This window comes from Schistocerca piceifrons, chromosome 4, assembly GCF_021461385.2.
Source record: "Schistocerca piceifrons isolate TAMUIC-IGC-003096 chromosome 4, iqSchPice1.1, whole genome shotgun sequence".
Classification (NCBI taxonomy): Eukaryota; Metazoa; Arthropoda; class Insecta; order Orthoptera; family Acrididae; genus Schistocerca; species Schistocerca piceifrons.
Window position 1 is genome coordinate 630,107,341 of NC_060141.1, and position 257,307 is coordinate 630,364,647.

General features: G+C 40.3%; 1 protein-coding gene across 4 annotated transcripts; it reads right to left on the reverse strand.

Annotated features, from left to right (window-relative positions):
- Positions 1 to 69,727: 69,727 nt before the first annotated feature.
- Positions 69,728 to 225,297, reverse strand: LOC124794738 (RUN and FYVE domain-containing protein 2). 4 transcript variants are annotated; one of them, XM_047258343.1, is made up of 12 exons: positions 225,071 to 225,200; positions 220,772 to 220,859; positions 219,628 to 219,806; positions 204,617 to 204,726; positions 175,017 to 175,224; positions 170,283 to 170,446; positions 163,209 to 163,509; positions 136,894 to 137,034; positions 112,297 to 112,394; positions 109,354 to 109,570; positions 86,314 to 86,553; positions 69,728 to 71,060 (listed from the first exon to the last, which is right to left on the reverse strand). In XM_047258343.1, exons 2-12 carry the CDS (start codon positions 220,806 to 220,808, stop codon positions 70,920 to 70,922), a joined length of 1,836 nt encoding a protein of 611 aa, XP_047114299.1. In that variant the 5' UTR covers positions 220,809 to 220,859; positions 225,071 to 225,200; the 3' UTR covers positions 69,728 to 70,919. The 4 variants fall into 4 exon arrangements, with proteins under 4 accessions (XP_047114299.1, XP_047114297.1, XP_047114300.1 ...); XM_047258341.1 differs by lacking the exon at positions 220,772 to 220,859 and having other exon boundaries at positions 225,071 to 225,297; XM_047258344.1 differs by lacking the exons at positions 220,772 to 220,859; positions 225,071 to 225,200 and adding an exon at positions 221,477 to 221,582.
- Between the last annotated feature and the right edge of the window lie 32,010 nt (positions 225,298 to 257,307).

A 257,307-nucleotide genomic window follows, 5' to 3' on the forward strand; every position in this document is an offset into this window, starting at 1 on the left:
GGAATTTTTTGGTATTTTTTGGTCTCGGATGTGACAGATCTTTTTCATTTTGTGCTAGTAACTGGGCGAAAAATCGGCAAACAAGTTTGTCGTAGCAGCAGAGCAAAATTTTTTGGATTTTAAATAAAACTTTTTTTTAAATACGAGCAATTTCCATTGTTTTAAGATATTGGGTTAGCATAGAAAGTGGAAATAGCAATCAGTGCCATTTTAAAAACAACACAGACATTTAGAAACTAGCAAGAAACACGACATAAGAATCAGTGCAGCATCATTGAGACAGATAATTTATCTGGAGCTGTACGAAGTGGCCTCTTAGAAGGCACGTGCGTGCGTGCAGTGTGCAGGACGTGCCCCCACCTGATCTATACAGTAGTTTCTCTCACTATTGTCCATGGACATCGATTGTATTGCAGAGTGACACAATCCCTTGTTTGGAAGTAATTCACAAAGTGCAACAGTAGTGAAGTACAATGCTCCATTCGCTTTAAAAGATTTAGCACTGATGCACAACGAACTTGCGACATAGTACAAGTAGGAAATATGCACAATGTTCCTTAGAAGAGAAGGTAAATTTAACTGATATACCTATAATTTTATTGATATGCTATAAATCTGGAATACTAACTTAACACTTCACTTTTTGGTTGCTTCACAATGAAAAATTGATAGCATCCAGAAGTTATGTTGCAAGAAAGTTATCAACTTGTGACTTTCGAATTCACCGTCGCCGCATCCATCTGCTTCACTTTCGCCATTTTTGCTGGAGACAATGTGACCGATTTGTGTCACAGCCTCAACTCCATATCGATCTATATCTTCTATTCCATCACCTTCATTAGAATTTTTCAGTCCTTGTTCCAGGTCTACGTTTATTACTGGAAATAATAACGATAAACAACTGAAAATTGGTTGTTTCAGAAACAGGTTATTTTGAACAGTTTTAACAGTCGGGTTTAACTGGAGACGAAGTAAACCGGTATCACCACATGGTCTTCTCCTCTGGTGGATGATTACCTTGTCCCGCTGGCACCGCTCCCCCCCCCCCCCCCATGTCGCAGACACCTGTTCAAGCCAAGCTGGTGGGAGTGGCCCGGTCTCTCTGCCGCTGTGCATCTGGTCCCTGAAGGCTAGTATTGACGCTGATCTTTCCCCTTGGGGGACAAACGACTTAGACGTCCATCATGAAGGCTATAGTACAGTCCTACCCTGTGCTGTATACCGCGGCCTGATGCGAGCCAACAGCGTCGACGTGGCTGTCATACATTGGCCACAGCACAGAACCTCTGCCAGATAAAGACGTCCTGCTGACACCAGCGGTTGACGCTTCTTATGCACGCCACTGCCCAGGCGTATCTGTTGACAACGGCTAGGCGCTACAGTCTGGAACCGCGCGACCGCTACGGTCGCTGGTTCGAATCCTGCCTCGGGCATGGATGTGGGTGATGTTCTTAGGTTAGTTAGGTTTAAGCAGTTCTAAGTTCTAGGGGACTGATGACCTCAGATATTAAGTCCCATAGTGCTCAGAGCCATTTGAAACAGAGCCAAAAACATTGTCCACTCAATTCTGAAGATAACAAGAGCAGACAAGTACGATAATTATCACGCAATCAGCTTAAGGTTCATGCATTCAAGTTCTTGATAAGAATAAAATGCTGGGGAATGAAAAAGAAAACTGATGATCTGTTATATGACGAGCAGTTTGGCTTTAGGAAAGGCAAAGACGCTAGAGAGGCAGGTCCAACGTTGCGCTTGATAATGGAAGCAAGACTGAAGAAAAATTAAGACACGTTCATAGGATTTGTCGACATGGAAAAAGCGATCGACAGTGTAAAATGGAGCAAGGTGTTCGAAATTCTGAGAAAAATAGGAGTAAGCTATAGGGAGAGACGGGTGATAACAACACGTACAAGAGCCAAGAGGGGATAATAAGAGTGGGCGACCAAGAAATAAGTGCTCGGATTAAAAAGGTTGTAAGACAAGTATTTAGTCTTATCCCCTACTGTTCAATCTGTACATCGAAGAAGCAGTGATGGAAATAAAAGGAAGGTTCAGGAGTGGAATAAGAATTCAACGTGAAAGGATTTCATTGCTATCCTAAGTGAAAGTGAAGAAGAATTACAAAATATGTTTAATAGAATGAACAGTCTGATGAGTACAGCTTATGGTTTGAGAATAAATCGAAGAAAGACGAAAGTAATGAGAAGCAGCAGAAATGGGAACAGTGAGGAACTTAACATCAGAACTGGTGGTCATGAAGTAGAAGAAGCTAAAGTATTGTGCTACCTAGGAAGAAAAATAACCACTGATGGATGGGGCAAATAGGACACAAAAGCAGACTTGCACAGGCAAAAAGGCCATTCTTGACCAGGAGAAGTATACTGGTATCAAAGATAGTTTCTAAGTTGAGGAAAAAATTTCTGAGAATGTACATTTGGAGCACAGCATTGAATGGTGTTGACACACAGGCTGTGAGAAAACTGGAACAAAACAGGACAGAATCATTTCATATCTGGTCTACATAAGAATGTTGAAAATTAGGCGGACAAATAAAGTAAGGAATGAAGAGGTTCTCCGTAGAATCGTCGGGGAAAGGAATGTGTGGAAAACATTTTCAAGAAGAAGGGACAGTATGATAGGACATACATTAAGACATCAGTAAATACCCTTCACGGTACTGGAGGGAGTTGTTGAGGAAGATGGAGACTGGAATACATTCAGCATATAATTCAGGACATTGGCCGCACCAAACCGGTCAGGAGACTGATGACGGAAATAAAATTTGAATCACTAGAGGCGAAAGAATGGTTGCCGTCCTTCTTTCCATATTTACCTTCAGTCACTTTTTCAATGCACCGAATTCTCTGGAACAGAACATTTTAATTCTATTATTCCTGTTAGGTACAAAGCCGTGGTCGCTGTTGGAGGAGTGGCCATCGATCCTGGGATGGCTTAGTGAGCAACAGAGCTCAGTGAGCCGTTGTCAAAATTCAAATGGTTCAAATGGCTCTGAGCACTGTGGGACTTAACATCTGAGGTCATCAGTTCCCTAGAACTTAGAACTACTTAAACCTAACTAACCTAAGGACATCACACACATCCATGCCCGAGGCAGGATTCGAACCTGCGACCGTAGAGGTCGCGCGGTTGCAGACTGAAGCGCCTAGAACCGCCCGGCCACACCGGCCGGCGATGATGTTTTTCCGAAAGTCTAATAATATATCGCCACTCATACGTTCTACACACAAACACCGCAGAAAACATGCATCATAATGGCCGGTCCGAGATTTTAAGCCAGGTTCACATGAGTAGCAATCCGATGCCTTAGCTACTGTCGGTGGTAAAACAAGCGAGCGACGAGAAAAGTTGATTAATTTATAAAAGGATGACATTATTTTTAAAAATGCCTTAAATAGACGGCGCTGAAAGTCGCGTGTTCTGCCCTACGAGAGAACCCCCGTTTCCCGTGCCTGTCGAAGCACTGTAGGCCGAGCAGATGCAAACACTGCGTCGGCAGTAGTGGCCACGGTCAGATCTGGGACGGAGTGCAGACGTCCGCTTGTTTTCGCCTCGCCAAGTGTTTGCCTCCGGCGCGCCGGAGAGGCTTCTATTGATTTAACTCCGCCGTTGGAGCGCACCAATTATAACTCGCCTGCCCATTCCGTAAGCACCATCTTCAGCGGCACTCTCCCGCCAGGAGAGGCAAAATATTTCCATAAGCGCAGCTCTCGGGATGCCTTCGCGCCGCAGCCTCCTTACGGCCAGCAGTGTTCAATCGTTTGGAACAATACCGCTCTCTCGTCCAGCCAAAATTGATAAATATTATTTCCTTAGCGACGCGGGCCGAATCCTGAAGCGAGGCGAAAGCCAAATCGTTCACACCGCCACGCACTCTGTCCGTTCAAAAGTATTCGAACACCTGGTGTCCGGAGACTGGTGGACCCGCGAACTCGTCAACACCGGAGATTTGCCGATACAATTTTACGTACCGATATGCTGCTCGGTAACGGGAGCAACTAATGTTGTCTAAGCTAGACACAGCAGTGACTTACGAGCTCGTTCGCGCGTGATTAATGCGGATACGTACGCGTGCGATGTTCAAGTGTTGCACGGCTATTTATTTAATAATTAGTATGTTACTGGTCTTAAACGAATTTCGTCGTCAGATGTGTGGACAGGCCCCAGTCGCAGTCGGATACCAGTGACATCGACTGACATCTGGGTTAAGGGGGAGGTTCATGAAAAACACACACTATTTGAAAGATGCAACAAACCCAACAATTTTGAAGACATGGCAATAAAATTTGTACCACGCTTTACAAGAAATTAACACACTTACTGTTAGATTCCTTCGTTTATACATATTTAACTTCTTACGGAGATTACTTACTTACTCACTGGTCATACCGGACTCGAGAGTCCATTACCTCAGCAACATATTTTCGCCACCTGTCCTTGTCTTGGGCTATTTCTTTCCATTCGCCTTCAATACCTAGGCTCCTTAAATCAGCCTTCACATTCTCCTCCCATCTACGCCTCGGTCTCCCCACAGGACGTTTTCCCTCTAAGCGCCCTACCAGTACTCTGCGCGCTGCCCTGCCCTCATCCATTCGGGCTACGTGACCCGCCCATCGCAGCCTACGCGATTTAATAATACTGATTATGTCAGGGCTTGAATAGAGTTCATGAAGCTCTTCATTATGCAGTTTTCGCCACTCTCCGCTAATGTCATCCCTTTTTGCTCCGAAAATTTTCCTCATAATTTTGTTTTCAAATACTTGAAACGGCTTTTCATTTTGCACAGTGAGAGACCAAGTCTCACACCCTTACAGCATAACTGGCAGGATAATAGTTTTGTATATTCTAATCTTTAAATTCCTAGACAATGTCCGTGATGAAAGTAATCTATTCAGTGAGAAGTAGCACGCATTTCCCGCCCGTAATCTCTTCTTCAGTTCGGATTCAATTTCATTTCTCGAAGTAATGTCCACGCCTAGATACTTAAATGTGTTCACTTTTTCAAACTGCATGTCTCTAACTCTTAACATTTCCTGATCTACTGCTGTTGGCATTCTAGTAGTAACCAGGTATTTAGTTTTGTCTTCACTCATCCTTAGACCTACATCTTCACTAGCCTTGATTAACGCATTCACACTTACTGTTACAGATTCTTTCCTATCGCTAATGATGTTTAGATCATCTGCATACCCTAATATCTTAATATATCCATTTAACTCTACACCCTCTGAATTATCTGCTGCCATTCGTACAATATATTCTAGGACTAAATTAAAAAGTAACGGAGACAGGGCATCTCCCTGCTTAAGTCCGTTCTTTATTACAAATTCTTCTGACTCCAATTTCCATACGCGTACTCTACCTTTTGTGTTTTTCAAACTCGCTTCTATAAGTCTAACATACTTCTTTGGTATTCCAAGTTCCAAAAGAGTTCTGTACAATTTTGATTGCAATACTGAATCATATGCTTTTGTAAAATCTATGAAAAGGTTATGAACTGGTTTATTGTATTCTCATTTCTTTTCCAAAATTTGACGCAGGGTGAATATTTGGTCTATAGTTGATCTGTTCCTCCGAAAGCCGGCTTGGTAATCCCCCACAATTTCATCTGCATATGGTGTAAGCCTGCTTAGCACAATATTCGAGAAAATTTTGGAACATACTGGTAATAGCGATATCCCTCTATAATTACTACAATCCATTTTGTCGCCCTTCTTAAAAATTGGGATCAGAATCGACTCCTGCCACTCTTCAGGTATCATCTCTGAGTTCCATACTTTAGTTTTCACTTTGTGAACTACTTCCACCAATTTCTGTTCCCCATTTTTAACTAATTCTGCAGTTATGCAATCTGATCCTGGTGCTTTATGGTTTTTCAGTTTGTTGGTTGCATCTCTTACTTCCTTTAACGTTGGCTCAGGTATCTGCGGTTCTGCTGTGTGTATTTCGTACGCCTGCTCATTTGCTGCTTCCTGGTGTACATTTAATAGATGCTCAAAATGCGCCCTCCATTTACTTAATATAGCACTGGGGTCTGTCAGTATTCCCACAGCATCCCCTCGAAGTGCATTTGTCATAGCCCTGAAGCCGTTCCTATACCCATTTATGTCTAGGTAAAGTTCCCTAATGTTTTTTGTTTCACTGTTTGTTTCCATTTTTGTAATTTGATTGTTCAAATAATCCCTCTTCTTTGCCCGTAGCCTACGACCAACTTACCTTCTCAAGTCCAAGAACTCCTCTTGTTTTCTGTATCCCATTCTATCCTAATCTAATCGTGCTTTTCCCCTTTCCTCTACCAATTTCTTGCATTCCTCATCAAATCACGGTTTCCTCCTGTTCTTCTTAATTGTACCTATTCTGACCTTCGCTGCCTCTTTGATATTATTCCTCACAGTGATCCACTGTTTATTTACATCCTCGTCTTGATCTTCGTGTGTCCTGAGAGCATCAAACCTATTTGAAATTTCTATCATGTACCTTCTTCTAAATTTTTCATCATTTAGCTTGTCAGTGTCGAACCTAACAAGTTCTGCATTGTGACACCTTGATGTTGCTGTAGATAGCCGTTGGTGAACTTTGTCAACTACAATAAAATGATCAGAATCGCAGTCTGCTCCCCTGAAAGTCTTAACATTTTCTATACTAGTGCGCCATCTCTGATCTACAAGAACATGATCAATTTGTTTCCGGGTGTGTCCATCCGGAGAGACTGCTCCCCTGAAAGTCCTAACATTTTCTATACTAGTGTGCCATCTCCGATCTACAAGAACATGATCAATTTGGTTTCGGGTGTGTCCATCCGGAGAGACCCAAGTTGCTTTATGAATGTCCTTCCTTTTGAAATATGTGCTCTCAACAACATGTCTTTTGAAACAGCAAAATTAACCACCCTTGTGCCATTATCATTCGAAATGTTATGCAAACTTTCTTTCCCAATTGTAGGCCGGAATGCTTCCTCCTTCCCTATCTTCGCATTAAAATCACCTATTATTAATTTTGTGTCACACGAGGAGAACTCATCCCACAGTTGATCTAGTTCTTCATAAAAGCCGTCTTTAACAACCTCTTTAGTTTCCTCAGTTGGTGCGTGTACATTAATTATTACTAGTCTATTCCACCTGCCGGACAACACTATAACTGATAGTCGGTCACTAATGAACCTTATATCTCCGATTGTGTGAAGCACTTTTCTCTGTACTGCGAAACCTGTTCCGAAACTGTGAGCTTCCACACCTCCATAGAAAAATGTATAGTTGCCCCTCTTTATGTTACCCTCCCCCTGCCACCGAGTTTCTTGAATAGCTGTAATGTCTACATCGTATCCGTCTAATTCGTCTAGTAATGTCTGGAACGTTCCTGGCCTGTTCAAACTTTTAACGTTCCATGTTCCCAACGTGAAAGTTCCTTTCGGCCTGAATCTCTTCGAAGTAGGTTCCGCCCGGAGATCCGAATGGGAACCTAGTTTACCTCCGGAATATTTTACTTCAAAGGGACCCATGCCCATTAATGTTGCTGATTCTTGATGAATAGATTCGATAGTAAGAGAAGAAGAAACAGGGATGGTTCATCACGCCATCGCCTGCTCCCCACCGGCTGCCCGCGACTGCTTATTTTTTTGTATTCGCAGCTACCCTTCATATCTGAAGGCCGTATCCTCTATCCGCAACCTGGGGACGCGCTGTGCCGTGGTGGTAGGGGCCCACAAGACAGTTTTACGGAGATTAAACATTTTATTTTTGAAAAATAATATATGTTGCATGGGGGCTTAATTATTTTAAATGAAAATATTTTTAGTAGCTGTATGTCCGGTTACGAAGTCTAGTAACCGGTTGGCCCTGAGTAGTATTAGTACGCAATCTGACTGCAGAGAATAACAATAAAGAATGAAAAGAAATTTCCGTTAACACAATTGATTAATGAAGTCCCCAGCAACTATAAAAGCTACGAAACAACAAAGCACAAGTGTAACTGTTCTGTGTGTGGAAGTGTGATTCAACGTACACGTCTCTGGCACGGTTCTTCCTCAATACGACAAGATACGAGGTGCGGCTAGAAAAAAACCGGACTAATGCTGGAAAAAACATTTATTTACAATTATTTACAATTTCATGTTATCTCCTTCAATGTACTCTCCTCCTCGGTCTCTACACCGCTCCATACGAATTTTCCACTGTTCATAGCAATGCTGCAGATCATTTTCGGTAAGTCCATACATTACTTCCGTCGCTTTTTCTTTTACTGCTTCAACAGTCTCAAATCTAGTTCCTTTCAAAGCTGACTTGACTTTAGGGAAAAGAAAAAAGTCACAGGGGGCCAAATCAGGTGAGTAGGGTGGATGATCTAAGATGGGAATGTTGTGTTTTGTCAAAAACGCCTTCACTGTGAGCTGGGGCATTGTCTTGGTGAAGGATCCATGACTTTTTTCTCCACAAATCGTTCCGTTTTCTCCGTAGTCGCTCACGTAGGGTAGCCAGGACGCTAATGTAGTAATGCTGATTCACTGTTTGTCCCTCTGGTACCCAATCAATGTGCACAATCCCTTTGATGTCAAAAAAAAAAAACAATCATCATTGCCTTGAATTTCGATTTTGACATTCGTGCTTTTTCTTGTCGTGGAGAACCAGGAGTTTTCCAATGCATCAATCTTGTAAGAAGGTGGGATCACTTTCAATGTTTTCCAGGATGTCAGAACAAATCATTCTTCGGCGTTCCTTCTGTTCAATTGTGAGACACTTTGGAACCATTTTTGAACACACTTTGTTCATGTTGAAACTTTCATGAAGAATCTGCCTAACACTTTCCTTGTCAACTCCTGTTAACTCAGACGCTGCTCTGATTGTTAAACGGCGATCTTGTCGAACAAGTTTACCGATTTTTTCAATGTTTGCATCAGTTTTTGCTGACAATGGTCTGCCAGTGCGAGTGTCATCACTGGTGTCTTCGCGGCCATCTTTAAATCGTTTAAACCACTCAAACACTTGTGTTCGCGATAAACAATCATCGCCGTACACTTGTTGTAACATTACAAACGTTTCACTTGCAGATTTTCCTAGTTTGAAACAAAATTTGATGTTAACACGCTGTTCTTTCTGTACACTCAACATTTTCCGACGCACAGACAAAACGTCAACTACTTAAAACAGACGCCACGGGCAGACTTAGTGCAGGAGGCAGATGAAACTCGAGCAGTAGGCGGAGCGAGAGTCACGTGACAGGCCACGCGACTTTCAGCCTTATTGCATTCATTTTATTGTTTCACCAGTACTAGTCCGGTTTTTTTCTAGCCACACCTCGTATTTTAAACACTATTTACAATGAAGTAATAAAAAAACCAGAAATACTATAATTGCACATAGAAACCAGAATTACAGTCCAACACATGAACACAAGCCAGATGCTTTGTTGACTGAACCTGTGACCAAGAAGCATTGTTATTTAGGAAATTTGAAATAAAAATTTTTTTGTTACCTTCATATAAATTGACGAAAAACGCACTGTGATCATTACAACATCCCCAATCTAACAGCATCTGCTGTCTCGCCCAACAGAACAACTGCACATGACATCCTCTCAACAAGCACTGCCCACGGCAACCTCTGCACTACTACTGCTCACAGTGGAGGCGGCAGAATAATACTCTTTGGCGCAATCTCTGGCGCTGTGACTCAGTGTAGCCACCTTTCAATGTATCTTTTTTTCAGAAAATATTCAACAGATATGAAATTTCCTGGCACATTAAAACTGTGTGCCGGACCGAGACTCGAACTCGGGACCTTTGTCTTTCGCGGGCAAGTGCTCTACCAACTGAGCTACCCAAGCACGACTCACGCCCCGTCCTCACAGCTTTACTTCTGCCAGTATCTCATCTCCTTCTGTCTCATTCTGAATATTCAACAGATTTCTTAACTTTTCTCTGTGTAATTTCTTTGCATATAGGGAGCTTTGCTCATAAGATTTTTTGACTATATGGAATAGGAGAATTTTAATAACTTTTGACCATAATTCTGTAATAATAATATAAAATGAAGGCAAAAATTTGAACACAGTAGTAAAACCAGAATGTCTTTATGCAAGTGAATGTTTAGTACTGAACTACAAATTACACAAACTTGAAGTCCTAGAAAAAAAATCATTCGAAAAATATTTGAACCACCAAAAAATACAGAGGTATGGAAATTAAGAAGCAATGAAGAAGTTTATCGCAACATAGAAAACATAAATGAAACACTACGAAAGAGGAGACTGCTATTTTTTGGACATTTATACAGAATGAACAGCAACAGGTTAACCACACAGATTTTTAAATATCTTTGGGACAAGAAGTCAACAATCGCCTGGATACAATAAGTTAGGAAAGATTTGGAAAGAAACAATATAAGTGAAAAAGACGCAACAGAAAGAGAGAGTTTCAAGAGGAAGTGTTAAAAATGGAAGGGTTCCAAGGCAAGAGGGAGAAGAAGGCAGGGTCAAAATGGTCCGAGGAGAGAAAAAGGATACATAGTGAAAAGATGAAAGAATACTGAAGGAAAAAGAAAGAACAACAAAGAAGGAAGCATTGAAATTGGTGCGTGGTCCTTAGATGACCCAAACGAAGAAAGAAAGAAGAAAACGGCAAAAAATCGAAGCACTTTGCCCCATATCTCAGCTTACACTCACGATTCCACAATATGCTCTTTAGACAACATTCATTGGGTTTATATAAATATTTGTACAAAATTTCATAATTATAGTCTTCATAAATTCTGAGAAAAATGTGTATCAACTTTAAAAAACATAATTTTCAGGGAATGCAATTTAAAGTTCAGCCTAACGTTTATTCTTTTGTCACATCTTCAGAAGACCCAAGATTTGCACTCAGGGTCCTTTTTCCCTTCAAGGATTCTCTTCTGGTTTTTTGTTTTCTTCCTTCTTCCCTTTACCAGGTCTTCAACTGACTTTTCAGCTGCAGAGAGGCGCCGTTAACCGTATTTTTCTCAAAACGTCTTGAGTGAAATTTCCTACTTTACATACCATTCTGTCTAACACCTTCTTCCTACCTACGTTCCTATCATTAAATGCAAGAAGGGCATCACAAGTTGCAATTCTGACAACAGTAGCGGAGAAAATGTGGTTTTAGGACATCGTTTCCATATGAGCGAATGTGGAGACTCATTTGGATACTGGGATTAGAAGTTCAGCATCGGCCAGAAACCTGTACGTGGACTTGATAACATCAAGGATACAATTTGGAATCCTCTCCTTTTGAATGTAATCCGTGGCATTGCTGTTCACCGAGCTAGCTGCTTCAAAAAGTGAGCGTGGCAGGAAGGCCTCTGACACAGTTCATTATTTTTCAGGCACTTCGGATGTGATTTCATCATTAAAACGTTTTGGAACTTACTGTCCATGAGTTCTACTAATAAATAAAAAATAACTTGAAAATTAATTTTCGGTTAATTTCATGAACATTTCCCATAATAAACATTTTATTCATTCTTTGCTAGCACCACTAACTTCAACAGATATTTAAAACAAACCAAAAATTAGACGATAATCTATCATATTAACTAATATTTGATTCAGTGGGTTGTGCCATTTCTTTTTAAATATCACACACCCTTGAAGAGCTCCTGTGCTTAATTTGCTTCTGAAGTTCCTAATATGACAACCTGTATGTTACAAAGATGAAGACCAGGCCTTAGGCTCATTATAGTGGTTATGAATATCGTAAACCTAGGGAATCTAAAGAAGGTGTTGTTACATAGGTGCACTTATGTGAAAGTCCGATCTTGCAAAGGGAAGAGGCGTTCAATGAATGGAAATGTGACGTACATGTCCGAACATCTCTGTGAATCACCTGCTGACGCAGCTCTAGAAGTGATGAAGCAAACGGTGAAGACCAAGCAGATGGCTCGAGAAGAAACTGCGCGATGATTTCCGTAAATCGTTCCAGGCAGATACCGGGATGGTCCCTTTGAACACGCACGAACCATTTCCTTCGCCATTCTTGATACAATCCGAGCTTTTGCTCCACCTCTACCGATCTCGTTGTCGAAGGGACATTAAAAACCCTAATCTTCTTTCTTTCTTACGTATATACGCTGTTAAAATGGGAACGTTTCATAATAATAGTTATGATTTTGTTATGTTAAAAAATGGAAATGAGCGTATGGCATCGCTGGCCGGGAGGCCCCTATTCAGGGATGTTCGGCCGCCAAGAGCAAGTCTTATTTCATTCGATGCCACATTGGGCGACTTGCGCGCTGGTCATGAGGATCAAATGATGATGAGAACAACTCAACACCCACTCCCTGAGCGGAGAAACTCACCAACCTGGCCGGGAATCGAACCCAGGCCCGCTTGCAAGGGAGACGAGCACGTTACCACCCAGTTAAGCAGGCGGACTTTTGTTATGGCAACGCCTTACTCAAGAAAATACGAAGATAGTTTCGCGTTATCAGGGAGGTGAAGGGGGAACAGAAAAGAACCCAAGAACTGTTCTGAAATTGATTTTCATGAAGATCTCTTAAAATGGGTGACAGCAGGAATGTTCTTCTAGAAGATAATAGATTAGAGGAAAAGATAACCATTTTTAGTGGAAATAAAGGAAAAGTAAGCTTAAAAAGTCTTCCCATTTCTTTCATGGGTGGAGCTGTTCATATTTAGGTGGAAACCAAATGAGCTGAGCTGCAAATGGGACTTTGGACTTAGGAGAGAGGCATGCTATGGCAGTCTGTGCAGTTGTACAAGGCCACTGTGCCAGGATGGTGTAGTGGTTAGTGTATCTGTTACTGAGCAGGAGACCTGGGTTCGAATCCCAGCCTTGGTTCAAATTTTCATTAGTCGCTTCAGTCTGCATAGCTGTCTGAGACTTGAAAAGGTCTCTGGAACCATATAGTTTCATTTGCACACTTAATGGCTGGAGCAAGCAGTCTGGACAAATCTACATCATACTGTCAGACTTAAGAGGCCTGAATGACGAAACAGATTGCACTGCTCCCTAGTAAATAGAAAGACACCAATGCCCTTGTGGTGTGCATACTGTAAGACCTTCAGCACACCCACCATCAGATTATTTGACTTGTCACTCTAATGAAGTAGGCGAGTGTCAGCAATATGTCTCGTGGTCTTATCGTGGTGTGTTTATCTTCTACTGTTACGTCAGATGATAGAAATGCCACTTGCACGCTTAGAGTAGCACATTGACGGTGACCGACTTTAAACAGAACTTGATTAATTTTCAAACACATTTATTAAAATAATAACAAGCATAAAAATTACTTAACTTGGTTGTGGATGCTATTTACAATTGACAATCTGAAGTTCCTTTGGTATTGGTACGTTAATCTTATTCTCACATATATCTCTGATACTTGACAAAAGTGTCTATACATTTATCTTCATGGCTATGTACAGGAATGTGGTAACCTTATTAGGCGCAGACTGAAACTTGACTATAGACTGGTGCAGACAAATCGGAGTTCTGTATACTCGTTATAATACATCAAGCATTCATGTATCACTGTGCGAGAGTGATCTGCGTGGAGAAAAGATTTTACGTTAACAGCAACCTCATTGGCTGCGTTACATATTAATATGCGGATCGGCGGAAGCAGAATTTGGTCCGTCTCTATGGCAGCGCCATCTCGTAGTGCGGAGACGGACGGGTGCTGCGCCTGCGCTGTTGTGCTTAGTGGGGCGCACTCTAGTGGGAAAGTTGTGTACACGCTGACTACGTGGAACTATGTACACAACAACCCTCCTGTTTCGTCTGATTAAACAAGCAGTTTCTCAGTGGTGTCCAAGAAAAGTTAATGTCGATTTTGAGACAGCTGCAGTATCGGCCAATCGTCAAGTTTTTCCCTCAAATGAAAGTTCTGGCTCGTATTTCCATATGCAGAAGAGCTTGTGGATAAAACTTGAAGATCTCGGTCTAACTGACGAATACTGTCAGAATGGAGATTTAAGATTCCATGTCAGCATGTGTGCAGCGCTGGCATTTGTAAAACCCGAGCACATAAGAAATGGGTAGGTTGAACTTCATACACACGCTCCTGATTACGAAAGACTGATTTTTTTTTTTACTACTTTGTGGATACTTGACTACAGAATGAGTATATCTCCATCACAATGTGAAAATGCTATGGAAAAATTAACCGAACGTTAAATTCTGAAATAAATAAAGTTATTTGAAAATCTCGCCCTAGAATCAGCTATTTGATGGAATGTTGGAAGAAGAAAGTGGGGCTCACAAACTTCATGTACATGAAGCTGGAGAATTATCTTGAATTGAAGAAGAAGAAGAAGAAGAGCAAAGAGTTGCAGCTGAACGCCTGAACAAAGAGAACAAAAAAGTATGAAGAGCTGGTAACAATTGGTCCTGCCTGAAATTAATATTATTGAAGAAGCATTGTCAGCGTCATTTATAAGTTGAAGTAATAAAGAAAGTGTACTGCAGTTCTAGCAAAAAAATTATAAAGCCTATCCAAAAAGAATGTGAATGTCTCGTCTCCTATACCAGTAATTTTCCAGAGTGAGTGAAGAGTCTTAAAAATAAATGAGATACAATTTACAAAACTTGTGTTCTCTCCCTATCTACCTTAAATATATCCTTGAAGTGGCCTATCCTTTAATGATTTTTAAAAGTCTATTTTTCGTATTTTTTATTGTCCATAATATATCACTGTGTACAGTTTGCTGGCATCTCTTTAACTTGAATATACTTATGCTTGTTCCTTACAGGCAGTTTTCATAAATTGCACTCTTATCTACGATGTTAGCTAAGTCCAGATGATCATTAACGCCACGAAATTTCTACCAAAAAGGACATGATGGTTTTTAACACGAAAAATGAAAACTGTTCACATAATAGTCGATGCTTTCTACTCTAGAAACGAGTAGAAAGCCTGAACATCCATGTATATCTTCGTACTTCATATTTAAGACAAAACAAACCCCTAGTTCCTGAGACTGAATTTTTTGAAAGTATTTTAATACAGATTCTTAGGTAGCATAAATCGATGCAATTGTAACTACGTACATTATTTCGGAAAGCGGTTAATAATGATTCTCCGGGACATTGGTTTCGTTTTAAACACAAGATTGGAACTTAAATAATGGCAACTATTTATTCTCAATCGATACAAAAGAGTTACATGTTTGTACCTGTTACTGTCCTTCCAAGTAGTCACCCAGCGTTGTGTAGAACCCGTTACCAGCGATGTGGAAGGCGTAGTATACCGTTAGCAGAGCCCGTTCTGTTGATTGTGCGAATGAAGCGGTTTAAAGTTATGGTGACACTCTTGTACGATTGTGATGGTGTTATCCTAACGCATTACTTTCCTCCACGGCAGACCGTCAATGCACAGTATTACTGTTCGTTTTTGGAGCATCACCTGCGACCAGCTTTGCGAAAGAAGCGGCGACACTTTCTGCGCAACCCACCCATCATTTTGCACGACAATGCGCGGGCGCATACAGCGCAAGCTGTTGTTGCTCTGTTCGGTCGATGGCATTGGGAAGTAGTGTATCATCCACCAAACTCCCCGGACTTAAGTCCTTGTGACTTTGATTTCGAAGATGAAGGAACCACTTCGTGGCATTCGATTCACAACTGTTCCAGAGATTCGACAGGTAGTAGACCGCTCCGTTCGCACCATCAACAGAACAGGAACTGCTAATGGTATACTACGCCTCCCACACCACTGGCAACGGGTTCTACACAACTCTGGTGACTACTTTGAAGAACGGTAACAGGTGCAAACATGGAACTCTTTTGTATTGGTTGAGAATAAGTAGTTGCCACTATTTAAGTTCCAATCCTAGTAGTTTTCGCTTATCGAATTGAATCATAGCAGTATTTCACATTGCACCTGCGGAGAATTGCTTCCACTATAAACAATACGTCGTATTTATACAATAAGTGGTAGTGTATAAAATACACTTCAGTCTCAAGAAATTATCACAAGTGATTAAGTAGCGTGGAAATCCGGCAAACCCTACTGTTCGCATATCTCCGTGTCCACATTTCTCCGGGATTCGGCCACCCATTAGTGGACATTAATATGGGCTGTGTCCACGTTTCGCCTTTATGGCGTTTTTAACTCTGCTGGTGACACTTTTATTTAGATATATGAATGTGTTTTGACAGTCCATTAGCCCTCAAGAGCCGGAACAAGAGAAGGTAGTGATGTTGGATCCTTGGGGTCTGGAGCGAAATCGACGTCCTAACTCATCCTACAGGTGCTCTACTGGGTTCAGGCCGGGACTCTACGCAGACTTCAGGAATATTATTGCCCACAAGCCAATTCCCTACAGATGCTGCTCTATGACATGGTGTGTTGCCATGCTGAAATGAACAATCATTGTCTACGAACTGTTCCGCTACCTATACGTGGTGTCTGTTCTTCCGACATGTCCGAAAGAACAGACACATTTTGATACCACAGCCATTATGAATCAGGGCACAAAGAAATGACTGACGTCAGATGCTACTGGGCAGTGGTGATGTCAGTCATTTCTGTGTGTGTCTTGTTCCTCTACTGTACGCCGTATACAATGCTCAAAAATGTGTTTATATCCTCCCACATTTAGCGTTTTCTTAAGCGCATTAAGGCAACCAACCCTAACCACGAAAAAAGCTCCCAATACTGCAATACTACCTCCTCCATACTTAACTGTTGACACTATCGCAGGTAACATTCAGCAGGTATTCGCTAAAACCACATCTTTCCATCGGATTGCCACGGGAGAGAGCTTGATTCATCACTTCCAGTTACTCGTTTCCAGCCGCCCACTGTCCAGTGGCGTCACCCTTTACACCTCCTCAAGCATCACTTAGCACTGACTACAGAAGTGTTTACCTTATTAAGAGGTGCTCGTCCATTGTACCCCGTCATTTTTAACTCCCCTGTGCACAGTCATCGCTCTAGCTGGACTGCTGGTAGCGCTTTGGGTCTCACGAGTATTCCCTTCAACTGATTTCACATGGTTCCTAACGACAATGGTCGACATTCCCTGTCCTTCAGTAGACGAGGTCTCTCTGATCCGGGCTCAGCTCCAGTCGGCCCTTCGTTTTTCCACTTGAGAGTCACAACACCAACAGTCTACTTCGTCAGTTTTCGAAGAGGCGAAACGTTCCTGATGGATTTTGTTGTGTACATAGTTCCGCGTAGTAAGCGCGTACACAACTTTCCCAGTAGAGCGCGCCCCGCTAAGCACAACAGCGCAGGCGCAGCGCTCGTCTATCTCCGCACTACGAGATGGCGCTGCCATAGAGATGGACCAAATTGTGCTTCCGCCGATTCGCGTATTAATGTGTAACGCAGCCAATGAGTTTGCTGCTAACATAGAACCTTTTCTCCTCGCGGATCACAGTCGTGCAGTGATACATGAACACGTGAGGTATTATAACGAGTGTACAGACCTCCGATTAATCAGTCTGCATTTGTCTGCACCAGTCTGTACCAGTCTGCATTAGTCTGTACCAGCCTGTACGAGTTCTACATTTGTCTGTACCAGTCTATAGTCAAGTTTCAGTCTGCGCCTAATAAGATAACCATATTCCTGTACATACCCATGAAGATAAATGTATAGACACTTTTGTCAAGTATCAGAGATATATGTGAGAATAAGGTTAACATACCAATACCAAAGGAACTTCAGATTGTCAATTGTAAATAGCATCCAGAACCAAGTTAAGTAATTTTTATTCTTGTTACTATTTTAATAAATGTGTGTGTTCTGTTTAAAGTTGGTTACCGTCAATCTGCTACTCTAAGCATGCAAGTGGCATTTCTATCGTCTGACCTACGGCAGAAGATAAACACGCCACGATAAGACCCCGAGACATATTGCTGACACTTGCCTACTTCGTTAGAGTGACAAGTCAAATAATCTGATGGCGTGTGTACTGAAGGTCTTACAGTACGCACACCACAGATTTTTACTCAGGTGACATCAGATGACTGGTCCACATTCGAAGTCACTGAGCTCGACCGATCTATTCTGCCACTATTGCTTCTCTACTGACAATGAATTACCCCCAAAGCTTGTGATATCTTGTGATCAATCCCGCATTAAGCAGGGGTGTTCAGATACATTTAACGAGGCAGTGTATATCTGAAGTGGACAGCGGAGACAAAGTAACATTTTTGGTGGTAAGTTGCTGTGGGACCAAACTGCTTACGTCATCGGTTCCTAGGCTTACACACTACTTAATCTAACTTAAACTAACTTACTAAGGACAACACAAACACCCATGCCCGAGGGAGAACTCGAACCTCCGACGGGGGGAACCGCGCGAACCGTGGCAAGGCGCCCCAGACCACGCGGCTACGTAACGTTTAATCACTTGTTTCTGTACACCGAGGATCAACCCTTACCGTAGGTGGATTTTAGCTCTACGAACTTGATTTGTGAGTAATGGTCTTCAAACAGTGGTGTTTCCTAATGACCTATTTTCTATGGGCACCTCCTACTTTATCACAGCTTATCTGATGCCATTCTCTTTTCTAAAATACTGCAACGAAGTTTTACTTCATATTCCTTAGCCCATGGGAAATATATCCATTATCCCACGAATCACCTGTGGTTTTTGTGATGCATCTGACACTCTCACCTTTCCAAGATTTAAGCAAACCTTTCATTTGCACAAACTCCTCAGTTTATCCAAATGAAGTTCATTTAGTTATTTATTGAAAAATCGTACCTCTCAAAATATTTATTCGATCGATATGGGGAAATTCACCATTTACTTTCTCCGCTTACAAGCAACTGTTTTGTATCCCACCTGGAAGGCGGCGCGTGGGTAGGAGTAGGTGCAGGAAAATTACGTCGGTACTGCAAGAAAATGGTTTACTGGGGCAAAAACAAGGTGATAAACGATTACATAACTTTGTACGTAGGTGCGATGCTGAAGCGAAGTGTCCTGGCTGCATCTGATGAAATGGGCTGAAGCAGTCGTGGGGCTCGTAGACCTCGACAGCACCGGCTAGAGGGCGCTGTCGTCTGTCTCTCGTAGTGCCAATTTGAGAAACTATTCCGTGGCATCGTTGCTGTCGATACCACAAACGGTATGTGGATGATTTGCAGCATCGTTCAAAAGACTTGCAACACATACTAACTCTACATTAAAGTCAAACATAGGTATGTAAATGCAGTAGCGGTCAGTGATCATGTGCTAATGTGCTACAGCACACTGTAAATTTAGCACTAAATTGTGCTGTTTCTCTTCGAATGCAGTCCGTAAATTGGACAAAAGTGACGACATTTCTCTTCGACAGGTGCTGGTACGCAAACAAAATAGACGAAAACATGTTCTGCAGTGCTCTCTCCGCGATAGCCAGAAACCAGTGTCGAACGCTGAAATGATGGTCAGCCGTATTCCTATCAACGGGACGCAGCTGCTTGTTTTCGACTGCGGGAGATTTAAAGTAACGTTGACCAACACCAACTATAAATCTAACAACGGGAGAGCGTGGGCGAGGGCTCATCCATTTGGTTCGTATCATGTGAGTAGATGCAGGTACATGCCGCATTTAGTTTCCGAGAATATTTCTCGTAGGTGGGCCATAAGATAAGGTATAACGATCTCTAAGGATTTACGAGTGGAGTATGAGTTACTTTTGAGCAATAATACGTAGGTGTATCAGTGCTGTTTGTTACATTATTATATTTGTTGTGGAGTTTTATGTTGTGTTGGAATATTATTTGCTGAGATTTTGGTTTTTACTGTTGGCTTTCAAGGATATACTGTTGACTAAACTCGTCGTTTGCATATTATTTTGAGTGACAAAGTCTTGGGAGAGCTCTGTTAAAACTATTTAATTGCGAGTTCTTGAATCTGTAAAGAATCGCCGTGTGATTGCAGGTTCGTTCTCCACGTCTCCAGCGTCTTTCCAAATCCACATCAACGTAGATATCTGGAACTCTCCGGTTATTTTACAGAATTTAATTCTAGAAGAATAACTCATTCCGAGTCTCACCTATTAATCAGTTCAGATGAGCTCTTTTATTTCTTCTGACACAATACTTTTATAGAGCTTTAGTGGTTTCAAGATAATCTTGACGAGAACAATAGTCCGAAGAACAGTAGTCACAACAATTAACATTCCAGATAACAACAAAAATTGTATAGAAATCAGATATGATAGTATTGTTCATATCTCTCTGTAAGGATTATAGCGTCTTTGATTCCTATGTACATCGTTCAGTGTCGAACAGTCATTTCACTAATCAAATTATTCATATTAAATTGTGACATTACAATGGCCTTCCCAGGAGTACGGCAGAATGAGACACAAGACGATGATGAACTCCTGCACAAACGTTTTATAGTTCACAATTTCAATAACACACTGTTAAATTCTTTCAACCTATTCGATCACATATCACTGGTGTTGGTGTCCAATTGAGCGTTGTTCACGTTTAACATGACAATAATTATAGCTTCATCTAAATGTATATATATTTGCGATGATGTGTGTTTAGTGTTGTGTAATGTTCACTGTTTCATTACGGTTGTCAACACTGAGAAAGAATACCCTGGAATCTCATTTGTCTCCTCATTCGAGCATGGATGACCGGATAAACAGCCGGCCGAAGTGGCCGAGCGGTTCTAGGCACTTCAGTCTGGAACCGCGCAACCGCTACGGTCGCAGGTTCGAATCCTACCTGGGGCATGGATGTGTGTGATGTCCTTAGGTTCCTTAGGTTTAAGTGATTCTAAGTATTAGGGGACTGATGACCTCAGTTGTTAAGTCCCATAGTGCTCAGAGCCATTTGAACCATTTGAACCGGATAAACAGGAAAAACCGGATCGAGGCCTTCAGTGTTAAAAATTGCAATAAAGGTCTCGCTGTATATCAACAATACGTGAATAAGTCTAGCTGTCTCTGTACGTAAACCGTGTTTGACGACTAGATTTCACTGAACTTTTCCATGTCTCTCTCTCATTTGTTATGATACATCTCTCGTATAGCATAGAATGTACAATGTTCTAAATATGTACAGTCATTGTCTTCTTGTGTCGTAGGTGGTAGGCGACGAAGTAGTTGACGGGATAGTCGACCGGAATTAGGATTGCAGAATGACCGGTTTAGGATGGGTGTTGGACATGGATCTTAACTTTCCTTCAGTTTGGTATGGTAATCAGCGCGAGAATGGGGAATGGAACAATCATAATAGGGCATTCGAATTTTTGAAAAGTCAGTTCCTACACCTGTAACAAACGGATCAGTTCTCATAGATAGTCCATTGCCACATGGCAAATCTGTGGTCCTTAGAAATTCAGAGTTTATATCCGAAAATTTAATTACTGACAACACAGTCGCTGTATATTATCTGGTTTGAATAAATCAGCAAAAGCTTCAGATCACACAGTTGTTTCGAGTGTTTTTAATAACACTGAAAGTCTTTATCACAGTTTTAATTAACGATTATAGCTCACCACCCGTAGAAATGTAATTTTCTATTGCAACACGACTTTTCATAGGGGTTCGTGCAAATAGATTGAATCACAATCCATGACACAAATTGGGCACTGATGACGGATCACATTATACCTACGTGGCAGCACAGTCTTCACAAAATTACGGATTGTAAAGTCACATAGAAGCACCCGTTTCAATAAAATTTGACGTTAATCACTGCACAAGGGCAGTACTCATAATTATGTGCCTCTGAAAATCATTGCACAGGATAACAGTTCACTGAGTTCTTCTCTGAAAACACTGTGCCCGAATATTCTTAGAAAACGACAGTCTCCCAGTCATTTCTGTCCATATGCGTTCAAACATTCTTTAATACAAGTAAGCTACAATATGTAATGGTATGGACACTTACATGAGATGCAGTTGTACCTTAGTATGTACACTTTCACATCCATCTCTACTGACTCAGACCATGGGGATCGGTGTCCTTAACACGAAAGAGACAAAAGCGAAAAAAAAAACGCAAAATGGAGTCGAATAGATACCTCGCGAATCGGTGTAGATTAGCAATAGATTGTCACTATTAATATTAAAGTCTGTCATCCTTGAGTAAGTGTGTGTGTCTGTGTGTATTCTATGTAGGAATAAATCACTAGCATCCATTTCATACACAGTGTGAAGTTATCAATAATCACTTAATACTAAAAGAAATAACAAAATCACATATCATTGTTGCAGTTCTCGTAGAAACAATTAAAATGAAAAAACATAAGAGTTCAAACAACATAATATCTATATGTAAAAATTAATTTCAACTAGTGAGTGTAATTGTGATTAAACACTAGTAAAAAATCTTACGTTTAAACATATTATTAAAATTATTCGTCACTGATTACATGTGTCCTTTGTATGCTAAGGTTTCAGATCGTGATAAGGGTACATTCCCTTCACTTTGTTATTATGCGGGGGACCTCATAGTAGCCTCCAGGATTACGTATAGAAATGATCCTGTCAGGTCAAGTGCACACCAGTGAGCATTTCTTGTTTTTCCTTTCAAGCAATGACGGGATGGGTATTCACTAGTACTTTCGTGCCCATGGGAAATGTCTGCGTTTTCTTCAATTGTTGCTCAAAATAATTATTCCTCTGATGAGATTTTCTCTTCACTGTGGCCAATGCTGGACTAATCTTGGCCTCCAGAGTCTTCTAAAGCATCACTAATACCCCAACTATGCATTCGCTTTATTTCTCAGTCGATGGCAGATCTTAGTGCCCACGTAATGGAGTAATACCTGTGACAGTATGTTATCCGGTCTCATGTTTAAATGACATATCCTCTTATAATGCCTGGTTTCTCTTCCAACACCATAGCGTAATCCTGTAATAACTGCTTTAAGTTATGCTTTTGCTGAAGCATTAGGGCATTAGATTCGGTTCCTTTTGTGTTAATCTGCTCTAATACGCTTAGGCTAGAATCACTAGCCATTGGGTTCGTGATCTTCCTGTTATCACCCCAAGTAATGTGTTTTATGGTAATCCTCCGACAATAGTGCCCATGCAGTTCCTGCTTCTGACCAGATTAAGAGTCAGAGGTACTCCGTTTAAAGTTAACGTGAGCTTACTAGAGGCGGAGGCTACTGTTGCATTCACCCACAACAAGATTAAGTACCACTAGGCATATGCCATCTATAGCTCCATAACCGAGGTCCATTTTGATTCAAGGCTGGAGTTTAATTGAATGAGAGCGTCCTCCTACAGCACCAAGTATGTTGCAGTTCGTCACGGGTAAGGTCGGCAAATTTGCTCGACCCGGTAATCTCTTCATAAGAGCCGTGTCTAAGATTGCTATAACGCTGATTCCAACAATGTTCACACATGCTTGTGGCATGTTTTTCGATTTAAAGTTAAAAGGTTCGTCACCGTGTAACAATTCGTCTCTAATGTCAGTACTATGGCTGCACCTTATCATCTTAATATTACTGTCTCATTTTCATTCACTAACTCCGATCAGCCCCTCGGGGTTACAGTTGGTCGTGCCGTCGATGGTTCGGTGACGCTTGTTCATTTGTAACGTCAATAATACTCGGTAACTTGACTCCGCCAATTATTACTGGTTTCATTTTGATGTGGTAGAAGATAACTATTCTGATTACAGTGTGACGTTCCTGGATTCTGTTGATAACCGGGCTAAAATCGCCTATCATGTATCCTGTTCTTGTATTTGTACCCAATGTTATTGCAATGTTATTGCTCTTTCCATTTCTATGATTATTGGCCTCGTTAAATCCTGTGCTGAGCGAACCTGTTTGTTAGTTTGCATCAGCATTCGCATGTTGCTGATAGTTGTTCGTATGTCTATTTCCTTAATCCTTTTTGTTTGACCCGTCATGTCTGTTGCCACTGTTTCCTCTGGCTCCGGAGTCTTCCATCAACATATCTACGACATCTACTGCAGTCAAAAACTCATCAAAATTGGTTTAACTGACACGCAATAATTTAGTTGGTATGTCCAGTGGCAATTTCCCTTTCAGTATTCTAATGAGGTCTCTGGCAGATACCGGTTGTGTCGAAAACTTAATCTTATTATGTTACCTCTCTACGTATCTGCGTAGTATCCCTAAACGCAAGATTCAGGGTTGTTTATCTGCTTATGAATCCTCTCTTGTATCGACGAAGACCAGTATTTCGCAATGAATTCATTTTCAAACTCAGCAAACGTATTGCAGGTTTCTGCTGCTTCAACTGCCTGTAGCGCTCCATGTCCTAAAATTTGTCAACCCACATAACTAATCTTCTGGTTTTCCGTCCATATTCTGGGTAAACTTCTTTAAATGATCTAATAACTACTGGATGTACAGTCTTCTTTTCCGGATTATAAGATGAAACTATGTGGCTTAATTAATTTGTCCATATGTAACGTCGCATAATCACTAACATGATTTGTCATTACAGTATGTGGTAAAGTATGTGTATGGATCTGTTCATTAGTTCTAAAAGCTTGCTGCATTATGTTTGGATTACATCTTTCGTTCACAGATTCATTGTCCACGACAACTTAATAACCATCCTGGCAAGTGCGAGGTAAATCATTTACTTGTTTGCTCACATTTACGACCTGCTTGAAAACTTCTTGCAGACTTCTATGAAAGTTCTGATTGGCTAAATCTCTGTCTGAAATGACGTCCTTTACTACACACTGAACCCTTTGTTCGACAGTATTAGTCAGCTGTGTGTCTTGCTCACCTAACCACGGCTAGAAAAAGTCTATAAATTGCTCCGTTAGTTGCGTGAGTTGAGCATTTATCATGTCACACTAACCCGGAGTCACATCATCTACCGCTTGTGATAGATAAGCATCAGTATTCGACAGCTCATCTTGGGTTGATTTCACATTCTCAAATTCCGATTCTAAAGCATTAAATGCGTGTGGCCATTGTTTACGTACATCTAAAAAATGAACAGATTATGTGGCTAAATTCGTTTTTCATTAGAAATCAGTTGAACTGCACTGTGAGTGCAGTTTGCGACTGTACTTGTTGAGTCTGCAATATAGTTTCGTTGTCTGCAATTTGGTTTTTAATTCAGTCTGTCAGTTTTGAAATTGTGTTCGAAATTAAGCTTTTAACGCAGTATGACTGTTCCGCGATTCAGTCTTCATCGTTGTTTGACTATTTTGAAATTCGGTTATGTGTTACGTTTCTAAGTCTGTAGATATTCGTTCAACAAGAGGTAACAGTAACATAATCGGATTATCAGCCTCTTACAAATTCGCCTGTGGAACATTTTGTTCGTTCTGTTCTGCCATTTTAGCTTGCTGTTTTGACCCGATCATAAAATTATTAATATCTTATACAGATCGTGTGACATAGTTTATATTGCTTGAATTAACTGTAACTGGGTCCTCAACAATAGTGTGCTGCAAAAAACGTTTTTGCTTGGTACACAACAGCACGCTAGAAACAATCCAATATCACTAACGTTGCGATATCAAAAAATGTTCAACTGTGTGTGAAATCTTATGGGACTTAACTGCTAAGGTCATCAGTCCCCAAGGTTACACACTACTTAACCCAAATTATCCTAAGGACAAACACACACACCCATGCCAGAGGGAGGACACGAACTTCCGCCGGGACCAGCCGCACGTTGCGATATCGTCGCAAGATAATTGACGCAAACAAACTTTGGTACTAACTGCATCTAATGCCGGCCGGAGTGGGCAAGCGGTTCTAGGCGCTACAGTTTGGAACCGCGCGACCGCTACGGTCGCAGGTTCGAATCCTGCCTTGGGCATGAATGTGTGTGATGTCCTTAGGTTTAAGTAGTTCTAAGTTTAGGGAACAGATGACCTCAGATGTTAAGTCCCATAGTGCTCAGAGCCATTTGAACCATTTTTTTGCATCTAATCTACAAAAAGTAAAGCACGTATCTACCATTAATTCTTCCATACAACACCTGTAGAAAAGTCAGCAGAGATGAAGATGAAAATGTACACCTACTTTTCATAGACTGCTGCGTAGTGGACTGCTGTTACAATTCTTTGCTCTCCAGCTCACTTTTATGTACACCTCTCCACCAATAGTACTCGAGTAGTCATATATGAAAAAGAACGATATTAGTTTCTTACAATAGTAGAACATACGACATTTGTAAAATATGTTACAATTTTCATGTTTCTGTGAAGATAAGTCGTGTCCTGTCACGGTCGCCAGTCGTTGCACTATTTTATTATTTGTGGTTTTTTATGCTGTTTTATGTTATGTTGGAATATTATTTGGCGAGATTTTGGTCTGTAATGTTGGCTTTAAAGTGATGTACTGTTAACTAAACTCGTCGTTTGCTTGCTATATTGAGTGACGAAATCTTGGTAGAATGCTGTTAACATTATGTAACTGTGAGTTCTTGCGTTCGTATGGAATCGCCATGTGAATGCAGGTTCGTTCGCCATGTCTCCAGCGTCTCTCCAAATACACGTCAACGTAGACATCTGGAACTCTCTAGATATTTATGACAATGTAATTGTAGAAGAATAATTCATTTCGAGTCTCACCTATTAATCAGTTGAGATGAGCTCTTTTATTTCTTCTGATACAATACAGTATATCTATAGAGCCGTGGTAGTTTCGAGATAATCGTAACAAGAGCTGTAGTCCGAAGAACAATAGTCAGAATAATTGACATTCCAGATAACAACAAAAATTATATATAAATCACTGTAAGATTATAGTGTCTTTGATTCCTACATACATCGCACAGTGTCAAACAGTCATTTCAGTAATAAAATTTTTCATGTTAAATTGTGAAATTACATGTTGTGCAGTGTTCAAGCGCAGTGATTGGCAATTCGTCGGCTTGGGTTCGATTGTTGCTGTTAATATTTTTTTCATTTTGTTATATTCCTGTCAATGTTAAATCATTAATTATAAACTTTAATTATATTCAAACAATTCAGTTTGTATATTCAGTATAGTTACGATTAGTATCCACGTAAGTCAAAAACTTATACGATGTGATAAAAAGAGCGAGTGGACGAGAAAAATTAGCATAAAAATGTATGAAAAGGGTTGGATCTGTGGGTGCGATGTTCACAGTGCATTTTTTTTTCTTTCAGTGTTTGTTTTTCGAGAACAGTGATTCTTGGGGTAAATGGGAGTGAAAAATCTAGACCATATTAATCCACCAGAATGAAAAACAGTCCTGCCACAGCACAAAAGAGCGAATTTGTCCTGAGCAGGGTTAGGGATGCAAAAGAAAGGAACTAGCTTTTCGACTTATTTTGCAGCTTCAACGACATCTGAATAAAAACATCTTGCATTATCGCACTTTTCTGCTTGTTAATGTAAGTACTCATGTCATGTAATATAATGCATCGTGCCACGTAAAGTAACATGATACATGATGGAATCTCCCCCCCCCCCCCCTTCTCAGGAACAATCCACAACCAGAAAAACTTCTTTATCTATTAAATTTATGCTCTTCAGCTATATGATACTGTATATTGTTCACTTATGGCTGCTGAATCTTCTGGATGCTGGGCACAGGACCAGTGACCGTAGCTTTTTAATTGCAACATGCAGATGCGGCAACACATTGCAGCAAAGAGAGCTCAGTGCGCTGGGAAAGTAGGGTTCACTCGTAAAAAAGCGCAAATATATCGAGATGTTTTTATTTCAATGTCTTTGAAGCTGCTAGATACATCGAAAAGCTAGTTGCTTTCTTTCACATACCTAACTCTTCCCAGGACATGTTCGTCTTTCTTTGTACTATGATAGAAGCATTTTACATTCTGGTTGCCAGCTTTTCGTCTGCCATAATTTCGACGTTAGGCCTCCATAGCTTGGCAACCGATTTAGATTTTTGTTGACTCGGGAGGTATATGTTTCTTTATTGTCTTTCGAACCATGTTGTTCATAACGCCACAACAGATAAAGCTTTCACAAAACAACATGACGTCCGTTAAGTACATGTATTTTTCTAGCTTGTTACAAAATTTGAACCAATTCCCGCAGGTCCCACAAGTTTGTAATACAGAAGTCGGCCGCGTAAAAAAAAGGTCACAAAAACGCGTTTTTTGCACGTAAAATCCGAAAGGAGATGGATTTTTCAAAGCAAGTCTTCAATTTTATCGTAAGAGTGCATTGTTTATTTATTTATTTGAATTCGCTTAAAACGTTTCCGCACTCAGTTCAAGTATGAATGAATTTTACATGCTTCATTTAGCTCGACTTTAAACCATCGAATCTCGACAACGGATAAAGATTATTTCGTTTTTAGTTCACTTTTTTACGTAGCTTAGTGCAAAGTTTGAACCGATTTGTACAAGTATAGAAGTGGCGCACTTCAAAAGCCTCCCCAATAAACATATTGTTTGCATGAATTTGCACGAAAACTCATAACGATGCACATAAAAGTGGTGTCGTTAGCTGAGCATTAATTTCAGCCCAATTAACATATTTTGCAAAAGGAATTATTCGATACGCGCAGTTTGTCTGGATGTCGGCTCTGGTTCGTCGTTAAAATCTTGCTTAATATGGTGTAACATAGATGCAGTTTGACAGGTGTTGGAATGGCTGTACGAATGGTCCTGGTTCTTCGACCGACTTTCTCAAACATGTTTGTTACAGCGCGAAATAAACAACACGCTCTATTAAAACTAAAAACGCAATAATATTAAGTCGCGATGTAGTGAAACACATATGATTATTTGTGTAATATTGGTAAAATTTTTCACGAATCGCCATTATGTCAATGATTAGGATTACAGGGAGATACCGCCTAGGTATCTGACCAGCTCATGCTTAATGGTCGTGTAACGATAAGGAAAGCATTATCGCTAAATATAGTGTTCATACGTTGTAATCATTACGCGAGAGATCATTATATTTCATTGTGGCAACGTTGCCGTATGAATATCATAGTCTGCTACAGTTAAGGGATTGATAGTAAAATTGCCTATTGACAGAAAAAATTGTTTCTGTGCGTTGGAAGAGATGTGCAGCAACGTCACTCAAGTATTTACTCGGGCTGGGCAACAGTTTCGTTTATACGACCATTTGAAGTAATCGTATAGCGTGTGTTTCGTTGAAATGGATAAATTGACTTGCCGTTTTTTCTCTTTTTTCGGAGTTTATCGCTAACAGAAATTCATCCAATATTGGTGAAGGGATATGCTTTTACATTTTCGAAAATTATGAAACGAGCAGATCAATCTGGGGGTCGTTTTGCTTTTCTTTGTTCGATAACAACAACCACAGACGAAAACACTGAGTAAGTGCGCGATAAGTATTGAGAGATCGATGATTATAGGAACATGAAATAGCAGACGACCTGGGAAAATGAGAAGAAAGTGTGCTGTACGTTTTACGTGTTTTAATGGTGGCTTATTATTATTATTATTATTATTATTATTATTATTATTAGTTTTTGAAATTATTATTTAATTTTATATTATTCTGGCTTTTAAGATGTTTGAACCTAAATGCAAGTCTGAATCAAAATGAGTTAAATGAGTCGTAAATTAAAGCAAGAAGTTTACGTAATTTGAAAAATTATGTAAAAATATTTTTAAATATTGAAATTTGGAAGCAACTCGCCAGATATTCTTTTTAAAACTAGGCTCCTCTACCGGGATTGTCTGTCGGCGAGTATAATTTTGGGGATTTACGCCTAGAAGTTATCGGACTTCTTTTTGTGAAAAGTGAAATTTTAGATGCAGATTCTATTCTGAAAGCAAGCCAAACGTATTAAACTGATTGGTGCCGTTAATACGCGATCATTCACTAACAGACATCCCCACACAAAGTAAGCCACATTTAACTACCAAATTCATGAAAAAAAGCTGAGGAAAAAAGGTATGATTAGTCGTAATAACAAACACAATGAAATTAAATAGTTATTATTATGTAAAATGAGTACAATTAACAAAATCTCTACATAATATAGACCAAGCAATATATTTTATGACCGTACCAGACAATCGCTGAAAAGAAAGAGAAAGAACAGAAATGTTATGAGTCCTTGTTCGCTTAAATTACGTAGATAATGTAATTAATTTCATTATAATCGCAGTGTCTACTGTCAGTGAGAAAATCGTCTCAGCGCTATTGCGCGAAACCACACAGTCACGAAATCCGCTAACTCTGGGACAATATTACGGTACACAGTTAACCATGGAAACGTCTTTTGCAAGATTGGTGTTGCATTTGTTTAATGCTAACTAAAACAAATTCGAAACCAACTTTCTTGGCAAGTTTTTAACCGATTTGAAAAGAACGAAACAGGATGTGTGCATCGAGTTCTTACCGTGGATGAGTTATATGCCCAACACTTCACGACAGAAACGAAAACACTTATCTAAACAGAGGCTGGAAACTGCGTGCCCAGTACCATAAAAGACAAAATCGATTGCACCTGTTGGAGAGGTTATAGTCAGTGTTTTTTTTTTTGGCTGCAAAAGAGAAGTTCTTATTGATTACCTTGGAAAGGATAAAACAATAACTGGTAAATTCTAGACAAGTTTTCTAAACCAATTCGATGAAAAAAAAGGTGAGAGAAAGATGAGAAGAGGCATGGCTTTAAAGGAAAAAAAGTAATACACTTGCCTGTAAGTGGCAAGAGGATGAAAAGTAAATGTAATAGGGTATTGTTGGCTGGGATATCCCATGGTTGGTTTCAGCTGCCTAGCAGAGAGGATGTTCTTCCGCGCACATTGGTAGCCATTCTAGAGGACATGTAAGAGCTGTGTCGCATGTGTATTTTTGGAGTGTAGGTGAGGGTAATGGATGCAGTGTTATGTTTTTGTTCATTGATTATGATGAGAGAAGGGAGATGGTCAAACCTGGTGCTGGCACATAGCCTATGCCTCTAGAATAACACCAAAGGGGCAGCCGGGCTTAACGTCCCCATCCAGATGGACGGATCGCCATCAACAGTGTCACATGTTCACACTTCATGAGACACTGTACATCGAGTTGGAATTTAATCCAGGACATTGACTCAAAGACTGATGATCAGAAACTTTACGCTATCACATCCCCTCACTTTGCTGGGCAACTACTGGTAGAGAAAATTTCATTCAGCATCGGCATTCGGACCAGCTTACCTCCGAGGTGAGCGCCACTGCACAAGTATTCATTAACGACCTCTGCTATGGAGGATGGTATGCCAAAAGATGAATGGACGAATATATAGATTTGATTTTTGGTGCTAAACACCTATTCCATAATTTGGTAATTGGGAAACAAAGGAATGTTAAGAAGGAGAAGTTGGAACTCCTAGTTTGTTTAGTAATTTTGTCACTTTCCACTTACTCCTGTGTCTAAAGAAAATTGCGGTTAAAGTATTTGAGTCTAATTAAGAGATAGTGGAAGTCGCAGATGGGTATTTTGCAGTTCTTCCAGATCCACGCTTCAGGTCTGTGATCTGCCCAGTGAAAAAATGTTGAACGATGTCGAAAAATTAGTGCATTTTCTTCCATAAAAAAATATTTAACTGCCTGGTCAAGTACTTTAACCTTGCCCTCTTAAATAACTTGGAGTGGGATGAACAGAAGCTCTTTGTTGACATGATTTGCCGTATTTTTAATCTGCAGCCTTTGTGGATAACAATACTACTACTGTGATGCGTGTTGGCCACATGTGCTCAAGAAAACCGAGGATTCGCAAACCTGGAACTGAATGAAAACAGATATCACTAGATACCACTAACTGACATGGCAGTGAAAGTTTCAATATTCCAGTTACTTGCTGGCAAAATATTGGAGCATTATAGCTCGCTTCATGTTGGAAAGAGGCCCTATTTTCAGACATTATGCGCGTCCCCCACGGTTAACTGGTAGTAGCCAATAAGATTCATTCTCTTTCCCAGCTGCTAGCCGCGAGTTACAAACTGGACGGCCAGAATTTCTCTCCCATATGCTGCGCTGTTGCCATATTTTGTGACAATACAGTTTCATTCATAGAGCGAACGAATTATAATAACTGGTGCTGAACTCCTGCGGCTCGTTAATTTATACAAGCCAGGCGAGAAGATGTCCAAATTTGACTTTCTTGCATGTGCGTTTACCCACATATTACTGTCAGTATAATCTGATAGAATTAATTTGCGCACAGGTTACAAGCTATGTAGGGAAAAAAACAAAACATTCAAGATATCAGACAGTGAAAGGCTTGTGCATAAAGCAATAGACAGCATCCCTCTTCAGCGTGGGCAGGCCGGACTTTCGCAGGGATGTGAAGATGGATAAAAGCCTTGAACACATCATTCTAAATTTACAGTCACGTGGTTCGGACATGGACTCAGATAGCAGATGAAAACACGATGTAGATTTTGAAACAAAGTAAAGTAACGATCGTTCTTGGTTTTTAAAGACTAATATTTTAAAAACGTTCTTGTCAACATATGAGTTACATGCCTTGTACACGAGAACTTCCTAGTTTTATTGATTAGGAATATGTAGCCTGTGAAGTATTCAGACTATAATGTTCAACACATTGCTCAAGGAGAAGTTAAGTTTCCCCCAGCCTTGACACCGATGAATATGATAACATACTGATAATTTTTACGATAGCCTTTTGAACTAGTGTTGGCTACCAGCAATTCTTTTTTACGCATAGTGATTTACATTGAACTGCAGTGAAACACATCCACATACGCACATACACTATTGGCCATTAAAATTTCTGCACCAAGAAGAAATACAGATGATAAACGGGTATTCATTGTTCAAATATATTATACTAGAACTGACATGTGATTCACATTTGGGTGCGTAGATCCTGAGATATCAGTACCCAGAACAATCACCTCTGGCCGTAATAACGGCCTTGATACGCCTGGGCATTGAGTCAAACAGAGCTAGGATGGCGTGTACAGGTACAGCTGCCCATGCAGCTTCAACACGATACCACAGTTCATCAAGAGTAGTGAGTGGCGTATTGTGACGAGCCAGTTGCTCGGCCACCATTGACCAGACGTTTTCAATTGGTGAGAGATCTGGAGAATGTGCTGGCCAGGGCAGCAGTCGAACATTTTCTGTATCCAGAAAGGCGTGTACAGGACCTGAAATATGCGGTCGTGCATTATCCTGCTGAACTGTAGGATTTGGCAGGGAGCGAATGAATGGTAGAGCCACGGGTCGTAACACATCTGAAATGTAACGTCCACTGTTCAAAGTGCCGTCAATGCGAACAAAAGGTGACCGAGACGCGTAACCGATGGCACCCCATACCATTACGCCGGGTGATACGCCAGTATGGCGATGACGAATACACGCTTCCAACGTGCGTTCACCGCGATGTCGCCAAACACGGATGCGACCATCATGATGCTGTAAACAGAAGCTCGATTCATCCGAAAAAATGACGTTTTGCCATTCTTGCACCCAGGGTAGTCATTGAGTACACCATCGCAGGCGCTCATGTCTGTGATGCAGCGTCAAGGGTAACCGCAGCTGTGGTCTCCGAGCTGATAGTCCGTGCTGCTGCAAACGTCGTCGAACTGCTCGTACCGATGATTGTTGTCTCGCAAACGACCCCATCTGTTGACTCTGCGATCGAGACGCGGCTGCACCATCCATTACAGCCATACGGACAAGATGCCTGTCATCTCGACTGCTTGTGATACGAGGCCGTTGGGATCCAGCACGGCGTTCCGTGTTACCCTCCTGAACCTACCGATTCCATATTCTGCTAACAGTCATTAGATCTCGACCAACGCGAGCAGCAATGTTGTGGTACGATAAACCGCAATCGCGATAATCTACAATCCGACCTTTATCAAAGTCGGAAACGTGATTGTACGCATTTCTCCTCCTTACACGAGGCATCACAACAACGTTTCACCAGGCAACGCCGGTCAACTGCTGTTTGTGTATGAAAAATCGGTTTGAAACTTTCCTCACGTCAGCACGTTGTAGGTGTCGCCACCGGCACCAAACTTGTGTGAATGCTCTGAAAAGCTAATCATTTACATATCACAGCATCTTCTTCCAGTCAGTTAAATTTCGCGTCTGTAGCACGTCATCTTCGTGGTGTAGCAATTTTAATAGCCAGTAGTGTTTATACACATTTAAAAAATTATATGGAATAGAGGCAGTTGTCAAACAAATATATCGATTTCGGTTTGAGTTTGAAGTTTATTTTTTATGTATTACAAGTTTTACTTATAATACAGTCCGCATCGCAATAAATGGCAATTATTGCAACTATTTTCGATGATCTTTCGTTAGCCAAGCGTCGTTTTGAGAAAAATTGTTATTGACGTCTTTACAAAGCTGTATCAGCTGTTCTCGCCTTCCGACGTCACATAAACAATTGCTGTGGAGCAGTGGAAACATTAAGACTCACAAGTAAGATTTCTCTCATGCAGACGAATGATCGAAATCGGTTTTAGAACGTACTTTCCCTCATAGATTTGAACGTATAATACGAGGTACCGAAGGCAAATGAACATTATCGTCCTCAGTAACAAAGTTCAACAACACGGACTTCATTTGCCCGCTCTCTGCCACCACGCATGCGCAAACCTCATCGCCTCCACGCATCCCTATCGCACTGTCACTATGCGCGGAAGGACAGTCCTATGTGAAGCGGGCTATAAGCACCGTTTTTCAGTATAAGTCGTCAACAGCTACCGCGTCACACATGTATTTGCGAAAAGCGCTTCTAGATTCAAAGGGGCAGTTAACACAGGTACTTGAAGTAGAATAATTCACAATGAATCGTCTCACTTTACTTTCGAATACAGTGAGGGCCAAGTGTATGTGGTTCACAAGTAAGTTGAAAGCTGTCTTCCAGACCTCGTTATCCTCTGTCCTGAATGACGACAGCCAGTCAGCGGGCACCACTGATAACCCCGAATTCTCAACAATGACTATGTCAGTGCACTAGTAGCACCAAGATCAAAATTTCTTCCCTCGAGTGCCCACTGAAAACGAGTGACGATTTAGCTGCTGGTGATTCGGTCGTGATGTTCGTCCAGATAGTCGTGCAAAAAAATCTAGATTGAATGCTAATGGCCATAAGACCTACTCGTCTTTATCCCATCACGTGTGAAGTGCCTCATCAAAATATTCGGTGCTATCAACAAGTACTGAATTTGGTAACATAAGTATCTTATTGCTTTGTACGGTTAGCTGGTTGGTTGGTTGATTTGGGAGAGGGGACCAAACAATGAGGTCATCGGTCCCATAGGATTAGAGAAGGATGAGGAAACAAATCGGCCTTGCCCTTTCAAAGAAACCATCCCGGCATTTGCCTGAAGGGATTTAAGAAAATCACGGAAAACGTAAACCAGAATGGCCAGATGTGGGTTTGAACTGTCGTCCTCCCGAATGCAAGTCCACTGTGCTAACCACTGTGTCACCTCTCTTGGTGCTTTGTACGTTCTTTCCTTCTTATCTTGGTTGGTGTTGAATCCTAACGTTGGTTTTTTTATAGTGTTCTAATCTTGTCGCTTGCCAGTTGTTCTCTTCATTTTGAGCATAGCTACTCTATACCATATCATTAACATTCTACCTAACACACTCTTTTGTAGGCATGCCGCTACGATTCATTCGTCCACAACCTCACCAGCTAAGGTTTCCAGCAATGTCTCATGTAATATGTGCCCAATCGTTGTATGTCTTCGATTCATTACTTTCTTTATTAGGTTTTTCTTTTTCACTCGTTGCAGGTCGTATTCATTCCATATTCGAACAATCCATCTTGCCTTCAATAGTATCTTATAACACCTATTTTTAAAATCTTCTAATTGCTTTATTTCTTGTTTATACATAATCCGATTTAGTACCCATGCAAAGCTATAACAACCGTACCGAGAGTCTATTATTGCTTTTCACTGTGATGCCTTAACATGGAAATATTGCCAAAGGAATACAAAATAAAAATGAGGATATGGAAGAGGAGGAAGAGAAGGACGAGGCGAAGAAGAAGAAAAATGACAGAATGTTAAATTTGAAATTTTGGTTTTTGGAAGCAATTTATGACAGATTATTATGAAGCAAAAGAGCTTAAAGTGAAATAAAGGCTAAGCTATTAATGTTTGAAGAGATAGGGCATTTGTTTGTTTTTAAAAGTTAGGGAATGAGTAGCTTCTCAGGTGTAACAATACAAATGATTTCGGTATGATACACTGCCGACAAAGAATGGCTATGGATCCTGAAAGCAATAATGTAAGGTTTGAGTTTCTCTTCTATGGCAATGAATTGAAAAGTAAGAGTGGAACTGTAGAGAAATAGCTTGAGGTGTCTCGATTAACCCTCTGCCAGGCACTTAACTGTGAATTGGAGAGTAGTCAGGTAGCTGTAGAAATTTCTGAAGAATATCGGTAGTTCAGGAAGGTTCCCCACTACCAAAGAGACGATAGAGCATTTTCGGCGCGTTCATTTGTACTCAGCTGATTCATGTGAAAAAGTTTCTGACGTGATTACGGCTGCACGACAGGAATTAACAGACTGTGAATGCGGAATGATAGTTGGAGCTAGATGCAGGGAAGACCCCATACCGGAAATCGTTAGAGAATTCAGCATTCTGAGATCCACAATGTCGTGAGCGTGTCGAGAATACCAAATTTCAGGCATTACTTCTCACCACGGACATCGCATTGGCCGACGGCCTTCACTTAAAGACGGAGAGCAGTGGGGTTTGCCTAGAGTTGTCGATGTTAACCGACAAGCAACACTACATGAAATAACCGTACGACGAACATACCCGTTATGACAATACTGCCAAATTTAGCGTTAACGGGCTAAGGCAGCAGACGACCGATACAAGTGCCTTTGCTAACATCACATCACCTGCAGTGCCTGTCCTGTGTTCGTGACCATATCGGTTGGACCCTAGACGACTGTAAAATCGTGGCCTAGACAGATGAGTCCTGATTTCTGTTGCTAAGAGCTGATGGTAGGATTCGAGTGTGGTGCAGACCCGATGAAGCCATGGACTCAGGTTATCAACAAGGCACTGTGCATGCTGGTGGTGGCTCCATAATGGTGTGGTCTGTGTGCACGAGAATCATTGATTGGAAATGGTTATGTTCGCCTACTTGGAGATCGTTTGCAGTCATTCATGGACATCATGTTCCAAACAACGATGGAATTTTTACGGATGACAATGCACCTTGTCATTGGGGTCACATTGTTCGCGATTGGTTTGAAGAACATTCCAGACAGTTCGAGCGAATGATTTGACTATCCAGATCACCTGACATGAATCTCATCAGACATTTATAGGACACAATCGAGAGGTCGTTTCGTGTACAAAATCCTGCACCGGCAGCCCTTCGCAGATAGGAACGGCTGTTGAGGTAGCATGGCTCAGTATTTCTGTAGGAGACTTTCAACGACTTATTGAGTTTCTGCCACATGAAGCTGCTGCACTATGCTGGGCAAAAAGAGGTCCAACATAATATTAGTAGGTATCCCATGACTTTTGTCGCCTCAGTGTTCATCACCATACAGGAATTGAGAATGAAGTAAAAAAAAAAGTGATAACACAAGAATACATAGTAAATTCAGTTTTATTTTAAACACCACTGACAGCAGTAGTAAATTTATAATCTTCTTCAATATCATCTAATCACTCGCAGCCCTCGACAAACAGTCCCTTATGAACGAAGTATTTTCGCTGATAACTGCTGCATTTTGAACAATGGACGTCGCAGTATTGAAAGGTTATGTCTCTGAATAAAGCCTTGTACCCGTACACAAAAACAGTTATCTTCAGTTCAGGTTAAGTGCTCATCCAGTATTGCACCAAGTTCTCTGACGACCAGAAATGATCTGATTTCCATGTTAGTTAAAATACTGTGTTGAAGTAATCTGTTAAAGTGCCAAATGTTTAGCCCACGACGTGCTTCAAGGATTGCTTGTGATTTAGTTGAGCTCAGCTTAAGGCCTGTTTTGTTGGTCCAGTCGTAAACAGCTTGTTGATCGTTAACCAGAGTTTATGGCTCTCTCTGGTTTTGCTGGTCTGGTAATTACAGTGAGAGGGAACAAACGAGGATATCCCGTTTACATAGCAGTGAATTAACAATGCTCATAGAACTGATCATCTGAGATACATGTTATGTCTTTCCATTGAGTCTTTTGCATTCCATTCTTTATGTAGTGTAGGATACTTGCAAGTTGCAAGATATGATTAAAAAAGAATAGACATAGGCTTTTTTTTCCTTTCGCGAGTTGTGCATCAACCGGCGGCATCGGAAACGTTATTGATTCAGATAGTGATCAGAACAATTTATTGTCGACCGAAAGCCAGTTTCAGACCACTTTCTTCAGGGCTCTTTATGATGACATGGTGTTTCTAAAAACTTGATTGGTACGTACTGAGAAGCACATTTGTCCTTACGTATTCGATCAGGTGATCACGTGCAATAAATTTCTGCTTGCTCTGATGGGATAGACTTACCCTGTCTTGGATACAGTGTCGGTGGTGGTAACAGTGGTTTTATTAAATATATATATTTTTTTAACTTGGAAGAATATTATATCAATTACGTATGCCACGCGTATTTTGACATCTTGCTAACATTTTGTAAAAGTATCATTGTCGTCCAATTATTATTAAAGGAGTAATAAAGATGTTCCAAGATTAGGCAGAGGGTATTGAAGAAAATAAAAAGGATTACAAGTAAGTACTTAGAAACACTAATTGGGAACTCTTTGTCTTTCGACGAATTCATAAAGTAAATATCGTAATTATCTGAGAGTAATGCCGAAAAGCCGCTTATTGTGGGGAAATGTGCTGCACCACTGCTTGTTCTTCCTCTAATGAAAGCCTTTTTCTGAGTAGAGTGAGGTGCTCACTACTCGGTTTTAAGATATTTTCTTCAAACAGCCACTAAAAACCAGGTAGCTTTGGATGCTTGCCGTATTGAATTCCCATTTTCGATATAGCCAAGATCCTTGGTGGTTGAGATTCTCTCTTAGCTGTCGAGTCGACGTTCGCGATCCTTTTCTGGATACGAAAATGCTAGCTACGGAAGACGTTATTATATTCAAAGTATGTTTGTCAGGTGGATATATCTGAAAAAAACATTAACCAACAAAATAAAAACTACGGTACGGAAAATAAAAACTAATTTAAGTTCTCTAAGGTTAGTAATCGAACATCCACGGTAAATAAACACCAATAAAAAAAAATGCTTGAATGCCCTGGAAGGGAGTACACAAGTCAAAGTACAAGTTATGAGGTAAATGCTCGTAATTAATTTCTTGATGGGGTAAAAGGACGCAGTGCGAACTTATACCCATTAGAGTTGCTTATTTTAATCCCATTCTGCTGTTTTCCTTTTCGGCAGTTTACAGATAACACACACAACTGAAGTCATGGAGATCAAGGAGGATATTGACAGTTTATACCGCCAGTTCCAGCACCGAATTTACCTCATTTTTAAAGAGCTTTACGTTCACCTAACTCTCAGTCAAAACTATATAAATTTTACATCGGAAACGTAAAAAAGTGACTTACCACATTTTCTCCAGCTGTAAGCCCCCGGCTGCCACGAGGTTCTAGAATAGAACTGAGGAGATTACGACCAATGCGCTGCCAGATGTGCTTTAATGACCAAAAAGCTTGATGTGTAGTTTTACGCCACACGTACTTTTACCCCCACTTATCCTATGCTGATTACGATAAATGGTTTGGAGCAACTCCTCCTGTGGGCAGTTATTATAACATTTCGTGGTTACACTTTTCCATATAATTCCCTGTTTCAGATAGTTAGAGACTTTAGGCAAATATATCTAGGCTTTGAATTTCGATTTACATGCTTAAATCTATTGCGAAACGTTTTATTTACAAATTTTTGTTTTCACGAGTACCTAGTCAAACTACTCTAACCTCTATGTGCAGTGTACACGAGCGTCAGCAAAAAATTTTCCACATTTTGAAAAATTCTAAAATTGCTTGCTTTCATTTAATTGATCTGGTGAGTTTTAAAACATGTCCTGTTGCAAGAAGTGGGTAAGCCTTCTTGTACGTGAAACGATTGATAGTACTCCTCAGTATTTTTAAGGTAGATTACTTTGACACCCAAACAGTAAGGATATTTCAACAGTGTACGCAAATTACGTCGTTTTATGTTATTAGTATGAATATGCGCCGCCCCCCCCCCCCCCCAATGAACCATGGAATTTGCCGTTGATGGCGAGGTTTGCGTGCCTCAGCGACACAGATAGCCGTACATTAGGTGCAACCATAGTGGTGGGGCATCTGTTCAGAGGCCATACGAACGTGTGGTTCCTGAAGAGGGACAGCAGCCTTTTCAGTAGTTGCAGGGACAACAATCTGGATGACTGACTGTTCTGGCCTCGTAACAGCAACCAAAATGGCCTTGTCATGCTGGTACTGCGAACAGCTGAAAACGAGGGAAAGCTACAGCCGCAATTTTTACCGAGGGCATGCACTCTACTGTATGTTTAAATGATGATGGCATCCTCTTGAGTAAAATATTCCAGAGGTAAAATAGTCCCCCATTCGGATCTCTGGGTGGCGACTACTCAGGACATCGTTACCAGGAGAAAGAAAACTGACATTCTACGGATTGGAGCATGGAATGTCAAATCCCTTAATCGTGCAGGAAGGTTAGAAAACAGGAACGCTGATAAACTACTATGAACAGTAGGCCTATAGTGAGCGCATTATTGTAGCAAAGACAGACGTGAAGCCCACACCCATCACAGTAGTACAAGTTTATATGCCAACTAGCTCAGCAGATGAGGAGGAGATTGAGGAAATGTATGATGAAATAAAAGAAATTATTCAGATAGTTAAGGGAGACGAAAATTTAATAGTCATGGAGGATTGGAATTCGATAGTAGGAAAAGTAGTAGGTGAATATGGACTGGGGAAAGGAATGAAAGAGGAAGCCGCCTGGTAGAATTTTGCACGGAGCTTAATTTAGTCATAGCTAACACATGGTTTAAGAATCGTGAGAGAAGGGAGTATACATGGAAGGGACCTGGAGACATCGGAAAGTTTCGGATTGATTATGTAATGGTTATACATAGTTTTAGGAACCAGATTTTAAATTGTAAGACATTTTCAGGGGCAGATGTGGACCCTGGCACAATTTATTGATTACGAACTGCTGATTAAAACTGAAGAAATTGCAAAAAAAGCTGGAATTTAAGGAGATGGGACCTGGATAAACTGAGGAACCCAAGGTTGTATAGGTTTTCAGAGGGAGCATTAGGGAACGACTGAGAACAAGAGGGGAAAGGAATACCGTGGAAGAAGAATTGGTAGCTTTGAGAGATGAAACAGTGAAGGCAGCAGAGGATCAAGAAGGTAAAAAGACGAGGGATAGTAGACACCCTTGAATAACACAAGAGATATTGAATTTAATCGATGAAAGGAGAAAACATAAAAACTCAATAACGAAACAGGCGAAAGAGAATACAAACGTCTAAAAAATGAGATTGACAGGACGTGCAAAGTGGCTAGGCAGGAATAGCCAGAGGACAAATGTAAGGATGTAGAGGTGTATATCACTAGGGATCAGATAGATATTGCCTACAGGAAAACTAGAGAGATCTTTGGAGAAAAGAGAATTACCTGTATGAATATCAAGAGCTCAGATGGAAAACCAGTCCCAAGCAAAGAAGGGAAAGCAGAAAGGTGGAAGGAGCATATAGAGGGTCAATACAAAGGAGACGTACTTGAGGGCAATATTATGAAAATGGAAGAGGACATAGATAAAGATTAGAATCGAGAAATGATACTGCATGAAGAATTTGAATAAGCACTTAAAGACTTAAGTTGAAACAAGACCCTGGGAGTAGACAACATTCCATTAGAACCACTGATAGCCTTGAGAGAGCTAGCCATGACAAAACTCTTCCATCTGGTGAGCAAAATATATGAGACAGTTGAAATACTCCCAGACTTCAAGAAGAATATAATAATTCCAATTCTAAAGAAAGCAGGTGCTGACAGGTGTGAAAATTACTGAATTATCAGTTTAGTAAGTCACGGATGCAAAATACTAACATGAATCCTTTACAGAAGAATGGAAAACCTGGTAGAAGCTGACCTCAGGGAAGATCACTTCGAATTCCGGGGAAATGTAGGAACACACAAGGCAATATTTACAATATGACATCTCATAGAAGATAGGTTAAGCAAAGGCAAACCTACGTTTACAGCATTTGTAAACGTAGAGAAAACTTTTGACAATGTTACCTGGAATTCTCTCTTTCAAATTCTAAATGTGGGAGGGGCAAAATACAGGGAGCAAAAGGCTATTTACAATTTATACAGAAACCAAGGAACAGCAAAGAGTCGAGGGGCACGAAAAGGAAGTACTGGTTGAGAAGGGAGTGAGACTGGGCTGTAGCCTATCCCCAGTGTTATTCAATCTGTACATTGAGCAAGGTAAAGGAAACAAAAGAAAAAATTGGAGTAGGAATTAAAGTCCAGGGAGAAGAAATAAAAACTTTGAGGTTTGCAGAAGGAATTGTAATTCTGTCCGAGACAGCAGAGGATCTGGAAGAGCAGTTGAACGGAATGGACAGTGTCTTGAAAGGAGGATAGAAGATAAACATCAATGACAGCAAAACGAGGATAATGGAATGAAGTCGGATTAAATTAGTCAAATTACATTAGGGAATGAGACACTTAAAGTATTAGATGAGTTTTGCTATTTGGGAAGCAAAGTAACTGATGAAGCACAAAGTGGAGAGGATATAAAACATAGAATGGCAGTGGCAAGAAAATCATTTCTGAACAAGAGAAATTTGTTAACATCGAGTATAGATTTAAGTGTCAGGAAGCCCTTTCTGAAAGTATCTGTATGTAGTATAGCAATGTAGGAAGAGAAAAATGGACATTAAACAGTTTAGACAAGAAGAGAATAAAGCTTTTGGAACGTAGTGCCACAGAAGAATGCTGAAGATTAGATGGGTAGCTCTAGTAATTAATGAGGAGGTACTAAATAGAATTGGGGAGAACATAAATGTGTGGTACAAACTGACTAAAAGAAGAGACTGGTTGGTAGGACACGTTCTTAGGCATCAAGGGATCACCAATAAAGTACTGGAGGGAAGTATGGGGGGTACAGATCGTAGATGGAGGCTGAGAGATGAATACAGTAAGGAGATTCAGAGGGATGTAGGTTGCAGTAGATACTCGGAGATGAGGCTTGCATGGGGTAGAATAACACGGAGAGCTGCATCAAACCTGTCTTTGGACTGAAGACCACAACATCAACAATGAATATGGATGCCACCTTTTTGATTCAACCATTTGAAACTACATTCTCACTTGATTAAGTCCAGGATATCCAACGAGACTGAGATGAATACAGTAACTACACTCATGATCATAAAAAACAGAACACCTTGAACAACTAGAGATAGGACATTGATATTCACAGTACATGTACACCAGTATGTTCTGCAGAAATGATTAGCGTTTGAACCATTTCTGCCCACGGGTTCGAGGTCAACATTGCCATCGTGGCACAACCTCCTGGTAAAATGTGCCTGCAAATCTCATTGACGCTATAAACCAAAGGCTATGGATCAGTGTGGCTTGAGCAGACCCGCAGGATGCCTCGCAGACATATGAGCAAACTGTACTGTCAAATCAGTGAGTTTGAAAGAGGGCGCATTATTAGTACAAGAGAATGTGATGCATCCGTCCTGTAAATTATTGTTGCTTGTCTGGAACGAAGTGTTTCGGGAGTGCAACAGGTGCCTACAGAATAGTTCATGGAAGGCCACAGGTCATGACGATGTGGGTATGGGTGCACGACCCAGACCAACCTCCAAAAAAGAGTGACATCTCATCTGAATGGCATTGCCGTACAGATCTGTGTCCCTCGTGGCTCTAGCACAACAGTGGAACAATATAACACATCATACACTATCAGAGGTGACAGTTCATTGCCATTCATTATGGCAGGAGTTATGTACCCATCGTCCACATCTCCACCTACCTTTGACAAATGTACAGAAACATGATAAACAGCAGTGGTGTATGGAACGACTTCACTGGGGACAGGAGAGGTATCAGATAGTATTTTCAGACGAATCCAGGTTCTGTTTGTTTGAAAACGATGCCCGCATTTTGGTTTGCCACAGACATGGGGAGCGGCACAACAGTGACTGCATTCGCACAAAATATGCAGTGCCAACTCAAGTCTTTATGGTGTGGGGTGCTATTGGGTACCACCACAAATCACAGTTGGTGCGTTTCTGGGGCATTGTGATCAGTGTGACCTACATGAATTGCACCCTGCAACCCATAGCCATATCCTTTCTGCACAACACCCCGGGCGCTATTTTTCAGCAACACAATGCGAAAGCACATGTTGCTGCATAAACACGAGCCTTCTTCGTGTGTCCACCTTTCTCCCTGGCCCGCCAGATCACCAGACTTGTCGCCAAACAAAAAGGTGTGTGATATGGTGAAACAATGGTTACAGTGCTGCGACCCAATGCCAACCATCACAGATGAACTTTGGAACCAGGTGGAAGCAGCATGGACGGCTATACCACAGGACACCATTCGCGCCTTATACGCATTGATGCCGTCACACATGGAACAAGTTGTCAGGCCCCATGGCGAACCTTGTGCCTACAGGGACACATGCTGCACTGAGACGACTCAAATGCTGATCATTTCTGCGGAACGTACTAATGTGCTTGTCCTGTGAATATCAATGTCCTATCTCTAGTCTTTCAAGGTGTTCTGTTGTTTCTGAAAATGTGTGTAGATTCAAAAGGATGTAGGTTACAGTAGTTATTTCAGAGGCAAAAAGGCTTGCACAGGATAGAGTAACATGGAGAGCTGCATCAAACAGGTCTTCAGTCTGCAGGCCACAACAACAGCATTCAACCACTTAATTCAAAAATTAGTCATATTCGCAGTAATATAGATTAAACCTGAAAATTAAAAGACATTTCTCTTGATGGTACATCCACAACTGTTACTCATCATCAAAGAACGTAATTAGTTGCCTCGTCGATATGTGAGAGAAGTCAACTGTCACTGCGGTGGATGCTAATTTGTGATTTCTTAGCCCTGTTGTTGGTGGTTACATTCATTTCCATTTTGACCGTCAGATGTCGTGAGCAGTCCACTCGCATACGTTATGGCTACACGGCCCCTCTCGCGACGTTTCAACTTTTGTTTTGTGCTTGCTATGGGTCTGATGAGTGTGTATGCAGTACTGGTGAGTCATAAATTTTACTTAGGGGATAACGTTGTGTTCTTATACATATCTGCAGGTGCATAATATATGTAATTACATTTTTCGACGTTTCAGTGTTTGAAAGGCCACCTATCTACTTTATGTGGATACATGTGTGGTGGCCCTTAAGCACAAACCATTGTAAGTTTTGTATGGGGATCTGCAACATTGGGCCATTAATACATGATGTATCAAAAAGAATCATCTGATTTTTTAAAAATCGTAACTGTTATGTTCTTTGAGATATGTGCCTGAACATAGTATGGTTGAAAAGAGCAAACTCTCTAGTTTTACATGGTTTCTGCTAGGTAGCAGCAGTGTGTGCCCATTCCAGTTCAAAAATTGTGACAAGACAACAGAAAGCATTTTGTTTTCTATGTTTTGCACAGTGCAGGTCAGTAATAACTGTAAAGCGCGACTTTCATACTAGGCATGGTGTGGATTCTCCAACAGCACAGAGTGTTAGATGATGGCATGAACAGTTCAGTTGTTTGTGTAAAGGCAAATTGCCAGGTCATCCCCGAGTGTCTGACACAGACATCGAATGCATCCACCATAATTTCAAAAGCAGTCCGCAGAAATCCGTTCACTGTGCAGCTCGACAGCTCAACATGCCCCTGATGTCTGTCTGGCGTGTGTTGCATCACTATTTACACATGAATACATACAAAATTCAGCTACTGCAAGCTCTTAATGAAGGTAACAAACAACAACGTGTTGAGTTCTGTAATTCCGTTCTTGGCAAGATGGAGGATGTTAGTTTACTTCCATATTTAGTGTTTAGTAATGAGGCAATATTAAATTTAAATGGATAGGTGGACCATCGTAATGTGAGAATATAGGGTACAGAACAACCACATGAAGTTGTACAACATGTGAGGGACTCTCCAAAATTTAATGTGTTTTGTGCAGTTTCATGGGAAAAGGTGTATGGTCCATTTTTTTTTTGCCACGAACACTGTTACAGGAAGTACATATCTTTTTATGCTTGAGAACTGTCTTTTCCCACAGTTGGAGTCTGATTCGATTAACTTCTATTACCAACAGGATGGGGCATCATCACACTGACATCTGGAACTGCAAGAATTTTTAAATCAAAGGATTACTGAACCATGGATCAGTCGCACCGGACCGAATGATTCAGCCTTACATTACTGGCCTCCAAGATCACTGGACCTAACTGTATGTGATTATTTTTGTAAAGGTTTATAAAAGACTCTGTTTATGTGCCTCTCTTACCAACAACAATGAATGAACTGAGACATCGCATAAAAGCCGCTCTGGAAGCTGTAACTCAAGACATATTCGCTGCATTGTGGAACAATGTGAATACTGCATTGATGTATGCTGTGCATCTCAAGGGGGGCAAATTGAACAACTATGGGAAAAAAATGAATTTCCTGTTCATCAAAAAACAAAATTCATTGTATATATTTATTAGTTTCAGAAATATTGATGTACCAGATCGAATGATTCTTTTTGATAAACTCTGTATTCTATATTCTATTCATGGTGGTTTCCACTATTTTGGTTGGGGACCTTTGTCGTTTTATGTGGATCCTCCTCTGAGAGAGGCTTTCTTGGAGACTTTGGATCAAACAGGATATCCAGTTTGACACCATGCACCAAGGATGCACTATTTTAAACATATTTGATCCTATTTCAGCTTCAGTTTACATCCTTCATGGATTCACATTTTAATGTACATATGGGGATTTTTTCTAATAATTTCTGTTGGTTCTGTTTAGCTTCTCTAATGTCAACAATGTAGATAGGTATTATTTATTTATAATTTTGCAGATGCACCTGAAGATGGGACGTGTGTCTTGAAACCTGGTTGTGCTTTCCTTTTTATATTCTACATGAATAATCATTACAACTGCAGTGGGTTTTCTCATTAATGAAAATTAAAACCCTGAAATAAAAAAAGGTCAGAACAGCTGAGAAATTTCTGTTGCATATTAATAAAAATAACCAACAAAAATACCATATTAATACTCTTCAAAGAGGAACAGAGCTTTTTCAGATTTGATGTCACCTACAATGCTTCACGTTTGTCACATTAATGGATTTCTTGCATTATGGTCATGCTTTCTGTTTCTTAGTGCTCACTGGCATAAATAAAGCTGAACAAAATGTGTTTTGAAAGCTAAATTTTTGTGTTGGTGAGATAAATGCGTAGCTTCGAGCTGTTATATGAACATTAAATGGCTCCCAACCTAGGACTGAACAAGGCAGTCCTCACCTTTCCTGTTCATAACCTTTATTGTGTGGCAATGCCAACTGAGCTACACAATTTGCAGCATTATGAGTTTATTCTTCTAAAAGAATTAGTTCCTCAGAGTATGCAGAAGACCTTCTGAAAAGTGTGGAAGTTTGAGATAAGGTACGGCAGAATTAAAGCTGTGAGGGACAGTCATTGTTCATGCTTGACATGCTCAGTCGATAGACCAGTTGCTTGAGAAAGGTAAAGGTCCCACGTTTGAATCAAAGTTGGGCACACAGTTTTAATCTGTCAGGAAGTCCCCCCCCCCCTCCCCCCCAGGCCCACTCTCATTGCGGATAGCCATGGCATTGTCCCTTCAATTAAGGCAATATTTACCACTGAGTTATTAGGATCTACAGGACTGAGCGAAGCATGGTTATTGCATTTCTCAGTTTGTACTATGTTTATTTTTATGTTCTCACCTATGAGGGGCAGCTGAAAGAAAACTGAACACCCATCACAACAGGATAATGGAATGATTCAATTGAAAACTAATCATTGCACGCGTTTAGACATTTATCTCACTGAGAGACGAGACGACCAATTCCTGTTTTGTAGAATGCAGTCGACCACTGACGGATCCACAACTGCACCCACTCTTGCACTTCCTCATCAAATTGAAACATATGTACCTGAATGTCTTTCTTCAGGTTGTCAAAGACGTGAAAATCACATGGTGAGAGGTCCAGGCTGCATGGAGGATGTCGCAGTGTTTCCCAACCAGTCTGAGGGCAGATGCTACTGTTCAACAGGATGATTCCGCCAAATAACTCCAAAGCTGTGACACACAAGTTCCATTAAGGTCATGGTGACCTCCTCCTTCGACTGCAGGGGCCCTCTGCTCGTCGAATTCCTCAAGCATGGAACCACAATCTTCCCATGGCCGCATTTTGGTGGGCATTCAGTTTGCATTTGATTGTAGGAATTGGCTTGTTTGCCATGCCACGCTTCCATTAATAAATTTTCTTTTCTACTTTTCTTGATATCACAATAAACTGTTCTTTGACCAGTGCAATAAATAAGTTTAAATCTGTTATGGCCTTTCTGCACATACCTGATCACAGGTTTAGTGCCCTTTACAAATCTTCATACGACAAAGTGTGTGATCCGCAGAGTGGTTGTTCTTTCGACCTAAGACAATTCTTTTTTACGATCAGTGTGCAACACATTTTATAAAGTGCTGATATTGTCACCCTCCCTCCAGATTTCAATCTTTGCTTACACCTGAAGAAATTCCTAGCCTGTCAATACTTTCACAGTGAATAACAAGTTGATATGTATAAAATGCAGACTCGTATGAAAGAAGGAACCTAAGGTGTAACAGGTGCCTTGCTGCCAATGGCAAATATGTTGAAAAGTGGCGCAAAGAATGCTATATCTGTCCCAATCAATGTTTTCTGGAAAGTATATATTCTGTATTTTTTTATTTAAGAATGCCGCCTGCCACACATTCTGCTCATGCCAACTTCTTGCACCCTACATACTCATGTTTTTCTTGGATGTATTCCAATTTATGTATTCCTCTGTAGTTTTTACACACTGCGAGTTCCTCAAGTACTGTAGAAGCTATTCCCAATGTCTTAACACAAGTCGTATCATTCTGTCCCTTTCTTTGGCGATTCTAATAGAAACTCTTCACTCCTTGTCTTATCAGTCCACCTAATTTTCTAAGTCCTTCTATAGCACCACATTTCAAAAGCTTCCATTTTTTTCCCAATTTTACCACTGTTCACATTTCACTACCGTACAATGCTGTGTTCCAAACGAATGTTCTCGGACATTTCTTCGTCGAATTAAGGGCCTGTGTTTAATGCTAGTACTCGGCTTCAGGCCAGAAAGGCCCTTTTTTTCTGTGCTAGCCTACTCTATATATGTTCTCTTCACTCTGACCATTGTGTGTTATTTTGCTTCCATGGTAGCAGGATTCCTTAACTTTGTCTATTTCATCGAAGAGATTTGTAGGTATATAATAGTGCATTGTGTTACAACATTTTGCCTAACGATATCAGTGTCGCGAACATACAGTGATCATGATTTTTACTGTTTTCATCCTTATACCACAAGGTCTGGTTTGAATTTAATGAACTATACCAAACTAAAAACCCGTTAATTGCACTTACCTGTCGTGTCCTGAGAGGAAGTAGAAGGACTGCTAAAAGCGCGACAAGGGGTCTTATCTCATTGAATAACTAGAAGAGGATGAAGTGACTGTGGGCTGCCTGCTGCTTCTCTGACAGCTGCTGAAAAGGCTTTAGGTGGTGCAGAGTACAGAACTGAGAGCTAATATGGGCTACAGGGTAGAATGGTCCAATACCATTCTGTACTACAATTCGAGAATATGCCCCTGGCACTTCCAACTTATCTGTAATAACTGTAAGTTCCCAGTTAAGAACATACTGATGGCTCTTCTCTATGATGCCTAAGTCCTACATCACCTGAGGCTAGCACACGTTTTCTTAAGTCATACCCGAGACTGAGTGACTTGGAGAGGGCATCTGCGGTTCACTGTTGGCACTGCCCTGTCCACAGTATGGTTAGGTGGCCATATTTATACCACCTCTTTTGTACTCTGTGCCTTCTGAAGAGTTTGATGATGACGTCCAGGGAGTAGTCGATCACGCGGTTCGTGCGTAACGACTCCCATGTTTGGCGTCATGGCATGTTGTGCTGACCACCAGCTTTTGAGTCACCAGTCTTCTGAACAGCGAGAAACTTAACATCAGGATTGATGGTCATGAAGTAGATGAAGTTAAGTAATTCTGGTAGCTAGGCAGTAAAATAACCAATGACGGATGGAGCAAGGAGGACATCAAAAGCAGACTAGCAATGGCAAAAAAAGGCATTCCTGGCCAAGAGAAGTCTACTAGTATCAAACATAGGTCTTAATTTGAGGAAGAAATTTCTGAGAACGTACGTCTGGAGTACAGCATTGTACGGTAGTGAAACATAGACTGTGGGAAAACCAGAACAGAAGAGAACCGAAGCATTTGAGAAATGGTGCTACAGACAAGTGTTGAAAATTAGGTGGACTGATAAGATAAAGAATGAGGAGGTTCTACACAGAGTTGGAGAGGAAAGGAATATTTGGAAAACACTGATAAGGAGAAGGGACAGGATGACAGGACATCTGTTAAGACATGAGGGAGTGACTTCCATTGTACTAGAGGGAACTGTAGAGGGCAAAAACTGTAGAGGAAGACAGAGATTGGAATACATCCAGCAAATAATTGAGGACATAGGTTGCAAGTGCTACTCTGAGATTTATATTAGATTAGGAACTATGTCTATTTTACTAACATTGGTGTATACTGTATGGTCAGATCACTGTGCAGTTTGGGCTCATATCCTTAACATTTACTGAAGAATTTGAGTTTTGCCATGCCTCACAGGTCAGTGGCCAGCAGATCGTCACACAGTATTGTTAACCCTTCATTGTTTGGGGTAACAAACAACCACTCATTGGTTTGTACCTACACCCAGACACTTTTGTTCAATACTATGTATTTAAAATTTTCTTTGCCTTCCTTGTAAGTTTTTCATAGTCATACTCCTCCAGTTCTAATCGGAATTTCATCAACCTAGGTTAAGGATCACGTATGCACCCAGCACATAGTTGCTCACATTTGTCATAATGAAAAACTCTTTAGTGAGGGCTGACCAGTTTCTCCTTCAACTGCTGGAAGGCTTCCTCCTGTTGCGTGCCCCACTCGTTAGAGACTCCCTTCTTTAGTACGTCGTGTAGCGGCTTCGCCACTTTGCTGAAATTACTCACAAAATGATGATAATACCCTTTCATCCCCAAAGACAACTTTAATTGTGAGGTGGTCCAGGGCTGTGGATGCTTTTCTATTGCCTCCACTTTGGCAGGGTGCAGTTGTACTCCGGATGCTGTAACTATGTGCCCTAGCAATGTCACCTCCCTTTGCGAAAACTCACATTTGTCTACCTGTAGTTTTAGATTTTCCTTTTGTAGTCTATTGAACACTTCCTCCAAGCGTGCGTTATGCTCTTCTAGCTAGGAACGTATCACCACAATATCGTCCAGCTATATAAATACTTTATTTCCCTGTACTCCAGTCAGCATGGTACTTATTAAATGCTGAATAGTTGACAGATCTGTTTTCAGACCCATTGCTGTCTTGTTATATTCCTAATGGTCCATTGGAGCACTGAAGGCTGTCTTTCTCGATCCTTCTTGTCTATGAGTATCAGGCAGTACCCCTTTTGCAAGTTCCACTGCGGAGAAGTATTTAGCCTTCCCCAAACTGTCTGGGATCTCATCGATCTGGAGCAGGAGGTATATCATGTTTAGTGATATGTCATTTATGTAGTTTCTAGTAGTCAGCTATCACTCATCATTTTTGCTTTCCACTGGAATCTACGTTTCTTGGGACCACTGGGACAAGGAAATTCCAGGTGCTGGTACTTGTGGAGATAACGCCATCAGCTAACATTCTTTTTATTTCACTCTGTAACAGCTCTTGTTGGGCCTGAGGCATTCGATATCATCTCTGATTTATTATTTCACCTTCCACTTCTGGTAGAGCGGGATTTGATGCTTTCAGTGTGAGTAAGCATGTCTCCTGGTAAATGGAATACATCATGGTATGCAAAACAGAGCTCTTCTAATGCTGATTTCACTATTTAAATGATTGGTGCACATATTCTCTCTCAGCAATGTCTGCTGTGACTTGTCGCTCCCTTCTTCTCTGTTGGGACGTGGCAGACCATGCTCTGCAAAGACTTCAGGTGCAGGGAACCTAACGCCTTGGTCCCTAGCATTCAACACTCTGGTTATGCATGTTCCATCTTGCACAGTCATGACTGCTTCATGGATATACACCGCCGATCTAACTTCCAGCATGGGGACTAGTAACTCTGTTCCTAACTTGCAGGTCATGTGTATCTTTTTTATTTGTTCTTCCTGCGGGCCGACCACTATCTCCGCACAGCAACCTTTGATGTTTGATGTCGTGGGAAGTGACTTTTGTTTTCCTGACTCATTGGGTTCCTCCAGCCATTTTTTCCATTGTTTGCTCATCTGTTTTGAGTCTTGCTGTGGTGGCCTGCAATAGTGTTGGAAGCAGCTGGTCAGCTACCTGTTCATAACACTTCTGCTTGCTTGGTATCCAAGGTGGGCTGTTAGGCTCAGTCGGCTGAACCACTATCGCTTGGGAGCATATTTGGACTTTGGCTTGTGCAACACCTACACAAGGACCCCCCTGTGTTCAGTGTCTTACCACCTTTTGTTATGAGAACGTAGCTATCTCATGTGTCCCTCTGTTTTCCATTATTTTTAACAATGAGTGAAGCTATGGGCGCACCTTCCCATGCCTTCGCAGTTCCATTTTTCTCTGTAATCGTAATCTAAAATGACCCTGTTACTTTTGAGAAATTCTCTCCCTAGTAGACTATCAAATGGCAAGTCAGTAAGAGCATCCATGACTTGAAATTTTGTGACCCATTCGTTACAAGTCCTTGTTTTTCAGTCTTAGTTGTGTCGAGCCTTCTGTCTGAATTTTCTCATTGACAATGCTTTTTATTATTACAGCTTCATTGGTATCCCACTGTACCCAATCATTCCACACATTGGTTTTAACAAAAATTGACATGGGCTCCACTGTCAATTAATAGATTTATATTGTTACCTTTTAACCTTTCATGTTGGCTCTCCATAACTGAACATAATCATTCGTCTCAGTACAGTCAGCTGTTTGTACAATACCTGATACAGTGTAAAGGGACTATATCACTATGCTCTTCTCTCGTTTCCCATGGCAGTTTTCTTCCGTATGTTGGCCCACTTAATCCCGACACACTCAGGCACAATGGCCAGTTCAGTGACACATGTAGCAAGTCACTGGCTTGGCCCTGTTGCATGAGAACGAGTGCCCAGTTAAACTGCATTGTGTACACTGTACAGGTGATGGACCTTGGGGCCATGGGACGTTCCCTTTGAATTCTCTGATATCGATTTCCTTGATGGCAAGTCACACCCGCAAGGGTTGGGCTGGAGCATCCCTAAAGTTGTCTACTTTGCGTATGGAAATTTTTCGTTGGTACTCTCATGCTACGTGTCCTTCCCTGCAACAGTTGAAGCAAGCGGACATTGTCCGTCGCCCTTGCTTGGGTGCAGCTGTTACTCAGTATTTCTCTTTATCGAATGTGATTCTTCCATTGTAGCTAAATCAATTGCTTCTGAAAGCATTATCTTTTCCCCTTGAGCTCTTGTCACTGTCTTAATGCGTTTGTTGTATAATCCTTGCATGAACAAAGCCCTGACTAATTATCCATCAAGTGTTACTGTCAAATGTTTCCTCCTGCTCCATGACCCTTCTCAAGCTCTCCCTAAAATTAAACTGCATAGTGTCTACGTACAAACACCATTGTACCACATTTCCGTCCTTGCCATGTCATCTATCGAGCATTTTACATATGTAATGTTCATAATTTTCTACTAGTACCACCCTCTCATCAGACCAAGTTTCTGACTCTAACCAATACTTTGCTTCGGCCAAGCCTATTATTTGTCCAACTATAAATTTTAGGGATTAGTTCCTAGCCTTAGGTTCTACTATACTATAGGCACTGGGAGCCATGACTTTATTGGAATCAACGTCTTGCGACATTGTACTGACCTCGTGGACTTGGAGAGTCATTGAAGTGTCTGTGTTGAGTCGCCCGTGCTGCTCTCTGGTATAGTGAACCCTCATGATGACAGCACACTGCGAGACATCTCTGGTATTGTAAGCCTTGTACTTACAATGGCGGTGCAGTGCAACATCACTGTGATATGGCAAACCTCGTGCTTCTGTCTGTGAAGGTACTTTGTCCCTCTGGTACAGTAAGCCTCGTGCTTACCATGGCAGCACAGTTTGATGCCTTCCTGGTATGGTGAGCCTCTGTCTGTCTGCCTGTGTCTGTGTGCGTATTTATTTTTATATACTATGTATTTTCAGATGCAATCAATGCAATGTAAACTGTCTTTGTATAAACAAACTACTACTACTACTACTGATACTATTATCATCGAGCCACTCCTTTGTCTGACATCATGCCCTGGTCCAGTTCTTCTGCTGTTACAGCTAAGTGATTAGATTTTTCTGCCATTTTGTGTAAAGTGGTCAGATTATTTTGCTGTTGAGTGTACACACTGAATTCTACCAGCCTTTTTCCTATAGCTTGCTGATAATTTTTCATAGCTTCCAACATCTTGCACCATTTTACAGTCTCGAACGCTTTTTCTTTGTCAACAAACCCTACGAAAAACTCTTGATTTTTCTTAGGCCGTAAGTCTAGCTTCGATTGTCATGCAGAAAGCCACAATTGTCTCTTTGTTCCTTTACCTTTCCAAAAGCCTAATTGATCATCATCTCACACCTCAATTTTCGCTTCTGTTCATTTGATATTATTCTTGTTAGGACCTTGATTAAATTGACTATTCATAAGAGATGCTACGTATCCCTTCTGCCTTTTATATCCAATGCCTCCCAGAGCTCTGTTAAACTCTGACATTAAAATTGGACCATGTCTGCCCTCTACTCTGTGTTTAACAGTGGAATTCCAATTGCAGTATTAATGTTGATGTCCTTGCTTTCAATTTCACAAAAGATTGTTTTGCCTTTTCTATATTCTGATCCAGTCCTTCTCATGATGGTGTATTTTGATTGCCATTGATTTCCACTACACTTCTTGTTTATTTAATTCCTAAATTATTTATAATGCTGTATGTATGTTTTTTTCTGATCATTTTTGAATTTTCCTCTGTCATCAGTCAATTGAAGTATTTCTTCTGCTACCCAAGGTTTCTCAGAGTTAACCTCCTTGTGCCTTACTTCTATGATTGGCCTTTTGAAAGATGTCCTTTCCTCTTCAACTAAATTGCAAGTTATGTTATTCATTGTCACAGTGTCTACAACCTTAGATAACTTAAAAATGCATCTCATCAATGCTGAATAATTCAGCATCCCACTTCTTTACACTTTGATTCCTATATACAGTTCTCTCAAGCTTCGACATACTCTTCATTTTTACTAAATTCTAATCTGAGTTTACATCTGCTCCAAAATCTGATTTTGAAACTCCCTCTAACCATGATGTGAGCCATCTGCTGAATTCTTTCAGTATCTCCAGGCCTTTTGAAAGTACACCTCCTCCTCTTGTGATTTCTGAATAGTATATTTGCTATTACTAGCTGAAACTTACTGCAGTACTCAATTAGTCCTTCTGCTCTCTCATTCCTGATTCTAAGTCCATATTCTCCTACATCTCTGTCTCACATTCTTTCCTCTCCTATCACAATCCAGTCCCTTATGATTATTAGATCATCATCTCCCTTTACATACTGAAAAGACCCATTCAACATTCTCATACACTATCTCTATCTTTTCTAACTGTATATCTAAAAACAAAGATGATGTGACTTACCAAACGAAAGCGCTGGCAGGTCGATAGACACACAAACATACACACAAAATTCAAGCTTTCGCAACAAACTGTTGCCTCATCAGGAAAGAGGGAAGGAGAGGGAAAGACGAAAGGATGTGGGTTTTAAGGGAGAGGGTAAGGAGTCATTCCAATCCTGGGAGCGGAAAGACTTACCTTAGGGGGAAAAAATGACAGGTATACACTCACGCACACACACACACACACACACACGCGCGCACACACACACACACACACACACACACACACACACACACACACACACACACACACATCCATCCACACATATACAGACACAAGCAGACATATTTAAAGACAAAGAGTTTGGGCAGAAATGTCAGTCGAGGCGGAAGTGCAGAGGCAAAGATGTTGTTGAAAGACAGGCGAGGTATGAGTGGCGGCAACATGAAATTAGCGGAGATTGAGGCCCGGTGGATAACGGGAAGAGAGGATATATTGAAGAGCAAGTTCCCATCTCCGGAGTTCGGATAAGTTGGTGTTGGTGGGAAGTATCCAGATAACCCGGATGGTGTAACACTGTGCCAAGATGTGCTGGCCGTGCACCAAGGCATGTTTAGCCACAGGGTGATCCTCATTACCAACAAACACTGTCTGCCTGTGTCCATTCATGCGAATGGACAGTTTGTTGCTGGTCATTCCCACATAGAATGCATCACAGTGTAGGCAGGTCAGTTGGTAAGTCACGTGGGTGCTTTCACACGTGGCTCTGCCTTTGATCGTGTACACCTTCCGGGTTACAGGACTGGAGTAGGTGGTGGTGGAAGGGTGCATGGGACAGGTTTTACACCGGGGGCGGTTACAAGGATAGGAGCCAGAGGGTAGGGAAGGTGGTTTGGGGATTTCATAGGGATGAACCAACAGGTTACGAAGGTTAGGTGGACGGCAGAAAGACACTCTTGGTGGAGTGGGGAGGATTTCAGGGCAGGATTTGAGGAAGTCATATCCCTGCTGGAGAGCCACATTCAGAGTCTGGTCCAGTCCCGGAAAGTATCCTGTAACGAGTGGGGCACTTTTGTGGTGGTTCTATGGGAGGTTCTGGGTTTGAGGGGATGAGGAAGTGGCTCTGGTTATTTGCTTCTGTACCAAGTCGGGAGGGTAGTTACGGGATGCGAAAACTGTTGTCAGGTTGTTGGTGTAATGGTTCAGGGATTCCGGACTGGAGCAGATTTGTTTGCCACGAAGACCTAAGCTGTAGGGAAGGGACCGTTTGATGTGGAATGGGTGGCAGCTGTCATAATGGAGGTACTGTTGCTTGTTGGTGGATTTGATGTGGACGGACGTGTGAAGCTGGCCATTGGACAGATGGAGGTCAACGTCAAGGAAAGTGGCGTGGGATTTGAGTAGGACCAGGTGAATCTGATGGAACCAAAGGAGTTGAGGTTGGAGAGGAAATTCTGGAGTTCTTCTTCACTGTGAGTCCAGATCATGAAGATGTCATCAATAAATCTGTACCAAACTTTGGGTTGGCAGGCCTGGGTAACCAAGAAGGCTTCCTCTAGGCGACCCGCGAATAGGTTGGCATACGAGGGGGCCATCCTGGTACCCATGGCTGTTCCCTTTAATTGTTGGTATGTCTGGCCTTCAAAAGTGAAGAAGTTGTGGGTCAGGATGAAGCTGCCTAAGGTAATGAGGAAAGAGGTTTTAGGTAGGGTGGCAGGTGATCGGTGTGAAAGGAAATGCTCCATCGCAGCGAGGCCCTGGACGTGTGGAATATTTGTGTATAAGGAAGTGGCATCAATGGTTACAAGGATGGTTTCCGGGGGTAACAGATTAGGTAAAGATTCCAGGCGTTCGAGAAAGTGGTTGGTGTCTTTGATGAAGGATGGGAGACAGCATGTAATGGGTTGAAGGTGTTGATCTACGTAGGCACAGATACGTTCTGTGGGGGCTTGATAACCAGCTACAATGGGGCGGCCGGGATGATTGGGTTTGTGAATTTTAGGAAGAAGGTAGAAGGTAGGGGTGCGGGGTGTCGGTGGGGTCAGGAGGTTGATGGAGTCAGGTGAAAGGTTTTGCAGGGGGCCTAAGGTTCTGAGGATTCCTTGAAGCTCCGCGTGGACATCGGGAATGGGATTACCTTGGCAAACTTTGTATGTGGCGTTGTCTGAAAGCTGACGCAGTCCCTCAGCCACATACTCCCGACGATCAAGTACCATGGTCGTGGAACCCTTGTCCGCCGGAAGAATGACGATGGATCGGTCAGCCTTCAGATCACGGATAGCCTGGGCTTCAGCAGTGGTGATGTTGGGAGTAGGATTAAGGATTTTTTAAGAAGGATTGAGATGCAAGGCTGGAAGTTAGAAATTCCTGGAAGGTTTGGAGAGGGTGATTTTGAGGAAGAGGAGGTGGGTCCCGCTGCGATGGAGGACGGAACTGTTCCAGGCAGGGTTCAATTTGGATAGTGTCCTGGGGAGTTGGATCATTAGGAGTATGATTAGGATCATTTTTCTTCGTGGCAAAGTGATATTTCCAGCAGAGAGTACGAGAGTAGGACAGTAAATCTTTGACGAGGGCTGTTTGGTTGAATCTGGGAGTGGGGCTGAAGGTGAGGCCTTTGGATAGGACAGAGGTTTCGGATTGGGAGAGTGGTTTGGAGGAAAGGTTAACTACTGAATTACGGTGTTGTGGTTCCAGATTGTGTTGATTGGAATTTTGAGGTTTTGGAGGGAGTGGAGCTGGAAGTGGGAGGTAGAGTAGATGGGAGAGAGTGGGTTTGTGTGCAGTGAGAGGAGGTTGAGGTTTGCTGGAAAGGTTGTGAAGGGTGAGTGAGTTGCCTTTCCGGAGGTGGGAAACCAGGAGATTGGATAGTTTTTTGAGGTGGAGGGTGGCATGCTGTTCTAATTTGCGGTTGGCCTGTAGGAGGATGCTCTGAACAGCCGGTGTGGATGTGGGAGAGGAAAGATTAAGGATAGGAGTTGACGGGTGTGTTCATTGGCTAAGTTGATGTGTAGGTGAAGGATTAGGTGGGTGAGGGCAATGGATTGTTCAGTTTGGAACTGGTATAGGGACTGATGGAAGAAGGGTTGCAGCCAGAGATGGGAACTTTAAGTGTGAGGCCTTTGGGGGTAATGCCAAATGTTAGGCAAGCCTGAGAAAATAGAATATGGGAGCGTATTCTGGCTAGGGCGAAGGCATGTTTGGGGAGGGAATGTAAATAAAACTTAATGGGGTCGTAGTGGGGGTGTTGTGAGGGTGACATGGTATTAGAAGGTGGAAAGTGTAACATGAGGCTGAAATGAAAATAAAAATATATGGGGAGAGATAAAGGTGAACTGGAAAGTAACTGGAGATCTGGTGTGAAAAAGGCGAAAAGGTGTTGGTTACAGCTGGGCTATGTAGGACTTGGGTTGGTAGACAACGATGTGAACAAAGGTTAGGTGATTGTGTTGCCGCCAAAACACGTTAAAGGACGGAGAAATTCGGGAAAATTTCGAAAAAACTGCGTGTAAAATATTAAAAGGAGTGGTTTTGTGGTGGCAGATTATGAAAATGAGGCTAACAATTGTCTGACGAAGAAATAATGACGTTAAAACCCGTGGGAAGCGGCTAAAAATTATCAGTGATGTGGGAAAAACGGAAATGGAAATACAGCGAAAGTTATTAGAAATAGCCGAAATGCTTGTTTAAAAGGTGAAAGGAACTGTTTGTGAACTAGAAACGGTTGATTTTATAGCAGCGGTAGTGTTGAAAACGGCAAAAAAATTTTTTTGGTTATGGTTTGGAAGTGGGTTACGTATTATTGAGTATATATAGGCAGGATAAAATTGTATAGCAGATTACGGTAAAAAGGAGAAGGTGAATACAAAGTGAAGCTACTGGCAAGAACACAAAGAGAAAATAAGACGACAGGAAAGATTTCGAAATGCAACAGTGACAATAACAAACGTAATTGTTGGGTTCAAATTAATGATATTAATATAATGGAGGGAAACATTCCACGTGGGAAAAATATATCTAAAAACAAAGATGATGTGACTTACCAAACGAAAGCGCTGGCAGGTCGATAGACACACAAACATACACACAAAATTCAAGCTTTCGCAACAAACTGTTGCCTCATCAGGAAAGAGGAAAGGAGAGGGAAAGACGAAAGGATGTGGGTTTTAAGGGAGAGGGTAAGGAGTCATTCCAATCCCGGGAGCGGAAAGACTTACCTTAGGGGGAATACCAACTGACCTGCCTACACTGTGATGCATTCTATGTGGGAATGACCAGCAACAAACTGTCCATTCGCATGAATGGACACAGGCAGACAGTGTTTGTTGGTAATGAGGATCACCCTGTGGCTAAACATGCCTTGGTGCACGGCCAGCACATCTTGGCACAGTGTTACACCGTCCGGGTTATCTGGATACTTCCCACCAACACCAACTTATCCGAACTCCGGAGATGGGAACTTGCTCTTCAATATATCCTCTCTTCCCGTTACCCACCAGGCCTCAATCTCCGCTAATTTCAAGTTGCCGCCACTCATACCTCACCTGTCTTTCAACAACATCTTTGCCTCTGCACTTCTGCCTCGACTGACATCTCTGCCCAAACTCTTTGTCTTTAAATATGTCTGCTTGTGTCTGTATATGTGTGGATGGGTGTGTGTGTGTGTGCGCGAGTGAATACCTGTCATTTTTTTCCCCCTAAGGTAAGTCTTTCCGCTCCCGGGATTGGAATGACTCCTTACCCTCTCCCTTAAAACCCACATCCTTTCGTCTTTCCCTCTCCTTCCCTCTTTCCTGACGAGGCAACAGTTTGTTGCGAAAGCCTAAATTTTGTGTGTATGTTTGTGTGTCTATCGACCTGCCAGCGCTTTCGTTTGGTAAGTCACATCATCTTTGTTTTTAGATATATTTTTCTAACTGTATCATTGACATGTAAATCTGACCTTTTGTTGCCGGCCAGTGTGGCCGAGCAGTTCTAGGCGCTTCAGTCTGGAACCGCGCGACCGCTACGGTCGCAGGTTCGAATCCTGCCTCGGGCATGGATGTGTGTGATGTCCTTAGGTTGGTTAGGTTTAAGTAGTTCTAAGTTCTAGGGGACTGATGACCTCAGAAGTTAACTCCCATAGTGCTCAGAGCCATTTGAACCATTTGTTGTTGGCATTGATTTGCTGTCGATTCTGATGAGAACAACCCTATCACCGAACTGTTTACAGCAACTCCCACTCTGACCTTCCTACTACACTATACTATTTTCTGCTGCTGTTGATATTACCCTTTATTTGATCAAAAATCCATATCTTCTTCCTTTTCATTTTACAGGTCCCCACTACAATTCGCCTTTGAGTTTTCCTTTTCAGATTTTATAGCTTCTGTACAAACTTCTGAGTTTCCAAGTTCCAACTCGTAGCATGTTACCTTTTGTGGTACTTGCTTACTTGATCTTCTTCTCATTGTCACCTTCCCTTGGCTTTCACCTCTCAGAGATCCAAATGGCAGACAAACCCAGAATCTTTTGCCAATGGAGAGATCATCATGACTTTTTGCAATTACAGGCAACATGTCTGCATCTACTTGTACAGGGTGTTTCAAAAATAACCGGTATATTTGAAACGGCAATAAAAACTAAACGAGCAGCGATAGAAATACACCGTTTGTTGCAATATGCTTGGGACAACAGTACATTTTCAGGCAGACAAACTTTCGAAATTACAGTAGTTACAATTTTCAACAACAGATGGCGCTGCGGTCTGGGAAACTCTATAGTACGATATTTTACACATATCCACCATGCGTAGCAATAATATGGCGTAGTCTCTGAATGAAATTACCCGAAACCTTTGACAATGTGTCTGGCGGAATGGCTTCACATGCAGATGAGATGTACTGCTTCAGCTGTTCAATTGTTTCTGGATTCTGGCGGTACACCTGGTCTTTCAAGTGTCCCCACAGAAAGAAGTCACAGGGGTTCATGTCTGGCGAATAGGGAGGCCAATCCACGCCGCCTCCTGTATGTTTCGGATAGCCCAAAGCAATCACATGGTCATCGAAATATTCATTCAGGAAATTAAAGACGTCAGCCGTGCGATGTGACCAGGCACCATCTTGCATAAACCACGAGGTGTTCGCAGTGTCGTCTAAGGCAGTTTGTACCGCCACAAATTCACGAAGAATGTCCAGATAGCGTGATGCAGTAATCGTTTCGGATCTGAAAAATGGGCCAATGATTCCTTTGGAAGAAATGGCGGCCCAGACCAGTACTTTTTGAGGATGCAGGGACGATGGGACTGCAAGATGGGGCTTTTCGGTTCCCCATATGCGCCAGTTCTGTTTATAGACGAAGCCGTCCAGGTAAAAATAAGCTTCGTCAGTAAACCAAATGCTGCCCACATGCATATCGCCATCATCAATCCTGTGCACTATATCGTTAGTGAATGTCTCTCGTGCAGCAATGGTAGTGGCGCTGAGGGGTTGCCGCGTTTGAATTTTGTATGGATAGAGGTGCAAACTCTGGCGCATGAGACGATACGTGGACGTTGGCGTCATTTGGACCGCAGCTGCAACACGGCGAACGGAAACCCGAGGCCGCTGTTGGATCACCTGCTGCACTAGCTGCGCGTTGCCCTCTGTGGTTGCCGTACGCGGTCGCCCTACCTTTCCAGCACGTTCATCCGTCATGTTCCCAGTCATTTGAAATTTTTCAAACAGATCTTTTATTGTATCGCTTTTCGGTCCTTTGGTTACATTAAACCTCCGTTGAAAACTTCGTCTTGTTGCAACAACACTGTGTTCTAGGCGGTGGAATTCCAACACCAGAAAAATCCTCTGTTCTAAGGAATAAACCATGTTGTCTACAGCACACTTGCACGTTGTGAACAGCACACGCTTACAGCAGAAAGACGACGTACAGAATGGCGCACCCACAGACTGCGTTGTCTTCTACATCTTTCACATCACTTGCAGCGCCATCTGTTGTTGAAAATTGTAACTACTGTAATTTCGAAAGTTTGTCCGCCTGAAAATGTACTGTTGTCCCAAGCATATTGCAACAAACGGTGTATTTCTATCGCTGCTCGTTTAGTTTTTATTGCCATTTCAAATATACCGGTCATTTTTGAAACACCCTGTACATCTGTACTACGCAAACCACAGTGAATATATGACAGTGTATTTACCATTGTGCCAGCCTCTGCCATTGACATATGGAGCATGGGAAGGATCATTGCTTAAATACCTCTGGGTGTGCTGCAGTTAGTCTAATCTTGACTTCACAATTTCTATGAAAGTGACAAGGTTGTAGTATATTCCTAGATTCATCACTTAAAGTTGATCCTACAAACTTAAGTAGGCTTTCCTGGGATAGTTATTATCTGCCCTCAAGAGTGACAGTTTAATTCTTTCAACATCTCTGACACACACTGTCATGAGTCATCAAACTTATTCAACAACCCCTTTCAGGCCAATTTAGAATGGATCCCACACACCTGAGAGCAATATTCTAGGATTGGTCACATGAGAGTTTTGATGCAAATCTCCTTTGCTGACTGATTGCATTTCCCTATGAACCATAAGCTGCAATCTGCTTTACCTACTGCTGGGATTATGGACTATGTTGTCTTACCTTTTCACATCCCAAAAAATTCTTACACCCAGGAATTTGTGTGGGCTGACCGATTGCAAATGTGACCTGTTGAGTCTAGCCATGGAATACAACTTTTTTTTTGTGAAGTGAAAGATTTAAAATTTTTGAATATTTGAAGTAAGTTATCATTCTTTGCATAACTTTTAAATCTTATCAAGACCTGACTGAAATTTGTGCAGAGAAAGACACACAAAAATACGTTCAGACACACAAATGCATAAAGTACACAAAAATCTGTACAAATACATAAAAAATGCTCAAATACACTAAAGAATACATATAAAACCACAGGAAAAAGGATGGAATGGATGATGTATGGAAGCATGCATGTGATAGGGTAAGGGAGGAGAGAGAGGGGGGAAGGGGGATTGGGATTGGTTAGGGAGAGGTTCAAAAGTTTGTGTGGGATAGGTAGATGAGAAAAATAACATACAAAAACAGACGAGGATGAGGGAGAAAATGTGACCAGTAGGAGTAATTATTATAGTCAGTAGGAAGAATTTGAGGCATGAGATGCACCAACAATACATGTGGTCACGTAGCGGCGTGTTGTTGTGGGGACGAGACTGTTGATACAATGTCTCTCAGATATTAGAGTCTGTGGATTCCAGCTGGAGCAGCCGGGTAGCAGTCACCAGTCACACATGTGCGAAGTATGCTTGCTTGTGTTAATGTGCGTTTTTTTCTTTTCTGAAGAAGGATTTGGCTGAAAGCTCAACATGTAACACGCTTTTTGTTGTGCCTGTCTGCAACTCAATGTGCCATCTTTATGGTGAGACCAAAAATGCATTTAGTAATCTCATGCAGGGTGTGTTATCACTGTAATCATCCCAGTTGGCTGTAGGATGAGTACAAATCTCCTCCAATTTTTACAGCACCATTGTGTAACTTATGTTCTAACGAACTGAGGTTTTCTCTGAGGGGGTGAGTCTGGTGGTCAGTAGAAGGACCAGTTATAAAGTTTATATCCATTCCTGATACTGAGTCTTGCCCAAACAATTTCACAAGCACCTTCAATTTCTATCTTGGTGGGTGTGAGATCCTTCTCTAACGTGATGAATACACTGCCTCCATTTCTCATCAACCTATTTTAGATATACCGTACACTTATATTTTCCCCAAACATTCCATGTTTTAACCAACTTTCTGTACCTAGTATGATGTAAGCTTCACTGGGTTTCATAAACATTTAAATCTCCGGCACTCTCCTGTGAAACTTCGGCACTTAACCATTAGGACTTTATTGCTCTCACTTTGGGGGGGGGGGGGGGGGGAAGGGAGGCATTTCTTTTTATCTTCAATGATAGTTATGGGTCTGATACAGCTATTGTTATCTGGACTGGATGGAGACTCATCTACTCTAACATGCCCTTGTCTGCCCCAGAACGCAGAGTCAGATATCTGGGTGGCAGCCTCTAATATGTAATGCACACTTGACCCATTAATAGGTACCCTACATTTCTCAACCCTAGGAAGCCACAGTCTACCTTGTCACACAACTTTCAGTCTCTTGTTCAAGCCTTCCACTCAACTCTGAATGAAGAGGGGAATGGGGGGGGAGGGGGGGGGGCAGCCATGATCAGTTCTTGGGAAGCATGTCTAAAGGAACATTGCATTGTTCTTCTCAAAAATACTGCGACACTCCAATATCGTACTTATCAGCCAATACCAGGCAGCAACTCTCAATTAAAATGTATTAAATGTCTTCCCCTGTATGGGAATTACATGTGTGTATGAGTATAGGTTGTGACACAGGAACAGCACCATACGGAAGTTTGGGTCTGGCTGTGAGTCATGCATGGATAGCCAAAGCAGATAAGGCGACCTCTCGCATAAAGCAAGGAATCTGGGTTTGAGTCCCAGTCCAGCACAAATTTTGATTGTCCTTATTCAATTACATTGCTGATAGTTGTCCATATTCGCAACTGCAAATATATTCAGAGGCCAGGGTACCTTGTTTTAACGGCAAAATAGTTTCATGAGTTTTAGCACATGCAAGTTGTAACTTCGAATGTTTTCTTGGTAAGTAGAGCTTCTCATTTCCACATTCTACAGACATGAATTGGAGTCATTCAAAGTTACTTTTAAAAGCAAAATTTTATTAATATATAACTTCTCTTAAAATTGACAGGAAGCCATGTACAAAGCAATGGATAGTTTTTTTCTGAAGCACAATTATTTTCAATACAACTGAAGTATGGTACTCATGGCTCTCTCTAGTTTTTGGTTACATCAATACAAAAATTTACCTATAAAGCTTCTACCTATGTGCTTGTATAGCAAAATCTGAATTGTTTAAGGCCTCACACTTTTAGAAAGGAAACTGTATTCCTTAACAAATCCCAAAAGATACATCATCATCATCATCATCATAATCATCATCAACAACACACAAATCCTCCAAAGGCATAGTGAATGAATAACATCGCTGTCCCCCTCATACTGAACAAACAAGAGGTGCATCACAGTCAGCTATACCAAAAACATGAGGTAGTTTGAGGAATAATCACTGCAAACATAGAATGATGACAAATTGAGTTTAATGTATCTCAGGCTGGAAACAATAGCTTTTAAAGCAACTGATATTCGATTTTATTTTGAGTTGATAACAAGATGATGATAAATGATCAGATTATCTCAAATCACCTCTGTCTCTGTATTTGCACATTTTATAAAATTCTGTATCTCATGGTGCCCTTGAATGAGGAATATCCTGTATCTAATAGTCTTACCACCCTCAAAGTGTTATTCATGCACTAACTCACTTTTGGCTACTGCATGGGACTATTTTGTTGGGCATGACTCCTAACCAGTTGTTCAACCATGTAAATGACAACCGTTAAGGGCAAAATTGCCCACACTGTGGCAGAGAATGCTGCTGAGCACAGCATAGTTGAATTTAATGGTTTCTTCAAGCTATTTCCTTATAGATTGTCTTTGGCGACAACAGTGTCCAAGACAGTATAAGTTGAAACCGTCATCAAATACAATCGTCAACCTTGCAATTTCTCTGGCTTCAGTCTCTGCAAACTTCTGTCCTATATGCACTCCTATACCTATTCCCATCCCAACTACTTACTCTCATATTTGAGGGCTGTTTAAGAAGTACTCATGCTATCAACAAAGTTGCCTTTAAATTATCTCTGACAGTCTTGTTTTAAAGAAACATACTTTTAACAATATTACTTTGTAGTCCTTCCTAAAAACAGGAACTGTCAAACACTCAAATATAATACCTGTGTTGACTGAGACCACCTCATACAAACATAATATTTTTCCTGTGAACCACTATCTTGTCTTCACGCAGAGTTTTTTCCACTAGCGGACCATTTCTTAATGACATTTTGTCACAACATCTCTAGTGTGTTGTCATGGTGAAAAGTGCTTTCTTCACCACTTGGGCATGTTTTCTTCAATTGCCTCTCAAACTAGTCAAGTATCTCAGTTCTAAATTGCTTTTCTACAGTTTATAAGTATGACACCTTCAATTCTCAAAACTTCATTGCCATAACTTTTGGTGGATGGGATCATCTTTGTCTGCTTTCGGGCAAATTCACCACCAGCATTGCACTGTTTTGATTGTCGGTTTGTTTTTAGGTAACAATGAGGAACCTACGTCTCATCAACAATGACAACTTAAAGAGAAAATCCCCTCAGATCTTGTCTAAACTGCTCCAAACACCGCTTCAAAGGTGAAAGCCACATCCTCTTGGTGTCCACTGTCAGAAATCTCAGCAAAGTATCACAAAAAATACTGTTTGCCATTCTGTTTTACATACTTATGACCTCCGCACATTGCACATTTTCATTTGGTGATCAGCAACAATTATGTCATAGCTTTTTTGATCATTTGCTAACAACTTCTGCTGGGCATCCTGTGAAATCCTGATCAAAGACAATTATTTGACCATGTTTAAATTTGTTGACACGCTATCCATCAGTTGACAACAATGAACAGTAACATGTAACAACATCCATTTTCACTTTCATCTAGGCACAAATTTTTCCTTCCAAAACCAAAAGGTAAATCAATGGACAATACTGAACCTTTTTCATCTCACTGAAAACCAAGCAGTACAAACTTATAAAATGTAGTGCAAAACCCAAAATAAAAAGAGTATCATATCTGTTTTAGCACAATCTAAGAGTGAGCAGCACATGATGGTAACACCACAAATGTCTAAAAGCATATATACTTATTGAACTACCGCTCATTTCATGCTTCAAACTTCTTGATACTTCAATTTCGTTTCCTCACTTTTGTTAAATTTGTATGTCTACAGATCCTCTTTCACACTGTTCTTCTGCTAATATCCCTCTCCTACTATTTTATCCTGCCCAGCTCCTTCTCCCATTTTCCTTGATTACACTTCTATCACCTTCCATTAGTGTGCCTCCCTCTGATAAACCAATATCCTCCTTTTTTCCTTCTTTCTCCTGCCACTTCATCTGACCATCTCCAACACAGCTTCTTACCCCAGTCAGGATATTACACTGTGAGAATGTATTTGTATATGTGTGCTCTACCGGAGAATACCAATTTACAGCTTGAGCTGCAATGTTAGCATTTTTTAACTTATGTGCTTATCAATCTCCAAACGAGTCCACTTTAAAGTGACTAAGTCATTATCTTAATTCATTCAATTGCTTGTTCTATCCAAGATTTTCCATTATCTTACGATCGTATAAAAATTATTGTGAACACATTGTGGTTTTCTAGTCAAGTCCTATCTCAGTACTGTACATCATTTTATTTCAGTCAAAAGTTTGCACAAACTTCAAGTGTTAGAAGTGTGATATTTTCTTTTTACTCCTGATGTAATCAGAGCCACATTTAGCAACCATATACAACCGCTCGCTCAACAAAAGATCCGTACTCAAAGACTGGAAAGTTGCGCAGGTTGCACCAATACACAAGAAAGGAAACAAAAGTAATCTGCTGAATTATAGATCAACATCATTGACATCAATTTACAGTGCAATTCTGTATCATATACTGTTTTTCAACATTATGAAATACCCAAGAAAATGGTCTATTGACACAGAAACAGATTCAGAAAATATCATTCTTCTGTGATACAACAGGCTTTTTATTCATCTGAAGTAATGAGTGTACTTGATGGAGGATCTCAAATGGATCTTAATTTCCAGAAGGCTCTTGATACCATTTTTCACAAGCTGCTTCTAACCAGACTGCGTGCCTATCAAATTTTGTTCCAGATGAGAGACTGGATTCACGATTTCCTATCAGAAATGTCACAGTTCATAGTAACTAATAAAGTCATCAAGTGAAACACATTCTCCAAGCAGCTTAAACAGCTCTTTGCTGTTACTAATTTATATAAACAACTCAGTAGACAATCTGAGCAGATCTCTTGGATTGTTTGCATATGACGTTGTCGTGTACCACCTAGAAGTCAATCAGGAGATCGAAATCAAATGTAAAATGATTTAGATGACGTATTTGTTATGCTGCAAATCCACTAAAGAGTCTGCCTGCACTATGCCTGCCAATTCTCTTCTGGAGTACTGCTGCACTCTAAGGGACCCTTACCCGATAAGACTGATGGAGGACATTGGGACATCGGAAAAGTTCAACAAAGTGCAGCTCGTTTTGTATTATTGTGAAACAGGGGAGAGGGTGTACAGATATTACACGCAAGTTGGGGATAGCGATAAATAAAACAAAGGCACTTTTCACTGTGATGAGATCTCTTCATGAAACTTTGGTCACTAATTTTCTCCACCAAATGCAAAAATATTTTGTTAAGTCCCACTTACACACAGAGAAATAACCACTGTAATAAAATAAGATTAATTAGAGCTTACACAGAAAGATTTAGGTGTTCATTTTTCCCATGTGATATTTGAGAGTAAACCTGCAGAGAAATAGCATGAAAGTGGTTTGACAAACCCTCTACCGAGCTCTTAAGTGTGAATTGCAGAGTAGTCATGCAGATGTAGATGTTCAAAGTGACTTCCAGTCAGTCATCTCCACTACAGGTTAGCAAAATGATGGTGAAAATACAATTATCTCAGCACCCTTCACATGTCAGCTGCACTGACAACTAAAACCTATTCAGCAACACACTGATACTAGAAATGGAAGTGAATGTATAATATTTGAGATCATGATCTTGACCAGTGTGTAATGCAAATACATTTCTGGGTGTTTTCATAGCTGCATTCCAATTACTTCATTCACTGCAATTACCTTGTCTGTTTAGCAGTTGTTCAAATAATATGAAACAGTTATATAGCATGAAAATGTTTGATTTGAGACAAAAGTCATAACTGCTTTCAGAAGTTGTCTTTTCTTTAAAGAAGTAAGTACAAGAACAGAACATAAAATACTCTGATCAAACCAGATCTTGAAAACATAGTTGAGGCAAGAACACATGTTGTATGACACAATAAAGAAAATATTCTAAATTAATTAATATGCTAAATACATACCAGAACATTATGACAAACAGAGAACACAAATACATCCTCTCCCACTCCCCCTTGTGAGTATACCAACTCAAAATGTTGGTTGTGAATGTGGACGAGTTCTTCACTACACACTTGACAACAAATTAAGTACTGCACATTTCCATGGAATGAATGGCAGTGACTGAAAAACATGTCTCAAGTGAGGATCTTATGATGCAGTATTTTGGCAATAAGATTAACGTTTCTGGAATGTGAAAACAAAGAGAGGTTCATGTTTATACATGTTATCTTACTTCTCTACTTGGAAATTTCATTTTTTGTAATCCAAGGTAATTTTTGAAATATGAAAGACAGCCACTTATGAAACAAGAGATACTTTTGATACTTCACAGATCTGGTCCGTATATATAATATACATAAATGGATTCATAAAAAAGGATTACATTCAAGATTAAAAACTTTCAAGTGGCAACTTTTCAGATCTTTAGTGTATAAGATTAAAGTACAATGAAGGCCACTAGACACAGTGTTACAGAAAACAATATGTAACCTATAAAACTAATGAATTAATGAATGGAATGAATGAATGACAATTAAAGCTTCAGCCACTTGAAACAACTGTTGTTAAGTAAAAACTTACGTGAACAGCCATAAAAACAACATCAAAAGTTTAAATATATTACAGCATACATACATTTTTTGTGATAAATTTTTTTTGTCATCCTTACTTTTGTTCACTCTAAAATATACATTTCATACAAAATAAGATTTTCGTTGTGCTAAGCAAACAGTATCAGTTTCACTGATGAAATGTACATTTGACAATTTATATTACAGAACACATTGTTTTTATTATAACATTGACAAGAGTGGCAAAAATAAATCTGCTTATTCTTATAAATAATTTCACAAAATATATCACAGTTATAACAGACACTATAACCTCCTTAATGTAACTCTTCAAATAATCTGTAATTCATATATATATATACATAAAGCTCCTTTAGAAGCAATACATATTATGTACATAGCAATGGCTACGTATCTGGTCCTCAGTTACACACCGAATAGCGTCCAACAAGGTAGACATGGCATTCATCACATACTCGCACAGGCTTTGCTGAAGAGGGTAGCATCATTGCATTATCTGAGCACTTGTTACAAAAAATTTCTCCACAGTTACGGCAGTGGTGCTGTTAAAAAAGAGAAAAAAAATTACAAAGAACAAAACACAATATTCTCTCTTTGGTATTAATAACCACTTCAGCTGTATTTTGGTCCTAAAGGACCACTACCAGTTTCGTGGTGTTACACCCACACCTTTAGGTGACATATGATTAAAACATTAGAGTGGAAATGCTCGGAATCTTTTTTCCCAGCATTTGTTGTCCTTCAGTGCAAAACACTGCTAAAAGATGATATGTCATGGAGTGAAACTGCCAAATTCCAATATTGTGGATGGGTCCAAAACAAATTGTATCATAGTGATCTGTTTTTCAATCTATATGGAACTGCGTACAGGGGACATGGTCAAATGCTCTGTCATACTGATGGCAAGAAAATAAACAGCTTGCCTGTGGATGAATGTTGTGAAAAAATTCCGAGTTTTCTGCTCTAATGTTTTAATCATACCTCATCTGAAGATGTGGCTTTAATGCCATGAAACCAGTAGTGGTACAGAAATAAAGCACCAAAATAGAGCTGAAGTGGTTATTAATACACAAAATGAATACTCATAGCTGTGGTTGACCTGCCTACAATGTTGTCTGCACAATATAATCTACCTGTCAGTTACTTGAACATTTATGGTTGCTAATTACCAACACATATTACATCCATTGTTTATGGAACACATTAAACAAATATCAAAAATATTTATGAAAAATGAAGAGAATAACTAATAGTGGCAAAACCAGGAGTAACTAGAACACAGCTACTCCCCTTTCTGTAGGTTAAGAAATAAACAAATAAATAAAAAATAAGGCTCTAGCTTTATGAGAAACACATTCAACAGAAGATAGGAAAGATTTCAAACAACATTAAGGAAAAGATCAAGTGTAAAAGTGTTAAGGATAAGGTAAAGTTTCTCTGTTTTTCTTTTCTGTACTTGTATTCCTTGTGTCTTCTTTTCTTCCAACATGGGATTTTTTTTAGTAACACCTAATATTCTATTCTGTTTCCAAATTTCTATTGCTGCCAGACCTGCTTCAAACATAGTATTTTATGTACAGCTATTTGTATTGCAAGAACACAAACTACACTGCCTGACAAAAACAGTGAAGCACACAGATGTGTTTGCATGACAATGTAACTTCTCTCTCTCTCTCTCTCTCTCTCTCTCTCTCTCACACACACACACACACACATACACACATACACACACACACACACACACACACACACACACACCAACAAACAAAAATTGCAGTTCCCTGTGGTGAACGGTAGAATTGCCACAAGATTGTATTAGTGTTGTTCATGTTTAATGTTGTTAACAGGCCTGGTAAGGTATATAAGGTGCTTGAACAGCTTCAGTGATCACTGTGAAGGACATGGATACACAGTGTACTCATCTGAATTTGAAAGTGGTCCCATTGTGGGTCTTCACTTGGCTGGATGATGGTCAAATTGTACAATATCCAGATTTGTGGGGCATTCGGATGTAACAGTAGCTTTAGGGTTGACTGCATGGAAACGTAAGGGCAGCCATGATGGTGGTCAAGTTCCAGTCAACTAAATCTTAGTGCCAGAAGGGAGGGTTGCCCTGCTGTGCACCAAGCACACTGTAACCCCTTCACATATGTGCCTGCAAAACCAAGAGCAAGTAATGGACTCCCTGTAACATATTGGGTCACCTCACACTATTGGTCAGAGAGAAGCAGCATCCAGACAAGGCTATTGCTGTTCTATGAGTAGGCTAATATTAACATCACAACACAAATGGCTGCATTTAAAATGATGCTGTGGCCAGGAAGCATGGCCTGCTGATGAATGGGATCACACTGTGCTCAGTGATGTGTCACACTTATCCAGTACCCCAGGTGACATTCGGCTATGATGGTGGAACGTGCGGAGAGGTCCCATTCTTCAAATGTTTTGGGGAGCCACAATGGTGTTATTCCTGCCTGCACGGTGTGGGGAACCACCAGGTATAAGTTTTAGAGACTTTTCAAGACTGTGATTCGGAATATTGGCAGCCAGAACTACAAAAGGATTATGACTGTTTCACTGGGACCATAACAATGCCCCAGCTGCCAACAATCATACTACTGCCTATCAACTTAGAGCAATACAGTATAGCCGATACTGTGATACAATTTCCTGCCATCATCGCGAAGTAGCGATGTCGCAGCCAGCTTGAATTTATTTATTATTTTTGGTTGTAATTTGTGTTGCACAGCAAATAAGGTGTTCTAAGTCTTCTGGAGTCACTGTCTGACCATGTCCAACATTACGATTTTCTGCAATGGCTCTGATGTCAGATGTTTCAATTATTCTGTTTTCCATTTGCTGTATTGTTGGAATCTACTAGGTGTATGGCAGCAGTTAGTATAATGACCTCACAACTCAAAGCATGTTGCATTCACACGTTTCCAGTAGGGTAATGGCAAAAAAAAAAAAAAAGTGTAAGTGATGGTGATATTGACAGGTGGCTTCTCAAGGACACTGAGGAAAAAGGAGAATTTATTGACGAAAGTTATCAAGAAGGAACTTACACCATGTACAGTGTCATAAGTGTTAGTGAATAAGTATCTAATGGAAAGTGATGAAGAGACACAACCTGTAACAAATATCTGGAAGGTTTATGGTGATGATGATCTCTCATGTGGTTTCCTTTTTCTGCTGCAAAACAAGATTTCACCATTCCTCAGGGTATCTAACCAAAATCCCAACTCTGCTACAAATATATATGCTACAGAAAAGACACAGAAAGTCATTACACTCACACAACACTCTATGTGACACTTGTGGAGAGTTGTTTCATCTGAACAACTGAAGGCTTTCCTTGGAATAAAAGTGAATATGGCCTTGAATTTGAAGCCAGAATAACTTGACTATTTTACAAAACACTGAGTAGAACAAACTCCATTTTTCAATTGTGCTTTCTCTTGTCCCTCCCCTTTTTTTAAAGTTTTAACCGTCACAGCTCAGAGGTATCAGCATCTGAGACGGAGCAAGGTGAAGAACGTTAGTGGATATATTAACGGTACATGCAAGGAATTTAATGTACCACAAAGAAATGTGGCTATAGATGAAAGTGTGATTCAGAAAATGGTTATGTTTTCTCTCACATTTTGTATTATGTAAAGATAACTACAGAATGCCTTCTGATTTATCTTTTGCAACTTGAATAGTGGTTCAGTCAACAGATTCTGCACAAGACCTCAACTTGGTCTGGAATTGCACAAAAGGAAATTTCATCTAACAGAGTTATGCCCTCTAGGAAAGATTTTCCATGTGATCGGAAGAAGACAAAACTTGCTGTATATGAGTTATGTGCCTATCAAAGTGAAGTGGAAACTGTGTGTCTTTCCTTCCATGACGAAAGGTTAGCGGCATGGGTATACTTTTTGGTTCTCAACCCCAACTGATCACTGATTACAGGAAGAATGAGCCTGTGAAGTTCCTGAAACCCTTCTTTTGCAATACACTAAGTATATGGAAGGAGTGGATAGGACTGGTGAGTACTGTGGTTGCTATGGTTTGCAATGATGATCATACAAGTGATGGAAAAAAATTATTCTTCTGGCTGATTGAAGTTGCTGTAGCGAACAGTTATATTCCACACTCAATAGACAAAAATGAATGTGGAGAAGCAGTACAGATTCATCTTTCCTATAGAATAAATCTAATTGGACAGTTAGTCCGCCAGGTGAGAAATACAAATCAGGGAAGACAGGAACACCATCATCATCTGACAACAAGGAGAGAGTAAATGGGAAAATACCTCTTATAAAGTAAAGTGAAAAATTCAACAAAGGATTGCATGGTTTACAGTAAATACAAGGAGAAAGGAGAAAGGAAGAAGAAGAAGAAGAGAAACAATTTCATACGGCAAAACATGCAGTAGGGAGCCTTGGCTTCACCCAGAAAAATGTTTTTAGGTACCACCATACAGACAAAAATTATAAATGACAAGTGACAACATTTAGAAAAGTGATTACTTACAAGAAGGACAGAGTCAGATTCAGTTACACATTTATATTTCAACTTCATATCTTATGTCAAAAGATTTTAAATGTTTATGTAAGATATGAAAAAGAGGCAAGAAGGGAGATTTTAAGTGGAAGGTACACACCCTCATGTCTATACTGAGAGAAATGAAATATGTGGATTGACAGGTGTACTCAAAGGTTGGGGTACACTTTCCAATGCCACAGGCATAAAGAAATTATAATTATGTGCCATATTTCTTCACTCATCTTTGGCATCATATCTTCTTTTAACTACATTTTCTTTCACTGTTCTCTCTAAAATGATAAAATAAAGAAATGAGCACGTGAGTAATTTATACTTAGATGATGATGTTGATATTGTTGTCGTCGTCGTCTTCAGACCAAAGACTGGTTTGATGTGCTCTCCATGCCACTCTATCCTGTGCAAGCCTCTTCATCTCATAATGACTACTGCAGCCTACATCCTTCTGAATCTGCTTACTGTACTGATCTCTCAGCCTCCCTCTACGATTTTTACCCCCCCACTCCCATGCTTCCCTCCAGTGCTGAATTGGTGATCCCTTGATGCCTCCGAATGTGTACTACCAACCTACCCCTTCTTCTAGTCAGGTTGTACCATAAATCTCTCTTCTTCCCAGTTCTATTCAATACCTCCTCAATAGTTACATGATCTAACCATCTAATCTTCAGCATTCTTGTGTAGCGTAACATTTCAAAAGCTTCTATTCTCTTCTTGTCTAAACTGTTTATCGTCCTTCTTTCACTTCCATACACGGCGACACACCACACAAATACTTTCAGAAAAAGACATCCTCACACCTAAATCTATACTCAATGTAAACAAATTTCTCTTCTTCAGAAACGCTTTCCTTGCCATTGCCAGTCTATATTTAACATACTCTCTTCTTCAACCATAACCAGTTATTTTGCTGCCCAAAAAGCAAAACTCTGCTGCTACTTTAAGTGTCTTATTTCCTAATCTAATTCCCCTAGTGTCAAAAAATGGTTCAAATGGCTCTGAGCACTATGGGACTTAACAGCTGTGGTCATCAGTCCCCTAGAACTTACAACTACTTAAACCTAACTAACCTTAGGACATCACACACATCCATGCCCGAGGCAGGATTCGAACCTGCGACCGTAGCAGTCGCGCGGTTCCGGACTGCGCGCCTAGAACCACGAGACCACCGGCGGCCGGCCCCCTAGTGTGTCCTGACTTTGTTCGACAACATTCCATTATCCTCATTCTGCTTTTGTTGATGTTCATCTTACATCCCCCTTTCAAGACACTGTCCATTCTGATCAACTGGCCTTCCATGTTCTTTTGGTGTCTCTGACAGAATTACAATCCCATCAGCAAACCTCAGAGTTTTTATTTCTTCTCCCTGGACTATAATTCCTACTCCAAATTTTTCTTTTGTTTCCTTTACTTCTTACTCAACATATAGATTGAATAACATTGGAGACAGGCCAGCCCTGTCTCACTCCCTTCTCAACCACTGCTTCCCCTTCACGCCCCTCGACTCTGTAACTGCCATCTGGTTTCTATACAAATTGTAAATAGCCTTTTGTTATCTGTGTTTCACCCAGTCACCTTTAGAATTTGAAAGAGAGTATTCCAGTCAAAATTGTCAAAAGCTTTCTCTAAGTCTACAAATGCTACAAATATAGGTTTGCCTTTCCTTAATCTGTCTTCTATGAGAAGTCATATTGTTAGTATTGGCTCACATATTCCTGCATTTCTCCGAAATCCAAACTGATCTCGGAATGCCACGCCAAGAGGCCCAGGTTCGATTCCCGGCTGGGGCAGGAGATTTTCTCCGCTCAGGGACTGGGTATTGTGTTGTCTTCATCAACATTTCATCCCTATCTCCAGCACGCAAGTCGCCCAATGTGGCATCGAATGCAATAAGTACTTGCCCTCGTCGGTCGAACTTCCCCAAATGAGGGACTCCCGTCCCACAATGCCATATGCTCATTTCCATTTTCCATTCTTCTGTAAAGAAGTCATGTTAGTATTTTGCTACCTGACTTATTAAACTGATAGTTTGGTAGTTTTCACACCCGTCAGCACCTGTTTCTTAGGAATTGGAATTATTATATTATCCCTGAAGTCTGAGGGTGTTTCACCTGTCTCATACATCTTGCTCATTAGATGGAAGACTTCTGTCATGGCTGGCTCTCTCAAGACTGTCAGTAGTTCCAATGCAAAGTTGTCTGCTACTGGGGCCTTGTTTCGACTTATTTCTTTTAGTACTCTCTCAAATTCTTCGTGCAATAGCATATCTCCCATCTCATCTTCATCTATGTCCTCTTTCATTTCCACAATATTGCCCTCACGTACATCTCCCTTGTGTAGAACCTGTATATACTCCTTCCACCTTTCTGTTTTCCATTCTTTGCTTAGGACTAGTTTTTCATCTGAGCTCTTGATATTCATACAGGTGGTTCTCCTTTCTCCAAAGGTATCTTTAATTTTCCTGTAGGCAGACTATCTTACTTTTGTGATTTAAGCTTTTACATCCTGACATTTGTCGTCCAGCCAGTCCTGTAAGCCATTCTGCACTTCCTGTTGATCTCATTTTTTAGACATTTGTGTTCCCGTTCACCAGCTTCTTTTACTGCATTTTTATAATTTCTCCTTTCATCAGTTAAATTCAATATCCCTTGTATTACCCAAGGACTTCTACTAGCCCCAGTCTTTCTACCTTCTTTATATTCTGCTGCCTTAATTATTACATCTGTCAAAGCCACCCATTCTTCTTCTACCGTATTCTTTTCCCCATGCTTGTCAATCATTCCCTAATTCTCCCTCTGAAACTCTCTACAACTTCTGGTTCTTTCAGTTTACCCAGGTCACATCTACTTAAATTCCTACCTTTCTCCACTTTCTTCAGTTTCAATCTACAGTTCATAACCAATAAATTGTGGTTAGAGTTCACAAATGGAAATGTCTTACAATTTACAACCTGATTCCAAAACCTCTCTCTTACCATCATGTAATCAATCTGAAACCTTTTGTGGTCTCCAGGTCTCTTCCACAAATACAACCTTCTTTTATGATTCTTAAACCAACTGTCAGCTATGATTAAATTACACTCTGTGTAAAATTCTACCAGGTGGCTTCCTCTCTCATTCCTTTCCCCCAGTCCATATTCGCCTACTACTTTCTCCTCTCTTCCTTTTTCTACTATCAAGTTACAGTTCCCAATAACTATTAAATCTGTGTCGCCTTTAACTATCTGAATAATTTCTTTATATATAAAAACAAAGATGAGGTGACTTACCGAACAAAAGCGCTGGCAGGTCGATAGACACACAAACAAACACAAACATACACACAAAGTTCAAGCTTTCGCAACAAACTGTTGCCTCATCAGGAAAGAGGGAAGGAGAGGGGAAGACGAAAGGAAGTGGGTTTTAAGGGAGAGGGTAAGGAGTCATTCCAATCCCGGGAGCGGAAAGACTTACCTTAGGGGGAAAAAAGGACAGGTATACACTCGCACACACGCACATATCCATCCACACATACAGACACAAGCAGACAAGCGAAAGCTTGAATTTTGTGTGTATGTTTGTGTTTGTTTGTGTGTCTATCAACCTGCCAGCGCTTTTGTTCGGTAAGTCACCTCATCTTTGTTTTTATATATAATTTTTCCCACGTGGAATGTTTCCTTCCATTATATTGAATAATTTCTTTTGTCTCTACCTCATCTACAGGGCTAGCTGGCATATAAACTTGTACTACAGTGATGGGTGTGGTTTTGTGTCTATCTTAGCTACAAAAACATGTTCACTATGCTGTTTATAGCAGCTTATCTGCATTCTTTAATTCATTATTAATTACTTGATTTTGTATTTATAACCCTGTATTCACCTGATCAGATGTCCTATTCCTCCTGCCACCAAACTTCGCTAATTCCCACTATATCTAACTTTAACCTGTCCATTTCCCTTTTTAAATTTCCAAATCTACCTGTCCGATTAAGGGATCTGATATTCCATGCTCCAATCCATAGAACATGTTTTGTTTCTGCTGATAACAACATCCTCCTGAGTAGTTCCCACTTGGGAGATCCAAATCGGTGGACTATTTCACCTCCAGAACGTTTTACACAAGTGGATGCCATCATCATACAGTCGAGCTGCAGGCTCAAAGGAAAAATTATAGCTGTAGTTTCCCCTCACTTTCACCCGTTCACAGTACCAGCATAGCACAGTCTTGTGGTTGATGTTATGAGGTCAGATCAGTCAATCATCCCAATTGTAGCCCCTGTAACTACTGAAAAGGCTGTTGCCCCTCTTCAGGAACCACATGTTTGTCTGACCTCTCAACAGATACCCTTCCATTATGGTTGCACCTATGGTACAGTTATCTGTATCACTGAGGCATGCAAGCTTCCCCATCAATGGCAAGGTTCATGGTTCATAAGGACACTATCACTGTGAAAATTGCATGGTTTTTATGAAGTAGCTTTCTGAGCAAGGAATTGTAATTTATAGTATTTACAAAAGTGGAATACTGGTGTGACTGAGGCTTAATCTGAAGTTGTAGTGGTCCGGTTAATATAATGGGTTAATACATGAGTAACAAGGATATAAATGTGAGTTTTGAGTGTTGTTTCATTAGAAACAAGAGAGCGAGTATAATATGCAATGCTACAAGATGTTACTTTTTGCTCTAAAATTTTAACTTCTTTTGCTGTATGTCGGTGACACAATGAATGAACACATGCTGTGGTAAAATATAAAACGTTTATTATCTTATCAATAGTAATAATGATTGGGTATATCCACCAACTCACTAGGTATGCTTATTTTGCAAGTATATCTCACTATATTTTGTAAGGGTTTCGTGTATTTAATTTGTCAGATGACAATATCTGATGAGAGTTAATATGCTTTCCTGATGAGTAGTAGTAACAATATTTCCTACGAGTTTTATACAAAGTAAAACCTGTACTATTTGAAATTTACTAAGTTTTTACAGTTGGGTCTGGACACATTTCTTAGAAGAGGTTAGGTTAACTTAATGTAAATAGTACAGGTATTTACCTGCCCTGTCTTACTTGAAGGAAGTGGAGACTAAGTAAGAGGTATCAACCAGAGTTGAAGTTTTTCTTTGGTAGTTTAGTATGTTAACTGAATGAAGGTTACTACTTGTGTTGCTACTCTCGCCATTGGCTTTCAATAGTAGGGTGTTACAACCAATTTTCAGGGCCTGTGAGAATGAAGCCAGGAGTGTCAGTTCTGTAGGATTGGTGACCATCATCTTACAGCCCACCAGTGAAGCACTCGCCAGGCAGGGATCACTGGGGTGGATGGTGGGAAGCATTTCTATCTGTTCCTTTCACCTCTACCAGGATGGTCATGGTTATCTTCTCTTTTTTCCACACTCAGTATTTCCTGTTGTGGTAACACTTCTCTTATCCATACACTTAAACCTGTCATCACAAGAGTGCCCCAGATAAAGAAATATGTAGATAGCTTTCAGATGAAGTTAAGAAGCATAGAATTCACGACAGTAAATGTTGCTCACATGATGTCAAATAAGAATAACTAAATGAGGAATGCTTATTACTAGTTACGGTTAGTAGATACGCACAAGTGAATTAAGAATACACACAATTATGAGTAAGCCAAATCAGGACTGTACTATATTTAATGAAATAAAAGTTGAATTATATGAACTAATACTTTGAGGAAATGTGATGCATGAATGTGTTCCAGTTCATGTAGTTTAATAGTTGAAAATGTAAAAGTAACTAGTTTCCTTTGTTTCAGTTTTAACAATAATGGGATTTTGTATTTACCAATATTATCTATGTATGTTTTATAGTAGTGGCAACATCTTCATCTAAGGGAGGAGGTATGTGGTGTAACTTATCATTTTGAAAAAATGTTGTGTTACCCAACATCTATCTAGCTGATGAATGTTGATCAACATGTTTATTTGTAATTTGGTTAAGAACTGGAGGGAAGAAAACCACTAGTTTGGAGGTCATCATCAGTGTTTGTGCATGTAAATGGTATGGATGGATGCCATACATCTTCAAGCTCAACATGTAGTTGGCTTGGTAGGGGAAGGGACAATAGTAAAGGCCACATGTAATAGGGGAGGTGCAGTTGTGACAGCTGCAGCCTTTGCTCAAAGCATCCCTGTGTTAACTTGTACACCCCCAGTCTACAAAGGATCATATTAAAGGTTCTGTCAGTACAACCAATAACATGACAAACACAAAATTTCAAAATACCAATATCAAGCAGAATAATGGACCTACTGGGAAATATGGGTATCCATTTCTGTTCCAACCACATTGTACAAAGAAAGAGAGAATTCAGTCAAACTGCAATACTGTTTTATGCATGTATTTGAAGTGCTTAAATAGTTACAATAAAAAATTTACAGCAATTATCTCTTAATACTAATCTGCCAGTTTAGTCTGACATGAATATTTAAAGCACATTTGGAACAAAAACAGATTTTCTTCCTGCGGGGGGAATCATTCAGTTATTTTCAGGACATTATTAAATGTCTCACATTCTGAACATTCAGTTTTCATCTGTGTGTGGTACAACAAGATGCTTTTAAGCCTTCGCTTAGCTAATCTGACTACTAGTTGCATCTAATGCGAGAACCATGGATATACCTATCATTACAGTACGTGTTGGATGTGTCCTCTGTACGGTAATTTCTCACATTATTCAAAAAGTCAGTGCATTTATTTCGTATATCTAAATGTTCAACTAGCACCTCCCTGGTATCTCATGACTTTTCTCAGCTGGTAAATTTTATATAATGTGAATTATATTTAAACATACTAGTAAGACAGGAACAAAGAAATAGAAACTAGAATCTGTAGCCTAACTTGTTTAGCAAGGATCGTAATAATGAAATGCCTCCTTTAACTTTTTTTTAGTACTGGAGCTATTGACTTTAGCATTGGGCACTGTTTGTCTGTCGTGGGGAAATTATGTATTAGTCTCCTGACAATCTGTTTATCAAAATTACCCAAATGCAAAATTTTCTTATCTTTCTTCCATGTCTTTTCTGAAGCAGAGAAGGCTTGGGAAGTACCTGTAACTACGTTTTACGCCTTGTTCTTTATTCTCTTAATTGTGCAATGGGAAATGCTAATAGCTACTGCATTCCTCTCTAGCACATTTTTAATGGGATGTTTACTCTTTTCATTTGCCTCTACCCACATAAATTTAAAAAAAACTGCACACTTTCTCCCATGCACGACAGTTGGCACTTTCCCTGTTCCCATGGAGCGTGAAGACTGTGATGCTGTGTAGTATAGAACAGAAATAGCAACAAGAATGCTTTACGTACATGGATCAGCAGGTGACAGACAGTTGATAAATGAGTCAGCTACTGATAACAGATGAAGTGCACAGCACAGCAGGCAACATACAACTGAGCCAGCCACCCTTTCAGAACACAGGGATGGACTTGTCCAGCAACCACAATGAGAATGTGTTTCTGTGCAGGTTCCAGGTTACCTTGTGTGAACTATATCTACTAGCTTAGCAGTTATTCCTTACTGCAGCATCCCAACTTGGAGAAGTGCGATGTGCCATTGAAAATGGGATGCACTGTGGCAGCTGACATCACATAAAACATATGATGCATAGTTATCTGCCATATCTGATAAAAATTCATCTTCAGTCACTGGTATTAGCCACAATAATCAAGTATCTAGCAGTATCTGTCTTAAGCGATTTAAGAACGTCTACAGAAATAATCTAGGTGTAGGGAAAGCAAATGTTTGGCATAGATGTATCAGAAGACACCTAAGGCAGTGTCTTTCACTTATAAAGGAGTTCAACAAACCTTATTTGAATCTTTTTTTTTAATACTGTTTATTAGTCTTGAACCCTTAGCATGTTTGATCACGCTCAAAATTCTGAGAGCCTACATTCCTTTATGAGTGATGAAACATTTCAGTATCTCATGTTTAGGTACCTGGGTGAAAATTTATGTTTCCCCGCAGTAAACCAGATCCCTGTGACACAGCTTGGGTATCTTACAAAAATAAGGTACATACAGAAAATTTGGAGAGCTACTTTCCCATAAATTTGTGTATAAAAACGAAATGTATGCCCTGCAAAAATAAATCTTCAGTTCTTAAAGGAAATACATCTGGATGATAATATGATGTTGTTGTTATTATCTTCAGTCCTGAGACTGGTTTGATGCAGCTCTCCATGCTACTCTGTCCTGTGCAAGCCTCTTCACCTCCATGTACTTACTGCAACCTACATTCTTCTGAATCTGCTTAGTGTATTAATCTCTTGGTCTCCCTCTACGATTTTTACCCTCCACGCTGCCCTCGAATGCTAAATTTGTGATCCCTTGATGCCTCAGAACATGTCCTACCAACCGGTCCCTTCTTCTTGTCAAGTTGTGCCACAAACTCCTCTCCTCCCCAATTCTATTCAATACCTCCTCATTAGTTATGTGATCTACCCATCTAATCTTCAGCATTCTTCTGTAGCACCACATTTCGAAAGCTTTTATTCTCTTCTTGTCCAAAATATTTATCGTCCATGTTTCACTTCCATACAAGGCTACACTCCATACAAATACTTTCAGAAACGACTTCCTGACACTTAAATCTATACTCGATATTAACAAATTTCTCTTCTTCAGAAATGCTTTCCTTGCCATTGCTAGTCTACATTTTATGTCCTCTCTACTTCGACCATCATCACTTATTTTGCTCCCCACATAGCAAAACTCCTTTACTACTTTAAATGTGTCATTTCCTAATCTAATTCCTGCAGCATCACCCGACTTAATTTGACTACATTCCATTATCCTCGTTTTGCTTTTGTTGATGTTCATCTTATATCCTCCTTTCAAGACACTGTTTATTCGTTCAACTGCTCTTCCAAGTCCTTTGCTGTCTCTGTCAGAATTACAATGCCATCGGCGAACCTCAACGTTTTTATTTCTTCTCCATGGACTTTAATACCTACGCCAAATTTTTCTTTTGTTTCCTTTACTGCTTGCTCAATATACAGATTGAATAACATCGGGGAGAGGCTACAACCCTGTCTCACTCCCTTCCCAACCGCTGCTTCCCTTTCATGCCCCTCGACTCATAACTGCCATCTGGTTTCTGTACAAATTGTAAATAGCCTTTCGCTCCCTGTATTTTACCCCTGCCACCTTTAGAATTTGAAAGAGAGTATTCCAGTCAACATTGTCAAAAGCTTTCTCTAAGTCTACAAATGCTAGAAATGTAGGTTTGCCTTTCCTTAATCTATTTTCTAAGAAGTTGTAGGGTCAGTATTGCCTCACGTGTTCCAATATTTCTGCGGAATACAAACTGATCTTCGCCGAGGTCAACTTCTACCAGTTTTTCCATTCGCCTGTAAAGAATTCGCGTTAGTATTTTGCAGCTGTGACTTATTAAACTGATAGTTCGGTAATTTTCACATCTATCAACACCTGCTTTCTTTAGGATTGGAATTATTATATTCTTCTTGAAGTCTGAGGGTATTTCGCCTGTCTCATACATCTTGCTCACCAGAGGGTAGATTTTTGTCAGGACTGGCTCTCCCAAGGCCGTCAGTAGTTCTAATGGAATGTTGTCTCTCCCGGGGCCTTGTTTCGACTCAGGTCTTTCAGTGCTCTGTCAAACTCTTCACGCAGTATCGTATCTCCCATTTCATCTTCATCTACATCCTCTTCCATTTCCATAATATTGTCCTCAAGTACATTGCCCTTGTATAGACCCTCTATATACTCCTTCCACCTTTCTGCTTTCCCTTCTTTGCTTAGAACTGGGTTTCCATCAACGCTCTTGATATTCATACAAGTGGCTCTCTTTTCTCCAAAGGTCTCTTTAATTTTCCTGTAGACAGTATCGATCTTACCCCTAGTGAGATAAGCCTCTACATCCTTACATTTGTCCTCTAGCCATCCCTGCTTAGCGATTTCGCACTTTCTGTCGATCTCATTTTTGAGACGTTTGTATTCCTTTTTGCCTTGCTTCATTTACTGAGTTTTTATATTTTCTCCCTTCATCAGTTAAATTCAATATTTCTTCTGTTACCCAAGGATTTCTACTAGCCCTCGTCTTTTTACCGACTTGATCCTCTGCTGCCTTCACTACTTCATCCCTCAGAGCTACCCATTCCTCTTCTACTGTATTTCTTTCCCCCATTCCTGTCAATTGTTGCCTTATGCTCTCCCTGAAACTCTGTACAACCTCTGGTTTAGTCAGTTTATCCAGGTCCCATCTCCTTAAATTCCCACCTTTTTGCAGTTTCTTCAGTTTTAATCTACAGTTCATAACCAATAGATTGTGGTCAGAGTCCACATCTGCCCCTGGAAATGTCTTACAATTTAAAATCTGGTTCCTAAATCTCTGTCTTACCATTATATAATCTATCTGATACCTTCTAGTATCTCCAGGATTCTTCCATGTATACAACCTTCTTTTATGATTCTTGAACCAAGTGTTTGCTATGATTAAGTTATGCTCTGTGCAAAATTCTACCAGACGGCTTCCTCTTTCATTTCTCTCCCCCAATCCATATTCACCCACTATGTTTCCTTCTCTCCCTTTTCCTACTCTCGAATTCCAGTCACCCATGACTATAAAATTTTCATCTCCCTTCACTACCTGAATAATTTCTTTTATCTCATCATACATTTCATCAATTTCATCATCATCTGCAGAGCTAGTTGGCATATAAACTTGTACTACTGTAGTAGGCATGGGCTTCGTGTCTATCTTGGCCACAATAATGCGTTCACTATGCTGTTGGTAGTAGCTTACCCGCACTCCAATTTTTTTATTCATTATTAAACCTACTCCTGCATTACCCCTATTTGATTTTGTATTTATAGCCCTGTATTCACCTGACGAGAAGTCTTGTTATTCGTGCCACCGAACTTCACTAATTCCCACTATATCTAACTTTAACCTATCCATTTCCCTTTTAAATTTTCTAACCTACCTGCCCGATTAAGGGATCTGACATTCCACACTCTGATCCGTAGAACACCAGTTTTCTTTCTCCTGATAAGGACGTCCTCTTGAGTAGTTCCTGCCCGGAGATCCGAATGGGGGACTATTTTACCTCCGGAATATTTTACCCAAGAGGACGCCATCATCATTTAACCATACAGTATAATATATAACTTCAAAATTCAATTACTGGTACACACAGTTAAAAATGAATGTGGTAATGAGTTTTAAGGAAAATTTACATAATAACACAAACATGGAATAACTTATTACATACAGACCTTACGACGTTTGATGCTAAATTCTCGAGAGCAGGCACGACAGGAAGTCGCTTCTTTGTCGGGTGCCCAGGTTGCATCCGGTGCACGCCCCAGTCCTGCTCCTACTGCTGCTTCTTCACGCAGTTCATCAAGTTGGAGCTTAGCACGCCGTAGTTCTCCTCCAATTTCTTCCAAAGCTAATTCATGTTCACGACACTGTTCCTGGAGTGAGTAATGCTCTTGTTGCAGAGCCATATGCTTCTGCAACAAGTAATGTACCAAATATGTCATTTCCATATTGTTTTCCTAACTTCTGAGGGTTTCAGCTACTATAAAATCAAAATGAAATTAAGTGAAATTAATTAACAATGCATTGCAATCAAAATTGTCAATATAATATGAAAACAGAAGCAAAAATACATAACATGAACAGCTTGCAGTTAATTTCCTCAACAAATACAGAAAAAAAGCATACAACTGTAACTCATTTTTGTAGAACCTGTTTGTCCTTCAGATTTGCCATATAGTCTGGAAGTACAGTAAATAAATCCTTTCAGGTCATTCCGGATATTAGTGCTAGCCTAATTTTCTCAAAAGAAATGAAAAAGGTAGGATATGGGTTGATCTTTCCATATAGATGAAATCAAAGCACTACATGATGATAACCTGATAACTAATATACCTATTACGTCAGTCACTTAATACAATAATTATATTCAATAGGCAACAAAATGTAACCACAAACATCAAATGTTTGGGGAGGAAATAACAGACCACTGATATATGAAGTCTTACAATGGAAGCAACAGAAACCGACTTCAATCATTTTTTTAAATTAATTATGCTTCTCTGAAAGCTGATTTCTATTTCATGACAACCAGACTAACTAGACACTTTATATGTGATTCATATTTTTAAGTCATACTTTAAAGGCAACATTTCAATACACTTTTGAAGAAGGTGGGGAGTGGTACCAAAATTTTAGTATACACAATATTCAGTGGCAAGATGTAACTGTTTTCTATCAAACATTCACATCAATTACATTAAACAGAAACTACTGTTGCTTTTATTACATTTTAGTGCTGACAGTCTTATTTTATTTTATTTTATTTCATTTCATTTCAAACACCTTGTGTGTTAGGAACAGTATGGTATAGCACGTAAGTCAGTTTCAACTGCTTGTCAATCTCTGTTGGCTATGGGAGAAGACTGAGAGAGTGAATTAATGACTCTTGATCCATATACAATAAATATAATCAATTCTTCAGTCACATACCCATTTTCAGAGCCAGAGACTTTCACAATCTCTATGGAAAATTCACTCATCTCTTCCCGATCACCAAAATGAACCACATGCAGACCATTCTCTAGCTAAGACCTACACTTATATACACCAACACGAGTGAAAGCACTCTCTGCTTTGTTAAGATGTGGCTAGGGCTCAAACCTTGATCCTTGCCTTTCACAGACTATGTTATCAATTATGTGTAATTGGTAGTGCCGTATCTGTGGAATTCATGGATAAATATAAATGGCTCTGAGCACTATGGGACTTAACATCTATGGTCATCAGTCCCCTAGAACTTAGAACTACTTAAACCTAACTAACCTAAGGACATCACATAACACCCAGTCATCACGAGGCAGAGAAAATCCCTGACCCCGATGGGAATTGAACCCGGGAACCCGGGCGTGGGAAGCAAGAACGCTACCACACGACCACGAGCTGCGGACGGAATGCATGGGCCCAGGTTTAAATCTCAACCCAGCATACACTTATAACTTACCACATACAATGAGTAAAGATCTGTTAAAATCAAACATCACTAATTTCATGCAGCCAGCTGGAATCTTCAACCCTTAAATCTAGATAAACATACTATTTACCAATTTCCATTTGAATTAATAGGGAGCCACATTTTCATTCCTTATGAGTGATAAGATCTTACTGAAAAACTTCGTTCTAGAAATATAATAAAGGAACAAGGAATACTGAAGTTTAATCCCCTGTCAGTGTCAAGGACATTGGACACAATCTTGAACTGAGGAACAACAGGGAAGAAAACTGGCCATGACTTTCAAAGGAATCTGCATGATCGGATGGAGATCTGAACCACCATCTTCCTGACTTCAAGCCCAGTGTCTTACCACATTGCCACCTTGCCCAGTCCACAAATACAGAACCCCACACTGAGCCTTAAACAAGAGCACACATAATTATTTTTATGTATTGTGTTGTGATTGCCCGACTGGAAATGATATCAGGGTGTTCATTTTAACTGAAGACACTACACATCAGATCAAAAAAGGTTATAATTCCAATTTGTTTGTCTCAGAGGGGGACATCCCATGACATCACACTCGATCGCCATCCCCACCCAGTGCCTGGGTTCCGGGTGCAACTTTGAAATCTTCAATGGGAACCCCCATTTTTTATTGCAGATTACGACTGTATGGCAAAATCTACAAATGTTCTGTCTGGAGCATTTTCTTCATTTCACCACAGATGGCTCTGTAACCGGAGGAATAGTAATGGATACACAATTGTAATTCATGACATGCTACTCCACAGCCCTTGAATATCCAATGGCACATGGGACCCTACCTCCATGCTGTAAGGGTAGGACAGGTCAGTATTTCATAAAACCCCATTCACAACGTCGTACACCTGCAACATATCGAACGGAGGACTACTCAGTGTGCCACCGTAGCCACATAGTGAGCTATGACGTATCACAACATGCAGTGCACTGTGACTGGAGCTCACATATTGTGCAACATGGAACAGGTATCAGCTATAAATATTACAATACTTGTGCAATGTTTAGCACCTGCACATCTAATTATAATTTGAAGAACAGATGTGCAAGTGGACAGTAAATGATGCAACTACAGAAGAAAAAATTGAAATGATCTGGATTTACACAAAATGTAGGAGAAATGTTGAGGCTACTGTTGTCTTTTATGCTGAGCATTTTCCAGAGAAAACACACTCTCATTCATTCTTTTACAAGGTTCTGTGTGAATGAGTATGTCTGATAGCAGTGTACAGACCAGCAAAAGAGCACAAAGCAAACATGTTACAGGTGAAGCTAATGAACTAGTTGTACTAGTAGCAGTGCACCATGACCCACAGATAAGTACCCACCAATTACACCACTATTCTGGTACATTTGTAGGTGATATTGTTACAATACAGCATCATCGTGTCATTCATACCAAGTGTCACTGCATCACGAACTTTATGGCGCCAATTTCCATAACCGGGTAGTGTTTTGTGAATGGACACATCAACAAATGCAAACAACCCTCCACATTCTTTGCCAAGGTACTGTTTTCCAATAGGTCTACCTTCACAAATCATGGTCGCATTAACTGACATAATATGCATTACTGGAGTGTAGACAAACCCCACTGGTTACAGCAAGTTGACCATCAATGTCCTTAGTCAGTTGATGTATGGTGTGGTATCACGGGGAAAAACTCACTGGTCCGTATTTTATTGATGGCATGTTGAATGGACGCAAATATTGAATGTTTTTGGAACAGGAACTACTGGTACTACAGCAGGATGTTGCCCGGGACATAACAATGTATTTAGTTGTAGCACGACGGTTGCCCAGTGCATTATGCAAATGAAGTATGGGTGGTATTAGACTGTGTTTGTACTAGTCGGAGGATCGCCAGACGTGACCCTATTATTTGACCCGTAGGTCACTGAATTTGATATCACCTGATTTCTTTCTGTGGGTATATTCAAAAGGTAAGCTGTATCAACAAGTGGAAACAGGCCTTGAAGACATGGCCGACTGCATCAGAAATGCTTGTGCTGACATTTCCGCATATATGCTTCTGTCCTGTGTACAGTCATTTGGAAAGTGGATCACTAAATGTTTTGAAGTTGGTGGTACTGAATTTGAAAACTTACTCAAACTGGAAAAGTAGAGTAGTGTTTGCCTCGAGTCATGGCCACAGTTGTGTGTCAAGAAGTCCCCCATTCGTTATGTTGGAGGAATACAATGTTGTGAATGGTGCTTCCAATTACAAGTTACGGAATACTGGCCTGTCCTACCATCACAATATGGATGTGGGATCCTATGTGCCATTGGATATTCAAGGGCCATAGAGTAGCCCTAAATTATGGTTATGTACACATTAATATTCCTCTGATTAGAGTGTCATCTGTGATAAAACAAAGAAAATGCTTCAAACAAAACATATGTCGATTCTGCTGAAGAATTGTAATTTGTACAAAAAATCTGAAAACATCATTAGAAATAATGCATGAAAGTGAACCAATATGTGAAACAGAATATTATACATTTTTATAAGTTTATACTGATAAGAACTTGAATTGGTTGTCACATATAACAGATCTTAGCTAACTTCTTCAATTTTCAGTCACTGAGGTTTATGGCATCATATTCTGTGGTAGCTTATAACTGAGGAAAAAAAATTGCACAGAAGTGGGTAATAAACATGACATGTATTGTCAAATCTAGAACCTCTTGTAGGCAGTTCTTTAAATAGTTCTGCATACTGATAACAGCCTCACAATACATCATAATTTGCTTATAGGAAAGTTCATAAATAAAATACAAGGTGGAGAAATTACTTTCCTTTATTCAGCACACCATGTGGTGTGGTGTGGCACAGAAATAAATAAAGTATTCAGTCACAAAACTCATTGACCACCTACCCAAAGATACACTATGTGATCAAAAGTATCTGGACACCTGGCTGAAAATTACTTACAAGTTCATGGCACCCTCCATCGGTAATGCTGGAATTCAATATGGTGTTGGAAGGTTTCTTGAGGAGTGGCAGCCCATTCTCCACGGAGTGCTGCACTGAGGAGAGGTATTGATGTTGGCCAGTGAGGCTTGGCATGAAGTAGGCATTCCAAAACATCTCAAAAGTGTTTTATAGGATTCAGATCAGGACTCTGTGCAGGCCAGTCCATTACAGGGATGTTATTGTCGTGTAACCACTCCGCCACAGGCCATTATGAACAGGTGCTCGATCATGCTGAAAGATGCAACTGCCATCCCCAAATTGCTTTTCAACAGTGGGAAGCAAGAAGGTGCTTAAAACATCAATGTAGGCATGTGTTGTGATAGTGCCATGCAAACAATAAGAGATGCAAGGCCCCTCCATGAAAAACATGACCACACTATAACACCACCGGCTCTGAATTTAACTGTTGGCACTACACGCAACGGAGATGACGTCCATCGGGCAATTGCCGTATCCACATCCTGCCATCGGATCGGCACATTGTGTACTGTGATTTGTCACTCCACACAACATTTCTCCACTGTTCAGTCATCCAATGTTTACTGTCCTTACACCAAGTGAGGCATCATTTGGCATTTACGGGCATGATATGTGGCTTATGAGCAGTTGCTCAACCATGAAATTCAAATTTTCTCACCTCTCGCCTAACTGTCATAGTACTCGCAGTGGATCCTGACACAGTTTGGAATTACTGCGTGTTGGTCTGGATAGACGTCTGCCTATTACACATTACGACCCTCTTCAACTGTCTGTGGTCTCTGTCAGTCAACAGTGCGCTTTTGTGCTGTACTTGTCCCTTCACGTTTCCACTTCATTATCACGTCAAAAACAGTGGCCCTAAGGATGTTTCGGAGCATGGAAATCTTGTGTACAGACGTGTGACACAAGTGGCACCCAATCACCTCGCCACATTCAAAGTCCGTGAATTCTGCGGAGGCCCCATTCTGCCTTCTCACAGTATCTAATAACTAATGAGGTCGCTGATACGGAGTTCCTGGCTATATGTTGGCAGCACAATGCACCTAATATGAAAAATGTATGTTTCTGGGGGTGCCCAGATACTTTTGATTACGTAATAGTGTATTAAGAACTTAATAGAATGAAGTTAAAATCTCAGTGAAAAATATGGCACATGCATGTGCCATATTTTTCACTAATACAGTGTGCTATTACTGTAAGACTAACTTGTTCTACATCACAGAGAGAAGGTACAATTATGGTCCATTGAAGAACTTTACATGCAAATCACTCATCAACCAACTTACAAGAAACATTGTTAAGAAGTAAATGCACTGAGAATCAGGAGTGTGTGAATTCCAAGATCTTTGAGGAGGCCTTGCATACTTTACATGTGTTCTTCATATCTTTTTTGGCTGGATAAGACACACTTAAGTTTATCTGAATTGTTTCTGAATTGTTCTTCAGAGAGAACAGTGACATGAAGTATGTAAAATTGTTCATTTTACCCTCTACTTTCAGTTATAAAGTAAGATCCTATCTATGCAAGGGTGATGTCAGTAACGCTTCAATATTTCAGTTTCCCTAAGTAAAATTTTAAAGTTCACGCAATCAAAGTCCTTGCTAAAGTCATCACAGGACAGTTAAACATACAGAACTTTAGCTGTAGAGATTCATTTACAAAAGCCAAACTAAATAGCAGTTAGTAGGTTCTACTATGAAAAAATGAGGCAGTATTCTACTGTAAACAGAACTCTCAAAACTTTTCAAAAATTGAAAGAAGTGAAATTTGCCTCCGACTATGGATAGTAAGCTTGTATCAATTTGATTTGAGTTTGCTGTTCTACAACCATGCTATTGTTTTGTGAAATGCACATCCCATGTGTGTTTTCTGTCGATAATGGGTGAGACTGCTGGCAATATTTTGAGAAACCATGAGACACCATCCCTGAGTGGTCCATTAACATCCCCATACTCATCAGTAACATTGTCTGACTTGAGTCTCCTTTTAAAACCATACCCCAGGCTGCAACCACTAACAGCTGATCTATTTGGCTTTTTAAGTTGAGTTAGTTTAGGTTTTTTGCATGTTCCATGCTTGACGTCAACAATTTCAAAAACGCTAAAGTCACAATTCATGGAAACACCTACACTGATCTGGTAACAAGACGCGTGCATCAGATATAAACGATATATAAACTGTGAAAACAAACAAGCTATTGCCCTTAATGCTCACACACATGGAAACTAGTGAAAGTGGCCAATTACATCCAGATTCAGCCCAACATTAACAACCCAGGACAAGTATAGAGACCACAGGTGGACGTTCCATTACCTAGTAATCAAACTAATTTTAAAAATGCTTTACCTGATAATGTATGCAGGAGTAATTTCATTTTGCATTTGCACATTGGAGATCGGTCTGAAGAATTGATCAGTAAGCTTTACGAAATTCAAATTATTCTGTTAGAAAATATGAGACAGTCATTGAAGTTAGGATGTCTAAATGAACATTGGCTTAAAAATGAAAATACCAGTCTCCCCGGTAAACTTACAGCTAAAAGCTGACAGCCAGGTTTTGTAAACCTAATGGGTATGGTGGCTCTTGATACCAGTTCATTCCTTGGTAGACTATGAAATCAGACATATATTAGCATTCTAAATGAAGAATTGACATTTGAAAGTATTTGTATTGAACTTAAGAGTAAAAAATGTTAATCATCAGTTTACATCGCTTTTGCAGGCACTAAATAAGCTCTGTATTCTTAGATAAATTTGAAATATAGTTACATAAATTAAAATCTAACAAAATGAATAAGAAACTAGTTATACAAGTGCTGTTCAATAAAGAATGATCAAATTTTTTATGGTCATAATGTCTCATGCTAAAATTTAATCTTATGATATTCTGTTAGCTTAATGTGCAACAAACACACTGCAGTAGTTTCATTGCTGAGACTCCTGGTTCCCACCTCTTAGAGGCAGGCAAAGTCAGAAAAGTTCAGGATCGCCTACTGCTGCAATGGAGGTAACCCGAGGAACAATATGCGGCTTTGAAAAATTCTGCTTTTGACTCAACAAATCTTCAGCTGAGGCCTATACAATGTTACAGGAGGTCTATGGAGAGTCTGTTCTTCCCTACAGCACAGCTCGAAGGTGATTAAAATGTTTCAGTTTCAAAGGAAGGTGGGGTGCTTCAGTTACTGCTTGAACAAAACGATATGTGCATACAAGTGTGCATGCAGTTTAAGTTGATGTTAGAGGAAAATCCAGAGTTTCTTTCAAATGTAATCACTGCTGATGAAACTTGGCTACATCATTTTGATCCTGAGAGCAAACAGTAAAGTTCAGTGTGGAAATCTTCTTCATCACCAACCCCCAAAAAAGCAAAGTGGTTGCTTCTGCTGGGAAAGTTATGGTCATCTCATTCTTTGATATTCATGGAATGTTTTATCAGCATGTTGTACCTGAACATATCAGTAACTGGACAATACTACTGGGATGTCCTGAAAACATTGCAAGTCCATATCAGACGTAAAAGACCACATTTCCGTGAAGCAGGCTGGATACTGCACCACTATAATGGGCGGCCGCATATTGCCAATGTTGTTGCTGAATATCTTGCGAAAATCAACGAGAAATGCGTCCCTCACTCTCCCTTTAGTCCGGATTTAGCCCCATGTGACTTCCTTCTATTCCCTAACATGAAGAAATGCCTTCATGGGAGGTATTATCAATCATCAAAAGCAGTGGTGAAGGCTGCAGAGGCAATTTTGAAGGACCACTGAAAAAATGGTTTGCAGCATGTATTTGGCGACGCAGAAATGCTGGGACACGTGCATTGCACTCATGGTAGACTATTTTGAGTAGGACCATCAAAATTATGAGAATGAGTAAGGGCACGCTGTAAAAAAAAAATTATGATCATTCTTTACTGAACAGCCATCGTATATGCTGACTTCAAAACAGGTGAAAGAACTGATGACAAATTTTCTTCACACTTAAAGAACTTGATAGCCACAAATGGGTTAAATCTAAATTTTTACCAGTGCACAAGAACTACAGCAACTGCTTCAACATTTATTGATAATACTGCAAGAAGTTACAATTACAGTGGAAAAGAAAAAATGGTACAAGCTTTAGGAGTTTCAGACCATGCAGCACTATTTGTATCACATCAAAATTAAATTCAGCCTGTGCAACAAAGAGATGTAAGCAAAATGTGAAGGTATTTATTAAAAAACAGCCTCATCACATGGTCAGTCAGCAATCGCACTTCTACATCTACATCTACATCCATACTCTGCAAGCGACCTGACGGTGTGTGGCAGTGGGTACCTTGAGTATCTCTATCGGTTCTCCCTTCTATTCCAGTCTCGTATTGTTCGTGGAAAGAAAGATTGTCAGTATGCCTCTGTGTGGGCTCTAATCTCTCTGATTTTATCCTCATGGTCTCTTCGCGAGATATATGTAGGAGGGAGAAATATACTGCTTGACTCCTCGGTGAAGGTATGTTCTTCAAACTTCAACAAAAGGCCGTACCGAGCTACTGAGCATCTCTCCTGCAGAGTCTTCCACTGGAGTTTATCTATCATCTCCGTAACACTTTCGCAATTACTAATTGATCCTGCAATGAAGCATGCTGCTCTCCGTTGGATCTTCTGTATCTCTTCTGTCAACCCTATCTGGGACGGATCCCACACTGCTGAGCAGTATTCAAGCAGTGGGCAAACGAGTGTACTGTAACCTACTTCCTTTGTTTTCAGACTGAATTTCCTTAGGATTATTCCAATGAATCTCAGTCTGGCATCTGCTTTACCGACGATTAATTTTATATGGTCATTCCATTTTAAATCACTCCTAATGCCTACTCCCAGATAATTTATGGAATTAACTGCTTCCAGTTGCTGACCTGCTATTTTGTAGCTAAATGATAAGAGATCTATCTTTCTATGTATTCGCAGCACATTACACTTGTCTACATTGAGATTCAATTGCCATTCCCTGCACCATGCGTCAATTCATTGCAGATCCTCCTGCATTTCAGTACAATTTTCCATTGTTACAACCTCTCGATATACTACAGCATCATCCGCAAAAATATATATTGTGAATAGCAATGGTTCTAGGACACTCCCCTGCAGCACACCTGAAATCACTCTTACTTTGGAAGACTTCTCTCCACTGAGAATGACATTCTGTGTTTGGTTATCTAGGAACTCTTCAATCCAATCACACAATTGGTCTGATAGTCCATATGCTCTTACTTTGTTCATTAAATGACTGTGGGGAACTGTATCAAATGCCTTGCAGAAGTCAAGAAACACGGCATCTACCTGGGAAACCATGTCTATGGCCCTCTGAGTCTCGTGGACGAATAGTGCGAGCCAGGTTTCACACAATTGTCTTTTTCGAAACCCATGCTGATTTCTGCAGAGTAGGTTTCTAGTCTCCAGAAAAGTCGTTATACTTGAACATAATACGTGTTCCAAAATTCTACAACTGATCGACGTTAGAGATATAGGTCTATATTTCTGCACTTCAACAGATGACAACTAGAATAACTTTTCAACTGAATTCAAGAGTGTATTCAATGAAAGCTTCCCTTTCCCAATTCTACAGACCGGTTCTCATAAATGTAGAGCATGGGTAACAAAAGGAATTTGTGAGTCTTGCACCATGAGCCCATTTCATTTTTATTAAAAAAGGGGCATTTTAAAAAGTTAAAAAAATCCATGGAATAATTGAGGGGGAAAAAAGTGTCACAAATTGTACTGAGAAAATTTAATGAGCATAGTAGTTTACCTTTGCATCAAGCACTAAGATGATCTCAGATGACTTTTTACAATTATTCTGCTGCACTGTCACCATACTTTTCACTCTTACGTATTTTACCAGGAAGTGCATTTTCATTTAACACCCATACGATATTTCTTTGTCATAATGTGATTCACAATGTCAGACATTCTGCTGTGCCCAACAGCAAAGTTTAATATGCACAATGTGCCATACAATTTTCTCCACTTGCTATGATAAAAGTAAACTCTCTTTCGGTAATGGTACAAGTAAACTCACTTTTTATATTGCTGTTAAAATTACACTTTCATTTTGGCATGATGAGACACTGAATATGAATTGATACTACCAACAGTGCAGAACATTTAACAGCAATATTAAAGATTGTAGAGGAAATTTTACATGTGACACCACCTCGTGTATATACTTGCACAATGCACAGTAGATTGCAAATCAAACATCCGGTGGCATAATATAATTCAACCATGTGGCGTCCCCAAATAAAAAAAAAAGTACCAGGAAAATTAACATGAATGAACACCTTAGTCTAGCATTAGGAAGAGGAAACTGCAGTTGGAGGCAAAAGTTAAACAAAACCCAGAATTTCTTTTATGTATGACAACATAGTTAAATTAGCAAAGTGTACTGAAAACAATAGATCCATTTTCAATGCTTAAAACAAATCAAACACTATTTGTTCTGTTGTAAGGAGTGAATCTGGCAATGAAACAAAGAAAAATTCCCCTATGAACAAATGATAAATGTACAGCTGTTACAGATCCCAGTACCATATGTAATTACATAAATTGTAATGAAATCATGAACTGCTCACCACCAAGTACAAAGCCTAGTATGACAAAGCCTAGTACGACAGAGAGAAATTGCTCAGGTTTCAATTTTTTCCATGTTTCAATCTCTAATATTACGTAAATCATAATGTCCCTAAAAATTTTAAACTCTGTGGTCAGGATCAGGTTTCCACTAGAATTATAAAAGTAGTCTGTCATAGTACTGCACATCCACTCTCAAAATGTCTTTTGCTGAGGAATGCTTCCCAGATTGAATAAAATATACTGAAATTCAGCCAATTAACAAAAAGGGCAACAAGATGAAATTCAAAATTATAGGCCTATCTCACTGTTACAACTTTTCTAAAAAGTATTTGCATGTGATCAGAAAGAAAATAACAATTCATCCCACAGCATCACTTTACGCAATCAGTATGGTTTCAGGAATGACTGCAGCACAACCCACTCAATAAATGAATTGATCATAAAAGTTAGCAGATGTTTTGATGATAGAATGTGTGTATAAGGCACCTTTTGCGATCTTATCAAAACTTTAGATACAGTACAGCATGGCCTACCTCTTCAAAAATTGACACATTATGGTTTTCAAGGAAAATCTTTTTACCGGACATCACTATACTTGGAAAACAGAAAAATGGGGCACTTGTTAACAACAATCACAATAAATTTCTCTCTGGCTGGAAACACAAGGCTTCCACAAGATTCAATGTTAGGGCCACTATTTTTATAGTGGGTCAATGATGTACCATGCCGCGTTCAGTTTGATACCATCCTCTATGGGGGTGACACAACTGCAATAGCATGTTGTAAAAGTGATGAATACTTAATCTGTTGTATTATGCAGACACTTGGGAAAGTGGACACACGAATAAAAAATAACAACCTGAAATTAAACTTTGCAAAAGAAGAAATTATTTATTTCACCACAAAACAACCAGCACAATGTACAAGTGAAAGTTACAAGGTTGCCTACCCACAGACTAAAACTAGGTGAATGAACTCCATATTATATGGGCATGAAATTTATAAATGAAGTGTGGAAGGGGAAGTATGACTGAAATCTAAAAAATACTCCTGGACATCTGGAAAAAAATATCTGAAAAGTAAATGCTACTGTTATGTAGAAGATTTTTTGAATGGTAATCATGTACAATAGTATCTGTCTAAATAAGTAACACCATATGTACTATAATCATAGCTTATATTTTATGATAAGCAAGTCTGTATGAAGAATTGTCAACATATGTATTATAAACTTCAATTAAGTTTACCAGCCTGTATGTAGTGTTGGAATTGACAAGTGCCTATGTCACAATCTCTTATTGGCTGAGGCATATTACATGATGGTAAAAATTTGATTTGCATTATAATTGTGACTCCTATGTGTAAGAGTCAGTTTTAACACTGTAATGTACACATACACATTCACAGGGAAAGAAGTGGTGAAATGCTCACCAGTCACGCTGCTGTCTTAACCAACCTTTTTTTCCCTACTTATAGAGATGTGTACAACTGTGCGCTTTCTCTCTCTCTAAACAAACACACACACACACACACACACACACACACACACACACACACACACACACACACACACACACACACAATATTATGACACATTAAGAAATCTTCTGTGATTTACAAGAAGGTGTTGAGCAAATTTGATTTCATTTTGTGTTAATTTTACTATCTGTTAAATTTCTTACAACAATGAGTGACCAAAGATTACTTTACATGTTGTGCTGCACTAGCTGCATCCACAGTCTTTTATTCTTAATATTATGTACTCTCTATATTTGACATATCTTGCACTGTAATGGTTAATTTGTAGTATGTTGGTTTGGTCACTCTTAATTTTATACTGCAATTTTATTAATTTTATTTCTCAACAACTGCATTATACACTGAATATTTTTCTTTTATTGTTTGCTCTGTACCAGGCCTAGCTCTATGACAGATACGTATACTGAGGTGTCTTATTGCGGGTCACATGGCAGTCTGTTGGCCAGTCTTTCTGTATCCATGGTATGCAGTGGGCTGGGCACTTACATGGTAGGCTACTTCTGAGGCTCACAAACTGACACTCCTCAGTAATTATGTCTTCATTTACTTTCTTAGGAATATGCCACACATTGAGCTGTTTGCAGTTGGTTCGTAGATTACATGAGTGACTATTTGTTGATTCATCCGTATTTTTTTGGTTAGGCCTTGTCTATCCTACGTGGTACTGGTTGACTCAAAGACCTTTTTCATGCCTCACCTGCACAGGATCTCATATTCCACTTTATAAATTTGCTGGACTGTTTACATGACTTGTATATTTTCTCATACACAACCAAGGTATTACTGATGTTCATCTATTTGTAACTAATTTTATATAGTAGCCATCTTGGTTTCTTTTGTTTTTGGTGACCTCTGAAGATGGTATTTAATCCTCAAACCCTGGCTGTGCGCAATTTCATCCAAATAAGGGATCTGTCATGCACAGTTGAAGCAGATTTATTCACGATGAAAAACAAATATATAAGTTTACAAATTTTGAAGTTTCTTTACATGAAGAGGTAGTCACGTCACACCTAAAAGAGGCACTCATAACATCTACCTCTGGGCTGGAGCTTGTAGCAGAACTGCAGCTCAAGCTCAGCACAATACCTGGCTATACACTGAATTCGGAAGGAAGATACATACTGCCCCAATTTACTTCTCACACCAATGCAAAGTTGAGTTACATAGACTAGTGTCAGTGGCACTGATAAACAGGTGTTTAAACTAACAATATAACTGCTACTCACCATATAGTGGAGATGCTGAGATGCACATATGCACAACAAAAATACTGTTAAAAAGCGAGCTTTTGGTCTACAAGGTTTTCGTAAAAAATAGACAACACACGCACACACCCACACCCAAGCATGCACATGCACACACGCAGGCCCATGCACAGACACACCCATGCGTGCACGAACGCGTGCGCAAGCACGCACGCACGCACGCACGCACACGCACACACACACACACACACACACACACACACACACACACACACACACACACACACACACACACACACACACACGTCTCTAGCTGCTGAGGCCAGACTGCGAGCAGCAGTGCACGATAGGAGAGGTAGCTGGGTGGTGGAGATAACAAGGAAGCTGGGGCACAGAGGGGGATGGATAACAGGGTAGGGGAGGGGTGTGGTAAAGTGGTGCTTGTGGGAGTGCACAGGGACGAGATGGAGATAGATGGAGAATTGGGAGAGGGCAGAGTAGTGGAAAAGAAGTAAAAAGACTGTGGGTATGTTGGTGGAATAGAGGGGCTGTGTAGTGCTGGAATGGGAACAGGAAAGGGGCTAGATGGGTAAAGACAATGACTAACGAAGGTTGAGGCCTGGAGGGTTATAGGAACATAGAATATATAGCAGGTAGAGTTCGCATTTGCGCAATTTGGGAAAGCTGATGTTGGTGGGAAGGATCTAGATGGCACAGACTGTGAAGCAGTCATTGAACGTCATGTTGGGCAACATGTTCAGCAATGGGGTGGTCCAATTGTCTCTTGGCCACAGTTTGTCAGTGGCCATTCATGTTGACAGACAGATTATTGGTTGTCATGCCCATGTAGAGTGCAGCACAGTGGTTGTAGCTTAGCTTGTAGATTACATGACTGGTTTCACAGGTACCCCTGCCTTTGATGGTATAGATGATGCTTATAACCAGACTGGAGTAGGTGGCGGTGGGAGGATGTATGAAACAGGTCTTGCATCTAGGTCTATTCCAGGGATATGAGCCAAGAGGCCAGAATTTCCCATTGTGGTTGGTTACTGTGCCCCCACTGAGACAATCTCTGCTCTCATAGACCAACACTTCCACCCATTACCAGAAACCTACCCTCCTATATAAAAGATACCAACCATTTCTTCCACCAACTCTCCACAGTTCCTGTTCCTTTACCACATGGTACCCTGGATGCCACCTCCCTTTACACTAACATCCCTGATGACCATGACCTTACCACTATTGAACACTGCCTTTCCCAATGCCCAACGAATTCCAAACTTACACAACCTCCTTCCTAGTCACCATGACCAACTATATCCTCAATCAAAATTACTTTTCCTCTGCAGGCATTACATACAAACAAATCTAGGGTATGGCTATGGGCACCTGCATGACACCATCCTATGCCAGCCAATTTATTCATGAGCAATCTACGGGAACGCTTCCTACAATCCCAGTATCCCAAACCCCTCACCTGGTTCAGTGTCACTGATGACCCCTTTGTGAGCTGGACTGAGGGTAAGGACACCTTAGCCACATTCCTCCAGAACCTCAACACCTTGTCTCCCATTCACTTAACCTGGTCCTACTCTACCCAACAAACCATATTCCTCAATGTTGGCCTCCACATCAAAAATGGCTATGTCAGTACCTCCATCTAAACACCAGCAATACCTCCACTTTGACAGCTGCACCCACTCCACACCAAAAAGTCTCTTCCATACATCCTAGCCACCTGTGGCCGTTACATCTGCAGATGAGTGGTCCCTCCCAAAATATACTGAGAGTCTCAATGAGGCCTTTACTGATAGTAAACATTGTACAAAAACAGATCTACTGTGCCTTATCTCTCCAGTCACTCACCACCTCCCAAAGTCCCACCGTCCTGCCACAGAGGAGCATTCCCCTCATGACTCAGTACCACCCAGGACTGGAGCAAGTTCTCCACCAGGGTTTTGAGTACCTCTTCTCGTGCTCTGAAATGAGGAATGTCTTACCCACTATCCTTCCCACCCCTCCCACAGTGGTATTCCACTGCTCAATAAACCTACACAATATCCTCCCATCCCTGCACAATCCCTGCTCCAAACTCCTGCCTTATGGCTCATATCCCTGTAATAGATCTAGATGCAAGATCTGTCCCACACACCCTCCCACCACAACCTACTCCAGTCTGATCACAAGCATCACCTACCCCATCAAAGGCAGAGCTACCTGAGAAACCAGTTATGTGATTTACAAGCTAAGCTGCAAAGATGATGTGACTTACCAAATGAAAGTGCTGGCAGGTCGACAGACACACAAACAAACACAAACATACACACAAAATTCAAGCTTTCGCAACAAACTGTTGCCTCATCAGGAAAGAGGGAAGAAGAGGGAAAGACGAAAGGATGTGGGTTTTAAGGGAGAGGGTAAGGAGTCATTCCAATCCCGGGAGCGGAAAGACTTACCTTAGGGGGAAAAAAGGACGGGTATACACGCGCGCGCGCGCGCGCGCGCGCGCGCACACACACACACACACACACACACACACACACACACACACACACACACACACACACATATCCATCCACACATATACAGATACAAGCAGACATATTTAAAGACATATTTGTGTGTCTGTCGACCTGCCAGCACTTTATATATATACAAAGATGATCGCGCGCACACACACACACACACATCCATCCGCACATACACAGGCAGACATTCAATTTATAGAAGTTCCAACTCCCTAATTTACTAAATTTCTGGTATTTATTCAATTGTAATCTGCAGTTAACAACAAAGCAATTACAGTTACTGCCTGAATCTGCTCCTGGACATCAATTTATGGTTTAAAATTTGGATTTGAAATGCCTGCCTTGCCATTATACAACCTACCTAAAACCTTTGGCTATCTCAGTTGCTATTCCATGTGTTCTGCCTCACTCAAGGATTTATGATGAAAGGTAACAAAGTTTTAATTCTCTGTCACATGAACCACGTGACAATGTCCCAGCTATTTGGCGAGTAGTCTCATTTCCTCCTAAATTATCCACAGCACCAACCCCATGTCAGACATAGAAGCTACATCCCAATCCTCCTCAGCAGTTCTCACTCAGAGGTCCAAATGGAGGACTATTTTACCCAAGAACGTTCATGTACTCAGGGAAAGTACCACATTAAGTTTCCCCTTGCACGTTTGTTTGCAATACTACCACTGGATAGCCATGGTCCCTGTTGTTACAAGGCCAGGTCAATCACCCCGACTGTTGCCCCTGCAATTACTGAAAATGCTGATGTCCCTCTTTAGGAATCATATGTTAGTCTGGGCCACCCACAGAAACCTCTCAAATGTGGTTGCAGCTATGCTATGGTTACGTGTATTGTTGAGGCATGCTACTAATTATTTTCTATGACTACAGAACACCTGAATATGTCATTTATCTCTCAGTAGTATCATGGGACTGGTTAGATTGCAGTACCTGGATATTAGCTGATTAAAAGAGGCAACAAGCAAAGGTTCATCAAACTGAAAAGTATGACCAACTGAAGCTCTCAAACACTGTAAAAAGATACATCATGTTTAATTTCATGGAAAATACTCTATACAATGAAGTGCTCTCAGAGTCAGAGAAGGGGCGAAGCATTACAGTGATGCTGTTTAAGAAATTAGGGTGGTTACCTGCCACAGTCTGGTTCATTCTCCAGGAAGAAATGTTGTCAAGTTCGTAAGGATATCATCATTTTATATGCAACACACAGAAAGGCGCTATCATTCCCTCACACACCAAATGTAGGGGCATATTATTTGATGATTCTGCATACCACTGATTAAATAACAATCTGGCTGGGAGGATTCAGAGGAAGACCTAGGCCCTCCTCAAGAGGAATCTACTTGAACCCATTGCCAGTATTGTATCAGCAGGCTGCTTTTTCAGCAAGACAACAATGGCATATAGAAGATCCATAAGGATGGGGTTCCTCTTTGCCCCACTGTAAGAACATCGTAGTACTCAATTATTTTGTAGCTAAATGTCTAAAATCAAACAAGATAACTGTCCAGGAGAAAATTATGATACAGCTGTGGTCTCAAAAATTGGTGGAAATGTACTACAGTGGTGTTTCTCGTATCACATACAGAAGTCACAGTAAACATCTGCAAGGTATGTTTGGAGATATTCTCTATTAATTAATTTATGTCTTTCCACTTTGTGTATTTCAGTTGTCATGCAGTTGCAGTTTGAAATCGTGGGAATTCTGTGTAGCTTAATAAGATAGGATGAGGAAGTTTAGGTGTGAGTGATTAGTGGGTTAATAGAGAGTCCAAAGATTAAGTGTTTTGTAGCAAGTCAGCCATACGATTCTTTTCAGGTGTGTAATATATTTTGATCTATTGCCAATGCCTTGAAATGCAGCCTCAAGTCATTACTACACTGTGGTGTTTAAACTGACTTTTGAGATACAGGTATGATATGGTTACTTATTCACAAAAGATTTGACTATCTGTAATACCTATATAAATTTCAAATGTTGTTTTACTATCACACGTCAATATTATGCCACATATGCTTTTTAGAGTTGAGATCATCATTATAATCATCATGAACAGTTTTCAAGAAATTGGTGGATCGGTTTCTTCTATCCTCCAGCCAACACTCTGCCACCAACCTGTTCCAGTCCTTTCCTTTTCTCCAAATATGATCTTTTGCTTTTATGCCTCAATTCATCCATTCTGTCATATGTTCTCTTAAAATGTCAATATCACTTAAATCCATTGAGTTCATCACATCCTTCAAGGCAAGTCCTTTCCCATTTCCCTCAGCTCTTATCTGTCCAACCTTGTTACTCTCCTCTCTGCTACAGTGGAATTTCATTTCACATGCCTGTATCTGGCTTTAATAACTTTTCTTCACAGTCCAGGTTTCAAAAGCAAAGGTTAGGACATGCCCATAGTAAAATCAATATACAATATTATTCTCTCTACCTTTATATCCCCCACCAAGCTCCCGAAACTTCTCAGGAATTTGACTGCTTGCCCCCCCCCCACCCCCCCCCACCCCCTCTCTCTCAATGGCTTCCTCTTTTTTCAATTTGTTTTCAGTACACTTCCAAAAGATTTCAGGTTGTCACCATTTTCTGGTTGTACTCCTGCCAGGAAGAGTCTTTGAGTAGTCCTCTCCCTCTTACTGGTTATAATCAAGAATTCACTATTCATCGTATCATCGTATTTAATTTTGTACCCTACAATACCAACCCCTCTGCCAATGCACCTAATTGCAGCTGAACTTTATCTTTCTTATTACTTCAGATTACTACGTCATCACAGCAAAGGCTGTTACCCTGTCATTATCTTCAGCTTTTCCTGGCATCTTATGCATTATATCATTCATGACTGTTTTAAACCCCTTCTCTGCTGTATCCAATCAATTGCCTCACCTCCAATTTCAGCGTACCTTTTATTTCCATGTTACATTTCTATCACCATGTCAACTGTATCTTTTTGTAGACCTGGAGTCTCTTTATTGCTTCCCGTACCTTACTGTCGCACACACTGCCGTATGCTTTCCCTAGATTCCAGAAGACCACCTTACCTTTACACATAATGTGCCTCTTGCAGATGCCTTACAGCAAACAAAGTCTGTTGTTGTTGACCTCAGCCTAAGCCAAGCTTTAGCACAAGGTGTACAACTTTGCTTCCACCATTTGCCGATTGATGGCAACAACAGTAAGTAGTGATCGAAAGAAACAGATCGCAGATGTCAGGCAATTAGCTTGGACCTCGGTAAACATAACCTCATTCAAACATTAGTTGATTTGTGTCTGCATCATAAAGTTGTTCTTGATTGAAAATGTCAGTTTACGAGCCTAATTCTCGTCATTTGTGGGAGGTGTTACTGTTTTGTTTCAATATGAAGAAAACAGTGGCCGAGTCTCATCAAATGCTCTCAAGTACATATGGTAAGGACGCTACTAGTGAAAGAACATATCGTGAGTGGTTTCAATGCTTCAAGAACAGTGATTTTAATGTTGTACACTGGCATAGTGGTGGAAGAGAGAATGTTTGAGATGGAGAATTGGAGACATTGCTTAGTGAAGACTCATGTCAAACTCAGAAGAATTGGCACCATTAATGGGAATGACACAGCAAGCCATTTTAGAATGTCTCAAGGCTATGGGCATGATTCAGAAAGAAGGAACTTGGGTCCCGTGTGAGCTGAAACTAAGAGACGTTGGACAGTGTTTGTGTGTTTTTGAATAGTCGCTTCAGAGGCAAAAACGGAAGGGATTTCTGCATTGCACTATGATCGGGGATGAAAAATTGGTTCATCTCGATAACCCAAAAAAATCATGTGGATATCTTGATCATGCTTCCACGTCGGCAGCCAAACTAATATTCACGGCTCCAAGATCATGCTCTACATTTGGTGGGACCAGCTCAGCATCATGTTCTATGAGGTGTTAAAACCAAGTGAAACAATCACAGGTGCTCATTATTGAATGTAATTAACGCGTTTGAGCAGAGCATTAAAAGACAAATGGCTGAAATACAGCGAGAAGCACGATAAAGTGCTTTTGCAGCATGACAACACTCGACCCCACGTTGCAAAAAGAGGTCAAAACATATTTGGAAACATTAAAATGGGAAGTCCTACCTCACCCGCCGTATTCTCCAGACATTGCTCCCTCTGACTATCACCTGTTTAGATCAACGGTGCATAGCCTGGCTGACCGACACTTCCGATCTCATGAAGAAGTCAATTCAAAATATGAACCATTTTTTCGATGCAGGATTTGTACACTGCCAGAAAGATGGGAGAAAGTAGTGGCCAGTGATGGAAAATACTCTGAATGATACATGTGTAACCAGTTTGTTTTATAAACGCCTCAAATTTTGGGGAAAAAAAAGGTGGAAGCAAAGTTGTACACCTTGTAGCTTCTTCATTTTCTTCTCAGTTTGATCTCTTTTTCTCTTCCCTAAAATTTTCTCAAACAGTGGCACGGTAGGGGCACTCCTCTATACTTAAATTCTCTCTCATTTCGTATCTATAAGACAATGATGATCATTGCTTTTCTCTAGTCTTCTATAGTTGACTTCCCCCTGTAACCTACCCTCCTCATGTGCTATAGTTCCCACTTCTCTTCAACTCCAGCTGCTACCTTTCCTCATTTTGTACTGTCTATTGTTCACTATGCTTTTACCCAAGGCAAATTCTTTCCAGTTTCTTCTCCCTGGTTGTCATCTATCTCTTCAATGGGCCTCTCCCTCCTCAGCTATCCAATTTATGTTCTTGTCTTCTTACACTATATGTATGCATTTTTACATCTATTTCTTCCTCTCCTATGCTAGTATAAGCCTGGCTTGCTTCTTGTTGGTACTGTATTCATCAACCGTATCTTGTGTCTTTTGCTCAAACTATATCAGCTGTGCTGATTCAATTGCGAGTTATTGTCTCTGCCATTATTATACCATTCAAGAACATAGTGATTTAAAATACTTATCTTCGATTTTTATGTCACAAAAATTCATTAACTTATAAGAAATGTTTTGCCAACTTTGAAGTTCACAAGCTGCTAACGTGCTACACAGTTTGGAATTTCTATGTATCTGAGGGAACTGAAGGGTCTGTGAAATATATTATTTTATATTATTTATATTATTTTATATACTCACTATATTGTTAAACATGTTTAAATGCATGTTCATGGGTAATTTTATTTTTTTCCCTTATCCTCGTTCTAATATCAATAACAGAAGCAATGTAAGCTCCCGTATCCTCCACTCGCCAACTATCGGATGATCATAGGCACTGGTGAAACCACTGATCATACAATAAAAGCTCCATGATGGAATAACGACCATATGATAAGGATAGAGGGGACACTGAGTCACAGACAGGCACAATGAAAAAGCCTGCTGCACTTTTAAGCTTTTTGACAAAAAAGCCCTTCTTCCAAAAAAACAACCACAGACAGATTCACACAAGCACAGCTCATACACACAGGGCCATGTCTCTGGGTTGGTTGGCTGGATGGTTAATTTTGGGGATGGGAACTAACAGCAAGGTCATCAATCCCATCGGGTTGAGGAAGGATTTAGAGGGAAGTTACCTGGGCCCTTTCAAAGGAATCAGCCCCGAATTTGCCTGAAGAGATTTAGGAAAATCACAGAAAACCTAAATCAGGATGGCCAGATTCGGGTTTGAACCTTCATCCTCCTGAATGTGAAGCCAGTGTACTAACCACCGTGCCACTTCGCTCGGTCTGTCTCCGAGGGCTTGCACCCAAGAAACCAGAGATGGTGCCCATGTGTGTAGAGCTGTGCTTTGTGTGTGTGTTTTCTATTCAGAAAGATGGGTGACAGGCTTTATTTGTTCAAAAGCTTAAATGTGGAGCCGTCTTTTTCACTGTGACTGTGTTGGACTAAACACTTCCTCTATGTGATGAGCAACAACTTGCCCTTTTCATTTTGTCATCATACAACAAATAATTTTTTAAGTTACAGTTGTAATTACTACGGTTTTCACGAGATTACTTGAAAAGAAACGGGACCTGGATTTACTATCATGCTAAATAGAAAGATTGATGTGACAGAAAAATAAAAATAAATTTTGATCTAATAAAAGCAACTCAGAAACTCTCATCTATCTGTGTACTTTGAATGAATTTGAAATTTTACACCATTATTTGAAACTTTTTGGTAAGAAAAAATAATATCTACAACAAAAAAGAAAAACAAATTATTCTAAGAGATTGTTGTTGTTTGTAAATTTGTGGTATTCAACCATAAGATTACCAGTCTCTTTGCTTTAAAAGGAAACCTCAAGATAATAAGTGAAACCATAGAAATGAGAACAGAAACTCTTAGCTGAAATACTAATAAGTATTTAAAAAAAAAAGATCTGAGTGAAGTGAGAAATGTAGTTAATACTTACAGAAGCAACAGCTCTCAGCTGTGCAAGTTCCTGATTCAATTGCGAGATCTTATCTCTGTCCTTAACCATAGTTTCTTGAAGAGATGTTCGCCATTCCCTTTCAATTTTTAGATCTCCTTCAACACTCATTGTCTTAACGTCCTTCTCCATTAGCTGCTGTCCCAGTTTACGCAGGGATTCTTCAGCACTGTTTTTCTCTTGTTCAGTCCTCTTCATGCTGTCATAAGCCAATAAAGCCATTTTGGAATAGGGGCATAACACAGGATAAATTAGGAACAGGGTTCTCAAAATAAAATAAAAAATTACTTCCAAGTAATAAAAAAATTAAATTCAGAAACAAACAGGTGGTGCAGGTAATAAAAGCATACTTTGCTGTGTGATAATGGCAAACCATCAAAACAGATAAACCACAAATCAAACAGGGGATAATAAAAACAGGCATATAACTGCAGAGGAAAAATATTTTCATGCAATATATTGTTCAATAACTTCAAGTCAAAGTTTGTTGTGAATAAATATTTTATTCCTCATTAATTTTACAAGCTTAAGCATATTCTTTCTATTGTAGATAAAGATTTTTTTAATTTATTAATTTCACACATTATAGTGCAAAAACAAACATGCAAACATCAGTCAGTCAATGTCACTTGACACTGTATACACAAAATGTTACAACTGTCAATTTACTTTGTGGCACCTGTGATGAAGGTTTGCCAACATATCCAACAGAATGTAATCAAGTTGATCTCTAAATTTCTCACTTTTACAATGCAGATCATCTGCACAATTACAGACAAGAAAAAGTTCTGGCTATGCTAATTAATGCTTTTTAACACAGCCTTTGTCCCTCCTTGTGTCCATTTTCAGTTAACAAATATTACAACAGAGAAACAAACAACAGACTTAACTATTTAAAGCTTTTAAAATAGATCTTTTGAATACTACAAAATATATTAGTAGCACAAAGTAATTATTTATTCATGTGTACAGAAATAATGTGCAGAACTAAAATAACTTAAAACTATAAATACCAAATTAGCACGATATTGGTAAGAACAGATATTAGTTATTTTAAAACTGGCCAGAGCAAACGGAGTATTCAAATAGAATATGTGTGTGTGTGTGTGTGTGTGTGTGTGTGTGTGTGTGTGTGTGTGTGTGTGTGTGTGTGTGTGTCACACAATGGTGATAAAATTTTTCTCGCCTTGATTAATTAATGCATGAATGTCAATCAGTGCAATGACAAGATGTACATAATGAACTTATGACAGCAGAAACAATTTAAAAAGACAAAATCATTTTTGTATCACAACAGTGTGGAATTAGTTTTGCTTTTTTCACTCAAAACCAGAAGTAAGTTTTAATAAATTAAGGTTGTTCAATTATAAAGTTATTATGCTATTAATGCAAACAGTGCTCCCACACAGGAAAGATGGGAAGCTTTAGAATTGTTGAGAAAAGCATATAAAAGTTATTTCTGCAAGCAGTGGAGTTCAGTCAATTGTTTAAAATTGTGTCACAACAACACAGTTCAAAAATATATTTTTTGCACACATTTATGAAAATAATTTTATTTGTAATCACATACGCATTTGAGGATGCTTTTGCTCAGTGTACAGCCATTAAGAAAGGGCAAGCAGTGTTTTTTATGGGTCATGTTACATAATCTGAGAGTAATGAATCAAGCACACAATAAATGACCTTGGGATGATAATATAAAAGATAGTCATTACTTTCAACAGACTCACTTAAATCTGCCTCTGAGAAAAGTTTTAAGGCATGTGCCGTCTTAGTAATATGAGGCTGTTGTTGACATGTGTTAAAATTTTTCCTTTTATATACTCAAGCAAAATTACAACAAGTACAAAGTATGTTCAAGCTTTCCATTGCCTTCTCCTTCTGTTTCATAATCATCCATACACTGATTACGAATTCTCATCTAACAGTTGCAGTACACTGCCTTTATGACCTACTAGAACAAACACCAGATACATTTCCTTTGTGCATGTTTGTTAATAGTTTTCCAACAGTTATTAATATCCAGGTAATATTACCGGGTTATAAACTGACTTCAAATGGTTAGTTTGATGTGACTTTAGTATTTTATTCACATAAATCTAATTCACTTTCAGTATTTAACCAAACCAAATTTTTGATTTTCAAAACTGACAGTTATCATTGTTAGATAACTTGCAGTTCAAATCAATTTCCTTTTAATAATGTTTACAGGCAGGTTAAAAATAAGGAATCTACGTAAATACATGCCATCAGCAATGCCAACAGCAACCTTATAAGATGTTTAAAATTCTGAAGTAATGACTATCTTATGATTTGTATGTTTCAACTACTTCTGTGAAAGACAATAACTTGGAGTACAGTATTTAACTTCAAATACAGTTCATCCAAAGAATAACACACAACTTTCAATATACTTCTACAGCATCTTAATGTAGTATCAGTTGATACATCTTATGGGAGGTAAGTTTGTTTAAAATACTCACATTTGCTATATACCAGTCTCATTAAAAATCTCATTTGATGTATCAATTATTGCCTCGTAACTGATGAGTTATGTATATAAACTATAAATATGATGTATGTATTGTCTATCACAGAAGTTATTCCACATTCTTTAAGCTTTCAGAGCTTACACCAACAAAAAAAACAGTTATACAAAAATTACTATCATCTATCACCACAAAAAATAGGAACATTTAGAAACAATTTTTTTTCTTGGAAGATAAAGACATTGCAATGCTGCTCAATGAAAATTTGGTGGACTGCTAGAGAATCTGACCAGTAAGCTAACACAAACAGTTTTACTCTCTGAATTCTGTAAAAATTGCTCTATGTAATTTCTCTGACTCCAGACCCATTACAGCATATCAGAGCTTGCCACTTACTAAGAACCCACAGCCAGATTAAGACTGAAATAGTACCTACTTTTCCTCCATCGTTTGTATTGTTTCAGACATGGCTACGTTCTTTGCTTCCAACTTGTTCTTTAGTTCAGTTTTGTGTTTAAGTGAGCTTTCACACTCCTGCAATGCAACAACACAGATTGATAGCTCAATAAACAATATTAACAACACAGTGAAATTGCACTGAAGTATAAATAAAACAAGAAATTACAGTGTTCATGTTAAATTTAGACAATATTTTGCTACTGCAAACAGAGTCTATAAAAGTTATTTTTTGGGAGGAGTTGTCTGTTTTTGCTGGTTTCCCCTTGATGAATGTGCCCCCCTTTCAGCATCCTTCAATAAATGGTTGTATTTCTCCAAGTTGTTTAGGATTTGCCCAATCTGGCTTGTCTTAGCCTGAAGACGTGTCACCATCTCACCCTTCTCAGTCAACTCCTGCTCACATTCCTAAAACGTGAATGGATAACAATGTAAAATGACCTGAGTAATAAGATTTTTTGTAAGTATTTCGAAGGAATTGGCCTGTATTAATATAGTTACTGTTACAATTTAGTAAGTAATCAATATAATCAATTAAAAAGGCCAGCAAACAGGTGATCTAACTTGCTAATAACACTGATTTTGAAAACACAGTAAAATCAAATTTAAGTGTATCATGCCAACAACATTGAATTCTGAAACAATTTTGACAGTTATAGCAAACAAGTTAAAAAAAATTTATTTAACATACAAACTACAACCCAAAAGGTGCGAAAAAATGTGCCTCTACAAACTTATTTTTTTTCTTTTCCAGAAAGCTATCATTCATGTAGGATGTACAGAAATCTACTTCCTCTTCCATTTCCTCAAAACTGAGATGGAACACTCAACACAGTTAATTCACAAAGTGGGTACTTTAAAGTGCCTTCATCTGCCAAAAATCTTATCAGCAAGAGTTTCTTTTTTAACATCTACCCCCAACTACATGATGACATAACAACAATCTTGCCTGTTTAAGCATACAGCAAATAAAGTTATAAAATGCGTAGTGTGTGTGTGTGTGTGTGTGTGTGTGTGTGTGTGTGTGTGTGTGTGTGTCCATGCAAATAGTGGACAGGGAGGTGCAATAAGGAACATACATCCATCCATTCACTACGAAAGTTACAAACCATGCAAAGAGTGACTATATTCTAATCACACCTGACAACTCATTACTGCTGAGCAGTGAACAGTGAATCCACTGGCCTTTGTCCATAAGGAAACAGTGAAACCACTGAGCAAGAATTTATTGTAGCTACATTCTATTTCAAAAACATTGTTAATATGATGGTGGAAAAGCCTAGTGGGGAGTAAAGGTATCAACTCACCGAATATGTGTAAGTATTGAGCCAGCAAAGGCACACAAACACAAAAGAAAACGTTGCTAACTTTTGTACTGTGTGTGTGTGTGTGTGTGTGTGTGTGTGTAAGAAAGAGAGAGAGAGAGAGAGAGAGAGAGAGAGAGAGAGAGAGAGAGAGAGATTTGGGGGGGGGGGGCCTTAGCTGTGTATATACAAACACACTTCTGCCCTACAAATTTCTTACCCTTTCTATTCAACATATGTAGTCTACAGTAATGATTTGTTAGTTAATTTGTAACTGCTGGAATGGGCTACATCTGCTGAACAAATGCTTTAAGGTTATAACAGTACACTAAGAGTCAAATTTTATTTTCATGCTAATGGAAGAAAAGATATTATTTATTTCTACAACTGAAATTTAAAGGAATTATTACTACTAGTAGTACTCAAAGAATAGTGGATTATATTCTGTACATGGAATCGTAAACAAACTGTTAAATGCAGTATTTCCATAAAGAACACAAAAAAGATAGAAAGGTACCTCACTGCTTGCATGTAGAATCATTCTTTTGTTTTGCCTGTGTCTGCGTATATGTATGTGTAGGAAGGAGAATGGGGGAGGGTACACATGCTTTCTTATGAATTATTGTGTAATCAGAATGAGGGTACATGCCCACAATTTCCAAAGCCTGAAAATGTTAATTATTTTTCAATTTATTTATAGGGAATGGAAAATATGACAAGCTGTGGACTGATAGGTACTTCTCAACATTTTGAAAATAACATAAGAAATTGTAAGATGAAATAACACGTAAAACAGGCAGATAAAGAAACTGTAAAATATAGTACAGGTAAAACAGGCAGAAAAACAAGGGGGGAAAGCAAACATTTTTCCACCGTGCAATGGGTAAGTGCATAAACATTAACAGTTGACAGAATAGTAAAAGGCACATCATCTTACCTTCCACAATTGCAATCAGCCTGATAACAAAACAAATTAAACAATTGTACATTTAGTATCTGCACTTGAGAATAATTGCTCCATTTAACTTCTGAGAATGATGTAAATTAGGAGATGCAATGTAAAGCAAATGTCAATGATACCTGAATAAAGCAACGCAACATCAAGCTATGATACATGACTATCACCTTCTATAATCTGAGAATATTAACAGGAAGCAGGGGCACATGTGTCTGATAAATAAATGACTGTGGCAGAATACATTGGATTGTTTGGGGGAAGAGACCAAACAGCGAGGTCATCGGTCTCATCGGATTAGAGAAGGATGGCGAAGGAAGTCAGCCGTGCCCTTTCAAAAGAAACATCCCGGCCTGGAATTTACCTGGATTGATTTAGGGAAATCACAGAAAACCTAAATCAGGATGGCCGGACGCGGGATTGAACTGTCATCCTCCCGAATGCGAGTCCAGTGTGCTAGCCATTCCATCACCTCACTCAGTGTGGCATAGTGGAATATGTGATAAAAATCAGATATGAAAAAGTGACAGTAAACACATAAGATATATACTTTCTTAAATCTTACAATATATCACCTTTCTCCTACGCTTGGAAATTTTATTGCTATTAAATTGAAACTTCCAGCCACAGAAAATGTTCACATAACCCTGACCCAAGGAGGGAACCAGCATAGAGAAGACACAGTACTCATGGTATTCTCCTGTGTGTCACAACAGCAGCCCAAAACTGGTCAGCAACCAAACAAGATACAGTATTTGCAGGTTCCCAAGACAACTGCTCTGCATTTGGTAATCAGCAATAATGACTGTGGTCTCTACTTTTTCTCCCATCTTCAGTCTTCTGACTGGTTTGATGAGGCTTGCCACGGATTCCTCGCCTGTGTCAACATCTTCACCTCAGAATAGCACTTGTAACCTATGTCCTCAATCATTTGCTGGACGTATTTGAATCTCATTCTTCCTCTAGAGCTTTTACTCTCTACAGCCCCCTCTAGTACCATGGAAGTTATTCCGTGATATCTAAACAGATGTCCTACCATCCTGTCCCTTATTGTTGTCAGTGTTTTCCACACATCCCTTTCCTTGCTGATTCTCCAGGGAGCTGCCTCATTCTTTATTTTATAAGTCCACCTAATTTGCAACACTGTTCTGCAACACCACATCTCAAATGCTTCGATTCTCTTCTTTTCTGATTTTTTCCACATCCACTTTGTCCCTATTGGACATTCTCAGAAATTTCTTCCTCAAATTAAGGCCAATATTTGAAACTAGTAGACTTCCCTCGGCCAGGAATAGCCTTTCTGCAACTAATAGTCTGCTTTTTATGTCCTCCTTGCTCCAACCATCATGGGTTACCTTGCTGCCTAGGTGGCAGAATTCCTAACTTGATCTAATTTGTGATCACCAACCCTGATGTCAAGTTTCTCACTGTTCTTATATCTGTTACTTCTCATTACTTTCGTCTTTCTTTTGATTTGCTCTCAATATTCTGTGCATGTTAGAATGTTCATTCCATTCAGCAGATCCTGTAATTCTTCTTCACTTTCACTGGAGTTATTAAAGTCATCAATGAATCTTATCATTAACATCCTTTCATCTTGAACCTTCCTTTTTATTTCCATAATTGCTTCTTCAATGTATAGACTGAACATTAATGGCGAAAGACTACATGCCTGTCTTACACATTTTTTAATCCAAGTACCTCATGCTTTGTCTCGCGATCTTATTGTTCCCTTTTGGTTCTCGTAAATACTGTATATTACCTGTCTTCCCCTTTAGCTTACCCCTATTTATCACAAACTTTCAAACATCTCGCACCATTTTACATTGTGAAATTTAAAATTTCCATTTTGCATTGTCAACCGCTTTTTCCAGGCTGACAAATCCTATGAATGTCTCTCGATTTTTCTTGAGTCTTATCTCCATTATCAACTCCAAAGTCAAACTGCCTCTCTGGTGCCTTTGCCTTTCCTAAAGCCTGTTCTTCTGTACATTATTCTTGTCAGCAACTTGGATGCATGAGCTGTTAAGTTGATTGTGTGATAATTCTCACACTTGTTCGCTTTTGCAAACTCTGGAATTGTGTGGATGTTGCTTTTCTGAAAGTCAGTTGGTATATCAGCAGATTCATACATTCTACACACCAATGTGAATAGTCATATTGTTGCCACTTCCCCCAATGATGTTAGAAATTCTGATGGAATTTTATCTATCCATTCTGCCTTCTTTGATCCTAAGTCCTCCAAAGCTCTATTAAATTCTGATTCTAAAACTGAATCCCTCATCTTTTTTACATCAATTCCTGTTTCTTCTTCTATCACATCAGAGAAATGTTCCTCCACAAAGAGGCCTGCAATTTACTCTTTCCACCTATCTGCTCTCTCATCTGCATGTAACAGTGGAATTCCCGTTGCACTCTTACTATTACTACCCTTGCTTTTAATTTCACTGAAGTTTGTTTTGACTTTTCTATACGCTGCGCTGAGTCAGTCCTTCCGACAATCATTTCTATTTCTTCACAGTTTCTCTGGAGCCAATTCACCTTAGCTTCCCTGCACTTCCTATTTACTTCATTCCTATGAGACATGTGTTTCTATATTCCTGAATTTCTCTGAACATATTTGGACTTCCTTCTTTCATCAATCAGCTGAAGTATTTCTTCTGTTACCCATGGTTTCTTTGCAGTTACCTTCTTTGTACCTATGTTTTTCTTTCCAATGTCTGTGATTGCCCTTCTCAGACATGTCCATTCCTCTTAAACTGAACTGCCTACTGAGCTATTCCTTATCGAAGTATCTACAGTCTCAGAACTTCAAGTGTATCTCTTCATTCCTTAGTACTTCCATATCCCATTTCTTTGCACACTGATTTTTCCTGGCTGGTGTCTTAAATTTCAGCCTACTCTTCATCACTAACAAATTATGATCTGAGTCTATACCTACTCCTGGGTATGATTAATAATCCAGTATCTGATTTCGGAATCTCTGCTTGACTGTGATGTAATATAACTGAAATCTTCCTCTGTCTCCTGACCTTTTGTAAGTATACCTCCTCCTCTTCTGACTCTTGATTTTGATCAGCATATTTGCTATTACTAGCTGAAATTTATTGCAGAACTCTAATTCTTTCTCCTCTCTTATTCCTTGTACCAAGTACATATTCTCCCATAAACCCTTTCTCCTATTACTTTCCCTACAACTGCATTCCACTCCCCCATGACGATTAGATTTTCATCTCCCTTTACACACTGAATTACCTGCTTATTATCCTCAAGTACCTGAACTATCAATGTAGGTGTTGGTATGCTGCTGATTTTGAACTGTTCATAGTAACTCCCTTTCTGCCCTATCTTCCTATTCATAATGAATCCTACTTCTGTTATAACATTTTCTGCTACTATTGATATTACCCAATACGCGCCTGACCAGAAATCTTTGTCTTCTTTCTATTCCACTTTATTGGCCCCCACTGCTTCTAGATTCAGCCTCTGCATTTCCATTTTCAGCTTCTGTACCATGTTCAAACTTCACACATGCCACACCTTGACTTGTAGAACATTACCCTTTCATTGGTCGTTCAATCCTTTCCTCATGGTCACCTCCCCTTGGCAGCCCCTCCCAGAGATCCAATTGGAGGAATAGTCTGGAATCTTTTGCCAATGGAGAGATCCATCATCACACTTCTTCAGTTACAAGCAACATTTCCATGGCTTTACATGGCTTTACTGCACTGCTTTTCATTGCGTTCTGTATCCTCATGCCATTGATCATTGCTGATTCTTCCACCTCAAGGACAAGACAGTGGCCTGAACCTTTGTCCACTCCTCTGCCCTCTTTGACAAGGCCATGGCGCAGAGAGGGTGACTTACCCAAGAAATCTTCAGCTGCCATTGCTGATGATTTTTATTCAAAATTTAAGTTGTGGCAGGGTTAAAAGCCGAGACCAAGGGCATTTTGATTACTAATCAAAGACAGTACCCCTAGACCGTGGATACAGGTCTCCCATTTTTAATAAATGTCACTTACATAAAATGTAAACAGTAAAAGCTCATTTCAGAAACAAAACCATTCTTTTCTGATGAAAACTGCGTCATGTTCCCTCCACCTCTGAACAAACAAAAACAGTACAAAACAGAGACAAGGAATTCCATATTTTTCAACCTGTTGGCACAGGCAAGTGTGATACATTTTACATTCAATTACACCCAAATTAGAGACAGCTGCTGTATTGGGGAGAGAATACTACCACCACTGTGATGGGTGGAATGGTTTGGCGATGGATGGAATGGCTTAGCGATCATGTGACTGGGATGTCGTCAGATATTCCACTGGCTTTTGGCGTGCCAGTCAAGCACAAGACAGGCGTAAGGAGCTACTACATCTATTTCATACATATGTAGAATTATACTGCTCATAACTCTTTTTCAGGAAGACATTTAGTGCTTACACCATTAAGTAACTATCTCAACAATGTTTTTAATTCTGAGCTACAAATGTTATCTGTATGATAAGCAATTATATATGCTCCACATGGCTGTATTAAACTGAAAAGAAATAGTTACATATCTCTTTCTAAGAGAGAAGTCACTTGTGTTTATGCACAATGCACAAAGTGTTCTGTCAAAATTATATTTAGAATTATTTGATTTTTGGTCTTTTTATATTGTTGCTCATAGTAAATATGATGCATTATAACTTGATAAAAAATCAGTTTCAGACTAGTTTCCTAATGCAATTACAGATGTGTCTGACAGAGAGCATGTTTTTGGGACACCAATTTTTTTAATCTTTTCAGTTCATATTACAAAGAGTAATGACTAGTGGAAACTTGTGTGATTTTACAAGTTCCTACCCCAGGTAACACAGAAGCGCCCTCTTTTGTCACCCAATACTACCCTGGGCTTGAATTCCTCAACAGATTACTCCACCAGGGCTATTAATTTCTCAAGTTGAGCCCTGAAATGAGACCATCCCACCACAATATGCTCTCTGCACCACCCAGAGTGGCCATTTGTTATCCTCCTGACCTCTGCAATGTCCTTGTCAAACACTACAACATTTCGAAACCACCTTCCATAGCAGAGGTTCCTCCCCTGTAAACCACCCTGCTGCAAAACTTGCCCACTGATCCCTCCACAACCACCCATTCCAGACCCACCACTGGAAAAATACACAAGGTGTGTTCAAAAAGAACAGAGCTTTTGCTGTAACATCTTTATTGCTAACTGTACAACATTTTAAACCAGCACCGTAAAAGTGGCCCCATCTACCGGCAATACACTGTTCCCATTGTCTCTTCCATGTTAGGAAAGCCTCTTGAAACTCAGTTTCTGGGATGGCGCTCATGTCACAGTGTTGCAAATCTCCTCTATGGTTTCAAAAAGGTGTGCTTTCACCTAAGTTTTAAGTTCAGGAAACAGGAAAAACTGCTGGGGTTAGGTCATGAGAATATGGACTATGACACTACCTTGTCATGATGCACCATCCAAGTCTGGTTTTCCCATAATTCAGGTCTCTTCCTATGCACAGCATCCCCCATGCCTGGTAGGATTCATCAGCAAATTCTCAGACAGTTAAATGACAATATTTGCAAGTCATAGCATGAACTTTCTATGTGGTCATCATCTTTTGATGTGGAAGGTTGTCCAGGCTCAGGTATCACCGACCAACATTCTACCCTGCTGAATATACTTAAACCACTCACGACACTGCATACGACTCATACAGTCCTCCCCAGGTGATAAGTGAAACAAGTTTTGCCAAGTTTGCAGCAAAATTTCACACACACACATGTAGCTCTTCAAGCACTTTCATTGCCACTTTGGCACAAATCCAACAAGCAACTTTTACACATGCTCGCTTCAAAAGCTGAAGGTCACTTGTTAATGGTCAGAGCAAAATGCAGCAAAAAGCAGTCTGTCATTTGAACTTTACACTATGTGCACTCAGTAGCCAGAGCACACTACCTCTGCAGGGTGGCACGCTATTTCAAAGGTTCAGTTTCTTTTTGAGCACACTTCATATGCCGTTCAAGACAGGGCTGCATGTGGAAACACACACACACACACACACACACACACACACACACACACACACACGACATTTATCAGCTGACATGTTCATTGCATGGCCTTCTACATTGGTATGACAACCACCAAACTGGCTGAACACATGAATGGGTACACACAAACTGTCCATATGGGGGATGTAAAATACCCAGTGACAGAACATGACCTACAGTGTAACTTTAGGGACCTAGGCACATGCTGCACCACACAAGCCATTTTGATCCTTCCCCCCCATGCACCGTCACCAATCCCTTGGAACATCACAGATGGGAGCTTGTGCTCCAACACATCCTCTCATCCCACCATTCCCCTGAACTCAACTTAAGTTAACCTCTACTCCTGTTGTCTCTTTGGTCCCTTATTCATTTATTTATGTTTGAATTTTCTTCATTATATATTTTGTTAACTTTCTCTTCTTACTTGGCACTATTCCTCTCACACGTACTTCTATACTTCTAAATCTATTTTCTTTGCTTTTAAGCTGGCACAGTACTTATGATGTATTACCTTTGACTTCCCTATGAAATGCTTTACTCCATCTTTGTTTACATTCCTGCTATTATCTCATACTCCTGGCTGCAAGTGACCCACATCTGCTTTTCATTAAGTTTCCATAAGCTACGTTTTTATTTATTTATTTTTGTAGATTTTCCCCGGTTGTGTGCGACTGTCAGCTGTACAGAGGTTAGGTATTATTTGCAAAATTTGTAGTTTCACCCTTCACACAAGAGAATCTTGAGATATTCATTGTCCCGACAGTAACATACTAAATGTTCAAAGCCCTGCTCAGCACCATCATCAATCCAAAATGGAGTCTTTTGTGTTGATGGTGGTGTCGCGCAGAGCTCTGTGCTTTTAACTAGCTGTCGTTGCCATAAGAGCAATGAATACCTGAAGGGCCCTCATTTGTGGAGTGAAACTAATAATACAGCAAATAATAGGGAACTTATAGTGGTTTACATGTACCTTTAAAGAAACCTATGGTAATTTATCTGCACCTTAACATCATATACTTCCTTGACATCAGCTACTCTGGACTGCATTGGCGACTCAGTCTTCCATTTGCCAGACATTTTGTTTTCAGTTCACATGATCCCACAGTTCTTTTTTATATGTTCTGAACTTTGGAGACATTTACAGTTCAGCACAGCACTGTAGATGATTACACAGGACATCCAAATGAGGGTCAATTAAATGAAGAGGGGAAAAAATAACCCAGAAACAAAATTCCATACTTTGGAGATATTGTCACCAAGACAAGCACTTCTTATTCTGGAAGTGCGTCTTCCAGTTTCAATTCAAAGCATTTCTTTAGAGCTTTTTGTTTCTCACAAAAACACTGAGAGTTTTAGATTTGGGATTCCATCTAGTTGGTAATGTATGCACCTTGGGCAATCCACTTAGCAACACATGAATATTTCAAAATGATGTTCTTCGTGCAGAGAAGGGGGTGGGGGAGCAGGGGGGGGGGGGGCTTTACTCCTCACTGCTGCACCATGCAGGTAATTTATTACACACTTGGCAATGCACTGGAATACATCTACTAAGTCAGTAGTCTCGTTAGCCTTTAATTGATTCAAATTTGCTCGACAAACCTTTGTCTCTCCTTGTTCTCATGACAGTTGTGTCCCTCCAGTCATGGGGTATGAGTGACCTGTCTTTCCTTTTTAACCTACTCCAGCCTATGCTTACTTTCTCTCCAAGGAAGGATCTAACAGCTCCAAAAGCTATGATAGTTTCTTATACTTTTGTGTGCATCTACTGGCAGTACTAAGAACTTCATCTCCTGAAGGTAAGTCATGGCCAGCAATTCTGCTTCATAAATTTAACAGACATACAATCTGCTGATTTAATTTTCTGCAAAATGATAACTCTACTAATTTTCAACATATGTGGAAGTAGTCTATTGTTTATTGTCTTGGAAGTATCTTCTGAATGGGATTATTAGTTGACTTCATTGACATAGTGTATTAGACCCAAAACAATTTGACACTTACTTTCAGGTCTGTTGACTCTTACATCCAATTACTGGACAAGTTATAAATAACCTTTTGCTTCCTAAATTTCATCTCTGCTACCTCCAGAATTTCAAAGGGAGCCATAATAATTAAACAGCTGAAGCTCTGCTTCCATGATGAACTGGACACAGATTTATGTGAATCTTTTAACTGAAAATTGTCCATACTAGTCCAGAACTCAAATTTACAGATATTAAGTAATAATATTTTTAATCTGACACTCAATATTTGATAGTAAGAGATATTTTTGTAGAGTTTACATAGGTTGTATATTTGTCAGACGGTTTAAACATCGTAACACTGTGCTCTTTCAAGTACTACAAATCTGCCACTTAGCCTGCCAGTACAGTGCAAGCTATTTCACCTCATAACAACTCTTTCATTGTATCTGCTGCAAGTATGACACTGTGCTACACTGTCTCCAGTTCTAAATGGTTGCACCTTTTAACTTCACACATTTTGTCCTAGTAAGAAGTGTGCTTGCACAAAAATTTGGAGCAGAAATTAAAGTTCAGGGAAAAGAAATTAAAACTTTAAAGTGTGCTAATGACATTGTAGTTCTGTCAGAGATAACAAAGGGCATGGAAGAGCAATTGAACAGAATGGACAGTGTCTTGAAAGGAGCATATAAGATGAACATCAACAAAAGCAAAACAAGGATAATGGAATGTAGTCAAATTAAATCAGGTGATGCTCAGGAAATTAGATTAGGAAATGAAACACTTGGAAAACAGTAGATGAGTTTTGATATTTGGGTAGCAAAAAACTAATGATGGTCGAAGTAGAGTTGATAAAAAAATGTAGACTGGCAATCACAAGAAAAGCTTTTCTGAAGAAGACAGCTTTGTTAACATCAAATATAAATTTCAGCATTATGAAGCCTTTTCTGAAAGTATTTGTCTGGAGTGTAGCCATGTAGGGATGCGAATATATTTATAGTCTCACACCCAAAGAAATCTCTTATAACATTAGTGTCAATTCATTTTGCAAGAAGCATTCTTCCTCAAGTTCCTCAGATGACATCATAAAAAAACGAGTTCAAATTAATGGTCACACAGTTACAAGGAAGGAATTTTGAATATATCTTTCCCAAATGTGCCTATGGTATGGAATGTTTTGGCACAGTATAAATAATTTAAAAGTGAAGGTAATGACTCACCAAATAGTAGAAGCGTTGAATCGTTGACAGGAACACAGTACGAATGGAAACATCACAAGGTTTTGGATGAATCCATTTTCGAGGCGAGCGAGCGAGCGAGCGAGGGAGAGAGAGAGAGGGAGAGAGAGAGGGAGAGAGAGAGAGAGAGAGAGAGAGAGAGAGAGAGAGAGAGGGAGGGAGAGAGAGAAAGAGAGAGAGAGGGAGGGAGAGGGAGAGGGAGGGAGAGAGAGAGAGAGAGAGAGAGAGAGAGAGAGGGAGGGAGGGAGAGAGAGAGCGAGAGAGCGAGAGTGAGAGAGAGAGCGAGAGCGAGAGAGCGAGAGTGAGAGAGAGAGCGAGAGAGAGAGAGAGCGAGAGAGAGAGAGAGAGAGAGAGAGAGCGAGAGAGCGAGAGAGCGAGAGAGCGAGAGAGAGAGAGAGAGAGAGAGAGAGAGAGAGAGCGAGAGCGAGAGAGCGAGAGAGCGAGAGAGAGAGAGAGAGAGAGAGAGAGAGAGAGAGAGAGAGCGAGAGCGAGAGCGAGAGCGAGAGAGAGAGAGAGAGAGAGAGAGAGAGAGAGCGAGGGCGAGGGCGAGGGGCGAGGGCGAGAGAGCGAGAGCGAGAGCGAGAGCGAGAGCGAGAGCGAGAGCGAGAGAGAGCGCGCGCGTGTGGTCTAACTCAATAAATGATTTCTCCAAAGCTAGTGATGTCGTCCCCCCGCCCCCATGAACTATGGACCTTGACGTTGGTTGGGGAGGCTTGCGTGCCTCAGTGATACAGATAGCCATTCCGTAGGTGCAACCACAACAGAGGGGTATCTCTTGAGAGGCCAGTCAAACATGTGGTTCCTGAAGAGGGGCAGCAGCCTTTTCAGTAGTTGTAGGAGCAACAGTCTGGATGATTGACTGATCTGGCCTTGTAACACTAACCAAAACAGCCTTGCTGTGCTTTTACTGCGAACGGCTGAAGGCAAGGGGAAACTACAGCCATTAATTTTTCCCAAGGATATGCAGCTTTACTGTATGGTTAAATGATGACGTCCTCTTGGATAAAATATTCCGGAGGTAAAATGGATTGATGAAATGTATGATGAAATAAAAGAAATTATTCAGATAGTGAAGGGAGACGAAAATTTAATTGTCATGGGTGACTGGAACTCAATAATAGGAAAAGGAAGAGAAGGAAACGTAGTAGGTGAATATGGAATGGGGGGAAGGAATGGAAGATGAAGCCGCCTGGTAGAATTTTACACAGAGCATAACTTAATCATAGTTAACACTTGGCTCAAGAATCATAAAAGGAGGCTGTATACATGGAAGAAGCTTGGCGATACTGGAAGGTCTCAGATAGATTATATAATGTAAGACAGAGATTCAGGAACCAGGTTTTAAATTGTATGACATTTTCAGGGGCAGATGTGGACTCTGACCACAATCTATTGGTTATGAACTGCAGATTAAAACTGAAGAAACTGCAAAAAGGTAGGAATTTGAAGAGATGGGACCTGGATAAACTGAAAGAACCAGTGGCTGTAGAGAGCTTCAGAGAGAGCATTAGGGAACAATTGACAAGAATGTGGGCAAGAAATACAGTAGAAGAAGAATGGGTAGCTTTGAGAGATCAAATACTGAAGGTAGCAGAGAATCAAGTAGGTAAAAAGACGAGAGCTAATAGAATCCTTGGGTAACAGAAGAGATATTGAATTTAACAGGCCCCATGAGTAGACAACGTTCCATTAGAACTACTGACAGCCTTGGGACAGCCAGGCCTAACAAAACTCTACCATCTGGTGAGCAAGATGTACGAGACAGGCGAAATACCCTCAGACTTCAAGAAGAATATAATAATTCCAATCCCAAAGAAAGCAGGTGTTGACAGATGTGAAAATTACAGAACTATCAGTTTAACAAGCCACTGCTGCAAAATACTAACATGAATTCTTTACAGACAAATGGAAAAATTGGTAGAAGCCGACCTCGGGGAAGATCAGTTTGGATTCCGTAGAAATGTTGGAACACATGAGGCAATACTGACCCTACGACTTGTCTTAGAAAATGGATTAAGGAAAGGCAAACCTATGTTTCTCGCATTTGTAGACTTAAGAGAAAGCTTCTGACAATGTTGACTGGAATACTCTCTTTCAAATTCTGAAGGTGGCATGGGTAAAATACAGGGAGCGAAAGGCTATTTACAATTTGTACAGAAGCCAGATGGCAGTTACAGAGGGGCATGAAAGGGAAGCAATGGTTGGGAAGGGAGTGAAACAGGGTTGTAGCCTCTCCCCAATGTTATTCAATCTGTATTTTGAGCAAGCAGTAAAGGAAACAAAAGAAAAATTCGGAGTAGGTATTAAAATCCATGGAGAAGAAATAAAAACTTTGAGGTTCGCCGATGACATTGTAATTCTGTCAGAGACAGCAAAGAACTTGGAAGGGCAGTTGAACGGAATGGACAGTGTCTTAAAAGGAGGATATAAGATGAACATCAACACAAGCAAAACGAGGATAATGGAATGTAGTCGAATTAAATCGGGTGATGCTGCAGGAATTAGATTAGGAAATGAGACACTTAAAGTAGTAAAGGAGTTTTGCTATTTGGGGAGCAAAATAACTGATGATGGTCAAAGTAGAGAGGATATAAAATGTAGACTGGCAACGGCAAGGAAAGTGTTTCTGAATAAGAGAAATTTGTTAACATCGAGTATTGATTTAAGTGTCAGGAACTCGTTTCTGAAAGTATTTGTATGGAGTGTAGCCATGTATGGAAGTGAAACGTGGACGATAAATAGTTTAGACAAGACGAGAATAGAAGTTTTTGAAATGTGGTGGTACAGAAGAATGCTGAAGATTAGATGGGTAGATCACATAACTAATGAGGAAGTATTGAATAGAATCGGAGAGAAGAGGAATTTGTGGCGCATCTTGACTAGAAGAATGGATCGGTTGGTAGGGCATATTCTGAGGCATCAAGTGATCACCAATTTGGTATTGGAGGGCAGCATCAACGGTAAAATTCGTAGAGGGAGAGCAAGAAATGAATACACTAAACAGATTCAGAAGGATGTAGGTTGCAGTAAGTACTGGCAGATGAAGCTTGCACAGGACAGAGTAGCATGGAGAGCTGCATCAAACCTGTCTCTGGACTGAAGACCACAACAACAGTCACGTTTTCATCCTACTAACTATTCAATGCTTCTATTGTTTAGTAAATTGTTACCCTCATTTCTATCTTATCTCCTGAATGTGACTGAGTTTGTGGTGATGCTGCCAGACTGAAATTTGCTTCATCAGTAAACAGTATCAGTTCTTGTAATTAACCATAAACAAAACTTCAAGCAATGAGTGCCTGCCAGTAGCTGTTGGGCTTGTTGGTGACTTTAACAGGTATCAGCCAGACTGACTTTTTTATGTGGAAAGTCAATAGATGTGGATATTTCTTGTGTGCTTTATGCAGAATTACTTTTTGGCGAAGAAAATTAAATGCATTTTTCATCCAAATTTTGTTCCAGAAGCAAGTAAACACATTTCAACCTTGCACTTTTCAATTAAAACAGCAGCTACAATATTTTACATAAATATTTCCATTACAAAATTGCTAAACAAAACAACAAATTTGTGTATTGAGCATATGTAAAAAGGTACACAATAGTTTTAAATATTTGTAATAGCAGAGTCAGCTAACTTGAAACTGTAAGCTCTTTTGATCCAGACTCCGAATCTGACTGAATACTAGTAATTGTGTCCAATTTATACACATGTCTAAGAACCAAGAACTGCATAAGACATGTGCACCAACTTCAAGCAGCTATACTCCACATCCAGTGAAACTTGTGTTCACTTTTACATAAAATTTTAAATACAAAATTGTACATACAACTGCCTTATGAAATGTTTACAGTTTCTTCTGAAACACCCTTGTTATTAGACAATGTAATGATAAATATCGTATTTCAGAAAGTATTCTGGATTACTGCAATGTACAGCTGCAGGTGTGGTAGCTTGAATGGTAACTGTACTCTCACAATACATCTTGGATGTAGTAATAATCAATGGCAACTGTTCCCTTTAGAGAAACAATCAAGAACAAAGACACATACATCCTCTAGCAAATTCCTGACACTATGCGACAATAAAACCATGGCTAAGCACATGTTGCTGAGTGGACAAGGCTTTTTTTTCTTTACCAAAGAAAGTTTATGTGCATCTTTTGTTCACTCAATGAATAATCATCAATCATTAGCAATTGGGGGACACAAGAGAAGCCTCTGCGAAGGATGTGTCATTAATAACACATTTGTGGGCAACGGCTCTAAGCCGACAGATTCTCTCACACCAGAAGCATCATAATAGAGAGACATAATGTCTCTTATCAAAACCGGCTTTGACGATCATCTCTGTGAACATAGAAGGTCTTTCGTCTTGCAAAAAACAATTGCTGAGTGAGCTTTGTCAAAAAACCAAATGTGCCGTACTCTGCGTGCAAGAAACACATAGGGACATCCAACACCGATGCCTCAAGGTCCCAGGGATGAAACTTGTAGCACAAAGACTGCACGCGCAATACGGGAGTGCCATGTTCAACAAACCGGACGTCCAAGTGAGGATGGCGGATCACACTGAGGGGAGAGATACCGAGATTATCATGGTGGAATTTGGCGAATACACGGTGACCTCACTGTATAAGCCCCCAAATGTAGACTTCCACTTTGAACCACCAGTAAAAATTGATAAACAGAAAACGGCTTTCATTATCAGCGATTTCAACAGCCATAGTCATGTATGGGGATATGCACAAGAAGACAAAAACGGTGAAGCCGTTCTGGCATGGGCCGAGTCAAACCACCTGGCACTTATCCACAACAGCAAACTTCCCACATCTTTCAACAGCAGTAGGTGGCGCAGCGGATACAACCCGGATCTCCTATTCGTCAGCGAAGAAATAGCACAACAGTGCTTTAAGTCCATCTACACCCCCATCCCAAAGACACAACATCGCCCAATAATGTGCCAAATGTTGCCAATAGTGGTACCACGAAGAGTAAAGTTCAGAAGGAGATATAATTTCAGGAAGGCAGACTGGCCCAAATTCACCAGAATACTAGAAGAGACAGACAGACTATGACAGCTTAGTGGACACCATCAAATCCTGCTCCTGAGTGTCTATTCCAAGGGGATTCAGAACAAGTTACACACCAGACTCACCCAGGAAACAGTAGCCCTACTGGAAGAATATCAAATGCTCTTCGAAAGAAACTCCTTCAGTGAAGAAACCCTCACCAAAGGAAGAGTTATTACTTCCCGGATATCAGAAGTGAGAAGAGAGCAATGGACCAAACTGATGGAGGAAACTAATTTTGGCAGAGATAGTCAAAAGGCCTGGAAACTCATAAAACGCCTAGCCAATGACCCCACCAAACCAAATCTACATGCGAATGTCACAGCAGACCAAATTGCACACCAGCTTCTCACAAATGGAAAACCACAAGATACGACAACCTGTAGACAAAAAAAAGGGCACAGAACGAAACCCCCCTCAGGAGACTGAAGAACTATCCAATCCCTTTACCTTGGCGGAACTGGAGAAGGCGATCAGTAAGTGCAAAATGCGGAGAGCAGCCAGCCTTGATGATATATGTGTCGAGCAAATGAAGCATTTTGGATCTGTAACAAGGAAATGGCTAGTCAATATAATGAACAACTGCATGACATCCTGCAAAATTCCAAAAATCTGGAGAAAATCGCGAGTCATTGCCATCCTAAAACCAGGCAAAGAACGTGACAATCCCAAAAACTACAGGCCAATCTCTCTGCTATGCCATATGTACAAGGTTTTGGAAAGGATGATACACCACAGAATCACGGACGCCATCGAGCCCCTCCTGATCCCACAACAAGCAGGCTTCAGACAGGACAAATGCTGCACATCACAGGTGCTAAAATTAATGCAAAACATAGAGGATGGGTTCAAGAACAGGAAGATCACTGGGGCTGTCTTCCTAGACCTGTCAGCAGCCTATGACACAGTCAACCACCGGCTGCTCCTGGGGAAAATATACGCAATGAGTAGGGACTACTGACTAACCTTACTGCCTGGAAACCTACTCCAGAATCGAAGATTCTTCATGGATTTTCAGGGACAGAGAAGCCGGTGGAGGATACAGAAAAATGGCCTCCCCCAAGGAAGCGTACTGGCCCCCAACACTTTTTAATATATATACTAATGACCAGCCCCTCCCCCTAGGCACCGAAAGCTTCATATATGCAGATGATTGCGTCATTACTGCTCAAGCAGACAGCTTTGGAACTGTTGAACAGAATCTGTCAGAAGCCCTCGAACAGCTTGCCACCTACTATAAGGGGAACCGTCTCAAACCCAACCCAGGGAAAACCCAAACCTGCGCCTTCCACCTAAAGAACAAACAATCTGCAAGAAGACTACAACTCAACTGGGAAGGAGTGCCCGTGGAACATTGCAAAACACCAAAATACTTAGGCGTCACCTTGGATAGAGCACTCACCTATAAAAAGCACTGCATGAACACTAAACACAAAGTAGTGGCGAGAAACAACATTGTGCGCAAACTAAAGGGCACTACATGGGGGGCACAGCCTCGAATAGTGATAACCACAGCTCTTGCTTTGTGCTATTCAACAGCCGAGTACGCATGCCCAGTGTGGTACAATTCTAGCCACGCCAAGCAAGTGAACATACCACTTAATGAATCCTGCCGCATCATCACAGGCTGTCTGAGACCAACCCCGACTGATAAATTGTACTGCCTGGCAGGCGTGGCCCCACCAAATATTAGAAGGAAAGTAGCGGCCAGGAAGGAAAAGACAAAGGCGTTGACTTCACCTGCCCACCCGCTGTGCAAACGCCAGCCTGCCTGCTGTCGACTAAAATCTAGAAAAAGCTTCCTGCAGACAGCAGAAAACATCGTCGGGACACCGCAGCAAATGAGGCTGGCAATGTGGTGAGAAGAAAATGTGCACCTTGGGGAATGGTTAGTCCCAAACGAAGAACTCCCTCCCGGCCATATGGAAGGATGGACGACATGGAAATCTCTTAATAGGCTGCGCTCTGGTGTCACACGATCCAAAGAGAATATGCGCAAATGGGGCGTCTCAAATGAACTGGCGCTGTGTGACTGGATACACTCAAACCACCATCCACCTCACGCAGTGTGTGCTGTGCCCAAGCACCTGCACCATGAAGGATTTGATGAATGCCACCCCGGAAGCGCTGGACGTGGCCAGGTTCTGGTCCAAGACTTCATAAAATAAAAAACTACTTGACCCTGCTTATATATCTGTATACTTTTATACTCTTTTTATATTTGTTATATACTTGATATGCATGTGTTAATCATTCTGATTTTATGTAAGATGCTTCTGACACGATTAAATTAGCAACTGGCTGTGAACATGGACAGTGGCACCCTGAGACGCACTGCTACAAACAACCTACGCCCCTTTCATTTGATGTCACAATCTCTAGGGCTCTTGCTCACAAAATACAAACCTTCGCCAGTTATGTTGTAGTACTGGTCTGGAGATTGTCATTTACTGCAGTTGCAAAAATTTAATCATATCTAATGAACATTTCCTATTTCTCTTGTTTCTTTTGTTGTCTGGATTTTTGAGATGAATTACTGTGCATTTTCACTTTCTCAAATAGTAACTGTGTAAACGCAGAAAAGGTAATTTTACAATAATAAAGGAACTATTAGGCAGTTTATGGAAACAACATACATTTCTTTTGTTGTAACATATGTTTATAATCCTGCCAATTAAATTATTTTCAGGAACATTCTGTTGCAAAATTCTGTCAAGTCTTAATTTAATTATATCATGATATCACTTTTTCAAATAACATTTCTAGAACTCAAAAACTTCACTTCTATTGAGATGTGAGTTTTAAACAAACTTGTGATTCAAAACACATGCAAACTGAATATTTAAAATACAAAGTAAGACATTATTTGGCAGTATCAACACCAAGGAGATGCATAATACTGAAACTTAAAGGCATGCATCTAAGAGCAACATACCAAATGATTGCATCCACTACACATTTCTAATAATTTGAAGAAAGTAATTTTGAGTAGTAAATGCAGCTGTAATGCAGCTAAGCAAAAATAATAATTCAATTATGCAGCTGACATTAAATAAGCAACATATAACAAAACTAATATATAATTTTAATTGATTCAACTATGGGTTTTTTGTGAGATATTCTCTTCTGTATACTGACTAAACGAAACAATTTTTTGCTTTGTTTCACAAAACTTTATTATTTTTGTATGACCTAGGTTTCAGATTGTAAGCCCTCTTTGCAATACACAGCTGACTCCAAAGGCGATTACCAAGAAAAGATAAACACATGTAAATTTCTTAATCTGTTACTTCCAAACTGTTAAACTATAAAAATTATCTCTGTTGACTATTTTGGCACTTTGTCATCTGTACTGTATACTTCATGATATTCATCGGTCCATGCATGACAGTGCACAATACCAACTGTTTCGAAAAGCCACGTATGAAAAAGCAATTTTTCAGGGGGTCATATCTTGGTTTTTATTGATCACATAGAGAAGGGGTCAAATGTTTTGGATAGCCCCCGGCTTAGTGCCCACTTATATGCCTATCAGAAGATTGGGCATACTGTAGCTATTCTGCAGTACAGGGTCAAAATTTAAATGTTACTCACTTCCTCCAGCCCATGCAACTTGAGAAAATTGGTTGGTTCTTTTGCATTAAGTGTGCTCTCAGATGGCCCTCAGGTGGTTTAGTGTCTACACATGTGTGACATTGCCACTTCACTATATGGTCAGTATGGACACTTTAGGGGCCAACAGAAGCTCAATGAAAGCCAGGAAACAGAACAATGTGAGAGGAAAACTAACACCCTGTGTGAGGCAATCTATGGGAAGCAGAGAGTCTAAACACACACAAAGATTAGAATGTGAAGAACTAAGCACACAGCTGATGCTGACAGCTAACAGCTATGCACTCAGTGCAACACACAGAATGAACAGGATGATTTGCTAGATTAGGCCCCGGTGATCAAACTCTGTGTAAGCACTTGACCAGTCAGCCGGTAAAAACTTTGGCTAGCTCTGCACATACTATGTCATGCGTGCACCCTCCATGGCAGGTTTCCACACCCCCCTTGTGCTACCCACACCGGCTCATCTGCCCTATTATGATGTGCACTGGTGTGCCCTATTATGATGTGCACTGGTGGGGATACGAAAGGTGGCTTACAGAAGCTCCATTTGTTCACGGGCAGTTCCTGAAGAAACCATGATAAACCATGATTTTTGGTAACAGAAAGTACAAATTGTGAGGATGGCCACTTGTATAATTTGTATTCATGCTAGACTGTCAAATTTTTCACCAAATGTTCTTAAGATGATGATCTTGGAGACCTTGATATCATCATCCATTGCCGAGACCACCGAGTTATCATATTCATGCATCTAAAATATGCACTTAATATCTCATCTGAGATGTAAATTTAGTTTTAACTGAGTTAGTGACCAAATGACAAGAGATCTGTGGTCTTTGCAAGGGTTCAGAGGTCACAAAAATATGTTGTTAATCACTATTTTTTCACAATAAATCTTTATGTCGCACTGTTTCTGTATAACGGGCACTTCACACCTGTATAGGTTCTCATGTCTTGAAAAGTACTTGATGGCGGCACTAGATGGTGTAAGCACTTAACAAAATTATTTTGTCATAGGTCATTCGTTGTACATTCAAACCAAACACCACATTTTATGGCATACTGAGGTGTAGCTGTAAAATAGTGTAAAGTGAACTTGCATTGGATTGGAGATTATTTTGTATTAACCTTATATTATGCATACTAATTTGTTGTTAACGTGGTTAAAGTGGTAAATGTGACAAAGTATATAAGTTAAAGTATATAAGTAAAATGTCAAAACTTTACTGACCTACATACTTAATTTTATATAAGCAGCACACCTTGATGTAACAGAGAAAAGAAGGGAAGTACCTGAAAAACACTCCTGTTGACAAATTAGGAGAACACGATCCTCTTTAAAAGAACCTGACAGAAAAGTGGGGAACCAGCTGCTTCAATCCTCATTCAACATTGCTCACCAAAAAGTTTGGCATGCGGACATATTTGTGCATTTTTGTGATGAAAGAGAGTAGCAGAGAGACAGTGGTGGCACAAGAGAGATGAGACAGTAGCACTGGGAGAGAAAGAGAGGGGAGACTGATGGTGGAAGATGGGAAGTGGTAGTGAAAGACAAATGAATGCAATAGCAGTGGAAGCCAAAGAGAGAGGAAGTGCTGATGATCAGTGACAGACAGTGGCAGTAAAACAGAGAGAGAGAGAGAGAGAGAGAGAGAGAGAGAGAGAGAGAGAGAGAGAGAGGGATGGAGACAGCAGTGGTGGGAGCAAAAGAGAAAGGAGACAGTGTAAATGAAAAAGAGAAATGAGTGGATGGCATACACAGGCTTGAGGGATCAGAAACCACCCTCATGGCAAACTTCAACATGAAATATTTACCCACTTTCTCCCTCTCCCCCATACCCACAGGTTACAGTTTCCTGGGCTAGGGGTCAAAACCCTAGCCGACAGGATGTGTGGAGAACAGGCAATGTGATTGACGAGAAAGACATTATACTACAAGCAAGAAAGAGAGAATGGCAGTGGGAGAGAGAAAAATGGGACAAACACAATGGCAGTATGATAGAGAGAGAGAGAGAGAGAGAGAGAGAGAGAGTGAAAGTGGCAGAGGAGACAGTGGTAAGGAAGAGCGAGAGAAAAGATTGAAAGCTTTGTTGGTGGGAAAACAGATAGGAAACAGTGACAATGGGAGAAAAAGGAGACAGTGGGAGAGAGACACACATAAACAGTGACAGTGGGAAGGAGATACTGAGTATGAAGGCTTTACTACAAAGAGATTGAATTAATGGAGTAGTGAATGAAGTACAATTAACAAAGAAAAGAAAAAAAAATGAAACTGTGTCCAAATAGTCGACAGCGACAACTTCTATAGTTTGCGTGACAAGCAACAGATTACAAAATTTATATGCACTTATCTCTGCTCGGTTGCCATCTTTGGAATCAGTTGCGTATTGGAAAAAGGCTCACAACCCGAAACATAGGGCATGCAATTAAAAAAAACAACAAGCTTTATGGAACAAAGCAAAAAAGTGTCTTGTTTAGTTAATACAAAATTAAAAATTAGTGTTGGAACAAAATAATAATAATAATAATAATAATAATAATAGTAATAATAGTATACAACTACATCTAAAGTCATGAATCTCACAGCAAAAAAGGAAAGTGCCTCTTTCAAAGAAACATCTCCCAAATTTCTTATAGAATTAATGAGCATCAAAACACAGACAACTTTAACAACACACAGTGTACCTGATACGAGTAAACTTGAAATTCAAGGAAGAAGATATGCTGTAACACTTGAAAAATTTGTATCTACTGTATCTACATACAGGGTGAGGCAGCTAAGTCATAACACCCCTTTTATCTCCCCAACCGTAATATATATACAAAGATGCTGTTTGGACAGTGAATTGCAGGGACAGGGGCTACCTGAATACATCACATTTCATGTTTGTGCTATTTTTTATTATAGATATATGAGGCCATCTTTGGTTTTTTTTAATGGAACCCTAAGTTAAATTTTAGAGTAACATGATGGGCTTAAAAAGATGGTTTCAGATATATGTATATCATAATATTTAGGCGAATAGTTTTTGAGACACAGGTATGTTCTCATATCATGTTCGTCCTTCGAAGCGGCCTTGTCCAATGCGACCTTTCCTGTTGATTACTGAGGAACTTAACAGGGAAGGCATTTTCCTGCTTCTCAATAACGCTGCAAGGTGACGCACGAGGTAATTGGAGAGAAGGGCATAAATGTGCTGCTGGGGTAATGAGACATCGCATTTCCGTCACAGTTTCTTGGAGCAGACATGTACACCAACGAAGAAAAGTTAGATATACTTCTAGTGTATGGTGAAAGCAGAAGAAATGCTGTTAGAGCAATAAAGCGATATGGAGAGATTTATCCTGATCGTGAGCGTCCTATGCGCAAGCTTCTTGCATGTATTTGCATGAAACTACTTGAACCATGATCATGGAATGCCATACAGAGGACAAGGTAGAAAACTACAACTGGCGAGGTACATGAAGAGGGCATTCTAACATTGGCGCATAACAACCCCACTGTTTCGTGGAATGTGGTAAAAGTCAGAGAAGTGTTCTATGCATATTGCACTGGCATAGATTTCACCCGTTTCACCTCTCATTGCATCAATAGCAAATATTTTCAAATAAAAAACAAATTCGTATGAAATAAATGTGACCAATAAGGGCCTCCTCATTTACATTTGTATTTCTGTTACTTAAAATGTATTAACATCTTGTAGTATTTTAATACTGTATGTTATCTACTATTTTGGTATCACAGTTGTTAAATAATTGAATAATATTTGCGTGACATCAGTAGTTAATTTTTGCACAAAATATCGCAGTATGTATTACTACTGTCGGGTAAATGGGCTTGTTTGTCTAAGAATGGACTCGTGACATTTACCATGTACTCTACACAACAGTCGCATTAGACAATGCCGCTTCGAAGGCCGAACACAATACAAGAACATATCTGTGCCTCAAAAACTATTCGCCTAAATATTATGATATACACATATTTGAAACCGTCTTTTTTAAGCCCATCACGTTACGCTAAAATTTAACATAGGCTACCAAAAAAAAAAAAAAAAAAAAAAAAAAAAAAAAAAAAAAAAAACGAAGATGGCCTCATATCTCTGTAATAAAAAATAGCACAAACATGAAATGTAATGTATTCAAGTGGCCCCTGTCCCTGCAATTCACTGTCCAAATGGCATCTTTTTATCTATAATGGTTGGGGACATAAGAGGGGTGTTATGACTTAGCTGCCTCACCCTGTATAATACGTACAGTAACTCCATGTTAATTATCTAATGCATCACAAAAATTTCAAATTTTGTAGCTATGTAGATGTTTACATCATTAAAATGATTAATGATCAGCAAATTCAGTTTATAAAATCTTACCTGCAACTTCTTATACATTTCCAGGTTAATAAGTTTAATATCATCCAGCTGCCTGCGTAGAGAAACTATAGTATCCTGCTTCTCATGTATATCTTTTTCTAGAAGCTTCATTGCAACTTCCATTTCAGCTTTCAAGCTTATCTGGAAAGATAAATACCAGCAATCATTGACCTAAATATCGAAGGAATTTTGGATATCCAATTGGGGGCCACTGGTAAATACAAGGACGCTGTTAATATGAAATGAATTAAGCCAGAGATGTTTTGCAACCTAATTAGAGCATCAGTAAGACTACATACCAAGTTGGAATGAGACAAGCAGATGAGCTGCTGAATTTGGGAGGAAAAAAAAGCCTTTGAAACACCTCAGTACTTCTGAAATCAATGGGCCACACCAGCAAAGATAAATGAATAGCAATCGTCCAAGAGTATGAACTTTGCACATTCCAGCAAGAGCGTGTGGTCTCCCATTTGGAAACTGCCCTCTTTGTCAAAACCACTGAACGAGCAAGTGACAATATAATCTACAGCAAACCACATTTCCAACTTCCAGAACAACAGTGGATAACAAATTCAGTACAAAGACAGAAACTGAACTGCACAAGCTGAAATCAGTGACTCAGCAGTATGACCTATATTCCCAGGCATTCACATGTCTTAAAGTGGAAAAAGTCTCAGACAACATCTGAAGTTGAAAGGCTGCAGGCTTCAGAGGGATGTTCTTGGAAAAACTCAAATACGAGGGCAGTTCAATAAGTAATGCAACACATTTTTTTTTCTGAAACAGGGGTTGTTTTATTCAGCATTGAAATACATCAGGTTATTCCCCAATCTTTTAGCTACACAACACTACTTTTCAATGTAATCTCCATTCAATGCTACGGCCTTACGCCACCTTGAAATGAGGGCCTGTATGCCTGCACGGTACCATTCCACTGGTCGATGTCGGAGCCAACGTCGTACTGCATCAATAACTTCTTCTTCATCCGCGTAGTGCCTCCCACGGATTGCGTCCTTCATTGGGCCAAACATATGGAAATCCAACGGTGCGAGATCGGGGCTGTAGGGTGCATGAGGAAGAACAGTCCACTGAAGTTTTGTGAGTTCCTCTTGGGTGCGAAGACTTGTGTGAGGTCTTGCGTTGTCATGAAGAAGGAGAAGTTCGTTCTGATTTTTGTGTCTACGAACACGCTGAAGTCGTTTCTTCAATTTCTGAAGAGTAGCACAAAACACTTCATAGTTGATCGTTTGACCATGGGGAAGGACATCGAACAGAATAACCCCTTCAGCGTCCCAGAAGACTGTAACAATGACTTTACCGGCTGAGGGTATGGCTTTAAACTTTTTCTTGGTAGGGAACTGGGTGTGGCGCCACTCCATTGATTGCCGTTTTGTTTCAGGTTCGAAGTGATGAACCCATGTTTCATCGCCTGTAACAATCTTTGACAAGAAATTGTCACCCTCAGCCACATGACGAGCAAGCAATTCCGCACAGATGGTTCTCCTTTGCTCTTTATGGTGTTCGGTTAGACAACGAGGGACCCAGCGGGAACAAACCTTTGAATATCCCAACTGGTAAACAATTGTGACAGCACTAACAACAGAGATGTCAAGTTGAGCACTGAGTTGTTTGGTGGTGATCCGTCGATCATCTCGAACGAGTGTGTTCGCACGCTCCGCCATTGCAGGAGTCACAGCTGTGCGCGGCCGGCCCGCACGCGGGAGATCAGACAGTCTTGCTTGGCCTTGCGGCGATGATGACACACGCTTTGCCCAACGACTCACCATGCTTTTGTCCACTGCCAGATCACCGTAGACATTCTGCAAGCGCCTATGAATATCTGAGATGCCCTGGTTTTCCGCCAAAAGAAACTCGATCACTGCCCGTTGTTTGCAACGCACATCCGTTACAGACGCCATTTTAACAGCTCCGTACAGCGTTGCCACCTGTCGGAAGTCAATGAAACTATACGAGATGAAGCGGGAATGTTGGAAAATATTCCACAAGAAATTTCCGGTTTTTTCAACCAAAATTGGCCGAGAAAAAAAATGTGTTGCATTACTTATTGAACTGCCCTCGTACTGTGGCCCTGTCACTATGGGCCTGCTCATTTGCTTCATTTCTCTGATGCATGTTGTAATAAAATATGCTGCCACCAATCTATACAATGATGTAGAGACAAGTCATCATCTAAAATTGTTTCCAAAACTCTCTATAAAAGTTTTTGACCAATTTACTTCAAATTTTTACATGATACTCTAATAAATGTTGGGACAGTCATAGGCAACATTTTTTAATTTATACTGCTTATAATGCAGGCTATATGAAAAGGACATGATGTTAGCAAAAATCTCGCGGCTTTCTTGACCAGTTTACTTTAAATTTTTACACAATATTCTAACAAAAATTCACAATATTATGAAAAAGGATAGATTGCTATTCACCATTAGTGGAGATGCTGAGTCACAGTCAGGCACAACAAAAAGACTACTAAACAAGTGAGCTTTTGGCCAAAAGGCCTTCTTCTACATTAGGCAACACACACATTCACACAAGTACAACTCACACACACATTACCACTGTCTCCATTGTTTGATTTTGACATAGGCTGTATTTTTTTTAACAACAATGTACATGTTTCTTGTTGAAACCAACTGTGGGAAACAAAATACTGTGCTATGCTGTGCTGTGAAAATGTGCAGTTTCATTTTCTTTCTCATATTCAGTTTTAACCACAATAGCTGGGCATTTAAATCATTACACAAATAGTTTCTCCCATACATATTCTTTTTCCTTATATATGAGGGTGGCTTGAAAAGTTCTCAGAATCACCAGGAGAGGTCACCGCTAGCGCAACAAACTGTTCACGTGATATTCATTGGACTGTTGCCTGTAAACACGTGCCACGTCCGTGCTCCTGGAAGAGAGCTGCGGCAGTGACATGGCTCTGTTGTTGTTCCCCTATAGTGACTTGCAAAGATAGAAAAAAATCTAGATTCGAACAGTGATTAAGTACTTTGTAAAGGAAAGTATGAAGGCAAAGGACATTCATGCCGATTGCCAGAATGCACTGGGGGACTGTGCTCTTTCATATTCAACTGTTGTCAAGTGGACAAATCAATTTAAGTTTAGTCAGGAGAGCTTAGATGAAGATCCGCACAGTGGTCAGCCAATATGCGTCACTACTCCAGAAATCATTGCAAAAGTGCACAAAATCGTCACAGAGGATCGCCGAATGAAAGTGTGTGAAATTGCTCATGCTTGCCAGATGTCATCTGGCAGGGTACACCACATTTTAACTGAAGAATCAGAAATGAAAAACTTATCTGCAAGATGGGTGCCACGATTCTTGACACGCACCTGCAAAAATGTTCCGTCGCCATGGCAAAATTATACGAACTAAGGTATGAAATGTTGCCACACCCGCCTTATTCACCTGATATGGTTCTGTCAGACTTCCACCTCTTCTCAAAACTGAAAATTTTTCTTGGTCGATGAAGGTTCAGTTCAAACGAAGAATTGGTGGTAGCCGGAGTTGAAAACTATTTTGTAGGCATGGAGGAAACTCGTTTCAAGATGGGATCAGGGCACTGGAACATCTTTGGACCACATGCATTACTCTACAATGAGACTACATTGAAAAATAAAAAAGTTTCAGTGATGTAAGTATTTTTTTATTTCATTCCAAGAACTTTTCAAACCACCCTCATATAATGTTAAACAAAAATTGTTTACACAACTATGTGCTGTTTTGTTTTCTTCCTCACAGTTACTTTTAACAGAAAACAGAAAAGTTGTAATTCTGGCTCATTGGCTTATGATTAAAATACTACTATGGAATGTGAATTGTCTCAGACTTTGTAATCCTACTCACTGCAGACAAAAACTATGTAAAATGTTATTATCCTCACAGATCCAGCTGCAGGAGAGGCCTCTCATACCCTGCGTAGTGTATATGAATGATCCCACCCAATTTACCCACTCTTTTGAAGATTATGTTGGCAGTAAAAAAAAAGAAAAAAAGGCTTGAGTCAGAGAGAGGGAGGAGGGAAGAGACTGACAGAGAGAGTGGAGGAAATGAACAATGAGAGGGAGAAGCAGGAAGACATACAGACAGAGCAGAGCAGGGAGAAGGAGGTGGAGAGAGAGAGAGAGAGAGAGAGAGAGAGAGAGAGAGAGAGAGAGAGAGAGAGAGAGAGAGAGAGAGAGAGAGAAAGAGAGAGATGGAGGGGGGGGGGGGGAAGGAAGTGATCGATCAAGGGAGGGGAAGGAGGAGGAGATGGACAAAGAAAGGAGGCAGATTAGAATATACAGGATGCCCATTTACCTTGACCAGTTTGACTTTTCTAAATGGCATCCTGTATTTTTTTATCTGGTAATTCATTTCCGCTTCTAAAGACCTATTCAAAAATGTATCACAGTGCAACATTCACTGAAACACAACGTTATTAATTACATAACACAACACTGACGTTGAGTCCGGTATCACAAACTCGTCCACTTGCTGGAGTTGTTAGAAAACAAACGAAAACCAAGTAAAAAAACAACACAAAATTGACTGACTCCCCTGTACCATTACCCAGGAGTATAACATTCAAAGGTGCTCAAAGTGGTGACCCTGGACACTGATAAACAGGTGCACTCATTGAATGAAAGAATTATTTACTGCTTCCAATGTTGCCTGCTGAAGAGAATTACGAGCAAGCATGATACTTTCTTTCATGTCCTCTGCAGTTGTTGGAATATCGTGATACACAATGTCTTTCATGCATCCCCAAAGAATTAATCTACAGGATTTAAATCAGGAGACCTAGCAGGCCAAGTAACTGTTCCTCCTTGACCAATCCATCTGGAAGGATACCTTCTGTTCAGAACACAACGTGCACGCGAGGCATTATATGCTGGACATCCATCATGTTGATACCACATAAGCATTCTGGTTCTTAGCGGCAGGAAGAGGAGGAAGAATTCATCTGAGGAAGTTGGCTTATGCTGTGCTGTTTAGACTACCATTTATGAAATAAGGACCAATAACTGTAGTACGAAGCACCCCACACCAGACGTTAACTCTCCACTGACACTGATGTTCCACCTGTCTAAGCCATCGTGGGTTGTTGCTGGACCAATAATGCATGTTCCCTGTATTTACCTGTCCTTTGTTTGAGAAGGAACATTCATTGGTAAATAGAACATTGGAGAAGATGTTCAAGTTGGTGAGGATTGTGCCCACTGACGGAACTGTACACAATTCTGGAAATCATTCCCATGCAATTCTTGATGTAGGTGTACATGGTAATGATGGAACCAGTGATGTGTAAGAATACGATGTACACTGATTTTAGGAATGCCAATCTCATGTTCAAGCTGTCGTGTGCTCACATTTGGATTTATGGCAATGGAAGCGAGAACAGTAACATCGGCAGCTTCGTCTGTGCGAGTGCTACGACGATTGCACTGTCGTGGGTTGAAACTTTCCGTTTCCTGAAGCGTCGCAACCAGACAAGAAAACATCTGTTGGGAAGGTGGGTTCTGTCAGTATATCACTCTCTATACAGTTCCGCTACCTGTGTAGCATTTCGCCTACCTTCAAACAACAACAAAAAAAAAAGAAACATTTTGTCGATGCAGTTTCTAGGAAGGACAGTCTTTACTGTATCCCTACTGTACACAACAGTATTTAAATGGTGTAAACTACTGTACTAAATGTACCCGTACATAAGAGAACAGTATTGTAATTACTGTTCTGCTAACTTACATTCCTCATAGATGAGTAGCATTTCTACCTTCTCTTTACTGGTGTACAATCTACTCACGCAACTCTTCAACTGACGATGGTTGACGGAATGACAGGTGTGCATTCTACTTATGTTTACATTTGTCCTCTGTCAACGTCAGCATGTGGATGTGTTCCATTACTCCGAGTACCTGCACCAAGCCCTGGGAGCGTCACCGTCAATGTTGTGTTATGTAATTAATAACATTGTGTTTCAGTGAATGGTACACTGTGATAAATTTTTGAGTAAATCTTGGGAGAGGAAATGAAGTACCAAATAAACCCCTGTTCATCCAATTCCCATAAATATGTAGCAATTGCACAGCACTGCCAGTTTCATTAGTTTTCAATACGACCCAACTCATTGTACTGCTGAAATCAAGGAAAGACTCAGATATTCTATGAAGCTACAGACCAATGACATGCTGTCCCATGTAACTTACCTAAATGCTAATCCTAAAAAGAACAGCACTGGAAACAGAAGTGATCATCCCAGCAGAACAAGCTAGAGTCTAGCCCAGTTGTGACTGCAATGATGAAGTCCTCTTCTTAACTGCCTATTTGGAAACTAGCACTAAGAAAAAAGGGGAAAAATTGATATGCTGGTGTCTTACTTTATCTGTCCACAGCATACAATTGTGACTGAAGAGAGGTACTTTCTCAAAATTGATCGAGGCAGTTCCCTGCATTAAGATCACTCCTTATTGGGCAATATGATGACTAGCCGACAGTTCAGAGGTCGCTTCAACCACTTGCAGGGTAAATTTCACAAACTTCATCAAGATTCAGTCCTCTCTCTTACACTATTCAAAGTATATACTCATGACTTGCCACAAAATTCATGTTACAAATTTAGAAACGCCATAACATCCGTCTTGTGGATAAACAGATCAGATTGTCAGAGGCAGAAGAAATAATGATACAGGAGCAGTATGTATGCATTTCATAACGTGAATGCTGAAACCAAACCCAATGAAGTTGCAGCATTCCATCTGAGAAATGCAAATTACTGCCCACATATAATACTACGAGGTAATATACTGGAGTGCAACAATATACGAAAGTATCTTGAGGCCACTTTTTCTCCATCAGTCATCTGACTGGTTTAATGTGGCTTGTCACAACTCCCTCTACCGTACCAATCTTTTCATCTCGGAGTAGCACTTACATCAAATGTCCTCAATTATTTGTTAGATATATTCTCATCATGGTCTTTCTCTACAATTTTCATCTTCTACAGCACCTCCTATACCATGGAACGTATTCCATGACATGTTACCACACATTCTAACATCCCATCACTACTTCTTGTCAAAGTTTTCCACATATTTCTACCAACACCAATTCTGAGACCTTCGTCATTTATTATCTTAACAGTCAACCTAATTTCCAGCATCCTTCTATTGCACCACATCTCAAACACTTCAGTACTCTTCCTACGCCTCCCCTCTCCATCCATGATTCACTTCCATACAATACTGGGCCCCAGACACACATTCTTACAAATTTCTTCCTCAAATTAAAACTTACATTTGGTACTAGTAGACTTCTGTTGGCCAGATATGGTTTCTATGCCTGTGCTAATTTGATTTTTGACTTCCTTGCTTCATCCACCAAACATTAGTTTCATTCCAAAATTCAGTTACATCTCGTTACTTTCATATTTTTTCAATTATCTATAAGTCAGTACTCCATGCTGAGTAGACTGTTCATTTCATTCAACAAACCCTGTAATTCTTCTTCACCTTCACTGAGGGTAGGTATGTCATCAGCAGTCTTATCATTAATATTATCTCACCCTCAACTTTAATGTTACTCCTGAACCTAACCTTTATTTTCATCATTGATTCTTCCATTTACAGACTAAATAGTAGGGAAGACAGGCTGCATCACTGTCTTACATGATTTATGATCAGAGTACTTCGTTGTTGGTCTTCGTTCTTGTTGCTTCCTTCTTCTAAATACTGTGTATTACCCATCTTTCCCTATTCATTATGAAGTGCCTTGCTATAACTACCTCTCAGGTGCATTTACCTTTCCTAAAGCCGCACTAATGCCATCTAACAAATCCTCAATTTTCTTTTCCATTCTTCTGTATGTTATTCCTGTCATCAACTTTGATGCATGAGCTGATTGTATGACAGTTTTTGCACTTATCTGCTCTAGCTATCTTTGGGACTGGATGGATGAAATTTTTCTGAAAGTCAAATGGTATGTTTCCAGTTTCATTTATTGTGCACACTAACTTGAATAGACTTTTTGTTGCTACTTTCCTCAATGATTTCAGAAATTCTGAAGGAACGTTACCTTTGTCTTCCACTTTATTTGACTGCAAGTCTTCTAAAGTCTGTTCAGTTGTGTTAGCAGATCACCTACTAATTCGTGTCAACTCCCAATTCTTCTTTTATCACACCACAAGACCGTTCTTCTCCCTAGCAACGGCCTTCAATGTGCTCTATTGGTCTATTTACTCTCTCCTTTGCATTTAACACTGGAATTTCTCTCACACTTTTAACCTAGCTTTTAATTTCCCCTAACACTGCACTACTGATTTATTTCATTCATATGTGATTTACATTCCCATATTCTTATCTTTTCCTCAATATTTTTGTACTTTTTTCATTTGTGATCAATTGAAATATCCAAATATTTCCTCTGCTACCCCCCCCCCCCCCCCCCCCATGAACCACGGACCTTGGCGTTGGTGGGGAGGCTTGCGTGCCTCAACGAGACAGATAGCCGTACCGTAGGTGCAACCACAATGGAGGGGTATCTGTTGAGAGGCCAGACAAACGTGTGGTTCCTGAAGAGGGGCAGCAGCCGTTTCAGTAGTTGCAGGGGCAACAGTCTGGATGATTGACTGATCTGGCCTTGTAACACTAACCAAAATAGCCTTGCTGTTCTGGTACTGCGAACGGCTGAAAGCAAGGGGAAACTACAGCCGTAATTTTTTCCGAGGGCATGCAGCTTTAATGTATGATTAAAGGATGATGGCGTCCTCTTGGGTAAAATATTCCGGAGGTAAAATAGTCCCCCATTCGGATCTCCGGGCGGGGACTACTCAGGAGGACGTTGTTATCAGGAGAAAGAAAACTGGCGTTCTACGGACCGGAGCGTGGAATGTCAGATCCCTTAAGCGGGTAGGTAGGTTAGAAAATTTAAAAAGGGAAATGGATAGGTTAAAGTTAGATATAGTGGGAATTAGTGACGTTCGGTGGCAGGAGGAACAAGACTTTCGGTCAGGTGAATACAGGGTTACAAATACAAAATCAAATAGGGGTAATGCAGGAGTAGGTTTAATAATAAATAAAAAAATAGGAGTGCAGGTAAGCTACTACAGACAGCATAGTGAACGCATTTTTGTAGCCAAGATAGACACGAAGCCCACGCCTACTACAGTAGTACAAGTTTATATGCCAACTAGCTCTGCAGATGACGAAGAAATTGATGAAATGTATGACGAGATAAAAGAAATTATTCAAATAGTGAAGGGAGACGAAAATTTAATAGTCATGGGTGACTGGAATTCAAGCGTAGGAAAAGGGAGAGAAGGAAACATAGTAGGTGAATATAGATTGGGGCTAAGAAATGAAAGAGGAAGCCGTCTGGTAGAATTTTGCGCAGAGCATAACTTAATCATAGCTAACACTTGGTTTAAGAATCATGAAAGAAGGTTGTATACATGGAAGAACCCTGGAGATACTAAAAGATATCAGATAGATTATATAATGGTAAGACAGAGATTTAGGAACCAGGTTTTAAATTGTAAGACATTTCCAGGGGCAGATGTGGACTCTGACCACAATCTATTGGTTATGAACAGTAGATTAAAACTGAAGAAACTGCAAAAAGGTGGGAATTTAAGGAGATGGGACTTGGATAAACTGACTAAACCAGAGGTTGTACAGAGTTTCATGGAGAGCATAAGGGAACAACTGACAGGAATGGAGGAAAGAAATACAGTAGAAGAAGAATGGGTAACTTTGAGGGATGAAATAGTGAAGGCAGCAGAGGATCAAATAGGTAAAAAGACAAGGGCTAGTAGAAACCCTTGGTAACAGAAGAAATATTGAATTTAATTGATGAAAGGAGAAAATATAAAGATGCAGTAAATGAAGCAGGCAAAAAGGAATACTAACGTCTCAAAAATGAGATCGACAGGAAGTGCAAAATGGCTAAGCAGGGATGGCTAGAGGACAAATGTAAGGATATAGAGGCTTATCTCACTAGGGGTAAGATCGATACTGCCTACAGGAAAATTGAAGAGACCTTTGGAGAAAGGAGAACCACTTGCATGAATATCAAGAGCTTTGATGGAAACCCAGTTCTAAGCAAAGAAGGGAAAGCAGAAAGGTGGAACGAGTATATAGAGGGTCTATACAAGGGCGATATACTTGAGGACAATATTATGGAAATGGAAGAGGATGTAGATGAAAATGAAATGGGAGATATGATACTGTGTGAAGAGTTTGACAGAGCACTGAAAGACCTGAGTCGAAACAAGGCCCCTGGAGTAGACAACATCCCATTAGAACTACTGACAGCCTTGGGAGAGCCAGTCCTGACAAAACTCTACCATCTTGTGAGCAAGATGTATGAGACAGGCGAATTCAAGAAGAATATAATTATTCCAATCCCAAAGAAAGCAGGTGTTGACAGATGTGAAAATTACTGAACTATCAGTTTAATAAGTCACAGCTGCAAAATACTAACGCGAATTCTTTACAGACGAATGGAAAAACTGATAGAAGCCGACCTCGGGGAAGATCAGTTTGGATTCCGTAGAAATGTTGGAACACGTGAGGCAATACTGACCCTATGACTTATCTTAGAAGAAAGATTAAGGAAAGGCAAACCTACGTTTCTAGCATTTGTAGACTTAGAGAAAGCTTTTCACAATGTTGATTGGAATACTCTCTTTCAAATTCTGAAGGTGGCAGGGGTAAAATACAGGGAGCGAAAGTCTATTTACAATTTGTACAGAAACCAGATGGCAGTCATAAGAGTCGAGGGGTATGAAAGGGAAGCAGTGGTTGGGAAGGGAGTGAGACAGGGTAGTAGCCTATCCCCGATGTTATTCAATCTGTATATTGAGCAAGCAATAAAGGAAACAAAAGAAAAGTTCGGAGTAGGAATTAAAATCCATGGAGAAGAAATAAAAACTTTGAGGTTTCTCAATGATATTGTAGTTCTGTCAGAGACAGCAAAGGACTTGGAAGAGCAGTTGAACGGAATGGACAGTGTCTTGAAAGGAGGATATAAGATGAAGATCAACAAAAGCAAAACTAAGATAATGGAATGTAGTCGAATTAAGTTGGGTGATGCTTAGGGAATTAGATTAGGAAATGAGACATTTAAAGTAGTAAAGGAGTTTTGCTATTTGGGGAGCAAAATAACTGATGATGGTCGAAGTAGAGAGGATATAAAAAGTAGACTGGCCTTGGCAAGGAAAGCGTTTCTGCAGAAGAAAAATTTGTTAACATCGAGTGTAGATTTAAGTGTCAGGAAGTTGTTTCTGAAAGTATTTGTATGGAGTGTAGCCATGTATGGAAGTGAAACGTGGACGATAAATAGTTTAGACACGAAGAGAATAGAAGCTTTCGAAATGTGGTGCTACAGAAGAATGCTGAAGACTAGATGGGTAGACCACATAACTAATGAGGAGGTATTGAATAGAATTGGGGAGAAGAGGAGCTTGTGGCACAACTTGACTAGAAGAAGGGATCGGTTGGTAGGACATGTTCTGAGACATCGAGGGATCACCAATTTAGTATTGGAGGGCAGCGTGGAGGGTAAAAATCATAGAGGGAGACCAAGAGATGAATACACTATAAGCAGATTCAGAAGGATGTAGGCTGCAGTAGGTACTCGGAGATGAAGAAGCTTGCACAGGATAGGGTAGCATGGAGAGCTGCATCAAACTAGTCTCAGGACTGAAGACCACAACAACAACAACCCAAGACTTCCCTTCACTGCCCTCCTTGTGCCTAATTTGTCTGACCAGCTTCTATGACTGCCCCTTTTCAGAGATGACAATTCCTCTTCAACTGAACTGTCAACGGTGGTATTAATTGTAACAGTTTCTACAGTGTTATACAACTTTCCCATTTCTTTCCACACCAATTCTTCCAGATGGTTCTCTTAAGCTTTAGTGTGCTCTTAATCACTACTAAATTGTGCTTCTTGGTATGCCTTACAATCCAATGTCTGATTTTGGCATCTTTCTGTCCATGACTCTATCCAGCTGTTATCTTCCAGTGTCTCCAGGCATTTTCCAAGTAAAACTTCTCTTTTAATTTTTTAACAGTGTATTTGCTTTTACCAACTCAAGTTTATTGCAGATCTCAATTAGTCTTTCTCCTCTGTCATTCCTACTGCCAAGCTCAAATTCTCCCACAAACCAGTCTTCTAATGCTTCCCTACTACAGCAATCCAATTCTCCATGATTATCAGATTTGCATCTTCTTTACATACTGAATTACATATTCAATACCCTCATATACATTTTCTCCATCTTTGAATTCTGCGTACGTCGGCACGTATACTTGAATTATTGTTATTGTTGTTGAGGGTTTGCTGCCAATTCTCATAGGAATAATCCCACCACTGTGTCATTCAAAGTAATTCTCCCCCCTCCCCTCCCCCCCTCCCCTTAGTTACAAAGTTTTCTGCTGCTGTAGCTATTACCCTATTTTGTCTGAGCAGAAATCTGCATCTTCTCTCCATCTTACTTCACTCATCTCCACCATATGTAGCCTGGGTATTTGAACTTCCATTCTTTTATTTTTTCCAAACTTTTGATATCCCAAACACCAACTCATAGAATGTTACCCTCTCACTGGTTTTTCTTATGGTCACTTCCCCTTTGGCAGGGCCTTCCCAAAGATCTGAATGAAGGACTAATCCAGAATTTTTTCTAATGGAGAGATCATCAAGACACTTTTTTCAATTACAGACCCCATGTCCTGGAGATACAGATCATATGTCTTCAATATGTCTTCCTCAAGCTGCTGATCATTGGTGATTCTTCCAAATTTTTGGGGCAGTTTCACTCCAGTAACAAGAGGGTGCCCCAAACCTCTATCAGCTCCTCTGCTCTCGTTGACAACATCATTAGCAGAATGAAGGTCACTCCTTATGCCAGAAGTCCACTGCCACCATTGATGATGATTTTTATTCAAAATTTAGGCAGTGGCTGGGTATGAATCTGGCCCCCAGGACATTTACTAGTCAAAGACTACTAGTCAAGATGCTACCCCTAGACCATGGTGTCTATCACCACCTTCCTACCAAATTATATTTGAGAAACAGCTGCAAAAGCAAAAAGCTACAATTCTGTTTTACGAAGAATAATTGGAATTTCATGGGGAGTTGATAAATACACTTTGAAAATGATAGCACTGGCTTTGGTTTATTCATCAGCTCAGTGCTGTCCAGTTGTATTGCTGAATCGTTCCCACACCTTGCTAGCTTCATGATTCAGCATTCTGGTCTTTGGTGAAATCTGTGGAAGTCTCAGTTTTTCTTGCACAGAGTGGTAATACCTTGGACATGTGCTATGTAAAGTGGGCATAGGCACTACCATCTGCCACTTCTGTGTGTCAACAAACAGTCATCCCAAAGAATCTAAAAGAATTTCTGTGCTTTATATGAAAAATAAATATTCAAAATCTTTTTGTATGCTAAGACTCCTTCCCTTCCTCTCAGAAAAAGCTTTCTCTTGTAATGTTGTACAAACACAATACCTGAATTCCCACCGATCAACTTTATACCACTTTCAAATGAATGGATGCACCAAGACAAAGAATGATGTAGGAGTTGGTACAATAACTCTTAAATGTAAAATACATTAAAGCAACATGTAATAGATGAGTGTAAAATCATCATGTAAATATTAGTCTGCACAAGGCTCTGGCACACCAGGTTATAGAAGGGTGTTTTGCGCATGGTGGAGTGCTTGCTGAGCCTTTTGTGCTAATGCAAGGCAACCTCTTTAGGCTGGCCATGGAGGTGTACAACGTTTGATTACGTGCACTGACTTTATAGGGTTACAACACTCCTTTCTCCTAGGGGAAATGTGTTAACTGTGGATATATTCACATTATCATCAGAAGGGATTACTCCTGGAAGCTGCTGTGCAGTCACAGGAGAATTCGGACTGAATTGGTGTGGGTGTGGAAAGGTGCAGCACCCATTCCCCCTCCGAGAGGCCATAAGGGAGCATCGATGATGGATTTGTTGTATCCATGTCCACATCTGGACTGCCACTCAGTGATAAGAGGCAGCAGAGAAGACAGTGACAGCAGCAGGAGCAGCAACAGGGACTGCAGAGATGAAGGTGACTCTACACCCAGAAAAAAGATGCCGCAGGAGCCGGAGGGCACCTGAACCATGTCACAAGAGCTGGCACAGATGGTGGCTATGGGGGCAAAGGGCTCACCAGTGCATGGCTGGTTGTTTGTGGGTGGGGTTGGTTGCAGTTTCATGAAAACAAACCATCAGGGATGTGCATGATGCAGAGGATGCCTCTGCATTGATGGACAGCTGCTGGTATCCATCTCGGGCGCTGGCCAAACCACTGGGACCACATGGCAGAGCCCAGCTGGAAACACTGTGAGGCAGGCGTCGGCTGGTGGCTGGGTGATGGCTGGAGCATAAAGAGTAGTGCAAGGGGTGGTGGCTGTTATGTAGCATTGCTGGGCTACAGTTGCCAATGTGAGTGAATTTATACGAACTCAAGAACCTTCGAGGGCTTTCTCGGATGAAGAATGAATGATATATTTTTTCACAGGGTTTGAATGAACGGACCAGCTGCTCAGCCTCATGTTGGAATGCAGATGAAAGGAAGGGGCCTTAACATGTTGGATGCCACTCTTTATACAAAAATCTTCAAAATCTTGAGACACAAAATATGGGCCATTGTCTATCAGTGTATACGATAATCCTTCAAAGGAAAAATTCTTTGAGAGGACTGTGACTGCAGCCACCAGGCAACAAATCGCATAGGGGAATTCTGAGAATGCATGAACTACTACAAGCCAAAAGGAGCTGAGGAATGAACCAGCAAAATCAGCATGAATACGCTCCCGGGAGTGCTGGGAGGTGAACCACATGGAAACAGAGGCCCATGGTGCTGCTTAATGGGTGGTGCATTAGGGATAGGCTGTCACAATGAGAGTGATCTCATTGTTGCTACTTGGTCAGAACATGTGGTGGCAGGCCAGCAATTTTGTGCTAGAAACACACCAATGGTCCAGGAGGAGAAGGCACACAATGTTCCACTGTGGACAGGATCACAACCCTGGGCACAAACGCTTCAGCAGCCAATAGTAACACCCCAAAAAAAGACTGAGAGGTGGTGGCAGTGAGCATACTAATTACAGAAAGGACCCAATGCTCGGCCCAGTACTTTAACTAGCCTGCCATGGTAGGCAAACTAAACAACCTGACCCAAGACTGGATGGGCTACAACAGCTGCCAAAATCTGAGAACTGATAATGGGAAAACCATCTGTGGTGTTTTGGGCTTTGACATCTAAAAGGAAACAAGTTCATCATGATCAAGGGGCCAATTGGCAATCAAGAAGAAGAGCATCTACATTAGCTTGTTGCGCTGTGGGTCAGAAATGAAATCTCATCATTATAATGTGACAAAACAGAGGACTGCAAAGAGAAACCGGAGTTTTATGATCATTAATCAAATGAAACTTAGAATCGTATAGGAAAACATGTAATTTTTTGAGCGCATACACAATGGCAAGGGCTTCTTTTTCTATCTGCGAGTGGTGCCTTGGTGCCTGATTCAGAGTTATGGAAATTTATGCAATAGGACATTTAGAACTGTCTGCATATTTCTGCATGAAAGTTGCCCCGAGGCTATACTGGGAGGCATGTGTGGCCCAAACAAGATGTTGGCCTGGTTGGAAGATAAACAAGCAAGGTGCTAGATGTAATTTTGACTTTAATATGGTAAAAGCACACTTGCAGAGGGGTGATCAGTGAAAAGGAACATCTTTATGTAAGAAAGCATTAAGAGGCTGGGTCAAAATGGCTACACCAGGAAGAAATTTATGATAGTACACAATATTTTGAAGAAAGGCTTGCAACTCTGTTTCGGTAGGCATGGTGAGTATGTGGACAAGAAAAAAAAGTCTGGACTTCTCTCAGATTTCCCAATTAAAAATATGCCTTTTCTGGGTGAAAATACACTACACCACAGGTGAATGTACAGTTTCTCCATGTTCAGTGACAATATACTTTCCCTTGGAACTGTAAAACGTACCAATCCTTTAGATGGTGTAAAGGTTTTTATTATTGGTGTAAACTCTCAGGCACTCCCAGCAGAAAAATAACCCATTTAGGAAAGATCTTTAATATGTTGCAACATGTACACTGCATATTTCTGTGTTATGAAAGTATAAATATGAATTCACCAATGACAGGGTGGTAGTTTCTGAACACAGAACACCAAGCTATAAGAATAGCGACACCCATACTATGATACGGAAAAAACAAAAGACTGTAGTAGCACTATGAGTGGCCTAGCAATGAACTTTTACACTGGGAAAATATGGCGCGATAATATGTATTCTTTCTTTGCAAAATACAACTACTGATGATATTTTTCGGCAATGAAAGCTAAGTTTTGACAAGTAATACCGGTCATCGAAAAATTTTTGCAGATTTCTTCCAAGCATCTGTTAGGCAGGATCCTAAGAGCACACCTTAAATTGCAGCAGCTAAATATTTCTACATGCACCACTTCGTCTTTTCCATAGGAAAGCCCATTACACACGAAATTGCTCAAGAACTCAACTCACACTTTTTTTAAGGGCAATTACACTTTTTGCCACTGTTATTACTTAATTTGTAATCTATGGAAGAATTAAAATAAATGTTTGTTGTTATGAAGTATTGTACAGTTTTTGTCCAAAAGCTTTTGACACATTTTGCTGTTGGCAGATGCTCGTATGTGCACTTTATTTTGTTGTTGTAGATAGTGCATTTTCTTTACAACTTATGTTTTATTTTGGTGTTATTTCCCCGTCCCTGTTTTATTCTAACAATATTATTCTGGAGTAGCAAGCTAATGTTAACTTCTTTCCTAGAATACTAGTTCTTACCAGATTACAGAAATTTAACCGAAAACTAAAATAGTGAAAAATTCCACGAATCCTAAAAAATCCTCGGTATTTCCCAGATGAAAAAATTCCTGGGTTTCTCCCAGTTGTCCCTACCATGGTAGGACTCAATAAAGTTGTAATGGCCTTGACGTGCTGGCATAAAGGCTTGACGTCAACATGCAAGACTTCAACACTGAGATAAACTGATAGACAGCTGAAAAAGTTGTGATTTGTCCAAGCTAAATTTCAAACTGCTGGCCTGTAGCACTGTGAACAAGGCATGGAGATTTGTGAAATCTTCATCTGTTGAGGAACCAGGGACCACAGTATCATTCAGGTAGTTAATGCATTCCGGCATGGAGGCCATGAGTTACTAAAAAAATGGTTGGAAAATGGCAGGGCTGTTAGCCAGCCAAGTGGCAGGTGCTGGTATTGATATATCCCAAGGGGGGTATTCACTATGAGGATACATTTGAAATCATCATCCAGAGACAGCTCCAATTAGGCTTCTGGCAAGTTTATTTTGGAAAAATACTGTTGCCCCCAGAAAGCCATGCTAAGAGTTCATCCTGAGGTTGTAAGGCATAGGTGTCAATAGCAAACTGTGAATTTACAGACTTTCTAAAATCACCACAGAGCATATAGTTGTTTTTAGGTTTTGCAACAATTACCAATGGAGTAATTGTGACAGCATCCAAAGATGTAATCTGACCTAGTTCTGATCTGAATTGCTCCCGTAAAGCTATTGTGATTAAACGGGCATGAAAAAATGGGAGTATGCCTTTGCTTTCATTGCTATGTGAGCCTTGAAATTGGTAGCACGTCTTAACCATTCTGAAAACAGGGAGGAATATTTTGAGCAGAGCACATCCAGTTGCTCGTAAGGAACTTGATCCACTACCAGATGCACTTCTTTACAAATAGAGAATCCAAAAATTATGACACTGTCTTTCCAGTGTTGGCATCATCCGCTAATGGAAAGGTCAAAGGTTAAACAACTGCTTTATACACCACAAAAGTAGAAAACTGTCACAGGATGGGTATTTGATGTTTTTTGCAACCCACCAGTCAACAACAGACAGGGACAATGTTGGTGATCCAAGATCTACAAAGGTTTGGGAATTTAACAAAGTCAGTGGCTGCACCTGTGTCCAACAGCATTTTTAACATCTTGTCCGTAACTAATACTTCAATGTAGAGTTTGTCTGGGGCTACCATAACTTGGGAAACACTATTCACATCAATGTTCATGTCCAGTCAAGGAGGTTGAGAGTTGTACACTGATTCAATACATCCTTCTTTTTTCTTCCAATGGTTGCATGTCAGCCAAAGCTTTGGGCACACAGCCCACTCATGTTGAACAAGACGACAAGGGCATGACAGGGAGGAGTACATGGGCACTGTTGTGATGCTGACTGCTGTGGCTGCTGCTGCTGCTTAGCATGGTGCTGCAGCATGGGGCATGGAGACTGCAGTTGCATAGCCTCGATGTCATCTTCCCATGTGAACTAACCAACGGTGGCCGAGGACGAGGAGGAGGAGGAGGAGGAGGAGGAGGAGGAGGAGGAGGAGAAGAAGAACAAGAAGAAGAAATAATGGTGGCTACTTCTTAACAGGCTTCTATCTGATTTCCCGCTGCCCTAGATACTTCAAAAGACTGGGCAATGTTCAAAACATCTGTAAAGTATGTTCACAGACTTCCCTATAAGAGGCCAGGTGTATTCCCATACCACAGACCTAACTGAGTTAGATGTGTTTAACACTTTCAGTTTCCCCGTTGCTGATGAGGTAAATTTAGAGTCAGATAAAGTTCAGTATCGGCAACTGGTGTCCCTCTGCTCTGACATTTTGTCACTGTTTTGCCCTGGGCTTGGTTGTGCTACTGGTTTTCACGCCCACAGTACCATAAGAGAGTCTGCTGGCCCTCAGTTTTTTCTGGTGTGGCAGGTGGCTGTCGTGTAGTGTGACTCCGTCAGGGCCACATTAGACCATCTGATATTGTTCAATATTAATTGTCATGGTTAAGAAGCCAACGAATAAGCATTGTCTCTGCGGCGACTTCAGTGTTACGATTAATGCACTGTCTGTGATAGATACATACATAATCTTTGCCCTAGACTGATAACTTGCTCGCAAAATTATTATGTCAGAAGAGTACCTCCAGTGCCTCTTGGATGAGGTCACTAGGTGCCTTCTCATTGTCAATACACCTTTTAGCCTATACCAATACCAATGCTTGCCTTCTGGTGTCACTAGCGCGCCTGCAATTTTGCAGCTATTTTTAGAACAGCCTCTGTGCCTGAGTGCCTCAGTTACCTTGACGATATCGTTGTTTCAGGTTCTTCTACCAAAGACCACCTTAGAAATCTCTGATTATTATTTTCTCTTTTGCAGTCTGCAGGTCTCAAGTGCAATCTTGCCAAATCTCAATTTTGTCAGCTGTCCAAGCTGTTGCATCACCATACTGACTCAATTGCAGCTTTGCCAAGCCGACCTCTGTTAAGGAACTGAAGTTGTTTCTAGGTAAAATTGCATACTACAATAAGTTTCTACCAGATGCATCCAGCGCTGCTCAGCACCTGCATGTGCTTCTGCATGAAAATGTGCCTTTTTCTGGTCCCCTGCTTGTGACTGAATGTTTGCCTTGCTTAAATCTAAGCTTCAGTCTGTCCCATGTCTGGCCACTCTACAGCAGGGTCAGGTCTTGTGCTGGCTACAGATGCCTTTCAGCACAGCCTTGGTGCAGTGTTGGTGCACAAAAATGTGGACAGATTTGAATGACCCAGTGTTTTGCTTCTAAGACTAACTCCCACTCAGCAGCAGTATTCTCAGAGTTAAAAGGAGGCTTTAGCAATTGCGTTTGACCTCAAGAAATTTCACATCTTCATATATGGTTCCAATTTCCATTTAACCATGGATCACAAGCCATTGTTTGCTCTTTTTAACCCTTTAGCTTCCGTGCAAGACGAGGCAGTGCATCACTTGCAGCAATGGGCTCTCTTCTTCTCACATTGTCATTATCAGATTCATTAGCAGCCGTCGCCCTCTGATCATAACAGATCCAGTGTTCGATCAGGATGAGTTGCTTTGTTTCTTTGGATATTGGAAACCAGAATGTGGCCAATGGTTTTACCATGGTTAGTGCCATGATAGCATTGGCCGTTGCTATGGATCCTGTATTTCACCGAGTCCTCTCTTTTGTGCAGCACAGTTAGCTGGAAAAACCCTCACACCATGCCACGGATCCATTGCATAGTTACTTCTCCCTTTGGAGGACACTGTTCTATGGGTTGTGAATCTCACTTCTTTACATCGTAATGTACTGTGGCTTCTGCATGTCGGGCACTGGAGACTTCTCGCACCACAGCTTTGGCTCGCCGGCATGTGTATTGGTCAGCACAGATGGGGACATTACACTGTTTAGTGCCACTTGCATTCACTGTGTTCAGCAACAGGTGGCCCCCACAGGCACCTTTTCTTTTCCCCTTGCCAATGCCACAGCACCTGTGGGAGCATCTACATGTTGATTTTGCTGGTCCCTTCCTAAACCAGTATTGGCTCAATGTAGTGGACACCTAGTCCAAATTTGCCTACTGGCACGTTGTCCATCCAAGACTGCGGTGGCCATTATCGTGGTCCTGTCTAATATTTTTGCAATTGAGGGATACCATGGTTACTGATAATTGCCCCCAGTTTGTTTCTTGAAAATTTGCCTCTTTTTGTCGGGTTATTGGTGTTCAACATCTCATAGCTCCACTGTTTTATCGTCAATCTAATAGTGAGGCCATACACATGGTTCAGATGTTTAAGACTCAGATTCAGAACTGTGTATCTAGCAGGTCCCCTGAAATCTGCTTTAGACTGGTTTTTTTTTTTTTTTTGTGTTCATACCATTTCAATCCAAACGAGGGACAAGAGCCTGGCAGAGCTGCCACATGGATGCCAACCATGGACGCTCCTTCACCTGCTGCACCTGAAGCCACATCTGCCACTAGCTGTGTCACAGTTCTGGCCAGGAGCACCTGTCTGGGCTTGTGGTTTCAGCCGCCAGTCGAAGTGGGTTCCTGTCATCATCGGGGGTCGCTGGGGCCAGCACCTGTGTGTTGTCTGCATTCCTGTTGGGTGAACTTCCCGTCACTTTGACCAGCTAGGGCCATGCACAGTGGGGTCTGTTCTGGAAGGCCCACTGCCTCACCTGCCCCCGCCACTGCCGATCCCTGTTCCTGAGTTAGAGATAGTCTGGTTCACGCCATTGCGGAGGTCACTTCTGGGAGATTGCCATTTGGGGTTCCTGCCTCCACCTTCATTCCTCGACTGTCACCGCCAGTGCAGCCCCCGTTGCACCAGAAGCCACAGCCGCTGCCACCTCTGTTACTGGGTCCTGAGTACCTGTCATTTTCAATCCCCCCACTGATGCTTCCGGTGCCAGCCACTGACCTCGACAACGATGTCACAATGGAGACGTTGTTCCCGGTCCTGCCTACAGCCTCTCACACTAAGGAGGATAGGCCACCCAGCCACCCCTCATCACTTCCATCCCTACTCGCCGCTGACTGACTGCCACATGGTGCTGCAGCCGCCATCATCAGGTGACGAAATGGAAATCAGTGTCATCATTGGTGTTTTCTGTGACTCGTAATCTCAGTGGCTTGTGCAATCAGTGCCTTTTTTTTCATGATATCAGTGCTTTTTCGGTGCCATTGCTTTTTTTCTGTATCATGCTTTTTTTCTGTACCATGCTCCTTTTCTGTACCACGAATTTTTCTGTACCCTGCATTTTTCTGTACCAAGTGTCTTGCTGCAGTGTCAACACTGGTTCCCACCAAAATTACGCACTGTCAAGCATGGCTAGCACTCAGATGGGTCACCGTCCGGGTCTCCTAAGTGCTGTTGCAAGTAGGGTGCTCTCAGCCCTTGAGAGGACAATTGAGGAGCTACTTGACTGAGAAGTACCGGCACGGGTAAAAAAAAAAAAAGAATGGACAGGAGAGCAGTGTGCTAACCACATGCCTCTCCCTATCTGCTTCCGGTGATGTCTAGGGGCTGAGGATAACAGGGCAGCCTGTTGGCACCATTGGGCCTTCAAGGTCTGGTCAAACAGTGTTTTTTTGTTTTTGTTTTGTTAGTGTTTTTATGTCCTCCCAAGAAGGGAGGAGTGATGTGCCTTTACCCATGATGTGCGCAATTTACATTTCACAACCTTGCTTATAGAGGCCACCTGGGTTGGCCCTGTGGTGTGCCCTGGTGAGCCACTAAAGAAACACTATTATTTAAGCAATCACAAACGAGAGCTCAGCTTATTCTGTAACCTGTATTACTGTGTTCAGTGAATGTGCTCTGTGCTACATGCAACCTGTTCTTCACCGTATCTTATGATGGGTTCCTCTCTCTCTCTCTCTCTCTCTCTCTCTCTCTCTCTCTCTCTCGAGTCAACAGTGTTCCGACTGGTTTGATGCGGTCTGCCATGAGTTCCTCCCTGTGCCAACCTCTTCAACTCAGAGAAGCACTTGCAACCTACATCACCAATTATTTGCTAGATGTATTCCAATCTCTGTCTTTCTCTGCAGTTTTTGCCCTCTCCAGCTCCCTCTAGTACCATGGAAGACATTCCCTGATGTCTTGGCAGATGTCCTATCATCATATCCCTTCTCCTTGTCAGTGTTTTCCACATATTCCTATCCTCTCCGATTCTGTGCAGAACCTGCTCATTCCTTACCTTATCAGTCCACTTAATTTTAAACATTCATCTGTAGCACCACATCTCAAATGCTTCAATTCTCTTCTGTTCCGGTTTTCCCACAGTCCATATTTCACTGCCATACAATGCTATGCTCCAAACATACATTCTCAGAAATTTCTTTCTCAATTTAAGGCCTATGTTTGATACTAGTAGACTTCTCTTGGCCACAAATGTCCTTTTTGCTAGTGCTAGTCTGCTTTTGATGTGATCCTTGCTCCATCCATCATTGGTTATTTCGCTGCCTAGGTAGTACAATTTCTTTATTTCATCTACTTCATGACCATCAATCCCGATATCAAGTTCCACACTGTTCTCATTCTGCTACTTCTCATTAGTTTAGTCTTTCTTCGATTTACTCTCAATCCATACTCTGCACTCATTAGACTGTTCATTCCCTTCAGCAGATCATGGAGTTCTTCTTCACTTTCACTCAGGATAGTGATGTCAACAGCAAATTGTATCATTGATATCCATTCACCTCAAATTTTAATTCCACTCCTGAATCTTTCTTTTATTTCCATCATTGCTTCTTCAATGTACAGACTGAAAAGTAGGGGCAAAAGACTACATCCCTATCTTACACCCTTTTTAATCTGAGAGCATTTCGTTCTTGGTCATCCATTTTTATTATTCCCTCTCGGCTCTTGTACATATTGTATGTTACCCATCTCTCCCTACAGTTTACCCCTGCTTTTCTCAGAATTTCGAATATCTTGCACCGTTTTACATTGTCGAACGTTTTACCAGGTCGAAAAATCCTATGAACATGTCTTGATTTTTCTTTAGTCTTGCTTCCTCTATCAATTGCAACATCAGAATTGCCTCTCTGGTTCCTCTCCCTTTCCTAAAGCCAAACTGATCGTCATCCAACACATCCTCAACTTTCTTTTCTATTCTTCTGTGTATTATTCTTGTCAACAACTTGGATGCCTGAGGTGTTAAACTGATTGTGTGATAATTTTCGCAGTCACCAGCTCTTACAGTCTTAAGAATTGTGTGAATGATATTTTTTTGAAAGTCAGATGGTATGTCACCAGACTCTACATTATAGACACCAACTTGAATAGTCAGTTTGTTGCCACTTTCCCCAATGATGTTAGAAATTCTAATGGAAGATTATCTATCCCTTCTGCCTTATTTGATCTTAAGTCCTGCAAAGCTCTCTTAAATTCTGACTCTTATAGTGGATACCCCATCTCTTCTAAATCAAATCCTGTTTCTTCTTCTGTCACATCAAACAGTCTTCCCCCACATAGAGGCCTCCAATGTACTCTTTCCACCTACCCGCTCTTTCCTCTGCATTTAACATGAAATTTCCATTGCGCTCTTATATTACCATGTAACCACCCTTGCTTTTAACTTCACTGAAGGTTGCTTTGACTTTCCTGATTTCTTCACATTTTTCATGCAGCCATTTTATCTTAGATTCCATCACTTCCTATTTATTTCATTCCTCAGACTATCCTATTTCTGTAATCCTGAATTTCCCTGAACAGTTTTGTACTTCATTCTTTCCATCGATCAGCTGAAGAATTTTTTCTGTTACCCATCATTTCTTCATAGTTACCTTCTTTGTACCTATGTTTTTCTTTCCAACTTCTGTGATTTCCGTTTTTAGAGATCTCCAGTCCTCTTCAACTATACTGCCTATTGAGCTATTTCTTATTGCTGTATCTATAGCCTTGGAGAACTCCAAGTGTATCTCGTCCTTCCTTAGTACTTCCGCATCACACTTCTTTGCATATTGATTCTTCCTGACTATTAAACTTCAGCCTACTCTTCATCACTACTGCATTGTGATCTGAGCCTATACCTGCTCCTGGGTAAGCCTTACAATCCAATGTCTGATTTCAGAATCTCTGCCTGGCCATGATGTAATCTAACTGAAATCTTCCCGTAACACCCTCCTCTTCTGATTCTTGAACAATTTACACAACTGGAAGTGCAATGCTTACATTCTGTGAGAGACATCCTGGGATTTTGATCAGCTATTTGCTGTCTACAGAATTCAAAGGCAAAGTGGATGCCATGGTCATCTTTGCTGTTTGGACTCTTATGGCAAGGACCTTACTGAATAGACTACACAAACAGTTATTACGAACTAGTAGCTATGTTGTAACATTTTTTGTATTATGTGTTTAGGTCTGAGTTAAGCCTCATTTTACTTAAAGAGCCTACCAGTTGCCATTTTGTTAACTGGTAGTGCTAAAACTGTTTATGGTGTTTTGCACTGGTCTTCTGTGATTTATTTGGTACTCAGGGTTAATATAAGTTTAGTTGTATTGTCTGCTGTTTTAGTTGTAGCCATGTGAGTGAGATTAAAATTTTATTTATACACTGTTTTAATGAACTAGCTGCATTATTTGCAGTCTACTGAAGTATTTCTAATAATATTTCTCTGATTTACGCAATGATTATATTTTAAATTGTTTTATGGCTGCTCATAGATTGTTCTGGTCTGCTGTGGTTGAAGGTGTTAACTGACGTGTTAACTAAATGTTTAGCGGTGCTTAATGTGGTTTTCCTTTTTTACTTTAACACGTGTTAACTGAAATTCTTTTATGCATATTTTAGCAATGCATGAATTCACATTGCACCTCACTGACATCATTTTGAGACAGAAGCTCCAAGCTAGGTCATGCTATCAAATCTGAACCGAAAATTTCTCAAATTTCAAATATTAAGTATTTGTTGCTCATTTCCTCATATTCATTTGAGATTTTTAAATTTCACACCTTTTTAAATAAATTTATCTTTTCTGGGAGAAGTGCTACATTTTTTTGTGGTCTGGTAGCTTACCACTCCCAGTTTGTTGCTTGCTGAAGTATTCAAATACAACTAGGCAAATGTAATATGCAATGTTTACTGAGTCCCATACAAGGATGTATTTTTTCCTTAATACACATCAATAACTTGCATTTAGAAGTAGTAAACAGGTCTAAAGCTGTTTTGTTTGCAGATGATAAAAGCCATCTTGTTACAGATTTAAGTCATGAACTTATAAACATAACAAGTTACATTCTGTAGAAGAAACTTTTGGTTCACAGCTAATAAACTTCATTTCAATAAAACAGTACACCCAGTTCTGTACACACTATTCTGACAGCCAACTTCCTCACAATGGTGCATTATTAATGAAGCAGTTTAACTTTTTAGTACTCACAATAAACTCTTATGGCAGGAATAAATTTACAAATTCCTGCAGTAGTTGAATATGACTTTCTTCATGGTAAAAATGCTCCACACTGTCCACAAGAATGATGCAATGAGATGTGAGTACTTCACACACTGTTAAGGAAATATGGCTTATTTCTCCATTGTGCTTAACATTTGGACATGAACACTGTGTTGTCATATGGCAGTCTGATCAAATTACAAGTACTGATGATTAGAAATGAGTACTATTCAAACAAGTTTGACATTACTGGCAGCTGCATATTCTTATACAATATATGAAACAGTGGTCTGAGACTGTACCAGTCTTTTATAGGAATTGTAGATGTATGACAACAGGCCAATGACAAGAATTTGTTTACATGAAAAGAAAAAGAGTAAAGAAATTTGCCATAGTCAAATTTGTACACCAACTGGGTAGGTGAAGGAGAAGGCACTTAACATTTAATAATTCATTATTCACAGCCAGCAAAATGGGATAGAATAAGAAGGTACAGTAAGATTACCTGTAAATTCAGTTCCTTTTCAGCCTCCTGCCTCAATTTTCTCTCATTTTCCAGTTGCTGTTTCAGATCTTCCACTTCTGCAGACTGTTCGGTCTTCTTATTTTGAGCTGGCAGATTTTGTTCTCCTCCTCCTTCGTCCATTCGCTCCGAGTTGGAATCAAGTCCAAGCTCTTTCTTAAGATTTTCATTTTCCTCATATAGTGTTAAGAGGTTGTTTTTTGCAATAGCAAGATCTTCCTTCATCAATGCATTTGTTGTTGTTAATGCTTCAACCTTTGCCTGAAGATTTGTTACTGTGGCACTGCAATGTGAAAGACTATCAGTGTAGTTCCGCTTCAGCTTTATGAGAAACTATCATATATTTATATGTATGGCAAGCAAAATACTATTTCAACAACTGAAATCTGTTATGAGTACATGAAGCTAAATACCCCCTGAAAGTCTAGCAAAATGCAGAGTCCCTGAACAAACAGCTTACGTTTATTCAATCATCATATCAGTCAGTGAACTAATAGAGGTCCTCAATGCACTGTACTACATGATATATGTGCAATTGTATCACATCCTAGCAGGGATGGTGACACAACTCAAAAATGCAATACTTGAATTATAAATAAAAATAAATCTCTGACCCAGCTGGGAATCAAACCCGGGCCCTTAGAATTGACATTCTGTCACACTGACCACTCAGCTACTGGGAGTGGACAATACTTGAATTAATTCCAAACGACTTATACTGAATGAAATAGTATAAGCTTCCTTTACATTTCAAGTAAGAATTTTTGGCAGTAAATTCCCTTATAATTTTTGTTCATGCTGGGGCAGTTCACATGTGTTTTTCTGGGACAAACTAAAAATGTCATTTTTCGACTTTTATTACTTTTCTTGCCGGGCTGCAATATTAAACACACGTGCAACAACACTACCTGCCTGGATAGCCCTGGTCAGTACGCTGGCCAGCCTGGATGAGGTTTTTAGGCTGTGACCACAACTCACTAGGTGAACATTGGGCTGGTACCTAAGTCACACCTCAGTTATATGATTCACAAACATTTAAAAAATTTTGCTCACTTTCATATGAATAAACCTACACACAGAAAGTTACGGCATACATATTCCCTTCCAGAGAGTAACAAATTAATAACAAGAAGTGCATCCAGCCACCCCTTAGAACACCATAGCAAATCCATTCATAACAATACAGACCCTGTGCTGATGGGGGACAAAGTGACAAGAAAAAGAAGACCTAGACATGTGCCTTTACCTCTAACAATAAATTAATATATTTACAAAACACACAAAAAATTTGTCAAAGGATAGTGACAATCATATTATCTTGTTATTTCTCACCTAAGCAATTGGTGTAGAGTCACTGATGGGCACAATGGAAACACTGCTAAATATTTAAGCTTTCAGACAAAAAAATCCTGCTCCAGAAATAATAAACACACAAAGAAAACCCACATACACAGTCTCCCGATGCTGTGGCCCAAGTGAGGGCTGCAACTGTGTCTGACATGAACAGCAATCTTGGGTGGTGGTGGTTGCGGCGGCGGCGGCGGCGGCGGCAAGGAGGATGGGGGGATGGGGCTGCTAGGTACAAAGTGAGATGACTGTGCTGGGAGGGAGGGAGGGCAAAGGAGAGCAGAAAAGGAAGAGGGGAGACATAGGGAAGTGAAAAAGACTAATAGGTGCATTGGTGGAATACAAGGCATTTGTACTGCTGGAGTAAAATTGGAAATTTGTGGTAAGGTCCTATGGGGCCAAACTGCTGAGGTCATCAGTCAATAAGCCTACACACTACTTAACCAAACTTAAACTAACTTAAGCTAAGGACAAAACACACACACACCCATGCCAGAGGGAGGACTCGAACCTCTGACCCGGGGAGCCACACAGACCGTGACAAGGCACCTCAGGCCGCGCAGCTACCCCACGCAGCACTGCTGGAGTGGGAGCAGAAAATGTGATACGTGTGTGTAGGGCAGGGACTAGCACAGATCTTAGGCCATGGGGGTTCAGGAGCACAGGATACGTTGTAGGAAGATTTCCCACCTGTGCAACACATAAAAGCTGGTGTTGGTGGGAAGGATCCAGATGGCACAGCCTGTGAAACAGCCACTGAAGTGATGCATATTGGTTTGTGCAAGAACAGGGTGGTCCAGCTGTCTCTAGGCCACAATTTGGCAGCGGCCATTCATGCAAATGGACACCTTATTAGTTGTCATTCTCTTGTAGGAATCAGCACAGAGGATGCAGCTTAGTTTGTAGATTACATAGCTGCTATCACATATACCCCTGCCTTTGATGGGTTAGGAGATGCCTGAGACAACTGGAGTAGGTGGTCATGGGAGGATGGGTGAGGCAGGTCTTGCATCGAGGTGTATTTCAGGGATATGAGCCATGAGACAAGGGGTTGGGAGAAGGGATCAAGAACTAAGGACAAGGATAATACTTTGATTCAGTGTGGTGGTGGGGAGGGGAGGGGGGCTGGATACCACTATGAGAGGGGTGGATAGGATAATGGGTAGCATATTCCTCAATTCAGTGCACACTGTGAGGTAGTTGAAGCCTTGGCAGAGACTGTGATTCAGTTACTCCAGTGGACAGTGGGTATGTGCAAGGTGGTAGGTGACTGGAGAGAGAAGGCAGAGGAGATATGTTTCTGAAAAAGGTTGGGGGTAGGGGGTCATTTCGGAGTGTGAAGGCCTCAGTGAGACCCTTGGTATATTTGATGAGGAACTGCTCATCACTACAGATGCAACGATCATGGTTGCTAAGCTGTAAGGTAGGAACTTCTTGGGGTGGAATAGGTGTCAGGTGTCGAAGTGGAGGTATTGTTGGTGGTTGGTAGGTTTGATGTGGATGGAGGTGCTGATGTAATCATCCTTGAGACAGAAGTCAACACTGAGAAACATGGCTTGTTCGATTGAGGAGGACCACATGCTGCAAATCAGGGAAAGCAATGTGGATAGGGTGTCGGATGGCGCCATGGGAATGTCCACAGTTGTACCACAGATCTGTTTGTAGATGAAGCCTTCAAAGTAGAAGTAATTGCAGGTGAGAATATACTAGTTGGTCACAGTGACAAGGAAGGAGATTGGTTGTTTGGAGTCAATCGTACACTGGGAAAGGTAGTGTTCAATAGCAGCAAGTACAGAGAGGTGGCATCAACAGTGACAATCCAGGCACCAGATGGTAAAGGAACACAAACTGTGGAGAGCTGATGGAGGAAACAGTTGGTGCCTTTCATATAGGAGGATAGGTTGGTGCTGATCTATGAACGCAGAGAGTTTGTCAGTGGTGCACAGTAACCGGCCACAATGGGGTGTCATGAGTGGTTGGGTTTATGGATTTTAGGAAGCATGTACAAGATAAGAGTGTGAGGATTGGTAGGGATGAGGAGAGTGTCAGATTCAGCAGAGAAGTTGTAGGATGGGCCTCAAGATTTGAGGAGGGGCTGGAGATCTTGTTGGGTTGCTGAGATGGGGTCAATGTGGCAGGATTTGTACATGGACAAATGTGACAGCAGGCAAAGTCTCTCCTCCAGGTAATCCTTGCAGTTCATAACCACAGTGGTGGAGCCTTTGTTGCCAGGTCAGAGTATGAGGTCAAGTTCAGTTTTTAAGTGGTGACTTGCTGTTCTTTTGCAGGAAGCTGGTTTTCTTGTTGAGGGTTTTGGGGAATGATGTGAGGCAAGGTTCGAGGTAAGGAAATTATGGGATGTTAACAGGGGGTGATTTGGAGGGCAGTAGGGTGGATGAGGGGGAAGGGCTAGATCACAGTTGGATGGAGGAGTGAAATGAGTCAGACAGGGTTCAATTTTGGTTTTGGATTGAATCTCGTTGGTAGGGTTAGTAGCAAGAAAGTGTTCCCACTGTAGGGGCTGGGAAAAAGGAGAGAAGGTCTTTAACTAGTCCAACATAATTGGATTTGGGAGTGGGGAAAAAACTCATGGCCTCTGGAAATGACTGATACTTCTGTGGGACTGAGGATTTTGAAGGACAGGTTCATGACTCTGTTTCAAGTCTGTTTAGGTTCTGTATTTTGTTTGGTGGTGGGAGCTTCTGAGGGTGTGCTATACGTAGTCGATCTGTAAGGCAGGGTTTTTCAGCGGTGAAGGGACACGGGGGAGGTTTGAGGGAGGTTCTTGTAGAGGTGATGAGTAGTGGTAGTCCAAGACGGGAGTAGATGATAAACAGGTTGGACAGTTTTTTGGGGCGGCATTATGCATACTACTCTAGTTGCTGGAGGGCAAGAGTTTCAACATGGGAGAAGGATACAGGAATTTTGGATAGCAGAGCAGAAGAATATTAAAGACAGAGGTGAGGTAATACAAGAAGGTTTGAGCCTGATTTATATGGTTTTACAGGACTAAGTTGGTGAGGACTATGGACTGACAGAATTTGAACAAATAGAGGTAATTGTGAGGGGAGGAGTTGCAGCCAGAGATGGTTAATTTGAGGTCAGACCATTGGGGGGGGGGGGGGGGGGTATTCCATGAGCTAGGCAGCAACACAGTAACAGTTAACAGTATCTGGGACTGGGCTCTGGATACTGATATGAAGAAATGAAACCAATAATTTTCTCTGCAGAAATAAATGTAGTACCTCCAATTTTAATGGAAGAAAATGATGTTAAAATGGTTTTGATATAAGCTTTAATAATTCAAACAGAGAAGCAGTTTTACATCTTCTGAGTTTTCTTAGCCTATCCCCTTACAGTCCTTCAATTCTCACCCAGCCCTCCATTAAAAGCCTTACTTATCTTCTTGCTAACAAACGGAATCCAACACACACATTTCTATTCATGGCATCCCGTGGCTCTGTCTAACATGTTTTCCCCTCTTCTACAACACAGGCAACCTTTTCATTAACAGTTTTCTATAGATTCCCACTATTTGCTTCCCCAACTTCTCTAACATGGGGAATACCACTCAAAATTGTAGAAATAGGATAACATTTAACTCTGTTTCATTTTACAGTGCATAATCAAATGCACAAATGTTGATAGTGCACATTAATTTTGAATGCCACACAATGATAACTTCTCACCAGTTGCTAGTAGGTTGCTATATCTTCCTCTTACATAAAAATTATCATTTTCAGCTTTTTATCAAATTTATCATACCATATTTCTCCATTTTGCCTAAATCTACAAAATTTCTCAGTGACTTACTTCTTTTATAAAAAAAAGTCTCATACTTACCTTCAACAATATATTCAAACTTTATCAATATATGAAGTCCATCCTTCTATCAATCCATTATTGCAAAAGAAACAAAAAGTAACTTTGTATAAATCCTCTTTTTTTAAAACTGATATGAAATTAATGTATGCATACATTTGGCAATGGACTTTTATACATTTGAGCCATTATCATAAATTGGGAAACTAGATTTCAGGTTCAATTACACTAGATGTTCCATCAAATGTCAGGTGGCTATTAGCTGTAGTATGACAGAATGTTACCATGGATATCAAAGAATTGTGAAACTACAGTATTGGAAAGTTATGGTGGAATATAAATAATTTAGTAGTAAATGTCAAACACACACAGACTTCTGCAGATACAATAAACTGGCTGAATATAGTATTCCAGACAAGGAGATTTGCAGGTCAATTGGGGTGAGGGAAAAAAGGAGGTGCAGAACAAGAGGGAAGGTTGGGGAAGGATAGTTGACAGCTGGGAGGAGATCAGCAGCAACTGCACAAGACAGGAATGCTTGAGGGAGAGATAGCAGGTGGATGGTACAGAAATGCAATACGGGAACTGGTACCAATGCATTCATGCAGCACACAATGACAATGAACATGACAATGTGGAAGAGCAGACTGAGAGGGGGTGACAACAGAGGATGGGGAGACTGCAAGGAAGGAGGTGTGAGTGTAAAATGTGTGAATTTAGGGTCCTGGGGCAGGATGGAGGTGGATGCGAAGTAGGGGGCTAGCAGATATTGGGGCCAGGAGTATTACGGGAATGAAGGATGTGTTGGAAAGATAACTATCTAGTTCAGAGAAGATGCTGTTGGAAGGAACAGTCCACTGTTGGAAGGAACAGTCCACATAGCATGGGCTGCAAAGCAGCCACTTAAACAGTCACTTACAGGAAATGTGTTTCGTAGTGCATTCTGCCACTGGGTAATTACCTCTTCTTGGCCACAATTTGGCATGGGTCAGTCATTTGATTGGACATTTAATTGATGATCATGACCATATAAAACAATGGGTAGAAATTGCAGCAGAGCTGGTATACGACATGATTGTGTTCACAGGTGGCCCTGCCTCTGCTGGAGTAAGATAAGGCTGTGACAGGACTGGAATATGATGTGCTGAGTGGATGTATCAGACTTGATGCCACACCTACTTCCAACCCCTTGCCTCATGAGTCCCTGTGGAAGATACAGGTGCAAGACCTGTCTGATACACCCATCCAGCACATCTAACTCCAAAACAGTCACAGGTTTATCCTATCTGATTGGAGGCAGGGCTATTTGTGAAAGCAGTCCAGTTATATACCATCTTTGTGGAAAGACTGCGCAGCATTTTACATGGGCATGACCACCAACGAGATGTCCACTCTAATGAATGGCCACCACTGAACTGTAGACAAAAGCACAACTGACCATCTAGTGACACATTCAATTTCAATGGCTGGTTCACAATTCGTGCCATCTGGATCCTTCCTCTCAACATCAGCTTCTCTCAATTAGACAGATGAAAGTTGTCTTTGCAGCACACCCTTCATTCCCAAACGCCCTCTTCCCCACAGCCATCTCCACCATACCCCAGGACCCTATCTTCAACAGAGAAGTGTGAAATATACATTAAGACATGTAATAGGGATGTATATTTTCATAAATATTTCTTATTTTAAAAATTTATTTATAAATGGTATGATAATTACTATGTCTCGTGATCTTCACTCACTCATTCAGTCTTCCTAACAGGCTGACAGACAACCTGGAGCTAAAACACACACACACACACACACACACACACACACACACACACACACACACGTGTGGCAACAGATCAACAGTTACCTTGGCACTGCTGTCTCAATTATACTTACTTAAGATGCCTATTAAGCTCTTCTATGTAATTTTTCTGATCAAGAACTGTAGTCATGTTGTCTTGGTCCAGCTCATCTTCTGGAGAACCCTCAGGTGTGTGATTTGAGGAACGCAGGTACAATGAAAAATCTATCACACCTTGCTGACAATCTAAGTCCTCTTCCTGTAAAATGAAACAAAAAATAAAATTTGAAAACAATCATTTTCTCTGTCTCCCTTTCTCCAAAATAAAATCTGTGATGCAGTGCAATGATAATGCTAACAATAATTCGAGAGTCTGACAGTGCACTGTGGGGAAAAAAAAACTGTATGAAATGTAAAAGGAATTTTGTTCATGAAATACAAGTGTTCTAAATATGTTTGAAGTTTATCAGTCATGACTTTCAGATCATGCTTTAACTGTTTGCAGACGAAAATTCAAAACTCATGTCCACCATGACACTAGAAGAAACCTTTATTAAACTGAAACATAGTGACATTAACATTATAGAATCACAATAATCATTACGCAACTGACACAACCCTGACTTGAAACTTGAAAAAATAGCTTTAGCAAAAAATTGTAGCAATAGATAAGAACCACATAATCAGGCAGAGTCTGACATACAATTGCTTACTTAATGACTCCACTGCATTTATAGATGAATCAAACACTGAATGTTCCAAGTTTGCAAAACTAAACTGACAAGTGTAGAAAACAGTAAAAAGATATTATGAAAAGGAAAGTTCCTACTCACCATATAGTGGAGTTGCTGAGTCACAGATAGGTACAACAAAAAGACTCTCTCAAATAAAGCTTTTGGCCATTAAGGCTTTCGACAACAATACACGCGCGCGCGCGCCCACACACACACACACACACACACACACACACACACACACACACACACACACACACACACAAATGCAACTCACACAGACAGGTCATCTATTGTTGATGTAGGCCTTAATGGCCAAAAGCTTTAATTGTGATAGTCTTTTTTGTTGTGCCTATCTGCAACTCAGCATTTTCACCATATGGTGAGTAGCAGCTTAACTTTTCATAATACTGTCACATTCCATCCTGGATTTTCCATTGTTTGACACAGTACAAGACATATCGTATGTCACAATAATGGAGAGCAGAATGAAAAACAATTATTTCTCATTAATGGAGATATCTTGCTAGAAAATGCACCATTTTCCTTTCAGAAGTTTTGAAACTGAATATTAATGAAAATTATTGTGTTTCTATGCCTACTACTTCATCAGTTATGTGGAATGTGGATATTTTGGGGATTGGTATGCTTCAGTGCATAAATGACATCTGTGTAAATTAGTACTGTAAATCATTTTCTTCTGACAATGCTGTACTACAATTGCCTAAGGATCATCTTAGGCACATTACTATGGATGTGTTTAAATGAGATTGTAATTTATATGCAAATGAAAAATGTTTAAATATTTCACATATTCTACAGTCTTTTATACCTATGGAAGGAACAATAGCACATCAGTTCATTTGTAAACACGTAGTACACATTTTTGTTTGTACGCCACATTCCACTGCTTCACTTTTCCCTATGGGTCTATAGAATAAACAGAGAATACGATATCCACTCTAATTTAATGGCACAATCTTCTGTCTGCAGTTAACAGTGTGCCTCAAATTTGTTGGTTTATACTGTAGCTTTAACCTTTTCACTAACAAGTTACCAGCAGCACACAGTACGCCTGTAGTCTTGTATGTGAAATTGGAGCATATCCTGGTAAGCCAGCCATATTTGCACTCACCTATCCCTATCAAATAGTCATCTGTGCTTCATTTAAAACTCTCTCCATTCTTCCCTGTTCATTGTGAATTCTACATTACTTAAAACACTTCGTAATATAATGAATAACAATTATGGAAATTCCAGGATGGAAAAATTAGTTAAAACAGGGAAAAGAAATCAGTCACTGTAGAGGACTGATAAACAAGTAATTCAAGCTCTTACTCTTTTCCTGGTAAGAATACACACATTCACACGCACAAGAATACACACATTCACATGTATGCACCCATGGAGGCGGAGAGACCAATTATCGAAAGCAGTTGCCTGGATTGATGGAGATGGGGAGACTGGCTAGGGAGGGAAGGACGCATGCACGACACAACAAGGGGGGTAGCACAGTAGTGTGAGGCAGATCTATCGCTAGATGACTCAGTGGCTGCACAAGATAAAAAGAGTTCAAAGGGTAGAGAATATAAGGGAGGGAGGGAGAGAGAGAGAGAGAGAGAGAGAGAGAGAGAGAGAGAGAGAGAGAGAGAGGAAGAAATGCAGAGGGTGGGACAAAAGGAAAGGAAGGCAGTAATGAGAAGAGAGAGAGAGTGAGAAATGCTGAGGTCATTGATCCCTAGACTCATACACTACTTAAACTAACTTATGATAAGAACAACACACACACCCATGCCCGAGGGCGGACTTGAACCTCCGGTGGGGGAGGGCTGCACAATCTGTGACATGGCACCTCAAACTGCAGGGAAACTCCGCGTGCCCCTGGTAATGAAGAGGGAGTTAGGGAGGTAGGGGGGAGGGAGAGGAAGGGAGGGGAAAGGGTGGGAGAGTGGATAGGGTGGGAGAGGGGGAAAGGGTGAGAGAAGGGGGAGGGGTGAGAGAGGGGGGGGGGCTGAGAGAGAGGGGGGCAAGGGCTGAGAGAGAGGGGGGCAAGGGGGGCAAGGGGGGCAAGGGCTGAGAGAGGGGTGGCAAAGGGTGAGACAGAGGAGGGCCAAAGGGTGAGACAGAGGGGGGGCAAAGGGTGAGACAGAGGGGGGAGGGGTGAGAGAGAGGGGAATGGGTGAGAGAGGGGGGAAGGAGAGGGGGCCGTGGGGAAGGAAAGAGTGGGAGGGTGAGGGGCGGAGGGTGAGAGGCGGAGGGTGAGAGGCGGAGGGTGAGAGGCGGAGGGTGAGAGGCGGAGGGAGAGAGGCGGAGGGAGAGAGGCGGAGGGAGAGAGGCGGAGGGAGAGAGGCGGAGGGAGAGAGGCGGAGGGAGAGAGGCGGAGGGAGAGAGGCGGAGGGAGAGAGGCGGAGGGAGAGAGGCGGAGGGAGAGAGGCGGAGGGAGAGAGGCGGAGGGAGAAATGGGAGGGGGAGAAATGGGAGGGGGAGAAATGGGAGGGGGAGAAATGGGAGGGGGGGAGGGAGATACTGGGGATGGGGAGAGTGGGCTGGAGAGGGTGGGTAGAGAGAGGGGATGGGGAGAGTGGGCTGGAGAGGGTGGGTGGAGAGAGGGTGAGTGGAGAGAGGGGATGGGGAGAGTGGGCTGGAGAGGGTGGGTAGAGAGAGGGGATGGGGAGAGTGGGCTGGAGAGGGGGGGTGGAGAGAGGGGGGGTGGAGAGAGGGGGGTGGGGAGAGGGGGGGTGGGGAGAGTGGCTGGAGAGGGTGGGTGGAGAGAGGGGGGGGTGGGGAGAGTGGGCTGGAGAGGGTGGGTGGAGAGAGGGGGGGTGGGGAGAGTGGGCTGGAGAGGTTGGGTGGAGAGAGGGGGTGGGGCGTGGGGGAGTGGGGGAGGGGGAGTGGGAGTGCGGGAGGGATTGTGAGAGTGGAGAGAGTAGGAAACCCATGTAGTCAGTCAGGCTCTCTCTCTCTCTCTCTCTCTCTCTCTCTCTCTCTCTCTCCCTCCCCTCCTTCCCTCCCTTTTTCCACATTCTCTTGTACTCTCATCCATCTTTCTTTCCTCCCCTCTCCTCCCTCCACCCTCTAACCTCTCTTTACACCTTATATGCTCTACCCTCCAAACTTCTTTCACTTTGTTGTACAGGTGCTGTATTATCTGGAGATAATCTGCCTCTCACTTCCCTGCCACCCCCTCCTGGCCTTGTGCATCTTTTTGTATGCCTTCGCTGTTGTGAACTGGGGGTGCTCACTTTCATGAAAATCTCACTGCCAGTAGTATGGATGCATGAGTTCTAGGGCAGCATGCACACAATGAAAGTAACACAGACCAGTGAATAGTTAAATATATGACTCAACTTTGCTAACACTCGTTACAGCAATTGCAGAAAGCAGATTTGCCTATCTGTCATGTGCTGACTACAGTTCCATGAACACAAACTAGATAATGTTCTCTGAACTAAAGTAGGAAGAAAACTTATCTTCTGTCACGAAGCACTAGTCGAAGGACAGTTCTTACCTAAGAGTATTCAGTTTAAATCTTTAGACAGGTGGCCTCTGTCCATATATGATAATTCTGTTCACCGCTCAGTTTCTACTAAGGACTAACCACTGTCTCTCCATCAGCCAATGTTTCTATATCACTCAACGACTTGAGGACACAACTAACATTCTGCAAGAACTCCCCAGAAAAACTTGGACCAACATACAATTTGCAGCCGACAACTTCTGCTCATGCACACTTACTTATGTGCACATCTATCTTAGGGGTAGCACTGTTACTCCAGGGGGCATAATTCTCACGGCCTGTATGACTGGTTTGCAACAGATGTCCGGTTCTTGTACCTACCATCACAAACGTTTCTCGTGTGGTATCTTAATGTACTATGCTCCCCACCTTCATCTACCCCAGCAACTGCTTATAATATAATGAAATTATTTTCTCCACATACTTGCTTTAACATCTTATTACACTGTGAAATATCTCTATTTGGTTTTCTTTGTGGTAATGAAGTATCTATTTCTGCACACATTTCACACACAGTCTCATCAGCATAACACAAAATATTCCGTAAGTAATGGAAACAGAAATCAGAGCATTTTTACCTTCACGCATAAATTGCAGTCTATAACATTCAGCCCCACAAGCAGACCAATAATAACAATGGCTTCTTCACTCATCATCAAAGCATCAGGCTCAAAATATTCAGACAGCAGATCATCTTTGTGGTCTATGAGAATTTTCAAATAATCTGCAAGTTTCTTCTGCATTAAGGCTAATCGCAGCCAAGCACGAGCTCTTCCCATGTGTGTCCTGAAATGAATGAGGGGATTTATGTTTTTTTTTATATGTGGTGTTGAATGTAATGTGTCACTGGTAATAGGTGTAAGTACATGAAGAGGCTGAAGGGAAACAGACATGCACACTTAGTAAAAGTTAGACATTAAATTTTCATTTAAATTTATTTTAATCAAGATATCACAGTAGATTATCTCAGTTACTACTCTTGAACTCCATGGCAGGTTGTCACATCTATAAAAATTAAAAACCTGGAACACAGCAGCCTGGCTAAAACCAAAATAGTTGTTCACAAAACAGGTAAATGTCACAGAGCATTAATAATAAAAGTAAGTATGAAACATCTGGTCACAGCCATTACCAATGTACCTGATTGTGGTGATCTCTTGTCTTTGCAGTTCAGTGGTAAATCATGAGGCTACAAATTAAAAGGTCACAGGTTCAACCCCTGTTGGTCACTCCTAGGATTTAAATCTGTCACTTATCACTTTTTTCAGTTCTGGCTATGACTGTTAAAGTGAAATATGTCAAGGTGCACCATGGTTTAAGACCCACACTAAACTGTAGCTCCCCCAATAAGTGTGTGGGTAAACCAGTTCAAAGGTCAGAGGACACCAATGGATAACACTTACAATAGTATTATGTCCAGTAATTTATGTATTTATGAAGAAAATAACTTTATTAAACAGATTTTGAATCTGCGAACATTTTTGAAGGTCAAAGCGTTGAACAACACAGTAGTCACATTTGTGAATTTGTGGACTTTAAGAGGGCCTACGGCTCTGTAGACAGAAAGGCTATCTTTGATACACAAGAAGAATACAGAATTGGCACAAAAACTCGCAGAGATCACTTCCAAAATAAAATTTATGGGGGAAAATGCAGAAACATTCGAGATATATACTGAGATCAGACAGGGAGCTGTCTCTCTCACTGCTTTCATTCAACACAGTCTTGGACAAAATTATCAAACAATGGAAAGAAAAGTAAATGGAATTACTCACAAAGAACACATGCAAACAAGGCAATACTAAATTGCCTGGCATTTGCAGATGACCTGGCAATACTCAGCAACAACATAAGAAAAACGGGAACAATTACATGAAGTGTCTGCCAAAACAGGTCATAATGCAATACATGGAAAGAAATAACAATAACACACAAGCCATGAATACAACATTAAGATTAACAAAGTGGAAAAATTCAAGTATCTAAGGGAATATATATAAATAGGATGACCAATCGAGGCATTGAACATAGAACGACCAGAAAAACTTCAGAAAGCGTACAAACTGACTTCAATACTGTTGCTCTAACAGAAGCACCCTATACATCAGAAATGGCCCCAATCTGAGCATTAGACATCACACACACACACACACACACACACACACACACACACACACAGAATGAACAACACTGACAATGATGATTTTTGATGTACAAACAGATCTGTTACAACAACCAATTAGTTTCAAGAAATAGAATAGTATCTTAAACAAGCAGGAACCTGTTGGAAAATGATAACTGAAAGAGCTACATTCAGAAACAAAATTATGAACACAAAATCTTAAAAAAGAAAGGAAGAAAACAGGGAAATTATGGATAAAGTAAAGGAAACAGGAACGCAGTCAGAGAATGAAGAGATTTTGGGAAGAAAAGAAAAAGAAGAAAGCAAGAAAAAATTCAATTAGTTGTTGTCGTTGTTACATTACACTTATTTAGGCAAGCTACTCAGCTGACCGGTATCGGTATGAGGTAAGCTGAATTAGATGTACAACTGAACGCTAACAGGGCCAGGTCTCAGGATGCTTCGTGGCAGTTCGGCTTATGGCTAGTTGACCAGTACAAGCAAGTTCAGGTTCAAAGACTTGCAGCATCGCCAGAAATTGGGAAAATCCCTAAGCTAGGAATTTGGATGCCAATTACTCATGTGGTCTCTGTGCACAAGATGCTCTAAGAAATGGTGGAGCACGAGGCAATCTTAAAGATGGCTAAGTTACAGATCTTTTGATTTGACAATAATTCACATCAAATATTAATGCAAAACTGAATACTTTGTAATCCCAGAAAAATGTGGTGCATCCAGTGATACAACAGTATTTCATTATCTTTAAAACTACAGAGCGAATAAACACTTTCACACTGACACACTGAATTAACAACTTTTAATCACTTGATGAGATTTTAACAAATGTTACCTCAGGTAATAGCTTTGCACTATAGCTGTCATACCTGAAAGCTACCTATCTGTATCTCTCTTATTTATTATGCCTTTTATTTTTGTTTCATTATGCAAACATTTGTCTGAAGATTGTATTCACCTCTATTACACAACAAATGAATACAGCATGAATACCCCATATTTTGTCTGACTTTTGTATTTATTAATGAACAGTTTACTACTTTGCACGTAATTTTATTTAAATGTTGACTGTGAGTCCTATTAAAAACTGTTAATTTAAAAGTAGGCAATCGCTTGTGTTAGCAGACACCACAATTGAAATGAGAACTGAACAACGTTTCTGTCAAGAAGGCATGAACAACAATTTGTTGTCATTTAACATGAGCACACTTGTGCAAGAATACTGGCTTACTTATTTATGGACAAATCTGTATTTCTATTTACTGTGAATGTTCTGAGTATGACCGAATATTTGTAACACTTCTTTATTTAAATGTTGTGATATATATTAGTTTAGTGCAGGAAAGAGGTTGAGATGAATCAAATCATGTCTGTAACACGTAAGAAGGATGTATTTTTGGTGGCGATGGCCTTCAGCCAAAGGAAAAGCAGACAGTAGTGGAATACTATGGGAGTCAAGTGAGGACTGGGACTTTTCGAGGGTAGAGCACAAGGGAGCGATCAAGGACTGTATGTAGAGTTCTTGAAGAAGGCAGATCTGCCTGCAGTAATGTATGTGATTTGATCATGGGTGTGATTGAATCTGGACACTGAACGGCCACTATCATACTTCTGAAGGGACTTCATAATTTGAGAGGTCTGAGTGTGCTCCAGAGTAGAATGCTTAACTTTTTCTGCTTGTAATACAGAATTGTACATAGACAGGGTAAGAGTTACTGTTCCTTGTATCGCATGTGTTAATTCGTGAATCATCATGTTGAACTCTGAATTATTTTTAGATGGTGAATAATTTGTGTACTGTGATTACAAAAGGAACATAGTTTTTGCAAACCTTTGATGACTGTTTCGTATGGGGATTTTGCTATTATTCTCGTAATACTCTCAATGTTACTTTACTGCATTTGATATTTTCTGTCTGTATTTTAACTGAAAACTGCAGCATCACTTCCCATTTATTTGAGATTTCCTTTCTTGAATAAACATTATTCAACATAATTCTCTGTCATCTACATCAATTGCAGCTATTGGAATGGAACCCTTGTTATTAAATTACTCATTCAACTTTTGTGATTCTTGAAGTTTTCCCCACGTACTGAATATTCTACGACGTTTTGGGATTGCAGCCCGATTGTCACAATATTTCCGCTGTTAACTCCCCCCACCCCTACCCAGCTATCCCTCTCCCCTCCCAGCCTCAGCCTCCTCCTCACCCCCACCCTGTTGCCTCTCCTGTAATGCACTGCTGCTACTGCTCATAGTCTGGCTTCAGCTACCAGAGACTGTGGTCATGTGTGTATGAGTTACGTTAGTGTGACAGGATATTTGGTGACTGTCTTCAAGAGTCCGTCAGCTCAAGATTTTTAGCATCTCTGTGATGCCCTACCATGGGTCAAACAAACCTGTGACAATACATGCTGCCCTTTTTTATAGGCATTCAATATCCCTTACAGCCCTGTTTGTTGTAGGTCCCACACACTCAAGCAATGTTCTAAAATGGGTTGCACGAGTGTTTCTAAAGATCCTTTGTAGCTGATAACATTTTACCAGAATTCTATAGGGTGTCCAGCAAAGGAGCACCTGATTTAAAAATTAAATATCTTGAGAACCTAGATCCACATGAGTGCACAAAAGATATGTTTATTGTGAAAGCCATAACAATTTTAGACATAATTTAAACAGAGGTTTTGAAATAGCTCGAAAAGTTGCTAACAGATGGTGCAATATGCTATGCAGCTCTTACAGAATCAGCGAGCATATTTAAACTCGTCCTCTGCAAGCAGTCTTTGCACTTGCATCACTATTTTTTCAAAATGTCCACCACTCACAGTACCTAGGTAGCACATATGAACAATGAAATTTGCCGTCACATTCTGTAGTATCTCAACAGAAATGGATTCAAATACCACCAAGATTGCTTATTCAAGCTAGTCCAGCATGATGGGACAGTTCTAGTAGATAGTGTCTCTTAATGTGTCCCAAAAGAAGTAGTCACAAGATGGTCAGATAGGGAAAATGTGGAGGCCACTCCATCCCTGTGCCAGTAAATTTGCTATAAACCAACACAATAACCCCATTCCTGAAGTATTCATCAGAAAAGTGGAACACCTGTCTGATGCAATGTAGTCTGGCCCCATCTTGCATGAACCACTCAGTGCCTGGTTCATCTTCCAACGGTAGCTGTGCAGTGACAAATTGTTCCAAAATTACAACGTAACATTCACTAGTGATCGTTCCCTCTATGAAAAAAGGGTCATAATACCTCCAACACATACTGCAGTCCAAACAGTAACTTTGGGAGAATACAGGGGCTTCGCTTCACACAAATGGGGATTTTTGTAAACCCAAAATTGCCAGTTGTATTTAGTCACGACTCCATTCAGTAGAGTGTACAATATCTGTGAATTATATGCAGCCAACATCAAATCATTCATCATCATTCGTTGTGAAACTCCAGTTGCAACATCAGTGCAGCTCATAAAGATATGGCCTTGTGGTTTTGGATTTCAAATGATAACATACGTAGGATCTGTCCAGTGTTTTGTGTGTGCTGGAATGCTTCAAGCCAGTCTCTGCTGCAACTCTTCAGGTGGATTTACTTGGATTTTGCTGAATAATTTCAGAATAACTACACTATGACTGGAGCTAACATTCCCCACTAGATCATCAGCTGTGCTACCTGTCCCTCGGTATTTAGCAAGAGATTGCAAGGTTTTTTTTTCTTTTCTTTTTCATTGGGTCTTTTTGGTACATTAAATCATATTTGAAAATTGTACATTGTTGCCATAGTAGGACTGTGGTATTCCAGTACCAGAAAAACATGTAGTTCAATGGAATGCATTACAACTTTTTCCTCAGGTACACTAACCTCCTTTCACATTTCAACAGTGGAACTTCTCACTTTGAGATGTGACACACTGTTTATAGGTACTACAAATTGTGATTATTGTGCCATCTGTTAGCAGCTTTTTTTAACTATCTTTGAACTTCTGTTTAAATTCTTACAGCTTTCACAATACCCATACTGTTCGTTGCACTCATCTATCGATCTTAGTTTCCAAGGAACTCCTTTGCTGGACGCACTGTGTCAATGAAGTAACATCTGTCCTGCTTTACCTATGACTGAGCATATGTGATCATTCGTATACCTACAGACTGATGTGCTCAAGTATTTGTGGAAGATGGCTGAGTCCAGTTGTGACTCACAGATGTTTTAGTCACAGGATACACCATTTTTCTGCTTTGTGAAGTGTGCAATGTTATATTTCTGAACATTTCAAGCAAACTCCCAACCTCTGCATCATTCTCAAGTCTTATGAAGCTGTGAGTATTAGTTTACTATTAACACTGTTTGCCAGGTCATTAATACACAGCAAGGGTCGCAAAACAGTTCCCTGGGGTGTGCATGAAGTGACTCACTATCCAGGACAACATGCTGTGTTCTCTGTCAAAACAAATCATCTTACTCATCACAAATTTCAATTAATATGATCACTAATAAGCATTTGTGTGACATCAAGTCAAATGCTTTTTGGAATTCAAAAAACTGTACCTATCTCACAGCCCTGTGCCATGGCTTTTAGGATTTCTTGGGAGAAAAGCATGAGCTTGGTTTCCCATGACTGACATTTTTAGAATCCATGCTAGTCTGCGAGTAGGTGATCATTCTGTTCAAGATACTTCATCCTGTTTGAGAATATGTACTAAAATCCTGCATCAGATTGTATGGTAGTTTTCTGGATCACTTGTGTTGCTCATCTTGTAAATAGGTATGACCTCACCTTTCTACCATCTAATGAGTACAATTATTTGTTTGAGTGACATATCGCAAATTATTGTTAAAGAAGGGGTTAACTTGGCAGCAGATTCTGCATAGAATCTGGTAGTGATTCCAGTTAGCCCAGGTGCTTTGTTCAATTTTAGTGAATATCACTGTTTCTTGACTCCAATGACACTATTATCTGTATTTTTCACCTTTCACAGTGGTGTGAGAAACTGGGGCAGTACTCCTGGATTTTCCTTTATAGAGGAACATTTGAAAATAGAGTTCAGCATTCCTGCTTTTATTTTGTTACTCTCAGTTTCAGTTCCCATGTTGTCTGTGACTCACTGGACACTAACTTCCATGCCACTACCAGTCTTTACACACAAACAGAATTTATTTGGGTTTTTGATAAATTAGTCACTGAAGGCTTCACACTATGTATGCCCTGTTGACAGCAAAATACAATGAATTTAGCATTTGTGTCTGTATACCCCTGCGCTTTGTTTCACACTGATTGTGCAGTTGTTCCTGTTTCTTCACACAGACTGTATACCCTTAGGGGCTGCTCCGATCATAAATTGTACAATTAGGTGGTCAGAAACAATCTGAAAAGCTTGCAAGGGTGTTGCATGGTATGTTGTGCTGGGAAATAACTCTTAAGAAAAAATATGTTGCACCATTTCCAAGTTCATTAGCATTGAAGTTAGCCAAACGGGCCATCGCGCATGCAAATTCAAGTGCCCCATCACAGAAGGTGTCACTAAACAAGTTCTTCGTTTGGTTTTCTAAAGCTGAGCAAGAGAGAGATAAAGAAATTGGACATGAGTTGGTGTAAGGATCAAACATGAGCCACAGGCTGAGCACGCCATCATCTACGCTATGAGAACAATGGACAGTAACTGTCTCTGGCAGGCTGCTTCAATGTGCAACAGCATGATTGGCTAACTCAATTCCAATTAACTTATAAATGGTGAAACATATCAATTTTTTTTCTTAACAATTATTTCCCAGCACAATCTGCCCTCCAACACCATTACATGCTTTTCAGACTGCTTCTGGCTACCACGTAAAGCCAATGCTTGGTCAATTATTATTCTAAATTTCAGCTACAGTTCCTCTACATGCTCCTCCCAAGAGCTAAATGAAATGTGAGTGTACATCTACATGTACATACATACTCCACAAAACACTGTTTGGTGCATGGCTGAGAGTACCATGCACTACTACTAGTCAATTCCTTTCCTGTTCCTCTTGCTAATAATAGAGTGAGGGAAAAATAACTATCTATAAGCCTCATAAAATGAAGCTGATTGTGTACTTTCCATACTACCAATCTGATATACTCATTCCATTTCCTATTTCTTTGCAATGTTATGCCCAGATGTTTAATTGATGTGACTGTCGAGCAGCACACAACTAATGCTGTGTTCAAACATTACAGGACTGTTTTTCTACTAATCTGTATTAATTCACATTTTTTTCTGTATTTGGAGCAAACTGACAATCATCATACAAATTAGAAACTGTTTCTAAATCGTCTCATATCCTCCTACAGTCACTCGACAAAACCTTCCCATACACCACAGTGTCATCATCAAACGGCCATAAATTGCAACTCACTTTGTCCACCAGATCATTTATGTACAGAGAATAAGAGCAGTCTCTCCTGACAATACCTTTGTCTCTCATGAACACTTATCATGAAGAACAGTGTAATGGGGCTATTACTTAAAAAGTCATTGAGACACTCTTCCGCCTGGGAATGTAATCTGTATGCTCGGACCTTTGTTGGCAGTCTGCAGTGGGGCATAAAGGCTATCCATAAATCTAGAAATATGGGATCTAGCCTGTTGCTCTTCACTGATGGTTTGTAGGATATCATGTGAGGAAATGGTAAGCTGAGTTTTGCAAGAGTAATGCTTCCTAAATCTGTGTTGATTTGTTACATAAGCTTTTCTGTCTCAAGGAACTTTATTATATTCGAACTCGGCTTCAATAAAATGCAAACTAAGTAAGGAGCCAATGTTGCAAAGTACTCTTTGTAAAACTGAATTGGGTTTACATCTGGACTTGGTGACTTATTTGTTTTCAACTCTATCAGTTGCAAGTTACACCTCTATGCCAGGAATGCCTATTACTATGTCCTCCATACGAGCTCTGTGCGACAGTCAAATGATGGTTTGTATGAATTTCCTAAATGTGAAATTTGATTGGTCGATGAGTGACTGGATTGAAGCTTTTGACATGCTTAGTGATTTTACATATGACCAGAATTTTCTACAGTTCTCGACAAGTTCTTCCGCTAAGGTATGATGGTGAAAGTAGTTGTATGCTTTGCACATTGTTATAAGGATGCATGACTTTCTACTCACTTTTGCCTGTCGATGTTTGTAAATTCTTTTTTGAACCAATAGCAGAACAACTTTATTTCCTCAGAATTCTCCAAATTTGATTATTAAGCCACAGAGGGTCTTTTCCATGCTTAATCCACTAACTTGGCACATAAATCTCCAGAGTGTGATTTATAATCAGTTTAAACTTTGCCTATAATTTCTCCGTGCCTGACATACTGGAGCTGAATGATGTCCATTCATTGTAGGAAGGATGCTAACAACTGATTATATGCTTATCTGCTTTTTATGACACAAATACTCACCTAGCCTTCCTGAAGGTTTATTAACTTTAGTAACCACAATCACTATGATGATACATTCACTAATTCATTTCTCTTTAATTACACTGTCAATCAGGTGAGGCCTGTTCGTAGCTACGAGGTCTAAAATATTTCCATTGTGTGTGGGTTGTCTAACTAGTTGGTCAAGGCAGTTTTCAGAAAAAGTATTCAAAGGTACTAAACAAGATTGTCTGTCTGCAGCGTCTGCAGTGAATCCATAGGCACACTTGCTAGATCAAAGTCACCTCCAACTAATACTGAAGGACATGGGTATTTCAATGCTATGGAGCACAGACTTCCTTTGAATGATCCTCCTCCAGCTATTATGATGGAAATCAGTCCAGGCAACTTCACAGTCAGACTCAATTTCTAACTCGATACAGACAACTTTTTTGGTGACAACAGTGAACACTCTTCCTTCTATGGCATCTAATCTGTCTTTTTTGCATATGTCCCACACCTCGTTAAATATTTTGGAGCTTTCTACTTTGCATTTCAGTCGCCTCTTGGTTCAGAGAACAACTTGTGTGAGGAAACTTTCCTGGAGGGCAGTAAGTTCAAGAAATTCATTACAAATAATTTGACAGTTTTCGCTTAACAAAAGCCCAGAAATCTACAGGCATGATCATCACAGAATTGATGAAGCCTCTGACTAAGATTGACTCTTAGTATGATGATGCGTACTGCGAGCAAAGCCAGAAGTCTTCTCCATATTTGCCAGGCTCCCATAGGAACTGAAGATGGCCTCAGAACATGAGCAACAACTTACAGATTACTGTATCCGGCACCCTTGACAGCAGCAGGCAGAGCCACCTCCACATCTCGAGTGAGCCGCCGTCCTGCCCACCCCGCCCTCTCCAATGCAGGCACACTGAATGCACATTGAAATTCTTTCCAGACCTGGGCACTATTTAAATAAGTGGCTCCCTTATGGGCCCAACATTAGCGCTTCCAGTAAGTAAACCCCTCCCATTGTGTGCCTGCCCAGATCCTGCTGACGGAGCGGCCACCTGCACACTCAGAGCGAGTTGGTGAGACCAAACTACCAGTATCCATAATGACTCCCCACCTCAAGCAATGTGACCCCAGAACAACCTGCCACTCACCCTGCAGTGAGCCCAGATCCTCCACAACAAGTACACTGGAAGATGCTTCAACAGCAGAGCCTGTGGTCAAAATAAGTGACACCTGAGACATCCCAAATGATGCACGAGTTTCTCCACTGTTTGTGAAATGCGACCAGCTCCTGCTGCCTCCACAAACAGCATGCACACATCATATCCATCTCGTTATTACTAACCTAACTGAACCATGAAACCAAACAGAGAATGCTAAACATGCGACTTGCTGGTAGACTGGCACTTCACCAGCAAAGGCTGATGGGGTTAATGGGACCAAACTACAAGGTCATTGGTCCCTCAATCCCTTGCGTGTCAAGCCGGGAATAATTCCCAGAGAGGAAGTGCATGAAAGACAAACCCAGTGACCCCATTTGTAACCAGTAATCGAGAAAACCAAGAGACAGAAGCAAGTTGAAGTGACAGAGGCATAAAAGAATGAAGGTGGGAAAGTTGCCTTGTCCATAAAGCAGCTGGAGTGTCCTGGAACACATTATGAGATGGGAGAGACACCCCTCTCCATCCGACCAGTGCTTCCACATTCTACATTACAAGAAAACTAGCAACACAGACAAGTTGATAAAGTCTTAGGAGGCAGAATAATGGTGATGAGAAAGTAAACCAACAACAGATGTAAAAGAATAAGGAGGATTAAAAAAAGTGGAAAGGGCAGGAGGAAGGCCAGACCACCGAGAACGGGGAGCCACAGGTCCCCTGGCTTGGAGCAGGTGATGGGGCATCCTCCAAGTCCCCATATGGCCAACAAGGCTAATGTGTCGTATGTCACAGAGAGTAGTAGAAACCCTTTCACAGATAAAATGTACAACCAGATCAGCTGCTTTTATGTCATCTGTTCACCAATCCACTTTTCAAGCCTCCAACAACTGATGGCATGGAGTCGACAAAAGGTCCAGTTCCAGTATCCCCATCTCCAATGTCGGCATCCTGGTAGCCAACTTTGTCAACTGGCCAGCACATTCATTCCCTGGGATCCCAATGTGATCCGGAGTCTACAAACACACCAAACTGTCCAACTTGGTGCAGGTCACAAATGAGATCCTGGACAGTCACAATCAATATGTGTCAAGGATAGCACACCCCAGCCTCTGCAAGAAGGCTCTGCACCAGACAGGTCCAAAAGGCACCAGTTACGGGTTGGACACCATAATGATGTATCAGGTCCAGAACCTGCAATTCTGAAGGTGATGCTGAACCATATGCCAAACTCCCACAACCACTATGAGACAGGATTACAGCTTTGTAGAGCTGCAAAAGTGTAGACTGATCTATGCTCCAGCTGGTTTTAGTGAATATGTCTGACCAGCATGTCAACCAAACACTTAAGACCAATCCAAAAAAGCAATAAGACTCCACCATGTTGAGCAATTGGTCATTGATGTAGAGTTCTGGACGTGGATGGATAGTATGACAGCAACAGAAGTGCACGACGCTTGTCTTGGTAGCTGGAACCAAAAGCCATGCATGAGACCCCAAGGACTGCGCCCTGTGTACGGCATCCTGCAGTTGGCATTCAGTAACATCTACAGTACAAAAATCATCACCATACAGGAAGGGTGACACTGTAGACACTGCAGCTGCAACTAGACCATTGACAGCCACTAGAAAAATGGGTACGCTCAATACAGGGCCCTGTTGCACCCCATTCTCTTGTATACGTGGAGTACTATGGGAAGCACTAGCTTCAACCCAGAATGTACGATGTGCCAAGAGGTTCTGAACAGAAATTGGGAGGAGGTCCCAATGACTCCACTGATGTAGAGTAAAAAGGATTTGGTGATGCCATATGGTGTCATAAGCCTTTTGCAGTTCAATGAAGATAGTGAGAAGGTGTTGACATTGTACAAAAACTGACCTGTTAGCAGACTGCAGGCTGACCACACTGTCAGCAGTTGAATGATTTTGGCGAGACACACCCTGAACAGAGCCTGGCCCTGAGACTCAAGGTACCAGCACAGCTGTCAGCTCAACATACGTTCGAGCAGCTATCAGAGAACATCAGTGAAACTAATTGTGTTATAGCTATCCATCTCAAGGGGTGTTTGGAATCAGTACCAGGACAATCATTCGTACTCACCTTGGTGAAAAGCGAAATGATGCTCCCCGCAGTTGACATACATGGGGGGAAAGGCACAAGGAGCATGTGTGAGCACTAGACATCCACAATTCCTACAGACAGACCTTGCGGCTTCACATTGCATACCTATGCCATCTTCTTGACCTTTTCAGGCAATGAGGTTCCTTCGAAGGCCAAGGTGAAGGGTCCAGGATCAATCCTGTACATGGCAGACACAATAAACACCTCAATACTCCAAATTAGCCCACACATGGAACTTGCTGTGTCTCTAAAAGGAAATTGAGGTAAAAGATGATACCCCTATACCATCTTGAGACAGTTATGGGGAGTTATAATGACAGGAACGTCACCCAGATTTCACAGGTAAGAGGCACCCACAACTGAGCAAGGGAGGCCATTTTAATCAGAATGGACCCACTTTTCACTTTTGAAATTGTTGCTAATTCTCCAAACCTGTCCTTGAGTCATTCAATGAAGACCAGATATTTTGCAGTCAAAAAGGAGGCCCTGTCAATCCTAGAACAAACTAAGTACTGGTAGGAGTACATCTTTCTTTGTCTCTGTGCCCTACATTCCTCCCATGGTGTAGCTAGGGTAGGAAACATTTTGAGGACCATATCTCTCCACATTGTAATAAATCTTACATTGAGATGAGACTGCTGGGGCCATGTGGCAATCAGCAGAAGGTTTAATTTACTTCATCTGAGAGTCTTGAACTGCAGTGCCACACACTCCAAATGAGGGCGCTCTACATGGGTACCAATCAGCCACAGCAATGGTTATCCATCAAGTAAACTGCTGTCAAGAGTCTCAATGTCCCAGCCATGCCACAGACAATACTCCTTGGCATTTGTGAAGAGTTTTCAACTCAGGTATCAACAGTGTGATCCCTGCATGACCAGGAGCTACCACTGTGCAAATGCTTGATGCCCTCCCCAGCAACAGAGTAGCTACCATGCCAGGTTTCGAGCATAGTACCTTTGCAAGAAAGGAAGGGCGCAAAGAAAAAAGGTGCACAAGGTGGAATATATAGCATGCAGGGTGACCTTCCCCACATGTTCTGCACTTCTGTAAAATGGGGACCATATAGTCAAAAACGAAAAGCTGTAGAATGCCGAAAGGTAAGAAAACAAATGTCCAAAACCACAAACCAAACCAAACCAAGCAGAATCAGCACCAAGGCCATCCAGTGGAAAGGCAGAGGGGGAAAAAAATAGTAGAAGAAGAGACTTGCTGCACGGAAAGGGAAGTAATGCTGCAAGGGAAGGGGTCACGTGGTGATCAAGTATGAACTCACAAAACAAATGTGAGCTGCCTGGGATGCTGGGTGGCTAATGAGCTGTGATCAATGGCCACCATCCATCCGAAACATACTACATACTGCACAAATGTACATATTACTAAAATGTGTGATTACACCCATCAAATACAAAAAAGCATGATGAATTTAAAAAACTATGCGAGCACACAAAAACATGGACACACAATCAGTTCTGGGACAAGATTATGAACCTCATTGAATTTCCTTTAGCAAGCCTGGTTTCCTCAGCCTTCCGTTCAGGTATGACCTTAGAGCATAGACAGCACACATTGTGTTTTATAAGATGCACCACAACCTGCAGTTGGTTGACCCTATTCCCTCAATGGCTGCCAGAACCGCTCTCTTAACATTTTGCATGATACTTCTAGACATACACACTGCCATTTCCCCAAGGGGTATCATTATTCACCTTACATTCAAACTGCCAACAATAAACATGAACTAGCATTTTGCATTTGGTTCCATCCAACATGAGATAGCAGGCTTCCCAACAGGTGGTGTGTGTCTCTGTGGTTCTGTTTCCAATTTCCTGATAGATAACAACTCAAACTTCTTGGTTAGGGTGATGGATGCAATACCCTAGGTTGTTCTTGGTTCCTGCTTCCCTGTACAGTGGGTATAGCCCTAACACTTACATGACACACACAGTCAACTGCATGAGTGGTGATAGGTTCTGTACTTCTTGTAGAGGAGACAGTATCCACAGTACACAACAGTATTAGAGGTACCTTTGCTATCTCTGATACATTTCTCTCAGTAGCCCTCCCAGGGCTCCTACTTGCAGCGGATTCCAATTGCTTCACAGCAATCTGTGAGATATTCAGCTGCTTATGAGCACCAACTAACTCATTCTCTGCTGGAGAACAGTATTTATAGTGGGACTGCATTGTGGCTGATGCAATATTTTACAGAAAAACTAACTTGAAACAAGGCTTGTTGATTATATTTTAATTTCTCAAAGAGTTATGGTACAGTGATTACAAGTTACCTTTACAACTGAAGTGACTAAGACACAAGAACGTGCTCTCTGTTAGGAGAAGGGCAAAACAAGGTGGAAAAAATTACTATTTTCCTGAAGCAAATTTGAGACTCAAATTCAAAGTTGTGATCACTAACAAAGTCACATAACAAACTTGAATACAGTAGCAGCAATTTATGACATCTGCCAACAATATACAGGGTGTATCAAAAAGAATAATCCAATTCAAAAAAATCAGAACCATTGTGTTATTTGAATGTGTGTATGAACAACGTACTGTTGGAAAGATCAAACTCTCAAGTTTTACACGATTCCCGCTAGGTAGCATCAGTGTACACCCACTTCAGTTCTAGTAAAAATGGTGTCAGGACCACAGAAAGCATTTTGTGTTCTACGTTTTGCGCAATGTGGGTCAGTAATAATTGTTCAGCACGACTTTCATAGTAGGTATGGTGTGGATCCTCCTCCTAAGCACAGAGCATTAGACAATGTCAAGAACAATGCCAAGAAACAGGTTGTTCGTGTAAAGGTGAACCACCAGGCCATCCCTGAGTGTCTGACGCATAAGTTGAATGCATCTGCTGCAGTTTGACAAGGAGTCTGCAGCAATCTGTTCGCCGAGTAGCTCGACAGCTCAACATGCCCCTGATGTCCGTCTGACATGCGTTGCATCTACATTTACACATAAAACCATACAAAATTCAGCTACTGCAAGCTCTTTGTGAAGGTGACAAACAACAATGTGTGGAGTTCTGCAATTTTATTCTTGGTAAGATGGAGGATGACATTTTTCTTCCATGCTCAGTGTTTATGGTATATGTTTATTAGTTTCAGAAATGTAGACGTGCCAAATCAGATTATTCTTTTTGATACACCCTGTATATTGATGTTGAAAGTGAAAAATTAAATGTAGCACAATATGTTAGTCGTCGTAAGTGTCATAAGTCATCTTTGTAAGAGCTATGTTTACATCACAATCATGCACTTCCTTAATGGTAAATTAGTGGAAAAATGGAGGTCTAATGCACTAATTACATAAAATAGCCACACTGTGAGTAAGGAGAAACAGTTTCCAAACAAGTTATCACTGCTGAAATATGTAGAATGACATCTGTAACTCACAAAACACCTATTTATACTATGAAATGTGTTATGCATGACACACTTAACTTCTGAAAAACCTTCAATTTATTTTATTTGCACAGACCCTTAATACAATTAGAGTGTAAGATTTTCTAAAAGAAGATACTAATGTGTAAAGCCCAAATGTAGATTACAACACTATACCATGAAAAAGCCAATGTTCAAAAATACACAGCTTACCGCAACACATGCATCAGTTCTGATACAATTATCAAGAAAATCACACTTAAATTTTACATAAGATTTAGTACATAAGTTTTCATAGTGAATTTATCTGACAAATGATTTTATTTGTACACAAAGAAAACACTACAGTCAATTTCTGTACCATTCTTCTCATTCAAAAACAGTGTTTGTGTGGTGGCGGTGGTGGCAGTGGGGTAGGTGGAATGGAGGGGGGGGGGGGGGGCTGTAGTGAGAACAATTACGGGCAGGCCAAACAGTGTCCCATTAAAAAACACCTTCAGTCACAATCTTTTGTGACAGGAATATGCATTTCATCTCATTCAAGAGAACAAATAAATCATGTATTAATAAAGAGATAGAGGGGCTGGCCAGTACTTAGCTCAGTACAACTGATAGATACACAAAACAGAACAGAAAATTTATGTATCCTAGTTTTCCGTCCTACTGCTTCCCCTGGCCTGGTATAGGTTTATAGATGACATCTCTGTGGTCTGGACTCATGGTGAAGAAACACTCCTTAATTTCCTCCATAACCTCAACTCCTTTTCGAATCTTAATTTCACCTGGTCCTTCTCCAAAACTCAAGCCACCTTCCTGGATGTTGACCTTCATCTTGTTGAAGCTCACATCCACACTTCTGCCCACATCAAACCCACAAACAAACAAACAAACAAACAACAGTACCTTAACTTTGATAGCTGCCATCAATTCCACATCAAATGCTCCCTTCCCTACAGCCTAGGTATTCGTGGCAAACGTATCTGCTCCAGTGACGAATCCCTCAACAATTACACCAATAACCTGACTAGTGCTTTTCTCTCCCGCAACTATCCTGCAGACCTTGTCCACAAACAGATCTCCCGAGCAATACATTCCTCCCCCGTCCAACAACAATGTTCCTACCCCCAGACCACACAGAAGCATCCCCCTTGTCACCCAATATTATCCCGGCCCTCGAATACATCAACAAATTACTCCATCAGGGATATAGCTTTCTCAATTCAAGCCCTGAAATGAGATCATCCCTTGACAATATTCTCCCCACACCACCCAGAGTTGCCTTTCATCGCCCCCCCCCCCCCCCCCCCAACTTCCGTAACATCCTTGTCAAACCCTACAATATTCCCAGACCACCTTCTCTACCCAGCGGTTCCTACCCCTGTAACTGACCCCGCTGCAAAACCTGCCCCATGCATCCCCTCACAACCACCTACTCCAGCCCCGCTACTGGTAAAACATACACAATTCAAGGCAGGGCCACATGTGAAACAACACATGTTATTTATCAGCTGACATGCCTGCACTGCACAGCCTTTTACATTGGTATAATGACAACTAAACTGGCTGAACGCATGAAGGCACAGATGAACTGTCCGCCTAGGAAATGTCCAATTCCCAGTAGCAGAGCATGCCCTCCAGCATAATTCTAGGGACCTAGGAACCTGCTACACCGTACATACCATTTGACTCCTCCCACCCAACACCAGTCCCTCGGAACTGCGGAGATGGGAACTTGCACTCCAACACATCCTTTCATCTGGCCATCCCCCTGGACTGAACCTATGTTAACCAACCTCACTCCCACTTACTCTTCAGTCTTCTCCTCTTTCCCTTTCCTCTTTAGCCATTCACGCATCTTTTCATCCTACATAGTTGTGTTTATCTTTATACTATATACCTCTTTACTTCTGTATGCATCCTCTTGTGTTTGAAGCTGGCACAGTACTTACAGTAGAATATCTTTGGCTTCCCTCTGACACCCCATGCCTCCATCTTTGCTACCCTCCCTGTTCACCTTTCCACTGTTGCTTCATAACCTGGGTTGTGAGTAACTGAATCCACTTTATCTTCTTCCCCTTTTTTTCCCTCTCTCCTCCCTGACGAAGGAACAAAGTTCCGAAAGCTAGGATACATAAATTTTCTGTTCTGTTTTGTGTATCTATTGGCTGTACTGAGCTGAGGTAAGTACTGGCCAGCCCCTCTATATCTTTGTTAGTATTTGTTTCACATCTTTATATGAGATTTTCCATTTATCATTTAAATCATGTATTAAGATGAATTACACCTGAAGATGAACCCACAGGGTCCGAAATGCATCATGTACTGAATAAAACACGAAAAATTTTGACTGAAGGCGTTTTTTTTAAATTCATACCTTGAGTGTATTGAGTACAGTCACACTTGAAGCTGCAAAATATTATGTTTTTTTAAGGCAGCCAGAGAAGAGAATAACTTACAGAAGTTGTATCAAATTAAAAATTATGGAACAAGGAACAGAAATAATATACACGTATAGAATACCAGACTAAGTTAAGTCCCAAAATAATTTTAAATATATGGGCATAAAGCTGTATAATAAATTACCTCTGGCAGTGAGGGACCTACCATATAATTTCTCTGACAAGTATGTACAGAACGTACTAAACAACAGCTGTGTTTAGGAAAGAGAATAATTCTATAATAATGTGCTATCCTAAAATAAAAATTTATTTTTTATGTAAAATATAAATGTAGACTACTTTTAATGCAAAATTTTTAACTGTATACATGTCAAAACCCATGACAGATGAATGAATAAATACGAAAATCAGTAAAAATCACACACACACACACACACACACACCAAATTAGGCCAATGCTTTCCTGACTAAAAAAGACATTTCAGTGAGCAATGCATTAACAATTGCTAAAACTTTCATTAATATTTTAAACTGGCAGTCTTTTGAATGATTAGATGCAATCATCCTAATTTATACTTCTCATAACTAGATACTTGATATACCCAATGTCCTTGATAATGTGTTTTACATATTCTAATCCTCCTTTTCCCTACAGACATTCCCTTCTACTACTACTATTTCTGGTCCTCAGTATTCCTTGGATTTTCTCATTTTGACAATATCGAAGGAGTAATCCGTTTTACTTGCTGAAAATGTTCAACATCATACATTGGACAAATATTTGTTTATTTAAGACAGACACGTTACTGCCTGCGCAACATAAATAATATGCACTACACAGCTTTGCTGTGGTTGGTCACACACTCTTTGATATATATCTATGCACTTTTCTATGTTGCTGTACAACACCTATGTATGCAGAGCGCTACAGAGCAGAGTATGACTTGCACCTATCTGTAGCAAGCTGTCTGATGTAAAACTCTGTCCAACTAAAGGACAGTTCTATACATGTCACACTTGAACTCTGATTCTTTCTAGTCTCACCATGCTCACTATGTAATATTTGCATTCAACACTATTATACACCATTGTCCATGAATAATTATACCTCAAGGCTTTAATAATCTACATGGGAAGATTAGTACATACTTTGTATGTCAGATTGTGTCTACTGAACCTGCACATTATAATTTCTACTTTGTCATGTCCAGGGTACGTGTTCCCAGTTCCTCTCCCCCTCTCCCTCACCCTTCCCCATAGCACAATGGACCTAAGCACTTGTGCACCTGTTGCATTTGCAGCTTGCATGCACAACAACAACAACAAAGTTAACTATTGCAGAGTAAATATCTTAATTTTCCTGTCATGCATGCAGTAATAAGAACGGTATAGAGGGTTCTGAAAATTAAAATTGTGTTTCAGATGTAAATTAAGTGCAGTTTTGTAATTGTTACTATTCTTCAAGGCCACTCACTGAAGTAGTTAATTTTAAATGTGAATTTATGGTCTCTTAGATGGTAACAATGTACGAGCTATCTAGTTCTGTAACATGCTATACAAATGTTATTTTTGCAATACTACCTGTCAATTGTATGTTACACACTGTTTAACTGGATTTTTCACTGCTTTGAATATGTCCAGCTTCTGTAATGGTATGTGCTACTGTACACTCTTTTTTGTGATGTAATAAGCATTTGTGACACACACACACACACACACACACACACACAGGGCAGTTTGCACAATGTGCTTTATGTTTTTAAATATTTTAGTTATAAAAAACCTTTTATAGCAAGCTGATTTTTATCCACATGACAACTTGGCACAAGGTTAAAATATGCACTTTGTTACAGACCTGAAGATAATGGTAATTTCTATCAAAACTGGAATTAAGAAATATTTATGCAATCTAGGCTGTTGAATGTATACAATATTTCTGTGTGCCTTGACAAAAGCTTCCATTAAGAATCATTTCTTTTTAAATTTATTTTGGGCCTGTCCAATTCATATATTATCTGATAACTTAATTTTTAGAATTATGCTATGGCACAGTGTTTCCATTTTCTTCATCTCCAATTTTTGTGGAATATCAGGCAAGATCTGTATCTGGACTGACAACATCTTATCAAAATACAAAACATTGCGGGGTGAATTTATCTACAGACACAAAACAATCCAGGTTGTCCTGGAATTTAGTATGAGTGCAACAAACATGACAACATATGAGCTGCTAAACATCCATTGAAAATATCTAGTGGAATTCGATGTGTGTCTTACACAGAAACACCCATGGACAAAACAGTAGCTAAAAAATACTGTAGGTCACAGTAAATATGCATTAGTAATATCAGTTACAACAGCCTGGCACATCAGTAAGTGTCACTGGAGTTCAGAAACACCTCAAACTGCTAAAATTGGGAAAGGGCCCAAAGCCAGGTCAGGTACTGTACCGAATTTGTAGCTTAGTTCACCTACCCTTCAACTTTTATACACTTTCAATCCCTCAAACAGAAAACAGTGCTTATTAACTAGAAGAAAGAACAACTAACACCCATTTACAAGGAGGACATCATATGTGATCACCTAAACAACCATCCAGTATCAATGACATACATATGTTGCAGACTCTTAGAACACATTCTGAATTCAGACAAAATAAGATATAGAATGAAATTCTCCATGCCAGCCAGTATGGATTCTGAAAACATTAGCCTTGAAAAAGCCCACCCGCAGTTTTCTCACATGATATTCTGAAGGCTATGCATCAAGGCATTTAAGGTCGTTAAAGTATTTCGTAACTTGCAACAAGCATTTGACTTGGCACACACTAACATTTTTAAATTACAATAAAATTTTATGGAGAATGAAACAAAATTTGTGGTTTGATTGGGCATTTCTGAACATGGAGGATGCAGCTTGTTATTTTGGATGGAGACTAATAACAGCTTTATAAGTGAAATAAGTGTTTGTAGTTTCATGTAAGTTGCATTAAGAAGTATCTTCCTTGATTTGTTGATGGTGACTAGTTTCGGACACTTATCTGCATTTTAAAACCATTTCTACCATAAATGTGACAATACAGGCGTAAGCTTGTGTACAAAAACTGCATCTGCAGTGACAGTCAAAGCGCCACTAATGCCAACTCAACAATAGTAAATAGACCACACAGGATAGACACTGAAGAGATCTCCAACATTTTGAAAGTTTGTAAATCGTTGTATAGATTTATAAGTAACTACACGCATACCGCTGGGAAGTCTGCTGTAACCCTTTCTTTTTAAGCTGTCCATTACTTATCATTAACACTGCAACACACAAGGGCAGCATGCAACAAATTTCAAATTGGCATGAAGAGTACAAATGGTTGGAAATGCAAATGGTCAGCATCTCAGCACACCCACAGAAAGAAAGTACTACTGATGCCACCTACAGTCTGTATGTATGCAAAGATTTTGCAATGTGTTTCTCATTCAGGAATTACATTTGAATGTTGGTTGTCTGTGAAAACTTATCATATAAGAAGCATCATATAAGAAAGAGAAATATCTGCCAGCAACTGTCAAAATTTGATAGTAGCAGGATCGAGGACTATTTAGACTGCAGTTTATCACTGCATATTTTGGTCAGGAACAGTTGTCAAGCAAATATGGAATCCATGAGTTGAAGAGGGCTACACTCAATGCTGTGCAGAATCTCAATGATTCCACCGACTAGCACGTCAGATGAGAGACATGTTGTTTGCCACGTCATTCATGATTCTAAAGCCACATCACATACCTTGAGTCAAGAAGTGGATTTGTTTACAGTGAGACAAGTATCCACACAAACCATGCAACAATGTCTGGAACAGCGTGGACCATCAACACAGCAAACAGTGTTGTTACTTTTCTTGACATGGCAGCAAAGAAACGCACTCCCACAGAGTCGTACCCAATGACCACACCGGACACAGGAGTCTCACATCTGTATACAGCGTCACAATGGGCATATCCACGTATGGAGTTGACATATTACATTCATCACCACCATACTAGCCACACACATAAAATGATAGTATGGAGTGCCATTACATACACAACACAATCACATCTTTTTCGCATACATATTGTGTCCCAGTTCCATTAGGATTGCTTGTGTGAAATTCCAAGCTGCAATGCTACCTCTTGGTGGGTTGTGTTGCCATGATCCTTGCAGATTCAATAACACTCATGTGGAAGATCAAAGCACATCACTGCAGCAAGCATACTGGTCGCGAATGTAATAGTTTGTATCTTGACACTCGTCAGAAAATGGCACTGGAACACTGAGGTGACATCAGGTTTCATGTTTGTGAGTGGAAATTCATCAAACTTAACTCAAATACTGAGAGGCGGGTTCCTGCTCACCCTCCATAACACAACAACAGCCCGGAGAATGAAGATTGTGTGCAAAATTTTGGCCAACAAACAGAACAAAGGTCTCAAACATTCACTGTATTCATTGCATTTGACCTCTGCCGACTTCTGCTTGTTCCCCAAATGAAGTTGGCAATGAAAGTGATGTGGACTGACAATGCAGCCAGTCCACAGTGACGGGTAGCCGAAAGAAAGACACGCGTACACACACACCGACTGGCGTGAAGTCTGGAACAGGATAACTATTGAATGCTAATAAGAAAAGTATGCAGCTCCTCGAATACCTAACTTTATTCTTTGTTGGTTTACAACGTTCTTCTTGAGATATTTATACGATAACTATCAAACTATGTAAGGCTAATGGCGCCTTGCTACGTCGTAGCCATGGACTTAGCTGAAGGCTATTCTAACTGTCTCTCGGCAAATGAGAGAAAGGCTTCGTCCGTATAGTCGCTAGCAATGTCGTCTGTACAACTGGGGCGAGTGCTCATCCGTATCTCGAGACCTGCCTTGTGGTGGCGCTCGGTCTGCGATCACACAGTGGCGACACGCGGGTCCGACATGTACTAAATGGACCGCGGCCGATTTAAGCTACCACCTAGTAAGTGTGGTGTCTGGCGGTGACACCACAGAAAGGACATCATTATGATGCAATTAAGGACATCCAAGAAAATTTTACTGCAGTACTAAATGCAATTCCCAAATAGGAACTACAGTGACTGTTTCAAAACACCTTTAAATAAATTATTTTTACTGTGTATCTGTTCAAGCGGAGACTATATTGCAAAAATATAGTGGTTTTGTGAACATAATCCATGACACATTTTTCTTAGCCACAATCCTAATGGAACCAGGACTGCTAATTTGAATAGCAACCATTACCTTTTCGATGTATTAAGGTAGGCAGCTGCGACCTTTCTTTGAGGTCTCCATGACCATTTTCTTTGAACACAGTAACATAAGATTGCAGGTTTCCAAATGCTGTCCTGACATACTTTGACACTGACGATGTTCAATTGTTTCCCTACCCTGCACGTTCTTCATAGCTCTAACCTAATGAAAAAAAGACAAGAAAAAAAAACTAGTTACGACTTGCCAACAGACTGTCACACTCCTGTTCGCAAGCCACCACGACTTATGAACTCTGGTGGCATTGAGCTGAAGCAGTAACTGGTATCCACACTCAGTTCAACTTGATGCTCAGCTGCGTTAGACTCACTGTTGCCACCTAAGTGGCTGCTCCTTGTGCTAAATTTGGCACTCTGCATACTCACAAATTACCTACAAATCTAATCACGTATTCTTTCTACTATGCTATAAATGCACAATAAGTAAAATTTCATATATGCTATCCTTCCCACTGCCCCGAGTACTTATGTGGAGATTATCTGATTTGCAGATTATTGTTGCATCTAAAAAAAGAAAAAAAAACAGACAATATGTGCCTTTTCCACTGTTTAAACTGTCGTGTGACAACAGAGTACCATTTCCATTATTATTGGCCAACCTGCTCTGTGTAAATCGAAAACAAACCGAGTTTCCTGATGTTATTTCATGAGTAAGTGTCATCGAAGCAAGTTACAAGAAATTTTAAAAAAGATTATCAATAAACAAAAGAAACATGTTGATATAACAACAAAAATTAGAATTAAATGAAAGACTTGAATAGACAGACTGCTGCAAAACTAAATGCTGGTTATAGTACTGGAAGTCAGACTGTTCAGGGCATTAAAAACGATAGGCAGAAAATACTGGATTCTATAAGGAAAAGTGATTGTAGTTCTGGATCATCTTTATGAAAAAGCAGGAAGAGATCTACATTTGATGAATTGGAAGCTGCTCTTTTGCAGTTGTTAGCCAAAATCGAGCAGAAGGTGTCCCTGTTTCAGGTGCAATGTGTGCCAAAAAAGCTAAATTTTTTCGTGAAGCTCTAGGATTAGAGGGATAATTTAATGCCCCATCTGGATGGATAATTGGGTTCAAACAACTGCTTGGGATTCATGAACTTACTGTGCAAGGAGAGTGGCTTAGTTCAAATGTTTTGGCAGGCAATTTCTTCTGGGAAGAGTTCCGAGACATTTGTCGAAGAAGAGACTTTCACTCCAGACCAAATTGATAATGCAGACAAAAGTGGTATGTATTGGAAATGTCTGCTAATCAGAACCTTTGCTTTTAACAGTGATGCTCATTCTCCTCAATGTAAGTTGTTAAAGAATGCATTACAATTTTGAGCATTGCTAATACTTCTGGAAACTGCAAAGTGAAACTACTAGTGACTGGGGAAAAAGAAGAAGAAGAAGAAGAAGAAGAAGAAGAGCATTCAAAGATATCACAACTAAGGATATCCCTGTGCATATTACATAAAAAAACAAGCATGGATTGATAGTGAAATTTTCAAAAACTGATTCCATACATATTTTGTACAAGTTCAGTGATTTCTAGAAGAGAAAGGGTTGCCACATAACTTTGGTCTATTGCTTCATAACAACCCTTCACAAACTGATGAGAGGATTCTTGTATCTGATGGTGGTCTCATTGTAACTAAGTTTTTACCTCCCAATGTAACTGCTGTTATACAGCCAATGGACCAAGATATAATTGCATCACTAAAACAGCAGTACCATGCTAGTTCATGAGAATGATTTGATGGTGTTTTCGGAGAAGTTAACAATTCCAGATACCATACAGGGCATTTCTGATGCCTGGTAGGTCAAGAAACATACAGTACTTCGATCATGGAGAAAAATTCTTCCAGATATAAAAGAAAGAGCGTTTCAAGGTTTTAATGATTAACAAATTATGAGTGCACAAACAATAAATTTGGCAACAGGTTTAAATGGTTTTGAAGATGTCAATGAAGAAAACTTAAATGGGTGGCTGATGATCCAACACATGTGAACCTGGCTTCCAGTGCATGAATGACACCGATATTGTGACTGCCACTTCACAACAAAACACAGAAGGGGACAGTGAATGTGAAAGTAGCAAAGAAGACAGTGACCTTGTCAGTAATTTTTGATACAATTCTAGATTACAGGGGCCAGACTGGGATTCAGTCAACTTCTCTCAGAAGCAAACCAACATCACACACTATTTTAAGAAATAAACGGGCTTACAGTTCCTATGAACAGAACATGGATAAACTTTCAAACAAAGAACCACGTTTGAAAATATCTCGATTATTCAGTTTTTTTGGTTTTCATGCATCTTCTCCCACACATATCCCAAATAATCAGAAATATACTGTATATTGGACAGGCACAGTAAGTAAAATTTCATATTTGCTGTCCTATCTGGGGTTTTTATTTTAATGACCAGCACTGTAAATTAGCGACTTGACAGATAATATCAATAGAAACCACACATGGCTGCAGATGATGCAGTTATCTATAATCAAGCACTACCTGAAAAAAGCTGCACAAACACTGCCTTAAATATTCAGAAACCTAAAATTGTGAACTTCAGAAAACACAAAAACATAGAATCCTTTGACAATATCAGTGAGTCTCATTTGAAATTAGTCAGTTCATACAAATATTTGGACAACACAGTTTGTGGGGACATGAAATGTAATGATCACAGAGAATCAGTCATAGATCAACCAAGTGACAGACTTTGGATTATAAGTAGGATACTGGGAACATGCAGTCAGTCTACAAAGGAGACTGCTCACAATACCCATGTATAATGCATCTTAGAATTTTTCTGGTGTATGTAGGAACCATACTAAATAAGACTAGCACAGGATAAAAAAAAGGACAGTGTGAATTGGTACAGGTTTCTCTGTTATGACAGATTGTCACAGAAAGTCTGAAAAACATAGCCTGACAAAAACCTGAAGACAGACATCAACTAATCTGCAAAAGCCACTTAGCATGCGTTCCATGCTACACATGTGAATCGAATGGAACAAACAATATATGGTATAATGTGAAGTATCCTCCTCCACACATTTCACAGTGGTTTGCAACATATGGGTGTAGGTGTAGAGGTAGATTAAACTTTGTTTTTGCAGGCAACCTTTACCACAATCATAATCACATAAATGTACAAATACTGATTTATAATGTAGAACACATATTTCTATTCATTAAGAATGTGTTATGGGTTCCTGATATGATCAACTAAAACATGTTTGGGTAATTAAGAAAAACCACAATTATTTTAAGTTTCCATGGATGCCTATTTACTCAGGGGTTTTCACATAAATAACTCATACGAAGGTTTATAAGAAAATTTTGGACACACACACACTGTTGCAAAGCCACCTAACTGCAATATATTTAAATAAAAAGAAATGAGTATGGTCCACTAGACAAGCTACCACTGTGAAGCTATCATATCAATAAATAAAGACATCTTAAGAATGTTAATTCCTCAACTGCTACTATAAATCTTTCATTTTTCTTCTATCAACAATTACTTAAATTTTAAAATGAACCATTCATATGAAAGATGAGGTAAAAATAAAAAAAATGTGTGTGTGTGTGTGTGTGTGTGTGTGTGTGTTGACTTTCTGATACAAGGGGCTTGAACATAGGCACAGCAATAACACTTTACCATATGATGGAATGTCCAATTATTGATTATGGAAGTGGTTGTTATGGTTCTGCAACTAACAGTTACAGCAACAGAATTAACAGATGCCAATATAAAGCACTGATAGTTAGTTTGAAAGCAATTCGTTCTCCCCCCCCCCCCCCCCCCCCCCCCCACCCTCACCCCTAACAATGATGCAGTCTTGGCTGAAGCACATGAACAGCCTCCAGTCCGGCTTCACCAGTGGTATCTCTCTGCCAACTTTCTTTTTCAAAGGAATCAACATGAATCCAACAATCTGAGATTGCCTAAAATCTCATTAAGCAGTGCTTAACTGGACACTTCTGGATCATTACAACTGTTCCTGGTCCACTTATATTTAGATATACACATTCCAAGGAAGATCAGCATATCACGTAGACTAAATAGTTTTAGCATTCCATCTGCACTGAAATTGTTGATGGTGAATGCAAAAACTAGCATTGCTTTTCACCAACAGGCTCACATTAACAATATAACTTTGGTACATTTTTTTAAGGCAGTGTATCTACACCAACAACTCCAAAATCAGTGACTCTCTCAGAAGCGCATGCTACAACCATGTTTGCAGAAGTCTAGGCTACTCAAAATACCTGCAGTGGCAAGCATCATGACCACAGAACTTGTTGTGAAACTGTGATCAGTTTGTTTCCACTCACAGATGATGCCCTCTCTGCCTTTCCTAATCAGTGACTCTTTATCTCCTTTAAGATAACTCGACTGAATAGTCAGTTGTCTACAAAATTATCAGAGTGTTGGAATTGTTTATTTTGTTAATTTTACTTAGGTGAACTCGCACTATGGAATCACTGGCAGTGAAACTGTTGACTGCTTAGCCAAAGAAGCTAGTGTCCAGGAGCTTACCACCTGGACTGCAATCCCAAGTATAGAATACCGAGATGTCCTACACAGACATACAGTATAGGGGGAGGAAACAACAAGACACAAAGACGAGAAGTTCATAACAATTCGCCCAACATTCCTTATCCTACGAAATCTCATAGAAATTCTATGCTTAACGCACTTCGCCTCTGTAACAGCCAGATTTAAATTTGACCAAAGATGTTTCCATAAGCATCTTTACAGGCTGTACATTGAAAGACACCTTTTGCTCTTGTGGATAAGAAGAGGATGCAGATAACTTTTTCTCTGGGTGCCGCAGACTACATGGAAGTACTACAATCCTTTTACAAGTACTTGTGAAGTTTGATCTTCCACAGCCAACCTGTGTGATGGCTCTGTTATCAACACAGGATCACAGACTTTTCCATGCAATTTACAGATTCACTGTTGCTGCACATATCCACTTCCAAGAGCAAAATATGACTGAATAGGGACTGTACAAAAGTGCATTGATTTTACAATGAAAATATGTACTGATCTATCTGTAGCTATGTGTGTGTACATGCAAACAAACAAATACTCTCCAACACTAATTTTCTATCAATATCTGCATATTTTATGTAAGTATGAACTGGCTTTATGTACATCAATGCACAATCATTCTTTTTAAGATAACGCAATCTTCATGTCAACCATGTTTACGTATTTCATATGCATAATAAGGCACGGGTCTCTAGCATTTATATGAAAGAATGTAGCACTTCTTTTAATAAATACTACCAAATTCATGTCATCTGACACTTCTGGTGGACAGACAGTGAAAATTAAGTATGCAGGTGACATAAATTCGACAGTAATTATTACATGAAGACCTACATACTTCCACATAAATGACTAAGATTCCTGTTTTATTAGGCATAAGGACTACAAAAGCACAGTTGATACGAGTATAGTGTCCTCTTAAAAGGAATAATTATGCACTGACACACTTTGTAGTGAGCTATCGCTTAAGAATGGTGTAACAGATCAAAATCATGATTACAAATAAAATGGCTTAGTAATATTCCACATGAAAAATGTTGCCATTTCCAAAATATCACAGCTCAGTGGGCATAAGTAAACAGAAAATAATTTCTTGGTATTGTTTTACAGGTTAACACTTCTAATCTTCTATCCACTACATGCTTCACATGTGAATGCAGTTCGAGTGATCACTATTAGCTACCTGAGTGACAACCATTTGCAATAGAAAATCAGCAGATGTAATAAAATAGGTTGTCAATACCGATATTTACTGCAATCTGTCAGCATTTAACACTGAAAGTGCTTAAATATAATTTCCTGCTAGCTCTTTCAAGATTCCATGAAAATTTTCTGTGGTTTAACATCTCTTTCAGATGCATAAAATGTATTAATTGACAGTCTTTTTCCTTAAAATAAAAAGTGATGTGCAATAATTATTGGCCAGTTCACAATTAATCATTTACAGGTCAAAACTCACAATGATGTACTACAATGATATGCGTGCTCCCCCCTGCCTCAACCCCCCCCCCCCCTCCCCCCACTCTCTCTCTCTCTCTCTCTCTCTCTCTCTCTCTCTCTCTCTCTCTCTCTCTCTCTCTCTCTCTTCATTAAATATTTTTATGTGCTATCTTTGTTGGAATCTCTAAGGAAAACTAAGTAACATAACAGTAGTAATTTGTGATTTAATCTGTCAGTATACTAATTGTTGCTGGCTTTTCATGTCAATGCAAGCATCATGCCTTACCTAACAGTAGGAAGATCTCGTACACTTGATGTAATATCCTGTGCTTCCACAGTATATTTTTCAACGCACTGCAAAACATCCCAGAGCTCTTTCTTTGGTCCAAGGAGGCCCTGTGGAATTTATCACTGATAGAAACAGAGTGTCAAAATGAAGTTTTAAGCAGATTTTTCTATTCTAAGAGAACACTAATCACACATGCTCTTCCAACTAACTCCTGCAGGCACAACACACATACTGAGAAACATTCAACGATTTAACCTACTCTTCTTCATATAAATGATGACTAACTGGCAACCTCAGCTGCCGACAGGTGTTGTTGTTATACCTCGATGTGGACAGCTGAAAATGTGTGCCCCGACTGGGACTCGAACCCGGAATCTCCTGCTTACATGGCAGACGCTCTATCCATCTGAGCCACCAAGGACACAGATGAATAGCGCGACTGCAGGGACTTATCCCTTGCACGCTTCCCGTGAGACTCACATTCCCAACTGTCCGCAATTCTACATATGTATTGTACCTTATACACATTTGCCACCCACTCACATTGAGGTATAACAACAACACCTGTTGGCAGCTGAGGTTGTCAGTTAGTCATCATTTATTCCAGGGAAAAGCTGCACGATCATCAACAGTAACTGTTCTTTCAAGAACAAGTTACTGTCTTCGTATATATCTTCTTCATATGTTTCAGTCTCACTCAAAATATCTTCATAACCAAGACTGTTATGTAAGCAGAGCTCAAGCCTTTCACTCAAATCATAAAAAGATCATGATCCAAGAATCACACTCATACTGCAGACTTTGGGAAAACTATTAAAACTAAAGAAAATGACTCAAAACATGCAGAAAACTTTCAAATTAGAGAGAGATTTTATTCAGTTCAATTCCATACCTGACATGGCAACTTCTTGAAGTGCAACAGATCTCAAGATTAACAGTTTGCAGGATATGAAGGAAATCTTACAATCCCTTAGAACTGTAAGTGACAAAATACAAATACTATCTTCAAGTTTTAGTCTTTCACACAGGAGAGAAGAAAAATGGCATCCTGACACGGTCATACAGGTAGTACTCTTACGTCTCTCTAGGAAAATAATGACATAGGCCTATATATTTCTTTTTATGAAATCCAACTGCTTCAGGAAATCACAGACCAAAAGACACACTTTTGAAACATGTTCTGCTAATGACACCGATCATACTGTTTCTGGCAGGGATGGAACTTTTAAAATCAAATCTCAATAATAAAACATTGTACATCTCTAACAAAACCATGATGCAGATACACTGTGTATACACTGTTTGGGTAGCACATGCACAATACGATTTATAACAGTTTCAAGAAAGTCATAGTATTTTTTGACATAGTTGAACAGTTGCCCATTTAATGTTATGCGCCCAAAATAAAATCCTTCTGTAAGTAAATAATCACAGAAAAAACTGCCTTATTGTCATCAACAATAAATTTTCATTTACAAATTTTGTTGTTGTTTCACATTGATAAATGTACTGACAGCATTTAATGTGCAAAAGTTAATTTTTGTTGATGACAATCAAGCAGTTTTCCCTTAGTTTCTGTGACAACTAATAAACATAAAAAAAGCAGTGTTGATTAAATAAACCATGAAAGTTTTCTCATTTTTTCCATTTTTCACAACTATACTCATTAACAAATATATCTGTTGAGCAGTGTTGATATAATGGATTTTGTAAATCACTAAAATTTAGAATTTCTTGACTGCCAATATACTGTAAGTAACAATACAATTATATTTCGGAGCAGTACTACAGCAAACAAAAATGTGGTGCCTCATAAATTTTCTAGGTGGTTTGTGACGTTTGTCAGTTATCATATATCTTGGCACGCATTATAATGGGTAAATTTTGGGAAGCTTTTAAACACAATTTACACTAATTCACGAAGACTCTGTTGTACAGTTCTGAGTTATCATTATCCAGTGATTGTATGAACATATACTCATTTTGAATTTGCAGAAGTTGGTTTTTGAGTTGGAGGCTCACATAGTCCAAACTGAATCCTTTTTTGATTGAATACCAAATATTCTGATACATGGTGACTGTTCCATAGAACTAAATGATTGGAGCTGTTAGTCCATGATATGAACCTGGCTTTGAACATACAATATAGTAATGTTTGATTATCTATGATATTGCAACATGGAGCAAAATTGTGACAATAATGAAAGAGTTTTGGAAAAAACCAGTGAGAGGTCAGATGATGTGAATAGTTTAATAAAGTTGGAGACATAGTGAGTATAAAAAAAGGGGGGAACAGTAATGGTCAAGGGAGCAGAGCATTCAAGAAAGATAACAGAGCATAAACTGAAAGAATGGCTGCTTAAAAAAGGATCTGGAGTCACAGCTTAACTAGAAGACAGGCTAAAACAATTGTAAGTTGGGGAAAATAACTATATTAAAACAGAGAAACAGTGGATTCATAAGGAGTGGTTAGATCTGGATAAAGAAAATTCTAGAAATGGGGGGGGGGGGGGTTTATCAACTGGGACTTGGAAAAATGTTTGTGAAGAATCAAAATGTGATCTGATGTGTTACTCATAATTTGACTTCATGTGACTTTCTTCTTATTATTTTATTTTTGAAGGGGAAAAACTTAACTGAAAGTAACTTTTGAACATTAAATGTCGTCAGCACACTTACCAATGTGAAATAATGAAAAAATTACATAAATTAAAGTTTATTGTTGATGTGAATCGCAGTTTTCCCATATTTTCTGTCATTATTAATCCAAAAATGCAATGTTGATTAAATTAACTCTCAATGTTTTCTTATATTATTTTTAATGTTCCAGAAACCTATTTATTACCAAATACACTTGTTGAATGATGTTGATTTAATGGTTTTCTCAATTAACAAAATTTGGAAGTTATGCAGCAGCAATTTACTGTAACAATGTATTGGATTAATGAAATTTTGAGGCAATAACACGGATAACAAACAATGCAGTTCTCATAAATTTTCTGGTTAGTATGCAAAGTGTGTTAGTTATCAGTTACCTTGTCCTGCATTACAATGCACTTTTAAATGAAATTTTGACTGATTAAAGTGGATTTTCCTGCATCTTTGTGTTATCATTATCTAGCGATGTATCAATATATGTTCATTTTGTATCAGTGGAAGCTGATTTTCGAGTTGGAGCATCAAATAGTTCAATTGTATCCTTTTATCACTGAATACTAAGTATTAAATTACAAGATAACTGGCAGTTAATTTGACAAATACAAAATTTAACCTCTAGCTGTTCCCCTTTAACAGGTGAACAATAATCTGATGATTATGAAATCCTAACTCAAGTGTGATGGAGCAGCATGCACAACACTATTGAATATTAGAGTAACACTTATTTGGCTGTGATTTTCACATGCTAAGCTTGGAAATATAATATTGCTTGCAAAGTACTGAACCAAAAATAAACATAGAAAGATATTGTGATGCCAACAGTCAACTACCATTCAGAGATGTTCCACTTAAGAAGCAAAATTCAAAAGGAACTTACACTTCTGTGACTAAAAGCAGTCAAGTTGTGAAGAATCTAATAATAAATTAGACCAATGTAGCTGCTGTGTGTGTTTTTTTTTTTTTTAACTTATGAACCAAAAATTACAATTTAAATTGAACTTTTTTACAGTACAATTTTAAGGTGCTGACTTTCATTGAAGTTGGTCACTACTTTGTTCCATTTAACCCACACTACAGCTTCTTATTTGAGTCGACTTCACCTTGACATCTCTTGGTAGTCTGACAAAAACACAGTTTACCAGTACACTTTCTTGATTTTGAGATGTGAAGTCAAGTTATTTACATCATAGTCCATATTTTGCAGCTATTATTGTATAATTTCATTAAACAGAATTTATAAGTTCTCTATCGCGCAGTTATATGAACGCTCGAAACATTAATTTCTATATTCAGAAAGCAGGCATACAGAGTAAATTTTTGAGGTATAAATGATATTCTGTACATTTAGAGCTTTTAATACTGAAAACACTTTAAAACAAAAAGTGAGGCCTGGTTTTGAAAGCCACACACTTCATCCAACCCTTCACCTATTCTTAAGCATTAAGTTACCCGTCTTTTTACTTTTAATAAGAAGGATCATTTTATTTTTATCACCTGTAAATAATTCTTATGCATGGGTAGTTTCAAAAGTCCTGTACACTGCACATGCGTGACCATTACAGTGTCATGATCAAGTTGAAATTCATGTCTCTTGTGAATGAGCCTTTAGGCATGATGTCGTATATGCATTTGCTGGTTCAAGTGGCTGTGCCATGAATAATTCAGTTTTAAACTGGAAGCTGAACCCAAATCAAGTCAGATTACATGTAGTGACTTGTATTTCTACATCAAAATCGAATCCCTAAATGTAAAGAACCCAACAGAATTTTACAATGCTTAGACAGAGGGCTTAGAGAGAGGTGTATGGAAATAGTGTAGTGGATCATAGCCCAGCATCATGGTGGTCTGCTTACTTTTGTGAAGGTCGGGTGTGCACTGAGGGCAACTCAAGAAGTGGAAGGCATCAACTGCAACAGACTACATCTCTCTGATTATTGTTAATGACATTTTGGGAGGTAATGAATGAAAATATGATTGGTGAAACTTCCAGGGAGGTGACCCAAGGAAGCAGACGGCACAACAATGAAGGTGCCCTATCCAGAATACAGAAGTTGCCAAAACATTGGGAAGCTGTCACTAGCAAGACTGGAGATAATATTGAAGGCCTGTGAAGTTCCGAAATAACCTTCGTAATCTGGGAAACGTTAACAGCTAATTCCCTGTTGTGTTAAATTTAAATGTATCTTTATATTACTATTCCTTATTCTTCTAAAATCATACTTTTCTTGGTAAATTGATTCTGCTGCTATTGTGATACTAAGCTTTTGTTTCTAATCTGAGCATTTAACATTTCACCACTAATGGTAACATTTAAGTGGATCTCATGCATGAGCCAGTCTTGCAGTATTACACATAATAATTATCACATTTTCCAATAGTGTTTTGGTGAGATTACATAGTAACAAAGCCATCAAGTCACAGCTTCCAAAGGATCCTTGATTATTTTCACGTCTATAACATCCTGTATTTCAAATTATTCTACATTTCACATTCCAATAGAATAAAGACAGTTATAAAAAAAAAAAAATTCCTGCTTAAAATCAAACAACGGAACTCCAGACTGGAATGTCAACAATGAAAGGAAAAGGATAGATTGATACACACCATAAAGATGACATGTTGAGATGCAGAAAGGCACAAGAAAGACTGTTACACATTAGCATTTGGCCAAAGTCTTCTTCAGAAAAGGAAACACAAACACATTCGCTCACACAAGCAAGCACACCTTAATGCACACGACTGCTATCCCCAGCAGCTCAGAACGGCTTACTGTGCTTGTCTGCAAGTCTAAGTGTCATCTTTAAAGCGAGTAGTAACCTATCATTTTCCTCTTATTGTTAAATAACCCACTTACTAATGCAAGCTAAGTTGAACACGAAGGAAATTATTATACAGCATTATTCTAAAATAACATGTCAGTCCAAGGCTATGTGGGAATTATCTCCTGGTACCCATATCAAGTTTTTCTATACCACTATTCACTGCTGAGTGTTCCTTACTGCAATAGTGATAATTCTAAGTTTTGATCCTGGCACGCTGTTTGATGTAATGTCTGCCACACAGCTACCAAGTATATTAAAAACTTGTTTTAATCCTACAGCAAATATTCACAATTTAAGATGTTTCATGAAAAATGCAACAGCTACCTGCAAACATTTAGCATGGGAGAAAATAATAATGCTGACAAATAGTTTATAACATACTTTATCAGAAGGTATTGCTTTTGGAAATGTTAGTTCCTTCCTAAGGGAAGACAGAGGGATAGGGTAGAAAAGGTTACAATGTAGAGGTAAGTCACTCAGACCCCAGGCTGAGGTGGACCCATCTGTTGTGGCTGATGTCTCTTCATGTTTTTCTCTTCTTAGTCCTCACAACAGGTATCACCTTAAATTTGGGGCCTCACTGAAGGGCCCCTGCTTTTTAATTTTGTCTCTTTTTCCTCCCCAAGGGAAAAAATAGTTATTATGGTTGTTATGATAGTTGTATAGTTGTTTCTATTTTCATGTGTGCCTGTCAGCAGTACTTTACGTACTTATTTGTTTTTTGCCTGCTGAAGATATGTATTGGCCAGGCATTCAGTACACTCTCTCTCTCTCTCTCTCTCTCTCTCGAGATAAATGACTACTGTATTTTTGTCTCTGTGGTCCTTATGTATTATGTATGTTAATGGCAGTGAAATTGTTCTGCAGTAGAGATCAGAAATGATCTCCACATACTACTTTTAAACTCATCAGCGAGTCATGTGACATCACCTCTGAACACTCAGTCTCTATGTGCCTGATTGATTAGTTAGAGTGAATATCATTCTGTTTGTAAATCCGTTTATACAGAGAAAACTTTTTTGGGGACTACTGTAAATTTATTTTCATATTGAATATCTGTTTAGAGAATTTCTAAGAATTACGTTGACATATACACCCTTTCGGGGATACTGAGTCTGCAACGACAGTAACAGAAAATTTGACACGAGAACAAAGTGCAGTCCCTCAATGGTGATTAATTATTAAAATAAATTGTAGAAATGAATGATAACCTACACAACTAGCCGTTACCTCATAAACACCTGTTCTCACGACCAAATAAATACAGAAATAGAGCACTCCTTTTTGCAACAGGGATAAAACAGTGATGTTTCTCTGTGGCCAGTAGTTTGATGCAACACATATGTTTTCTCATAGTGTGGGTGGAATGAACAAGAATACAAACACTTTGTTTGCACTGGACAGAATGTGTACATTTTTCATCTGAAGCATGGAACTTATTTCAGGGATCACCCCTTCTCTAATTGAACACATTTGCAATTTTGTACTTTGCATAAATTAATTTTCATCTTACACCCTCCACAGCTTCTTTGAAGGTCATCTAATCATGACAATCCGTCATTCTGCCTTGTCAGTGCTACTTTACAGCAGGAAGAGTGTGTGCTTATCTTCTGTACAAGTAGTAAGTAATGACTACCCGTACACTCCTGCATACTTCAGTAAGAGACAACTAGTCAATGAGCATGAAGCGACTGCAGCGGCACAGTTCTCAGACTCCTCATATTTGCAGAACTTCAGTGGGAACCATAGCTCATTAGCACTGATTTAACAGCATCGTCTTGATTTGTGACTTATGTAATCTGAACATTAGAGTTGTAATCACTCTGTTTCTGATCTCTAGGCAGCAGTCAGTTGCAAATGATAGTACTCTAAAATTTCTTGATGTTTCAAAAAAAGAATGTTTTCTTTCTCTGGGATTCCCATGCACATTCTCACAGCATTTCCATAATACTCGAGTGTTGATCAAACCTACCAGTAACAAATCTTCCTTTAATCCGACCGGGAGGGGACACGAAACACTAGAACATTGTTCAAGTATGGCTCACACACATGCTCTATATACAGTCCCCTTTATAGAGAAGCTAAACCTTCCTCCCAATAAACTAAAATCAACCACTCCCCTTCCTCACAACCGACCTTGTGTGCTCATACCATTTCCTACCACTCTGCAATGTTTTGCCTCGATATTTAGCCAACATGATAGTTTCAAGCAGTGCACCACTGATACTGTATTCGAACATCACAAGATAGTTTTTCCTACTAATCGGCATTTTTCCACATTTGCGGTATATAGCAAGCTGTCATTTACCAGCCAAAGAGAAATTTTGCCTCAGTCATTCTATATCCTGCTACAGCCACCCAACGCTAACACTTTCTCATTCACTACAGCTTCATCAGCAAACAGTCACAGTTTGTTGCTCCCATACCTGTCAGATTTTTTATGCATACAGATAACAAGAGTGGTTCTATCATACTTACCAGTGGCACTTCCAATAATACCATTATCTCTCATGACAACATAACAGGGACACCATAACAGGCTAGAACACATTCTCATATCTGAGAACCTAGTCTATATGCTTGGACCTCTGGTAACAGCCAGCACTGGGCCTCTGAGCCAAATGCTATCCAGAAATCTAGGAATATCACATCCCCTCGTGGCCCTTCATTCATGGTTTGCAGTATATCATGCCACAAAAAGGCAAGTTGAGTTTCCCATGAGTGATGCTTTCTAATTCCTTATTTTTTTGAAGACAGAAGTTTTTCTGCCTCTAGGAAATTTATTATGCTCGAACTTAGAATAAGCTCAAGAATTCCACAGCAAAATGAACATTCAGCATACTGGTCCATAATTTTTTGTGTACATTTTTTTATCCTTCTTAAATCCTGGTGTCACTTCACTTTTTCCAGTCACTTGTGGCTTTGCACTAGGTAAGACACTTGCAATAAATGCAAGCTAAGTAAGGGAGCCAATGCTAACAAGTACTTTCTGTAAAATAGCATTGGGATTCCATTCAGACATGTCAGCTTATCTGTTTTCAACCCTTCCATTTGCTTGTCAATGCTAAAGATGCCTATTTCTAGGACCTCCATACAGGAGTCCGTGATAGTCAAAAGCTGTCATGTCTGTATGACCTTCCCGCTTGAATGATGTTCTAAATGCGAGCTTTCCTTTTGTTGTCTCCTACTGCCACGTCAGAAATGTCCAGAAGTGAGTAATAGGGGGCTTTGATATGCTTCATGGTTTTACATGAGGTCATATTGAGAAAAAAAATGCCAGAAGCAAAATGGATAGCAAACAAAAAATAATTAAAACTGTAAAACTTAAGAATCCTTCTTGATGGTAATATGCTTCCATAATATGAATCACCTTCAGTGCAGCCACAGACAGACTTACACAATAAACATCCAAATCTGTGTTAGTTTTCTTTATGCATTTCCATAAAATAGACTCATGACAGCCCTTAAGATGAATAAATATGTATGGCATAAAGTTTGAAACTCAAAAAGGGATGAATATCAGACTCCCAACCTACAGTGCAAAATGCAGAACAAATGAAAATATCCGAAATGGTAAGGGCAATTGCAAAATAAATGGCAGAATTTCTACATTAAATGACAAAGTATATAATACACAAAGAAAAAAAGAAAAAACGTTCACGACCAAACAAAATACCAAGTCTCTATCTGCATAGTGCAAACCTCAATCATACATCATCAGCACTAGCACATTTTGAGGGAATCAAAATGATTTTGAGTTTCAAAACTTATTTGTCAAGCCTTTCAAATCACACATAAAACTTATAAAAATGTTTTTAAAATTTCAAGGTACTTCTGACACTGAGGGTACCAGCCAGGGAGCAAAAATACACAGCACTTAACTTGTGGCAGTACCCACCCTCTCAATACAGTACCTCTGACGAAAAAAATCAGAACCACACATTTTGGGATGTGCTACAATAGACCTTTATATTTTACCAGTATAAATGTTGTATTAACATTTCATAAATGCTCAGAAAAACTTTAAAATAATGTTTGATGAAGTCTAAATTTCAAAAAACAATCCAGCCCTACCCCAGAAGGTCACAGTACTGTAAACAACACACTCACTCTCTCTCTCTCTCTCTCTCTCTCTCTCTCTCTCTCTCTACCTCTCTTTGTCCAATTAAGTACTGACCACGCTAATGTGCATCCATGAACAAATACGAGGAAATTGCTGTAAATAATACGGAGAAGAAATTACAGGAAACTGTAGTGTCATTGGTAAGAAAATGTATGTTTAGATTTGCTGTCTGAAGGTTTGCTAGAATTTTTTAAAAAAGTTAACTTGCCCTTTAATATGAATTTTATTAGGTGAACAGTACCAGCTACAAGTTACCTTACGACTCAATCTAAAGATAAGTTTTAATGGTATTGTCCACACTGTGAAATACATGGTGTTGACAATGTAGCCTCGGTCCTGTATCAATTAATAAGGCTCTACAAGCAGGGACAGGGAAAAATCATTCTATTTTATGGCCATGTTTTGTTTCTTTTTCTATTTTGTTCCAATTTCTACATTATTTTTTGCCAATGTCCGTGGTTTTTTCCCTATTTTAGTATTAATTTCTGAAAGCTTAGTTTTGAGTACCCTATGTTTGTCTTATTTCATTGTTTTTCAGTGTTATGTAATGTACATATCCGCTACAATATATTCACTGGCATCACAGATAACCTTTTTTTCTACATTATTAAAAAAAAATCATTTATGTTAAATTCTTTAAATCAAATCACATAAAAATATTTCTGCAACCATGAACTGTTGCAAGTGTTTAATAAAAAAAAAACAAAAAAACAAAAAAAAAAAAAAAAACACCTCATCTGAGGCATGACAAACTGTCTTCAGTGAAACATCAGACACTTGACAATGTCCACATTTACTGTTGACATGGATGGTTGTTTTGACACTAAATAGTGAAATGATTCATAATAACGACTTCATCATTATCAATCTATGATTGAAACAACTGTCAATGCAGACTTGCATCACCTGTGGCCATAGAGTTGTTAGTCTAGTTTGAAGGTTCAACCCAATGTGTTTCAATGTTTCCTTCATCTCTGCCTGAAGTATTTGTCTATCTATGTTCCTCTAAAGCTTGCTGATTTCATAAAAAAACACCTTTTACCACAATAATGAAGCAATATTCAAAGTCTTTCATTTTGAACTCAGGTAATAGTTTTATAGAGCAATGTATCCCCAGGCCTAAGTTAAGTTGAAAGTTGGTAATCTCGATCTTAGCTTACGAACACAAAGTAATTTTGTATAAACTAGTAGACCATCTTGTGTAGCATGATTGACTGTGTGATGCCTGTCACGTGTGATATCTGTGAAGTTTGCATACAGCACAAAACTAACTGATTTACGTGGTTGTAAAATTACATAACTGCCATATTGGTGTTTTCAAATTTATTCCTGTGTAATACGAATATATGTAGTTTAATTAAAGCACCACATTAAAGACCTCTCAAAAATGCATAATTTTTGGTAGGATTTTCTGTGCAAAAGTGTTGGGAAATATGACATCAGTGACTAAAACTATTACAGGAATGGATTTAATACATGTGGGGCTATTTTCGTATGATGTCACTTCTAGAACCATGTTATTTACACGGGAAATGAATTGTTATTCTAAGATTACACACGGCCTGAATCAAAGCAAGCTAGACTATCCCACTCGCTATTATTGCACGCCTATTAATAACTTTTTTTTTCTTTCTTTTCTTCATTTTTCATTTTGTGTCTAGTTACCCATATCATGTATGTTGTGTATACTCAAATCTGTCAAAATGTTATACATACCATATTCCACACACATTTATAATTCAGATGATAATTTGCAACAGCCTGATTATAGTGGTGTATTTAGTTTTTCTGGTAACCATATTAAAAAAAAATAACGAATATTTGAAATTATCAAAACAACATGTAATGGCAGATTTTGAGTGAGCTATATCAGTAGTTTTGGAAGTGCTGACATCTACCATAAGAAAGCTGGGAATCTGGACTTTACAGTAACATGCTTTAATTTTTGAGAAACTAATTAACAGACATTAGGTATTTCATAAAACCTGTCAGTGTTGTATTGTGTTGCTGAAATCTGTATTTTGCATTGTCATTTATGAAAAATTACCCTGCCTGTATCTACAATATACAAATGAAAGATGAGCTTCATTTTATCTGAGGAGGATAGTTTTGGGTAAATAATGATGGACAAGGAAACAGGGGCATTTATACACGTTTTTGGTTATCAGGAAATTAAAAAGGAAAGAGTCAACATTTAAAGTAAGTTAAGAGAGAGCTGCATGCAAATAAGATGCGGAGGTGCTTTTTCTCTTGAGAAATCATGTAAATTAATGTAACATGAACATACACATTGTAACATAACAACTGTCAGTACTTCATTTAATTTAATCTGTACTACAAAAATTAGTTTCTAATTGGAAGCTTTTTTGATAAATAAATGATCACAGCATGAGTCACGTAAATGTATATGATAATTATGTTGACATGGTGTCAGAAACAAATAAAGAGAAGTTGTTCTTAAAAGATATTTCTCATGTGACAGCAAAATCAAAATCATTATTATTATGAATATCTAGATACATACTCTTTAATCCACTGTATGGTGAATGGTTTATGCATCTGTATGAGCCTTCACTGCTCAAATCTTGTCCATCAGATCATTTACGTATATCAAGAATATGAGCGGTTCTGGGGCACTCCTAATGATACCCTTACCCTTGTCTTTAATAAAAACTCGCCGTCGAGGATAACATACTGGGTTCTATTGCTTAAGAAGTCATCGAGCTTCTCACATGCCTTGGAATCAATTCTGTCTCCTCGGACCATCATTAACAGTCTACAATGATGTACTGTGCTAAAAGCTTTCTGGAAATCAGCCTGTTGTTTTACATAGGGTATCATGTGAAAAAAGTGCAAGCGGAGTTCTTACATGTGCAATGCTTTCTAAATCCATGTTGATTTTTGGATAGACATTTTTCTGTCACAAGGAAATTTATTACATTTGAACTTGGAATAGATTCAAGAATCTTGCAGCATTCCGATGTTAAGGATATGGATCTATAATTTTGCATGAGTGTTCTTTTATCCTTCTTCTATACAGAGTCACCTGTGCAGTTCCAGTCACTTGGATTCAGTGGTGGGCGGGAGATTTGCTGTAAATGCAAGCTAAGTTAGGGGCCAATGCAGTAGACTACTCTTTGTCAAATCAAACTGGATTCCATCTAGACCTGGTGACTTATCTGTTTTTATCTCTTACAGTTACTTCATAGTGCCAGGAATGCCTGTCTACATGCCCTCCATACAGGAGTCTGTGTGATAGTCAAACAACAGCACATCTGTATGATCTTTCTGCAAGAATGATTTTTTTAAACACAAAATTAGACCTTCAGCTTTCCTTTTGCTGGTTCTATTGAAACACCAGACTGATCGATGAGTGACTGGATAGAAACCTTCGACTCGCTCAGCGACTTCACACAGGACCAGAATTTTCTCAGGTTTTCAGAAAGATCCTTCCCTACAGTACGGCAGTGGACAGCGATACTTTGTGCATCAATCTTTTAACAGGCGCATGAATCTCTACTAACTTTCACCTGTTCACATTCCCAGGTTATTTTTTGACCCAAGAGTGCAACAATCTCTGTTTTCGCAGCAATTTTTGAAGTTTGTTATTAAACCACAGTATGTCTTTTCTGTCTTTGATCCATTTACTCAGCACAATACTTCTCTGGACTGTGACTTACAATCATTTTAAACTTTGCCCATAATTCCTGTGTGTCCATCTTAGTTGAGCTAAATGGTGTCTGCTCACTGTCTACGTAGGTTGCTAACAGTTGCTTATCTGCTTTTACCAGCATTACTCTCAAAGCTTTCCTAAGCATCATCACTAGGATGATGTGATTTCTGTATCTATAATGACACTGTTGATAAGGTCAGGAAGGAAAGAGTGGCTAACATACTGATCCCATTTTATACATGGCTACTCAAGATCATGAGCACTGCCAAAAGAGTTAGGTATGTTACACAGTTCACTTGGATCACAGTTCTTTCTTAGAAAAGCCCATAACAGAAATATGGCATAAACAATTATTGACGAATGGAAGGAAATTAAAAGCATATTTCAGATCCTGCCTTATAGAAAATGTCTCTGGAAGTTCTCTGTGTTCTTTGGGTCAGAAATTTAGATAAATTACTTAGTTTTATCTAAATCCAACATTGGGAGTTGCAGGGCCTGAGCACTTTCCCTCGATTACACTCAAGTTGGCAATGTTTCACTTTCAGGAGGTAGATAGTTTTAGGGTAATAATGGTAGCTGAGTGCATAAACTGTAACTATTTTATCTTCTGTGATTCTATTTGTGATTCCTTTAAATTTTCCCTATCATGGCTTTGCCTTTATTTTTACAACTTGTCTGGAATGAAGAGAGTGGTGATGGACAGATCTGTAGCATAGCCTGTGGCCTAGGATCAATTACAGAGTGACAGTTGGATTTTGAGTTAGTGAAGCCTACGAATGTGATGATATGATAAGAAGCTCAGCTACAGTTAAAAAACAGTTCAAGTAGTATGTCATGATGGTAGGAAGAACTCCGTTAACAGGTGGCAAAATTGTTGTTTAATAAACACAACCGGTTTTGCAGCCTAAAGCTGTGTCATCAGGTGCAACAACATTAAAAGATCATAGGCATACCCACCACTCCTAGTCAAAATTTACTATTCAGAGAATATTGTCAATACTATGGTGAGTGTAAGGTAAAGAAGAAAAACTCAATTCTTTAAAATTTGACTGCATCATTGAGAAGGCAGGGTAGCCTGGTGCAGGGCAAAGGAAAAGTGACCCAAACAAACGACAAAGAGAGACTACTAGCAGAGTTCTTCCTAACATCATGCCTTTCAATAGCTGCAGTTACGGCGATTAACTTGTCAACATTTGTGATTACACTCACTGTTTTTCAAATACACGGGGCATTATGTACTGTTATTCTTGTCAGGCTGAAGCATATATGCTTCCTCGTTGTTCTGTCATTAGGTAATGACACCACACCTCACAACGAACATTACTCTGCTAAACAATTAAGTAATGGCAGTGCCCTGCTCTAGGCTTTTGCCTCTGCAAATCTATATAAATGCTGTGAAAAATGGCCACCTCAAGTATTTGTTACAATGATTTGTGTGTAGCAGAATACATATATATACCTTCACGGAATGGAAATCAATGACATTTCAAAATAAAATAAAAAACTCTCCCATCATCCACCATCATAACAACCAGCTGTATTAGGTATCATGTCATACTGCTATTCATGTAATAAACATCAGTGTTAGTTAAATAAAAACAAATAATTTCAAAGCAATATTATGACAACTGATGCAATGAACTAATTAATGTGGTACATGAAATACTGAAATATTATTTTTTCATTTTGTAACTGCAATTGTGATTTTTCCTGCAGAAATATAGTACCTTACCTTCTTTGGCTTCAGCCCATGCCTTAATACATGTTCTAACACAATGAAAAAGTGTTGAAGAGGCATATGATCAGAGTCAAGCATTCTTCCATATTTAAGTGATGTTTCAATCAATTCTTTCACAATTAGTTTTGATATGTTCAACAAGTTGCTTCTTTCAATCATAACAGGATCTCGTGCTGTAAAAGGACAAGAAAATGGAAAGCCATTCCTCGAGTCTGAAGTGATAAATTAGGAATTCTCAAGCAAAACAACTGAGTATTATGAAAATGACTGACAGACAGTTGAGACTGTCCATGAACATTTATTCTTGGCAACAGTATAATTAATATCAATATAACTAATACAGTTACAAATGTAATGCATCAAACTACTGAGGATAACTGAGGAAGCAACTTTTGTTAGTAATAAAGGAGTAGTAGGATTAAACTAACACAATAAAATTAGAGAGAATGACAAACATGTCCATGAACAGTTACACACAAACAGTTATTAAAAGGTTAATCACATCACAAAGATAGTGGAAATATTACACAGAGGTACACATACCTAGGAGAGGTAAAGGACCATCAGGAGAAGGAGTAGATGGTTGGGAAGAATCAGGAACGCTGAATTCAACATCCTGAAGCTCTTTGAGGCACAGCCACTCGCCATCCACAGAAACACGAAAGTTGCAAAGGTAGATGGTGTCCTGGGCACCAGCCATGTCCTGGTCTATCATGATTGCACAGTAAGCACTCCCACCCGTTCACTGGAGAATGCTAATTATGTATGAAGCACCCTTACCTACCATAACAGTGTGCATCACATTACACACATCACTACATGAATCACTAGACTACACTACTGTGCAATAGCTACAAATTTCCAGTTTTCATAACTGACAGACATAAAATGGCTACATATGTAATCTGATCAGGGCACAGATGTGGTTAATAAAAATTGGATTACAGACAATGTTATGTCACATGTCAGTTTACAAATTCAAGAGGAACATGTGGAATACCACACAGCTTTACGTGAGTCACAATTCCTCACTCTGGCAAACTCCCAGAATGCACACAGTGTAGCTATTGATTTTCTGCCACAGTTAGCTTCCCCCTCCAGATGGCACTGAGGAAGTGGATCAATACACAATGCTTACAAGCAGATGTTCGTGCTGAATTCCAGAGGCTAATCATTTTAATTTTAATTTGGATTGTTCCTTTCAGATTAATCTGCAGGTCTTCTTCCTTAAAAGGAAAAAATAAGCCAAACAAAAAGTAAATAAATATTTAATTGCATGCCAAAGCAGACAATTACACCTCACATAAAAATCAAGTTTCTGAAATACAGAGATACAAATGTTTAAAACCAAATTATAGTCAGGCAAACTGGAAGGGAAAGGAATGGGAGGGATTTACCTTTAAATCAGTAGGCAAAACTATCACACATATTTGGAGCTATCATACAAAACAAACAACTAAAATCATCTACATGAAGCATGCACACCTCCTTATAGGGCCCTAATCATATTTTTACAACATCTAAAAATAGTGTATTTTACTAAAACTGTATTTCTCTATATTTTTCCTTAACTTTACATTTAAGGATTATCTACCACTATTTCCACTATTTACTTACCGTTGTTTTCATAGCAGCCTACACCTATCAGATTTTCTAAATATTAGAAACTGGTCAACAGGTTAACACAGGCTGAGAAAGCCATTGCCAAATGCGCAAGTGGAAACAGCCATATACATATCAAGTGAAAATCATTAATATGATACATTAAAATATCACGTGATGTTTCTTTGGCTTTGTGACAGTGAGGAATGCTGCACACGCAAACTTTTCTTACATTCCTCACCTTATAACAGCAGATTGTCATTCAGAAGCTGCTACGATACATCTTCCACTCTGCTGCAGTAAATTAGTCAGTATATCCATCTCGCTGGACAAGCATTTCCATCAAGATTCATCCTCTTTCAAGCAGCACTGTCAATTAACAAAGCATCAACCCCAAACAAGTTCTTGGTATTTTATTTGTAAACTAACACAATTACATCCACCATTTAAATTTAATAGGAATTCCTGGAAGGAAGATGACATTCTTTTCACCAAACATTACAGAGAACATTTAGAGAAGCAGCATCTGCAGCTGATTGTGGAATGATTCTAATGCCACATGTGTTCATTACCATGAAGACAAAATAAGAGAAATTAGGGGTGATATGGAGGCATATGGACAACTGTTTCTCCCTTGCTCCATTTGTGGGTGGAATAGGAATGGGAGTGACCAGTAGTGTTGTACAAGGGACCCTGTACCATGCACAGTATGGTGGTGGCTGAGTGAGTGAGTGAGTGAGTGTGAGTGTGTGTAAAACTTATTATTCCTCAGTTTTTAACTTCATGACCACCAATAATAGGTAAATTGAACCACGTGATTCCTTATCATTATCCAAGACAGTTCCATGATTGATCTGATTGTTACAGTCATATTTTATCAGAAAGCATATCCATGTATTACTCTGCAAGTTTACAGTTTTCAGTAGAGTGGTACTGATGAAGCATACCGAGAGATTCCCCAAGTTCAACAAGAACAGTAATACTAGTCATCAATACTTTGCTCTCACTAAGTGCATTTCATATTTCTACAAGTGAAAGCTGCTTCCTAAAATGTTTCAACTGTCATCATTAACAGATTTCAACATGTGATAATTTTCTTTTGCCACACCATTGTGAAATTCTCAATTTCACTCCACATTGAATGTCACTTTGTTATGATGTTACTACCCTTCCATATAAAACATTTAATTTTACTGTCAGTATCTGCATTATTCTTCCACTTATTCTCTTATTTATAATACAACTTGTTTTATTTGCATTTCACTATTTTATTTCTTAAATTATAAGTACCTTCTTTTCATGATTATTTCTTCTGCCTCTTCCTCTAACTTTTTTGACAGTATTTCATTTTTGTTGTCTCACTTGTTAGCTCGATATTTTTATGGTTTCAGGAACATCAACCGTAAGTCTTGCACAGCATTACTTGGTACCTATTTTAACAAGAACCCTGTGTGTGTGTCTCATTTCAACTTGCACAATATTGTACACATCCTTCTTCCTTACTTCTTACATCCTGAAGACAAACAGAGACCCTCATTTACAAAGCAACATATCTGGTTAATGTTTCTTGTCACCATCAGTCTTAATTTTGGCCATTATTTTAGTTATGTACTGCATTTCTATTCATATTTGAAGACTTTACCTTTTTATATTTGGTTTGTGGATTTTGTACATTGTGCATATGCACAGGCTACACAGAAACTACCCAGCAAATGCGTAAGTAGTGTAATGTGATTACTTCAGTTACACATCAAATATGACACGCAGACTGAAGAGAAAATATTTTCAGATTTCCAGCCCATTTTTCCAGGTAGGATGCCACAGATATTTAAGCATTTTGTTCAAAGTGCTATAACCATAATTCTTCACATGAACTTAACTTGTAGCAATAGCCACCCAAATGTTTATTGTAATACATATAAATGTTCAAAGGCTAAGTAACATGTTTGGAGAGAGTGTTTCAGACCACTGAAAAAAAACAATATGTGAAATTTTGGTTTGAGAATTGATTTCAACTCTCTGCGTAGATTGCATTACTTTAATACAAATGAGTACGGCACGTGGAACACTAAGTCTGCATTTATATATTACAAATATATGGTTTATTTTGGGGCTGAGCTATTGAACTGGTGGTGGTAATTAGCAGTATGCTATTGTTTGTTTACTGGATGAACAATGGACGAGATGGTAAGAGTTGTGTAGTGGCCGAACTTAAATTTTTTGCTGTTCATGTATGATGTATGTACAAAATATTCAACAAAATACTCAGAGGTTTACACGTTATGTAATAAAGCTTTCATTAATTTGCCACGACATTTTAGTTTTTGCAGTGGAAAGCGCACTTCATGTGGCATGAACATAGCCACTGGGTTACTATAGATAAAACTGTTACCACAGCCATTATTACGCATTAATATTCATTGATGTTGGCAACTTGAAACCACATTGTCACCTTCCAACATAACCTACACCTCGCACTACACTACTCATTAGCACATCACTGCAATCTAGATTTCTAGGAAGGGACGAGACAACAGCTGCTGTCCACTAATCAGACAGAAAGGGCATATGGGTTAACACGGCTAACAGAGTAAAGAATACACTTTGATGATGTAAAACAACACACACACACACACACACACACACACACACACACACACACAGGAGGAGGAGGATATTAGTGTTTAACGTCCCGTCGACAACGAGGTCATTAGAGACGGAGCGCAAGCTCGGGTGAGGGAAGGATGGGGAAGGAAATCGCCCGTGCCCTTTCAAAGGAACCATCCCGGCATTTGCCTGAAGCGATTTAGGGAAATCACGGAAAACCTAAATCAGGATGGCCGGAGACGGGATTGAACCGTCATCCTCCTGAATGCGAGTCCAGTGTGCTAACCACTGCGCCACCTCGCTCGGTACACACACGCACACACACACACACACACACACACACACACACACACACACACACACAGAGAGAGAGAGAGAGAGAGAGAGAGAGAGAGAGAGAGAGAGAGAGAGAGAGAGAGAGAGAGAGAGAGGTTTGCAGGGTGTGAATGTAGATAATATTGATCTTCAACTATCTGAGACACAAACAGTAGAAACACGATAGTATTCAGTTGTTGTTGAGTTAGTCAATCAATTTAATCTATGAAATGTAAAGAACCACTCCATCAACAATATAGTACAAAACAGCTTTCTGCACTACATTTAAAAAAAGTAGGCCTACAACCACTTTTCCTAATGATATAGGCAGGGCCATCTCACGTCACAACATTGGAAACAAAACACAAATTATAGTTTATCTATTTTCGACAAGGTGGCAGAAAAAATATGATCACTGCGAAATTATTCATGGTGTGAAGTACATCAAGGCATGTTGAGATGCTCAAAATATGTCATTCACTTCAACTCTTGATGTACAGGACATCTCTCTACCTTGAGCATTCTTTCACCATGGAAAAAAGGGGTACAGGAACAGAGACTGTCACAGATAAATATGACAAAGACAGTGGGTCATAAGTAGTCCTTTTACTAAGCCTAATGTTTAACACTTCAAGAATAACATTCATATTCATTAAGCTCTGGAGAGATTTTATGACACTAACGGGTTTTGTTATAACATTATACGTAAGTCACAAATCAGTTTTCCTGTGTTCCACGAAAATAAAGTTATTCCTCAAATTTTGACTAGGCCTACTAGGATTCCGTGTTCAAAATGTTTCGCTGATATCAGCATATTTTTGGAGAATATTAAACGCAATTCAAATGATTGTTCATTCCAAATGCTACCATTCATTTAAAATTGCGGCAAGGTGTAATGGAATTAAACTCTTACGTTTCTTTGACTTATCACTGCCTGGCCTTCCTCTTGCTACTACAAGTATGGGCCATTTTTCATCTCTTATAGAAGATATTGAGGACGAACGAGACAAACTTTTTCCTTCCGACGAGTTAACGGATTCATTTCTTGATTTGTCTGTTGGAGATGTTGGAAAACCTTCACCACAGGTATTCGCCATATTTAAACTAAAATGTTTACATGTCAACCAGCTGGAGCGTCAGAGATCCTATTAAGTTGCTTGACATCAAAGTATATTATCCTCCGGAGAGTGCCTGTCAAAAAAATTCCGGCTCAGCAAACAAGAAAAAAAAAACCCAGATGTTTTACAGTCTAAGTCAGTTAATGCGTTCATTACATTTAAGTACTAATACAGCTGCAATGAGACCCAATTTCTTACATTTCTTTGGCTTATCAATCCCTGGCCTTCCTCATGCCATTTCGTTTTATGACAGAAAGTTCTTCACAATTCGCGTCATTCATCAGATAGATTAATGTCAAACAGCCAAATGAGCGACGGGATTCGGGACATGTTTAAAGGCTGAAAGCAACCGTCTTGATATCTCCTACAGCACCATTGCTTTGTGTCTTCAGACGAAGTGACAGGGGAACCATGGCAATCCGTCTAATCTAAACGACTGTGGGTCCAACAACGAGATCAGATGCAAATTAGTAACACAGATCACACAGACTGATTTCAGACTAGCAATGGAGGAGTTAAAATTTTCCAAAATATCATTTTGGTAGGTGGTAGTGACAGAGGGGAATGGCAGTACTAGTACTCAGTTCCTTGGACGACAAATACCATATCACTAATAATTCTTGAGCAACTGCATATACAACAGACGTGGCGCCACTTGGCCGCCAGTGGCGACACCGAAATAGCGTGTAGAAACACCCAAATACCTGTGGCGCCACTTGAGAACTATGATATTTTTAACTATGCCACAAAAGTTAAAATCGCGTAACTTTGTCGTACCACTTCCTTCACTCACCACCAAAAAACGTCTTTCGACTGCCATCTCGTGGCTGAACTTCGAAGCACCATCCCAATATTTTGGTTTTCATGTCAGTAATTTAGCTGTGCGTGTATTTCGTAGTGCTTAAAATGTCTACATAGTGGCTGTTAGTAACAATTGTATAATTTATTGAACTTATGGGAGTTATAATGCAGAACACAGTGAATAATAAAAATACAATTATATTGCATTCAAATATACACACTCACCATTACAATATCATGATGCACCCTTGCACCATAGAAAACAACACAAAAAGAGACAGCATCTGACTCTGTGATAATATTCACACTGGCACTAGTGACAACACGATATCTGTCGCTGTCACCACAGCAGCCCCATCCTTTTTTGAGGAGTGGAAAGTCATGTCAGTCCAAAACAGTGAGATGCCTACCTCACTTTATTCTTATCACTTCTACCTCACTTTATTATTATTACTGGCCACATGGGTGGTACACAGTTAAGCCCTTTCATGGTGATTTGCATCAACAGTGCATTGAGACAGTTGTGATGAAGCCAGTTTGCCATCATCTCCACATATATTCTTACGTCGACCGAGCAAGCAGCTAGCCATTGGCAAGAATGCTCAATCTGCTGAACTAGGTTAGCTTCTTAATGAGGTGCCCTCTTCGCAAAAATATGAGCCCCTTTCACTGTGGGAACATGCACCTCACTAGCCTACCAACCAGAGCTTGTTAAAACTGGTGAAGGATTAGAAGGATGTGGCCTTTGTGGAAGCTCAAAGCCATTTGCTATTGGTCAAGGTGCCTGTCAATCCACAGGTTCTGGGGTGACTAAAGTGAGGTGTGCTCTATCATCATTATGTGCAGACTTCAGACATTTGATCAATACAGTGTCCCTCTTGCCATTCTTGACAATGAGGAATCTGTTTCCTCTGATAGAAATTGCGCTGATGGGCCTGTAGAATGGGGGTGAGAGCAGAGTCTGGACAGAGTAATGTTTCAGCCACATGAACTAACTGACAGCTTTGCAAGTTCTTACATGCTCGCCATGCATAACCAGACTGAACAGCCTGAGATGTCGCATGTTGTACAAAATCTGTAGAAAACTCTGATGATGATGATGATGATGATGATGATGACGATAGGAATGTAGGTGTAATGAGGCCCTGGGCCTCCATAGCTGCTCCTGATGTACCACCTCTGTGGACAAACAGTGTATATCTTCTGTAATTGCCTTATGTAGCGCCAGAAGTGCTAGCAACGCGGTATCAAACCATGATAATTCATGACATCTTCAAGCTGCCGTTAAAGTGCAATGCATTCACTCTGCCATCGTGTTGCTACTGGCATGGTAACTAGCAGTGTGGATGTGTGTGCTGACACAGAACTGGAGCAACTCTTCAAATAAGTGCCCATCAAGCTGTCGCCCCCTCTCTGTAGCAATTGTCTGTGTTATGCCAAGCTTTGCAAACCACAACTGCACTAGAGCCCTGGCCACCAGTTCAGCAGAAAAATCGGGAATGGGTTCTGCTTCTGAATACCTCATGAAAAGTCAATTATTGTTAAACGGCGGCAGTATTGACTACAGTAAGGCAATGATACTACAACGTCTACAAGAATGTTGGCGAATGTTGCATTAGTCTGGCTACTGCATTGGAAACCCCTGCATGCATGTTCCCAGGCATGACAATCTCTCTATATGTGTGGCCAAACCACATTCATAGCTACCAACCAGAGGATCTGGTACCAGAATGAACAAGGTTGTGGTAGACATAAAAAAATTTACTCCGCCAGATTTCAGGCTTGAAAAGCTGTGATCGTCTTCAGTTGTGTCATATTGAATTCCCTGTATGCCATGAAATTGCATGCATGCAAGATGCGAAGTTGTAGAACCACGATTTTTGAGGAAAGCATCGTCTTCTGTCTTGTGGATACGGCAGCCCAATTAATAGCACTCAAGCTAGCACTACTGCAGGAATGGCAGTGTGTTACAACATTGTCTTTTCGCTATAAACTCAACCTGACCGCATTAGTGGGGTGAGCTGAAGTCTATCACTTACTGAAACATCATCGTCCATGGTTTTTGGTACATGAATATCGGAAGTGCTGACTTTCACTGGAAGATCTGAAATGCTTGAGCCAGATAGATGGTGAGTGACTCTGTCGATCATAGTCCACTTCTGTTGTTGCTCGGATAAATTTTTAGAGAAGAATGCAAGTAGTTACCATTTGCCTATCACGTATTGCTGCAAGATGCTGTTGACTGCCATCTGGCTAGCATCTACTATCAGTGTTAAGGGAGCAACCACAGTAGGTTGAACCAGTAAGGTAACTTTATACAATGCCGTTTTTAAATCATGAAGGGCTGCCTCAGCTTCTGGGGTCCACGGTAATTTCTTAGTGCCATATTTGTTTTTCCCATTTAGCAATTTGTTGAGTAGGTCTTGTACCATAGCCAAGTGAAGTAAATGCCACTGATAGTAGTTTAGCATTCCTATAAACCTGCTTAGTCTTTTGAATGTAGGAGGTAATTGCATCTGCTGTGTAGCTTCCACCCTCTCATGGAGGGGATAAATGCCTGCATTTTAGACTGTATGACACTAAAAGTGCATTTCCTTCTTTGCAATCGAGAGAGGTGGCGCAGTGGTTAGCACACTGGACTCGCATTCGGGAGGACGACGGTTCAATCCCGTCTCCAGCCATCCCGATTTAGGTTTTCCGTGATTTCCCTAAATCGTTTCAGGCAAATGCCGGGATGGTTCCTTTGATAGGGCACGGCCGATTTCCTTCCCAATCCTTCCCTAACCCGAGCTTACGCTCCGTCTCTAATGACCTCGTTGTCGACGGGACGTTAAACACTAACCACCACCACCACCTTCTTTGCAATGATACATTTGTCTCGTAACTAGATTGGTATCCATTGGATACCGATGGTGTACAACGATCATTGAATATTCAGATATGCAGAAGGGCAGCAGTCAGTCGCAGAATCTGTATTTTATCGCAGATCTAGATTTTGAGTATGACGAAGTCATCATCAGTACATTACCATAGGCATAACCATGTCAGAGTATACAATATGCAATAAATTACAGTTTCTGCAACTGACTACTGGTCTTCTGTGCATTTGAACATTTGTCTCTATTAATTAGAATGCCTTACTCATCCAAACGTTGAAATAGCATTCACAAGTGTTCTATAACTTTCTGCTTTGTCTCAGAGAACATTACAATGTCTCTAATGTAACATAAATGATAGCCCTCTGAACACTTCGCACAAGGAATGATGCCACATTTGCGCTGCATTTCTCAGACCAAATAGCGTAGATGGAACCTCAAACAAAGGGCGTCGAGATCTATTCTTATGCCTATTCGCAGTGGTCGTGAGAATGTGTGAAAATGCCTTCGTGCCATCAGTTACACTGAGAAAACAGGCACTCACCGCATTACTGCTATGTTAGGTACAAGACATCTATTGGAAGTACTGCGGGCTTTTAAAGCCCTATAATTTGCCCGTAAACACCAAAATCAGTTTCTTTCATATGATATGGAGCAGCAATGTCCAAGAGCTGCTGGATCTAGTTATAGTACCTTCTATTAGCACCTTGACAAAGTCTGCTTGTGCGGCAAGAAAATTGTCCTGTGGTAGCCAGCAGGATTCTACAGGAACAGGTTGTCTCACTGTAGTCCTAATATGATGTTGTGTGGAGTTACAATGTCTTTTACCCACCAAAACAAAGTCAGCGAGCGCAGGGAACTCTTGCTGCCCTAGAAAAGGCTGCCATCAGCTGCTGAAGTGACTTCTCACATTCAGATCCCTATTTTGTTGCTCATGCAGAACATTTTTGTGGCACAGATGTCGCAACTTCTGCGTAGCATTTTCCAGTTCCTGACTGAATTGATACGTTTTTCTTGCTTAATTTCTCTTTCTCTTTGTACCGCATCATACGTCATTTTGATTGCTGTGAGGCTGGATTTCAATGAATGGTAGTTGTTGTATTGTTGAAGTAAATCACTGTCTGAGTGGAGCTTCTGTCCTCGAACATTTCTGAATTTGCATTATGTTGTGGAATCAATTTCTATACTGCTCCAGGTAAATTTAATTGGTGTGGGTGGCTGCTCACTCCCTTTTAAACTTTTGAATAATTCTGTTCTATAATTTGTGTAAATATCTGTTTTGGCTATTCAGTAAAATACCAGTTGAATTACGACTCTATTAAATTCAGTGACTAAATCTTGAATTAATCTTCATCATTCATGGTTTATTATTATTAATCTATTGTAAACACTTGTGTTTTTTTTTCTTAAAATTCAGTACAGCCTTCAGCTGCACTGCTCCTCTATTTTAAATCAGTTATGTTGCGGGGCTGCATGGTTAAGATTTATTCATAAAAGGCTTTAATTATTTTTAAAGAGTTCCTTTCGTGAATCAACAAGCTTTGATCAAGAAAGAGACTATGTTATGTTAGTTGTGGTCAATAATGTAATGTATATTTCAAATACCTCGGTTTTGATAAATGTATCGAAGTGTAAATCTGCACCTTATCCACTCAACCCTCATTCACCACATTTATGTAGTACGCAGCTGGAAGCAGATCGAAACCATCTGGTAGGATGCTGCAGAACGATACATACTAATATATAGTACTGGTCTGCTGTGTACCGTTTCAAAGCAACTACGGCTAGCCGGCCGATGTGACCGAGCGGTTCTAGGAGCTTTAGTCTGGAACCGCACGACTGCTACGGCCCCAGATTTGAATCTTGCCTCGGGCATGGATGTGTGTGATTCCTTAGGTTAGTTAGGTTTAAGTAGTTCTAAGTTCTAGGGGCTGATGCCCTCAAATGTTTAGTCCTATAGTGCTCAGAGCAATTTGAGCTAACCACGACTATTGTGATGGATCCCACCTACCTGAGAGATATTCAGAAGAGATATATGCACAAAAGAATCTGAATCACAAGGAAATCTAGAAGAAGTAGTACAACAATTAAGGCAATGAAACCTGACACCTGATGCCCTCTAAAAGATGAAGAGGTAAGATTGGCTGTTGCCGCTGTTCACTTCTCACTTAATGTAATACAGGTTAGTATGAAACTGTTTCTTGAATGCAGTCTCACTTCCAGTCAAATTAGGTGATTGCAACATCGGTTAGATCATTATGTTACTAGAATAGCAGACATGGCAGACGTGGCTAGCGGTGACGTTCAGGAACTTCAATGGCAAATAGCGGAAATTGGGAACTCGTTGAGGAAGACAGTATCAAATCCGACAGGAAAGAAAGGTATGTCATCAGAGACGTTAGATTCTAGACAGAGGGGGCAAAATAGTACGTATATAAAGTTGCCAAATCCCTCGAAAGAGTATATAATAGTGTGGAGCGATGTTAGGTGAATCGGTAAAGGATATTGTTGAATTTTTAGATGTCCTACTGGACATCCAAGACCAGGTACGAGTGACGGGAACGCCAGGGGGACAGGTGTTGTGAATTTAAGCGATTACAGTACGGGGAACATTGTCTGAGTGGATACAGAGGCAATCGAGAAGAAACAAGATAGCATTCAAATGAGGGCTGTAATCTGCAATAACGTTGTACCACCGAGAGTAGACCAAGAGCTAGTATACCCACGATATGGATGTGAACAAAGGTTGGAAGAAACAATTAATACTTACGTAAATAGGGTGCAGAGAATGGCCAGAGCGTTATGTTTGCTGTATACTGAGGAGGAGGTGATACAGCTTAGGCGAAAAAAAAACCAGAAGACAGGCACGGTGCAGTCTTTGCTACAGCGCCACAAAATTTTATAGTGTGATGTGACAGACACAAGCAATTGCTTAAACGGATGAAACACAAGGAGAATATGGTAGTACAATAACTTTAGAAGACAGGTGCGATGTTTTCGATGTGGACAAGAAGGGCACACAGTGACCAACTGCAGTAATAAATTAGGGGTTCAGTCAGTGAGGGTAAAAGGGAAAACAGATCAGTTAGAGCGTTACTGGCATTGTGTGGAGAGGAGGAGGATGTCAAGTTCACATCCATTAATTGTTTGGCACCAAGTAAATACGAATGACAGAGTAGGGATGGAGTATAGTAAAGAGAATAGAGTCCCCCCCCCCCCCCCCTGGTTTGAGCCATTACTCAAAGGAGAAAAATAAATTACCTTTCAAGCGTTACTCTGTACATGAGGAACCAGTGTGTGCATTATTGGATTCGGGGAGCGCAATAACGACCTTAGATCAGATATGGTTTACAGAGGATAAAATGCATTGCAAATGATCACAACTATTAGGAGGTCCGGAAAGATAAGTGGCAGTGAATAGTGCAAGTAAGGAAGTGGTGGGACTTGCACTTATGAAGATCTGAGTAGGTCCATTCTTGTGAAAATTTAAGGCCAGAATAATAACAGGACTTGCAATTCTGTATTTGTTAGGTTCTGATTTGGGAAGGTAGGACTTATTCTGATTGGGTCAGAATAAGTTTTACTTCACGTTTAGGCCAGACTATCCCACAGAATTTTCAGCCACAAGGGCATCCAAAGACATGTAGAAACTAATGGTAGAAAATAAAACATAGCTCATGTCGATAGTGAACCACAACGCAAGGTGATCCGTTTGCACTCTTGCAAGGGGAAGTAAAACAGAAGATGATGTTCATCTGTCAAGAATTTCCTAATGCGCATACCACCAACTGGATGTGACGAATCTAGTAAACCATTCCATGTTTCTGTGCACAAACCACCATGTAGATTGTCACCACCAAGTATAAAGATGCTAAAAGAATTAATAGATGATATGCAAAGAAAGAAAGAAAGTAATCTGTCCTTCCACGTCACCTTATACAGCGCCTATCTTCATTGTGCCAAAGCTTAATGGGAAAAGTAGGCTGGTGTTGAGTTACAGAGACTTAAATTGGAAAATCGTGATCTGTTCGGCACCTTCACCTGATCTTCACTCTTGCAAAGGGAAGTAAAACAGAAGATGATGTTCATCTGCCAAGAATTTCCTAATGCGCATACCACCAACTGGATGTGACGAATCTAGTAAACCATTCCATGTTTCTGTGCACAAACCACCATGTAGATTGTCACCACCAAGTTTAGATGGTACAGGGTATTCACTACTCTGGATATGAACCAAGCATACAATCAAGTACCCGTGGACGACAAGTCTATACACCTGATGCCATTTGTTACAGACGGGAATACTTACTAATTTAACAGAGTGCCATTCGGATTGCCTACAGGAGCTGCTATGCTGTCCACACTAACGGACCACATATATGACATAAAGTTCATTTACATATCCAATTATTTAGACGACTTAGTTATGTACAGTCAAAACATAGAGGAGCACCTAAGGGATTTGCGTAAAGTATTTTCACAGTTGCGAAAGGCTGGATTGACGATGAATACGGATAAGATGAAGACAGATTGTCTCACCATGTAGTTTTTAGGACATGTTGCCTCACTCGAAGTAAAAACTATAGATACCGACAGATTGTAAACCATATTGGACCTCTCACATCCTTAAAGTAGTAAGGGTATCACCTGGTTAACAGGCATGGCAAATTTTTTTCTAAAATTCATTATGAGAATCGTTCATAAGGCAGCCTTGATGAAGGAGTTGAGAAAGAAAAGGTGCAAATTCCTGTGTGTGTGTGCTGGGTTGGTGGGGGGAGGAGGGGGGGGGGGAGAGCACAAAAGGTAACTTTTCTATCATTGGAGCAAGAATTGAGCACCGTGCAGATGTTGATGTTGCCCGACTTCGACAAGCAGTTTCACTGCAAACTGATGCCTCAGTGTGTGGAACTGGTGCAGTGAAGTGATGAAGGCAGACACACTATCGTTTATGCTTCTATGGCACTTAATAATCTAGAGAAAAAGGATTTGGTATGTGAGGTTAAGAAGCATTCAGCTAGATTTGGGGACGACCACTTAAGACAGGCAGCTTAGCCCGCTGCGCTGTTCATATTTTAGCTTTCAATTTTGAAGTCTTGAACATCCAAGGCCAGAACAGTGTCAAAGCAGATACCCTCAGCAGAATGCTCAAACCTGAGATATTCACTGAAGGAAGGAAGAAAACCCCATTAATTTAATATTCACGGATACTCCACAGTTATTTAAGGGACTTAAGGAGTATCAGCTGCCAATACCGAAACTGGAGAGAGAGGGGTTATGGTTAAACCATGTTTCCTGAAGCAAGGTATCCTCTGTTTGCAAAGCTCAGTTCGACAAGAAATTTAAGATTGTTTTCCCTCAAGATCTGATATCATATATTTTGGTTACTATCTTGAGTCACCTGTTGGTGGACATTTAGCGTGTGTAAGACCTGGAATAAGATGCGGTTAGATTTCATAAGGAGAAATACGGACGCCGACATCGAAAATAGGATAGCAGTATGCATGTGGTGTGCTGAAAGTAAACCGGCACAGAGTACCATGGTGAGATTCCTGGCATCTAAACCAGTGGAAAGAGTGCTAGATCGCATTTAAATTGAATTTTTGGGACCCCTATTGAGAACTAAAGATGAGAATGCATACATCATGGTCTATGCTGACACATTTTCAAGGTATACCTAGTTGTATCCCACAAAGGTGGCCGCCACCCAGGCTGTTATTACAACCTTTGAGGTGTTAGCTGTCATGTGTGGTACACCCCATTCACTAGCTGTGGATGGGGTTACTTGTTTACCTCTCTTGCATTTAGTAACTTTTGTGTTAGGTTAGGTATTAATCACAATACAACCACATCTCATGCCCGGCCCCAGTAGCAGAGTGGTCAGCGCGACAGAATGTCAATCCTCAGGGCCCGGGTTCGATTCCCCGCTGGATCTGAGATTTTCTCCGCTCAGGGACTGGGTGTTGTGTTGTCCTCATCATCATTATTTCATCCCCATCGACGCGCAGGTCGCCGAAGTGGCGTCATTTCGATAGACTTGCTCCCGGCGAACGGTCTACCCGATGGGAGGCCCTTGTCATACGACATTTAATACCACATCTCATTACAGGAACTCATTCTGTGCACAGAGAGTTAACTGCAATTTATGCTCTGCTCTAATTGCGTATCACAGTAAAGACCAACGTCTATGGGACAAGTCACTGAGGGACCACTGCCGTGTTAATGATGGCATTCAATACAGCCAGGTATGAAAATCATCAAGCCACACCTGCGTTTAAGATCACGACTCCCTTGCGTTACTTGTAGTCAAATGACGATTTGTTGTCTCATAAGAAATCATCATCACAGCTTGTTACCCAGTGGAGAAAGTCCAGAAATAATTTCCAGGCGGCTCGTATGGGAAGCGGAAAGGTATAACAGGGGGCGACAGCCAAACCCTTTGGTGGTGCAGAATGACACATACCAATATACAGCACTGTTCCGCAGTATACTGTTTCAGAACAACCATGAAAATCGTGAGGGATCTGGCATACCTGAGGAAAGAGGAACTATACTATGAGATACGCAGGAGAGGAATTGGATCACAAGGAACTGAACCACCAAAAAATGTATAAAGACTTGCCTTGCAGTGCACGGTCAGTTTGCTCGATCACACATGAAACCAATCGTGACACCGTCATTGTAGATTTGTCTGAATCATCACTATTACCATGTCATTGAAAGATAGCTTCCACTTGTGGGGTTTGGTTTGGTGAGACGGAATACAGGATGTGTTATGTTGCTGATCCTGGTCGAGTAACTTTCGAAATGCTGAGTATTGTTCGTCAAAGGAAAAGATGGCGGCTGAAAGCAAAGATCACCGCGGGTGATAGCTCCTCTTGTTTCATCTTTGTATGTATGTGTGTTGATCGTTCCATTGTTCATAACACAATGAACTCGAAAACAAAATGTGGCATTGTGAAAACTGTTCAACTTGGGGTCACCATTAAGGGGTTCGTTATTACTTTCCCCTAATATCATTGGAGGACGGTTGTGCATTGTCAGACTATAGTATTCAAAAGAAAACAACTCTTCACCTCGTACTCGATCTTAGATGAGGGATGAAAATTTTTGTGAAGACACTGGGAAGACCATTACACCGGAGGCAGAAGTCTCAGACACCGTCGAGAAGGTGAGGGCGAAGATCCAGGACAAAGAAGATATTCCGCCAGACTAAAATGACTGATCTTTGCTGGTAAGCAACTCGAAGGTAGGTGAATACTGTCCGATTTTAACATTCAAAAGAAATCGTCTCTGCATTTAGTGTTGAGGTTACGCAGTGGCATGCGTATTTTTGTTAAAACGCTGACAGGTGGAATATGGTGAGTAATACAAAATATAAATTTATTACCTTCAAGTATACACACTCATTATTACAATATCTTCGTCTGTCCATTCGCCATAGACAACAACATAGACAAAGACAGCATTTGAGTCCGCAATAACGTTCACACTTGGAACGGTGATGACACAATATCTATCGATGTCATCACAAACTGTACGAGGGGCGACTTTCTTAATCGAAACACAAAAACAAGTGCTGCAGATCTGAGCTTGGGCACTGCTTGAAGTTGTGGATCGTATGTGGGAACACGTCCGTAGTTATGATTTATTTATTGCAAAAGCTAAAATAAGTATTGAAGTGCGTACATCAGTGATCACGGCAAAGTCTTCAAATATTATAAGAGTGGTGCGTCTGCAGGTCTCTATGCCACCCAGAAAGATGGATTTTTGAAAATTGAGTAGCACTTAATAGTGTTGTAAACAAAATAAATTGTAATTAAATATATGTAACTTTATTTTAAGTATCTAAAAAATCCTATATTTTATTTAAAATACAAGTGACATAGTTTGTGAAAGTTGGATGAAAATAAAATTTTTATTGTACTTCATCATTGCAAAAAAAAAAAAAAAAAAAAAAAAATTGATCATTTTACTTGGGTGATTTACAGAAAACAAACAGCAATAATAACAGCAAAATGATGTCCCACATAATTTCATTCTGTGTAGTGAGTACCAGCAACATGATGTGTGTTCTTTTATTCTAAAGGATACGTGTCCAGATCCACGACAACATGGTGCGTTTTTTAACAGGAATCACCTTTTTGCAGTCAAGGTTGCTGGTAGTTAAAGGTTTTGCCATTGCAATTATGAACACAAAATGGTTCATTTATGTGGCGAAAACATGTGATACTTCTATAATCTGAACAAAGGAAAAAATTTGTGTGTGAGTATGCAAGCATTTTTAAGTAGAAAGATAATAATAATGAGCGTATGGCATTGGTGGCCAGGAGACCCCTCGCGGGGCGGTTCGCCCGCCGCTCCACAAGTTCTTTAACGCCACTACGGCGACTTGGGCGTGAATGACGATGAAATGATGGTGAAAGACACACAACACGCAGTCATCTCGAGGCAGAGAAAATCCCTGACCCCGTCGGGATTCGAACCGGGGACCCCGTGCGCGGGAAGCAAAAACGCTACCGCAAGACCACGAGCCGCGGACAGTAGTAAGATTATTGTAGTTTCACAGCACTTCACTTAATTCTTTAAATGCTGAATATTAACAGCCTTAAATTTCAGCACTAACTTCATTTAATCATTTACAACGTTTTAAATAAAGGATATTTCTATATCAGTTACCAGTTTGAACTGATCCATCCCCATTCTGATTAATGAAGTTCCTGTTCACATTTTAAGTTTTAATCAGCCGAAGGTCGCTTATGGAAAGGAAGTAACAAGGTTTTCGGTGGCAATATAACTGCATCTCGACTGTAGCTTTTAATAAAGAAAATGTGTATATCCTATCACCAATTACATTACAGCGTCTTTCAGTGCACTTGCAGAGGAATGGCTTCAATATTTCGTCTTAAGTAACTAACGTTGGGTGCAGGAGCGAATGTACTAGCTTTCAAATCAGCCTTCAAGGTTGATCATCCAAAGCAACGTAGAAGAACCTCGAAACTGTACTTTTAGGAATGTAATATATGTTTTAGAGATGACGGGTAGCGGCCCGATGTCTAACATCGATGTGTCACTTGCAGTTCCAGTCGAGCAAGTACTACGGTTCTAATGTGAGTGTGCAGCTCAACAAGTACTCGAAATTTCCTTTTGTTATTAGAAAGTGGTTCTCGAATGGATTTTTCTTTAAACTTGGCACGTTGTTCATAAGTGCGTTTGATGCTCCTGTGTTATTTCTGCGGAAAACCGACTCCCAGATCCCAAATTTATGCTTTCTCTTCTCCTCCTTGAATTCTTGGCCCATTTCTAATCCAGTAACCCGAACGACCAACACCAATGGCTATCCCAATAATCTCATTTGACATCATATTGCAAACAGCTCCCAAGAATTTTGACAGAAGTTTGTGGAAATTGCGGTAGTCTGCGCCACTTCCCGTATCAGCCGTCAGGACATTTGCTGTGACAGTACTTTAACTGACGGTGGAAATCCAGCTTAAGTTTTGTGGACTCACGTAAAATATCGTCTCTAACTTGTGAAAAATGTCAAAAGTGTGACAAAATAGTTAACAATGGTATTTTCTGTGTGCTATGCACAGTGTTATCCATTTTCGTTGCGAAATAGTGGATTCTCCGTGAAGGAAAATTCGTAAGTATTCTCGTACACAGAAAGTGGATCGAATGTTGTTTAAAATGTGACGAAAACAGCGAAATTAAAATATCTGATGTTATGAATGTGAACTATCGCTATTGTTTGAGCAGTTCCTTGATGAAAATCAGTGTTTATGAATAGAAATTGATCTACTACAGAAAGAATTGACTAATCTTTGAGACACAATCACTATGTAGCCTAGTTTGTATGTAGACAGAGATATTCTTAGTTCTAGTTCTAGTAACAGTTTCGAAACGTGCCACCTTTGAAAAATCACGACTGCGACTGACTATCGAAAATGCCTTTAGTGTTTTATCATTAACGAAGTGACTGAAAAATGTACAACAGATCCAGAAAAGAAAAAAAGCTGTTGCGAAAATATTGCCTCATCATTGTCTACAGAAAATGTTCAATGCATAGAGAGAGGCACAAACGATTGCTACTGCAAAAAAAAAATTTATCAATGACATGACGTGTATGAAATATAAGGCAGTGAACCGCGTTACTAGTGCAAAAGCAGACCCTAATAAAAAAATGTGGCTGTGTCTGAAACGTTCAGCCTACAACTCAATGCAAATAGCAAAGATGAATTTTTACTATGTTAACTGAAGATATGCAAATGTGGAAAAAGAAATATGAAGAGCTGCAACAGTCCAAATTGCACACTTCATATGGAAAGCATGGAAACTGCTATACAAATTCGGCAGGCAGAATGAACTATACCAGTACTAATCTCGAAAATAGCTCTGATTAGATGACACTATCAGGTATCAGTGGTGGGAAAAAAGGAAACAGGATGAGTTCAGTGATACCATGAGTTCCAAATTTGCAACAAAAAGGGTCACATCAAAAATACGATGCTCCAGTTCTTAACGAAGATTCATAGCTACCTTCCATTGCTTCTTAAATTCATAGTAATGTACAACCCCAATGCTCTAAAATACGAAAAAATAACAGAAAGTGTATTGTATTTGCTGACTGCCATGGTTGTGGGATTGCTGCTCAGATCAGTGAAACAGTAGGTGGAAAAGCAACAGCATTTATTAAGCCTGGTGCTCCCTTAGCTGAAATAGGCCAACTCATCCTCTCAGCTGCACTTAGAATGTAATGCGCAATAAGTATGTTTTGTCGTCTGCTGGAACAAATGACATATTTAGAAATGAAACTACAAAAGCCACAGGTGAAGAGGTGTTTCGGATATTTGATGCAGATAAATGTCCTGTATTTTTTATTATTATTATTTAGACGTCTAGTTCCACAGGCCCAAATTGAGGAAAAAATCTCCAAGGTCATGGAATGTGTCAGTACACGAAATTACAACATAAAAGTAATAACAGATAAAAATAAAATCTTTATAAACCCAAAAAGTCAAGCTATAAGTTTAAGTAAAAGCAACCAAAAATGTAGCAGAAGAATCGACTTCAATTTTCAAGGACCTCCTCAACAGAATAGAAGGAGTGACCCATGAGGAAACTCTTCAGTTTGAATTTGAAAGCGCGTGGATTACTGCTAAAATTTCTGAATTCTTGTGGTAGCGTATTGAAAATGAATGCACAAGAGTTAAAGAAGTGCGATCCAAATGCATATTGGATTTTTGCCAAGTATTAACTGAGTGGAAGCTGCTAATTCTTGGGAATAATCTGATACTGTTAACAAGAAACGACAGCAAAGAATATATACACTCCTGGAAATTGAAATAAGAACACCGTGAATTCATTGTCCCAGGAAGGGGAAACTTTATTGACACATTCCTGGGGTCAGATACATCACATGATCACACTGACAGAACCACAGGCACATAGACACAGGCAACAGAGCATGCACAATGTCGGCACTAGTACAGTGTATATCCACCTTTCGCAGCAATGCAGGCTGCTATTCTCCCATGGAGACGATCGTAGAGATGCTGGATGTAGTCCTGTGGAACGGCTTGCCATGCCATTTCCACCTGGCGCCTCAGTTGGACCAGCGTTCGTGCTGGACGTGCAGACCGCGTGAGACGACGCTTCATCCAGTCCCAAACATGCTCAATGGGGGACAGATCCGGAGATCTTGCTGGCCAGGCTAGTTGACTTACACCTTCTAGAGCACGTTGGGTGGCACGGGATACATGCGGACGTGCATTGTCCTGTTGGAACAGCAAGTTCCCTTGCCGGTCTAGGAATGGTAGAACGATGGGTTCGATGACGGTTTGGATGTACCGTGCACTATTTAGTGTCCCCTCGACGATCACCAGTGGTGTACGGCCAGTGTAGGAGATCGCTCCCCACACCATGATGCCGGGTGTTGGCCCTGTGTGCCTCGGTCGTATGCAGTCCTGATTGTGGCGCTCACCTGCACGGCGCCAAACACGCATACGACCATCATTGGCACCAAGGCAGAAGCGACTCTCATCGCTGAAGACGACACGTCTCCATTCGTCCCTCCATTCACGCCTGTCGCGACACCACTGGAGGCGGGCTGCACGATGTTGGGGCGTGAGCGGAAGACGGCCTAACGGTGTGCGGGACCGTAGCCCAGCTTCATGGAGACGGTTGCGAATGGTCCTCGCCGATACCCCAGGAGCAACAGTGTCCCTAATTTGCTGGGAAGTGGCGGTGCGGTCCCATACGGCACTGCGTAGGATCCTACGGTCTTGGCGTGCATCCGTGCGTCGCTGCGGTCCGGTCCCAGGTCGACGGGCACGTGCACCTTCCGCCGACCACTGGCGACAACATCGATGTACTGTGGAGACCTCACGCCCCACGTGTTGAGCAATTCGGCGGTACGTCCACCCGGCCTCCCGCATGCCCACTCTACGCCCTCGCTCAAAGTCCGTCAACTGCACATACGGTTCACGTCCACGCTGTCGCGGCCTGCTACCAGTGTTAAAGACTGCGATGGAGCTCCGTATGCCACGGCAAACTGGCTGACACTGACGGTGGCGGTGCACAAATGCTGCGCAGCTAGCGCCATTCGACGGCCAACACCGCGGTTCCTGGTGTGTCCGCTGTGCCGTGCGTGTGATCATTGCTTGTACAGCCCTCTCGCAGTGTCCGGAGCAAGTATGGTGGGTCTGACACACCGGTGTCAATGTGTTCTTTTTTCCATTTCCAGGAGTATATATATATATATATATATATATATGTCGAGAGATCACTTATTTCAGATACAGTTCGAATAGTGAAAATGGCATCATTAAGTCTTTGACCAAGATCCTTGATGTGGGCTTTCCACAACAGGTTACTATCTATCTCAACACCTAGAAATTTGAACTGTTCAGCTTCACTAATCATATACTGATTCTGTAAACTTAAAACGCCAGGTTTTGTTGAATTGTTTGTTAGAAACTGTAAAATTGAGTCTTATTGTGATTTAGGTTTAGTTTATTTTCTACAAGCCATAAACTTTTGTCATGAACTGCACAGTGCCAATGTTGCACACAACATGCTTTACTACCAAGCTAGTGTTATCAGCAAACAGAAATATTTTAGAATTACCCATAATACCAGAGGCACGTTATTCATATACAGTAAATAAGAAGCATTAGTGGCCCCAACACTGATCCCTGGGGCATCTCCCACTTGACTGGACCTCATTCAGATACCACATCACAGCCATCTCAGCACTATGAATAACGACCTTTTGCTGTATGTAGTTAAAGTAAGAGGTGAAAAATTGTGAGCTACTCCCTGCATTCCTAATGGTGCAACTTCTGGAGCAATATTTTGTCATCAGTACAATCAAACACGTTAGTTAAATCAAAAAGATGCCTAGCGTTCGAAACTTTTGTTTAATCCATCCAGTGCCTCACAAAGAAAAGATAATATAGCATTTTCAGTTGTTCAATGACTCGTAAAGCCGAATTGTACATTTGATAGCAAATTATATGATACAAAATGATCAATTATCCTCACATACACAGCCTTTTCAATAACTTTAGCAAACACTGATTGAATAGAAATAGGTGTAAAATTATCTATATTATCCCTTTCGCCCTTTTTATAATGTGGCTTTACTACTGAGTACTTTAATCGTCCAGGAAACTCTTAAAGCAAAAATTACAAATATGGTTAAGTACAGGGCTATAATGTGCAGCACAATATTTTAATATTCGGCTAAGCACTCTATCATATCCATAAGAGTCCTTAGTCTTCGGTGATTTGATTATTGACTCAATCTTCCCCTTGTCAGTGTCACAGTGGAGTATTTCAGACATCAGTCCTAGAAAGGCATTTTCCAAGACGGTTATATGATTCCCTGTAGAAAATAAGTTGTTATTTAATTCACCATAAATGGTCAGAAAATGATTGTTAAATACTGTACATATATCTATCTTATCAGTAATAGAATTTTTTTTTACTACGAACTGACTTTACATCGTCGACCATGTGCTGCAGACCAGACACTTCCTTCACAACTGACCGTATGGTGAATTAGCTATTCTATTTGTGTTGCACATATTCTTTGCCTTCCTAATAACATTTTAATCACCTTAAAATACTGTTTGTGATGGGCTACTGTAGCTTTATTGTGACTACTTCTAACATTTTGACACAATTCTCGCTTTGTTCTACATGATATTCTTATCCCACTAGTCATCCACCCAGGTCGCCTTTTACAGCCAATACCATGCTTAGAACGATCTAACTGAAAGCAACTCTCAAAGAGCATGAGAAATTTGTTAAGAAATGCGTTGTATTTGTCCTCTATGTTATTGGCACTATAAACAACAATTCCACAGAAGCGGATTCCATACTAATAAATTCCTGTAAAGCATTTGATACGCTGCCACACTGGTAACTGCTAAAGAAGGCACAGGTGTACGGAATAGATGAGCAGCTCGAAGACTTCCTAAGTAACAAAAGGCAGTACGTTATGTTCATCAGATACAAGGGCGCCTTTAAAAGTGAACCAGGGAAGTGTGGTAGGACCGCTGTTACTTTCTATACTGTATACATAAATGATCTGGCACACAGGTTAAGCAACAGTTTGTGGCTGTTCTACGGTTACCATCCTTAAACCGCAGGAACTGCTGCCTGAGACGCGTCTCGGCCGCTGCCGCTTTACGGGTTGCTACTCCTGGCTCCGCGGCAACCCACGAGGCAGGCGTCTTCTGCGCGGCTGTATCTAAGCGGCTGCCGGTGGCTGCGTCTTCCAGGCGGCTACGATGATTTCTGCGTCTCTGTGACTCCCTCTTGGTGGCAGAGGTGGCTGCCAATTGCCACGCCGTGCATAGAAGCGTGGTATACGTCGACTAAGTGTGTACGATTTCGCGGGTCGCGAGCGTGCGCAGTTAAGTCTGGGTCCGCTTTTCGCGCCCGCGATCTCCGTGCACCGTAGTGCCGATCAGTTGTAGATGGCAGGCTGCCGGTAGAGCACACTCTGCCGTGTTACGATCCACCGAACCTCACACTCCCACAGTCGAGGCTGTGGTCGCATTAAGACTTTCCGGTCCTCTAGTAGCATCCTTGTCTTGGTCCGCAGTCGGAGGCCGGTCGGTTGTAGGTGATGGGTATGATGGGGCTGCCGACAGAGCAAGCTCTGCCGATCGGCGATCCACCACGTTATTCGCTTCTACGGTAGAAACCGCGTCCGCGTAACGCCGTCTCTTTCTCCTTTCAACGTCCGTTTCTGTGGCTGGGTGCATGTGCTGGTCCATTGTAGGTGAAGGGCCGGATAGAGCCGCCGACTCGAAGATCCGCCATACCCTTCGCTTCCCCACAGCGTACTTCTCCACTCTCCATCTTGCTAGCGGCAGGAATACAATGCGAATCACAGCTCATTCGCGACTATAGCAGAGCGATTATCTTCTGCGCGGCAGGCACGAGATCCGGGTCTCTGTCGGCGATGCGACAATGTATTTTCCGTCTTCTTCATTTGCCACGATGCGAGCAAGAGAAAGAGGAGGAGATTAGTGTTTAACGTCCCATCGACATAGAAGTCATTATACACGGAACACAAGCTCGGACGGAAAGGAGGGGATGGAAATCGGCCGAGCTCTTTCAAAGGAACCATCCCGGCATTTGCCTGAAACGATTTAGGGAAATCACGGAAACCCTAAATCAGGATGGCGGACGATGTTTGAACCGTCGCGTCGCCCTCCCGAATGCGACTCCAGTGTGCTAACCACTGCACCACATCGCTCGGTGTCCAGAGCAAGTTTCTACATAGACTGACCCTATGCTAAGACCATACTCAGGAGTTGGTCCCAGTCTTTGCTTAATTGAAAGCCACTATCTTTATTTATTAGTTAATCATGTTGTCGAATCTCCACAACGGTACAGCCTCTTTCATAATACATTCTCAGAAGCTGTTGGATTGTTGCAACAAATTGTTGCCTTGTAATTTAAGGCACGTCCGCGAAAGGTGTAGTGTTCTGACAAAATGCACTTTGAAGGCTGTTCGTTGTCTGTGTGGCTTTTATGTTCAGTGCATCTCTCCTGTACCATTCCGATAGTCTGGCCTACGTACATTTTCCAACACTGGAAAGCGAGGCGGTATACCCCCAGTTTCCAGAATTCTATGTTGGTCTTTTCATCTTCGCTACGCACTTGACATTATTTTTCTTTTGTTTCTGACGATTTTGTACTGCTGTTTTCCCAACGTGGTAGGAGATAGCTAGATGGAGAGATAGTAGGACAGGCAGAACAGAGAGAGACGTGGAAGGAAAACGTGGACGGACAGAGGAAGCAGGCGAGTATATAAACAAGGAGGGGAGAATGAAACGTGTGTTTAAAGGGGACTGAGAAGATGAACAGAGGCGGAGCGAGGAGATGGACAGAGAAAGGAATGAGGTGATGGACAGAGAGGAGGGGAAGAAGATGCAGAGAGAGAGTAGGGGAAGGAGGACATGGACGAAGGGAGAGGGGGAAGATGTAGAAGGACAGAGAGAGGGGGAGGACGAGATGGACTAGGAGACAGGAGGAGATGGACAGGGAGTGGGAGAGGGGGTGAAGATGCAGAGAGAGTGGGGAGAAGGAGATGGCGAGAGAGGAGGGAGATGGAAAGAGGAAGATGGTGGAAGATGCTCAGCGTGATGGGGGAGAACGAGACAGAAACGGGGGGGGGGGGGGGGGGTGGGTAAGAGAAGGAAGTGAACAGAGAGAGGGGGAGCAGGAGGTGAGAGCAATATATGTTCTGTACAAGCACGCAGGTAAAGCCACGAGCAACAGTGTAGCATCTACATTAGTGATCTTGTGGATAATTTTGAAAGCTTTCTGAGGCTATTCAGAGTGTATTGTATATTGGACAGTTGCTACACTAGAAGACTAATGAAATTCAGGAAGACCTGATTGGTGAAGGGATTTGCAGCTGACCCAGAACGGAAGTAAATTTAGCGTATTTTGCACAAATACTGTTTAATTCAACTATTCAAGCTGTTTCAATCCGCAGAAAACACCAACAACCGTACAATAATTACAAATAACCATCTGGAGCGACATAAAGTGGATTTACCTCATTAAATAACTTTAGGAATAGCAGATACCAAGCTGAGGCTCATTCACGAAAGAAATGGCTTACAAAAACCTTGATTTAATAATAGCAAAGTCCTATCGCATTCTTGGCTTGGAGGCCCCAAGGGGTAGTAGGTTAAGCCACCTAGTCGTAGAAGAGTTTGGTGATAACTGGGCCCACAACTTTTGTGAAATTTTGAAATGAAATCGTTACACTTTAGGCTGTTTTAGCATTATTTATTGCGACTGCAATTTCGATACATAACCGTCTTCAAGAATTCTGAGAACAATCAATCATCAAATATAATTCACATAATTATGAAACCTACAAACGTTGAAAGCGAAAATTTCGAAGCTACTTACGTGCGATGCTGTAACCCAATCAATAAAACAAAGCTGTGACATTCTGTGTAAGAGCAGTTGTAAGTGATATCGTGAATTTATCTGCCGTTCCATTTACGCTACACGTTAGAATGCTGGTGGAGTAATATATAAACACTTAAGTTTAAATTTCATGTAGTCGCCCGCATACGTAAGACAAGCGCAAGTAATACATAAACGATAATAGCAAGAGGAACTACTCCTTACCAATTCGACCTAATGTTTACGTTCAACCAAGATTATATTCACTTAATTGGCAAAGAAATACGGTTGAGACATTTTTAAGAAATTTAGTAGGTTGAAGAGCCAAGAAGAACCTCTCCTCCACAATGGACGGATTGTGAATGTAATTTTAAACTTTTTGTCAGATTTGCTAATTTGATTGGTATTGTTTTTACCAAAAAGTGAGCTGGAGATTTTAAATAAGGGTCTACAATATAACCCCCAATATGAAAGGTAACTTGGTTAGGACAATAACTGTCAACACTAAACTGATGTTAGACAAGGCTCAGCGACAGTTCTTGGAACAGAACAGAATCACAGTTAAAGCTGCAAAGATAATCGCTGCTCCGATAGACCGAGACAGAGAGAATAACATCCACAAAGAAAACCTGACAGTTTGCGAAATTAACAAGAAATTATTTGAGAAACATGGAATCGGCCTCAAGGCAAATAAAGGCAATAGTTTGGTCGTTATCAAGCGAGACGATTACGTTAATAAAGCGAACGATTTATTTTCTGCTAATGGTATTTTAAAATAGATAACGATCCACCTAACATATTTAACGCCTTATTTAGAAAAGCAGTAAATAAGTATTTTATTTTTTCTCAAAAAGATAGAAAACAAATCTTGGCTGTGAACCCATGTACCCCAATCTTACGTGCTCAACTTGGTATCCATAAAAGTGATATCGTGATTCGTCCAATTGTTATTTATATAGACAGCCCTACCTATAACGTCAGCAGAAAACTAGATACATTAGTTAGAGAACATTGCGTTTACGAAAAAAACAATATTGTTAAAAAATCACTTGAACTAACAGTCAAAATTAAAGACCTCTCAATTGCTGCTAATAGTAAATTTTTATTCTTTGACATAGTTAATTTATTTATGAATATTCCCATTCAAAACACTACTGAAATCATTAAACAGAATCTTCTCCACCACGAGAAAGTCAGTGCACGAGAAATTAATGAGATCATTGGTTTATTGCATCTGATACTTTCCTATAACTGTTTCAGGTTCAACGATGAAACTTTTTCACAATAGCAGGGCGTTACCGTGGGTAGTTGTACAGCGAGTACACTTGCTGAGGTTTTGGTCACAACGGTATTTCTGCACAAAAGCTTGCTAAAATATTTTTTACAAAATTACTCAGTCACAGTGCTGCTGACGAGATCATATTGCAGAAAAAGGGATAAGCTAAAACTAAATATTTGTCCCTACATATAGCGGATCTGTTTCTGAAAGAATAGCTAAACAATTTCGTAACACCGAAGTAAGGATAGGCTTCCGCACTGACAACACAATAGGTCTGACCATACGTCACGTTATCTAACACAATAAACCTTACACACAATCTGGCGTTTATAAAATCAACTGTGGAGAATACAATAACGTTTATGTAGGGAAAACTGGTAGGAGTCCTAACATTAGTTTTAGAGAACACAGTAACATCAGTGATAATTGTAAATCACCCTCCATAGAATCGGTAAAGAAGACAGCTTGAGAATTTAGAAAAGATCGAAATTTATAGGGTATTTTGGGACCAACCAGAATACATTTTAAATAAACAGACTGTCCTTCAAAGTACATTCCTAGACTGCTTCAGGAAAATCTTGTAATCTAGTGTTTTTTGATATGATTGACTGCAACTGTGTTAATCCTGGCAAATACTCTAGACCATACTACGCTTATTACTACTTAACGCCTGCTTATTTCTTACGTTTATTTATTACTTGTGTTCGTTTTATGTATGTCGACTGCTACTTTCATGTATTTATGAGATTTTAGACCCACTTCTGTATTTATATTTTGTGGGTGATGATTTATTGTGACTTGATAGTCATGTCATTTTTTTACCTACTTTTAATACATATTCTTAGTATAATTTGCAGATTCCGTTTTTATTTAACAGATATTTCTGCCACTTTTCTCCTTTCTGCCCACACATTTTACAACCCACGTGATATAGACTCCATATATTAGTATCTTCGCGCTCCGTAGCTCATACTCATTGTATGTTTACATCTTTGCCGATTTTATGATCCATTCAGCACGACTGCTACACTAAATTTCAACAGTGTTTATATCATTATTTCACCAGGTTTCTAAAGTATATGGTATATGGAACATCAGATAAATTCACACCACATACAACACTTTATATTATGGCGTGGGTTACATCATCTCACGTTAGTATCTTGGTAACTTTCACTTTCAACGTTTGTCAGTTTCATAATTACTTGTATTAAATTAAACGACTGCTTGTTTTTAGAATGCTTGAAAATGACCAAGTCTCGAAAGTGTAATAAATAATGTTTTAAGAGCCTAAAGCGGAATGATTTCATTTAAAAATAGTCGGGCAGGGTTATCTTCCGTCGTTCACAATGGCTCCTTTCCATGTGGATATCTGATCTCTGTCGTACGGGTATTTGTGGATTGTTAGAGTAATGGATGCGTGCATAGGGTGGTGTCGTGTTTGTTGGACGATAGTGACGAGAGAAAGAAAAGGGTGAAACCTGGTGCCGGCCCATAGTCTGTCAGATAGCACCAAGGGGCCTGCCAGGCTTAACATCCCCATTCCACAAATGGCTCACCATCAACAGCGCCGCACACCCCCACTCCATGCGACACTGCAGAGTGGTTTGGAGTTTAATCCAGGACATTGGCGCAAAGTCTGGTGATCAAGAGTTTTACGCGACCACCTCTTCTCTGTCTGCTGGCCAAATTCTGGCAGAAAAAGTTTGAGTAAACCACTAGGATTCTAACCAGCGTACCTCCGAGTCGAACGCCACCACTCAAGCTTGCGATTTTTTGTCAATTTGTTCGTTTTCGTTCGTTGCATCTGCTCGGGGCGGATTTCGCAAGACACCCGTTTCAGTTCGTCGTTGATCCATTATCTCAGTTTTTTTTTTATTACAGATGGCAGCTAACCCTCTGACCGAACACGATGAGCTACGGTGCCGGCATGCGTTAGCGACCTCGGCTACGGGGGCGTGCAATCAATTACAAACTAAATTTATATTGTGCTGTTTTCAGACACGCAATACGCTGCACTTACTTACAAGAAAAGAAAACTCACAAGAACTCAGACGTAAACCACTCACAAAAAGAAAGTTACTGATAACGTTCTTTTCACGCAAACGCCGTCAGCAAGCAAGGATATTGTGACTAACCGAAGATAATGAGAAGAGCTACGGGTTCTTATTTCCTGTAATCATCCCTGAAATTTCCGTCTGGTGGCGAAAATAATAAGTTACCGTATTTTAGTGCATTCTAGCGAGATATATAGTGCAGTTAGCACTCCTTTCTTACTGTTAACAGAAGTGTCAACGCCAGAAAAGTATCTTAAAATATGCTAACATCAATATCGAGCGTCGATTAATACCGTACCAAAGCATAGTACCGATATACAGGGACAGAGATTCGAGAGTATTTGTTCCGCCACTTTGCTGATTGCCTTCCGTTGTAAGCAGTGTAACTTGAACATCATGTGGACACTTATAGGACAGCGTTAGGCTGAACAAACTTAGCCTTCTGGAAAGCCATTAAAGCTATACTCCATAGATGCCACGCCCTCGAGCCTTTGGTACACGGAACCAGCCAGTACTTCGAGGTGCAGCCCTAAGAATATATATATCAACAGACCAACAGTTGCAAAAGAGCTCAGTGTCTAATTGAAAAACATTCGAGATACGTCTTGTTAAATTAAAATCCTTTAATGCATGATCGAAAAATATATTTTAACATACACTGAAAGGCCAAAAAACTGGTATAGCCATGTGTACTCAAATTCAGAGATATGTGGACAGGCAGAATATGGCGCTGCTGTCGGCAACGCCTATATAAGACAAGTGTCTAGCGCAGTTGTTATATCGGGTACTGCTGCTACAATGGCAGACTATCAAGATTTCAGTGAATTTGACATGGTATTATAGTCGGCGCACGAGCGATGGGACACAGCATCTCCGAGGTAGTGATAAAGTGGGGATTTTCCTGTACGACCATTTCACGAGTGTACCGTGAATATCAGGAATCCGGCAAAACATCGAATCTCCGAGATAGCTGCAGCGGGGAAAAGATACAGCAAGAACGGGACGAACGACGACAGAAGAGAATCGTTCAACGTGATTGAAGTGCAACCCTTGTACAAACTGCTGCAGACCTCAGTGCTGGGCCATCAACGAATGCCAGGGTGCGAACCATTCAATGAAACATCATCGATATGGGCTTTCAGAGCAGCAGCTCCACTCGTGAACCCTTGATGACTGCACGACACAAAGATTTACGCCTCGCCTGGGCCCCTCAACAGCGACATTGGACTGTTGATACCTGAAATATGTTGCCTGGTTGGACGAGTCTGGTTTCCAATTGTATCGAGCTGATGGACGTATACGTGTATGGAGACAACCTCATGAATCCATGGATCCTGCATGTCAGCAGGGGACTGTTCTTGCTGGTGCAGGTTCTATAATGGTGTGAGAAGTGCACAGTTGGAGTGATATTGGACCCTCATACGTCTAGATCGACTCTGACAGGAGACATCTACGCAAGCATCCTGTCTGATCACCTGCATCCATTCATGTCCATTGTGCATTCCGACGGACTTGGGCAATTCCAGCAGGACAATGCGACACCCAAACATACAGGATTACTACAGAGTGGCTGCAAGAAAACTCTTCTGAGTTTAAACACTTTCGCTGGCCACCAACCTCTCCAGACATGAACATTATTGAGTATATCTGGGATGCCTTGCAACATGCTGTTCAGAAACGATCTCCACCGCCACATAATCTTACGGATTTATGGACAACTCTGCAGGACTCAAGGTGTCAATTCCCTCCGGTACTACTTCAGACATCAGTAGAGTCCATGCAAGTCGTGTTGCGGCACTTTTGCGTGCTCGCGGGGGCCCTAAATAATATTAGGCATTTGTACCAGTTTTTTTGGATCATCAGTGTATATTCCGGGCCTGCTGCGCCTAATTACCTTTAACAAGGGCCGCCCTGGTGCAAAATATTCGAAATTCCCAGGAAAATAGGTATAAGCTATGGCGAAAGACGGGTAATATACAGTGCATACAAGAACCAAGAGGGTAGGATAACAATGGAAAACCGACGAGAGCTCAGATTAGAAAGAGTATGTGGTACGGATATAATCTATCGCTCCTACGTCGAATAAGCAATGGAGGTAGTAAAAGAAAGGTTCAAGAGTACGATTAAATTCTGAGTGAAAGGATACCAAAGACAAGATTTACTGATGATATTGTTATCCTCAGTGAAAGTGGGGAGGAACTGTAGGAATTTTTAAACGGATGTACAGTCTAATGACCACACACTATTGACTGAGTGTAAGCCGAAGAAAGACGAAATTAATGTGGTTAACGTTAATCTTAACATTAAAGTTGCGGACTACAAAGTAGACGAATTGAAGAAATTCTGCTACCTTGGAAGCAAGAAGCATGTGGTAAGAAGGATATAAAATGCAGACTAGCACAAGCAGTGGGGGCATCCCTGGATAAAGGATGTTTTTTTAGTCACCTGTCCTCTGACTGATTTGATGCGGCCCTTACCGAATTTCTCCCCCGTGCCAACCTCTTTATCTCAGAGTAGTACTTGCACCATTCGTCCTCAATTATTTGCTGGATGTATTCCGAGCTCTGTCTTCCTCTACAGATTTAACCCTCTACAGCTCTCTCTAGTTCCATGGATAGTATGGCCTGATGTCTTGACAGATATCCTACCATCCTGTCCCTTCTTCTTGTCAGTGTTTTCCATACACTCCTTTCTTTCCTGATTCTCCGGAGAACCTTCTCATTCCATACACAGCATTCAACATTCTTCTGTAGCACCACGTTTCAAATGCTTCGATTCTCCTTTTTACGGATTTACCACTTTTTTCTTTCACTACCATACAACGCTGTGCTCCAAACGTACATTCTCATAAATTTCTACCTCAAATTAAGGTCTATGTTTTATACCAGTAGACTTCTCCTGGCCAGGAATGCACGTTTGCCACTGCTAATCTGCTCTATATGGCCTCCTTGCTCCGTCCGTCATGGGTTATTTTGCTGCCTACATAGCAGAATTCATTAACTTTACCTATTTCATGATGGAAAATTCTGATGTTCAGTTTCTCGCTGTTCTCATTCCTGGTACTTCTCAATATTTTCGTCTTACTTTGATTAACTGTCAGTCCATATACTGTACTAATTAGACTGTTCATCCCATTCAACAGATTCTGTAATTTTTCTTCCCTTTCACTGAGAATAGCAACATCATCAGCGAATCTTCTCACTGACATCGTTTCACCTTGAATTTAGTTCCTCTCGTGAACCTTTCTTTTACTTCCGTCATTGCTTCTTTGATGTACAGATTGAACAGTAGGGGCGAAAGACTACTTTCCTCTTTTATCACATTTTTAATCCTACTTCTTCGTTCTTGGTCTTCCATTCTTATTGTTCTCTCTTAGCTCTTGTACCTATTGTATGTTACTCGTCTTTCGCTATAGCTTATTTCTAGTTATCTCAGAATTTTGAACGCCTAGCAAAATTTGACATTGTTAAACTCTTTTTTTCTTTCAGATCGGCAGATCCTATGAACATGGGTTGAATCAGCTGCAACGTCAGAACTGCCTCTGTGATGCCTTTACCTTTACTACAGGCAAACTGATCGTCATTTAACTGATCTTCAATTTACTTTTCCATTCTTCTGCATATTATTGCTGTCGGGAACTTGGGCGCATGAGCTTTTAAGCTGACTGTGGGATAATACTCGCACTTGGCAGCTCTTGCAGTCTTCGTAATTGTGTGGATGATGTTTTACCGAAAGTCATCTTCTATATCGCCAAACTCATACAGTCTGCACAATAGTCGTTTTGTTGACACTTCCCCCAATGTTTTTAGAAATTCTGTTGGAATGTTATACATCCCTTCTGCCTTATTCGATCTTTTCCAAACTTCTTTAAAATTCTGATTATGTACTAGAAGCCCTATCTCTTCTATATCGATTTGTGTTCCTTCTTCTATCACATCATCAGACAAGTCTTCTTTCTCGTAGAGGCCATCAGTATATTCTTTCCACCTACCCGCTCTCTTTTCTGCATTTAACAGTGAAATTTACATTGCACTCTTATGCTACCATCCTCGCTTTTAACTTCAGCGAATGCTGTTTTGGCTTTTCTATATGCTAAGTCACTTCTTACGACAATCATTGCTTTTCCGATTTCTTCCCATTTTTCATGCAGATATTTCGTCTTAGCTTCCATGCACTTCCTATTTATGTCATTAACAAGTGACTTGTATTTCTATATTCCTGAATTTCACTGAACATTTTTGTACTTCTTTCTTCCATCGATCAACTAAAATATTTCTTCTGTTACCCATGGTTTCTTCGCAGTTACCTTTTTTATAGCCATGGTTTTCTTGCCAGCTTTAGTGTTTGCTATTTTTAGAGATGTCCATTCCTCTTCTACTGAACTGCCTATTCAGCTATTCCTTACCGAAGTATCTCTTCATTACTTAGTACTTTCGCTCCCACTTCTTTGCGCATTGATTCTTTCTAACTAGTCGTTTAAACTTCAGCCTACTCCTTATCACTACTAAATTATGATTTGAGTCTATATCCGGTCCTGGGTACGACTTATGATCCAGTATCTGATTTCGATACCTCTGCCTGACCATACTGTAACCTAACTGAAATTTTCCCGTATCTCCCGGCCTTTCCCAAGTATACCTCCTCCTCTTGTGGTCGTTGAACAGAATGTTTGTTATTAATAGCTGAAATTTATTGCGTATCTAAATTAGTCTTTCCTCTCTCTATTTCAACTACGAAGCCCATATTGTCCCGTAACCCTTTCTTCTACTCCTTCCGCTACGACCACATTTCAATGGCTCATGGCTATTAGATTTTCACCTCCATTTACGTATTGAATTACCCTCTCAATATCCTTATGTACTTTCTCTATCTCTTCGACTTCGGCATGTGTACCTGAACTATTGTTGTCGGTGTTGGTTTGCCTTCGATTCTGATGAGAATAGCCCTATTACTGATTTGTTCACAGTAACACTCTGCCCTACCTTCCTATTCACAAGGGATCCTACTCATGTTATACCATTTTCTGCTGCTGTTGATATTACCCTATTCTCAACTTGCCAGGAATACTTATCTTTATTTCACTTCACTTCCTTGACTCCCACTATATCTAGATGCGCATTTCCCTTTTCAGCTTTTCTATCTACCCTACTACATTCAAACTTCTGACATTGCACGCCCCGATTCGTAGGACGTTTTGATTATTAATCAAAGACGCTACTCCTAGACTACTGGCAGGAAACAAGAAGTGTGCTAGTATCAAATGTCGGCCTTAATCTGAGGGAGAAATTTTTCGAAATGTGCACAGTCTGATAAGGAAGTGAATTACAGACTGCAAGAAAATCGGAAAAGAAGAGAAGAAGTATCGGTGATGTTATGCTATAGAATAATGCTGAAAATTAGGTGGGCTGATAAGATATGAGTTTCTCTGCAGAACGGGCGAGGAGAGGAACATGTGAAATACACTGCTGGCCATTAAAATTGCTACACCACGAAGATGACGTGATACAGACGCGAAATTTAACCGACAGGAAGATGCTGTGATATGCAAATGATTAGCTTTTCAGAGCATTCACAAAGGGTTGGCGCCGTTGGCGACACCTACAACGTGCTTACATGAGGAATGTTTCCAACCGATTTCCCATACACAAACAGCAGTTGACCGGCGTTGCCTGGTGAAACGCTGTTGTCATGCATCGTGTAAGAAGGAGAAATGCGCACCCGACTTTGTTAAAGGTCGGATTGTAGCCTATCGCGATTGCGCTTTATCGTATCGCGACATTGCTACTCGCGTTGGTCGAGAACCAATGACTGTTAGCAGAATATGGAATCGGTGGGTTCAGGAGGGTAATACGGAACACCGTGCTCGATCTCAACGGCCTCGTATCACTAGCAGTCGAGATGACAGGCATGTTATCCGCATGGCGGAAACGGATCGTGCAGCCACGTCTCGATCCCTGACTCAACAGATGGGGACGTTTGCAAGACAACAACAATCTGCACGAACAGTTAGACGACGTTTGCGGCAGCATGGACTATCAGCTCGGAGACCATGGCTGCGGTTAGCCTTGACGCTGCATCACAGACAGGAACCCGTGCGATGGTGTACTCAAAGACGAACCTGGGTGCACGAATGGCAAAATGTCATTTTTTCGGATTAATCGAGGTTCGGCTTCCAGCATCATGATGGTCGCATCCGTGTTTGGCGACATCGCCGTGAACGCACATTGGAAGCGTGTATTCGTCATCGCCATACTGGCGTATCACCCGGCGTGATGGTATGGGGTGTTATTTGTTACACATCTCGGTCACCTCTTGTTCGCATTGACGGCACTTTCAACAGTGGAGGTTACATTTCAGATGTGTTACGACCCGTGGCTCTACCCTTCATTCGATCCCTGCGACTCTCTACATTTCAGCAGGATAATGCACGACCGCATGTTGCAGGTCCTGTACGGGCCTTTCTGCATACAGAAAATGTTCGACTGCTGCCCTGGTCAGCACATTCTCCAGGTCTGTCACCAATTGAAAACGTCTGGTCAATGGTGGTCCAGCAACTGGCTCATCACAATACGCCAGTCACTACTCTTGATGAACTGTGGTATCGTGTTGAAGCGGCATGGGCAGCTGTACCTGTACACGCCATCCAAGCTCTGTTTGACTCAATGCCCAGGCGTATCAGGGCCGTTATTACGGCCAGAGGTGGTTGTTCTGGGTACTGATTTCTCAGGATCTGTGCTCCCAAATTGCGTGAAAATGTAATAACACGTCAGTTCTAGTATAATATATTTGTCCAATGAATACCCGTTTATCATCTGCATTTCTTCTTGGTGTAGTAATTTTAATGGCCAGTAGTGTATATTGACAAAAGACGGGACAAGATGATAGGACATGAGGTAATACATCAAGAGTCATTTCCTTTGTACTTGAGGGAGCCATGTTGTTGTTGTTGTTGTGGTCTTCAGTCCTGAGACTGGTTTGATGCAGCTCTCCATGCTACTCTATCCTGTGCAAGCTTCTTCATCTCCCAGTACCTACTGCAACCTACATCCTTCTGAATCTGCTTAGTGTATTGATCTCTTGGTCTCCCTCTACGATTTTTACCCTCCACGCTGCCCTCCAATGCTAAATTTGTGATGCCTTGATGCCTCAAAACATGTCCTACCAACCGATCCCTTCTTCTAGTCAAGTTGTGTCACAAACTTCTCTTCTCCCCAATCCTATCCATTACCTCCTCATTAGTTACGTGATCTACCCACCTTATCTTCAGCATTCTTCTGTAGCACCACATTTCGAAAGCTTCTATTCTCTTCTTGTCCAAACTGGTTATCGTCCATGTTTCACTTCCATACATGGCTACACTCCATACAAATACTTTCAGAAACGACTTCCTGACACTTAAATCTATACTCGATGTTAACAAATTTCTCTTCTTCAGAAACGATTTCCTTGCCATTGCCAGTCTACATTTTATATCCTCTCTACTTCGACCATCATCAGTTATTTTACTCCCTAAATAGCAAAACTCCTTTACTACTTTAAGTGTCTCATTTCCTAATCTAATCCCCTCAGCATCACCC

Excerpts from the sequence above, each read along its gene's own strand:
- LOC124794738 (XM_047258341.1), bottom strand. The coding sequence starts at position 225,254 with ATGGCGAATACCTGTGGTGAAGGTTTTCCAACATCTCCAACAGACAAA. Across the intron at positions 219,807-225,070 it reads CAGTGATAAGTCAAAGAAAC|CACGAGATCCTGTTATGATT; the intron begins GTAAGAGTTTAA and ends GTCCTTTTACAG. Across the intron at positions 71,061-86,313 it reads TTAGCATCAAACGTCGTAAG|CACCACTGCCGTAACTGTGG; the intron begins GTCTGTATGTAA and ends CTTTTTTAACAG.